We start from the raw sequence: 288,358 nt of genomic DNA on the forward strand, positions 1-288,358 counted from the left end.
TTGAGGGTGCTTAGATTGTTGTTTTTATAAAAATTGTCTTTAAGAAAAGGGTAGACGTTAACAATTTTAAAATACTTGATATCCTTTGAGAGCTTTGTGGTTTTTTGATTAACCGTATGTATTTTAAATTCGGCTATAACTTTTTCTACTGTTTCTAGGAGTTGCTTGGAGTCTCGAATAGTGGGTTCACTTGCTATTTCTTTTTCAAGTATTTGAATTTCTTTTAATTCAGCCTCACTGATGCGCAGGGCTGTTACTTACGAAAGTGCCAGCCAATCACGAGAGCACTTACTGTTTACCCCGTTAAATTGTAGTAGTTCGTTTTTTTCGAGAATAAAAATCACAGATATGTTCCTCACCTGTAAGCCAAAGGGTACTGTGCTGTTTTATAGGTGTTCTAACAACACTTGAGTGTGTAGTTGTGTTCTTATGTTTTTCTTTTTTTTTTTTTAAACAGATTTAATCTTTCAACTGGTCTAGATTGTTAATTGTAGGGGTTTGCTTGCTCACCACTCAGTACGAAGGGTGTTCTAACAGTCTATTGATTTGGGCATCTGTGTAGCTGACTGTGTGTGGCTGTGACATGTCTAGTGACGTTAAAGAACTGGCGAGATCTGATAGCTGATTTGTTTCTAAGCGTTTACTTTTATGCATATATTCTCAAGTAATAACTTCTTCATATATGAAACTCACACACCTGAATAGGCATTGAGCTAAATTGCCATTGGGACAAATTTCATGCAGACTCAAACAGCCCCAAAATTAGTGAAGGAAACTTTTACTGCTCCAATTATCTTTGCCTCTTTCCTTCCCTCTCTTGATGGATCTGCTCAAAACTGTACAAACCAACAAAATAATTAAACCTGATAAAGATCTAACAAATTATGTGCAGATCCATCAAGTTGTGCCAAAGTTATTAACAAACCTAAAATGTTTATCCACCACTTTCATCCCCACTGTCCTCACACTTCACTTATTGGACCTGGATGAAACCAGAAATAACTTTACTGGGTATAGTCTTCTAACTGAAACACACAAACGGAGATGGGAGGAATGCTTGAAGTTTCTCTAACCACTGGCAATCGCTCGAGTAGCTTCCCAACCAACTGTTCTTTTGGCCAACATGTCACCTCAGTTTGGCCCCAGCCATATGCAAATCAGTCTTTACCCTGCACAGTGGCAGCTCGCTGAGGGAGTGCTGTGGGGCGGTGAGGCGGGGAGGGGTAGGGTAGGGGGTAGTAAACTCAGGCATACGGCAGAACGGAGTTAAGTAAATAAATAAAACAATTTACATCGCGCGCACTGCAAAGCCAACTCGGCAATGCAGCGCGCGCAATGTAAATTGTTTTATTTATTTAACTCAGTTCAGCCGTATGCCGGAGTTTACTACCCCCCACCCAGCCCCTCAGCGCCCCGCAGCACTCCCTCAGCGAGCCACCACTGACCATGCTCCACATGGGAACACAGGTTCTCCCTGAACTGGAACACAAGCAACCTAGTCCTCAAGTCAACAGCTGGGTACAGCTTGTGTGTAAACTTATGCCTTTTCACTAATCTGAGAGGTTCTCAGTAGCGGCACAAGCCCATGTTTGAAAGTCATGAGTTTGAGGACTTAAGTCTAACTATTCAGTCCCTTAAATCACACAGCTGAGGGAAAACCTATTTCCCATTTCATGAAGCGTCTAAAAGGAATGAGTCTTTCCTGAGTGCAACAAAAGAACCTTCCACTGTCATCTCCAACTGAACTTACACATGTAGATTAAAGTAAATGTTTATTGGACACTTATTTTACACAGAACAGACAAAAGCACGAAAAAATCCATTTAGAAAAAGACCCAGCTAATGACAAGATAAATAAATAAGCATTATATTACATAATTTCCATCATACGCCGATGTCTGTATACATGTACATGTTAAGAGGAAATACTAGAAATACATCAAAATTATCATTTATTTCCGTAAAATTAAAATGATTCCTAAGCATACAACCCACATATATATCTTTAACTTCACATCTGTTTACAAAAACTGAACAGAAACGACACTAGTAAATAAATGGTAAATACACTTGATACATAACCACAAAATGCCGATCCACTATGTCCCTAGTTGTACTGTGAGAAACTTTAGATGTCTCGGGTGATGTAAACCTAAAATTAACAAGAAGGTTGGTTAAATGCCCATGGTCTCCGTTAAAATATTTTGCTTGGTCACACTATTGAGCGGTTGGTGGCTTTGACAATGTTTCTTCTGCATCATACTCGCCAGTCCATTGAAGCACGTACGATCCACCTTGGAGCAGGAAATGTCCTGCTATCTGCGCCAGGTAAGAGAGGACTCGAAGCAACTTCCTGAGAAAGAAAAGGGCAAGTGAACAATTATCAATGATGCTAAGTGAATCTTGCAAATTAATCCAAGGCGCTACAAGTTCTCAAATACGGATATTAGAGTAGCCCAGTGAACGGAGTGCCCAATTCATAGACCTTTGGCCATCATGGAGGTCACAGGTTTCACTTCAATCTTCTTTACTGCCCCAAAACAATAGGCATTGTCAAGGTTTTCTTTTCAACTACTGACATCAGCATAGTGCTGACACAGTTTCAGTGTTAACTATTGCTTCATTCTGCTCATGCTGCGCAGTAATCGTTTTAAAGAATTGTCCAGAAGTGGCATCAGGCCTCTTGTAGACCCTCCTCTACTACATATCCCGGGACACACCAATGAAATGACCTAATCGGCACAACAGGGTTTTTTAAACTCTAAATTCAATACTCCATCACAAATATACGGTTTTTACCTCCGAGCACCGCGGTCCATTGAAAAGTTTCCTCCACATATTTAAGCTAAAAACTAATTTTAATTGAATCAATCACCTGCCAGATTGTGCGATAGAGCAAAAAACATGTTATTTACCTTCACCAACCCCATATCTGCTAGAAACTCTAATCGCAGATTCCTTATTCCCCAGGTGTCAGACTGGATCCAGAAAATCTTGAGCAGTACACCTGCGCGCCCGTAGGTGGCATTAAAAGGATCCCCGTAGGCATTGTCCATGGCAGATGTGACATGTGTGGTGCCACCTAAGCAGCCTGAATTCAGTTCTTGTATGTTTCCACGCCAGAAGCACACAGCCACGGCAAAAGGTTGGTGACCAGGGTGCAGATTCTAAAGACCTACAAGGACCATTTTAGGTGGAAAAAGTCAGTTCGCAGAGTGGTGAGAAGAGGGAGGGTCAGTAAGGAATGTGGCTCGACAGAGTATCTATCAGATAAGGCATTATCAAAGGTATGTAACTTGTTCATCTGATAGAGACTTCTAGCCACAGATTTCTGACCTTGGAATAGATACTAAAGCAATACTTCTGGGTCTGTGCACGGGCTCAGACTACAATGTTCTGAAGGACCGAACGGATGAAATGCCAGTATTGACGGACCTGACTGTCGAAGCAATAGTGTTTTGTGAACATGTGCAAAGATTCCCACGTACCAGCCTGACAGATATCCAGGACAGGAACACCATGAGCTGGTGCAGCCTTGGCTAGGGTGGAATGAGCCCACAAGCCCTCTGGGTGGGTTGCTTCCTGGCCAATGCATAGTAGATCTTAATAAAGAGTACTATCCATCCGGAGATGGCCAGTTTGTGCACTACTTTCCCCTTCTTTGATCCAGTGAACCATACAAAGAGTTGATCATCCACCCTATGTTCCTTTGTACGGTCCATATAGAAGGGCCCTGCCCTCTTAGGGTTCAGGCGGTGGAGTTGCGATTCCTCCTTGGAGGGGGATGAGGTGGAGCAAATAAGTTAAGATGGCTTAGCCAACGTGAAAGCGTATGCCAACCTTCAGCAGAAGGAGACACAGGTTCCGATAACCAGTTTATCTGGGAAGAAGCTGGCATATGGAGGCTGGACAGAAAGAGCATGCACCTCAGTGACTCACCTGGCCAAAGTGGTGGCCACCAGTAAGAAAGATTTACTGTCAAAAGTCTGAGAGGACAGGTATGCATGGGTTCAAAGCGAAAACTCAACAAAAATGTCAGGGCCAAATTAAAACTCCATTGGGGCATAACAAAAGGTGTGGGAGGAAACATATGCTGAAGACCTTTCTGAAAACGTGTCCCAATGACCTATGCAGGGAGAGTTGATCCAGCAACAGCATTACAGCTGAGATGGCTGAAAGATACCCCTTAACAGTGCCCAGAGCATGGACTTGCCGGGCAAGGACAAAACAAACAACACCACTTTGGTGCAGAAAGTGGGTCAATTTGTTTCTCAGCACACCAAGCCACAAACTTGTCTCAACGGCAAGAGTCAACAGTTGTTGATGCACGCTGGGCTGCCAAGATGATATCACAGACCTTGGAATAAAGGTCAAAGACCCTCAACTGCTGCCGCTCAATCTCCATGCATGAAGGTGGAGTGTGCACAGGTTTGGGTGCAGGACCCTGCCCTGTTGCTGTGGCAGGGGATCCTCCTGAAAGTGCAGCCTGATTGGAGTATGGATGTACATGCTCAGGAGTTCTGGATACCATACTCTTCTCTCTCTCAACCCGCAGCCACAAGGATGACTTTGGCACGATCGTCTCTCATCTTCTTGAGAACTTGGGGAACGAGAGGTATTGGTGGAAAGGTGTATAGGAGTCCAGTATTTCAAGTCTAGCTGGAATGCATCTTCGAGCGAGGGCTGCTTTGGAAACTCCAGTGCACAGAAGGACTGACACTGCACGTTCCCTGCAATGGCAAAAAAACATACATCTAGCCAAGGTTCCCCCCAGTCCTGAAAGAAACCTTGAGCCACTTCTGGATTCAGACATTTGTGGTCTGCGAGGCATCGACGACTGAGGTGTCGGCCTTGATGATTAGAAATGCGGCCAGGTTCTGTACAGCCAGGAAAATGATCTTACATTCCAGCCATGTCCAGAGATGCAGAGCTTCCTGGCACAGGTTCCACGACCCCACTCCGCTGTGCTTGCTTTAGTACCACATGGCAGTAGTCTTATGCGTGAACACCTGGACTAGCTTCTTTATGATGGACGGCAGGAAAGCTTTCAATGCCAAGCAAGTCAACCTCAGCTCCAGAAGATTATTGTGGATCTGAGTCTTCATCGAAGACCAGAGGTCTCTGATAACCACCTCTCCCAGATGGCCATTCCAGCCTAGAAGCGATGCATCGGTCCAAACTGTCCGCTATGGATAGGGAAAGAAAAGGGGTCTGTGGTTTACCCAAACGCAGCCCTGGAGCCACCACTGCACATTTTTTACAGTCTCCTTGAAATATAGGACCAGGTCGGTGAGATTTACTGGACGCTGTGCCCACTGGGACTTCAGCTACCCACTGCCGAGCCTGCATATGCCATCAAGCGTACTTTACCATCAGGACGCAGGAGGCCATCAGACCCAGCAGTCTCGAAGTCAGTCTGACCGAAATCCAGGACTGAGGTTGAAACATCGGGTTCATAGCCTGAATATCCTGGACTCTACGTTCCAGAGGGTAGGTGCAGAATTACACCATGCCCCGAATGGCTCAAATGACAGGGAGCATCAGAGAAGGAGTCAGGTGTGACTTCGGCATTTTGACAGTGAACCCCAGCGAATGCAAAAGGTCTGCCTTAGTCTGGAGGAGGGTGATGACTGCTTGGGCGAACCTGCCCTCAGAAGCCAACCATCAAGGTAGAGAAAAAGTAGGGCCCCTGACCTCCCCAGGTGTGCTGCAACCATCAATATTTTCATGAACACCTGAGGGGCACTCCTGAGAACAAAAGGGAGTAGAGCAAAATAGAAATGCGCCTTGCCCTAGGTAACTTTGATAGGCCAGCAAAAAGGGCATGTGAAAATAGGCCTCTAGTAGGTCAAACATTACCATCCAGCCTGCAGATTCCAACACAGACATGACCTGAGCAAGTGTTACCATCTTGAATGTCTGCCTCCTCAGGAAGGCACTGAAATGGTGCAGATCTATGTTAGTGTGGAGGCCTTTTTATATCTTGGGCACTAGAAAGTAACGAGAACTGCAACCATAATCTACGTCTGATGCTAGCACCCTCTCCACAGCGGCCTTGGCCATTTCCTGGCACAACAAAGAGAGGTGGTCCTCAGTCAGCCAATCTGAGGATGGTAGCATGGGCAGTGGGGTCTCTAGGAGTGGAAGGTCGTAACCCTACCAGACAATTTGTAGCACCCACTTTCCCGAAGTAATGGCTTGCCATTGGGGCAGGTGATGCCTGATCCTGCTTCCAATAGGGTGGCCATGTTGTTGTGAGAGTATACTAAAGGATTTTTGAGGTTGCAGCTGCTGAGGGCAGCAGTGTGTGAAGATTTCTGGCCTTAGTTCCCATGGGAATTGTGGGAGCCACATCCGCGGCCACAAAAAGGCTGAGGTGACTCTGTTGGAAAGGCCGCGGCTGGAAGCCCCTAGCATAGCCACGTAAGGAGAGAAAGAAGAGTGAAGATGGTTTAGGGCCAAGGCAAGTCCCATCGACAGGGCAGTGACACTCCTCTCCTTGAAGCGCTCAAGCGCGGAGGTGGATTTGTCACCAAAAAGGCGAGTGCCATCAAAGGGAAAAACCATAAGTAATGCCTGGACATCCCCTGATGACCTCAGCCAGGTGTGGCGGCGGAGTGCTACTGAAGAAGCAATGGCCCTGCCCAGCAAGTCTTTTGTGTTCAGCCAGCATCGAAAGGGGAACTTTGCTTCATCCCTGCCATCAGCAATAACCTGGCTCACGATGGCTTGGGCCTCCTCTGAGACCCTAAACAGCACTTGCTTAACCAAGTCCTACACTGTGTGGCTATGTTGGCCAAAGAGGACTTAAAAGCCCTGGGTACTGGGTACCTAAGGAGTAAGCACCACGTCAATGGCCATCCAAAAAGAATAGGTAAACCATTGCACATTTTTTTCATGTACTACTGAAAAATAATCCAGGAAAAACGATACTTTCCCGAAGCTACCACCAGCAGATGAAGCAGGCTAAATGCATAAATATGAAAATAGTCTGGCCTTCTATTTGTATAATGGAAATCTGTTTTTTGTGTGTTTTTTGTTCATATTGCACAGCATCACTAGCTGTTCGCCAAAGGACTTAAAATAAGCCTGACAAGGCCTGCAAAGACCGCATCATAGCGCTTTTATTTTAAAGAAATGTTTACAGCAGCCTGCGCTGCTGTGCTGTACGTTAAATGAAAATAAGCAGAGGGGAGCAATAACAGAAGGGAGGCAAAATGAGGGTGGCACGGGGAAGAGGTAGGGGGCAGCAGACGAGGGCAGAAGTGGGAGGTGGCAAGAAGAAATAGTACCTTAATCACGTCGGGAGCAGCGGATGGGCATAGATTAAGTTGTATCAATCTATGCTAGGTCCCTGCTCCACAGAAAGAAACAAAGTGACGTTTAGCCTGTGCTGGCCAATTAAGGAAGCTGAAAAGAAGAGTGAAATAGAAGCTGAAAAATGATAAGGAATGGGCGGGCTCCAAGCCCTTTAGTGTAAACAATAGTGTCTCGCAAGCAAGAGAGCATATGACCTCGCTTGATAGACCTAAAGATGTGTATCCACAGAGTGAGAGGTGAAAATCGGCAAGTCTTTCGGCACTTTGGAGTCTGAAAGGGTGCTGGTGCCTTTGTCGGTGCACCTATGAAGACAACTTTTAGGCAACTAAGCCAAGTAAGTTAAGAGGACTCTCCCGGGTGATTGTGATTGGCCAAGATGGTGTCCTTCCTCACAACACGGAGCAATATGCCCACCCTAGTAGTCCATCGGGTGAAAACTGAGGTATGACGGAGCACAGCTCTACTAAAGGAGTGACTGTGAAACTGAAAGGCAAAGGGCATTTACTGGCTGCTGAGTGCTCCACGTGCCCCTCATAACAATAAGGTACATCCAAATCCAGAGGCGGTTGAGAAGGGGACCTTATTCGTAGCAGGAATAAGCTGCCCCCCATGGAATTAGAAACAAAGCAGGAGACATTTACGGTGTTTTGTGAATTGTAGATGAACAGACCTTATGAGGGAGTTGGAGTTTTGTTGTTCTCTGTGCCATCATGTGGTCAGAGCACATACTTCCAATTTCAGAGTATCCATCAGTAGTGGATATTATAAGGGTGGTGCAGTATTGGACGTTGAATGTGCCCAATTCTGGAGAAGCCCCCAGACTCTGCTACTAGGTTGTATCTACAACAAAGTGGCATTGCTATAAGCATGATAACCCAGTGTATACGAGTCACTTCTAGAATGAGACACGGGCTGCCTTGGGATCGTTTCAAATTTGCATGCGAGTGAGGATCCCCCAGTGAGTTTGTTGAGGCTCTTTAAGTAGTTGATTTATTATTTGAGATGGGTGACTACCCACCTCAAGGAATAATCACAACTCTGGTCAGGGTGTACCATCAAAGCCACAAAATCTCTCTGAGATCTACCCCCTGGTAGCTATGGCATAGAGCAGACAGACTTAACTTATGGCAGGGTGTACAATATTTATGTAGTGTCAAAACAGTAATACAAAACAATAAAAATCCCAAACCAAATTAGAAAAATAGAGTAAAATTTAATAAACAAATGACACCAAAATTACAAAAACCTAAAAAGGGGAGGCAGACCATAACGGAGCGCATTTTGGCAACACCAACCAGGTTCATCCTTGTCAAAGATTTTACCCCCTAGTATAGTTTTAAGTGTCAATCTACCACAGAAGTATACTTCTAAAGCACCCGGCACCTCAGGTAAGGCACTTGGAGACCGAAAGGGTGGCAGGCAGAGGCCAATAGCGGGGTCCAGTCCAGGTCTAGTTGCTACTGGTCAGCTGGGACTTCCAGGAAATGTCTTTTGTAGCTTGTTGTGTTCCTGTAGTTTCAACAGGAGGTTAGGCTTATGACGCTTGGAATCCACTTCTTTATCCTGGGTGCAAGAGGGAGTCCCCGTTCTTTAGGACTCTAAGGTCGCAGACGGCAGGTCGAGTCCTCCTCTGATCTTCTGCAACTCAAGGAAGAGTTCTGAATCGGGTGCCTGGAGAGGTCACATATATGCCTGGCACTAGCTATTGGGTGGATATGACTCCTGGACACGTCCTATCCAATGGGGTAACAGCTCCCAGGGCCAACCCTACCCACTTTGGGTATTTTGGCCACACTAAATGTGGGTGGGCTCCGAGGGCTGAAGGTGTGTGTCGGGAGTGTACTACGATAATCCTAGTGTCTTCCCACATCGAATACTAAAACTCTTATTCGAGGTAGCCATCACAATAAACCCAAAGATAGAAGTCTGAGAGAACAAAAGACAAAGTCCTTCAGCAATTTGATACTGGATCCACAAGAACTGTCATGGCATCCTGCACTCTCCCTTTGAATACTGCCCCAAATATTTTGTGAACCTAGCAGCCCTGTCAAGCAGGATTTAACACTAAAGCAGGATTTGACTGTATAGTCAAAACGGATACCCACTCTGCATATTCTGTAAAGTTAATAGGAGTCATCTCTGTTCATTCAGATCAGCCTACTGTTCGATCCTGGGAGGCATTTATTATCTATTCACACCTACTGAAGGTTAATTACTGGCTGGGAGCTGGCAGAGGCTTCAGTTAATTAGCCTTCTGACTGTTCAGACAGGTAAAGGGTAGCTTTTTGAAAGTTACTTTTTCTTAATATTTATTAAAAATGTATTCCAAATTTCACTTTACCTGTGAATTGTATTGTGTTGTATTGTGAATAACTATTATAAATAGCTGTTTATTTTTCCAGTTCCCGAGTTACAGTATTAGCATTTTAATCTCTACTCTGGTTTTCTAGAGAGGAAGGCTAACCCTGGCCACAAAAAAAAAATGCTTTTTGGTGCCAATCACTGTAAGGACATATCAACATTCAATGTCTACAAGATCTACTTTTAAATATAAAGCACCCCCCCCCCCCACCTTCTGGGCTACAAGACTTATATAGGGGTGGTTTATTAATAATTTAAAAGGAAGGTTTTTATGTGTCAAAAAGTGTTAACTTTCACAGGTCACAGTGCATGTTTTGCACTACTGCAACCATACTACAGTCTGAAGCCATTTTGCAGTGCCACCACATTGGATGGCACAATAGGTGCTGCAGTCCAAAAGTGGCATTTAACTTCCATGCCCTGGGTACACCTTGGACCATATATAAGGGACTTATAGGTAAGTTAAATATACTAATTAGGACTATGCCAATTTGTCCATATTTAAAGGAGGTACAGGCACTCTGCTCCTGGCTAGCACGGGTAAAGCACGCAGAGTTCCAAAGACAGCAAAAAATACAGGGTCCAGCAAAATGCAAAAAAATGACATGACCACGCAGAAAAAGCATGTTTACCAACAGGCTCCGTCTCTTCATTCATCATTCCTTTGAATCCGTACTGATGCCTGGCTAGTTCAAATTGCCAAAGGCCAAAAGGGCCCATGGTAGAAGAGTTTCCAGGTTGGACTTTAGAGAGCATTGTGCTGCAGAATTTAATTAGCCGCTTTACAACTAGATCAAAGAAGAGATTTTGAATGCACACATAAACAGAAGGGCGTGTTTACTTACATAATGCCTGGAGGCAAAACCCAGGTTTCATCAGATAGGAAGTATCCTGGAGAATGAAGTAGCCTCATCAACACAGTGACCACAAAAGCTCTTACCAAGGCAACTCTCAAGGACAAACACCCAAATCTTAAGAAGAATCTAAAGTGGGACTTTATGGGAGACTTGGTCAAATGCCCACAAGATTTGAAACTGGACCTATGCTCCAAACCAGAAGGACTAAGTTAAGATATCGCTGCAAATGGGGATAGACTCATGGACCTTGGAAATCAAATGGACCACTTCAGTGACTCTACTTCCACTGAGCTCGAGCAATACAAAGAAAGCTAGCGGTTCCTTTTTTAGTAGAATGGGAAAACTGTTTATAAAGGCAGAATATTGGACAACAGGAGGGGGGGGATGAAGGTACAGGCTTTAGAGCCTCAATGGTGGGACTGTTTTTCCCTGCTGGGTGATGCACACGGCAAGATTAGACTCAATAGAGTGGGTCTGAAATACAACATGATCAGAAACCCAAACACATTCTTGCAAATTTCCACTATTTTTCGAAACAAAGAAGAGACTCAAAGTAGTGCAGATAGTGAAGGCAATCTCTTTTCAGGCTCACATCTGAAAGCTGTTTCAATCTATTTTGGCAGCTACTCTTTTGTGGAGACTATTTCAAGCCAATAACAGAAATTCTGGAAAGATAGCATCTGGTACAGGCAGACTTTTCCGTTTGGGGAAATTTTTGAATTGAAGACTAAAGCCTGCCACATGTTGGAGTACATCTTGCTTTAAAGGCGATGGAGATCAACCACCCTTATCTGATGGCATTTCAAACCCAGTTCATGGGAGGGAGGGTGTGTGTGAATACAAGAGCACATGAGGTGGCGTGAAGAGAGAAGTAAAGCATAAAAACTTTCTTGGAAAAGAAAGGCCCAAACTCAATACACACACTATTCCTGTTGGATGATATAATTACTGATACCTCTGCGTGATAAAATCCATGTCTGGTATTAACATACCATTTGATGTTTCTTCTTTATTAATGTTTCAAAGATTTTTGATCTTTTATGGCACACTGTTTCCACAACCAGTTTCTGTAGTGCTCCGTGTTCTGGTGCGGAAGATTTTACAGAAGAAACTGACGTCCTCGCGCTGGAGGGAAATTACATGGCTCCACTGACGTCACATCCAGAGACTACGTCACCGCAGAGCCGTACGACACCTTGCCTGCATTTGAGAAAATATTCATGTTTACACTAGACACTGTTCCTTTACCCTAAAGAGAGACCATCAAGCAAATAGCAATCAATAGAAAAGAATGCAAAGTATATACTCTGAAGTAGAGTAACACTCCAACTTGCTCAATCTCTTCAAAGAATTGAAGTACTCATAATAAATACGTGGTCCACTCAAGAAGAGAAAACAAACTGCACTGAATTCACTGGTTAAGAAAAAAACCTTGATGCGTGTAAAGGTACGCGGACCCCCCGAGAAGGTAACACAAGAGGAAAAGAGCAGCTATTAGCTCACTTCCAAAGTCCTTAGGAGAACATAAAACAAAGTATAAGAAGGACTAAGCTATATATCAGAGAGAATTATAGTATAGAAATAGACTACAAAAGTAGTATTTCTGAATAGCTATACAATAGCAAACCAATACCCCAGGTAAAGTAAGCCACATACCAAATAAGCGGTATAACCTCTTGAGACTAAACTCCTCATCAGAGTACAACGAAAGAATAAACCAGCTACACAGCTGTAAATACCATTCGGAGATTAAAAAAGTCAAATCCGGAGACAAAACTTCTCATTATATGCAAAAAGTAGGGCTCAACATTTCAACACTACAAGACATAGCAGAGGGAGAGTATAATCAAACATAAGAACCACAGCCGTGGATACATAAGACATAAACAAAAGACCTGATAGGGCCAAATTACAAATAGCCAGTAATGAGGCGGTGTACCGCAGAATAAGCATGGCTGTCAAATAAACAGGCTCCATCAAAGGGCAAGTCTTTCAAGCTCCCCTAACATCATGAAATCGGGACTCAAGCAACCAAGTGTGTCTATGGAGAGCAAATGATCGAGCCATAGCTCTGCCAATAGAATATGTTGTGGCCATCGCCAATTAAATACTAAACTTTGCCATTTCACTGCCATCCTGCACAAGCTGAGATAGTCCAGTGGTAAACAGAGCCCCACAAAGCATAGGAAGCCCTTCCTAAGACACAAGATGGGTTCAACGACCTTAAAGCCTAACTAGTTGATTTAAAGATATTCCGGCCACACATCTCCAACCACTTAGACTCTATCTGGCGGAAGCAAAGGAGATTCTTCCAAACTTGGTGAAGCTGTAGCAGTTTGCACAACAAACCCTTTAGCAGTAGGGTGTCGAAAAAGACAAGCAGGGTCATCCGGAGAAGGACAAAGACGATGCAAAATGGCACGATCAACAGACATACCCGACATCGGCCTTGCTCAAGTACACAGGAGAATGTCATATGGAGACTCTCCATAAGGTAGTAAAGGTTCAACACCTGTGACACCCTGATAAAGCAGATCCAATAATGGGTCAGATGACAAAGTTACCGACTGAAACTGTAATTTTAGTATTCCAGCAACCCTCTTAATAGCCTCAGCGAAAGCTGCACAATCCTCCATCGCCATTCGTGGCAGAGAAAGCAGATCATAATTAGGAGATGGTTGCAGACCACTATCACCACGATATGTCGTCAAGAAACCTCCAGCCTGAGGCTGGCCAAAACCAACCAAGCTGTTGACATCACCAGTTTCTGCAGAGTCTTCTTGCAGTACTGGAGAAATAGCAGCATAACCAGCTTTATCATCAATTTGTAAAGGAGAAGGTGCAGGAACTGCAGTGGCTATAAGCGGCGTCTCCGGCGCCGATCGAAGTCGTATCAACGTGCACCATGAATGGTGTCTCCGGCGCCGTGGCGGTGTCGTGTCGGCCACATCATCAGACGCCACCGACGTCCCAACGGGAAGCTGCACCGGGCTGTGTCCTGACGTCGTATTGACTCCAGGTATGGAGTCGAGGTCCTCAATCGGTGCAGAGGGCGAACCCACCAGCGTGCTCCCGATCAGAGTCCCTTGAACATCCTTGGGGCCTGAAGGCGCACCAGGGGGAGGTGTAGACCCAAAGAAGGATTGCAGAGCCTAAAAATGTGCCTGCATCTGGGTCACAGTAGCCCTGGCTCCTCCTCAGAGTCGTGGTGCTCTCTTAAGCACAACATACAGATGCAATGAGGATCCATAGCAGACATCTGCTGAGTACAAGACTTGCAGGTCTTAAAACCCGAAGGCATAAGCATACTGTTACCAGACACAAAAAGGCGACAAAGTAGGCCAAAAACAGAAGGCCTGACGAAACGCAGAGGTACTGCTGAAAAAATTTCTGGATCCAGACTGGCGCCTGGGGAGAATTCAAAGTTAAGGAATCTGCTGCTAGATGTCTATCTGATATAAACTCTCAAACCTCCAAGAAGAAATGTATTGCTCACGCTTATTTACATACATTTTCCCGTGCCCAGGCAAATTCTGTAGAGGCCCTGACACTGAAGTGCAATGCCTTTGTTATTAATACTGACATGAAATTTTACACTAATATTTTGATCTTAGAATTTAGGTGTTATTGCTGGAATAGCAATCAATGAAGTTTTCATCCCTTCACACACCAACACATTTTAATCTTGGATTTGGTCCTGCTTTGTATTTCAAGCCTTTCGATGAGTGGCATCAAGGGGGGGAGGGAGGTGCAAAATTACCTATTTTATGTTCCAAGGCTGTGAAATGAATTTTCAACTACATAAGTCCAAAAGGTGGCATCATATTCATGAAACAAATTAGATGCTGTACCCTTCCTTAAGGGGAGCTGCTACAAAGGCGATGAGAGATTTTCACCTCAATTACTGATTCTTTAGGCACGAAAAAAGGTTTGTGTCAAGCTATATATTTATAGAGTTTTAATTCAAGTCAGAATCTTCCCGACCTCTCCCCTAAACTTTAAAATAGTTCACATGGGTCAGTCCTTGCCGCCCCATACTAGTCAGTACTTGCTTAACTTGCTTTTGTCTTAAATATAGGATCATAAAATGATGGTAAAGAGGTTAGTCTTCAGAATACCTTAAAAGAAGATTTTTTTTTCCTGTAAGCACTTGCTTACTCAGAAGTGGTAGGAAAACCTTTTTTTTTTTAATTGGGGCACGAAAATAATATTCAAGTGTACAACTTTATTTGGCTCTCCAAATAGCCCAAGTAGCCACATGAGAAATGATGTCACAATTTTCAATGAGGACTTGAGTTTCAAAACACCAACACTTTGAAGCACTTAGCAACAAATAACTTTAACATCCCAAGTTAGATTCTACATATTGCTCTTAGTTCACAGAGGAAAACAGTGCAATTATCTGAAATTAGTATTGCATTCTGTAAGTAGTAAGACATCAAGCTTTGCTAGAAACCAACTGTTTGGCTACAAATAAAAAGCATTGGCAAAGCTAAAAGATATGGCTTTTAAATAGGGGGAGCGTCTAAGAACAGCTGAGCAAGTTTGTGTGTTGCCCCAGCTGTTTAAGAAATAAAATCCTGTAATGAAGCAATGTCATGGCTACATCAATTTTAAACTGAGAGGAGGACCCTTTGCTCAACAGACTACATTAGCACAGTTAAATTGTACCTTCAAAAAGGATTATACCAAAAAGCAATCGGAAGATAAAGTTTACATGGTAAGTGGGGAAAATTACAAGGCAAATGCAGCAAAACATTACATAGGAGATACTTTTGACAAAGGGACAGTATTTTGTTGTGTCTTTAAAAGCCTATATGCTCAAGAGTTTTTGATTTGTAAGCAAAAAAAAGTCTTACCACCAACATGTTAGTAAATAACAAAGTGTAAATAATGAAAGAACAATGGTAATTAGTGTACAGCACTGTGCTTTAATGAGAGGCTAGGAAAGCTCTTTCTATTCCAAAAAGATATAAGCAACGTAAATACACCAGAGAAGACACATTGGGTCTCAAGTCCTAGCATCCGTGGTCGATAAATTGACTACTTGAGAGCCACAACACAAAAACACTAATGTCCACACAAGTGGCATAATGTAATTATCCTCAGACTGCCACTGCCACTGCCTTGATCTGCAGCCCAACCAGGCAATGGCAAACCATGAAATAGAGACATCAAATGGCTGATAGGGGAAGTCCAAAGCTTACTCTTTCGCTGTATTTCTTACAGTACTTTTTTTAAAGAATCAATACTAAGACACCTCTAAAGAGGAAAGGTTGTCTAAATCTAGATCTACACATGTACTGAGAGTGTCATTTGATTAAAAAAAACACACAAACAAAAACCAGACAAAAAAAAACGGTGGTTGCTAACTAAGCTTGGTATCAAGCTGTAGGCTTGTTGAATAAATGTATGTTTAGTAGTCCTTCCTACTTATTCAATGGTGCTTGGTTTCTCTACTCTCTTACCAGTCTGCTCCTAAAGCGCAACATTCCTCCAAAACGTGGTCATGGATTTTCTATATAGAATTTAGTGTTGGGGAATTTAGTGTTAGGAAACTGTCTGAACCCTCTCACTGCTAAACTCAAGATCTAAATATAGACCTCATTTCTTTGCAAGACTTCTCCGTTTAAATGTCTTTTTTGTGGGTCTCTTCCTCCCTAATATTGTATTTGGCAACCTACATAACATTTTAACATTTTGTATTAGTGGAGACAGACATCTTCAAATGTATAATTAACCTGTGTTTTGCATTTTTTTTAGTTATGTTGGGTAAACTAAGGTGCTTCGAGTCCAGAGGGTCTCAGACGACGTTTCTATAACAAGAACCAATTCAAATCTACACCTCTCTTCCAACATCTTCCATGTCTCAAAAACATATGGGAAAAGATTTCATTCTGTGTCCAATGGTCAAATGCCCCAAAAAACACTTTCATAATAACTGGACCAAACTGGCAACTGGAGGAAGTCTGAGTAGAGTAGGACTGAGACAGCAAAGAGTTGGAACCACCTGCTCTTTTGCCTCAGCAACTTTGCTGCATTCTGGCAGGCACTGTGAAGATCACTTGCATTGATGTTTTCAATTTTAGATTACCATCTGATATCTTTAAAGACTGCTCAATTTTCATCTTAAATTCACACAATACCTAAGCAGGGATTCAGTTTGCAGTGCAAACATCCACAGTGGAACACTAAAAAAATACTCTAGCTACAACAAATACGGGTGGATGGAGTTATATGATATATGTATATATATATATTCACCCAAAAAAACAGAGGTTGCAGGGACGTTATAGTTAGGCTATTTTACTTGTACAAAACCAGTGAAATTCAGCAGTTATCGTTGTCTAAGCTAACTACAGTTCAGAAATCAGTTCGGGGGATAAGGAGGCCACAATCGTATTTCCCAGTCTAGATTTGTTAGGAGAAATTAGGTTATACAATATGAGCACAAGGAGGGGCAGGAAGGGATCATCACGAAAAGAGAAAGCAAACCCCCCTGGACAAGATGATCCTAAGCAAAAATAATTCAGGGTGCAAGAGGAAAGAGAACCTAGAGAAAATGTTGCAAATCAACAATTTTTCTTCTAAGACGTTAAATGAAAAACACATCAAGCTCTTAAACAAAAGACTCACCTTTTGCCTCAAGCCAAAACTGAATCCAGTCAATGTTAGAATTGACCTCTATACATTTTCACGAAAAGTAAAACTCAAAAAGTATTTTGCACGGACAGAAGTGAGAAAATGGAAGGAAGTATACAAACCGGTCTTATATGCCATTAGGGCTAAGGATATAGGTCCATTAAGATCACTGGTCAGTCTTGAAATGGCGGCAGACGGTGGGAAAGGAAACAGTGAAACGGCTGGTCTACTAGACTTGGAGTAATGCAAACATCTGGAAATTCCAACAGATGAAGCAGTTGACAATAGTTGAAAACCAAACTCAACTTTTTGTCCCCCCGTCTCCCGACAGGAAACAAAGTAGATCTCTTCCAGGAGATTATGATTGAGGAACTAAATAAGATCAGTTTGAGAGATTGCTGGGAAGAAACTGAAAAGCAAGCGAGGCAAAATAATTCTATTGTTGCAGTTTTAAAAGAATCACTTGAGGACCTACACCTTGAAGATGCCTGGCTCACAACAACCTCTTATTCCATGTTCAAAAACATGGTGAACAGTGCAACTAATCGAATCTCGCTGTTAATGGACAAAAATGCCTTTTCTAAGAAAAACCATGCATGGGCAGTGATTTAATCCTACCAGTTTCTGAAACCCAACCGTGCCTGTCTGAACACTTCTCCCATCACAAAAAGTACTACTTGACGCTGTTGCGGCTGGGTCCATTCCCTACGAAGGATCTGACCCCGAAATGGAAGTTTACATGGCCCACAAAAGAATGACGCCTGTGCGAAAAAGGAGAAGAGTCGCTACTACACCTTCTATGCATTTTCCCCTCGTTATTAGAATTTCGAATGACAGTCCTCCGCGAGATCTTTAGGAAAAACCAATTGAGGACATGCAGAGCTGCAGTCATACAATGCCTGGGTGGCTTGTCAATTCAACTGTCCTGTCGGGCCATCACCTTTTGGAAAAGGGCAGCCAAAGAATTGGACAAAAAAAACTAAGCAAATTGTATTGCTATGTGATGACTGCCTAGTCATTTTTTATCTGCATTTACACTATATATGTAGTTTTTACAAATTGTACTGATTGCAATTTTAACATTCTTGTTTTAACCATTGCTCAAGATTGAAGCATAGGATTGTATAACGTTTTTATTCTTTTGTACCTCACAGACTTATTTTTTAACTATCATGTATTATGTGCTTTTTCCAATCTTTTATGATTTTTAATGAAATCAAATAAAAGTAATATTAACTGACAGTTTGAGAGATGCAAAAAGAAACAAGGATGAGCATAGCAACCTGACGAAGGACGATTCGGAAGCACTACTAGACCTGCAACAAGATAAAAACATCATTATAAAAGAAAGTGATAAAGGAGGAAACATTGTGATTCACAATTGTGACAAGTACCTGGCTCAGGCGAACAGTTAAGTAACAGGAGTCACTACAGTAAGCTTTGTAAGGATCCCACCAGTGAACATATACAAGCCTTCTATTTGAAACTGAAAGAATGGCATGACGGAAGCCTTCTTGATGATGAAGAACATATGTATCTAAAGATCACTCATCTCAATACCAACAATTTATTTCCTTCCGAAGGTTCATAAAGACTGTGCAAATCCTCCGGGGAGCACCATTGTGAGCTCAATTGGGTCATTACTTGAGAACACCTCGAGATTCATTGACATCTTCTTATTTCCTTAAGTAGCAACTCTTCCATCTCGTCAATGATGTGCCTTGCAAATCAAACTACCTCATGGCCACAGTTGATGCATTTTCCTTATATGCGTCCATTAAGCATGTAGATGGGATCAAAGCATGAAAATATTTTCTTAAGTCCTACTCAATATCTCTCCTGGAGGACTCAAATATGCTGTTAGAGATGATGGACATCTGTTTGCACCATAATGTATTTATTTTTAACAACAAGTACTTCCTTCAAGTCCAATGAGCGGCAATGGGGACATAATTCGCACCGACCTATGCAAACTTAATGATGGGTTGGTGGAAGCAGAAGTTGCGTGGAACGAACAGAAATCAATTAACATGGAACAAAAAATGTTATGGGTTTGTTTCATTCATTACTTATTTATTGTCTGGGAAAGAGATACATTTGAGAGCTTCCTGAAATCATTGAACAACAATGTGCATGAACTTTGATTCCCTTATGAGATCATTGATAAAGAAATAAACTATTTCGACAATGGAGTTTACATCAATGATAACAAAACATGCACTGGAATTCACAGAAAACCGACCAGTACAAACAACACACTACACACCAACAGTGGGCACCCACAGAGCTTAAAGTGGAGTTTCCCCTATGGGGAGTTTCTCTGAGTCAGGCGAAATTACTCAGAGGAGGAACAATTTGAATTACAGGCCAGAGAAATGTCCCAACACTTAAGGGTGAGGGAATAACCCACAAAGGAGTTAGAGGATGCCTTAAGGAGGGCAAAAGGAAAGAAAAGAGAGAGTCTTAACGGCAATAACCAAGATTGATAAAGAAGACTCTGGACTCTCCAGATACATTATGGACTTTGATACGTCTAACTTTGAGGTCAGAAAACTGTGAAAAGAAAACTGGAAAATCCTTAGGAGGATGATGACCTCAAGGGTCTGCTACAAGAAGCTCCAAACATCACATAAAGGAAAGACAGCATAGCTTGGGGACCTTTTAACTAAAGGTTTCCTTAAACCGTATAGGCTTATGAAATCTATAATTGGTTATCAAATGAAAAGCGAGGATTTTGGAGGTACCTGAGATGCATAGCATGGGCTCATGGACACAATCAAACAGAGGTTGGGACAATGCAATGGAAAATCATGAAAATAAATGAATGGATTACATTTGAAACCACATTCATGCACTATGTCCTTGATTTCACATGCAGTAAAAAGTATATTGGAAGCACTGCCAATAACTTAAGCTTCGCATTCTGCAGCATCTATGTGCAATAAAGGACAAGCACATCTCTTACAATATGGCCAAGCACATCTGGGAGGTTCACGATGGAAACATCAATAACATTAAATTCTACGGTATACACAATGGGGCAAGAAGACTCCGGGGTGGCAACAGACTACTGGAACTGCGGAGAGCAGAATCAAGATGGATAATATTAATGGGAACTGAGCACCCCTGGGGTCTAAATGTGGATGCCAAGATTCATGTTCACCTGTGATTTTCCCATGAAACTCTTTCTGTCGTTGAAACTACTGTGAACTCTGGTTGGGGAAGGGATATGGTTCTGCCATTGACCCAATCTTGAGCCGTGAGCCACCGCTGCAACTGACTTGCAGTGCCCTCCGAGATCTGAACGACATTTGAAAGATTCCCCTGGTGCTGCACCCACTGGAACTTCAGGTCCCACTGCAGAGCCTGCATATGCCATCTGGCATGATCCACCAGCAGGATGCAGGAGGCCATGAGGCTCAGCAGCCTCAGAGTCATCCTCACCGAAATCCGGGACAGAGGCTGAAACATCTGTATCATAGCCCGAATATCCCAGACTTGCTGCTCGGGAGGATAGACCCGAAACTGCGCTGTGTCCAGAACTGCTCCGATGAAAAGGAGCTTCTGGGAGGGAATCAGGTGCGACTTCGGCAAGTTGACTGTAAACTCCACCGAATGTAGGAGATCCGCCGTAGTCTGGAGGTGGGAAACAACAGCCTGGGGCGAGCCCGCCTTTAACAGCCAGTCGTCGAGATAGGGGAAGACCTGAACCCCTAATCTGCGCAGATGAGCTCCGACCACGGCCATCTGCGGGCACTGGTAAGGCCAAAGGGGAACACGGTAAACTGAAAATGCTCCTGGCCTACCGTGAACCGTAGGTAATGCCGGTGGGCAGACAAGACGGGGATGTGAAAGTAAGCGTCCTGCAAGTCCAACGCTACCATCCAGTCTCCAGGGTCGAGGGCAAACAAGACCGGAGCCAAAGTTAACATCTTGAACTTATCCTTCCGAAGTAAACGGTTGACGTCCCTGAGGTCTAAGATAGGACGCAGGCCTTTGTCCTTCTTGGGTACCAAGAAGTAGTGGGAGTAGCAACCACAACCTACTTCTGGCACAGGGATGCATTTGATAGCTCCCTTGGCCGAGAAAGCCGTAACTTCCTGGAGGAGAAGGGCCAAATGATCCTCAGCCAAGCGATGGAGTGTTGGTGGTATGGAGGGAGGGGTAGTCTCGAAGGGGAGGGAGTAGCCCCTTCGGACTATCTGCAAAACCCACTTGTCCGACGTGATGCTGTGCCAGTGGGGGAGGTGATGGTAGATCCTGCCTCCCACTGACAACTGCTGGCCCTGGAAGGTCGGACTAGGAAGGTTTGGAGGCTGCTGCAGGGGGGGGGGCTTTGGCAGACTGGCCCGCCCACTGGCCCCCAGACCCACGACGCTGGGTCCCACGTCCCCGACCACGCTGAAGCTAGGTAGCTTGCGCAGCCCCATGGCTCTGGGTGGAACATGGTGGGGCACCCCTTCCGTAGCCACAAGAGCGTTGTCCGCCATGTCACCAAACAGGCAACGGCCATCAAAGGGCATGTCCAAAAGGGTAGATTGGACATCCCCAGAGAAGCCAGATGTTCTCAGGCAGGTGTAACGCCTCAGGGCTACCGATGTGGAAACTGTTCTACCCAGCGAGTCGGCGGTTTCCAGCCCACATCGGATGGTGAACTTTACTGCGTCTTGACCCTCAGCAACAGCGCGGCTAAGCATGACCCGGGCCGCCTCCGTATCCATACCAAGTGTGTGTGACAGCCCAAGAGACATGCGGTGTTCACCGACCGCAGTCCTAAGTTGACGGAAGGAAACATCTTCTTCCCAAGATGGTCCAACTTCTTGGATTCCCTATCAGGGGAGAAGTAGGGAATGTGCCCTTTGAGGATAAGGCGTGGACCACCAAGCTCTCAGGGGTAGGGTGTTGGGAGAGGAAAAGTCTGTTCGTTCTGGGCTGGGCGGTGGCATCCGGCAATCATCCTGTCCACAGGAGACCCTGTGCTGGGTTTGGACCAAGAGCCCAGAAGGATGTCAGTGAGGGCCCCATTAAAAGGCAGCAGGGGCTCCGAAGAGGCTGCTGCTGGCTGAACCACCTCAGTAAGGAGGTTAGTCCTGAAAGCCAGCGTAGGAAGCTCGAGGCCCAAGGCCTCAGCCACCCTATGCAAGACCACAGGGTAGGAGGCTCCCTCCTCCGTAGCCACGGCAGGGGGAGAAAGCATGCCAAGGTCTGGGGAAGTATCCAGACCACTGGCATCACCCAACTCCTCTCGCCAGTCCAGCTGCACAAGTTGGTCTGCTAGGGGGTCAATAGACCCCTCCCAGTCCTCATCACCCTCCTCTGGCTGCCTCTCAGGGCGGTAGGGAACGCCAGGGATGAACATCAGTACAAAAGTACCCTCCAGCACCTGTACCAAGGTCAGTCGATGTCGGTCCGGCACCGTGTCAACGCCGGGAGTGAGGCTGGGGTAAACGCCGGTTGGAAACGCACCCGGCATTGGGGGCGTCGCCGCCGGTGAAGGTACCCTCAGGTCGACCAGTACCAATCCGGATCCAGGCTTGGATCCTTGGGGATCCTGCAGCACCGGGCCCGGAGCCGCCGGCATCAAAGACCTAGAGCCCCCAGCCGAGTCCGTAGGTCTTAAGGCGCGCCTGTGGAGTCGGCTGCCCAAAGATGCTGTGCAGCTCTTCGTAAAAATGACGAAGTGGGCAGGGGGCGCTGTAGCTCAAGGAAAAGGGAGGGGAAGCGAGGATCTGTCCCAGTGGGCTCCGACAGACGGGGAGAATGCAAAGAGCGACGATGCTTCTTCGTCTACTTTTTGTGCTTCGACTTACCGGAGGAGTGCAAAGACTTTGAAGAGGAATGGTGATGACTGCACGGCCGGTCCCGCGACCTTCCTCTCGACGGGGACCTCAAGAGGTGCGGAGTGGACTGCATGGCCTCCAAAAGCTTTCAGGATCGCTCCCGCAAAGACTTCGGGTTCATGGCTCGGCAGTCGGAGCACGACTTCGGATTGTGGTTGCGCTCCAGGCACCAAAGGCACACAAGGTGCAGATTGGTGGCCGACATCAGCTAGTGACAGGAGTCACAGGGCTTGAAGCCAGGCCTACAATGGGACATTCCTGGTGCTACCAGGAGTCGAACACTCCAAAAAGAGGTCGACAAAAGTCGAAAAAGGGTTTAGTCAAAAAGTGACTAAGAGGCACGCTATCTACGGATCTGCGCTGGGTGGCGCTGTAAAAGAAAGCACTGATGTCAGCACGCAGGGGCGGCATCAAAATAGACACCGCAACATCATCCCGGCGACCACGATGACGGACGCGGAGTCGACAGACGGCACCTACCAACACGCAGGGGTACTGCTAACAAAAAATTTCTCCGGATCCAGTCTGACGCCTGGGGGTAGTTCTAGGGTAAGAAATCTATAACTAATAGTCTCTTTCAGGTTATGCAGCTCCCTGTGTGCAGAAGCAATCTTTCATCTGTTTCAGGGAAAACTATGAAAACTCCACTGCCAGCAGGCTGGTGCAGTTTGACAGATCCCGCTTGATGGGAGTGGAGTTACTGTTTACTTTTGCTTGGCGGGAGCGATCATAGCCTCCACCAAGCAAAAGCAAACAGCTATCTCCCAAGGGTGAGCACCTAAGGAGATAGCAGGGGCAGGCCTGGGAAGTGGTGGTCCCCAGGGCCATTACTGGCTTCAGGCGGGGGCCGTTCAGCCCCCTCCTTTAATTGGCACAGACCGTCCCGTGGAGGTGGTGCTTCCTGGGGGGTTATATGGCCCGGGAGGGGGCCGCGTGGCTCCCTCCCACTTTTATATATTACATAGGTCCCAGGGAGATGGTCGAGCCCAGGGAGTCTGCGTAGCTCCCCTTTAAATTTTTCATTTTAGCCCCTGGGAGGTGGTGGTCCTAGGACACATTATAGCCCTAGGACGAGGGGTCCGCCCAGCCCCCCTCCAATATTATTATAACACCTCGGGAGGAGGTGGTCACCGGGGCGCAATGAGCCCAATGGCAGGAGGTCTGCACAGCCCACCTCCCATACTCAAATGAAGCCCAAGGGAGGTGGCGGTCCCTAGAGCTAATGAGAGCCCTAGGAGGGGGGGCCCGTGGCACCTCTTTTCTTTTTTCAAATACAGGCATGCCCCCGGGACCTGGTCTACCAAGGGGCTAAAGTGAAAACATGCGTGGGGGAGACCACGCTTTTTTTTCTCACAATTTTTTATGCAAATTTGCAACTCCGCCATAATTTCACAGCAAAATGTTATTTTTGTTAATGCTTTTTTGCCCTTGCAAGGTCACAGGGGGATCCCAGCACCAAGGTTAGGGAGTCAGGGCAGTGCTTCATTTCAGCCAGTTGTTTCTGGTGCTTGGCACTGGCACTTGATTGTCAATACTGGCATTTATGACAACTGCCACATGGTGGCGGTTTGTGTGATTTAAAGATAAACAGAACAGTTTTAATAATTCAATATATGTTGAAAACAACAAATTCCAGCTTCACAGGCCCTTCTTATAGCTTTGGAGGCCTTAAACAGTCTGTATTGTCACACTTGTGGCCGTTTAATGATTAGTAGTTGTGTAGGATTCTGTGATGGCAGCGTTGACTGGGCCAATAAGTGGTGCAAGCTGGGATGGCTTCCTGACGAGGGCCCTGGCACTTATGTTTTTACAAATTAATACCTGGGTCAAGGTATTTCTACTCTGCTCCTTTTTTTTTTTTTTTTAACCTTTTTTCTTGGGACTCGGCTGATTCTGAGTCTCAAGATGGCTGCCAACACTTCCTTGTTGAAGCGCTGGCAGTCAATCAGATCTCTGCACGAGATCAGGAAGATTCACAGAGGGGTCACGTCCCTATAAATACAAATTTGTTTTTCTTTTAATAACTCTAAAAGTACTGATCGAATTTACACGAAATAACAAAAAGGGAGCTCGCTTTCTGGACCAAGAGCTGCCTATCTGACAAATTTGATGTAATTCCGCCCAGGGGTTCGGGCTGTAATTATGTGGTAAAAAATATATATTATTTATGTACCTGTGTATGTATATATACACACATACATGCATAAAGTCACTGACTGATAGGAGAGGTCGCTGGTTTATAGGTGATTAATGCATTGTGATGTAGTGCTCTGTAAAAGAAAAGAGTCTTCAACTGTTTCCTAAACTGGAGCAGAATTGGGGAGATAAATGTAAATGTAAATCCAGTATTTGTAAAGTGCCAACAGCTACCCGAAGGCATCCCGGTGCTGGAGACTGTCGGGAAGCTTAAGCAAGCTATTGCTCAGAGTCACATGGTGCTGGGCTGACCTGCCGCTGTTGCCGGGGATCGAACCGTGAGCCCCAGATTCCAGCGACAGTCACCCTTGCTGCGGCGCCACACCACTTCCCTAGGATACTCTTTTGTGCATTAGATTTTGTATATAGGCCTTAGCAAATGTGGGATGAAAGCACATAAATAGAGAGGGTTTATTATTATTTGTAATTACTTATTACGGTTTTTAACGTGTTGTGCTATCATGTAGCGTCTCATTTCTACCCTTTTTATTATGGTACCGGATTTTCTTTGATCGCTTCATTTATTAGTTGGCGTTTATTATAATAATTTTGTGTTTGCTTCTTGGTGTTAAATAATAGGTTTCTTCTACCCATTTCCTTACTCTACTTTTCTTTTATCTTGATTTAGGTTACGTTGTACAATTGATTTGTTTCTGGTACTTGTGTGCCAAAGTTTCCTGATCCTTGACTTTCCGAGGAATAGGAATCTACCTGCATGTCAGGTTATTTTAGATTTGCTTGAGTTAACATTTTCCCCTCACTGCGGGGTCCGGTGTAGGTGATCGAAACTCTGGCATGCTGGGGAGTTTTGTTCAGTTCTGTGACATACTCTATATTGTCATTATACTGATTAATTAGCTGTGTGCCTATATGTGTATGAAATATAGACAATTGCATGTCAGTTTAAGGTGACCCACCCTGTATATTTGGTACACCACTACTGTCATTCCAGATATTCTGATCACTTGTTGTGTCCTCTCAACGGTCCTCTGCACTTTCCCTCTTTTCCATCGGACACCAATGGTGGGTGTAGACAATATTGCTTTGTATACTTACGATTGGTTATGTTATTGTGATATCTGGCTCAGCTTAATGCTGAGGTAATTTATTTCCATGGAATGTGGAACATGGAATGGGGGGGTTTGGTTGAAGGAAATCTGGACAGTTGCTGTGAAGGATTTGATGGATGAGGTGTTCCATTAAACTCAGCCTAAACATATGCTGGTGTGTGGAGTATTTACTTGTAAATGTTACACTGGTGGCTTGTGAGGGAGTGAATTCACACAGACACCTCAACAGCAGCAGCGAAGTTTAATTTAAAGGATCAGGAGTTGACACGGCGCTGGAAGTTTAGTGGAGTAACGGCGATGTTGAGACTGATGAAATACTGGTCCTCCTGGGGCTCCTGTGATCCAGATAAGCCGGTGGATCAGACCCGCGACGGTACTGTTTAAATCAATTTAATGCGGTGGTGAGGCAGCTTGTGGGGCGCGAGCAATGTTTCCCGCAATTAAGCTGGTGAGAGTTGTGTGACACGAGCACGTAGTACAGGGTGAGACTTTGTGACTGAAGAGCGCGTGCAGTGGAAGTTGCTGCGTCAGGTGAACAAGGCAACAGGATGATCTCTCACCTGTAAATAGAGCAGCGTGGACTTGAGATCACCATGGTGTGGCAGGTCTGCTCTTCAAACGCGGGCTACAGTGAAGCCTGCGTAGTATGAATATTCTGTGCAGGAGCATGCGCACTATCATCGGCATGCATCTGATCGAGGAGCCAATGAAACTGGCGTAAGGTTCGTGCTAAGGAACAGAACTGAAGAAATGGAAGACGGCGGCACGGTGATACGCACACCATTTCTTTGTCATCTGCGTATTTTCCTTTTTATTTTTGGTCTATCATGCAAAAACATGATATGAGTAACATCTTTGTTGGAGTTCTGCATCATGATACATACGTTTATTAGGTACAAATATCTGGGACCCAACTAAATCAAACAGTCATATTGGCAGCATTAAGAGAAACATTTTCTGCGGTGATGGGCAAACCTGTGTCTGCACCGGTGACAGACAAACCTGATAGGGTACATTTTTTCTCTTGTTTGGTAATATTTAATACGGAAATTTAAAATAGTGTTTGGTGCTTAAAAAAAATAAAAAAGAGAGGAAAATAATTTACAGTATTTACTTTCATCGTTTGCAATGTTGAGGTTATATAGCTTAAGGGTATTTGTGTAGGTAGTTATATTTACAATTGTGCACAATGAAAAATGTGCCAGCGCCTCCTTTCTTTTTGAGCAGTCCAGGGGAACCAAATATTAAATGGAGCAAGTGGAAAAAATGTTTGAGCACTATGCACGTGCATGTGGTACTAATCTGAGTGCTGAAAGGAAGTATTAGTTGCTAATGCACTGTCTAGGTGGTGAGAGATAATCGATATTAGAGAATCTTTCGGATTTAAGTACGGAAGAGCAAAGAGGACTAAATGAGTATGAATTATGCATAGCACAACTTGATCGACATTATTTGCCAAAGGTGAGTACCATCATGGAAAGATACCATTTCGGGTTAAGGGAACAAGGAAAAGAAGAAACAGTAGAAGATTATCTGACCAGTCTTAGGAAGCTTGCGTCAAAGTGTAAGTTTGGTGCAGCAAATGAACGTATACGAGATCAATTTGTTTGAAAGTGTAGGGAGGATAAAATAAGGGAAGAGTTTTGGCTAAAGGATGAACCACCTTTAGAAGAGGTGATATCAATAGCAAAAAGGGTAGAACATATGTTAAAATGTGTAACTGAGCTAAAAAGTGAAAAAAGCCAAAGGTAATCCTAGCATAGAAGTATTAGAGGAAAATATGTGTGCTATACAATGAAAAGTCAGCACATAAAGAACTAGTGAAAGATGATGGGTTTAAAAATTATTTTTTATGTTTTCATTGTGGGAGAAGTGGACACAAGGCAAATGCAAGGTTATGTCCAGCTCTGGGTGTCATCTGTCATGGGTGTGGTAAAAAGGGTCATTTTATAAAAGCTTGTAGAAATAGGCAAGTAAAAGAGATTACTCATGAAATTGTTTATCAGGTTGAAGAGACTTAGAAACGAATCCTTCCTGTTAGTACAGTGAAGATTGATGGGATTGATTTGGAAATAAAATTAGATTCATGTTCACATCTTACTATTATTTCGAAAGAAACGTTCAGTAAGTGGTTTCAAGGAAAAAACAAATTACAAAACATTGATGTGCGTCCTGGTGGATATGGGGGACAACCAATAAGCATGTTGGGTTACTTTAATGTATGTATAGAGATGGGCAAAAAATTAATGGTTGGAAAGGTTTAGGTTTCAAAAAAAGGAGATGGCTTGCTTGTGAGGCCACATCAACGATTATTGGAGATAATGTTGAATCTAAACGCAGAACCGCAAGTGCAAATACAAAAAAAGGTTGAAACAAAGTCTATTGATTTTGTTCTCGAATTTCCTTAATTATTCAAAGAGAGTTTAGGATGTTTGAAAGGATATAAGCATAGTATTAAACAAAAATAAGGGGCAGTTCCATCTGTAGCCAAAGTACGAAGAGTTCCGGTAGCATTGCAAGGTAGAGTGGAACGAGAATTAGAAAAGCTTGTAGATCAACAAATGATAACACCAGTGGAGGCTACAGAATGGTTGGCACCAATTGTTGTGGCCAACAAGGTCAATGGTGATATAAGGTTATATGTGGAGCTTAGGGCGTTGAATAAAGAAGTAGTTGTGGATAAATTTCCACTTCCAAATATTGATGAAATAGTATCATCTTTGGCTGGGGCAAAGGTTATCACAACACTTGATCTCACACAGGCATATCATCAGGTTGAAATTACAGAGTGTTCGCAGGAGTTAACTGCATTTATAACACCCATGGGTGCATTTAAGTTTCGAAGGATGCCGTTTGGCCTGGTGTCAGTGGCCTCTGTCTTTCAGAGGGTGATGGCTTCAATTCTTAAAGGTGTGAATGGAGTCAAATGTTACCAAGATGATTTGTTGATATTTGGTGGAACACAAGGAGAACATGACATCAGAGTAAGGATAGTTTTAGAAAGATTACTTAGGTCACATTATCACTGGTAGAGGTGTTGCGCCAAAGAAAGAACTAGTAGATACTATTGTAAAGATAGCATCACCGAGTTCTAAGGAGGAAGTTGTGTCATTTTTGGGTATGGTAGAGTATTATGAAAAATTCATAGAAAATTTAGCAAGTAAATCTACTAAGAAGAGGTTATTAATTGGGAAAACAAGGAGTTTAAGTGGACCCAAGAATGTCAACAAGAATTTGAGGGCTTAAAAAAGGATTTGAAAGATGCTCCCAATCTCCAAGCATTTGTTCCTGGAATTGAAACTACAGTTGTAACTAATGTGGGTGCTACGGGCTTGGGGGCAATTTTGAAACAAAGGAGGAATGGTGAAGAACAGCTTATAACTTGTGCATCAAGACGTTTTATGAGGAGCGGAGTTCAATTACTCAGTAGTGGAAAGGGAGGCTTTGGCTATTTACTGGGCGTTAAATAAATTTCAGAATTTCATTTGGGGAACTCATTTTAAGGTATGCTCGGATCAAAAGCCTCAAAGAAATTTTGCAAAAACAAAGCCTTGATTTGTTTTCCTCTAGGATAAGGCGTTGGTGGTTGGTTTACAGGATTTTCATGTTTCTGTAGAGCATTTACCAGGTATTGCCAATGTGACAGCAGATTGTCTATCTTGCTTGGTTTCTGGAGATCAAGAAGACAAGACAGTAGAAGATACACTGGAGGAGGAGTTTAAGGTATGTGAAGTTTCTTTAGGTGTCATAACGGAAGAAGAATAAAATGAGGAAATTTTAAAAGACCGTGAGTTGATGGAGGCTGTAAGTAGAATACATTCAGGGACAGCTAAAGTTAAAACTTTCCCAAGAATTGGCAGTTGTTATCTGATGAATTAGCAATTGATAGGGGGATCCTGCTGAGGGGTACAAAATTAATTCCACCCACCACGCTAAGGAAGAAATTGATTGAGGAGGCTCATCAGGATAATTTAGGTATTGCTAAGACCAAGGAAAGATTGAGAGCCAATTTTTGGTGGCCAGGGATGGATTTAGGAATTGAACGTGAAGTGAGAGAGTGTATACAATGTCAGATCAGTAACAAAATTCTAACGACAAGGACCATGCTCATGGTTTGCCATCGTTTACCTGATACCCCAAGGCAAGAGGTTGCCATTTATATTGTTGGCCCACTGTAAGGAGAGCATAGTACTCCCTATTTGATTGTTTTGATAGATCTATACTCTAGATGGGTGGAGGTTTCAAATGTACGTGATGTGACAACTGAAAGTGTAATAAAGTTCTTACAAGAAGTGTTTAAGAGAGAACATTTTCCCAAAACACTTATCTGACAATGGTCCTCAGTTTTGTTCTAAACTTATGGATGAGTTTATGTTAATGTGTGGGATAGAACACAAGAAAAGTTCATTTTATCATCCTGAAACAAATGGAGCTGTTGAGAGATTTAATAGGGTAATAAAGGAGAATATCCAACTGTCTAGGGTAAATGTGTTGAATTGGAAGGAGGAATTGCAGAAATGTATCGCAGTCCACCGAATGACACCGCACACCACGATTGGTAAGTTACCCTTCGAGTTATTCAAAGGTAGAGCACCTAAAACCAGGTTATGTCCAGGTTGGATAAATTAGAATAAAAGGTACAAAATATAATGTGGTAAGGGTTTGGAAAAAGCGAGAGGAGAGATTGCAGCTCAAGGATAAAAAACATTTTGATGAAAGAAAAAGGGCCAACCAAGTTGCAGTAGGTGTAGGAGACTGGGTACGAGTAAAAGCTCCTGTAGGTGCAATGTCTTGGTCGAAGTATTCAAAACCTACTTGTGTAATTAAATGCTTTAAAAATGCAGTCAAGGTAGAGGATGGTAGGATCTGGAATTTGAGTCGTGTAGTGGTTCTTAAATCAAATGTGATGATGGAAAACAATGACCAGGACAATTCAAGTTGCTCAGGAGAGGTCATCAAATCAAGATATTAGATGAAGCTTGCAAAAGGTTGTTGCTCCTTTCTATCTTAAGGGTTATTTTAAATAGCTATTATCCTTGTTGAGGAAATGTAATTCTGTCCTTATATTTCTTCTGTTCAAATCGGTTTATATAGATTTGCTTTGCCGTTAGAATACCAATCTTTTTAGGTCTCACCTGAGCCAGCGCATGCGCTGCACTGCGAGCCATTTAGTAGTAGGCTTTGAAAAATCCTACCACATGCGGTACTTCCACCAAGGAAAGTGGAAGTACCGCAAAGAGCCTGCACGCAAAATGTTCTTGGAGCTCAGCAAACTGTCCCTTCATTCATCGATAGTGTGAAAGCAGGAGTCGGCCCTGTTCGAGTCAGGCACATAAAAACATTGTAAGAATATTACATTGTAGGCTCAGAGCAGACCTTTCTGTTCAACGGACCAATGATGCTGAAAGGACGCGAAGTGCACCTAGGGCGAGTTTACAACTTTCCTGCGGTATATCAACAGCCCCGGATCTAGGATTCGTGTTCTAGGACAGGGACAGGGATGGGTGCCCCCACTCCTCGAAGATGCAGAGGGGTAGCTACCATTGGTACAGCAGGTGGAGCAGAACTGGGACTCAGAGCCCTGCGTGACCCATTGAAGCCTGGTGATAGCAATGCCAACATTTTAGAAAAGGAAAGTGAGAGATTCTATAAAAATAAAAGAGCAAATGTAATTCTCCTATTGACTTCTATTGATGCCTGTTTCGGTCTATTGGCATTTATGGGGCTTGCAAGCAGTGCTACTGAAGGATCGGATATCAGAAATGCAAATATTCTTTTTTGAGGTCAAAGCCTACCAGAGAGCTGCTTCTGTTTTTCTAAAGACATCTAGGGGGCATTCAGAAAGCTTCCTTGGGAATGCATTGTGCCCGTTGCCTACTATTGGCATTGTGGTTTGTAACTCACATTTTCTGGCTTTCTATTTGCTTTTGGCGCCAGAGTGAGTGTGTCCCTTCCAAGGAGCAAAGCCTTTTCACACTAGCTCTTCTTGTATTCTTCCACGACTGCTAGTTTCTGTAAAAAGGCGTGTAAATCTTGTTCTGGTCACATTTGCTATGCATTCAAAGAAAGATGTCAGATGTCAGGCTCTGTCTTCCATTTGAGCTTGCTGTTTACTTTTCTCCCTCGGACTTCAAAGTGTGAGAATTTATGTGACAATCTTGCTGGAAACTTTGGTTAGGAAACTGTGGGGTTTTTTTAGCACACAACAGCATTTAAGCGAACTGTGCAAGTATTTGCAAACTGTATAATTTTATTAGTTAAACTGCATTTCTGTGCAAATGTAATGGTATTTTCAATTATAAATGTGTTGTCTGTAATGGCAGTGTGCTACCACATCCCATTCCACTCTGCATCACTCTATTCCACTGTACTGTACTATGCTTGTCACAACTCCACTTTACTCCACACCACTACACTCTGCTCCAGTCTACATGACTCCATTCTGCACCACTGCACTCTATGCCAATACATTCTACGCCAATGCACTCTACTCTGTACCTCTCAACTCTATGCCCTGCACTGCACACCAACCCACTGTAGTCTACTCTAATCTACTCTGCACCACTGCACTCTATGCACTACACTGTACACCTCTTTACTCTATGCTCCTCTACTGTACGCCACTGCACTCTACCCTGTACCACTCCACTCTGCTCTGGAAGATTCCACTCTAGGCTACTGCATTCTAGGCCACTGTACTCTAAACCACTGCACACTATGCCACCTCTCTCTGTCATTGAACTCTACGCCCCTGCACTCTACTCTCAAACTCTTTACTGTATACCACTGCGCTCTATGCATCTCTACTCTACACCACTGTACTCTATGCCAATGCATTCTACACCACTGCACTCTACGAATTTCTACTCTGCAACACTGCACTCTACACCATTGAACTCTATGCCACTTTACTCTGCACAACTGCATTCTATGCCAATGCACTCTACACCACTGCACTCTAAGTCACTCTACTGTGCATCACTCAAATCTACACCACTGTATTCTGCAGTACTCCACTCTATGCCCCTACACTTTGAACCACTCTATGCCAGTGCACTCTCTACCACTCTAGTCTGTACCACACAATCTGCACCATTGAACTCTGCTATACACCACTCTAAACTATGCCACTGCATTCTCAATTGCTGCTTTGTAAGCTGCTGAAATGTATGTCGCTGCACTCAACGCCACGGCTCTCTATGCCGGGCTACTCTGCAACACTGTACGCCAACGTACTCTATACGAGTCCACTCTATTCTACGCCCCGCCACTGCAGGCCACTCTATGCTACTGCACTCTGCTCTGCGCCACTCCATGCTATTGTACTCTGTACCACTGCACTCTACCACACTGCACTCTATACTACTCCACTCAGCACCACTCTATGTTATGCCTCTGCACTTTACAGTAATGCACTCTACACCACTCTATGCCACTTCACTCTACTTCGCAACACTGCGCTCTATGCTACTCTACTCTGCACTTTCTGCATTCTATGCCAATGCACTCTATGCCACTTTACTTTGCATTAGTCCACTCCACCCCAATGCACTCTGCAGCACTCTGCTTTACGCCACTGCACTCTACGCCACTGCTTTCTACGGTGCTACACTCTACTGTGCACCACGACACTCAATGGCACGGTACTCTACACTACTGCACTGTACACCACTGCACTCTACGGTGCAACCATCTAATCAACGCCACTGCATTCTACAATGCTGCATTGTATGCCACTGAATTCTATGCCAGTCTACTCTCTGCCACTATACCCTGCAACACTACGGCAATGCACCATACACCAGTCCCAGGGCTCCGAAAAATCATTTAATTTTCACTAGACCTGCATGTCTAGTAACCAAAAAAATGTACTCGACCTAAATGAAATGCACTTGATCTCAGTTTCTGGAAGTGGAGCAAATGTGTCAAGTTAACAAGATTTAAAGGCATTTTTATTGCTCATTCACTTTGTGAGCAATAAAGATGCCTTTAAATCTTTGTCACATTTCCTCTGCTTTCAGAGACAGGGGTCAAGAGTCAGTTTGTCTTCCTACTCACCAGAAAGGGCTAGTAGGACCTATAAATAGCTTGCACTAATTGAATCTGGCTCGAAATTGCGAGCGGGCGAGTGGATTTTTCGAGCCCTGCAGTCTACTCTCCTGTATGCCACTGCGCTGTACGCTACTCTACGTGACTCTACTCTATGCCACTCCAATACATGACGTACGAGTTACTTACCTTCGGTAACGATGTATCTGGTAGAGACGATTCTAGCCACAGATTCCTACACGTAGAATTATCCCTAGGCGTGAGACTGGATCTGGAAACTTTTGCCACAGCATCCCTGCACGCCGGGGTGACACCACGCGACTCCGCCCAGGCGTCGTCCACGTACGTGACGTCAGCAAGGTCACATAAGACCCGGCGCGCCTACGTCAGTTTTCTTCGGAGAACCTTTCCGCAACACAACGGTGAATCATCAGATAAAAAACTGTGGAAGCATGGGAACAGTGTGCGAAGAGCAGAAAGATTGGAAAGAGGCGGTGACCAACAACACCACCAGAGTAGTGCCAACACCGCAAAAAACCCCAAGGGCAGGGAAAGAAGCAAGAAGAGAACAAGCAGAAACCTGCACAGTCACCCTGCCAGCACATAGACAACCTCCCATCCCTGTACCCCGGAGGGAGGAACATGCATAAAGTCATGGCACACGGAGGAAATCCACCTCCCCCATCCTGAGCAAGGAGTGGAACTCGTCCCAAGCCAGACAGGGACAACGAACTTCCAAGCCACCCCAACCTAGACAGCAACCACCCGCAACGACAAGGGAAAGACATGGCCAGAGGACCTTCAAACAGAGGATAGCAATGGAAGCCAGGGAGGGGAGGGAGGACAAGGATAGAAGCAATCCCCCCCAACCTGGAGTAGCCAGAGCAGCAGGGCACCGGCGCACCGGAACCCCATCCTCCAAGAACCAAAGGAGGAATGAACCGCCCCCAGACGGAGCCACCGCCAAGAACAAGGAAGGCACTCACAGGAGACACAGCCCCCCACCGGGAGGCAAGTACCGAAGACCAACCCAAGGGTTCTCACAAAATAGGGGAGGAAGGGCGGGCCGTGAAGGAATCTGCGGCTAGAATCGTCTCTACCAGATACATCGTTACCAAAGGTAAGTAACTTGTACATCTGATAGAGACTACTAGCCGCAGATTCCTTCACGTAGAATAGATACCCTAGCAATACCCCCTGGGAAGGAGGGTCTGTGAAAGGACCCCACCAGCCAATGCAGACAGAGAGTCCACAGGGGACCAGATCTGTGGACCAGGTAGAACCTCGCCCCTGCCCGGCCAAGGGAACTCCCGCAAGCAGAACCCCACCGACCCAAAGGGGACGTAGGTAGGAAAGAAGGCTGAAGAGGCTTGTACACTCACAGCAGAGGAACCAAGGGCAAGGACGGAGAGGCCGAAGCACCCCACTCCCCCACAAGGCAACACAGCTTCCGCCAAATGCCAAGACAGGAAGACGGAAGAAGAAGAAGAAGCCTAGAGGGCCCAAGGAAACTAGGGAGAAGAAGGCGAGCCCATTCCAGATGGAGAGCAGCCTACCAGCCAGAACAATGCTGGCAGTCAAGGCCAGAAGCAAGAAGAACAGCCCACGGCCCCAGGAAAGCCGAGTAGGCGACGCCTGGCAAGGGAGAACACATGGACATCCCAGACCGCAGAACGGGGGCAGGGAGTGGAGGAGAGGCCCGGCCACCACCACGAGTGGCTGCACACACGACCTCAAGAAGCAAAGCAACCTACGTAAACACCATGGAGAACAGGTACCCCAAGGCGACCAGAACCCTCCAGCAGAGCGCAAGCCATATGACAGCTACCATAACCTTACATAGGGCACGTGAAGTCCCAAGATACGTGAACCCTCTTTGGAAGAACTTCCGCAGCAGAGGAAGAAACAAAAGAACCACGGGGAAAAAAACACCCCCGCTACAGGCTTGACATCAGCCCAAGCAAAGCAGAAGGCCCAAACTCAGGGCCAAGTCTGCGCAACAACTCCTGCAGAACTCACTCATTACAACAAAAGGGGCCGTCCAGCAGCCAACAATGCCAAAGTCCCAAGGAAGGACTTAAACGGCCAGAATAAACACACTCCACAACCACAACAGCTGACCTAAGAAGGCCCAGAAGCAACCCTAACTCAGAAGTCACTGAGGAGGAGGAGGAGGAGGAGGAGGACGGAGCCCTGCCAAGAGCCTCTGGATAGCAGCATCGGCCGGGGCATGGAACAACAAACTGCCATCAAATGGGAGATCAATGAGCCTCTCCCGAATATTTTCGGGGAAGACGACGTCCCGAAGCCAAGCATGACGACAGAGAGCGACTGAGGAAGCCATGGCCCGGCCCAGCGCCTCAGAGACGTCCACAGCGAAGCGGAGAATAAACGCCGCTAGCTCCCAGCCATCCAATGCATGATCCCGTAAGTCCACCATGCCAGACTCCTGGGACGCACAGACCCCAGAGACTCAGCCGAGTCCCACAAGCAGGAGGAGGCCCTAGCCAGCACATACAAGGTGTTAGGGGCCCGCAGGGCCAAGCAGGTCGATGCGAAAATTGCGTCCTCAAGTATCCAGCGAGCGGGCCTCTCTGGACGGCGGAGCCAACAGGGGCGGCAGGGAAGGAAAAGCAGTCTGCAAAAGGGGGCTGGCTGCTGAGGGATGAATGGACAGGCACACCGAGTCATGCGGCGTCGGAAGGTGGCGATGCAGAAGATGGGGAGGCACCGGGTCCCCGGAGGCAGGACGCCTCCAAGCCCCCGTCAAGGCGGAAAGGAGCGAACCTTCGAAGGGAAGCAAGATTTCCCTTCCACCAGAGCCCTGGTGGAGGACCTCCAACGGATGGTCCGCCGGAAAGTGAGCCACCGGGTCACCCATGCGTAGGATGCCCACAGCCGCGGACACCGCGTGAGTGAAGGCCGCATCCATAGGGCCCCGCGGTGGAGAAAGCAGCTCCTCTGTGGGCGACGGCTGCAAACTAAGGTGGCCGTCCCCGAGGCTAAGCGGGGCGGGCAAGGCCCAGACCTGGAAGTCAGGAGGAGCCAGGAATGAGGGACCTGCTGCTCTTCCGACGAACACCTCTGCCCCAGGAAGGGCGGGGTACCGCCCTTTGACGCCGGTGAAAAGGACACCACACGGCGACCAGTCTCCGGGGAGGAAGACACCAAGATGCAGTCTGCCTCCGGAGAAGGAGCGTCCGAAGACGAATCCGCAGTACGGCTCCTGTGTGGAGCCGTAGAGTCCGCTGCCTGACCGGCGCCATCTGGCGTCACCGGGGAAGAAACCTCAAAGTCACCCCGCACCGGAGACCGGAGCGGGGACCGGAGCAGAGCTGGAGCCGCGCCGGCTCCAGAGCGGCGCCGGCTCGACCCCCGCTGAGGCAACCACCTGCGAGGGGGAACAGGACGGGCCCGGGGAAGGGCCCGAAGCCCTCTGCCAGGTGCGGCCCAGAAGGAGTTGATGGTCGCCCGGCAACCCCTGTGATGGCGCCAGGGACGATATAACCTCCAACGAGGCAGCCACCTCTGGGGAGGTACGAGAGGGGCCCAGAGAGGGACGAGGGGTCTGCCCTCGGCCTCGTCCCGCTCGAGGAGAGTCCACCGACCCCTGTGGCTCCACAGGGCCAGCTGCTGCCGGTGTCGTAGCGGCGTCACCTCGGCCTTAGTCAGGACCACCCTGCTAAGGGACAGAGAGGGGCTCGGGGATGCGACCCGAGCCCCAGCGACCTCACGCGACACCACAGGGACCCCCACAGGAGTGTGCAGAGAGGCAGAGTCGCAGTGGCCTGAAGGAGGTGCCCCAGAGGAGCCGCACCCCAACAGCACCACATCCTCCAAGCCTGGATCCGACTCAGTCGGGCCCTGAGCCACCGGCGGTGCCGCAGAGGGCCCTGCGCAAGGCGAGGGATCCGCAGAGGCCCCAGGAGGATAGGACAACGCCCCCGGTAGGCCGGAAACCAGCCCCCAGGGACGAACTGCGACACTTACCTATCGGAGAGCGACGCTCACGGGACATCGGGGAAAGGCGATGACGACGACCACGGCCGGACCTGAAGCCCTCCGCGGAAGTAGACTGAGGGGAGGACGTCAACCTGGAGACACGCGCCGAGAGAAGTTTCATGCGGCGCTCCCGCCGCGACTTTGGTTTCAACTACTGGCACGACACGCATTCAGTGGTGCCGTGATCCTCCCCCAAACACCACATACAAATGAGGTGAGGGTCCGTCGCCAACATAAGACACCCACAAAACGTGCAAGTTTTAAAGCCCTAAGGCATTCGCACACTGTTCCTACCAAAAAAGAATGGAAGAAAGGGGGCCCTAAACAGGCCCGTAGCAAGGAACGGATCTGCGTTGCACGCGGAAAAGGAAAAAACGGACGTAGGCGCGCCGGGGCAGGTCTTATGTGACCTCAATGACGTCACGTACGCGGACGACGCCTGGGCAGAGTCGCGTGGTGTCGCCCCGCCCCCCGGAGCGCAGGGATGCTGTGGCAAAAGTTTCCAGATCCAGTCTCACGCCTGGGGATAATTCTACGTGAAGGAATCTACGGCTAGTAGTCTCTATCAGATACTCTATGCAACTGCACTCTATGACACTCTACTCCAATCTTCGCCATTCCACTCTAAAACACTCCAAGAAACAAACTTTTAACTATGCTGAACAGCATCCACGTTGGTGTACAACATATCTAAAACACATTGACAAAGCCAATGGCTCTTGCATAGGTGCGATCTATTGTTTTTACCGATGCTTGTCCTTGCCTGTCAGGACCACAGAGAAAACTCTGTGGCAGGCAGAGAGAGCCTGACAAACATGTTGTGCATTGGCCTGCAGGAACAGGTTACTGGCAGTGCATACTCCAAGTCACACAAGACCAGTTCCTGTCAGCTGAAGCCTGCTGAAAAATTGGGTTTTTACATGCAGGAATCGGGAGACTAGCTATGAAATTGATAGTCTACCACCTGAGTCTGGAGAGTTGGCATCTATGAATGACTGATTTTAAATCTCCATGAGCGAGTTGATACTAGGGATTGCTTCAGTTCGATTTATAAGAACTGTAACTGAAACATGATATCATTTTACGTTCACTGTAATGCCTGCGTTCTAATACCTTTTAGTGAAGAAGAGAAACATAAATTTTTCACACTTTCCAATAAAATGTCTAGATGTAATGTAGTCTACACATTTTCTACACATTTTCTATTCTATTCTATTCTCCCCCATTGCCATCAGGGGTGGCATCGACAACCAGTTCCTGGCCTTAGCAGAGTAAAAGTAGGCCATCATAGTGCTGGTCAGTAGGGCCTGCTTGATGCTCTCAAATGTTTCCTCTTCCTTAGTACCATAACCCCACATGACAGCTCTGATAAAATTGCTAGGTTTGGAAAAAAACACCCACAGTAGGTGGCCATTCCCAGAAAACTACATTCCTCAGTTGCATTGCAGGGGGCTGGGGTTTGCTGGATGGTTTCTGAATTTCTTGTTTCGACTTTTAATCGATCCTCTGTGAAGACATAGCGAAAAAATTCGATCTGTGACTGAAAGAACGAACACTTGTCCAGATGCAAGGTAAGTCCATGATCACTGAGGCGCTGTAGGGTGGCGAGCAGGTGACCATGGTGGTCCTTGAGGATAGATGAATAAATCAGGATGTCGTCACTGATGTTCATTACCCCTTGCAAGCTGGAGAGGATCTCTCGAATGCTGTTTTGATACCCCTTGGCTACCGATCAGATCCCAAAGTTGAGATGCTTGTATCATCTCAGGCCCAAATGTGTTGAAAACGTCATGATAGAACAGCTCTCCAGGTTCAGTTGCTGCTGATGGTACCCTGCATTAAAGCCAAATTTTGAGAAACACAGAACCCCTTTGTGATCCGCTATTATAATACATGGTCTGGGTAGTATGCTTCTCTCTCCTAACGGCACTGTTAGGAATGTGGATGGCAATACACAATCTGATCGCCCCTGGCTGCTTGAGGTTCTTCCTGATTACCACTGGAAAAACCCACAGGATGGGCATGGATACATTTTCCATCATGTTGAGGAGTTTGAGTTATTTCAACTCTCATTCTAGCAGAGGTCAGAGGTGAAATGGTATTCTCCAGATCTGATTTGCCGTTGGTTTGACTGACTTGATACGTAGCTTCACAGGAGCTCCCTTAGGTATCCCAGCCCTTGGAATGGTTGAAGGAAGTATGTGAGGATGTGGTCTACCTGCCAGGCTTGGACAGTCTGCACGAAGAAGACTAGTTCTAGATCTTATGCCATGTGAAACCCCAGTAGCGTCTCCTTGCTTTCCTTTGTGACATGGATCTAGGCTGGTGCCTCTGTGTTGCCATGTTGTACTACTACATCCATCACTCCTATCAACAGGAGAGGCCTTTAACCTCTATAGGTGTATATTTTGGTCTTGTTTGAATAGGTCTTGCATTTACAAGTTTGAGCTATTGGCATTGTAAATGACAATGCCTTTTATTTATGTGTTAATTAGAAAAACAGATAAATAAAAGGCATTTTCATTACAATGCCAATAGCTTAAACCCTTCAGCGTGGCGCGGATTACCGAGCCGTGCTGAAGGTTCGTTGCGTGGGCGGGGCCGTGACGGAGCGGTTCCGTCATACGCACAGCGCGACCGATGCGCATGACGGAACTGCTCCGTCATGCGCATCGAAAGGGTTAAACTCTCGCAAATGCGAGACCTATTGCATTGCAAATGCTTGTTTACATATGTTCTCAATGTATATACAGAAATGTTCTAAAGTAAGAGGGGAGAAGTGTGATATCTGGCTCAGCTTAATGCTGAGGTAATTTAGTTCCATGGTATGTGGAACATGGAAGGTGGGGGTTTGGTTGAAGAAAAAATGGACAGCTGCTGTGAAAGATTTGATGGATGAGGTGTTCCATTAAACTCAGCCGAAACGTATCCTGGTGTGTGGAGTATTTACTTGTAAATATTACAGTTATGTATCCTAATATCCACAGCCCTGAAGAAGTCGAGGTGTTGCCTACCTAACGACAAAACAAGTGTTGGATGTAAAGTTCTATGTGGATGTACAGTTCTCTGTTCGCTGTACTACAGTTATTTGTTTGGAATGCATACTGGCTGTAACAATTTCTACTAGACCAAAATGAAGATTTTGTATGACACCTTTACTTATACCCCCCCCCCCGCTGCAGAGGATCAATGCACCTGATGCACCACCTGACAAAGAAATGACACTCACCTTAGTGCCAGTAAGAAAGAGCTGAGATGTCACGGCCAAGTAGGTGGCTTAGTGAAAGACATGAGGGCAGTGGAGGAGAGAGAGATTTGGGGCTGAACCAACTGGCACTGTCATTCTTCGATGATCCCTGATATTAGACACAGTGCTCCCATGAGACGAGATAATGCAAAGGGTGGTGACCTTTACAGAATCCTGTACCATTGCTGAGAGTGACAGCAATGGTCTAACGTCCCTTTTGCGTCGTACTTAAGATCCATTTGAAGAATAATGAAGGACCTTGAAAGTAATGACTGTGACGCAGGCACACCAAAAGCCTGCCAGCAATGGGCCTGGACCAAGAAAACTAAGGGCAGGGAGATCTACAAAAAAAAAATCACTGAAAACTAACGGAGCATCGATTACACCAGATACAGAGTCCACGGACTGAGACATCCCACCAGTGTATGAGGCTAAAGCCATCCAAATCAGGCCAAGGAACCCACTAACATGCTAGGAGGAAGGTCCGATTACTACTTTATTAGCAGATCCTTCTAGAGGGTATGCAAACAAATGCTCTCAACAAGAAAGCTGACTAGAGGCTAGTAATATTTTTTCAATTGACCAGCTTATTTTGATCCTCTTAGAAAAGGAGACCTAGTGTACGCCTGGGAAGTTCATTCATTGTTGGAGTTAAGACTTTTCCGAGAGCGATTAGACAAGGAAAATGGCCACTCCACCTGGACTCCCGAGGCCCTGTTGGAGCTTCTCTCAGGCTCTCTTGGACTTCATTAAGCCACATATTAATTACATTAGAGCATGTGAATTGGTATCTGATGTACATAGTTCCTCCAGTTCAGTTTTTATTTTACTTTGTATTCTGGTACAAGCAGCACAGCGCTTAAAGTGTGGCCGTGGAGATTCACATGTACCACTGTGCAAGAAAACAGGAACAGATAAATGACACTGGAACTGCTTCATTTGTAAAGCAAACTATACAAATGTGAACACTTGCACATCACTTCCTCTGATGACCTTCGGGTCACTGTAATGTGGTGTCGTTGAGCAGCTGTTGGTGATGGCAGTAAATGTAGTTTTAAAAATGCAGAACACTCTTGTTTTGTGTACCGTGTTGATTTTTACTTATCCTCGTGTTATTATTCCTTTTCAATTCTTATATTGTGAAGCAAACGCAGCATTCATTTTTTTGTGAAGATGCACAGCTAAATGCTAAATTCAGGTCTGCCGTGATCTACAAATGTCACATGTTTCCCTAACGGGCTTGATAGGAGAATGGGCTTTCTTAATGCCGAAGAACTGAATGCTAGCAAAAGTAGTACAAATATGCAGTTACGAAGCTTGCAAGTTTATCGTTTAGCTGCATAATAAAATTGTGAATTTGCAACATGCATAGTAGTAACCCTTGATCAAAAGCACCTGGGGAGGCTCCATGACAATCTAGTTGAAAGTACACGTTATTAAACACTCATACTCCAGCCGAGTGACTACAGCTCGTACCAGCTCCACTGGAAAACAGGCATGGAGTGGGTTCAAGGGAACTTGTGTGTAACCTGGAACCTAAGGAGCCTGAACATGATAGCCCTTTATTTCGCTTGTTGAGTTGGCCACTCCCATTTAGTCAAGTGATTCCAAGCCCACCATGACATGAATAGCCCACCATGACTATGCAATGTATAAAAGGTAAGAAGAAAGGCTGTAGCAAAGCGGTGATCTTCAGGCTTCTTCTCTCACTTCTTGGCTCTGTAAATAAAATGGCTGACCCTTGGGCAGAGCTGAGCTCTGTGGACTACCGTTTGAACTGCAGGCCCACTTGCTTGGCCCACTTTGGGTGCCTCCTCCCCTTGTTCACTGGCTGCAGGCCATGGGGGCAATCTGTGCCCGCACTCCCAATTTGACAAAACATACAACCATTATAACAAAGATCGCATTCACTTATAACATGCCAGGCCTATTGGCCATGCCAATGCGCGTTCACTTTACTTTCTACAATGTCTGGTTTCGTATCTTGCATCAAGGAAACCTGCAACAGATGTGCCAACAAAGAACATTATGTAGCGAAGGCAGCAACGCTAACTTCGTTGCCTTTCGTTTTCCAGCAGCAACAGAGAATCTTTGCCCTGCGCCTCGTGGCGTTTGTTGCCAGGAAGAATGCGGGGGTGACAGGTGCAGATTGACTTGTCTCAAGTGCAGAGCAGCTGCACATTACACGACAACTGCTCAGGGCGTGCGCAGCATTTTTAGCAGCGGTGGAGATGCCGGGCTGGTTGTTGTTGATAGTTTGAATGGTGATCTGATGCTTCACATATGGCCAGGAAGTGCACTGGGCCCGCTTGAAGCACTTCCTCGGTTTGCTGATCAAATAGGGGGGCCTCCTGCCACATACCGAGAAGAAAGGCTCTGGCAGTAAGAAAGTGATAAATCAATTGGTGAAGAAAATGTGCGCAGCTACAGAAGGCACCGCAGAGAAGGGGGTTGAATGACTGCCATACCTTCAAGAAACCAACAAAAAAAACTAAAGAAAGCAAGCATATCAAGGTAATCCGCGCGACCCTACATTGAGTCTAAAATCATTTCCGAACACAAACCTACAGGCAAATTAGCTCGAACACTTAAGTTTGATTATGTCAAGCAGCACCTCTCTGCTTTCAACACGAATAGTAACTCAACAAATACCACCGTGGTACTCTACCGAACTACAAACTAAAGTCAATGACAGCCAGTGCTTAGGAAAACACAGATACTAGGATACTAATCGTTTTGGGTGGTATTAGCCAGGCGCGCAACACCCATTGGACTCAAAGGGCTTCAGCCCCCCCCCCCCCCCCCCCCCCCCCCGTCGTGTGTGGCATCCCGGGATGAGACAGCTTCCCGGGCACCCACACAGTCGCACCCGAGCACTTCACGGGTCTTTAAAAGGCCATTTGCATGTTAATGAGGCCTTGCTGTTTCACCCCTTCTAAGAGCCCCTGCAGCTCCACTCTGCCTATTGGTTAAAGATTCAACCCCCCCCAAATCTACTCCACTATGCCTATTGCTTAAAGATTCAGCTCCCCCCGAAATTTGTTCTAGCCCCCCCCCCTGAAATTTGGCTCTAGTTGCGCCTCGGGTATTAGCATATGTGCTAAAGGCAACAAGCGGTGAGGCAAACAGCATATGGGCATCCTTGTTCGGTGTCGATTTCTTCATCCAAAGTAAGATTTGCATAACTGGGCCTGCCCCCTGGGAATGCAAGGCGAGTCCTTGGCAGTGCTTCAAATGGAAAAATAGAAGTGCAGGTACCTGCTTGTTTCTGAGAAGTGCCGGTACGCTCCAATTAAAATTATTGCCTTTCTCTTGAGAAGTGGCAGTACTCTCACTCTCAAACTAAAATAGTGCCGGTACTCCGTACTGGACAGTACCGGCCCATTTAAAGCACTGGTCCTTGGCAAATAGAGCGCGCAACGACTATAATGTCATACAAAACCGCACAAGGAGAGTGATGGTCCCTACCTAAGGGTAGGACCCCTTTGTGAATAAGTATCCAACAGAGAGAGTGGAAGAAAACAGAACCCACGTCCACCAGAGAGATTCAGGCTAATATTTTATAGTAAACTGTAGGCCAAAAGTGGAGTATCTAAATGAAAATTAAGTACACAAAGTTTCATCTACATCAACAAAATCTAGATGCCATTTGTAGAATCTTCAGATTTGCACAGGTGGCTCTTACTTTTACGGGTAATTACCATTACTCAAAATACACCACGTGGGTGGATTTTCCCATTTTATCTAGGCTGTGGGTGTACACCATGGGGGAAGACACTGCCAAGTGGTGAACACCCACAAACTTGAGACTATGGTGATATATGTGTATATACATACACACACATATACACACACAAACACACCCATATATATATATACAGACACACATTTTGCCTTAACGTTTGTAACACTCCTTGTTCATAAATCAACCCATGTTTTTTGGCATTAATATTGTTAAGGGCATGAAGATCCGGCCATTTTAAATGTCATACATCAGATAACTGTCAATTGTAAGCACATATCTGGTCTTTGCCCGTGACTCGGATATTTGTATCAACTTCACAAGGGAACAAGAACACTGGCATGCTTGTCTTTTTCATCCATTTCACGGGGGGCAAATGCTGCAGCTCCACTTCTAACGGAGCCAGCAACATGCTGCTAGGGCCTGGGGTGTCACAGTGGGGAAGGGTGGCGTGGAGACGGTTCTCAGAGCCAAATACATAATAGAAGATTAGCATTCTAACACCCTTAAAGAGGACAAGGCACCAAAACACATGCACGGTGCTTGCATCCACTCCTTCATATGATGAATGGGAAAGGGTGGGATATATGCCTGTGAATAGCAGACAGCTGCTCTCACGCACCAAGAGAGATTCCAACGCCCCAAATCATGACGCTGACCGAGTCACTGACCTATAGGGAATACTGCCATAGACTACAATGGCAATGATTCATTATGAAAGGCTTTAGAATAGTAAGCCCTGCATAGTACGTCATAGTTCAGAAAGTTGATTTACTGCCTGGCTTCCATTCCCTGATTCAGAGCAAGGCGGGTCAGGAAGCCTGGGACAGACAGCCCAGACTTAAATACATTGATCTGTTTAGAGATACCATCGTATCTCTTAATAAATCAATCTATTTAATATTTGTACAGGAATGTGAAGGAAATAATTTCAGGGGGGCTCAGCCCCAGAACCCTTATGGAGAATCTTCCCCTTGGTCCCAGGAGTGGGCACCCCGGGACATAGCTGGAGCCGGCTATAGTGTGGGGGGGGGGGCAGTCCCTAGGGCTATTATTGCCTCTAGGAGCAGCAGTGCAGTCCCCCTTCTTTCATGGGCCTGCCCCAGGGAGGTAGTGGTTGTCTGCTCTTCTAAATAAAAAGAAAGCTCTGGGGAGGCGGTGCTCCCCAGGGTGCGGGGGGGTCATGTGCCCCGCTCCATATTTAAGTGAGCCCCGCAAGGGTAGTGGTCCTCAGGGCTTGAGGGGTCTGTGCGGCCCCCAAAGTATTTTATTTTAAGCCCCGGGGAAGTGGTGGTGCCAAGGGGTCATCCGTGAGGACCCCCAGGAATTTAATATGTAGCCCGGATAGGTGCTGGTCTCCAGGGCTGGGGGGTCTGTACACCCTGCCTCTTAATAAAATAAGCCCCAGGGAGGTGGTGGTCCCCAGGCTTATTTGAGCCTATGGAGGGTGGTCAGCGCAGCCCCCTCTCCAATATGAAAATAAAAAGTCCCGGGGAGGTGGTGGTGCTCAAAGAGCCTCAGGATGGGTGGTCTGTGCGCCCCCTCCTCTTTTTTATGGAATGCCCCGGCCCCTTTCAAAACAAGCGTGGGAGCCCGCACTTGCTTTTTAATTTGCTCCTCTCTCATCAACCTCCCCCTATGCCCTCCCCACGTGAATTGCCTCTCTCAGGTCACTTGCAAACCTCCACTATTGTGAGGCCAGAGTGTATTATTGAGGGGCATGAGGAAGGTCTCCTGATCTCAACAGGGTATGGGACATGGGGTGCACTAGGTCCGCACCCTTTCTTATTCCACCTCTCTCAGAATAGCCTCCCAGGGGAAAGAACCGGGTCAATAAATTGAGGCAACCGTGTGTTGAACTGGCAGATGTGGCATTTCTGTTTCACCTTACATGGGTACCCGCTGTCTGTTCTCCACCGAGCATCCCAGATCAGAATGGTATATAGAAATAACTGTGGTGTAAATAAATATTAGAGAAATTGGAATACCTGCCGCTTAAGCTTACATTTTTCATTAATGGCTCTTAAATTTGGGGCCTCCTCATCTGATGGACAGTGGATATCAGATGTGCTTTTAGCACTGGGGTGATGGCCCTGCCCCCTTGGGCTACGCTTTGCAGTCGCACTTCCTGGCGCATATCCTGGTGGGAAATGGGGTCCGCAAGCACATGTGAGGTCCAAAGGGGCTAGTGACCCCAAGTCTAGGTAGCGTATTGTCCCGCACGGCGGAATCGCAGCAGCGCTTTCAACGTTGGGGTGATGGCCACGCCACCTTGTGCTCCGTTCTGCTGTTGCGCCTCCTGACACATATCCTGGTGGGAAATGGGGTCCCCAAGCACTGGTGAGATCCAAAGGGGATAGTGACCCCAAGTCCAGGTAGTGCATCGTCCAAAAGGCGGGATAGCAGGGGTGCTTTTAGTGCTGGGGTGATAGCCTCACCCCCTTGATCTCCGTAGTTGCATATCCTGGTGAGAAATGGGGTCCGCAGGTGAGATCCAAAGGGGCTAGTGATCCCCCTTTAATGTTAATTGTAGCCTCAATGAGGTTGTGATCTCAGGGGGATGGGGGAGGAGGTGGGAGCCCCCAGATCTTAAATAAACAATCCCCAGCGAGGTGGTGGTCCCCGAGCTCGTCTTTTTATTTTTAAGGTGGTGGTCTCTGGGGAGGGGGGGAAATGCTTTTTCTAACATGGGGAAAATTATTTTTCTCAAACCGCACTTCACAGATCACCCCGAAACATTACAGACAGCAGCTGAAGTGAGCGTCAAATTAGTTTTAAAAAAAATCGTGAAGATTCAACAAACGGGACCAAAGCAAAACAAAAAAGGTGCTGTGGTGTCGTTGAGTGATGCTGTGGTGGCCCTGAGTGATGCTGTGGTGGCCCTGAGTGATGCTGTGGTGGCCCTGAGTGATGCTGTGGTGGCCCTGAGTGATGCTGTGGTGGCCCTGAGTGATGCTGTGGTGGCGCGGAGTGATGATGTGGTGGTGCGGAGTGATGATGTGGTGGTGCGGAGTGATGATGTGGTGGTGCGGAGTGATGATGTGGTGGTGCGGAGTGATGATGTGGTGGTGCGGAGTGATGATGTGGTGGTGCGGAGTGATGATGTGGTGCTGCCTACTGATGCTGTGGTGATATTGACTGATGCTGTGGTGGCCCTGAGTGATGCTATGGTGGTGCTGAGTGATGCTGTGGTGGTGCTGAGTGATGTTGTGGTGGCCCCGAGTGGCGCTGTGGTGGTGCTGACTGATGCTGTGGTGGCGTTGAGTGATTTTGTGCTGGCCCTGAGTGATGCTGTGGTGGTGCTGACCATTGCTGTGGTGGTGCTGACCATTGCTGTGGCGCTGCAGAGTGATGCTGTGGTGGTCCAGAGTGATGCTGGTACTGGGGATTAAAACAGTTAAAGTTACAGACCCTATGTTACTGTAACGTCTGCCCGTCTAAATATCTCAATAATAACTTCAACACAGCTGAACAGCTCATCTTAAACACGGCCCTCAGGTGCTATACTTGACGTGATGTCTGCTACCGGAAGGCACAAGTGTTTTAGAAATTAAGCCCGCCGACCAATGTGGTCTTAAGTAAATAACATTACACTTTTGGAGACTGCCTATAAAAATACGGTCCTTTGGGTGTCCAAAACTCCCAATTGTGACCATCAGGAGGCTAATGAATAAGGTGCAAATAAAAGATAAGTATGGATGTGCTACTCTCTCATCACTGCATCAATGTATGAAAGTGAAGCTAAACTTCCCCTCTTTACCCCGCGGACCACACTCTACACCCACACTTGCAGCCACGCATGCTCCAGTCTACAACAGAGCGGAAAGAACGAAGCTCAACGCAGCCACAAACGGCACCATGGGCATATACAACTGTCGTTATTTGATGACAATAACCAATAATTCCCTTGTGAACTGATTCCCGAAACTACATCCACGATGTATTCACCACTGAACAACGAGTGCATAACACTCAAGAATGACCCAGCTGAGCAAGGCAGCAAACACAAAAGGTCAATGGACAGAAAGAAATACGATATGTATGAAACATGCACTGCAAAGAGTGCATGGAGCAACGCACCAAACCACGCCGATCATATGACTGCCAATGAGGACGTTATCGATAATAAAAAAAGGTGGACTGTGTCACATTAGGCGCGCTTTAGCAGGACCAATCTGAAGATTGAAAATGCGCAGCTACTTATCCGTAATTTGTACAAACTGCTACCACGATAAAACAAGAATTATGCTGTGAGGCATGAGAAACAGGAAGTAAGAAAGCTGGACGGCGGCAGACAGGCGCGCGAGAAGAACTAACAGGAAACATTGTGAGTGAAACACGGGGGCGCGAGGGCAAGGCCCAACGGCGCTGGAACTGAGAGCAAGGAGGGCATAGGAGGGAAAGACGGGAGAAGATGAAGGTGAGGCATAGAGGGGAGGAGCCAAGGTGCATGAGAAAGGAGAGCACGAGTGTCACAGAGGAACTGTGGGAGGGGAACGGGGAGACAGATGGAAGGACGTGAAGAAGAGAAAGGGGAGGGAACAGAGACAGGTGGGAGGAGTAAAGAAGGTAAAGGGCGGGTTGTGGGTGGAGAGAGGGAGGGGCGCAAAGAAGGAGAACAGGACAGAGAAGCACCTGGAGGGGTGAAGCGAGGCGCGCGCGCTTGTGCGCGTTATCGCAAGCTGGTGGCAGGGGAAAAGCCTTTGGTTTGGTAGCACTTCGAAATGCCACTGACTAAATGTCTCGGCCAGAGCAGCGCATGCGCTGCATCAGGCGAGACCTAAAAAGGATTTTCCTATGGAAACTAGGCCCTAACTATATTTACCTACTAACGACTGCCAGTTGGATAAATATATATTTTTTTGAAACTTCATACCACGCGCCTCCCATGATATTTTGATATTGGAGAAGAGTACTTTGATATTGACACCATTGAATTATGTGTACTTCATGAAAGAAGGAGAGAAGAAACAAAGAGAAGAAACTCTAAAATACAATTGTTGGTTTCTTGAGGCACTCCCTTTTGTGTGTTTTTCTGATTTAATGTAATTATGGTTTTGGAGTAGTGTGCCTATTAGAGGGTTGAGTGCAGACCACTATTACCGTGTGGAGGTAGCACCTGTGCAGCTGTCTTTAGCCAGAACTACTCTTGCTTTGGGATTATTTGTACTTTGATGTCGTAGGGGATATTGGTGGGAGTTCTAAATGGATTAATTAAGCCCTAAAGATGCAGAGAGTCTCAGTCTCAGTCTCTCTCTCACTCTCTCCTCCCACCCCCTCCTCCCTTTCCCCCCTACACCTCGCCACCCAAGAAGAATCACTTTTAGCTAGGGAGGTGCCCACCAGTCCCACATATGGGTGGTGTGTAAGGTACCTTCCTTCCTGCAAAGTCCCTGCCATGCCCAAGGGTCTAAAGGGGCCCAAGCACGGGTGTGATTCGCCATTACTAGTCCTGGCCACAGCTGAGTAGGTACTGCAATGCAATTTGAGCCCTGACCACCACCCTGGAACTCTGCAATTAAGGTTGGGTTCATGGGTGCTTTACCTCACTACTTTAGTATCTGGCTTAGAACATGGCCAGCTGAGTGACATAAAAATGATTATTCACCAAAGAGGAAAATGAGACTGAGCACAAGGACTTCAAGGGTTTTAGTGTCTGGGGATGCATCTAAATTAACGTTGATAAAGAAAAGGCCCGGTACTCCTGGAGCTAAGCAGACATCTGTTGTTACAAGTTTCCTAGTACTTCATAAATAGGCTGTGCAAGCGGACAGTCAATTTGAAGAGAGGAGGGGAATGTGTCAGCCATATGATGGGTTGAGCTAGTGAAGCGTCATTGTTTTCTGTAGAGGAACCAATATGAAAAGAGACCTATGGATGGGTTGATTTCCTGAGTCCTGGGATTTACCGCTGAATGTTACTATTTTGCATATTCTGTTTTTAAGTGTGTCTGACGATGGACACACCCTTCTCTGCATGCATTGGGACCTCTGACACTGTGCACCCAATTAATTTAGTGACTAGAAACAATTCTCATCTTTAGTTACTACTCATCAACTATCACTACACGGATGATACCCAGTCAAAAAATGTAAGTATTTATTCTGTTTTCCACCACAAATTAAGCAGACCTAATGGGAAAGAAGTGTTCCAAGGCTAGCCCATCTCCCCAGGAAACAGGGCTTCTCACTTAGTGTCACAAACATAATGACTGTTTTCTCGATTGGACTATTTTAGATGGGCTTTATCCTAGCCACAATAATGTCATTGAAACATCTACCTTATATAATACCACAAAAACTGAATCCTGCAGCAATCCTACTTCCTTGGTCGGCTTGTACTGTCTGCATCAGCATCTTAGTTGTAATCAATCAACCTCATTTCTTGCCCACCCATCCACCTGATGGAGACATCTTGCTCAGAAATGCTTTTTTTCCTGTGACTTCAGATAATTCTTCCAGACCGCGAGCCCTAATGACCTTTGACCATCATCTGCTAGCATTCTGCTTTGTGGCAAAGGCCTGTTTAATATAGCAATCTACCTTTATTGAAAATGATGTTGGTCCCAATGTTTCAGGAAATGTTAGTCAATCTTAACTCTTCATTTTATTGCTAAACTTTTTGAGAGAGGGGTAACAGTTGAATGTCAGTTTGTTGGCTGTGATAGTTAAAATAAAAAATGATATGGGGACCCTGGCAACAGTAATTTGGCCTTACATGAGCTGCCAATATGGATATTCTCCAGAGGATATGTGGCAGATGAATATCAATGGAGGGTTTGGTAGCTGAGTGTGTCACTGAAATATTGGTGTGGTGGACTGGATGCTAGAGGGACTCCCATGATTGCGATTTAAATTGAGTAAACAGTGGTTACACGGATGGAAGTGCTCAATGTTTGAGTTGATGTTGGTTTGTGGTTCTGAAAATACAAAAAAAAGGAAATAAAAGTAAAAAAAATAGGACTATGGATTGCATCTTCTGGGTCTGCAACTATTGAATGTCTTTGCCATTCTGTAGTACTGCAGAGATAGTTTGAAAATCATACAATAAGGGTTGAGCAGTTTACACTCCTTTTAATCAACCGCATCAGATGGAGATAAATAGTCCAAGACTGCCCTATTAAACTAGCGAATATGTGATCTACTTTGGGAAGGTGCAGAAATGACATATCATTCTTACGAAGGGGTACTAATGTGCCATGAGCAAAGCAATACTTTTTCCCCCGGATCATTCTGTTTCAGGTGAAAAATAGGGAGTTTGAGTAGTGGGCCTTGTGGGGGGGTGGGGACAGCTTCTTTTAAGACAAAAAGGAAGGGGCTTGAGGTAGAAGCTTTTCTTATTAAAAGCATTAGTCTTTAGAAACAGGGTGTGCTTCTCATCAAGTGAAGTCACCGCACAGCATGAGGAGGTAACGCTAACCAAGAGAAACAGAAATTATTAATAAACCTGATAAGCAAATTAACTGAGCCATAGCTAGAAATTTAGAGTTAACATGCCAGAAAATATTGACATTCAAACGGCTTAATATTTTGAACAAAAGGTAAGAGTGGATAGTCATCCAAAGAAGTCTTCCGCCTGTTCAATATCATCTAAGGTCAAGATTCAAGACCACCAGAGTTGTTGGAATGCTCAACATTCAATAACATATTTTCATCCCATTTGAACTATTCTATAATCCATCCACATTTTAAATTTCTTAGTATCAAGGCATGCACATATTATGTATTAAATATCATCAAAGTGAATACCGAAGAATCATTAAGCAGAAAAAGTAATGACAGACGTTTGCAGACATGCACCACACTACATTTGATCAAACTGCTATGCAGAAAAAAAAGTGCTGTGTCCAAATTCACACTAATATGACTGGCAACGGGAAAAACATTCATCTTTATGATAACAGTGCAATAGTGCAAAGCCTGCTGTTAAAACATTTCCAGTGGGTCAATTTTCTACATTTTGTTTGTGGGCAAACAGAATTTGTGGCAAGCTTAAGAGTTATCATGTAGGAGATCTGGGCCAGCTTACCAACTTCCTCTTAAAGTAGACATGGCTATACTACATAGTGGAGAGCACATGGCCATTTGATCACCCAGGCTTCACAAACAGGTCGAATTAATGACACCAGCTAAGAAATAAATGAGAACCAAGCCTCATCTCCACACCCAGCATTAAAATCAACATCACAAAAGAATTGTCAATATAGCTTAAAAAAAACAAAGGTAGCAAGTCTTGAAGGAAAGTAGTTATGTGCCCAATGAACGCTTATCGTGGCTGTGAAGCCATTTTCATCTCATTGTGGAACATCTCAATGGTATAAGACCAGGAGATAAATACTCACCGAAGTACTCTTCTTGCCCCCATGCATTGGATGTCATACGATACAGAATACATTTCATAAAAAGTTGCTCTGATGTTCAAACAGCCAATAAAATCTTTCGGATTTAGTTTATACAAATCGAGGGTAATTTTCGCAATGCCTCTTTTCTTTTGATTCGCTAAAGAAAACTTGCTGTTTCTTCCCTGAATTGAAAAAAAAAAAAAGAAAAAGATACATATCAAAGGGAATCCTAATAATCGCTAGGCTTGAGCATGTACTGAAAATACCTCTAAAGAGTAAAATGCAGAAGACATTGTAAATAAACTCAAGACTATCATATAAATATGTATAATCCGTGTACAATGTGCTGGCATGGAAAACAAAATATAAACATGAATTAATGAAAACGCTATTAAACGTCACAGAGTAAGTTATCACAAAATTGTCCATCATGAGATCAGAGGCCATGGTGGTTACCAATATCAGGCTAAATGGAGTTGTGGTCAATAGGACTGTGCATTGCATTAAATCTACATCTCCCACTTATTTGTCTTCCCCCTCCTGGATTGAAGTCTATTCCCCGTATCACAAGGCCGAGCCTTCTAATTTCAATTCTTTTCACATCATCTGCCACTATCCTACATTCAAAACTCCAATCCCTCCCTGTTCATTCTTTATCGTTCACCATATGCACAAAAGACCTAGGTTTATGAAGCGGTGTGACATTTCAGTGGGATAGGGCAGAGGCATTTTGAGAGCATGGGGCTTCCTTTCCTGTTCTTGTACAAAGGGAAATATGGGGAGTCATTATTAGGAACATATGTAGTGAATAGTGCACTTTAGAGCACATTGGATCATAAACACTCAGCGGAATTGTACCCAACAATTTCTAGCAACTTAAAGAGTGGGCTTAGGCTTCTTAGGGAATTGTAGCGTAATCAAAGGGGATTGTTACACTATAGTGATATATATATGTATATATCCACTGAAAATAAAACTAAAGATTAAAGTAACGCTATGGTAAAGTGAAATTGTCCGTTTAAACCTAACATTTTAGACTAACTCAACCACTGAAATTCAGCAGTTATAGTATTTTAAGTAACTATAACCATCACCCTCCACCATTCACAGATTTGCCATCAATGACAATTTCGGATGCTGTATTGATGTTATCAATAGAGCGACAGAATAGGTCATGCGTGATGCAATATGAGCGGTCATAAGTAATGCATGGTGAGGGTGCGAATTATAGTTACTTGAAATAACTATAACTATTGAATTTCCGTTATTTTCAGTTAAAAATGTTATGTTTAAACTGACATTTTCACCCAACTTGAACGTCACTAACCTATAGTTTTTTCAGTGAATTTCTGTTTTTTTAAATGCTAAATAAAATATGATTACCACTCCTTACTTTAAGGTCACTTTAACCTTTGTATTTCTGTCAATTCTGCTCTTGCAGCTAAGGTCCACTTCCAAGAGTCCAGGACTGAGGTGCCACCACTTGGCAGGTCAGATTCACAAGCAGTAGAGTCCAAGTGTTGAAGCCGGAGGGTTGTAAGTCTTTTGTGTCCCTGAGACTTAAAAACAGGAGGCAAGCCAGAAAGCCCTTGTAATCACTCTGAGTTCAAGTGATGCAGTCCAGTCCTTCTCATACAGGGAGAAAGAGCAACAGGGCACAACAGCAAAGCAGGAGTTCAGCAAACAACAGCACAGCAGAGTGGCAGTCCTTGAGAAGCACAGCAGTCCCACTTCTTCCTGGAAGAGTGGTCACAGGAAGTAAAGTGCACTGAAGATATGGTGTCAGAGGCTGAGTACTTATATCCAGTTCTGCCTTTGAAGTGGGGGAGACTTCAAAGAAATCTTTGAAGTGCACAGAGGTCCTCTCTACCTGCCCTGGCTCCAGACTCACTACAGGGGGATATGCAGCCCTTTGCCTGGGGACAGGACAAGCCTATGCAGGTGTAAGTGTGAGACTGTGCCCAGCTCCTCCCTCTCATCTCCCAGGAAGGCCAATCAAAACACACCGCAGCTCCCTTTGTGTGTGGCTGTCTAGGGGGAATTCACAAAGCCCAGCTGTCATCCAACCCAGAAAGAACAGAGACGGGTAGCAGGCACCAAATGGCTAAAGTAAGTAAATGCCAACTTTCATTTGCTAAACTGTCATTTAAAATCCAACATCACCATGAGTTGTGATTATAAATTGTGAGTCCAGTGACACTAAACTTGAAACGTCGATTGGGAATTACTCTTAAAATATGTTATAAAGTAATCTCAATGTTATCATATGGAAGAGACAGGTCTTGATGTAGTGATAAATGAAATTGGGAGACTTTCACTACCAAGACACATAAAATGTAAAAGGACATGTCCTGCCTTTTACCTACATTGCACCTTGATCTGTGGATCATACAGTGGTGACTTATATGTATCAAAAGGGAAGGTTTAGGCCTGTCAAGAGGTTTATTTTGCCAGGTCGAAGTGGCAGTGTATAACTGCACATACAGACCCTGCAATGTCAGGTCTGAGCCATGGTTTGAGGGCTACGGAAGTTGGTGACACAATGAGTGCTGCAGGCCACTAGTAGCAAGTAATTTACAGGCCCTGGACACATGTAGTGCACTTTACTAAGGAATTGCAAGTAAATTAAATATGCCCATTGTGGTTAAGCCAATGTTACCATGTTTAGGGTAGAGAGTGCAAGCACTTAAGCACTGATTAGCAGTGCTCCCCTCTGCACAGCACCAATCTGGGAGGGACCCCGTGTTGTTCAAACCCTTTCATCAGGGAACTTAAGGGCTCCCTTGTGGGTGGGTCCTTAGATTCATTGTGGGACAAAACAACTCTGAAACTACATCACTCTTCAATTGTCTGGACACTTGGTCTTCGACTGGAACCAAGAATGCATCAAGGAAGACTCCTGCTGCTCCTTGCCTCGCTGTTCTTCAAGTCTTCCTTGTCGTCTGTGTCTGTGCTTCATCCAGGTTCTTCCAAAAACCTGTGAGCATCAAGGACACCCGAAGAAATCTGCCTTAGAGTGAAGGAGTCACTCCCCTGGATCTGCAGGCACCACAACAAAGTTGACCGGTCTGCTGCTCCTGTAGTCCTATGAACTTCCTGAGGCTCAGCAACACAGGTGGTGGTTCTGCAACTCCCTCGAGGCCTGACCGGCCCTCTCTGCAATTTTGAGGCCAGTATCCCTCGTCGGAACCGCTGGAACTAAACCCCTGTGCACCGCGTTGACTTGCTGTTGCCAAGGCTGGTTGGCTCTGCACTCCAGAGATCTTCAGGCTGCTAGAAGCTCCAGCCTTCAACACCTCACTTTCTGAAGATCAACATCCTCCCTGCAGTCCTTGCATCGTGGGCCTTCATCTTTGGTGAGCTGCCTGAGGTCCTCTTGCGACTACTGTGCCTTCGGGATGTAGGTTCGCTCAACGGTCTTCCTTTTCTTCAGTGGGCTCCCCTGCTTGCTCAGGGCCTGCTCTGACTCTCCTGCTGTTGGTGAGTCCGTTGGACCTTGCTGGATCCAACGTTGCTCCTTTTTTGTCTTCCACACCAGTTGCAGCTACCAAGGCTTGTTAGTGCTCCCGCCGGAGACCGACCACATATACACTGACATCCAACGTGGGACAGTTCGTGAATGGCTCCTGTTCTTCCTCAGCGTCACCTGGTCCTCACAGCTGCAGCAACAAGGTCACTGTTGACTCTTCAGAACCTCCAGACATCGGTGGGCCTTGTGCTTCCGAGGCCTCCTGGTCACCTCCGACCATCTACTCTTGGATTCCACCGGACTCCTTCATTGTCTTCTCCAGAGGCATCTTCTTTGAAGTCTGCCATTGCTGTTTATGGCAGGTTCCGACGTGACTTCACTCCTATGCACCAGGCTTAGATGGCACTTCCGTGGTACGACAAATCTATTCAATACATTTGCCGTACCACTGGAGTGCCATGTTTGAAATATTCTTTTGAAGCAGTTGCTATACGTTGCACCCGGGCGGTGGTCTAGAAGCACACCGCATACACACACAGCACATGCATGTAGGTCTCTCTCGCTCATGTTTTAGATATTAGATATTGCACTCACAAAGCCTGTAAGACAACCAGCTTTTGCAGAGATGAAGGCTGTAGAAAAACAGTTGCATCAATGAAAATTGGTTAAATAACTTAAAAGGAGAGAACACAGGTGTTCAGATATTTGCCATGCTTATGCTAGCAGTCAATGCATTTTGCAGGGTACTTGTTTGGGGGCCCTTGAGACATCATGTATACCAATGGCCTGGTTATTTCAAAAAGCAATGTTACACAAAACGTGTGTGACGGACTGGGTTTGAAGTGGCAGATCACCCTGAAATTTTCCATGGGCAAGTAGCAATTTTTCGGAAAGTTTAATGGTGATGCGTCAAACAATGTCTAAGTAATCAGCAACACAATATTAGGTATTTTCAATGGAAACAAGATACTAACTATAAGTACACAGTGCAGACTCACGAGAGTCCCCTGAACCCAATTAAAAAAAATTAGAGCCTTTTGATTGTCCCAGGGAGCTTTTTTGTCTTGGGCCATTTCGAACCCCCCCCCCCTGGAGTCAGACTCCTGCGGGAGCGAGCGCTCCGATTGGCTGCTAGTAACATAAAAATGTGGCTGCCAGTCATTACAGGGCTTGGGGACTTAGTCTATGTCCTCAAGTAACAGGGGGTAGAGGGGATAGCAGCCGGTGGTCAACATCAGCTTCTGCCGCTATCCCAAGGGACTCTCACTGGATCGCAGCAAAAAAGCAAACAAGAAAACATGTCATGGTCATGCTCACCTCTTTGAGCCCATTTTGGGCCCTGGGACCCTACCCCCGGGGCCAGGTATTTTATTGAAGGGGAGGGGGTGTAGCCCCCTTCCTGGAGCCTAAGGAGACACTGGGGATCCCATCCCCTGTAGATGAAATCTAATGACCTCCCAGAGCCTTAAAAAAGGCTCTGGGATGCTCATCCCCCAAGGCTGTCACTTACTGTGTCTCAGGGAGCCCACTGCCGGGACACAGTAGTTTCCCTGCCCGCACTAGCGCGGGCAGGGAAACGAGATTGTTCCAGTCTGGAGGGAGCATTTTAATAGCCCGCTGCGGTATTAACGCATAGCTATATAGACTGCCAGGCATGAACATACACTAACTGTAACACAAAGAACAGTGTATAGAACATAGAACAAAGTACGTGCCCCTGCAACTTACATTATGTGGGGATGACAACTAGATCGGTCAAAATCAGGATCAGTGAACATAAAAAGCACAATACGCTGCGTTTGTAGCGCGCACAAGATGTGTAATCATTATATTAATTCCCAACACACAGCAGACAACATAACCTGGAGCATTCTGGAGGCAAACCCTACTTGGAATATATCCACTCTATTTAAGAAGGAACAGCAATGGGTGTTCCGCCTCCTCACACATGTACACTGTCTGAACAATGACATCCCATGGATTGAGCTACAATAAAATTCCATACTGCCTTCATCTATCTGATGCATCACAGACTGGACAGCAATTGTCAATTTTCTCATATAGTCCATTGCAACACTGACCACTAACTAGGACTTCTCTTGACCATGAGATGCCTTTATCTTGACTTTCCCATCACCAGACAGACTCACCAAGGCTTCCACTTTACATCCAAGGCTTCCGATTTACACCTTTCTATATACACAGCGGTTAAACTGCTCTTTTTTTCCACTGTTATTATATACATACAGTCAGGATAGATGTTGAGAATAATACTTAGATGACTAGTTTCCCCTTACATATATAGGCCCTTAGAGTACCATCATATTGATATCACATCATGCATAGGCCCTTTACCCACCTCTATAAGGAGTTCTTACAGAGAATTACCACTTATACACACTTCTTTCTCTGTAAGTGGGCATGCTCACCAGCCCTCAAAGGATAGATGCCCCTTTCACTGCATCTTCACCCTCCAAAGATGGCAGTCGTCGACACCCTAGTGACTCAACTCACGTACATGACGTCAACACACTTCCAGCTTTGACCCGGAAGAGATTCTATCAAGCTGCAACGGATTACATATCTTGAAACCATCCCGTCCCTGACCACTTACAGGCAGACGTGAGGATGGGTAGGTGCGGCTCTTTGTAGCTTTCACCAAAACCGGGAGTACTTTTCATTATGGAACACACTATACAACTATATGCCTAAACTCAAGTCATCAGCAATTTTTAACTCCGCTCCGTGTTCTCTGTCACAGTGGTTGATGATAGAGCACCCTCTCGTTTGATCCAGGGGGACTGCCTCCAAATCTATTGAGGTAAGAGTACTCCCCTACTTTAGGTTGTGTTAATCATTATCAGACAAAATGGTTTGCCATTTATGGGACTTGCAACAACAGTGAATTTCACTTGCTCTATTTCTCAATAGTTTATGTTCCCATTTTGTTACCCTTACAGTAATCAATGTTAACGGTTTGTACGCCAGATACATGAAAAATATTGTTTTATATGCTCTTTGTTTCCCTCTCTACCTTTTTTGTCGTTCTGGATTGGATCACTATAATAAGGATCTAGTAAGTGGCACTACTTTATTTTTGGGAGGCCACCCTAAACACACTCCTACTTCCTACTTTCTTCTCCTGGGCCTGAAGAAGCGTCAAGGATCTCCTGCTGAGACCACAAAGGACGTGAAACATGTCGAACCAATAAATCTAAAACTTTATTCACATATATTAAACCCAGCTCTTTAGGGCCATTACAGCCCTTTAGTAGCCTCAACCTTTTGGTTTTTACTCGACAGAGGAATCCATTTATTAAATTGACGTAGCACTGATATCCTCTAGTGATTTTTATACTCACTCATCGCTCTATGAGCACTACCTCACAAGAATCACAAGGTGAAAAGTCTAAAGATTTTTGAAAAAGCAACCCTTCGGGGGACCCGTAGGGCATTGCAGTGCCCAACCGACGAGGAGCAACCATCCTATGATGAAGCATGACATCCTTTGGGATGTGTGAGGGCAACAAGTGAGAGCCAAGCTGACTCTTCTACCCATTTACTAGACTGACACTCTTGTCCTCTCTTTTAGGAACAATGACCCCTTGTTTTGATTTATACATACACTTTTCTTACCTGGATGGACAGTACAACAACGGCTGAGCGGTGATGATCAGTGTAGACGAACATGTTTCCACACTGTGAATGCAGCGGCCATAATGTTATAAAGCAGATACCACTGCTGAAGCAGCCCGCAGCATGAACATGTCTGTGTATACAAAATATCTGTAAAGATGAGGTGTGCCTCAGATATACAGTTTTGCTCTCAGGTTTGACACCTGCATGTTCTCAGCGGTGCATATTGTCCTATGCCCGGAGTGACCGTTGCGCATGGTCTTGATTTTACATGCACCTGGTTCGCTGTCTTTGTAATTAGAACAGCCAACGACATATCCCAGCTGCACATATGTTACCGCACTGATAATTTCGGGAGATGTAATTACACATAACAATAGCAATTATAAAATGTTGTATGGACTTTATGCATGACAAACACTGCCTCCTATTGACTTGTGTATTATGCTGACAAAGACAACTAAGTTGCCAAAATGCGGCCGTCATTATTTTGTGCTGAAACCAAGCATTAAATTGGACCTATGCACACTTTGAATGCCGACCTTCCTTTGTGTATGGAAAAGGAGTTCTTTTGGATACTACGGGCGCCCAGCGTTGTGGTGCCCAATACGCCACTGCCCACGATTAGGCACCGATAGGCATACACACACAAGGAAGGAAATATATATATTTTTTTAAAACAAAGGTTACAAGAACGTTATAGTTAGGAAATAGAATTTAAAAAAACATTAGAAATTCACTGGAAAAAACAATGGTTACAGGGACGTTATAGTTAGGCTCGGATGTCATTCGTACAAAACCAATGAAATTCAGCAGCTATGGTTACCTGAGCTAACTATAACTTACATATCCACAACGCACCACTTATGGCCTCACATATTACACACTCATGACATGGTCAATGACATCACTGATGACCTGTAAATTACATGACTGATGACATCTAGTGACTGAAAGTATTTTCTAAACGTTTATGAGTGTTAAACACATATACTAAGGTACTACAAAAGTTAAATTAGTATACTTTGTGCACTACTAATGAGTAATATTATTTCGAACATATTATGGGAGTGGCTGTGTGACTGTGCATCTGTGTGTGAGAGGGTGTGCGAGTGGCTGTATGAGTGTGTGAGTGGCTGTATGGGTGTGTGAGTGGCTGTATGGGTGAGTGAGTGGCTCTATGGGTGAGTGAGTGGCTGTATGGGTGAGTGACTGGATGTGCATAAGGCTATATGGGTGAGTGAGTGGCTGTATGGGTTAGTGAGTGGATGTGTGAGTGCTTGTATGGATGTGTGAATAGGTATGTAAGTGGGTGTGTGAATGGGTGTGTGAGTGGCTGTATGGGTGTGTGAGTGGCTGTATGGGTGTGTGAGTGGCTGTATGGGTGTGTGACAGTCGCTGTATGGGTGAGTGAATGGCTCTGTTTAGAGACTGTATGGGTGAGTGAGGGCTGTGTGCGTAGGTGTATTGGTAAGAGTGGCTGTGTGAATGGCTTGATGGGTTATGAGTGGCTCTATGGAAGAGTACGTGGGTGTGTGAGTGATTGCATGGGTGTGCAAGTGGGTGTATGAGGGGTTGTATGGGTGGGTGAGTGGTTCAATGATGGCACTGATCATGTCATGGGTGATGTAATATGTGAGGTCATAATCAGTGCATTGCGGTGGAGTAAGTTATAGTTGGCCCGAGTAACGATAACTGCTGAATTTAAATGGTTTTGTACAAGTTAAATCTCAGCCTAACTATAACATCCCTGTAACCATATATTTCTTCAGTGAATTCTTAAGGTTTTATTTTCTAACTTTAATCTGTAACCTTTCAGAGTGGGTGTACGAGTGGCTGGGAGTGTCTAAGTGGGTGTGTGTGTGAGTTTCTGAGTGGTCCTGTGAGAGAGTGAAAGAGTGTCAGAGTGGGTCTCAGAGTGGACGCATTAGTGTCTGAGCTGGTCTGAGTGGGTGAGTCAGTGTCTGAGTGGGTGTGTCTGTCAGAGTGCATCTGTGAGTGGGTGCATGAGTGTCTGTGTGGGCCTGTGAGTGGATGGGTGAGTTTCTCAGTGGGTCTGTGAGTGAGTGCATTAGTGTCTGTGTGGGTCTGTGAGTCGGTCTGTCAGTGTCTTAGTGGGGTCTGTCAGTTGCTGGGAGGATGCCTGAGTGGGCCTGTGAGTGGGTGTGTGAGTCTATGAATGGGTTTGTAAGTGGCTTCATGAGTCTCTGAGTGGTTCTGTAATTGGGTGCGTAAATTTGTGAGTGGACCTGTGAGTAGATATGCAGGTCTACAAGTAGATCTGTGAGAGGGTGTGAGAGTGATTTGGTTTGCCAATGCGTGTGTGAGTGTCTGTGCGAGTCTGTGAATGGGCGGTTGAGCGTCTGAGTGGATCTTGGAGTGTCTGAGTGGGTCTGTGAGAGGATGTGCGTGAGTCTATAAGTGGATATCTCAGTGGATGGGTGGCTTTCAGTAGGTCTATGAATGGGTCCATGAGTGTCTGACTGGGTCTGTGAGTGGGTGCATCTGTGCATCTGTGTCTCAGTGGATCTTTTAGTGTGTATGAGAGTGTCTCAGTGAGTCTTTGAGTGGCTGTGTGAGTCTACGAGTGGATCTGTGAGTGGGTTTGCAAGAGGGTACATAAGTGTCTGTGTGGGTCTGTGAAAGGGTGAATGAGTGAGTGGGTCTGTAAGTAGGGGTGAGTGTCTGAATGGGTATGTGAGTGGGTGCATAAGTAGATCTGCTAGTAGGTTCATAAGTGTCAGAGTGAATCGGTCACTGGGTGTGTGAGTGGGCTTGTTTGTGGGTGTGTGCGAGTCTATGAGTACATGTGTGAGTGGTTGTGTGTCTGAGTGAGTGTGTGAATGGGTGCATGAGAGTGAGTGGATATGTGTGTAGGTGTGCGAGTCTCTGAGGAGGTCTGTAAGTGGGTGCGACAGTCAGTGGGGGCATGAGTCTTCAAGTGGGTCTGTGAGTGAGTCTCTGAATGACTGAGTGGGTGTGTCAGGTCTGAGTGGGTCTGTCTGTGGGTGCAAGTGTGTGTGAGTGGGTCTGTGAGTGAGTGCATTTGTGTCTGAGTGAGTGTATAAAATGATATATAAAAAAATGTATTCAACTAAATTTGTGAACATGCCGCAAAGTTAAATGGGGGGGCCGTGCTGAGGCTCACAACGGCTTCATGAATAACCAGACGTGGAAAAACAAAATTGTTTTGGGGCATTTTTTTCACATAAGGGGTCCCTCAGAGACCCCTATATTCCACCCATGGGGTAAGGGTACATCTACACTGACCTCTTCTATAGCTTTCCACATTTATTTTCAGCCTCCCGGGACTGTGCCCAGTTATATAAATTGGCGGGCACAACTTTCTACTCTGGTTGCTGCCAGCAAATCACTGCATTCTTGTTTGAGCCGTGGATTCGCGAAGCACCACGATGGATTCATGGAGGATTTGGGCCTCTAGCTATATGCATTTGTTTTTCCTTTAATATCTCAAAAACTACTGAACGTATTTACACCAAATAACAAAAAAGTCTCTCTCTGAACCAAGAGCTACCTTTCTACCAAATTTGGTCAAATTCCATCCAGCAGTTCGGGCTGTAGTCATGTTAAAAATCTCTATGGGAAGTTCACTTTTATGACCCCCTTTTCTCGGTCCCTGCTTAACAAATCACTCCAAACCTTTCCATGCACAAGAAGACACACAGCAACGACTTTTTGGGGAAAATGTTGTGTAGATTCGTCAAACTGCGTCAAAGTTATAGGCATGTCAAAACACTTTTTCTATGGAAACTATCTCCTAACTATAACTACCAACCGCCGGAAGGAAGGACGGACACGGGGAGAGACCGACACAGACACATACAGACAGACACAGAAAGAGACAGACAGACACACACACACACGCACACACAAACACACACACATTAATGCAAAGTAACCTCCAGAACAAACATAACAACAACAAAAAGAAAATCGTTGAATCTACCCCAAGGAGAATATAGAGTGTTGAATGAATTGAAAGAAGATCCCAATATTATCATCAAAACCTCAGACAAAGGCAGTAATATAGTGATTCAGGATCTTGATAATTGGATAAAGACAATTGAAAAATGGAGATCATTATGAAAGACTTAAGAATAACACCATGGAACCTATAACTCAAGAATATCATCATAAATTGCAGGAATGCAAAGATTGAGATTGGATTGACTTTGAAGAGTATATATACTTGAAAGTTGACCATCCTATCAACCCCGACAAAATACTTTCTACCAAAAGTACATAAATCATTAATAAGCCCACCGTGAAGACCAATAGTGAGCTCAAGAATAATCAGCTTCTTGGAACATTCAGAAATGTTAATCGAAATATTAACATATTGCCTAACCCACATTATATTTCTTTTTAAGGGAGACTTCTTTCGACAAAAACAGGGGACCGCAATGGGTAATTCTTTTGCTCCCACTTATCCTAATCTTCTATTGGGATTTTGGGAAACTGAAATCATAAAGAAAGATAATAACAGGAACATCAACTTCTGGACAAAATTTATTGATGATCTTTTCGTCATATGGGAAGGAGACCAAAGTGAATTTGAGAACTTTATACATTTATTGAACAACAATAAACATATCTTGTCCGTTACATCTTCCATCAGCAGAGAAAGTGTTATCTTTCTAGACGTACATGTCTTCATAAAGAATCAGAGTCTCAGCACAAAAATGCATCGAAAAACGACATCATGTAATAGCATTCTCCATGCGAATAGCTGACATCCAAAAGATTTTAAATAGAGCATACCGTATGGAGAAATGCTAAGAGCGAAACCAAAAAAAAAGAAATTGCTCAGATACATCAGACACTGAAAAACAACTGCAAGAAATGAGCAATTGATTCCTTGAAAGAGGCTACCCATAGGAAGTAATAGAAACTGCGAGAAACAAAGTTAGGCAAAGATCAAGAGATGAACTTATGACACTTCAAACAAGAAATTATGAAAAGGATAATGAAAATGAAAAAATATGTTTGATCATGGATTTTAACAAAGAAAACAAAGAACTGAAAGACATCTTACAGAGAGATTGGAAAATCCTTGTGTTAGATCAAACCTTAAAAAAGACACTATCTCCCTGGGGCTGTTACACCATTATATCTGGGGCACTGCATGGGGGAACACGTGACCATTGGCAGTATATATGCTCCGCCCCCTTGGGAAATACTTGTATAGACAGAATTACACGACTTAGGGGGGAACTCCCAGAGGGCCTGACACTATTAGGCGGAGATTGGAAGGATGTCATGTCACCACTGGACCGCCTGCGCGAGTTGAGACGCGGACCCCAGACGAGTGGCTCCAAATTACATGTCCTAGCCACTACATTAGGGTGGTCCGATGTTTGGCGGGCTATCACCCAGCTGACGCGAAGTTCACTTTTTTATCTGCGGTCCACGGCTCGCTAACACGCCTAGATTATGTGTTCATCCCACATAGCTACATACACACATCTCTATTCTGCCCAGGGGGCTGTCCCAATCACTCTCCCCTCCTCCTCAAACTCCGCGTGGGATCCCAAAAGCCCTCCTTCCGGTGGCGGATTTCACCCTGGTGCCTTCACGACCCTGCTTATCAAGAGATCATACAGCAGGGCATTTCTGACTATTTTACATCTAACACAGCCATGGCCTCGTCCAAAGTCATCCTATGGGAAGCCCTTAAGCCCACGATGCGCTGGGGAGAAATCAGTTTCAGGGCGGGCGAAAAGCACAAACGCATTGCAGAACTTGTTGAGTTAGAGAATCGTCAGAGAGCACTCGAGGCTCCAGCCCGACTGTACGCCACAACCTACTCCAAGTACAACTGGACATACACCAACACCTTGATAATGAAGCGCAGGAGATTTGGCTAGCATCACAACACAGAATTTATCAATGGCACGATAAGTACAGCAAAATGCTCCATCTGCTGTGCCAGGCTGTGAAGTCCCCCAGTGCAGTCCCAACACTTAGAGATCAGGATGGAGTTTTACGCTCCTCTCCAACGGCAGTGGCTCAAATGTTCGCAGCATACTATGCCACACTTGACATGCAGCGAGAGCACATATTGAGCGTCCTAATAGGTGAATTCCTTACAGATATACCCCCCAGAAACTATCAGACTACACACAAGATCAGTTAGACGCCCCCATAACAGTGGATGAACTGAGTACTGCACTTGTTAGCATGCGCCCGGGCCGAGCCCCAGGCCCCAATGGTTTCCTGAATTAATTTCTCAGTTCACATATGGCCACGTTGGGTCCTCACCTGTTGGAAGCACTCCATAGCGCTCTTGAGCAACGTATATTACCGCCCGATTGGAGTCATGCCGAAATTGTCCTATTTCTCAAACCCAGTCTCCCTCCGGAAGATCCCGCCTCATACCGACCTATTTCTCTTATAAATTTTAAGTCTAAACTCCTGGGTAAAGTGCTAGCCCCATCCCCGTACATGCATTCAGGAGTTAATCAACCCAGACAAAGCTGGCTTTATGCTGAATCAGTCCACCCAACATAACATCCAGCGGGTCCATAACACCTTGGCAAAGACCCCAGACTTAGGCCGCCCCACGGCCAATCTGTTGGCTGATATAGATAAGGCGTTTGACTCGCTAAGTTGGACATACTTATTTCAGCTTCTTTGATCCATTAATCTCGGTCCGTGATTTCTGGCTTATGTTCAACTACTGTACACAGACCTCTCTGCCTCAGTCCGCATTGCTAGTCATACGTCGGCCCCCTTTCCTAAAGGCCGTGGAACGCGGCACGGCTGTCCCTGCCAGTTATTGTTCGCCTTGCCGGTGGAACCTTTGGCGGCCTGGGTAAGCCGCGACCCTCTGATCCAATAGCTTGAATGGTCACAGTCACAATCTGATAGAATCTCATTGTATGCGGACACTGTGTTGTTTTTTATGACTGACCCATGGTTTTTGGGACCCCGGATCCTCCAGATTCTCCGGGTCTTCGGGGAAACGTCAGGATTATGTACAAATCCCTCCAAATCTGTATTTCTTCCAATATGTGGGGACCAGAAACGCAGAACATGGGCCGCGCAGTTGTCCCATGCAACGGAGGGGTTTAAATACCTCAGAGTTTTCATTTCACCCTGCCTGACAATTTCATGGACACACATTAACTCACTCCTTACTAATTTATGTGACAAGCCCGCAATCTGGCCACATCTACCGCTATCATTATACGGGAGATCGGCAATTTTCAAAATGGTCTCCTTACCCCGAATACTCTATCGGTTAAAAAACTTCCCTTACGGTATTCCCAGTACATGGTTCTTTAAAGTTTACGCTATCCTAAATAAGTTCTTGTGGAATGGTGGCGCCATTCGTGTGCACAATCAACTTATTGCGGGGGCATTGCAGCCGCGGATGTCTACGCTTACTACGCGGCATCACACCTTCTGACTATAAATGACTGGTGGGATAATTCACCCACGGACACTGCTTTTGCACTTAAACATGAAGCAATGGAGAGCGTCCCACTCTTGCGACTCATATATGGTCACACAAATCTAGACTTCTTACCCCCAGATAGTAAAACGGTGATCCAACTCTGGCGACACACAGTCAGGGATATGGGTTGGCAGGGCCGTTTGACGCAGACGACCCAGTTGTAGCATGGTACATATCTGTGCCCAGTAGCCGCACTGTCTAGATTCTATAAATGGGACCTGTTGGGGATTTCCACTTTAGGAGATGTCATGCAGGGCACTACTCTTAAATCATTACAGCAATTACAAACAGACTTCCAGTTACATCAGGCGCAGTTCTACCAATACCTTAAACTAAGGCACGCTTTGACGCCCGTGCTTCACTCGATCAACACCCTGCCAGAATTTCATCCCCTGGAGGGAAGACTACTGATGGGGGAATTAGGAGCACACAAGATTCGTCAAATCTATCAGAGATTAATCACCCATACTTGTACTACGATACATAAGACAAGGGTGGCTTGGGAGGAGGACTTACTTGATATAACAGATGATGACTGGGCAGAGGCCCTCGCCAACCCTTGTGGCGCTGCGGTCTCCACACGTTATCGCCTCATCCAGTTCAAGTATCTACACCGTATATATTTCATACGCTCCCATCTCTGAATGATGAGGATTATTCAGTCCCCCACATGCCTCAGATGCGGAGAAGCAGAAGGCACCTTATTACACAGTCTGGGAATGCACAGCACTGCAACCTTATTGTCGTAAAGTTGCGTCCTGCCTGGGACAGGTCCTGTCAATGGATCTCCCATTTAACCCTAGGTTGTTCCTGCTACATAGTACAGAAGGGATTTGCGGGAATCACTACAAACAATATTTGCTTTTCTTGGGCATCACACTTTCGAAACGGGACATCGCTCAGACTTGGAAGGGGACCTCCTCCCCAGTAATTGGTGGATGGAAAAAGGCAATAGATACATGCATGGGAGCAGAAGTTGCTGTCTTTCAGGCCCGCGGCTGTCCACTGAAACACAGAACAATATGGTCCAGTTGGGCTATTTACCATGGCATTGATTTACCCCCTTATCACAATTAGACCCTTTATAAGATTGCATTATACAACTATCTGATCATTACACTACTTAAGTCATTCCATATCACTGTCTATTTACATTCACATTTCAACATTCTGCGCGCAGTGGTGTCTGTGACAGCCCGTGTCATGTTTCAACTGTTCTGCCTGCAGTTTCCGCAGGTCGATTGGTTGTGCGAGCTCATTGGTACTGTTGATTTGAGGTGTCTTCATAATCTATGTAATAGGCCTCGGCCCTTATGTACCATGGAACATTCAATAAAAATTTGTTGTGAAAAAAACACAAAAAAGAAAACACACTATCTACGAATCCAAACATTACATACAGAAAACAGCTTCCTTTGGCGATATTCTAACACAAAGTCATCTTGTTATAAAACAACCTACAACATTATCTTGGCTAACCACACCAGGCTTCTGAAAATGTTCAAAGTGTCGAGCATGTGAACATGGCCAAAATACATCTTCATTTAAACTTCGAAATGAAAAAATTTAAAAAGAAAAAAAAAAATCAAAGGGTTGCTTGTAAAACAAAATTTGTAGTTTATATATTGGAATGTCCCTGTGGGAAACAATACGTAGGAAGTACCATCAATAAGATAAAATTGAGAATTCTCCAACACTTACGTGCTATAAAGAACCAGGACCTATCCTATTCAATTGCAAAACACTTTTTAGATTACTATACAAGCGATAACCAACAACTGAAATATTTTGGAATAAAACACATAGGAGTGAAGGAATGAGGAGGCGACAGAACCTTGAATCTAAGATGTACAGAATCTCGTCTTATTTTAGTCATTGGAACTTGGACTCCATATGGCCACAATCTTGCCACAGAACTACATATACATTTATAAAACTGATACTAACTTAGATAGTGAATTTACATCTTTCACTGTACTTCAATCTTAGATGCAATGGATAGGGAAAATACAAGATCGCAAGAAATATAGCAATGGGATGAACTATATTTTGGAACTCTTAATAGCATGATTAGTAAATGAAAGATCCTCAGACTAAGTAAAATACAGCAGAATAGATCAGTCTTAAAAAGCACTTGCCCTAGCACTTTTTGTATATATGTATAGGGGTTTTGAAAGTTACAATAAATAACACAAACTCTGGTGGGAATTGAACAAAACTCCAGATGAACTCCCTTAGGATCGAGGTCGTTTAATGGTGAATAAATCAAATATTGTACTTAACAAAAAATGTAAATTATAAAAGGGAGGTATACAGTTTTAATAAGAATTGCTTCAAAATATGAATAAACACTTTTTTTTTAATCATCTTTGGACTAATAGAGAATCATCATAAGATATAAAACGAATATCCCCCCTTTTATTTCACCACTCTTAATTTAACACTTCAATATACATTCGGATTACGAGTTTTACTTGCAAAAACATCTTTTATAAATGTAATACATTTGTATTCTGGGGATTTTATATTATATTTATAACAAATCTCATGGAGTTATCTGTTTGGATAATGTTTTAACAAACTCTTGCACATATTAGATACATATATAGGATATGCATCTGCACTTTATGCCATCTTTTTATTGTTCTAACTAGGAACTGATTAAATGAATTTTAATGTACTTTACACTTAAATACAACATGGCACTGAAATGTTACCAACAAATGAGAATGAAGACTAGCAGTCTAGCGATGCATTTCAATGGAAAGTAAGAGGGGATAGTGCACAAGAGCACTTTTAAAAGACATTCTAGGCGCAGGGACTCTATGGTCCAGTAGAAGGCTGGGAGCCGAAACACGTACTCCGTCCATCTGTGTGTCTTCACTATGATGTAACTAATAAAAAAGAAGAAACCTACTGTCTATGGTGCTGTGAGTTTTCATTGTGGAAGTAAAAATGAAGACAGTGAAGCACATATATATATATATATATATATATACATACACATACACACACATTTTCTCTTTTGTTGAAGAAACAGACGTTGAAGTAAGCATCAAGTTGTCGAACTCTGGTACTGGTGCAATACTAAGGCAAACGTGCACTATCTATTAGCATTTTTTCCTGTTGAGACAAATAACCTCATACGGCTGACCAGAAATACAATACTTGCTGATTTCCAGACCCCACCATTTGCTGTTGAGACAAATAACTTTATATGGCTGACCGGAAATACAATAGTTGCTGATTTCCAGACCCCTTTCTCTATATGAACTGTGGCACAGCACCTAACTTTAAATGTAAAAATAACATTAAAAAGATTTCCTTTCTGGACGTTTTTAAAAGGAAACACTGAAAAATACCGCCCAATTTACAAAAGGTTTCCTAAGAGCCTAACTGAGATGGACAAAGACTAGAAGAATGCGTGCAACACTCCCTGGTGATTTACAAAGCCAGTCCTACAGGTGCTGGTGGAGCTCAACGCGACTGGAGCACATTTGGTCTTCACATACGACCGGTGATGGTAGAAAATGCTTGGTGTGTGCGCCTCCACAAATGTCAAAGGATTTTTTTCTTTTTTAAAAGCCATGCTGCATAGCATTGGGGTTGCTATGCAGCACATCTAGAATCATTAGCAAAGCCAATAAATAGGTCCCAGGAAACCTATTGGTTTTGCTAATTTTTGTGTTACAATGCGGTGATAAAATAACAAACCCCTTCTCTAGTTTGTTTAAATACTACATTGAATCAAGGAATTCACAGAGAATGACAGTGTAAGCTACAATTGTTGTGATCTACATAGAAGAGAATGATCTGATAACTATCAAAAATATAGACCCATTCGGTTGTTAAATATCAATTGTTATATATTTGTCAAAATCCACATAAACAGAAAAAAGCTACTTCTCTAAAATCTCTTTCATCCGTCACAGACGGGCTTCATGATGGGCAGACTCTCCAGTAATGACCACCGCCTCTTTTGACTTGTAATTGAGAAAATGAAATGGATTTCCTTCTCAGTTTCGGTAATTGGTTTACACAAAGAAAAGGCTTGTGATACAGATTCCTGGTCGTTTCTACAATCTATTCTCTATAGTTTTTGCTTTGAAAAACAATTTATCTGGCAGATTATGGCCCTTTCTTCCGAGCCTCACTAACGTGAGTGAATGGAACACTATCCACCTCATATAACTTAGGCAAAGTCACTGGACAAGGATGCCCATTTTCATCCTGGTTTCTTTTGGTAAGCAAACCCTTACTGGAGAAATGTAGGAGTGACAACAGATTAGTAGAAATCAACATAGATAAAAATTACATATAAAACTGTGTGGCCTATGCAGATTATTCAGTTTTCACTGAACAGGCCGACAAAGCAATCCTGCCGGTATTGGACAACATCAATAAATAAGTTGTGATTTCAAGATACACCCTAAACAGAGTTAAGTTGGCCCTATCAAAGTTGCCTTGACCACTGAAGTGTTAGAAAACGTTGAAGTAGGCTGCCAATCCAAATTATGTATTGGGGATTTTGTCTAATAGTTGCATTCGAGAATCAATTCTCTACAACAAAAAAATGGTGACTGAGTAAAACCGCCAAATTGCCAAAATACATCTCTTGGTAGGGCAAAGTGGAGATCATTAGAATGAGGATTTCCCGGGTGAGGACCTATTTATTTTGTATGCTTCCTGTTACAGGTGATATCTTTAGAAACATGACCAACTGATCTTATCCTTCCTATGGAAATCTAAAATAAAGCTGCAATCCCTCTAAATAAATGACTTGACAAAAGTGATGGGGAGGAATTAACTTGGCTGATTTTCATAAATCTCACAACAGTACAAGGCAGCAATTAGATCCTTTCACAATCCTCCTTCAGTCCTATAGCTACAACTGAGAAAGACTTAGTAGCTACAGCCAATATCATGTCGATCATAACCTCCCTTAAAATAAAATTGCCTCAATCCCATTAACTCTTGGTCACTATAGTGTCAGCTCTGTTGCAATTAATAAGAAGCCACACTTGGGAGGAAAAAACGTAAAGTAACCTTAATGTCTCTATGGAATAGTAAATACTTTAAATCCAGGGTGCACCAATTCAATGTACTAATCGGGTGAATAAAATATATCTTGCTACAGGATGTGGGCCCTCCACAGATGACCTGGAAAATACAAAAATTCATTGCATGTATGGTTTGGATAGCTAAGTTTTATAACGTCATAAAGTTAAAAGGTAGTTCTATCACAACTGGGACACCAGGGTTATCCAGAACCTCCAGATGATTTAAGAATGGTCTTCAGAAAGGCCATATGGCCTCAAAGCTTTATTAACTCATCTCTCCTATTCAACTGAAATGGATCCTAAAAACTTGGAAAGACTGCAGAAATGATGCTAAAACGTTTGGGGTACAAATGGCAAAACAGAATAGAAGAATGAAGATTTGATCCTCATCAATCCCATGTAAAACACTCCAAACATGGTGCAGACACAATTTGTTATACGTTGATCATATTCGACCTAATCTAAACTTCATTAATTAGCATCCTCTCAACAGATACTTGCTGGAAATGTCAATCACAGAGGGAGATCGGATATATATATGCTCTTTCAAAGTTAATATCGTCAACAACTGTGGGTAGATAATTAATAAATATATCAACAAAATATCTGATGTTAACACTTAAGTCAACAACAATATAGGGGGATTCAGGCAAAATTAGACGTAGTCCCGATCAATAAAGTTGCTGAATCTGCTGTTGGCTCTGGTATTCAAAACCATCCTGCCTGACTTGAAAGTATAGTAAGTTACCTGTTCACGCTTGATTGGCATGGTTCGTTTTCTGAGAAGTGCAACTAACATGACACCTTATCAATTTAACCTCATCAAAAACAATAACTATCTGGAATAAGCTTGATATTTTCTTACAGAAAATAAGAACTTGTTGAACATTTGACTAATAAGAATGGATTAAACACACTTCACAAAATCAAGAAGCAAAAATCTAGAAGTTCTAGGGCCCTTGACCATTTTCTTTCAACCCCTCCCACACACCCTCGTTATACTGATGACCTGACACTGATCCTCCTCCTACTTTATGAAAACTCTTGGTATAAGGACTTATGTTATATCCCAAAGATACAAGACTATTTCCACAGTACAATTCATCACTAAAGATTATATTATGATTGCGGACTGGCAAGGAGGAGCAGAATTGTAGTGGGTTCAATGCAAGGCATACTATTTTATTTTTTTCTCTTATTTATATTACTTTCATTATTTTTAATATTTTTATGTAGTCAATACGGGGAAAAAGCAGTGAAAAAAGATATGAGTGGGAATTGGTAGTAGATGCGAAGTCAGGACAAAGGTGCACACTTTTCCTGGTTCACTGAGCCTGTTTTCTCAAGAAAGAATGGCATTTGAGGACAAACACTTAGGATGGGAGCATCTTTTTTGGAGGGGGGATCAAATCTGGTGGGATAGGCACTGAGAGCATCTTTGTCCCTCAGGCCTTGCCCTCACCTACACCCTTTGTGAAAGAGATGCTTCCTTCAGGGCTACAGGAAGACTGGTCTGAACCAATAGGGTCAGCACAAAGAATTCATCCCTACTCCAACGTTAGATTTGTGAATTAGAAACAAAAACAACACCTTAGCTACAGTGTTTAGGTAGTTGGCGGAGGACTGTGCCTTCTTAGTGATTGTCTCGTAGGTGGAATCATTTCCAAAATTCATTGGCTGGTTTTTTCACGCATAGAACAAAAGACAGCCGACACGTGTTTCGCATGTTTGGCCAAAAGGCCGGGGGCTTTTTCAAGGCAGATTGAGTACAGAGACGTCATAGAAACATAGGTTAAGACAAAGGTTAAAGTGAGGGGACAGTGGGAATATTTGGACGACAGTTAAAGTGTGAGGGGCAGTGGAAATAGGTTACAGCAAAGTAGTGGTAAGTGAAGGAAAAAAGGGGAGAAAAGGGGAAAAAAACAGGAAAAGGAGTCAAAGGAATAGTAGGAAAGGAAGCAAAAGACAAACATAAACATGAGAGATAAACCAGCGAATTATTACCTTAGCTACAGTGGTATGGTAATCGAGGGGGATATGGTTTTGTAGTGCAGGAATTTGAAGGAGGGAGAGCAATCTCTATAAGATGTCCTATCATGGGAACACCCATTTGGGGCTGCAGTTCTTAGTCTCAATGCATAAATCATATCTACACACAGCTAGAAAGAATAATTCCAGCTAGTGTGCAGATAAAAAGGCTTGTAAACTAATACTGTAAGGCCAGTTATATTTTTCTTTATAAAGTAGGAAAACACAATAGTGTTATTTTGGACAAGGAAAGTTGAGGGATTGGTTTGTTGCCCCTAACACAAATAAGGTTGAGAGGTATTTGGGCATTTGGTTTGGAGGAAGGTGGCGACCAGGCTCATCACTTAGCATCCCTAAAATCGAACTTAGATGGGGAGGGTAAAATGCAGAATCACATGCTTAACAAATACTAACCATGCAATACTGCTCTTGCAACCTTGTGATTGGTTATAATCACTTGTTTTTTATTTAAATGCAGCCCATTTTCCTTTTAAGCAATTGGTGGCGTTTAAAAAAAAAAAGATCCCTTTTGAGAAAACATCAGGGGGAGCAGACAGTGGTCCGCAGAATACCAGTGCCTACCACCCACCCAGCCTTGAGTTTGCCGATTAGACTCAGAAAGAGAAAGGTGTCTGTTTAAGAATCCGTTATCACCCCAACTCAGTGGTCAACAGCTCAAAGGTTTTCAACTGCAAGTGCTGTCCTCTCCAAATCAGAAGTATGAGGAGCGCCAGTTTCACAGTCCCTTCTATTTGTCATTCAGAAATTAATTTAAAAGCCCTTTTTTGCCAGTTAGAAAGAATTATCTGATGAGTACAAGGGCTTTGTATATTCTAAAAACCACTTTAAGTGTCACAAAGCATAAGGTTTTACAAATCGCAGAGTTTGTGACTGTAAAACGTGTTTCTACATCTGTCCCTGAGAGCCCCGTTTAGAACATCTGGATCCACCTTGCAAAATAAAGTAAGGCTGGAATTTGGTTTATTTAACAATAAATTCATCTGAAATTACTTTTAAAAATTGTACATCACATTCAAGTGGGTCAGGTCGGGACACCAAAATCATACCCATGGAAGGAACTAACCATAGTCGATTACCAGAAGAGGAGTCCTTTGAGAAAATAAGTAGTCGCAGCAATGCCAACCTGAAACATAATGAAGAGACATGGGGTCCACTTCCACTGAGTTTAAAAAGAAAGTGAATGGTAGCGTCAAACTATCTCCTTTAATGATGATATTTCAAAATTTAACAAAAGGAACCATGCCCGGCAGTATCATAAGCAGAAACTCATATTTATAGAAGTGTTTTCCTGTAAGACTGAAATATAAGCAAGTTTGCTTCCGCTCTGGCCTAGTTCCACTTTTGACTTTGCGCCACAATGGAAGGAACATCCCATTTCAAGTGTATGCAGACTTTGTAAAATAATAGACTGTCATCCATCACTAATATACTCTGTATGTGCTCAGATATTCTTGAAGAAATCAGGAATTGGCTTTGCATGACACATATTCAATTTAAAATCTGTACATGTGGTAGGGCTTTTATCATCAGACTTAAAGGGGAATAGTGTCAATCTGTCGCACAATTTACTACATCTATGTATAAAACCTTGTAAAAGGTTGAGTATTATGAGAAAACAGCTATTGGCATAAGTCATTATTTGTCTCCAAGGCTGCTGCAGTCAACAATATTTCATTCTCTCTTAATCTGGTCAGCGCACGTAGCCAGATAGACTATATATATTTTTTCCTATATTTTAACAGTTTTACATTTTGAGTGAATGATTGGTCTTGTTCCCGTGGCAGGTTTGTTAGTTACTTAGCTAATACTAATAGTGATAATATGCAAATTAGAGTTATATTATCAATAAATGCCTCCAGCCATTAGTCATGTCATGGCAGAGAGACAGTAGACGTCAAAGCTAAAAGGAGAAATACTTTTGATGGACAGCATCTCCAGCAGAGTAGAATATTCTGTTGGTGGTCAATTCACTCAGTCAAAAATCAGGCAGAGCAGAAAAGAGCACATGCTAGATCAATCAATATACACGATTCCTGGTCAGGATACATATTGCATAATGAGGAGCAGGGCAGCACAGTGTGATTGTATGAGGTGGTATTGACCTAACAGCAGAATAGTATCTCTGCAGCTCAAGGTCGGTGGTAGATTACTTTAGTTACTTTGGAGACTTTGGACATGTGGGCTGAAAGGATCTCTTTGCTCGTAAGCAACTCATTACCTCTAGACGACCTCCACAGCGGGTCCTGAAGATCTTCCTTCCAGTGAGGGGTGTGCTCACTGGGCAGTTTGACTTCCTTTTTTTCTGTTGGTCGTGACAATTAGGAATCGTGGACTTTATTATTTATGCTACTGCTGAGATATTTTTTAACCCAATTACAAAATAATAACCATTAGCATTTGCAACACCAATAGCTAAAAGTTTCACTAACACAAGACCTATTGAAATGCATATCATCATGCAATCGGTCCTGCCTCTGGGACCTTATAAGTATTTAGTAATGCAGCATATTGTGCTGCCCTGTAGCTTTCAGGGTGCTGAGTCAGTGATGAGCAAGATTCTCTCATGCTTATGTGCAACGCTGCTGTTGTACCATTTTTAAAGCACTTTTCCAAACCTCACACACCTCCTATACAAGTCTTACTACAAGCAACACCATTTCCAATCATGCACTCCAGAGGGTGTCTTCCAAACACTGAAAACGAGAGCAGCCGAGAAACTATCAAGGACATAAGTGTTATATCTAGGTTACAATACATTTAAAAAATTCACAAAAGAACAGGATTGCTATAGTAACAAGGCACATAGCTGTCTTTGTACCAGATACCTAGACATCATTCCTACGGTGAGAGGAGTGCAAATTTAGAGCTCTGGCTGCACAAAATGAGATACTATCTTATCTTGTCCAAATACTTTTCTCCCAAAGAGAGATGGCTGCGGAAGAAATATGCCCAGTTTCCTTTCTGGTGTGGAAACGAGAGGAGCTGTTGGCTGTACTCTGCGAGATCAGTGCTAATCAGGCAATGTTAGTATCCGAGCAGCCGCTACTAATTATGAACGTAACTTCATCACAAGTCCATACACACAGCAGTAACAGTGTCTGCCTTAACAGTGCACCGCTGGAGCAAGTCTATAGGCAGGGAAATAATGGGAACAGTTTTATAGGAGCGAGTGTTTAACGAAAAAAGGGTGCTCAGACTATAAGAAATAACATGATGAGTAACACCACATGTAAGAGAGGCAGTCCTCATGAGTGGTTACAAAAGTAAACAAGCATTGACATAGCCAATAGGTCTCGCCTTTGGGACCTTATAAGTGTTTAGCCATGCAACAGTTGATGTTGTTGCACCAAGGATATTGTGCTGGATAACTAAACACTTATAAGGTCCCATAGGCGAGACCTCTTGGCTATGCCAATGCTTGTTTAACTCGTCGGTGCTATGTAATCTTTCAGGGACAAAGTGAAACAGATATGTTAAGTCTGGGAGGAGCGTGGTATGATTACTCCATTTGAGAAACAACAATCTATCAAGAATAATTTCACTTATTAAACAATGGCTTATGCCAGGATGTTGGGCGCACATTCCCCATTATTTCCAGTGCTCTCTCTGCAGTATGTAATCCTGTCAGAAATGTGGATGCTGATTAACCACAATGCCTGGGGTAGCAGAGGTGATACAGCACACCCTTTGACATCCAATGAAATCGCCCCATCGCACCCATGTCCTATCTTAAGCCCCTCGCTCATCTTTTATCTGCTGCTAATGGATGAGGTTAAGACATAAGTGCAAGGAGTGGAATTATATTATGAGAACCTTTCATTCCTGCCACTGCTTTCACGGCCTAGGCCTAACAAGGGCCGTGCGAGGGGTAGCACCAGCTACCACTAGCTACCCTTAATTTCTGTCTGTAAGCAGCATTCAGCATGCCAAGAATGTCCCGTCTTCTAAGAGACATCGCAGCCCCGCCGGCAATGTTCAGAGATTCAGCCAGTACATTGCGATAGCAACAGATTGTATTCCTTCTGCGAATCGGTTTCTTCGGCAAGTGCGTGAACGAACACCCTCACAACAAGAGCGCAAGCTCGGGGCGAGCCACTCGCATCTGCAGTGTGACTTCAAAACCCCGGGGAATTTCAAATCTCACGCTCGTGCCAAACACTCTCCTGACGCTGGTTTACGAGCAGGAACACTCGGATTATTGTTAGCAACTCCAAAGAGGGAGCGTGCTATGGAAGGCGTGCACAAAGGGGCCGTGTTCAGCGTCCAGAGCGCCTTTGGGAACTCGGGCCGTCACCTCCGCATGGGACATTGCAACCACTGCAAGTGCAACCTCCAGTGCGGGGCTTTATTAGTAAGGCTTATCAGAGGGCCTGTTCGCACTACCCGGTGTGGGTGTGTGCGGAAACAGGTGCCACATAGCTGGCAAGTGACCCATGTAATGGGTGATGCCTTCTGCCAGCACTTGCTTTGTATCCAACACCCCCACTTAAGTTAAAACAAGCACAAGCGCGCAAGGCTCGCGCGGCAGCGGGGGGGGGGGCGGAGAGAGAGAGGAGGAGGGGGCTTGCGTGATTCACTTGCGGGAGCGAGCAGCTGGCACCATGATAATTGATAACATATGGTGGCAGCCGCTAGCTCCCGCAAGTGAATCTCCAGACGTGCACGCGTTGCCATTGAAGGCAATGGATCGCATGCACGTTTTTGGCTGAAAAGCTGAAGCGATCGCTAAAGGTCTTTTGCTTATGCAGAAAAAGTGACCAGTGACCAGATTAACCAATGAAAAACAGCCATTTACAAAGGACATTAAAAGGAGCCAATTAGAAAGATGGGTGTTGCTTAATGTCCATATCCTGAATACAACATGTCTCGAAGACAGCGCAAGCGCTGCCTAGGTAAGACCTAAAAAACGGGTCAAGGGTATGTTTCACTGTGCTCAGAGGAAACATGTCGGCATCAGAAGGGATAGATATTCTTCCACCTTGATCCAAAAAATAACCCCAGTATCAGAGAAAATCGAGCCCTAAACTAAGTGGAAGAAAGTTTGTCATGCTCAGGATGGAGAAGTACGCCTGCAAGGAAGCCACCATCTTGTGTAGCAAAATACAAGGTGTCCAGACAGAAACCAAAGAGAGGTGGGACAACAGAGTGTTGATCAGTGCTACAACAGGAAATGATGGCCAAGACAATATCGATACATTTACAAAGAAAATGATGTAGGGGAAAAAGCTCAGCCCTGTGACAGATGACCAACCAAACACATCACCTGTAACAGGACAGCACTGGTCAGGGAATCACCATGAAAAACCTCTAACTTTGAGCAGATAACTTATGATATCACTCAGACTAGCTTATTTGGGGGCAAAGCTGTGTGAGCTGAGGGGTGGTGATTTCACACTAAACTCACAATGCTGAAGCTTTGTTCGCCAGTTTTACAGGGTCTGGCGAGAGCCTGAGAGTGAAGGATATGAAGGGTGAGCAGAAACCTACAGTTGTCCAAACGCTTGCCTCAGAGAGCTGAAATCACTGCCTGCTGAGGCGCAATTCCCCATCACCTTGATAAGTTTCCACCCCATGCTGTGAAGCCTGTGGAGAGGTGTTTAAATGAGCATGAGATCCCATGGTGCAAATACCTGGACGGTGGTGATAGCCCTCTAAAGGAAAATGGTGCAACTGATCTGATGGCTGTGGTAAAACTGTTCAGAACTGGCATTGTGCTCAGAAGCTGAAGTGATGGGCATGGAACCTTGGTCACAAGTTCCCTCCCTCACTGTGGTGAGAGGGTGCAGGCCAAACACTCCTTATGATGTGGTCCAGACCAGTGGCATTGTTTGCTTCACAGCCATGAAACTTTAGTCCATTAATGGACATATGGTACAGGGAACCTGAAGGCATTCTCTTCAACCATATGACTGAAGAAGATTACAGCATGGAAGGATTTTGGTAAAGGAATGAAGTCACAGATCGCTCTGTTTCCAAGAAGGCTTCTGAGAGGAAGAGCAGGGCTTGTGGAGAGCTAATTTCTCAATCCCAGACTCAAGTGGTGGGGCAGGGATTAGTGATTCAGACAAGGATGAAGAGAATACTGCCTTGACAACGGGGGGGGGGGGCAGGAGGAGATTTCTGATGCTCTTAATGTAGAAGCAGTTCAAAATAAATGGGGTAGAATAAATAAGTTGTTGCAATAAATTGTTGCAATAATTTCATGACTGAAACATAATTACACATGGTGGAGACAAAATCTGAAGTATTGGCGCAATTCATGCAAAAAGTATAGGATACCTATGCCAAGGCCTCAAAATTTCAAACGTGCACTGTGACCTTGTGCTAAAAACATAAGATAGACTGGAGAAACTTGAACACAAAGCAAGCTGCCAACCTTAAACTGACTGGTGAGCCCGCTATTAAGAGGTGTGAAAGTCTCAAAGAACATCTGCAGGCTGAGTGCCCATCAAAAAGCATAAAGCATTTCAACTACTAATAAAAGGGCTAACAAGAACAGAGATGGGCCTGGGTACCGTTCATACCAATCTGCCAGATGAATCCTTGAGTGGGATGATGTGCAACAGTTTTCTAAAAAGGACGTTAAATGCCAGAGTATCTTGGATTTCCTCAACATGACCTTGTAGGATAGGGAAAAGGAAAACAAAGGTGCCGAAATTGTGAAAGTCGTTTAGTGAAATGGGAAGTCCACATCAGTATTTTATTTCCAGCAAAGTTGACAGAGGTGGTTTATAGGAGAGACTCTTTGTTTAAGCAATTGGATGCGGCGGAGCCTGAAGGGCATGTATGGCTTTTCATTATGAGACAGAGTCCCATGATATGAATTGGTTACACTTTTGATGTGACATTAAGGGGTAACTTTTCTGCCCCAGACTTTGCTCTTTCTGCACCGGGCTTTGTTCGATATTTCCACCTCTCACCTTCTAAGGGGTACCACCAGCTCTTCTAGACTGTTTCTTACTTTGCATTAGGAACAAAGAACGTGCACTCAGGTCCTCATGCAAATCTGGCTAATAAGTACTTGTTTTTTAATCCTGGGGGTCTGCTGACCTTGTTTTAGGAACTGCTTTCAAAATGCTGATAAAAAGATTCTGTAAAAACAAAGAAAAAAGATTTCTATAATCAACAGTAAGTAAAATAAGGTTTACTTGTGTCCACTTGTAGCCATCTTCTAAGATCAGGAAGTGTGTATTATCCTCTAGTGACTGGAAGAATTCCTCTGTATCCACCACAGTGCCATCCTCTTCCAGCACTATTGTAACTAGACTGGATGTAATCAGCAATGTTTCTATGGCCTGCAAGCAGAAGGAGGCACTTGTTAGTTTCCGTATCTAGAAAAAGGTTTTGTAGCAACTCTTATGAAGCAAAGGGAGAAAAGGAGCACACAATCCATGACATTATCATTCCAACTCATAAAATTCGGTTATAATGGATCACATCACCAGCCCAGGAGAAAATGTATCCAAACAGAAACAATTTAGCAACAGGCACAACAAACATTAAATCCTTATGGGTGGAGAAGGAGATAGCCTAGATAAAGTTGTAGTGGGTTAATTGCTGTAGACCTTTAGGAAAAGTATAGCTACAACGATGCACGTAAAAAAAGACTCCAAAGTAAACCGCGCTCCAAACATTTACAGATACAACAGTGGCTAACCCCAAACTCTTGGAGAGATTATTTCTCAGAAAATATTTGATACAATAACGTAGGAATGCGGTCTAGGGATTCTAGATGCACATTCAGGGATGAAAGATCATATATTTGGGCTTGCAAAGTAGGAATAGCCTATTCATGCATACCACTCAGCATAAGTAAAACCTGGACTTTAGCCAGCTCACGTCCCTGTAAGAAAATGATAACTAATGCGAGCCACATATATAATGAAACTTCTATAAGGCAAACTGTCCAAGCTTAAAAACAAAAAAGTTCTACTTGGAGATATTTTACACATGTGTCACTTTCCTCTTGAGAACAATACAACATGTAAAGAGGATAAACATAGCAGCACCAGCTTCTTACTTAGTATTGTCCACCATGAATAACAAAGCAAAACCAAAGGGGATGATGGACGGAGTGTTGAAACCCTGAAACCGGTCCTAGGATGCTTGTTTCCAGTCCAGGGAGGTCCTGGCTTGGTAGTTCGGACTGGACTGTTCCCATGAGGCACAGGGTCAAGACTGATTTGCATATGGCTGGTTTCAAACTGGAACGGCATGGTGAGCAAAAAAACGATGGATTTAGACCCAGATCTCTGTATTGGGGTGAATCTATGACATTGTTCTGCATTCTGTCCATCAACTGTTGTTTTTGCATTTGTCACCCCGAATGGGAAGGGTATGCCCAGACATGGGTCCCGTGCTCTCCATGCCACTGGAATCAAGCTATCCTGGCTGAAGAGGGGCGAAACCCCGAAACCGGTCCTAGGATGCTTGTTTCCAGTCCAGGGAGGTCCTGGCTTGACAGTTCGGACTGGACTGTTCCCATGAGGCACAGGGTCAAGACTGATTTGCATATGGCTGGTTATAAACTGGAACGGCATGGTGAGCAAAAAAACTATGGATTTAGGCCCAGATCTCTGTACTGGGGTGAATGTATGACATTGTTCTGCATTCTGTCCATCAACTGTTGTTTTTGCACCATGAATAACACTCACAAGGTTGACAAACCCAGACAGGTGTATACCCTTCTGAATAACAAATGTTTCAGGTCTGTTTCACCCAATTACACAACAACCATCTCCTTTCTTGGGACAACTTGGGTTAAAACGACACCCACGTTGTACTCGCAGCCTTTGGATTACCAGTATCCATCTGGCTTTCCATATTTTTGAACTGGGGTGGCGAAGTGAGCTAAAGAATGATGATGTACTCAACCCAGCTCTGTGACTGGAGGGGAATGTCTGAAAAGTTTCAGCACTCCTCCATTATCTCCTTGTGTTTGTCATGTTTGGGAGATGGACAGCTCTCTTCCAAACTCCCCTTGTTTTCTCTGCTTACGAACCTTTCTGACAAACTCCGTGACAGACCTCTCCATCCCCGTCCCTCCTGAAAGTTGTGTACTTCATGCAGCTTCACTCCTCTTTCCTCCTATAATACAACTCACTCTCTTATTATTCCAATCCCCACAAATAATTATTTTTGCTATAAAAGGTCTGTGACGAAGACACAGATTGCAGAAAAAGTTCACCGGGGAAACTATGTATTGATTAAAAAACATGTCTTGGAAGGACGGTATGCAGCTATCACTCATTGCATCTCCATCAGTCCAGTTACATCTTGAAAGCTCCATTCCAGAGGGAGGGCTTAAGTGCTCCACACTGTTCCAGGGACTCAGGCTTTCAGGTAAGCCTTCATGTTAAGCTCTCTAAAGGAGAGTTACTTCCTCTTCCCAGATAAAAAGATACTCAGGTCTTTTATTTTCCATGAAAGGTGCTCCAACTCAAGAAAATCCAAAAGGTTTGATTGCCTTGTGCATACTTTGAGAAAGCATGAGATTTAAATCCCACCTAGCCATCACCTTCCAGTCTGGTGGACTGTGCAAAAATCCTGTGAGAGGTTATATTGTTTCACGTTTCCATTAGAAGGGGAAATCGATTCTGCTGGATATATTTGAGAATGAGAGCACCTCGATCACCAGCTGATGGTGCTTAGTAATTAGTTGTGCTGTGGAGGCTACTGTTCCATCTCGCTCCACCCTACAATGAGACATGCCAAGCTTAAAATTAAAGCCATATTAAACCCAATGAAAACCACTCTACACTGTGATGGCTAAGATGCTATTTTGAACGAAAAGGTTTGAGTGCTTCTCTTCTGAACTCAAAGATCTTCGCTGGAAGAAACCAGAACAAAGTTAAAGCTAGCTTGACTCGCATACAAGGTCATTCACAATCAATCCCTTGACTACCTAAAAGCATCTCATAAAATCTCTGTTCGCATCATGAACTTGAGCAGAGTTGATACGCTCAAAAGGAAACAAAAGAGTGATGGTTGGAATGCATTAATTAATCTCAGCCACTGGTAATTATGATCATTTTTTTGCCTATGATACATCAGATTTGACCAAGCAATATGCAAATCAGTTTTGGTCCTCTCTGAATCAGAACACAAGCAAGCCAAGAACGGTTTTGCCCTAGTCACGACTCTGCAGTCGACTGCAGGTTGGCTTCAGCAGCACAGTGTGCACAGGATCCACGCCTGGGCATACTCGTCGCATTTAGGGTTTCACACTGAAGTTAACAAAAAAGTGGATTGCTTGAGTTAATCTATGCTGTTGGTGTGATGGATATCAATAAGCCTAGTCTAGAATCCAATAGATGCAGTTCCTGCACAGTTGTGACACAGTCCTTCTCCGGTACAGATCCAGCCATATGGAACTCAGTAACAGTTGATCAAAGATGCTCTAAAAATCTCCAACAATTTTACAAAGGACTAAAAATGAGTTTGCTTAAAATCTAAGTTAATCTCTTTTATTGATCTGAAACTTACTCTCTTACTATCCATAACTCCTTCAGCTCCCCTTAATATCAGCTGACTCCACAGAACTAGCCCCCTAATCTTCATCTTGGCCTGTCTTCACATTATACTTCACTTCTGCCATTTCTCTAAGCTTAAAACCTTAACCCCCATCTTACTCTCGATCGCTCACTTGAAGCTCTCCATTCATTATAATAAGCCTAATTGTTTGTTGTACTTCAGTCTTCTTTAACAACCCTCCATATCTTCCGCTTGAACTCCATGCTCCGCCCATCCCATTCCTTATTTTCTCCCTGCCTTGTATCCCACTTTACCTCCACCCAGGCTATTCATGTAACTCATGGCTCCTTCCTACATGAGGTAACTGCACCTTGAGTTTCTCCCCTTATTCACATTTACTAAAACCCACTCCCTTATGCTTTAACTCCTAAACTTTCTGCCTCACTCCTTTTGCTTCTCCGCAACATTAAGCCTGCTGTTCTTTATTCACTGTTCTTTCCCCCTATGAACTATATTGAGCATAGTTTGAACGACTGCCATTATCTTTAATTTTATGTCTAAATTGGTTACTTTTTTGGATATAGCTTTACTACGTTTTTTGTTCAAGAACGGCACAAAAGGGGGTGGTGATGGACGGAGCATCAGAACCAATCAAACACTCACACCAAGTCAACAGATCTGGGTTTGATCCATCACCGTTCTTTAGCCCACTTTGCCACCCCAGTTCAGACATGGCCATATGCAAATCAGTCTGACCCTGTGCCTCATGGGACCAGTCCAGCCCGAACTGCCAAGCCATGTCTTCCCTGGACCGGAAACAAGCTTCCTAGGACCGGTTTCTGGCATTTCAGCCGTCTTCAGCCAGGCTTGCTTGAATCCAGTGGCAAAGTGAGCAAGGGACTCAATGTCCGAGCATACCCTGCCAACTTGTGGCGAACAAAGCGGCACAAAAGGGGGTGGTGATGGACTGAGCATCAGAACCAATCAAACACTCACACCCAGTCAACAAATCTGGGTTTGATCCATCACCGTTCTTTAGCCCACTTTGCCACCCCAGTTCAGACATGGCCATATGCAAATCAGTCTGACCCTGTGCCTCATGGGAACAGTCCAGCCCAAACTGCCAAGCCATGCCTTCCCTGGACCGGAAACAAGTTTCCTAGGACTGGTTTCTGGCATTTCAGCCGTCTTCAGCCAGGCTTGCTTGAATCCAGTGGCAAAGTGAGCAAGGGACTCAATGTCCGAGCATACCCTGCCAACTTGTGGCAAACAAAGCGGCACAAAAGGGGGTGGTGATGGACGGAGCATCAGAACCAATCAAACACTCACACCCAGTCAACAGATCTGGGTTTGATCCATCACCGTTCTTAAGCCCACTTTGCCACCCCAGTTCAGACAAGGCCATATGCAAATCAGTCTGACCCTGTGCCTAATCGGAACAGTCCTTGAGGGGTGTTGACCTAGTTGCCATTTCTAGACACAGAAGGCAAGCAACCTCTTTCTTTCTTTTACAAAACGTCATCAAGGAATTGAAGCAAGGACTATCTTATTTATATTCATCAATAGCAAAACCACCACCTGTGTGGACATTGAGCAGCAATTTGTGGAAGCGCATGGCACAGCAATACATAAGGACATTACAGACATAACCTGGAAGACAGCGTTACTTCTGACAATCCAATATCGAAATATAGGTTTAACCTTTAAAAAGAAAAGCCTAGGATTCCCTCAAGAGTTATTCAGATGCCAAACACTGTTGTTATGACGGATTTTCATCTAATTCGTCAGTTGGTTGGAAACATTCTTGGCAGCAAATCCCATGCAGAAAAGGCATTTCATTCTTTGGATATTAAAAGACGTCTGAAATTTTACTTGGTGAAAATTAAAAGCTCCAGAATGACACATGAGTTCCTTGTCACACTCATACATTCTAACAAAAGACGTCCTATCTCCAAAAGGGGCACTGAAAGACTGTTCGCTATTTGCATTACTCTATGGCCATTCGACAGCAACCAGCCCATTTTGAAGAAGAACGATTGCTAACTCTACAGGGCGAGTGACTACTACAGTAGCAATGTTCTAAGGAGTACCCCTCCAAGACATCTGCGAGTTCCCCCCACATAATAAGCCAGCCACTTTTTTACTAGGCATTGGTGCTAGACCTGCACGCCAGAAACAAGCCAACTGTACGACATGCGGCACTGCAGCATTCGATCCATTACCATGAGTCCCCATCTGCAATCCTTACAATGTACTGCTCAATACATTTGATGAAAGTATGTGAATCAATGAATGATCTAACGATAAGAGAGTAAAACGTTATTTAGATTGAACTTCAGCTATGCAGCATTTGTATCTTCATAGATTCATGAGTAACCGTCTCATCTCCAGCTTTTTAAAAGAGGCTCAAATAAGTTGTATCTTACACACTTTCATGCTGCAGAACCAGTGCAAACACTTCAGTCAACTAAAAGAAAGTCTCATACAGCCCACACTCAAGAAATGTATCCCTAAAGAGAGGAAAGTGAAACACAAAAGAAGTATGCGTGAGACTACATACAGCAAAAATTTGAAAAATGAGGTGTAGCTAAATACATAAAAAAATCCACTTCCAAGTAAAAGTCATGGAGGACAGAGTGGGTAGGTGGCTGGTCAAATTGGGCGAAATTTTAGATAAATAACTGGCGTTCGTATTAGCCTAGGGCTTCGAAGAGAGATTCTTGAAATTTCTATGCATCGTCAATCATCTGAAATTGCCAGATTGCACGCTGATTATGTGTGCAGATTAGAATTGCCTGAACCCGCATGGATTAGCTCAGCTGGATGACGAAAGGCAATGTACTGGTAGACTATTAGCAGCTGATATATCCCAAAGTGCAGAACTAAACTTCCCAATTGCCTAAGCACTTTGTTTTCTCCCTCTCTGGTACCATTGTAATACCTACCAACATTATAATAAATCTATTAGACCCTGGGATCCTTGCTGCTGTGGTATCAGATTATATTTCAGTCACTATCCAACTAACTCTTATCATAAAAAAGCAATCCTAAATCATAACAACACTAGCCCTTACTGAGAAAAAGAGGACACATCCCTGTAAGAGCAGTATTGTGCTACACCAAAGTGGAGAAGGTGGGGACAACTACTTTTCATGCAAACTGTGCCGCAAAAAGAAATAATAACAGAGTGTATCAAACGTTGTTTCTTTTTCTCTTTCATCAATGGGCTAGAACCCACTGAGAACGGCTGCAGGTAGCTTAGGCAACTCATTGTGTTAACTGAGTAGTGGTCTCAAACCAAGAGTAATACAGCACCCACGCCAGAGCAAAATTTAAATAAACTTCAACAATTTATTTTACAAGACTAATGACATTTTAGATTAACACACTTGTGTGTAAAATGGAAAGTGCTATGCCTACCTTTTGCTCAAAACACATTTTCACGAGGAGTTTAGATGCACTCAATAATTCTGTGACACAAAGTCTCACACTGTTTATATATGCCTCCAGAGTTTCTAGGATTTGAAACCACTGTAACATATCAGCCTCTACCAACGGTCTCTTGGACACAGACACAAAGGGCACTTTAATACAATGAGACAGGCCCTCTAAAGAACAGGGATGGCCTATGTAAATCTGCATCAAATTGTTTTGACCACCACAAATGTTGTGCATTTGTTTATGCAGTACCTTGTTAATGAGTTCCTTTAGGCTACCTGCCACAATTCCCTTGCGATTGCTGCCATCACGGTTAGACACTCGATACGGTCGCTGTGGAGAAGGGAGCTCTGGAAACAAAACTCGTTTGGTCAGCAATGAGCCCACCGAGGCAACTGATCTACAAAAAGAAAGTAAACAATGCATCAATTCCTTTATGTTCTATAAGATAGGACTTGCAGTCACATGTTTCCGATGGACTCTTATGGCTGGTTTTGAACAGTGTGTGCATCTCACTCCCAACCTGGATAAGAATCTCAGGAGGTGTTTGGTGGGGTGGAATTCTCTACCTATTACTCATGCATGAACTAGTGATACCTATGGTGGAGTTTAAGAAGTTTAGCTTAGATACCACTGAACTGTTTCATAACCATGTATGGGATGAGGTCTAAGGAAAACACCAAATTCAGCAAGTTTGTCAGTACACTGTTATATCAGTCCTGTGACATCAGCAAAGCTAAAAGAGGAAATCGAGTTACTCACCAATGTAATTTAGTTCTTAATATCGAATGAATAGCGCAACCTCATGGCTGGTAGGCAAAAAAAGAACCAAAGCTACAATCCAGGGGCCTTTTAACCCCGAGGCCATCAATGATGTACCCACTGCTGATGCACCCTGTGTCCCTAACCACTGACCAGCAGTAGAATTGTCAAATCATAGTTTATTGGCTCGACAAACTGCCATATACTGGAAATATGAATTTGAAGAAAGCGTCACTCCAGGGGAAATGTCCCCCGATTGCACTGCCAAAATTCCCAAAGGGAAGTTAATCCAATGTTAATCAACAACGGGAGTGAGTTCTTTTTTTAAATCATCTGTAAAATGCCACAATATGTCCTAAATGAATTAAATCTAGCAAACTTCATGCATTTTATGCAATTTGATGGTGAGCCAAAAGTTGCAATTTTTTTTTTAAAGTTCATACAAATATTCTTAAAGGTTTCAAACGTGCAGGGTGCTGTAGTTTCACACTTTGGGGACTATATGCAGAGAGAGAAGTGTTACTCACAGAAGATATACCAATTATGAAATGAGTTGTTTTAATGAGACTGTCCAGTAAATTTACCAAGAGTAAAGCATGTATTTAAAAAGCTCCTCTTAGGGGGCGTGGCTTGGACGGCAGTAGAAATGGCCGCCTGATTTAGCCGCTCCGTCGGACCGGAGGAAAACGCTGTCCTTCCTGAGCCCTGTGACCGATTAGGCGTGCACCGGATGGCGCTGATATCGCTCTGTAAGGTGTCTGGAGTTCGGGGAGCCCCTTGCATTTGACGGCGGAGGCTGGAAAGTCGACTTTGGGGTGAGATCCGCTTCACGACGCGCTGCGAAGAGTACCAAAATGGCGCCTACCTGAATGTCTCGTTTGGACGGTCCCGTGCGGCTGACAAGACGTCTCCTGACAGGTACATGGATATCGGCGAAGCACGACTGCTCACTCGCGCTGATGTCGAGTTGAGGCCAGGGTGCTTTCAGAGTCTTGGATGACCTGGTGAGCCGTCTATTGGGGTACCGGCATGCCTGACTTCAAGATGGCGGCATGGCTGCACTAAACCTCGATCCAATCTCAGTCCTTCAACTATCGCTTGCTCTCGAGAAACCAGCCTGAGCCCAGCGCATGCCATGGGTCCGCTTGTGTCCCGGTTGGGGTCCTCTTACGCCGTTCCATCAGCCACTTGAACATGGCTCGTGCCCTAGTATCTGGTAGCAGCCTTGACTCTCCTGCTTTCCCTATCTTTGTGCTCTGTCACTCTAGTGTGTGCTCTTCTGCTGAGAATTGCGGAGGGTGGGAGTTGCACACCTAGCTCTGCCACACCAAGCACTGCGCTCTATTGGTGCGAATTATAGAGGGAAGGATCTATACACCAAACCGGAGACAGGATTGTTCCTTTTTCCAGATGCGTCGGTGCAGGCCGGCTTTTCCTACTATACCTGGGTAAATTAACACTGCAATCGGCATGTTCACGGCTACCTGGTCCAATAGCCCTTCATATGATCACACTTTATGACCACGCATTGTCACTCTGATCCGCTACCATCTCTATAAGGGTCCTTTTTGTGACTTTCTTTCTCCCAGCACGGCGCTCCCGAGAGTCCCTAGACGTTTTCATTACCCAGGCAGACGACCACCTAATTATCCATTTATATACCGCATCCCACTACCTCTAAAATGGCGGACCGCGACTCTAAGTTGATGCACAAAAGGAATAAAGGTGAACCCTCACAGTCAGATTCGCCCATCAAAATGAAACCAGATATCAATAGCACATTGGACTTAATTCTTAAAAAACTGGCCGATGTTCACGAGCTGGCCAAATCAACTAAACAAACTACAGATTCTATAAAGTTGGAAATAACGGCCATTAGAGCAGATATGAACACGGTGAATAATAGACTCTCTGTAGCTGAACAGAGGATCAGTGACGTTGAGGACATCGTTGCCAAGTCACGCTCTGAGGTAAAATCCTTGCAGAAGGTGTCGTCTATGCTCCTGAGACAGACAGCTGAGTTGGAAGACCGTAATCGGAGAGGTAACATTCGAATACTTGGTGTTCCGGAGGGGTCGGAGGAGGCTCTAGGATCTTGCTTGGCCTTTCTTGAGGACTGGATCCCGAAATTTACTGGCATATCGTTTGACCACCCCTTTGAATTGGACAGAGCACACAGAATCCCATCATTTAAATCCTCTTCACGGCAGGGGGTTCGTCCAATCATCTGTAAGCCTCTGCGATATCGACAGGTTGAAGCAATACTTACCTATGCCCGGAAAAACCATCAACTCATCTGGAAGGGTCACAAAATTATTTTCACCCAAGATTTCTCGAAACCTACTGTTGATATGCGTAAGGGTTTCCTTAATCTAAGGGACAAGCTGAAGAGCAAAGGTATTCTGTTCTCTTTTGTCGGCCCTACTAGATTTAAGATCACTGATGGGAGTAGACACCTCTTTTTCACCGACCCCAGAGATCTTGAGAATTATCTAGAGGGTCCTCCTGCTCAAGACATGGACTCGTCACAGATTTCTGCCAGTAAAAGAAAGTCCTCACCTGGTCCGACGTAATGAGGGCACTGTCTCCATCGTATCTCATAACATTGCTCCCTTCGAATGACCCGGGGTATTGCACCTATTCATACGTAATTTGAGTCTGTGTACACGCCCTTTATGGGTTGAGATGGTATTTTGGTGGTTGATATCTGTTCCTATTTAGGCTTGCATTTCAGCCGAAGGTTAACTGTTCGTTAGATATTGGGAAGATCTGTATATGTCCTGATTATGAGGTTTCCTCCGGGGTGCGGGCGGACACTTCTGTCGTCGCACCTCCCACATGCTAAGTATTCCGGTTGGGGTGGGGAGGGAGGGGAAGGGGGGTGACTGGGTTGAGAGCGCCCGTGATTTCAATAACGTTTTCACTGATTTTATTGTTGATTCCTCGGCTGCTCTCCATATACTTTTCTTTCTCTTCTTTTCTTTCTTCTTTTTCTCCTTTTCCTTCACTCTTCTCCTTTCCCGGCTTCTTCTGCTCGTTAGACATGTCTGGTGCCCTGTATCCCATATACAATGTTCAGGATTTGAATGTCTGGATTCTAAATTGATTATGCTGCTGCAGATATGTGTTATTGATGGCTGCCATATGAGTCCTGCTATATGGTTTTCTAACTATTCGCATTTGTTCCTGTGTCAAGTCCCATACTTAATGATTTCACCATTTGCAACCGACCCTGATGGCCACTAACAAACAATGTGCCCTATCGAGCGATCTGAAGATTGTGTCTCTAAATGTTAAGGGTCTTAATCACCCTGTGAAAAGGCGTAAAGTCTTAGAGTATTTGGCCAAGACAAAAAGTGACATTGTGTTGTTACAATAGACAAAGCTCTCTGAGGATGACATTACCCTCCTTAAAGGTAACTGGTTTTCACAAATGGCATGCTCTAAAGCTGATAAGAAGAAACGAGGTGTCATTACCTTGATTTCGAAATCTGCTAACATAACGCTAGAATCCTCTGCGCACGACAATGATGGTCGTTTTTTGATCACTCACTTGAGGAGAGGAGAGGATTTAATACATGTAGTCAAAATTTATGGGCCTAACGCGGACGACCCCTCCTTTTGGTCCAGCGTTTCAGACAGATTGGTCAGTATACCCCAGGATGATCTTATGGTAATGGCAGGAGATTTCAACCTGCCCCTGGACCCGATAATTGACAGGCAGTCTAACTGCCAGTATCATCCCACGAGCTCACATGCGATACTCACAACTATTTGCTCTAAACTTAATCTTAAAGATCCATGGAGACTCCAGCATCCAGACACAAGGGACTACACTTTCTACTCGGCCCCTCACAACTCGTACACTAGGATTGACTATATCCTTGTCTCTGGGGCATACACCTGCCTCATAGAGGATACTGATATAGCCCCACGGCTGATCTCTGATCATTCTTGCATTTCGCTTAAATTAACGGGAAGCCACAAGACACAAACTCCTAAAAGATGGAGATTTAATAATGATGTTTTGTCGGACCCCGCAGACAGAGAGAAGATTGCGGAGGCCATTACAGATTAACTTAGTCATAACAGGGTGAATGATACTAACATAAATATTCACTGTGTTGCACTGAAGGCCACTATACGGGGACTAGTCATTGCAATAAAAACGAAATTAAATAAAAGCCTGAACCAAAGACTACTCCTACTAGAACGAGAAATTAGAGATTTAGAAACTGCCCACATTGCGTCCTTTAACGATGCTACTCTATTGTTGACTTTGACACAGAAGAAATATGAGTACAATAAGATACTAAGTGAACGAGCGGGGGTGTGGATTAATAAATTTAAAGCTCTGAATCTATGTGAAGCCAATAAGGCTGGGAAACTCCTAGCTTCATATCTTAAACATAGACAAAACCAACATGTCATCTCTTCAATCAAAGACGCTAACAACCAAACTCACACAACACATAATGGCATTCTCAATACTTTTAAACAATTCTATCAAGACCTGTATTCTAATAATCAGACTTTTGACAGTGAGAGATGCTCTGCTTTCCTCCGCGATCTCAATCTACCACAACTCTCAGAAGCGGATTCGGCCATGTTAGGTATGGAAATCAATAGCTCGGAGATAGAAAAGACGGTCAGATCCTTGAAGGAGAATAAAGCGCCAGGACCAGATGGCTTCACGGCGTCCTTCTATAAATCCTTTTTAGCTCAATTAGGCCCTACTATGAAACAGGTTTTTAATCACAGTGCCACCACAGGACGCACGCCTGACTCTATGTCCGAAGCTAACATTGTCGTTATCCCCAAGGATGGGAAAGACCCCGTATATCCAAAAAATTATAGACCTATTTCGCTTATAAATGTCGATTGTAAAATATATGCCAAAATTCTTGCGGTTAGGCTAAATTCGGTCCTTCATAAATTGATAGGCAATTCCCAGGTGGGGTTTCTCCGGAATCGTTTATCCAATGATAACACACGTCTGCTATGCCATGTATTGGAAAATGCGGCAACTAAAAGTGAGCCCTCTGTTGCCATCACGTTAGACGCCGAGAAGGCCTTCGATAGAGTCTCTTGGGCGTTTTTGGAACGTTGCTTGCACTTCTCTAATTTAGGTGATGAGTTTATTAAAATGGTTATGTCACTATACCTAAAACCGACTGGCCGTATAGCTGTTAACGGGTCACTTTCGGAGGCCTTCCCCCTTTATCAGGGTACCAGACAGGGATGCCCCTTATCTCCATCACTTTTTCTCTTGGCATTGGAGCCTCTTCTTCAGGCCATTAAGTTCAATACAGATATTAAAGGAGTAGACATCAGTGGCGTACAAGTCAAATTGGCCGCCTACGCGGATGATATATTGATAGTCACTGAGTGCCCGGATTCCTCAATTACAGCCCTGATGGACACGATTGCATTATATTCTATACACTCCGGGTATAAACTCAATAGAGATAAATCGGAAGTTAAACCATTAAATGTGTTCTGCACTAGCGATATGCTGGGGGACTCTGGGTTAGCATGGCAAGCGGGCTACATTAAATATTTGGGGATTGAATTTGGGAACAATATCATGGACACCCTGTATCAAAATGAAAAGGTGCTTCTAGAGAAAATTAAGAAACTTTTGGATGCATGGTCCCCAAAATTTATCACGTGGTGGGGAAGAATTGAGACTGTCAAGATGATGGTTACCCCTTTAGTTAATTACCTCATATGCATGCTCCCACTTATGCTAACTGATTCCTTTCATCATAAATTAGACACCCTTTTAACGTCATTCCTTTGGCGCGAGAAAAAAGCCAGAATTAGCATCCGTAAATTGAGGCTTGATAAGAAGCTGGGAGGCGTTAACCTGGCGGATTTTCGCCTCTACCAATACGCCTTTTTGGCGAAACAAGGCCTACTTTGGGTTTCTCCTCCTGGTAATTATATACCAGTGTGGTTAGAAGTGGAAAAGGCCCTCCTCAATAACATACATCATCTGTCGACTCTCACTGCCAATCGTCTTGTCGCCTCCCACTCCAAGCCCATCTTTAAAAACACTAAATTAGCTCTCTTGAAAATAGATAGGACCCTGGAGGTCAGGATGAAGGGCTCCAACATGGAATCGCTTTGGCTAAACTCCAAGTTCCTCTACAATGGTAAACCACTATTCTTTGAATCCTGGTGCAAAAAAGGTATCTTTTTTCTCCATCAATTGGAAAACACTGCATTCCCATTGACATTCAGGGAAATTCAAACTAGATATCACTTAGCCGATATTGAATTTTATAATTTCCTGAAAGTGAGGGCTGCCATTGCGAAATCCAGACTGTCCTCTAGTTCCCCATCGTTGCCCGCATTTGTAACAAAACTCAATAGGCTTGGCCATCAGGTCTCCCAGATTTACAAACTGTTGCGCCCAAAATCCTCAAAGATTAATGCTAAGGTAGTCGATTATTGGAACTTGCTCTCGCCTACTCAGTTGACTGTAGAGATGTGGCCCTCCTTATGGGGTTCAGTTTCACGCAATAAGATTTCCCCAGTTCTTTCTCAAACTAAATTCTGGTTATTACACAAGGCTTTTTGGACACCAGCTAGGCTGTTTTCCGTGGGGATTCGGGAGGATGACATCTGCTGGAATTGTAACCAGGGCAGAGGAGATTTGGCTCACCTTATAATACACTGTACTGTAGTGAAGCCCTTCTGGGATAGGGTCCTTTCATTTTTGAATAAATTATTTAATTGTGTACTCCCCAGGAATTTGCCGACTGTGGTAACTGCTTTTTTACAGGAGGATTTGCAATCGGAAGATGACCGAGCTCTTCTTGACCTATTGTTGATTTCTGCAGTCAAAATGATACTCACCAATTGGAAAGACACTAGCAAGACCTCTTACAACGGCTGGATGAACTGGGTCATACACCTCAGGGGGGCAGACAACATCGTCTTGCAACACTCGCCTTGGAAATCCCCAACGAGGAGCATGTGGTCTACCCTGGACGACTACTTTGCTTCTCATAAACCGCCATGAACTCTTTATTTGGAACGATATTTCCTATGGGGGCTTTACATTTATGGAATTTGTGCTTGCTGGATGTTTACTGTATTATGCCATACTACGTAATGGGTTAGGGCACTGGACTGTCTCTTCTCTCCCCTTTCTGGTTCTCCTTTCCTCCTTCCTTTTCTTTTCACTCTATTTTTTCCTTTCTTGAGCTGTTGACTAAGAGGTCACTTCATTGTCAAGATGAACACCTATCGCTAGTAATACTTTATGCTCAGCTAAATACCTTGTCATGTATACTGTTGTACTCGACCTTGTTACCAGCTCTTGTTATGATTCTACAGGAAAATTAATAAAGATAATTTGAAATCAAAATAAAAAGCTCCTCTTTTTTTTTTTTATTAACAACCACTATTAAAAAGCTCCTCTTTTTTTATTAACAACCACTATTAAATACATACTTTACTCTGGCATATTTCAAATGAAATTAAAAAAAATATTCATGTGAAATATGCCCGCCCATGAAGCCAGGCCTTCTTGTACCTTAACGTCTATCACAAATTCTTGCATTCCAAGTTCCTCGGCCAGTGACCACTCCAATATGTCCCTCTACCAAAAGGCTATTGTAGGGCCCCCAGGACAGAGCTAGCAAACTGCTACCCGCCAGAACCATCCCCAGTAGTGCAAATGTATGAGGAATTCTCACATCCTAAGTCTAGACAGGATCCCCAAGGGAAACAGTCAGAACACCGTGACCTCAGCCACGCCTGTTCTAACTTCGCAAGCGCTACCACGCTTGCCTTAATCACGCTTATGCGTGGTTAAGGCAGTGCGCGGTCAAGTTGCTGGCTCACAGAATCAGGAAGGATCAGGAGAGGACGTGGCACAGGAAGGTAAGTGGGGCTGAGGCCGGGTTTTAGAGGGGGTCAGTTTGTATGGTTTTGGGGTTGGAAAGGGGGAGGGTCGGGGTAGTTTTCAGGGCTGGGGGAGTCTGGATACTTTTCAGGGCTAAGAAAGGGGGTTGCTTTTAGAAGGGAGAGGGTAGTTTTAGATGTCAGGTGCGAGGGTTTAAGGGGCCATTCTAGGGCTCAGGGAGGGGGCAGGGATCGTAATTCTTTTTAGGGCTTAGGGGGGCAGGGTAGAATTTAGGGTTTAGGGGGTCAAGGTAGTTTTTAGGGCTTAGAGGAGGGCGGGGTCATTGTAGCAGAACTCTGCTTCACAACCCCCCCACACGATTAAAACCAACAGGTTGTCTAACTCCTTAAAAATCAACCTTGGGATGCATAATGTATTTTGTTAATGGTACAAGCCATCTCAGCGACTGAAGGAAGGGTATTCCAAAACCGCACTGAAGAGCTATGACCTGGAGAACTCTTCCCATATTGTGAGCAAACTATCCTTCAGCCTTGTGTACCATCTGTATTCTCAAATATCTTGACCCATTTATTTCCCATTGTAACCCTGTGCCCTAGCAATTTCTCCAATGCAATTTTATGTCAAGACAGGGGGCTAGCATTATGTATCAACCTTTATATACACCACTTCTGAGCAGCAACCTTAAAAGATCTAAAGCAGAACACAACATGAACTCATAATCAAATAGAACCCCAAATAGTCCATATAAGTCTCTTGAACTCCATTCTCTTCCTCTTTTGTTTGCTGCTCATGAGCAGATAGTTATTGTAATTCTGTTTATATTTGGCTGTATGGGAAGGCATTTAGTCTGTCGGTGTGAGGAGATTGTGTTTGTGTGACATTTACCCCAATTTTCAGGTAGTTATGTGAGGGATCATGTATTAGATATAAAGGATGTATTAGAGGGTAACTTTTTGATTTAAGAATAATAGCGTTTAACAGGTAAAAAGTGAGATTATATGGAATTATATATTTAAAGGACAAACAGCAGAAAAGACTAAAAATCGTGATGTAACTGCCCAATGACTATCATTTGGCTTGCATCCTGTCCTGCACATGCTGTGGTGCACGTGCAGGCATACAGAGCGCAAGGGGAATAGTTTAGGGGCGGCCATCTCCTTTTTCTAAACATGATGATGCGCGTAGCAATACACTTATTTTCTGAAAGAAATCACTCATATTTTGCAAAAAGAGACATTTTCCATAGGAGACAGACTCTGTCCTACTATGATTAGTGTGATGGTGTTCTGAAGTGCATTGCTTAGCAGTGTGCAACTCTTAATGAGTGGTTGGAAAACAAGTAAAAACAATATTATACAAGGAGAATCTAGATATGAAATTTGATTGGATTTTGATTTTTAAAAAGTTGCAGTTGTCATGGTTAATGTTATAGTTTGGGAAATTAGAGGACTACATTAAAGATGATAATGTCTGAGGGAATTCATGCATTTACACAGAAGAGCAGGAGGAGTCAATAAAGAGTAAGGAGATTTGGGACACTGTTCCAGAAACATTAAAATCACTTTTAAAGAAGGGTAGGTAGAAAGGAAAATCTATAGAAGATTAGGAGTTTTGGTCCATATCGGATGATGAGGTAAGGTCTAATAGAGGGCCTGGAGGGAAGTGCTTGAGGAAAAGAAAGCTTAGCAAAGAAACTGAGGTTTCCAGTGATTCGGAAGAGAGAAGAGGAGTCTCAAGTAACTTGCACAGTAGTGATGTCCAACACAGCACACAAGTAAGGCAGGTGATCCTGCAAAGGAGAAGGGTTATCAACCTACTTGGAATCAGCGACATTTGGATGCAGATCTAGGGGAGTATATCCTGAATTTGGGATATGATGATGGTTACAAGTTTGCGAGTAAGGAGAGTACTAAGATTAATATTAAAAAGGAGATAAGGGATCCACTGGATCAAGCAGTGTTTAATCCCTTAGAAATTAAGACATCCAAGCACTTCTGAATGGTGGCCTATGGACCATGGTGCAGCGTATATTAAAAATTGGTTCAGAAGATCGTTGGGAAGGGGGATAAATATCATGAGAGAAGGATATTCTTGCCCAGTAATTGATGTCAAGGAGACTATGACTCCAAAATTGGGTCCAGATTTGATCTCTTTTTTATTCAAGTTGGGCAGAGATCCAAGAAAGGGCTTAAACAGGACCCTTGGATTGGATTGGATTGGATATGGTTTTTGTAGAGCGCGATAGCTACCCGCAGGCATCCTAGCGCTTAGCCAAGTACAGGTGTGTGGGCGGGTCAATTTTATCTGCTGAAGAGAAAGGTTTTTCGTTTTTTCCGGAAGTGCCGAAGGTTGGGTTCTGAACGAATAGAGATTGGGAGGGAGTTCCAGAGCCTTGCCGCGTTTGTTGAGAACATTCTTCCTCCACTCCTTTCTCTTTTGAACCTGGGTCTGATGACTTGAAAGGTATGAGTCGACCTAAGCTGTCTGGTGGGGTGGTAGGGGGTAATCAGGGTATGGTTCAGGATTGCTCCTTTCCTCCAGTAGGCACGGTGGGCAATGCACATGCTTTTAAAATTGATCCTGTCTTTTACTGGCAGCCAGTGGAGGGCTTTTAGTTCAGATTTCACTGATTGGCGGCGGGGAATGCGCAGAAGCGTGCGGGCAGCGCAGTTTTGAATCACCTGGAGTCTTTTCAAGGTTGATTCAGGGGCGCCTAGATAAAGGGCATTTCCGAAATCCAGCCGGGAGAGGATTAGGCCCGGGACCATGATCTGTCTGGCCTTGTAGGGGAGAAGCGGTAGGATTTTTCGGATGAGTCTTATAATGCCCATGCAGGTGGCAGATAATTTGGTTGCCTGGTGTCCGAAGGATAATGTGCTGTCAAGCCAAATTCCTAAGTTCTTGATGGTGTTCCTGGCTGGGGGTGCTGGGCCTAGATCTGGTGGCCACAGAGACTCAATGGATTTTTGAGGGGAGTTGCCCAGTACCATTAGCTCTGTTTTGTCGCCGTTTAGTTTCGGGTAAGACTGACTCATCTAGGTACTTACTGCTTCCATGCAGCCTCTGAGATCATTAGGACATGAAGAAGGATGATTTAGGGTAACCACCAGTTGCGTGTCATCCGCGTAGGACACGACTTGGACGCCGAAAGGGCAAATTATTTCTGCGAGGGGGTGCATGTATATGTTAAACAGTGTGGGGCTCAGGGACGAACCCTGGGGAACCCCACAACTGAGTGGTTTACTGGGCGAGGTGGTATCGCCTTCGCAGACTCGGAAGGAGCGTTCTGACAGAAATGATCGTAGCCAGGCCGCCGCTGTAGAGGTTATCCTTAGTTCTGAGATTCTGTGAAGCAGGATGTCGTGATTCACAGTGTCGAAGGCGGCACTGAGGTCCAATAAGATAATGGCCGCAGTGCCGCCCTGATCCACGATCATTCTTGCTCCTTCTGTTACAGCTAGTAAAGCGGTTTCTGTTCCGTGCATGGGGCGGAACCCAGTTTGAGATGAGTCCAGTAGTTTATTTGTTTCCAGGAATTCTGTGAGGGATTGGTTGACGTGCTTTTCCACGATTTTGGATATCCAAGGTAACAGGGAGATTGGGCGGTAATTTCCCAGGTTCATCTGATCTAGATTGGGTTTTTCAGGAGGGCTTTGACTGTTGCCTGCTTCCATTTTGGGGGAACGAGTCCTGAGGAAAGTGAATTGTTGATTAAGTTCAGAATGGTGGGCAGGATGATAGGGGTGATTGTTCTGAGAAACTGAGCTGGGGCTGGGTCGCTGGGAGGTCCGGACTTTACCTGGAGTAATATGGTTTCCAGGCTGGTGGACTCCAGTGGTGGAAAGTTTTCTAGGGTGGTAATTGGAGGTGGACTGATATCCTTCTGTTCTATTTTGGGATGAGGGGGTGGGGGGAAAGATGAGTAGATTGTGGCTATTTTATTGAAGAAGTAGTCTGCCTGTTCATTGCAGCGAGTTTGAGCAGTGAGTGGATCTGGTGGTTTATCGGGAAGTTTGAGCAGGCTCTTCGCGATTTGATATATTTCCTTGGGTTTGGATGCTGCTTCGTCAATTTTGTTTTCGTAGAAGGTAGCTTGAGCTTTTTTTATGTCATTTTTATACGTTTTTATGGCGGCCCGATATTCATTTTTGCTGATTTATGAGTAATCAATGCGCCATTTCCGTTCCAATCTTTTGCATTCTTTTTTAAGAGTGCGCAGGTCCTGTGAGTACCAAGGAGCGTTTTTTGGTCTCTGTTTGGGTTTGATATCCTTAAATGGGATAGTAAGATCTAAGGAGGTGGTGATCCAGTTGTTGAAGTTGTCATTATTAATAATCGGATCGGGGTTGTTTACTGGGACAGAGGCTTCCAGAGTGGTTGTCCACAGGTTGGTGTTAAGTTGGGACCATTTGCGGTCCCTGCAAGAGGCGGTGGAAGGTTTAGGACGTGGTCCGGACGGCGCCCAGATAAATGGGATCAGAAATGGTCCGTCCATGGGAGGGGAATGGATGGACTAACTGTGAGATGGGTACAGTTAGTAAAGATGGGGTCCAGGAGGTGACCTTTATCGTGGGTGGGTTGCAGCACTCGCTGGGAGAGTTCTAGTGCCTCCAGATTGTTGCGTAGTTCGGCGGCAGCTGAATCTAGGGGGTCATCTAGGTGCACATTCAGGTCGCCTAATAAGGTGTAGTTAGGCGAGGAGCAGACACAATTGGCTACCTCCGGTGCGAGTTGGTTTATAAAGTTAGTCGGAGTGCCCGGTGGCCGACAGATAAGAGTCCCTGAGAATGTGCATGTGGGGGAGAAGTCCAGCGAGAAAGTAAGATGTTCGCAGCTGGATAGGGTAGTTGGAGAGGCGCGGCAGGTATAGCAATTCTTGTAAATAATGGCTATGCCGCCGCCTTTCCCAGATGGACGGTCGACCCGGAGTATTTGGTATCCTGCGGGAAGAGCTTGAATGACATCGGGGTCAGATTCAGGTTGTAGCCAAGTTTCCGTGAGGAAAATGGCATCTGGTTCTTTGTCGGAGATTAACAGAGATATTTCTGCAGCATGTTTAGGGAGAGACCTGCAGTTCAGCAGGAACATAAGGTATGAGGGAGGGGGTGTTTTTGGGCCACTTTGATACGTGCACTGTGGGCAGCAGAAAAGTTTTGAGGTGGGATTCCAGGACGCAAGGCATTGGTCGTGGATGGGGCCTCGTAGTTGATGTAGAGTGCTGGACGAGTATTGGATGGATTTATTTTGGCCAGCGGTCGTGGCCCCTGGTCCCGGTCGGTCGCGGACGGGCGCAGACGGGCTTGCCTTTGTCGCGCCTTCGGCGCCCCGCCGGCGCCGCCGCTGCACCTCCTGGGTAGAGTGATCATTTTATAGTGGCGAGGGCGTGAGGGTGGGAGGGGCCTAGCCCTGGTCAATTATCTGGTATTCCTCACCCAAGAAGGCGGGCCCGGAAATACTAGTTCGGCAGGTGAGCCGAGACTCAATCAAGTTCTCGAGGGGGGCAGGATCCGCTCTCACTTCAGCAGTAACTGATAGTAAGTGGCGATTTGATTTTAGTATTTTTTAAAATGCAGTTTTCTCCAAATAAGCAATCTTTTGGAGCGAGTTTAAAAACGATAGTAGGCTTTTTGATTCAAGCAGCAAAGTTTAAAAACAATGTCCCGGCTTCCGCCTCAGGACCAAAACAACACACCACACTCACTCGTAGTCAGTGAAGATGTGGAGAATTCAGGTGTTTTTATAGTGGCGAGGGTGGGAGGGGCCTAGCCCTGGTCAATTATCTGGTATTCCTCACTCAAGATGGCGGGCCCGGAAATACTAGTTCGGCAGGTGAGCAGAGACTCAATCAAGTTCTCGAGGGGGGCAGGATCCCCTCTCACTTCAGCGGTAACTGATAGTAAGTGGCGATTTGATTTTAGTATTTTTTTAAAATGCAGTTTTCTCCAAATAAGCAATCTTTTGGAGCGAGTTTAAAAACGATAGTAGGCTTTTTGATTCAAGCAGCAAAGTTTAAAAACAATGTCCCGGCTTCTGCCTCAGGACCAAAACAACACACCACACTCACTCGTAGTCAGTGAAGATGTGGAGAATTCAGGTGTTTTTATAGTGGCGAGGGTGGGAGGGGCCTAGCCCTGGTCAATTATCTGGTATTCCTCACTCAAGATGGCGGGCCCGGAAATACTAGTTCGGCAGGTGAGCCGAGACTCAATCAAGTTCTCGAGGGGGGCAGGATCCCCTCTCACTTCAGCGGTAACTGATAGTAAGTGGCGATTTGATTTTAGTATTTTTTTAAAATGCAGTTTTCTCCAAATAAGCAATCTTTTGGAGCGAGTTTAAAAACGATAGTAGGCTTTTTGATTCAAGCAGCAAAGTTTAAAAACAATGTCCCGGCTTCCGCCTCAGGACCAAAACAACACACCACACTCACTCGTAGTCAGTGAAGATGTGGAGAATTCAGGTGTTTTTATAGTGGCGAGGGCGTGAGGGTGGGAGGGGCCTAGCCCTGGTCAATTATCTGGTATTCCTCACCCAAGATGGCGGGCCCGGAAATACTAGTTCGGCAGGTGAGCCGAGACTCAATCAAGTTCTCGAGGGGGGCATGATCCGCTCTCACTTCAGTGGTAACTGATAGTAAGTGGCGATTTGATTTTAGTATTTTTTAAAAATGCAGTTTTCTCCAAATAAGCAATCTTTTGGAGCGAGTTTAAAAACGATAGTAGGCTTTTTGATACAAGCAGCAAAGTTTAAAAACAATGTCCCAGCTTCCGCCTCAGGACCAAAACAACACACCCCACTCACTCGTAGTCAGTGAGTGTGGTGTGTTAAACAGTATGAAGATAAGTTGCTTGATGTGTTGGGGCCTCTAGCAAGAATTTGTGACATGGTGTAAGATGCTTATGTAAAAAAGAAATAACTGCGATATAAAACTTATTACGTGGATGGAGTAATATGTTTTTGGGGAAATGCGAATGCAGGTCTGTTCGCTGAAAGATGAAGGGGGTATTATTGCATACAAGTCTAAAGTTGGGAGACTTGGCAAGGAAAGGGCCTCCTGAGAAGGCTAAGCGACTTCCTTTTGGAAAGGGTTTAGTTAAAACCCTTGGAAAATGAGCAAATATTTACTGACTTGGGTAAGGTTCATTATTCCATGAGGAAGGTGTTTGGAGGTGGAGGTTTATATGGTAGGGCCTCAAGAAGAGAGCAACATTTGGGCCACCTCTACTATTAGAGCCATATGGACAGGCTAGAGCAGGGGTCTTCAAACTGTGGGGCACACCGCAAGGGGGACCGCCGATGGGTTCCCATGAGGGTGCAAATGCATCTGTAGGTACTTGCAAATTGCCTGGAAGCGCAGCCTTGTCCAGGCTATCTTCATTAACACGCAGCCCTTGAAGTGCATTTGGGGCTGGAAAAACAAAAGAACAAAAATAGTATTTTGTTTTTTTCGCCCTCAGGCAACTGCATATTAAATAATGTGAAAACAGCTTACTTTGAAAATAAATGTAAGATAAATTAACCATTGACAAATGTACTATTAATGTTATGAGACCTCAGTTGGCAAATACCTACACTGTGTTTGTGTGAAACCTGAGCGACACATAATTGGACCCTAGCTGGCATATTGGGGAATAGTCAGACTCTACCTAATGCAAACATTTTTATAAGTGTCTCACGCCATGGTCACCAGCAGATTCGACTATGGCAACGCACTCTACGCCGGAATAAACAAAAACCTCACACGCAAGCTACAGAACACCACTGCAAGACTGGTCCTCAACCTGCCTAGACACTGCCACATCTCCCAGCATCTGCGCACACTCCACTGGCTCCCCATCGAAGCTTAAGTCACCGTCAAGATTCTCACCCACGCTCACAAGGCCCTCCACAACACCGGACCAGCATACCTGAACAGCCGACATAAATTCCACGCACCCCGAAAGACCCTACGATCAGCCCAGCACTCCTACGCTGTGGTTCCCCGCACCAGAAAGACCAGATCAGGCTCCTTCTCCTTCCTCGCGGCCAGAGCCTGGAACGCCCTCCCTCTCCACCTCAGACAGACATCTCTCCCCATCTTCACAAGAATCCTCAAAACCTGGCTCTTCGACAGACCCCCTCCTTGATGGACTGGAACCTGCGAAACCACCCTCCCCCAGTGCCTTGAGACCCTCACGGGTGAATAGTAGTGCTTAACAAACGTGTGATTGATTGATTGAAGTGTCCCCATTATAGCAGAATTCAGCTGACCACACCCCTACATTACATCTCAAAAAGAATACATCTTTGTCACCATGAAGCTTTAAAACTAAGCCACTGGAATTATGCACCAGGAGAGGACTAAATTATGGGGCAGGGCTAACTAAATTGTGTAGCAAGAAAATTTTAATTATGCGGCGTAATACACCACATTTTGTGGTTAGTATTACCTCACTATTTTGTCATTTTTACTGTGCCTGGGAAAATATTTTACCTCATTAGTTCCATTTTAACACCCACATACAGCAATAAGCAGCTGAGAGATTACCATTCAACCTCTGCGAAGAGCCTTCCACTGCTCCGGAACATTTTGCCATGTTTTTATTAACTTTTCATTCATTTGAGTTAGAATCAAATGTTTTCTGTTAAAATCTGCAGATTATGAAGCAGATGGTGGATTATGTAGTAAATGTGAGAACCACATAAATATACGGAAAGTGCTGCCGCAGTAGACTCTCATAATTCCAGTGGCCCTGGCTTTAAGTGACTCGATCGATTAACCGTTGGTGCGAAGGCTTCTCTCCACACTACCATCCTACCCTATGCTTTCAGGCAGAGGCACATTAAAATCAGCATTAACTATTTAGGGGCAGTTGTTTTTGTAAAAAAAAAAAAGTGCCCAGGAGGTGGCAAGGAGGATACCAGCAGAGTTGCATTCAGATGCAATGCCCTGCCCCTCTGACTCATTAGGCCTCAGAGTAATGGGCCAGGAGAAAAAGGCAAGGAGCAGGATTCATTTATTTACTAATGCCTATAGACTGCTTTCTGAAAGATACCCCAAGGAAGGTAATGATAGAAGGGGTCTTTTTAATAATTTAAAAAAATAAAAATAGCTATCCATTAGTGCAGCCGGTACTGCTGTCAGGTGTGTAAGTGCCCAATGCTGCTCAACTTTGTCTGTCTTACAATTAAACAATGGAGTCGGGCCCATTTTCCTTGCTAGCATTCATGGCCAGGTATCCCTTGCTGCTTTTTAACAAAGGGGCAGAAAGTTTACTGGTACTGTAGATACAGTGGCACCAGGGCCCATCGGTATGAGAAGCCAACAAAATCCCCTTTATGGCTGTTTTCCTATTCTTTTTTGCTTTGTTTGGACCCACTTCACAATTGTTGTGCCAATGTTGATTTGGGCCTCAGGGCAATGGCCCACGGGAGGGTAAAATTAAAGCAAAGTAGACACCTTCATTTGGCCTCCAGAAGATTGCAGGGAGGGGAATGTGGAGATAGGAGTCCATGTTTTCAAACAAAAGGCAGAAGAGACTGCCCTCTATGCAAGGCTTTAGCTCATTAGTGAAGTAGAAGCACTGGGGCCTAGGGGTCTGAGGGGCCAATTGCATCACACTAATGACTATCTCACTTTAGAGAATGGGAGCTTATGTTGGGATGACAGAGGCAAAGCAGATAGCCTGCTACTCAGGACTACATTTATTATTGGTGCAGCAGGTGTAGTTGCATGAGGGTCCGGGAGTGCAAGGGGCTCACAACACCCCAATTATGGGGAGCAGCATTTTTAGATCAGTAACTGTTTTTGGTTTGATGCATTTACTGTTTTATAAGTCTCATATGTAATGTGGATTATGAGCTGTAGAAAAAAGCCCTGTCCCTCCTGCTTCCTTCCCATCTGTTGCCATAAAGTTTTGGAGAGGGGGCCCGACTTCAAAACATTTTGCTTAGAGGCGCTCAGAGCAAAAACGATGGAAGACCACTGGACTAGAGGAGCGTTCAGGGGAAACCAGAACTCTGGAGGGGTTTTTTCCCCCAAGGAGGAAGAGGAGGCAGACACAGATCGGCATGAGGAAGAGTACAGGGAAACTTTTCAGGACAAGGTGAGTACGAGGAATGGTATTGGTTCTATCAAGAGAAACATAGGAGGGAGATTCAGATTCTTTATTCAAGAACGTGGGAAGATAACGAGCGACCCACGGGCCATTGGAGAGAGCCAAGACAGTTATATTTCAAGGACAATCTAAAGGATAATGTAGCAGAGGAAATACAAGAGATACTATAGAAAGGAGTGATAAGGGAAGTTGGGGAAGAACTGGTTGGTCAATTCCCAATTTTTTAGTGGAGAAAAAGGACAGGGATTGGAGACCCATAATACATTTACGAGAACTAAAGTACTTTTCTAACATACAGGCATATCAAACTGGAAGGTAGATATCTGTTGAGGGACATTTTGTTAGATTGGGATTTGATGGTGAAGATGGATCTGAAGGATGCAAATTTTCAGATCCAATTGCTCAGGAGAGTCAAGTGTTATCTTCAATTCAGATAGAAAGGGCAGTTGTACGAATTCAGGTGTCTTCCCTTTGGTCCCTCATCTGCTTCTTGGTGTTTCTCAAAGGTCTTGAGGCTAGTAATTGGATTTCTGAGAGAACAAGGTGTGAGACTGATTATTTACTTGGATAACATATTGATAATGAACCAGGATGCAGAGGTACTAAAGTCTCAGGTTCGTATAATGAAAACTCTATTGGAATAGTTAGGTTTTGTAATAAATCTAGAGAAGTCGCATTTGATTCCATGTCAGAGGGTGAATTTTGGGGGCTTTTTAGAGGACACAGTAAAAGGTCATCTTCTTTTACCAGAGAGGTAAATATGTTTGATAGAAAGGGAGGTGAGAAGTTTATTAAAGAAGGAAGAAGGAGGACTGAGAAAATTGGCAGTATTAATTGGGCTTCTGTCCTCATCAATTCAGGTGATTTTTCCAGGACCTTTGAAGTACAGGGCATTGCACCATCTCAATAGGTCTGGATTGTCAAGCGGTCTGTGGTATGGAGACAAAGACATTGAAGCAGGGAGCGCAAAGAGTTCAAATGGTAGTTGGAGAATTTATAGGCATGGAACGGTTGAGCAATATCCTGATTTGCACCAGATTATGTATTTGAAACTTTAACAAAATACCGATTCTCTATTCACCAATCCTTCCCAACTCCTGAAACAATATAGGTGACGATCTATCAGGCCGATTTAGGTACACAATGGCATCCTTGGTGTACAGCAACAAAGAATGCACTACATTACCAGTTCTTATGAGCCAGCCCAGCAACAGCTCTCTTATCTTAACCATCTGGGTAAACAGTAAAAGTGAAAAGGGCACCCCGGACTGATGTTCCTCGCTATGACCCACTTATACAAAATAATACCACCAAACTTCATGCTGGCTATAAGGTCTGTACATAACAATTTTTTTTCAACTAGGTCTGTGTCTAGTAACACAGCAGAACATCAGAAAGTATTTAGGTGTGCATAGAATCTGAGGCAACACAGAACGTTGTTGCATATACAGAGGACATAATACCAGCAGATCACAAATAATAATCACATGGTAAAATCAGAACATCTCTAGGGCAGCTATACTGAATCTTTTTATCCTCACATCGAAGTAGATTTCAAGGAGGATTGTGACCAAGAAGTAGAATATAGATAGGCCATTACAGTTGCTAAGCCTGCATTTAATATATCTCAAATTGAAGGAGTCACTGATTCCAGCAGTTAATTTTAAGTTACCTGGAAAGTCAAGTACAGATCCATTCTAGTAGGAGACACAAAGCTTGTTAAATGGATTAGCTGCTTAACGAGGTAAGAAAATAATTGACATTGGATGCTTAGTAACATGTGATACTCTGTTCTCGTTTGCAGAAATGTCATTTGGCATTCTAGCAACTCCATTGCAAGAGGAGTTTATTTTTAAACATGTCTCCAAATGGGTCCTGATGGACGTGGTGACAGTTATGAAAAATAACTCAAGGGCATACAATGCTATCAAGAAAGGTATTCTGTGCCGATCAAATATGACTGAAATATATACCCAGGTGGACCTGTGTAAATGGGATAGAGAACACGATTGAAGACCGCATGACCATATTTTGATCCTATAGACTGCTATACAAGAAGGAAAATTATGCATAAGAGGTTTTGAGGATAGATGACCGGGTACTCTGTCTGGCACCCCTCAACATGCTGAAGGAAGCACCAAATATCAAAGGGAGGAAGAAAGAAGGGAAGGTCTAACATCTAGAAAGAATGTAGGAAGGTAGGATAGAGGTGGGTTTTGAGGTACTTCGAGTCCACCGGTGAGGGAGAAAAGCTGAGATGTAACGGCAAGTTGTTCTACAGTCCTGGACCACATGTCAAACAGGCTATATGAAGCGTGTGTTCTCTGCAGGTTTTTTGGATTTCTAATCTGACAATGAATTTGCTCCTTATTGTGTGAGTACCACCAGGTCATTCAGTTTAGAGCCTGGTAGTTTGCAATTTTTCAAGTGGGATAGGCTTGAACATTTTTTGGTTACTGAATAGTAGACCCATGTTGGGTTGTATTGTCTCTTTTCATGCCACACGTTGCATAGGTGGAATGTCACGGGGGATGGATTCTAGAATGGGGGGAGTTGAGGGAGACAGTTGTGGACCAGGTCGCTGGAGGGAAGGGGTTAAGTGGCCGCTTCTGTCTTGTTGGCAATAAAAATTATATTTGGAAACTTACGGGCTGGATCTTTTCACTAGCGACGAGTTGCCAGCCAACAGGACCCCCCACGTGTTGCCTGGCAGCATCGGAGTCGTCGATTTTTCCTTCGCAGAAGAAGATCAAACTTGAGCGCTAAGAGCGCATCCGATGAAGCGTTTTTCCCATCCTAAGGTACTGTCTATCGTGGTGGGCACTTTAGGGAGACACAACGTTTTGGCTCCCATTGCGAGCTCCGGCGCGAGCTGCACTGTGCCCGATTGCCTGACCTGTGTCGGATGTCCGTGAATCACGTAGCGGCCATTTTGCTTTGGGCTAACCTTGGCCCATTTTCCCCATTTCTTCCACTTTGTTTAGCATATACAGCAGACACACACACACCAGAATATACAGTGTGTCCTGTTACGTCAACTTCGGTGACACACACACCTTAATGATCACGCTTGTCCTGCATCAAAATAAACTAAATTCCAAGTACTGCCAATGGTGACACACACACACCTAAACTCTCTTCCAAGTGTATCCCTTACATTTAAGGAAACAAACATTGGTACATAGCAAATTGTTGTATAAGGTATACACTCACTCACTACATATTTAATTTTGAATCTTTATTGTAACTATTATTTCTTTATAAAATCCAGTATTCTGAATAAACTTGTGTAGAAATGACATATTCATGCAACAAGTGATAGAGCCACCGGCTGCGTTCACACCAAATCCTGCGTCCCCTGAATCTGATTAGGAAAAAGGGAAAGAAGGTTTTGAGGCATATGTAGATGCTCTTGAAGGGGATTCGTTCACACACAAAAATAAATTTGCTATTCTGAGACACTGTTTAGGTTCAGAAGGCGTTAGTATTTTGTAACATATTTCAAAGATTGTGGTCATGTAAATTGAAGGTGTTGGTGTTGAAGATGAATATGCCAAAGCCATCAAATCTTTAGATTAAAAGCCTGCAAAAATGTTACGTTAGAAAGGCACAAATTCTACAAAAGAGCGCAGTTACCCGGAGAAGCAGCATCTAGCTATGTTGGTGCTTCGCATATTTTGGCTGTTTCATAGTGTTTGAAGAAGAAATGATTAGAGACCAATTAGTAGAGAAAACAAGCAATAAAAAAAGTTCAAGGGGCTTTGCTGTCCAGACCTGATTTGACTTTACAAAAGGCGTTGGAAATAGCTACCAGGAACAGCACAACGTCTTATCTGGAACAAAGGGCAATTTTAAATCTAAAACTCCTACCCAAGAAGTATTAGCTGTCAATAGCAAATACAAAACATTGAATGACAAACCATGCCAAGAAAGACCAGCGGAAGTGTGAAATTGGGCTCTAAACACACTTACAAGTGTTGGGAGTGTTACTGGTGTGGCAACACATACCATCTTGGAAATGCCAGAGTGTGTCCAGCTATGGATAAAACCTGCGCTAAGTGTTTCAAAAAGAGGACATTTCCCTAAAGTCTGTAAGTATGCTGGCAAAATGTAATTCAACACAGATTCGTCAATGTAGAACAACCCACAAGGGAGAATCATCCTCAAGTGAAGAAGACCAAATCTACATCATAACAAGATCTCAAGGACATTTGCACACTTCAAACGCAGGCACTACTATCACACGAGGAGTAAGACGGACTTTATGCGTACTGAATGTCAATGAAGTGGACATCAAATTGATAGCCGAATCAGGGTCTCCTTTTACTCTCATAAGTGAGAAGATTACTCTCATAAATGAGAAGATATGGGAAAATTTGCTTCAAACATAAGGGATATCTCTAAGGCATTCGACAATACGAGCAGTTGGTTATGGTGGGCAAACTATTGATGTAGTGGGTGAATTCAATACTAATTTATGTTTCAAGAACAGTGAATCCCAAGGTGTGGTGTATGTGGCAAAAGATGATGCTTGTTTGTTGGGGTGGCAGGACCAAGGTAATTTGGGGATTGTACTGGATCCCAATGATCCTCACCAAGTAATACTGAAGAAAGATTTAATCAGTGTTCAAACTATCAAGGAAGAACGATGGGAGTCAATGTACCCTGAAATTTTTAAGAAAGAGCTAGGCCTATTTAAGGGTTTCAAACACAAAATAAGGTTGGTTGATGGAGTGGAAGCAGTTTTGCACAAGGTTCATAGAGTACCTTTAGCTTTGGGAGATGGATTAAAAAAAAAAAAAAAAGAAGAATTGTACAAGTTGTGTGCTAGCAACGTTATAGAACCAATCGAGTCTTTCGATTGTGTTTCCCCAATAGTTTTAGCCAAGGAGGCCAATGGGGCTCTACACCTGTGTTGACCTTCGCAATTTGAACCGCCACATATGGGTAGATCACCATCCATTACCCAACATCACAGAAATGACAACCACTCTAAAGGAAGGTAAGTGGTTCCGTTTGCTAGATATGACGTCAGCATATCATCAGATCGATTTGCATCCCGATTCCAGACACTACAGGGCATTCATCCCCCTGATGGAGCAAGGATTCGCGAAAGAAACTTGCTTGGATTCAATCCTCTCATATAACATGTAATAATGTAATCAATTTGTTTCATGAATACTAAAACCGCAATACACCACAAACACTTTTATCTAGGGGAAGCTTTTCTAGGTGCATTACTAACCCGTAACATGAATGTCCTAAAATGGCCGACAAAACGCGGGATTTCTATTGCGCATGCGCCTACTGCATCTACATAGTATGACTGTCGCTTTCGGTGGGAAACCTTTGCAGCTGCGCAATGGCACTAAAAATGGCTGCTTTGAACTCACATGCTAATGCACCTGCTACTGCTAAACGAAATCTTGTAAGTTCTATTAAACACTAATGCAAAAGATCTAAATGAGTAAATGGGGATAGAGTAGAAATAAGTGGTATACATTGAAATCGTTTGTTTACATGTTCTAACGTGTCTTTTTCTGACTTTATTATAAGTTCCTATTTGGGCCTCGGAGGGTGACTGGAATCCCTACCTCACTTGAACTGCGCGCGTGCGCATAGAGACTGGCCGGAAACAATGATGGCTCCCGTGTCACTCAGTCAAGGCCACCTTGAATGAAGAAGCCTGGGAAGCTCAACTGATGACCCCTGCGAGAGCAACAATATTGAATAAAATGTTTAACTTACTGAGTAATGTGAAATGCGTGTGGGAATAAAGCTATGGGAAAAGAAAATTAAGGGGCCGGCACATAAAACAATGGCTTATAGAGAAAACCTTATTTTTAGGTGGTGTGATGAACTCACCTCTTCAGCCTGACCAATCAGAATAAGGGAAAACATAGAATGATACATTGGGGGGTGGTACACAAATCAAGAAACAGTATAATTGAGGTAAGATAGCTAGAGACCTCGTCCGACTTGTCAGATCTGTCATTCCAACTCGTCACTGACCCAACGCGTATGCTGCTCCAGTTATTGTCCGAAACGCTGTATCAGACCCTGTTGCTGCCAGAAACTCTGTCCGAAAGTTCGAGATACTGATCGATAATCTAGTAATCTAGAGGGATTGCAGAAAAGGGATACCCGAGGAGAGTAGTGCCAGAGAGTGGTGCAACGCTGGCATAGTACATTAGACTAAGTTACCCTTCCAGATCCGAATCTGCTCGATCTTCTACCTGTAACCTGTCTTGGAGATTCTATCTGGCCCCCCATTAAGGAGCTGGGTTCATCTTAGACATAGGTAAATATAATCAGCAAAATTTGTCTTTTATGCCTACTTTCTCTTTTACCCTCCTCCCTTTTCCAGGTACCGTCATCATTGATCATTTTAGCTTTGCTATGAATTATTTGGTGTATTTTGCCTCTTGAAATTAAGGTGGTTACTGTAATTGAATTTTGTCTCACAAATTAATTTAGATAAAGGTTTTCAAAACTTCTTGAGTCTGTGGTTATTCAGAGTAAAGAGGTAAATGTAATTCTACCTTAAACTAACTCAGCAATCTGATTCATTGAGGAAAGGAAAAATATTTATCGAGTTGGTAAGACTTGGTAAAGGTAAAAAACAAAGTTACAGGTATTACACAAAATTGTTGCCAGCGGGGTTTTACTAGCTTATTGTATGAATGTGGTTTGGGCTCAGGTGAGTATTAGGTGTATGTGTAAGAAAGTGGGTTTCTGTTGCAGTAAATCCCCCCCCCCCTTTGTTTGCCTAATAGCTGATGCACTTTTCCTTGTTGTGCCCTGGGCTCCTGCCAATCAGGTGCCCAGGGCCTGTGTTCCTTCCCTAAAAACTGCCTAACAGCCAAAACCCAAATTGGCAAACCCTGGCCACATGTCAGCCCCTGGTAAATGGTATCCTAGGTACCCAGGGCCTTGTGACCAGGGAAGGCCTCTAAGGGCTGCAGCACTCATTGTGCCACCCTTAGAGGCCCTGTACCCTAACACACACACACACTGCTCTTGTAGGCTGAGTGTCTGGATACAAGACAAAACAGAGAGTCGACATGGCACACATCCCTGTGTGCCATGCCCACAACCTACACTGCCCTGGCATACATCAGCCACCCCTCTAGCTGGGTGCCCTATGCCAGTGGTGTGGGCACAGAGGCAGGAGCCCTGTGCCTCTACAGTACCCAGGTCCATTCCTGGGTCCTGTAAGTGCAGTGCTGCCAGCTAAGAGTATATGGTGCTGGGAGCTTGTCAAACACGAACTCCACAGCACCATAATGGCAGCACTGGACTGAGAAGTTTGGTATCAAACTGCTCAGCACATTAAATCCACACTGATGCCAGTGTGTGATTTAATGTACAAAGCACCACAGAGGGCATCTTAGAGAGGCCCCCTGAAACCTAAACCTACAATCCACGTCTGTTCTGAGGCTGCCTAGGCTGCCACACAGCAGACATGTTGCTGGACCCCTGGGTAGGAGAGCCCCTGCTCTCCTGAGTCTGCAACAATGCACATCCTGGGCGAGGTGCTAAATCTCCTCCCCCAGGATGGGCAGGGGGAAGCTTCAAAGGCATTCCGCCTCTGTGAGCTTCCCCAGGCCACTGCAACCCCCCACTGTGGCGGGAAGCTTGGCTGGAAACCCCAAATAAGGACAGGGGATGTGCCAGCCTGCCAACCCCACCCCTTAGGTGGGGGAGGCGAGGTGAAGCACATCTCCGGGCTCTCGCCATCTTGAAGATGGCAAGCCCTGCCCAATCAGGACTAGGCTCCTGCCCCCCTCCCACAGGAGAGAGGCAGGATAGGGGGTGTACTCACCCCAGGACAGGGACCCATTGGCCCCTGCCCTTCACCTACCTGTGACGCCCCTAAATCTAGTATTTAGGGGCACCCTGAACCTTCCTTCCCCAGATTCCAGATTCCAAACTACAAAGAAGAGCAAGAAGAAAGAAGACCTGCCCTGCAGCTGCTAAAAAGAGGAAGACACCAACTGCTTTGGCCCCAGCCCTACCGGCCTGTCGACCCTTGAACCTGCTCCTGCTCCAACCCAGCATCTCTTGTGGCCAGCAACCTCACAAACCCCGGAGGACCTGGCTACCTCTTGGCTCTAAGCCCCTGGGACTCCCATGAGTAGAGGCTCTACTCAAAACCTATCTCTAATCCCTGGCAGCAGCCCGGAACCGCGAACCCAGCACACTCTGCACCAGCCAAGCCTGGCCAGTGCTGGAGTGAACAAAGACCCTGAGGACGACCCCACGGCGACTGTGACCCCGAGTCCGGCACCCAAGGACCTCCCCCGACACTCCTGAAGAAGCCTACAGCCTCAGAACAAGGTGCCCCCCCAACCGCGATCAACAGAGGGTAAGATTTCCCGACACCAAAAGGCACCCCTGCACGCGGCGCCCCACGGCCCCCTGTGCCCAATCCCGGGGTACCTACCTATCCTCCAACTACCCAACTTACCTCTCGAAGTGGTGGTGGCACCTGAAGAGTCCTCGTCCCCGAGCTTGCAGTCTTTTTCTAAACCAGAGATTTCCCATTGAAATCAATTGAGCGCCCGAAGGCTCAAAAGCACTCTGCACCCAGCCGCCCGAGTGGCCCTGGCAGTGAAAACTCTACACCTACCTACTTCCCCACTTGCCCTGACTAAGTGACCAGGAGCCCAGCTCCCACAGCCGCGTGGCTTGCCAGTCAGCAGCCACTAACCAAGGCCCCCCTATCCCTCATAGGATAACACTGGGCCTAACTCTCTCTGCACCCGGCCGCTCTAGAGCCGCTGAGGGTGAACCAACTGTACCTACCTGACCCTGGGGGACCCCTGAGTCTATGCCCAGAACCTCAACTCTGCCAGTCGAGTACTTACCCTTAAACCGCAAACTCTATTTTCCTCATAGGGTAACATTGACTGGCTTTTTCCTGAAATTTCTTATAAGTGTGGAGTTTTCAAATCTTAAAAAATTCACCAAAAATCAGCCGAGTAACGAAAACGAAATGACTCACCTGCTCTTAGGTGAGCTCCCAGTGCTGGATCTTGGTGCCCAGCACTGACTCTGAAAAATACTTACAACTGTACTTACCCTTAACTCAATTTTCTTCCCTAGGAAACCATTGACTGTTTTCTTTGAAATTTCTTCTAAGTGTCGATTTCTGCAATCTTTAAATATTCTTCAAAAATCGTATAATATCTGAAAACGTAATTACCTGTTTTGGATAAAGGTCCCGGTACTGAGTCTAGGCACCCAGTACTGGATTACAAAAGTAACAAGAACATACTGTACCTGTAACCTGAATTTTCTTCCATAGGGAATCATTGACTGTTTTCTTTGAAATATTTTCTAAGTGTCAATTTTTAAAATAGCTAAATATTGTTTACAAATAATTACAGTAATTAAGTCGACTTTCATCACTTGATTCTGAGTACTGACCCAGGACTGAATCTAGGATCCAGTCCTGGAATTCCAAAAGTAATCCTAAAAGTAATCTGTGGCAAATAACATGAAACTTCCATTGAACTCAATGCATTATTGTGTTTAAAATAGTGTTGCCTATTGCAACCACTTGTAACTGTTTACAAAAGTCAATTACATCTTGTAAAAGTATTTATATAAAGCATCTCATTCTGAGAAAGTATATTTTAATTCAAATTGTTGGTTCTAAAATAAAACAAGCATATATTTTTTTTATATATAAACCATTGGCCTAGAGTTCAGTTATTGAGTGTGTGAGACCATTTGCTGACAGAGTGTGTACAACAAATGCTTTACACTGTCCTCTGATACTGCCTTACTGCTCGACCAAGCTACCACTTTAGAGAGTAAGGCTATATCTAACTTTAGCCTCTGTCAAACTCTTGGGGACTGTGGACTCTGTACACCCTGTACCTATTTGGGAACAGTATATACAGAGCCACTTTCTCACAGTATGTGTGACCAGAGCTGGTAACCCGCGCTCCATCAGTTTTGCTTGGTAGCAGAGGCATGGTTAGATCCTAGTTAGTTAGGTAGGGAATATTGTAATTGGATTTATTGATACATACATTAACGCTTGTTGTTGTTGTCATCATTATTCATGTTGTCTGAAGTTCCCGGGAATATTGAATAGCGGATGGTGAATGGAAGCCATACTGCAGTGAGGTTACTTGTCAGGATTCAAGAAAAGTGCGGAAAGTTAGGTAAAACTAGAAGCACTGTTTTAGGGATTATTTTCTGTATGTAAGTGAGAGTAATTGGTAGCTAAAGGGTTCATTGGTGAAACTTTGGTCTTATATCACCTAGAAAATGGTAATACTAAAGAAGTAGTAGGTTCTCTGATGCTTGAGTGAAGAGTAAGCAGAAAGGTTTTACTCGTAGTGTGTGAAGGGTAAACGGAAAGGTTTTATTCGCAGTAAAAGTAACGGAATTTTCTTTGGAAATTAGAGAATCTGACACAGTAGCGAATGTTTTATGTTGTTGATTTATGCAAAATACGTACAAATACTGAGAAATTTAAGTTACGCATTACCTTGTATAGGAGGGGTCAGTTGGGGTGCTGCACTGACGTCACAAAGAGCCGCGCTGGGATTGGTAGGACAGCGGTTGTGTGACTTTTGCAAGTTTTTGTAATGGAGGGGTCAGTAGAAAGGAGTGATACGGACGTCACTTAAAGCTGCGCAAGCATTGGCTAAACGCACAGAGTAAATTGAATTCTGATTGGATACGAAAATAAGAAACGTACTCGTATTGGAGAAACGGATTGGAGTAATTATAAACATAGAAGTCCCAAGAATAATAATAGACAACGGATTGTGTATGTATGATCCCACATTAACTGGGAGTCGCCCAGATAGAAATTATTTAGCGTTTGCTTACCAGCAATACGAGAGGAAGATCACGAAAAATGTACGGTGAGAAAAGAAAAATGTTGTTTATGCAGAAAATAAAGAATTATTTCAAAAAAGAAAAGCCCATTAAAACTAGAGAAGGAATTCTCATTCCTCCTCCAAAAACTCCAGCATCCTACATGATGGTAGAGAGAGGTTATCATACCTGTGTATGGTTAGAGAACTGGATCGAATACACGAAAGATGATGGAATTTTGGCTTTCCCAGAATACGGAACATTTAATGGGAGAATTTTACATAATTTACGCACAAGAATGAATGAGTTAGAACCCAGACCTAGACTAACTCAGTATGAGGCACTAGAAGAGTGAGAGACAGAGGCATTTGAATGAGATAGACCAAGGTGTAACTGGAATTTGAGCAGTTTTTACCCAAAATGTCCCTGTGAAACCTGAGACAGGCAGATGAAACAATGGAGGCAAGCCATGTTAACTGAGGGGTTATATCCTGTATTGATGACTGATGAACAGACAGGAAGCAAATCCACAGAAAAGAAAAAAAACCTGATGACGACAGGTGGTGGAGACTCCGATGAAGATTTAGACGAGATATTAATGAAAAGTCCTCCGCCATATCAGGAAGGGCCAAGTAGAATTACCCCGAGCGCTCCATTCTTAGAGACACCTTTGGTGCCACAAATAGTACATGAGAAAATAATGGAAAGGGTACTCCAAGAAAAGGAAAGAGAGGCAATAAATAAAAATAGAGAAGAAATAAAGATAACACAGTTAAACACACATCCTGAAGCTCTAACTATACCTGCGACTATAGGTCCTGTTGATCCGTTGTACGGGGATAAATCAAACTGTCCTAAAACTCCTGTCATGACCACACCGATCATTGAACCTAGAAAAGGAAAATTAATAGTCGACGACCAAGCAATTGATTGCAAGTCTGTAATTTCATTAATTGACTTGCCGATAAGAGGGCAAATAAATGACACACCCAGACGAGTCACACCAGGTTGTTCAAAAGAAGTGAAACTTGAGATATCCACCGGAACAAAGAGTGCCGCACTAACAACACCAGAAGAGTTAGACAGATGGACACGAGACATAGAAAAACCCGATCCACCACCAAAAATACTAGAGGTTTTTAAACTAAGAGTAGAATTGGAAGAGATGATAGCAGGAAATGTAGGGTTGGAAAGGTTGAATACCCATAATGAGGAAGAATTGCTGTTCATCTGCAGATGTATAACTCGAAATACAAAAATAGCTCATGAAAAGTTAATGAATCTGGCCTCTGAAATGGGAATTGAAGTGGGACGATCTAAGGTTCTGCAAAAACCTTATAGAGCAGAATTTTCTGACAAAGATTTGGAAAATATGAACGTGTCTGGGAGAAAGTTGCAAGTTAAGGAATTAATTACGATATTGCCAAAATGGGGAGACTTAGACAGGTGGAAAGCAAGGCGGACAAAGAAAAAAGAAGAAGCACAGACCAGTCGAGTAACATCAGAGTATTTAATGAAAGAAACAGAAAAAGCAGAAGGATTGTACCGAATGAGAGAAGTTCCAGGGGGAGGTTATGCACATGTCCCATGGACTAGACAGGATATTTTGTCATTTACAAATGATTTTCCAAAGCGGAGGGAAAAGCCTGTGGAGTGGTATAGACAAGTCGAAAGGTTTGTGAAAGTTTCTAAAGTTCTGCTGAAAGATCTGGATGGTCTTTTTGACATAGTGGTACCGGCTGATTTATGGGCGGAGTGTAAAATTACGGTTGATTGGCCAAATGAGGAGTACCCGAGAGACAAGAAAACTGGAGCCCCGTCTGAAGACGTTATGAGAAAATATAATCAGGTCATAACTTTCTTGAAAGGGAAAATTCCCCCAAAAGAGACCGATTGGGTAAAGATAGATAGAACAACTCAGGAAAAAGATGAATCAGTCCATGCGTACTATGAGCGCCTCCTACAGGTGTTCAAACTGTATAGTGGGGTGGAAAGTATTGGGAATAAAGATATGACTTATTTTGTGTATCGATTTGTCAATGGATTAAAGATGGAAATTTCTGAAATGATTAAGCAGCATAATTTGTGTTGGCAAGCAAAGCCCATAGATTAGATTTTAAAATATGCAAAGTACTATGGAGATGAAATTGACAATGGACAAAAAATGTTAGAGTAGAAAGTGCTGTGGGCTCAAGTTAAATTGGCAGAACTACAAAAACTCCAGTTAACTAACATGGCAGGGAAACCAGGAAAAGGGCAAGGAAATGGCGAATATAATGGGGGAAAACCAAAAGGGTGATTAAGCAGAGAAGAGGCAAAGAAAAAATTCCCTTGTCACGGGTGCGGAAAATTGGGGCACTGGAAAAACGAGTGTAAGAATATACAAAATAAAAAATCAAAATTAAAATCCACAGATGCAGAGTGAGGTGATAATGAGTCAACCACAACAGGTGGTAAACCTGCAGAATCAATTGCCACCTGCCCCTATGCCAAAATTTGAGACTAGCCAAGTATAGTACAGACACCGGATTTCAAGAAGGAAGTGGTAAGAAAAATTACCTAATATCACTGTTTCTTTTGCAGGATCCATATTTCGAGGACCAAGATCAATGACGATGCCTGAGGCAGGGGGGGGGGGGGGGAGGGAAATGAGGATTGCATACTTGGCGCATCCTTGCCGATAGATCAGTCAGGTCCCTATATCAATGGAAAGGTAGAGGGAAATGACATTACCTTGTTGTGGGACACTGTCGCTACCAGTTATACTTTGAGAACAGCAGACATTCCAAACCTACCCCTCTCGTGAGAAGCAATCCAAGTAGTGGACAAACAAATTAGGACCCCTATTACGAAGCCAATGGAAGTATGCATTGGAAACTTCAAAGAAATGTACAAGTTTGTCGTGTGCGACTCCAGTCCCGTGAATTTATTAGGAAGGGATTTGTTGTGCAAAATAAATTGCACCATATTCTGCACACCGGATGGTGTTCTATTCAAACCACAGATGAAGACGGAATATACAAAATCATTCTAGCTAAGCAAGGAGCAGAAGTAAATGAATTACATTCAATAATAACCCAAGATGACTTACCAGAAGAGGTAAAACTGACAGTAAATCCAGATATGTGGGATTTTACTGGAAAAGAAGTAGGATTAATGACAGATGTAGACCCTGTAAAAGTGACAGTAAAGGAAGGTGCTGTTTTTCCAAACACCTGGCAATACAAAAGGAGTCCTGAAGTTAAAGCCGGTATTGCAGCAGAAATTAACAGAATGGTCGAACAAGGTATATTAAAAGAGATTTTGAGTAGTCCCAGTAACTCACCTATAATTGGCATTAAGAAACCAAACGGCAAATATAGGGTAGTTCAAGATTTACGAAAAATGCATAAAATTATTGTGCCCTGTTGTCCAGAGGTGCCCAACCCTGCAGTGATCCTGTACCTAATACCATGGAATGCGAGGTGGTTCACCGTGATTGATTTATGCAATGCTTTTTTCTCCATCCCACTACATCCAGATAGCCAGTTTTTCTTTTCTTTCAAATTTGAGGACCGTGTTTACGTTTGAAATCGTGTCCATCAAGGGTACACAGAGAGTCCTTCAATTTTTAATCAGATTTTGAAAAAATGTCTTGAGACTTTAGTAATGCCTAAAGAGTCTGCCCTCGTACAATACATTGATGATCTTTTGGTCGCTTCAAAAACAACAAGCATTGGCATAGCCAATAGGTCTCGCCTTTGGGACCTTATAAGTGTTTAGCCATGCAACAGTTAATGTTGTTGCACCAAGGATATTGTGCTGGATAACTAAACACTTATAAGGTCCCAAAGGCGATGTCATGAGTGACACTGAGCAAGTCCTTGTATACCAAAACCAAACAACAAAACTAAGCATGCCGGGACTAGCAGGCTCATACTTACAAAGGTAAGATTTAAAGTACCAGCATGCTCAGTGGTGTGAGTAAAAAGTCTGGACTGTCTGAAAATCACCCTCATGACAGGGGACGTGAGAGCTATGCATTCAGTGCCCAGACCTCCTATGATAAAGAAACTGGTTTCTCTATATTACATGGCCTGGTCTCCTTATGAGAAGGGCCTGGTCGCCATATCATATATGCTGGCCTGGTAGCTCTATGCACCGGGTCACTGGGTCTAGTCCACTTATAGTCATGGTCTGGTAACCCCAAACGCAAGGTCAGAAAAACTGCCTTAGACAAAAACTCATGCACCACACACAAGCCTGGTTCCTGTTACCCTTCACTCGGCTCTCTCACTTCTAAAGTTAACAACAACTTATAACAATGTACTGGATGGGGAGGAGCAGAAAGACGAGGCTGGCAAGAGATGGACCGGCTGAGCCAGCGGGTAGAAGGTGGCAAATGGGAAGAGGCACTCTTCCCTCCATCCTAGCTGAAGAGGAAGACACGGAAACGTGTTTCTTACACAGCCTGCGGCTATCTATATACTGCTCTGTGATTGCCCCTTTTCCAGGGCAGCCCTTGAAAACAACGAGCTGGGGACCAGGCAGGGTCTCAAGAGTTACCGCAGCCAGGAGGGGCAGACCAGGCGTGACTGGGGCCTTTATGCCACTCTCCACGCCTGTGCCGCACGCTTGCTTTCTTTCTCTCGCCTCCCTCCTCTCATGGACTCTCTCTCGCGCTCTCTCTCCTGCCAGGCTCACTCCCTGCCCGCTTCAGTCAGGGCGTCCGCCCTCGCGGCCAGCACTTTAACAGCGGCACAGGAGAGGCGACCCTGCGCTTACACGGGTGAGACAACGCACGACACCCCATCTTCTCCTGTCTCGTGCTTCTCCCACCCCTTCTCTTTCATGTTCTCCCCAATGCCTTCCTTGCCTTCTCCCTCACGCGAAGCTCTCACATTATCCTTGGCATCTCTTTACCGTTCCCTCATCACATTTACCCTGTTCTCTGCCATTTTATTTCCAATGTTCTCTCCCGAATGCACTGCCCCCCATCTCTCTGACCCATACCACGTCCCCTGTCCACACGTTCCCTCTTTCAGGTGCCCATCTCCCCAGTAAGCGCTCCTGGTGTGCCCCTTTAACCCCCTGCCCTGTCTCCTGGATAAAGCACATGGCAGCGCCAGATGTTGAACTCTCCTCCACAGGGCTGTAGCGATGAGAGCCGCCCCAAGTCTCTCCCACACCCACTCGCCACTTTCCCCCCACTTCCTCAACGGTAGGCCGCGGATCGATAAAGGAAATGTTCACAAACCTTCAAAGTCGGAGATGATGCCCTCCAGGTGCGCATTGACGGCCGGATCGGACATCTTTCTCACCCTCTCTCGGTCCCAAGACAGAAAAAAAAGTTTTAAAAACAGTCTCAGAGAAGCAAGAACGCCCACACTTTGATTACGTCTGTGAACGTATTCTCCTTTTTTCTCCTTCTTTTTCTCGTTGACGCTTCGCAAAAAGTAATATAATAACTCAAAAGAAAAAAAGAAAGCAAAACATCGGGGTAAAAAAACAGGAAAATCACAGATCAGGAAGTGACACGGGAGGCGCGCCCGATGACTTTTGGGCGCACGGGCTGCGATTGTTTTCTAATTTCTATTTTGGGTCCCCCCGCGCACCCCCCCCCCCCCCGTCACAGGCGCGAGCCGAGGCGGAAGCCCCCTGGAGGCAGGGGTGGGCTGAATGAATGGAAGAGAGAGAGGAGAGGGGCTCTCCTCTCATTACGCATGGACAAACGCAGTCACACACAGACAGATCGCATTCGGCGAGGGGGTTGCCCACCCTGGGCCTCCCTCCCGCCCTCAGGCGCTCCCACCGCTGTCTGCACATTGGCTGACACACACGCCCGTCACGCCAAACTCACTCCTGGATATAGCCGGGAGCCACACAGAGGAGGCAGCCCGGGCTGACTTCAGCATTTTTGGGGAGAGGCGAAAGAAGCTCAACCAAGCGCTCGCCATGACGTTTTCGTTTTGCTTTTTCTGCCATCCCACTTGGACGGCCTCGTCTGCCAAAAAGTTTCTTATCTTTATGGGGCCATGTGTTTGACCCCATAAAGATAAGAAACCTTTTGCGACGCAAGGAAGGCAGACAAGCCCGTCCAAATGGGACAGCTCAGAAAGCCGAGCAAAAACGTCACCATCACCTCTTTTCCAATGGCTGGTCACCGTTTAGCATAAACGATGACGCCGGCCAATGGAAAAGAGGGGCGGGGCTTAATGCCCCTTACATAAAATAACCAAAGTCATTAAATCTCGCCAGGCGAGACCTAAAAAGTGACTGTTTGACAGATTCCATAGCCTTGCTAAACCATTTAGCCAAAGGTGGACATAAAGTGTCCCCTGCGAAGCTACCGTTTTGCAGAAAAGAAGTTAAATATCTGGGACACCAGATAGAACGAGGAGAAAGGAGAGTGACCTCAGAAAGAATAAAAATAATAAAACAAATGAAGTTGCCGCAAACCCAGAAGGAAATAAGAATGTTCCTGGGGTAGTTGGGTATTGCAGGCAGTGAATTATGGTATTCTCCTTGCTGGCGAAACCCTTGATACAGATGACAAAGAAACGAGCAAAAGAACAGATAGAATGGGATGATGAGAGCATGAAATCCTTTCTGAAATTACGAAATTGTTTATGTGAAGCCCCTGCTTTAGGTATGCCCGACTACTCAAAAGATTTCGCTTTATTTTGTTGTGAGAGAGATAATTGTGCCCTCTCAGTTCTAACTCAGATTCATGGCCTGATGCGATGCCCAGTGGCATACTTTTCTGCTACCTTAGATCCTGTAGCATCCGCTTTGCCAGGATGCCTAAAAGCTGTGGCAGCAACATGTGTAAGTCTGGAGCAAAGTGAGACAATTGTGATGGGACACCCTGTAAATGTATATGTCCCCCATGCAGTTGTTATTATTTTGACACAAACTCAAACACAGTACCTTACCCCAAGCAGATTAACAAAATATGAAAGGATCATTTTAGGAGCAGAAAATGTGACCATTGTTCGATGTATTGTACTTAACCCAGCTACTCTCTTACCAGATCCATACAATGAAGAAGTAAAAGATGACCCCGAACCTGACTGTCTTGATGTAACAGAACTTAGTACAAAACCACGTCCAGACATACAAGATGAGCCGTAAAAAGATGCTGAGCATGAATTCTTTGTAGATGGTTCATGCATGCGCCATGAAGAGGGAGGATTACGTGCTGCTTATGCTGTGTGTACAATCGCCGAAATAGTCGAAGCATCCTATTTACCAGGAGTCAGGTCTGCACAAACAGCTGAATTGACTGCTTTAATTAAAGCCTGCAAAAAGGGAAGAAATTGGAGAGTAACCATTTACACTGACAGCCAGTATGGTTATAGAGTTGTGCATGACTTTGGCCAGCTCTGGATGCAGCGAGACTTTCTGACTTCTTCAGGGTCTCCCATTAAAAATGGACAATTTGTCAAAGAATTGCTTGAGGCAATACAGTTACCAAAAGAAGTGGCAGTGGTTAAGTGTGCCGCACACCAGTCAGGAAATGACCGTGTGACTGCAGGCAATTGGTACGTTGACTAAGTCGCCCAACATTGTGCAAGACACCGAATGGCACTAAACAGAAAAATTGAAAATTGTGGAAACAGCTGCCAACTTATGCTATTGTCAGGGTTAGAAACATGGAGAGAAGTGAAATGACTACAAGATGAGGTAGAAACAAAGAAGAAACAGGAGTGGGTGAAAATTGGTTGCACACAAAGGACCGAAGATGGTGTGTGGGTCTACTTAGATGACAGACCTGTGTTGTCAGACAGCATGCTTGCACCTATGGCTAGAATGTATCATGGAGACACTCACATAGGCAGAGATGCAATGGTCAGACTTTTCAGGCAGGATTGGTTTAACCCAAGGTTTAGAAATGTTGCCGAAAGGCTTTGCCAAAGGTGTTTGACACGTCAGCAAATGAATCCAGGCAAGAGAACTGTAGTCTATATGTGAAAAATTAGAAAGGCTGAAGGACCTTTCATAAGACTTCAAATCGATTTCATTCAGTTACCTGCCTGTCGAGGCTTAAAATATGTACTTGTCATTGTTTGTTAATTTTCAAAATGGGTGGAGGCATATCCCACCAAAAGAAATGACAGTTTGACAGTAGCCAGACTCCTCCTAAGAGAACTCATTCCTCGTTTCGGTTTTCCAGTAACTGTTGAATCAGACAGAGAGTCTCATTCTAATAATGAAATAATTCGATTAATTTGTGAAGTATTTAAAATTGAACAGAAGCTGCACTGCGCATACCGCCCAGAGGCATCTGGAATGATAGAACAATTGAATGGCACAATTAAGTCGAGGTTGGGGAAAGTGTGTACATGGACTCCACTGGACTGGCCTGATGCCTTACCTCTTGTTCTGATGGGACTCAGAAGTATTCCAGATGAAAATACTGGGTTGAGTCCCCATGAAATCATCATGGGAAGAGCAATGAGGCAGGCATGTATACCAGGGCACAAGATGTTGAATATAACTGCTGATTTGGTACTGGAGTATTGCAAAGAATTGGCTGACCAAGTGCGCTCTATCTCTCACCAGGTTGGAGAAGACGCAGTCGCCAGGCAGCCGATTCAAGCGCATGATCTTAATCCCGGTGACTGGGTTGTAGTGAAGAATCCCACACGAGTGACTTGCCTAGCACCAAGGTGGGAGAGACCACATCAGGTTATATTAGTCATAACAACAGCCGTAAAATGTGCAGGCTTGCCAAATTTGATTCATGCAAGCCACACTAAAAGAGTACCAGCACCTGACGAGGAGGAACCTCAACTGACTCAGGCGGTTGAGGGGGCTGAAGGAACTCAAGTAATAGGTCCTTAAGTAGCTGACGAAGAACAACTGAGCACCAGTCAGGATGATTGGATACCTGTAGTAGATATACCAGAGATAATTGTAAGAACCAGAAGCCAAACTAGACAAAAAATTCAGGAAAAGAGTGAGGACCAGATAGGCAGAGCAGAAAGTGCTAAAGAAACAGAAAATAAGTTAGATTGTAAACCTGAGCAGGACCAGGTAGGGAAGGTACCAATTACTCAAACAAAAGAAATCAAATTTATAGAACCAGAGACTGGGGAAGAACAGGAAGGAACTAAAGAGAGTGAACAGGTAAAATACAACAAAGATTCAAAGGAAATTGAGCAAGAGACAATAAGGGAAGTTACAGAAATTCAGGCAGATACAGAGAAAGCGACATTAAAAATTGAACCTGAACTAGGTCAGACTAGTGAAAGAGAAAACATTCAGGAAGGAAGTAGTGAATTAGTAAGCGCTGCACAAGATCAGACAGAGAAAGAATCTGAAGACAGAAATAATCAAGTTGTGCCACAAATCAACGAAAACAAAAGAACATATGAAGAAGGTGCAAGTGCAGTGCAAGCTAAACGAATCAGAAAATGTGATAATAGGCCAGGTGTTATCAAAAGATTGAAATATCACCTCAAAACAATACCCGAAGAACCAGAGCAGGTATACCAAGTATCCAGTTGATCTGGGCAAGCAGCAGTAGGCTCAAAACGAAGAAGCCCCAGAGCAAAGTTTATAAATAACAAATTCAAAGGTCCTGAATGGACATATGTAATTCTCGAAGATTTTGAGAATTTAGAGATAATTGAGGAGGAAATTGAAAATTTTAATGCAGAGCAAATTGACGAAGAAGTGAGACCACCTTGAAATGAATTCCCCTTTTTTTTCTCTGTTCCGACACTGATTCACTCAAATAGAGAAGAGAAATCTTTTTTCCCCTGAGAGAATGGCTGACAATAGAGTTGCTGGAAAACCGAATTGTTTAAAGAAATGTTGCAGAATGTGTATATGTAGCATATTTCTAAAACTCATAATATGGTTAGTATTAACAGTGGCCATACCTTATTTAATGTTCAAAAGTGTACAGAATAACACTAACACACACGAAAAGGTAGCTACTATCAAAGGAGATAGAGTAAAATTAGAAGCACCAGATGAGTCAGATTTACATCACACTGTGAATAAAAATGGCACTGATTTAAATGCTTTCACAAACCTATTAGTACAATATGTAGAAACTATGGAAGTTAGTGATTGTTATGTCTGCATGAAATTACCTGCATCTGTAGCAGAGGGAGTGACCTATCATCATTTACCCTTAACCTATGGTATATCCTGTAGTGTTTTAGCAAGTTTTTTTTTTAAAACTGGAAAGCTGCAATATTATTATTCTAACATAGATGTGATTTTCTCTGAGGTTCCTCTGCGAAAAAGCATGAACCCTGTCATTAGTATGAAAGATTCTGAATTTATGGGTGAATATTTCTTAACCATGAAAACAATAGATATAGCTGAAGCACATAATAACAATTTAACCTGTAAATTACATGAAGAAGAGAAAATATTTTTGAATTTAGTGGAACAAAGGAGACAGGATTTCCAACGAAGAGCTTCTGAACCTAAACCTCAGATACCTAAATGGGCTGAGGAAGAAGAGCATTTTGCAAATGGTAAAACTCATGCTGCCATGTAGTTAGATTTTGAAAAGAAAGGGAAAATCTGTCTCCATGGGTTAAAAACAGACTATAACAATGAGTTTATTGGTTCCAGTGAATGTGAGCATTCGGGGGACGGGGATTAAAAGGAGGAACTGATCCAGTATTTCCTGGAGTTTATTATGTGTGAGGCAATAAAGCCTACTTTAGGCTGCCAGACCATTGGTATGGGAGTTGCTATTTTGGAATAGTATTCCCTAAGGTTTATCATGTAAAAAGACTCACTGGAAACAATGAAGACGCAAATGGACTAACGCGTGTAACATGAGCTGGTTTTTCAGAGATCGTAGGTAACATTTTTGGTGCATTGATACCTTCAGTGGGAGTTCTTCTGAATTCACGAAAAATTTGCCAGTTGTCTACAGTAGTCTATCGGTTATCTACTGACACTGCTTGAGGATTTCTGCTCATCAACCCTGAATTAGTTGAGGTCAGATCTATGGTCATGCAAAATCGGCTTGCCCTTGACATATTATTAGCAAAAGAGGGTGGCGTCTGTAAATTATTGAAAACGCAACATTGTTGCACTTATATTCCAGATAACAGTGTTGAAATTGGAAAATATATTCAAAATATTACGAAATTGGAGGAAGAGTTGTAACCACTGGAAGTTGAAAGTGTATGGAATAAATTTTCAAATAGCTTTTCCAACATAGGTAGTTGGTTTTCTAATTTAGGAATAGGTATTCTAGGTCATATAATACTACCCATAATGGGAATAACCCTATTAGTCTTAGCAATGAATTGTTGGCACAAGTGTTGTAAAAGAAGAAATAAATATGAAGTGAATGAAAGGTGCAAGAAGAGAAAACTTGAAGAAATACAGCTAGAAGAGTTAAAAGGAGACTTTTATAAAAGAATGAGAGGATTGCAATGCAAAAAGGAAAAGAAGAGAAATGAAAGGGTTGAAGAAGAAATTGAGATGTGCTAAAGTTGGCATCTGTTTCAGTAAAAAAATTTAGTGATGGCAATAAATGCCATCAGAGAGGGGATTGATGTAGCAAGGATTCGTGAAAGAAACTTGCTTGGATCCAATCCTTTCAAATAACATGTAATACTGTAATCAATTTGTTTTGTGAATACTAAAACCGCAATACACCACAAACACTTATCTAGGGGAATCTTTTCTATGTGCATTACTAACCCGTAACATGAATGTCCTAAAATGGCCAACAAAACGCGTGATTTCTATTGTACATGTGTCTACTGCATGGCCGTAGTATGACTCTGTCGCTTTTCGTGGGAAACCTTTGCAGCTGCGCAATGGCACTAAAAATGGCCGCTTTGACTCACATGCTAATGCACCTGCTACTGCTAAACTAAATCTCGTAAGTTCCATTAAACACTAATGCAAAAGATCTAAATGAGTAAATGGGGATAGAGTAGAAATAAGTGGTATACAGTGAAATCATTTGTTTCCATGTTCTAACGTGTCTTTTTCTGACTTTTTTATTAGTTCTTATTTGGGCCTCGGAGGGTGACTGAAATACCTACCTCACTTGAACTGCGCGTGTGCGCATAGAGACTGACCGGAAACAATGATGGCTCCCGTGTCACTCAGTCAAGGCCACCTTGAATGAAGAAGTCTGGGAAGCTCAACTGATGACTCCTGCGAGAGCAACAATACTGAATAAAATGTTTAACTTACTGAGTATTGTGAAATGCGTGTGGGAATAAAGCTATGGGAAAAGAAAATTAAGGGGCGGGCACATAAAACAATGGCTTATAGAGAAAACCTTATTTTTAGGTGGTGTGATGAACTCACCTCCTCATAATGACCAATCAGAATAAGGGAAAACATAAAATGATACATTGGGGGGTGGTACACGAATCAAGAAACCGTATAATTGAGGTAAGATAGCTAGAGACCTCGTCCGATTTGCCAGATCTGTCTTTCCGACTCGTCACTGACCCAACGCGTATGCTGCCCCAGTTATTGTCCGAGACGCTGTCTCAGACCCTGCTGCTGCCAGAAACTCTTTCCGAAAGTTCGAGATACTGATCGATAATCTATTCATCTAGAGGGATTGCGGAAAAGGGACACCTGAGGAGAGTAGTGCCAGAGAGGGGTGCAACGCTGGCATTGTACATTAGAAGAAGTTACCCTTCCAGATCTGAAACTGCCTGGTCTTCTACCTGTAACCTGTCTTGGAGAGTCTATCTGGCCCCCCATTACGGAGTTGGGTTCATCTTAGACCATAGGTAAATATAATCAGCAAAATGTATCTTTATGCCTACTTTCTCTTTTTCCCTCCTCCCTTTTCCAGGTACCGCCATCATTGATCATTTTAGCTTTGCTATGAATTATTTGGTATATTTTGCCTCTTGAAATGAAGGTGGTTACTGTAATTGAATTTTGACTCACAAATTAATTTAGATCAAGGTTTTCAAAACTTCTTGAGTCTGTGGTTATTCGGAGTAAAGAGGTAAATGTAATTCTACCTTAAACTAACTCAGCAATATGATTCATTGAGGAAAGGAAAAATATTTATCGAGTTGGTAAGACTTTGTAAAGGTGAATAACAAAGTTACAGTTATTACACAAAATTGTTGCCAATGGGGTTTTACTAGCTTATTGTATGAATGTGGTTTGGGCTCAGGTGAGTATTAGGTGTATGTGTGACCAGAGCTGGTAACCCACGCTCCATCAACCCCGGAAGGATTATTTAAATTCAAACGTATGCCCTTTGGACTTGCATCTGCTTCTGCAGTTTTTCAGAGGATTGTGGAGCGCATGTTCAAGTGCATGTCCGGGGTGAAGTCATTTCAAGATGATGTCTTGGTGTATGGTGCCGATCAGAAACAACACGAGAGATTACACTCTGTGTTAGCTACCTTAAAGAGTAAAGGAGTTATTTTGAGTTTTGAAGAATGCAAATTGAATGTGAGGACAGTGGAGTATTTAGGGTACAAACTGTCAGCAGAGGGGGTTGAGCCTAAAGTCAGTCAAGTTAAAGCAATAGAAGAGTTTAGCCCACCTGAACATAAAGACCATTTGAGATCCTTCATGGGACTCATTGAGCTTTATGCTAGATTTGTACCAAATTGTGCTGCAAAGACGTATCATATGAGAAACCTTCTCAAAAATAATTCTATGTTTAAGTGGAGTGACAAATGTGCAGAGGAATTCATGTCAATCAAAAAAGAAATTGCACATGCTATTCCTCTAAAACCCTTTGATAACAATGATCATCATGAGTTACGCAAGTCAGAAGGGGCTGGGTGCCATTGTCATGCAACAAAGAGACGGCATGGATGAGGTGTTAGCGTTTGCATCCAGAGGTTTGAGAGGAGCTGAAGCAACATACTCTGTTGTGGAGCGAGCTTCTTTTGCTTGGCGGTGTGGCGTAGTTTATTTCAAACATTATTTATGGGGTTCTAAATTCACAGTGAGGGTGGACCACAAACCTTTAGTTCAGCTTTTCACTACTAAGGGTGGTGACAGAGTGACCCCTCAGATTGTCAAGTGGCAATAGAGACTTTTAGAGCACAATTTTATTGTTGACTATGTTCCAGGAAAGAAGAATTTGTTGGCAGATTGTTTGTCCAGGCTGCCTAGTAGTGAAGACAATTGTGATGATGACGAAGATAAGGATTTCGATTCCGAGATCATTTGCCATACCCAGAGTCATCCAGGGTGTGCCATTTTGGAACAAGAGTAGAGAGATTCTTATGAAGCAGACGAAGATATTAAGGTCATGAGCTTGGTATGTAAAGGCTGGACAAGAGGGTGTTCAGGGGATTGTGGTGTTAGTAAATATAAACATGTTTTTGAAGAACTATCAGTAGTTAATGGATTTCTATATCAGGCCACTTTACTTTTGGTTCCTGATGACATGCGGAACAACGTTCTCACATTAGCCCACAAAGGTCACATTGGCATGCGTGCCATGAAGAGAAGAATCAGGGAAAATTTGGGTGGCCTGGTCTAGATAAGCAGGTTGAATTTAGTGAGGGATTGCATGTGCTGCACCGTTAGTGACAAATCACAAGTAAAGGTGGCTTGTCCTATAGAAGCAGTGAAGGTGCCCACTAAAGCTTAGTCCAAACTTGCAATTGATATCATTGGTCCCATGTTGTCCGTTGGTGGTGTTCCTGAGTATGGAAAAGTTCTGGTGGACTACTATAGTCGTTGGCCAGAGGTTAAATTTGTGAAAATGCCCACCACAGTTGGTGCAATTGAATTTCTGGAGTTGTTGTTTGCAAGGGAAGGGGTTCCAGATGAGATGATTTCAGACAATGAGTGTCAGTTCACTTCATTGCAATTTGAGGAGCTTATGAAACTCATGGGTATAAAACACACTAAAACCGGTCTTTACCACCCTAGGAGTAATGGTCTAGTTGAGAGATTTAACAGAGTGATCAAAGAAAATATACAATTGTCAAATGCCAGTGGTTTGAATTGTAAAAATAAATTGAAAAGTTTGTTGTGGGCGGTGCGCACCACGGCCAACACTGATACAGAGTACAGAGGTTTCTCCGTTCATTTTGTTGAGAGAGCGTATTCCTTCTTCAAAATTGTTGAAGAGGTGGATGGGTGAGTTTGAGTTACCTGAAGCAAAAATGAGGGAAGTAAGCAGGAAGAGAGTGGAGGCTCAAAACAAATATGTTCAGCCAAAAACTAGAGAGATGAGAGTGGGAGTTCGGGATCTGGTCAGGGTAAAATGTTCTAGGATTCTACCCAAGGGAGAATCCAAGTTTTCAGATCTTAAGACTGTTGTGAGAGTCAACAAGAGTGCAGTGAAACTGACGAATGACAAATGGTGGAACAAAAGCAAAATTTCTGTTCCCAAATTACATCATGACATGATGTCTGAGCATGTTGGGTCTCGAGCTAATCATGGAGTAGTGTGCCATGAGGCCAGGGACTGTGCTCCTTCTTCCAGGATAACTAAGATGCCAAAACAAATTCAAAACTATGTTATGCATTAACCCTTTTCCTTTTGTCATGGCTTGGAGTAAAACTTTTTAAAATTTAGTTTAATGTTATTTTTCTAAACATTTATTGTCATTGTAAAGGGGGAAGATGTGTTGGGTTGTATTGTCTCTTTACATGCCGCACGTTGCGTAGGTGGAATGTCACGGATGATGGATTCTGGAATGGGGGGTTGAGGGAGATGGTGGAGGTGGCTGGACGGAAGGGGAAAAGTGGCCGCTCCTGTCTTGTTAGCAATAAAAGTTATATTTGGAAATTTACCGGCGGGATCTTTTCAAGCCACTGCGTGAAAAAGTGGTGATCAGTGAGGCCAGAAAGCAGAGTGCTACCTCTCTCAATTTGAGATAGAATAAGAACATAGGCTGTGTCTCCGAGTCCAAATAAGGGAGAAATGATTTGTTTTTGTTCAGTAATGAAAGTTACAACAAAGCTTAAGTTGCCTTTTTCATGATGTGGACTTTGAAATATAGAGGGGAGTTAATGAAGAAACCAGGGATTTGGTGAAGGATAAAAGAAAGGGAAGAAGCCATCTAAATATTAATATTATAAAGGCACTCTTGGATAATAGGATTGGTGGTTCCTTAACTTGAGGTTCAGATAAACTATAAACATCGAGGTTTGAATAAGAACCACGCTAAAGGCCAATGGTAGTGCGCTGATGGATTTATGGGTACGAGACAGGGCACATGGCATAAGTCACGACCTGGTCCCATAATATTCTACACACAGCTGAAGGGCGTGTGGGGTGGGTTTTAGCGTCACTGCAATTGGAGAAAGGCAGGATCGAAAAACAAATTACTATGACCAGAACGAGCTGAGCTACCCAACGCATCGGTTTCAGGAGGCAGGGGAAACTGGGTGCATGGCACAAACTAATAAGATCTGAATTTTTTACTTATGATTATCCATTGATTAAGTAGACAACTGTTGCATATATCATTACTTCTTTTTATTTCTTATTTTTTCAGTTCTGTTTATATATATATATACACATGTACAAAAACCTTATTTTTTGTATGCTTTATAACAGAAATATCATGTCATACTTCAATATAAACATTTGCATTCGTATTGTACATTAGATAATCAATAGGACACTAAAGTTGATAAGTAAACCAAACGGAAGAAATAACAAAAACAAACAATAATAATGTGTTATGGCTAATTTTTTGTGTTTCTACGCGCGTTTCGGCGATCAGCCTTCTTCAGGTAGCCATAATCCTGATACCTCCTTACAGCGTCTGATCACTCGTATCTATTCTGTTGGATACAGGTCCATAGATACTAACTTATTTTTTCATTTTTTTCCTCTCACCGGTAAAAGGTTGTGATCAGAGTTTTTGTGAGATATTTTCTGACACTGAGCAGGGCAGGATGATAATAACGTGCATCTGATACGTCTTAAGAACGGCTTGGTGTGGTTTTCGAGCACAGTATCAATGTATAGTCACCAGATTGTTCCGTCCTTAATCTGGCGTGTCTATCAGCTAGTTAATATGTTAACGATTAGGCGAGGAGTAGTGACGTGATCGGGGCAGAAACGTTATTTGCTTTAGTGAGTCACCGCATACACAATGGTTGCTTGTTATTCGTGTATTTTCTCAAAACGGCTCGCAATGATGTCGTCAGAGATTCGTCCTAATCTTATTTAGAGTTTTTCCGTTCCCCGCTTTATCGCTCTCCTGTGGTCGTGTCAGCCTGATACGTCAGATGCACGTTATTATCATCCTGCCCTGCTCAGTGTCAGAAAATATCTCACAAAAACTCTGATCACAACCTTTTACCGGTGAGAGGAAAAAAATGAAAAAATAAGTTAGTATCTATGGACCTGTATCCAACAGAATAGATACGAGTGATCAGACGCTGTAAGGAGGTATCAGGATTATGGCTACCTGAAGAAGGCTGATCGCCGAAACGCGCGTAGAAACACAAAAAATTAGCCATAACACATTATTATTGTTTGTTTTTGTTATTTCTTCCGTTTGGTTTACTTATCAACTTTAGTGTCCTATTGATTATCTAATGTACAATACGAATGCAAATGTTTATATTGAAGTATGACATGATATTTCTGTTATAAAGCATACAAAAAATAAGGTTTTTGTACATGTGTATATATATATATAAACAGAACTGAAAAAATAAGAAATAAAAAGAAGTAATGATATATGCAACAGTTGTCTACTTAATCAATGGATAATCATAAGTAAAAAATTCAGAATGTCTGTGCAATATAAATGATGAATTGTTTCCTATTATGTTTTTCTCAAAAAATTTTTGCTTTAAAACCCTAGAATAGGAAATGTTTTTTAGGGGTACCCTTGTTAAGTCACAACAAACTAATAAGATGGCATAGCCAAAAGGGCACACCACTTAACCAGCACCCTCCAGGCAAAGACCGTGCACAGCCTGTCACACCTGCCCACGATGTCAGACATTCGTGGAGTTGACGCATTTGCCCACTAAAACATCATTAGACCAGGATATTGTCACACATACAATAATCCTACAAAATTATACACAGCAAACGCTTCAATATTAAAGCATCTAGTAGACGAAATGTTTCTAAAACTGCCTTAATTGCACCAGGATTCCCTAGAAAGACTAGTACCCCAGACCTCCCTGGAATATTATAAATTAGCCCAAAAAATAGAGGAGTTAGTAATGTGCTCCGAGATGAATTCAGCAGATTACATTAAAAAAAAAACTCTTTGTAATATTCTCCTTTCCACGAAGATCAATTTTCTGGTTGTTGACACTCTGAGGAATACATAAACAAATGGTGTCAGAGAGTAAACAGTGACACACCCACAATGTTACGGTCAACCCTTTTTCCTCCAATATTGCACAAACCCGTCGCTCCGCCGCTATCTCAATATGCGGCTCACCTGAGCAAGGTTCGGGGGGATAGGGCACTCGCACACTCCCGGGCATACTCCATGCTCTCGTACAGTAAGCACTGACTAATTCCGGGGCGTCAAGGCACAGCCAGGACCTCTTCTATGTCTACAGCTGCGGCCATGACATCACCGCCTCCTGGAAACGCCCCTCCAAAACTTCACATTGGATGCCTTTCACCTACTTACGCTGGAAGATAGGCCACGCCTCCTTGAGCACGGACTAGTTCCTGAAGGGGCGCAAGTTACTAGTCCCGAACAAGACTCCCGGTAAGGGCCAGGCGAGAGCTGGTGCCGGCGCTCTCTCCTCCCCATAACCGCATTCTCCCTGAATTTCCTCACTACCATTCTCCAACAGTGCACCTAATCTCTCAATAACCTCTCTCTGACGTACATTTTTTCATTTTTTTGTGCTACTCGTAGTTCACTCACATTCAGTTGTGATATGATGGTACATCTTCTTTTCTGCAGGCACATTAACCCTCCGCACTATTTCATGATGATCACTACACACATTTCCTAACTCTCGCCTGTAGGAACATTATTCACCAGGATTATCTTGACATTTTAATTGCTGTCTGAAAACTGCCAGATGCACAAGGAAGTGTATGTGCTTTTAAACCAAAAACAGTGCCCCCCCCCCCATCAAAGTCAATGCCAGGAGCGACTGCACCAGTGGGTCGCACTGCCCTAAAGCCAGTTCTTCTCCCAGCAATGGGGCAGGACAAGCATTTCCAGAAATGGGGTCAGAGCTAATCTCGTACCCATTATATGAGGAAAAAGATCTATGTAAGTGGTAGGGTGGGATACTTCCCCCAAATTGCAGCAAGCAAAACAAGTCACAACCCCTATTAAATGAGTACAGGAAATCTTATGACAAGAGTTACCTCAAATATCAGTTCCAACATTTTGACGTCCCCACCCATATGCTAAGAAGATCATGTCAGGACAGATGTGGTGGTGAGTGTTCTAGGTCCTTGCCGCTGAGTATGACTGGGCAGAAAGCTGTCTCAGAAAGTTTGAGTCCCCACAGCCAATGACAGTGCCTAAATAGAAGCATGTCAGGACCTGCAGTTTGCCATAGGTAACACCTCTCATCATTATGCTATTAGTGCCCTTGTGAAGAAATCTGGCTCTCTATATAGTGTACTAAAACGAAGTACCCTGTTCAGAGAGTCCAGGGAGATCCAGATTGGTATACAGAGGCAAAAGTAGATATTTCTAAGGCTCTATTTGTTGTAGTGTGGGGGAGCAGTTAGGCTTATCAGAGGGTAGTGCTAAGAATTTTTTGTACTCACCGAGGCAATAAATGAGACACACACTCGAGAATAAATCCGAGACCTATTTGCAAAAATAATACTGATTTTTATATAATTTTTAAGACCAAGAACTTCGTTCACAAGTAAGTACTTTTTAAGTTATGAATTTTCAAAGTTCGGAAAATAATTCACAGTTGTGCGCAGTTACGCACAATGAAAGTCTATAGAGAAAAATACAAAAATGCATATAAAATCATACAGCGGATTCCAGGGTTTCACCTTAGAGGTTTAGCGTAGCAGCAGGCCAAGGTCCAATATTGCACCAGCGGATCGTCTGGAGCATCCCGGATTCGGCTGGGAGCAAGGTGCTGAGGTCATTGGTAGCTGGTGTGATATGAAGAAGGTGGCCACCTCAAAACAGGCTGCACAAGGGGACTTACAGGTAAGTCAGTGGTACCCCAAATGAGGAATTGGGTCGAAAGGGCCTCAGACCCAGGGGAGTACAGCTAGTTTGTCGGTACCTCAGCGGGTTGAGTGCAGAGCAGATAGGTCAGCTGGACTCTGTACGTCAGGAATGTCTTCGTGGTCAGGGACAAGAAGCTTGCAGGGACAACTTCCGGACAGCTGGGCCACTCACAAAGCGGGTCTCAGAGGTCTCAACCTCCCTCAATGGTTGCTTGCTTCCTGGGCAGTTGGAGTCCGGATTGGACTTTTCGTCTCGGTGTCGGTTGTAGGTGGTCTGGTACCTCTGGTATTGCTACAGCACAGCTCCGGTAGGTCCTGGTGTCCTCTCACTTGGTGGGGCGGTCAGATCTGACCCTCCAGAGCAGGCGTACCACTTCTTGCTGGGTGCTGCATTGGAGGCGCCAAGGAGCAGCAAGTCGGTAAACTGTACTCTGCTGGATTGGTGCCTGTGGGCTGATGGTCGAGTCCTTAGAGACAGCAGGTAGGGTTTCACGCCAAAATTCTGCAGCAGGTATTCTGTTCTCATGTCAGCAGCTCTTCTTTGTCTGTTTTATTCTTAGGTCTGTCAAAAAGTTAACGTTCAGGGTCTAGGGTGCCACCTAAACACTAAATTTAGGGGTATTACCAGGGAGACAGGTAGTAGCCAATGGGCTACCTACTTTTAGGGTATTTACACCCTCTATGCAACCACTTCCTTTGGGGAGTGGGCACAACCCTGACCCTAATTGGCTAATACCCTCTAAAACAAGATGCAGGAAACTGAAAAGTGGGGTCCAGATCACCTGCCACACCTTAGGGGTGGTGCTAGCTGAAGGTGGACCCACCTCTTAATCTAACTAATTTTGCGGCCGGTCCTTCCGCCAAATGTGTAGCAGGACAGGAGGTTGGCATCCTCCACTATCTAGAGATGCCTGGGTTCCATTTCAAAGGCGCATAACCTTTGAAGCTTTCCACCTTGGAATGACATTCTGGTCTGGAGGGGGTGTGAAGCTTTGTTCCTTGCCTCTGAGACGGCAGGCTTTCACCCCATGAGGTCAGAAACATGTCTGGTGGTGCATGGCAGGTCAGCTATGACTAGTGAGAGACCACACCAGCATTTGGTAGGTTTTCAGAGGACCCTCTAAGGTGCCCTCTGTGTGCATTTATTAATAAATCCACTGCTGGCATCAGTGTGGGTTAATTAAGAGGAGATGTTTGGTACCAAACATCCCTGGGTACAGTGAATCCATCATGGTGCTAGGGAAGTCGTATTGATGGGTGTCCAGCCCATGTACTCTCTATGGCTTCCCTATGCACTTATATTATCCAAGAATGGACTTAGATATTGAAGGGTCAAGGGGATAGGAGGTCGGGCCTCGGGAGGAAAGGAAGATGGCGGTGTGATGCCGCGAATGCGCTGACGCTCTCCCTGCTCTCTCCACCCCTTCGTTAGCACCTCAGTGTTTCCATATCTGTGCCCCCCTGCAGACAATATGTGATACTTTATCAATGGCTAAAAGCGGAGAAAACAGAGAAAACCGATTACACGCCGGCTGCGATTTAACTACCCGGCGCGTCACCTAATGATTCGGGGCAGGACGCCTTCATCGAGGACCGTTCCGACATTGCTTCATTTTTGTTTGTCGATCCATTGACTTTATCTCATGCTTGCCTGCCTGCCTGTTTGTCTCTCACGGTGAAGCCGCGGGTGCCGTTCGAACTACGGGAACTACGGGACACAAGCTGCAGGACGCCACCCGCTTTCAGCCCCGCTGGGGTGCAGGGCTACCCTGCTGGTGTTGGTCTGTCTTGCGGATACTTTGCAACTGATTTCTCAGCTCCTCTCATCATTTTCCCCTGGCTGTGGATTATTGGAGTATTGAAAGTCGCGGGATCCTCTCTCCGTGGTTTCCTCCTTCCCTACTGCTGGCTGCCTATTCTCTGCCTCTCCACCTAATTCTCCGATTTTCGAGGCAGCTTTGTGGACCTTCTGTTTGTTGGAGCGACCTGACCTCGGTGGAAGTAGTAAGTGTGAGGCACTGTACACTTAAGGACTGCTTTGTTTTTGAATAAACTTTATTTTTTTTTTATATCTGCCCACTGTTGAGACCTTGGGGGTACACTCAAGCACATTTAAGCAATAGGAATTGCTTTTTTGATACCTTATTTTTTGTTCTCTCTGCACGGCTGGGATTTAGTCCAGTCTCTCCCGCAATCTTCTAGTATTTGACATTTTGTTTTTTTCTCTACCACAAGATCAGCCTATGTGTCGCATTTCAACTCTTAACCGAAGGGTCTTCCAAAGCCGCCGTGCTCGGTGGCTCTCTTCATCAGGTCCGCTCCAGTTCTCTCATATCTCTCAAACCCCCTTAATTGCTTCTACAGTTCATCCTGCTTCCGATTTCTTCTCAGGGAAAGCATCTGTGTAAGAAATGGGCCCACCATGTAACTAGGCGCAACGAAATTCCCGCACAGGCTGAAACAAATGAAGCACTTTGTGCGGGGGGGAGAGACAAGGAGAAGGCTACTGGGACAAGCGTGCATACCGGGGCAAGTAATATCGTTCCCTCTGCAATTGGAGAGCCACAATCCACTGTAAACATTCTGCAAATAGCTACTGGAAGCAATGGTAGGCCTAAAGCAGAGGCTCAGTCCGGGCCTGGGCCACAAATAGGGAAGTCTATTTTGAATTTATTGCAATCGGCCAAGCCAATGAAATCCTTTGTTCATGTGGCTCTGAAAATTCCATACCAGGTCTTGTAATGGCCGAGGTGCTAAACACCGCAGTGCAGGGAAGTAGGAGGCACGTCAGCCTCGTCTTTGACAGCAATAACAGCAATAACACCTTAATCAGCAGTGTCTACCCTGCAAATATCCTACTCTCTGATGCTACGCCCACCACAAGATCTCTTCCAACTGATCAGACTGACGGAACAAACGGCGTAAATATAGGGAGAGTGGACGGGTTAGAGAAAGATAAACGTACTAATCAGGTTGATATGGCTGGGTGCGATATTGTTATAGAAACTGCTACAACTGCTACAGCTGCTGGTCATGGGGTTCATGGGGGCCTCATCAGTCTGGAGTCAGAGGTTCTTACTCTACACACAGAGACTCATAGAGAATCTAACAGCAATATCTCGGACCAAAATTTAAATGCTCAGACATTGATAGAGTCGGCGCCAGATCTAGAACAAAGTGACTTGGTCCGGGATTCGGGATCCATTACAAAGAACGGTGGTAATACCCCTAATGGGGCGAAGGCCCAGAAAAAAATTAATTCCAATACGCCCAAAAAACTTAAAGGAGCAAAGGTCGCGGACAAGGGGTGAAACAGCAAGTAGCCGAGACAATGGGGCGATTAAAGGATGTAACTATCCACGCTTCTAAGGCTGGGACTAGGATCAGCTCTCTTCGTAAGTGGGTGTCGTCTAAGGGCGAGGTCAAAACTATCATCTCCAGGCTTTCAAACGTCAACCAATCTGTGGCCTCCCTGACTGAAGCATCTGATAGAGATCGGGCAGACTTCTGGGGCAATGGAAAAAGCCAGAGCCAACTTTCATCGGCCCCTTTGGAGACGCCAGACCCTTTATGCAGTAACACCTCACTGACCTCTTCAACTTCTTCAGTCTTTTCTCCTGTCCTCCATCCTCCGGTGTCACCTCCAAATCTGTCAGAATCAGGTGTTAAGAGCTTCAACGGTACGGGAGAAGATGCTCCTCTCTCCAGCATTCTGTCAGCATTGAATATTCAGAGCAGAAGCCCAGGAATATTATCAGCAGGCCAAAATCAATAGCTCTGAAATAAAGCAAGCATTGGCGGAGGTCACATCCAAGGTCGCCCAACTCTCTTCTGAAGTCACTGATCTACAACAACGCGTGGTGGAGGTGGAAGAAGCCAATACATCTACAGTTAATCTCGTTAAAACGCAGAGCGTTCAATTGTCAGGAATACAGTCCAGGATTGAAGATCTGGAAAATCGTCATAGGCGGCAGAACCTGCGAATTTTTGTAATTCCAGAGGGTAGTGAAGGTAGCGATCCATGCGCTTTCATCGTCAATCTCTTTCAAAAGGCCTTCCCCGATCTCGCAGACTGGGATATGGACACCCAAGTCCAAAGAGCACATCGATTACCACTGTCAATCTCAGCTTCCCAGGGCAATCAATCTAAAGCCAATTTCGCTTGACCAATTTTGGTGTTCCTGGGTAATTTCCTCTTGCGCCAAGCAATATATTTCAAGGCCTGCCCTGCAGCCCCAGTCAAGGTAGATACAATGACTATTTTTGTGCGATCTGACCTATGCAAGACGACTATGGACAAATGATGGAGGCTTCGTCAACTTATTGATCCTTTTAAGTCTGTCTCAACGCAGGTATTTTTGCAAGAGCCTGCACGCTTAAAAGTGGTTAAGGATGGCAGACAACATTTTTTTTCAACGAGCAAGAAGCCAAGCAAGCTCTGAGCAATTGGCAATCGGCTAGCACGTAGTATCTAAAGTCTTAAGCTCGTTGCAGTAACTTTAAGAGAGGATGTCCTTGTGAAAAGAGGATTTTTCATTATAACGGACACTATAATAGCTTCTCCTAAGAGACTTCCTCTCTCCCTCATTTTACCTTTTTTTCTCTGTTTTCCCTCTTTCTTATTGGCAAGCACATATTGTGTTTTTTCTTCTTAATGGTACGGTTCACTTACAGGTTGGGGCAGGGGGGATCACTGGGGTTGGGGGGGACCGGGGGCGTCACCGCAATGCTGTCACCACATGACAGCAGGGAAAGGGGTGATTCCTTTCTCTAGTAACTGGGAGGGGGCGGGAGGAAGGTCAGGCAGGGTTGGGTGCCTGGGGGAGGGGAGGGGGTAAAAGCCACAGCTTTAAAAAGCCAAACACTGTTATTAATGCAGAGCAACAGATTTAGGAGCTTGTTATATTGAGCACTTATATTATGATTCGGATCTCGATAGTTTACAATGCCTGAACTTAAGTGTATGTGTTGGAATGTAGCAGGATTGAATTTACCAGGGAAACGGCGTTTAGTAACAGAAGAGTTACATACTTTTAAACCTCATATTATAGGATTGGTAGAGACGCATATTGCCTATAAAGACAAAGCACTTTTCAAACATTTGGGATACGATCTTATGGTGTGTACATCACAGTCAGTAACTATACGAGGGGTGGCTTTGTTAAAATCTAGATTCTGTCAGGCTACTGTCATTCGCTCACTCGCAGATAATAGGGGGAGGTGGGCAATCTCATAAATCTTGATCCATGGGCATACGCTAACAATATGTATGGTTTATGGTCCTAATACAGACTGCCCAGACGTTATATACCAAGTGAGCTCTGAGCTGCTGGAATGGCCTGGTGATAAGATAGTGATGGGCGATTTTAATTGCATAATGGATAGGAAGATTGATACCACTAATGCTTCTGCTCGCGCTAGAATGTGTAAGACTAGAAATGCTATACATCAGCTCATACATCTGCATCAGCTAGAAGATTCGTGGAGGAGGCTATTCCCTAATATCCCAGGCTATACTTTTTTTTCATCTCCCCATAAGCACTACTCTAGAATCGATATGATTTTTGCCAAATATTCTATTCTGGAAAACGCATTGGTGGTAGTTTGTCCTAAAATTACTTCCGACCACAACCCTGTTATGCTAACAGCACAGTTACAGTCGAATACGCAAACACCAATCCAGGATTTTACTTTCCCTAGACACCTTTTTAGTAACCAGGAATACATTGAAGCGATGCGTAAAGCACTCGGCGAGTATATCGACTCTAACATAGGTTCGGCATCAATTGCAATTGTATGGGACTGTTTAAAGGCTTATGCTAGAGGAGTTACACTCCAATTCATTATAAGGCAACATAGGTTGGGCTATCGACAGTGGGACCAGGAGCAAAAACGGTGCTTAGATTTGGAGCACAAAGAGTGAGACTGAGCATTCATTGTATCAAATGATCGTAGAATCACGGGCCAAGCTCAAAAGAAGGTTAAAAGATAAAGTCGCTAATAACTACCATAAGCTCTGGATTAAACAATATGAGTATGGTGAAAGAGTCAGTCAGCTACTAGCTAATCAAATTGCAGACCGAAATGCTAAAACTCGCGTAAAAATGATAAAATGGGTGGATGGCCTAATATACACTAGGTCGGCACACATTGTCGAACAATTCGGATTATTTTATGCTAACCTATACAGTGGCTCAGGAAGTTCGGGAGAACAGATCATCTCGGAATACGCACAGGAAAGTCAGTTGTTAACTCTGTGTCCGATGGCTTCTGAGCCATTGGATGCAGACATTGATACAGTTGAAATCGAGGAAGCTATTAAGGCCTTACCGGCGGGCAAGGCCGTCGGCGAAGATAAGATTCCATTGGAGTTTTTTAAAACCTTTAAAGATATATTTGTCCCTGTCTTTCTTAAGGTATGTAACTCTATTCTTCAAGGAGGAGAGGTTCCTCTCTCGTGGAACACATCTAACATCGTCATTTTCTTAAAAAAGGGGAAGCCTATCGACGATATGAGTTCATATCGACCAATAGCGCTGATCAATGCCGACGCTAAGCTCTTTTCTAAAATTCTTGCTGCTCGCCTAGCCCCAGTAATCCACTTAATAGTCTCAGAGCAGCAGCACGGCTTTGTCCCCGGAAGAGACACTTCTGCCCATATTAACACTGCAATAGCCACCTTCGATGTCTCGGGTCAGCTAGGTCAGCAGATGGGCATGCTGATGTAAGACGCCGAGAAGGCCTTCGACCGGGTGACATGGGAAACACTATGGGTATTTATGTCTTGTATGGGCTTTGGTCAAAGGTACATCTCGGAGATACAGAAAATATATAACCACCCAACAGCTACAATTAAACTTAACGGGCTTTCTTCTTTATCTTTTCCGGTTCAGAGGGGGACCCGGCAGGGTTGCCCTCTATCCCCCTTATTATTTGCTATCTACATTGAGCCTTTTATTCAACACTTACTGATTAATGGCAATATTGATCCAGTTGTCTTGAACGGGACAAGTCTAAAATTAACTGCTTACGCGGACGATATTGCGATTTTCTCAGCCGACCCTGTTAAAGCTATGGCCGCAATCATGTATGAAGCACAATGGTTCGGCTTCTTCCCCGGCTACAGGTTAAATCTGCACAAAACACAGACGATCCTAAATGTTCAATTAGTCCCCCCGCCAATAAACCTTGGAGTTACAAAGACAGCTATCTATTTGGGGGTATGTCTTAGCAGTCAAGTGAATGAAATTATCCCACTAAACTACGATACATTATTAAAGAAAATAGCTGAGAAGTTACAATGCTGGCACCATCTCCCTCTTAGTATTTATGGACGGTGCAATGTGGTCAAAATGAATATTTTGCCAAAATTTCTATATCTTTTTCGTACCATCCCACTAATTATTCCATCTTCTTTTTTTAAACGCCTAGATAATATCTTAGGTAGTTTTATTTGGAGATACCGACGGGCTAGAAGAGCTATCCAATTTCTAAAACTTTCATACATACAAGGTGGTTTTAAACTCCCTGATTTCAAGTTATACTTTTGGGCTGCGTTTATGGGACGGATACAGAGTTTACTCAGAGGAATTGATACAAATCCCAATTGGTTTTTATATCAGCTGGCGTGTGGGCCTAATACTGGGTTTTTACTGTATCAAACATCCGATCATAACTATTTTAAACGTGTCCGCTTTAAAATTGTCAGAGACATTACCTAAATATGGCGTGAAATCTGCGAAATCTACGCAATATCCGACTTGCATCAATATACGTTGCTATGGGGGAACCCTCTGTTTCCTAATATATTCCACGATCATATCGGGAAAGGATGGAAAATTAAGGGTATAACGCGGTTGGGCCAGCTGTATGATGATCAGAGTTTTCGAACTTTCTCATCACTAAAAGAAGAATTTGATCTTTCATATACCCACTTTTTCAAATATTTGCAAGTTAGGGACTATTTTACTCGAGGTCGGGGGCTATCAGAGTTGTCCAGCTCGTGTGAGATCTTGTCTATACTTGTCAGTACTAAGAGACGAGGATCTATCGGTAAAATTTATCAAAAACTCATTGGGGCAGTCGGTGATGATGGCTTACAGATTGCTGCTAAACTTAGCCAGGTTTTCGGCTCTGATATCTCTAGGGAGGAAATACAAGAGTCTCTTCAAACCATTGATTCGGCTATAACATCTGTCAATCTAAAACTTCAATGGCATAGAATTATTTTTATGCTATATTACACTCCAAAGCGAATTTCCAAATGGGCTAATAACTCAATTGCTGCTAAGACCAACTGCCCCAAATGTCAGGAATATGCTGCCGATTTAAACCATATGTTCTTTACCTGCCCTCGGTTGAAGGATTTCTGGTCTAATATCACTTTGGTTCTGTCAACTTGGGTCGGCTATGATAGCCCACTCTCGGGGAAAGAGCTACTGCTGGGATTATTTATGGAATCTGGGTCTCTTACGAAACCCTTAGCTTCCATTATCGCCTCTTGTGCCCGTCTTTGTATAGCCCGTCTCTGGATACATGCCACACCTCCCAGCATTAACGAATTTTGGGCCATGATGAGGGAGGTCTTCGAAATGGAAACTGCATTGGCAAAAGCTAGAGGCCCCCGATCCTTGCTAAAATTGCGTAGGGTTTGGTCTTGTCTTTATTGGGACTAACGATCATATGTATTTCTTTTTTTTCTCTTTTTTTCCTCTTCTTTTCGTACTTTGATCTTCTCTCTTCCCTGTGTTTTTTTTGTTCTTCCCCTCTTCCTTCTTCCTTTCAACCTGCTTTTTATTCTTCTTCGTTTTTTCTCTTCTTCCTCTCTATAAATGCACTTTATGCCCTGCATATGCATACTGATGCATATGTATTTGAAGATGTTGTTTTCATGCTAATTTTTCTTTTTGTCTCTGTGGCAATAAAAAAAAAAAAGATATTGTAGGGTCATATTTGCTCATGCAGATATGTCCACACATAGAATATAGTGCATCCTGCCTTAGGGCTATTAATGCCTGTAGTAGGGGTGACTTACCTATACCTCATGTAGTGGCTGTAGGCATGGCATACATGGATGTGTGCCATGTCGACTCTTCAGTTTTCTCTGCACCAGCCTGATATGGCAGTTTGCATGGTTTTGGTGAGGTGTCACTAGGGTGGCACAATTGGTGCTGCAGCCCTAGTGGACCCTATTCAGTCCCTATGCCCTAGGTACCAGAGGTACCATTTACTAGGGACTTGCAGGGGTTGCTGAAGTTGTGCCAATTGTGGTACAGTTTTAGGAAAGAAATCTGGTACTGGGAGCCTGGTTAGCAGAGACCCACTGTACTTTCGTTCGCTATCACATCATGTTTCAGGCAAAAAGTATGGTCTAACCATTTCAAAAGAGGCACTTTCCCACACCTTGTCCTTAAGGCAAGAATAACATCCAGTATGTCAGACCAGCAGCACACTTGCACGCATAACACACATACAGTCACACACATTCTCTCACACACACACATTCTCACTATATCTCTTGCACTCTTTCATACATTTGTACTTTCTCACACAGACACAATGTCACTCAGACTTCCATTAGTCAGTCTGCTGTCATTGTGTTAGAACAGTGTGCCCTGCTGCTTCTGCTATAACTGCATTGCCTTTTAGTGAAATTTAATAAAAACATATTCAATGTACGCTATTAAAAAATAATAATATAGTGCCTTGTCAATGATTATTACACGTATGATGTGAATGAAAAGTGCGCTTCCTTAAAATAGCTGTGCAGGGCTAATATTTGGTTTCACATGTAGATCAAGCAGTTACAGTAGTGAAAATGAAAAGTCAGGAATGGCTGGAGGTGTCACACGATCCTCAATCCAGCACCATACCCCAAAGCCTCTGCCCTAGTCTCCCTCCTTGTGTCATCCCCATTCTCAGTGCACTCTCTCCTCTTGCAACAGCACTGTTGTTACAGATAGAATTAAATAGGCATCTAGAACTACAGAAATGTATTCTGTGGGTGACTTTGTAGAAATATGTGTATCTTCATGAGAGTTGTGTAATTTTTATATGGCAGAGTAAGAGGTGTGCTCATGTAAGTGCTGGGTGATGGTGAATAGTGTGAGAGAGTGCAGCATGAGTGGTGCAAGTGTAAGGTGAAAAATGTGCTGATGTGAGTGTCATGAATGCAATGTGAGAGGAGGGCCCATGTGAGTGTTTGGTGAGAAGAGTGTGTGCAGAGTGAGTGCAGGGTGGTGTGAGCAGTGTAAATGCAGGGAGAGTGCTGTGCCTGTGTGTGGTGCAGGGTGAGCGGCGAGAGTGATCTGTGAGAGCGACTGGTGAGTGCATGGTGAGAGGAGGTAGTGCAGAGTGAGTGGTGTGTCCTTATGAGTTCCGGCAGACTGTTGTCCCTGTGTGCAGGCAGGATGAACAGAATGTTGGCTGAGAAGTTTGCCCATGTGAGTGCAGGGTGGGAGGAGGAAGTGCAGGGTGATGGCATGACTCCGGAGGGAGTGCTGTGCTTGTTTGATTGGTGTGAGTGCAGGGTGAGTGCTGACTGAAGGGTGAGCTGTGTGGGTGACAGGAGTGTGTATGTGAGTGCACAGTGAGTGTAGTGACACTGTGAGAGTAGGGTGAGAGCAGTGACTGTAGGGTGACTGTTTGGGTGAGGGTGAAAGTGCAGAGTGGGAAGAATGAATTCTTGGTAAATGATGTGCTTGTTTGAGTAAGATTGAAGAGTGAGCAAGTTAGAGTGACAGGTGAGTGAAGTGTCACATGAGTGCAAGACGAGTAGTGTGCTCATGGAAAGGCAGGGTGAAAAGCGTGAGTGCATGGTGAGTGGTGTGAGTGCAATGTTATCACTGTGAGTGCAGGGTGAGGAGTGGGCTCATGTGAGCGCAGGGTAAGTGGAGAGAGAGTGGCGTGAGTTCATGGTGAGGGGCATGAGTGCAGTGTGGTCACTGTGAGTGTAGGGTGAGTAATGTGCTTGTGTGGGCGCAGGGCAAGAGGAGGATGAACTGTGTGAGTGCAAGGTAATAGCATGAATGCAGTGTGATTGCTGTGGGTGTAGGCTGAGTGGTGAAAGTGAGAAGTGAGTGGAGTGTCATGTGTGCAGGGTGAACAGTGGCTCGTGTGGGTGTAGGGTAGGAAAAGGGTGAATGAAGTGAGTGTATGGTGAGCAGTGTGAGTGCAGTGTGATCACCGTGAGTGCAGGATGTGCATAAAAGTGAAGGGTGAGAATGAGAAGTGAGTTGTCTGAATGCAGGATGTATTCCCAGACACCTGAAGTAACTCAGCAGAATATTGACAGCTGGAGTAGGGTTTCAGATAAAATGGATGGAGGGTGGAGGAAATCAATAATGTGCTGATCCTGCAACAAACTTTCAGTCTCCTAATTAGGGTTCAATAGTGGCTGGTGTCAGGGAAAAGTGATGGGGCAGCGTGGGGGAGGAGGGAACGGATGACGACAAAAACAACATAAACTAAAACAAAAAAGAACTTACCTGCTGCATCGCCGCTCTTCTGCTCCTCTGGCTCCACTGCAGCACAGGCTAAGGCTCCCAGACTCTCCTACGGCCAATCCAGGCACTGCTCTTATGCTGCTGGCTGCATGAGAGAAGCACCAGGAGTGGACTGAGCGGCCTAGATTTGCTCTCCCAGATAGAATGAGAGCCTGTGCTTGCTGTCCGCAGCCTGGCAACGCAGCTCGGGTGTCACGGTGCTCAAGTTTCCGCAGGAATGTCAGGCAGGGATGATTGGTCCAAACCTCCCGAGACCACTGGATTGCCCAGCAAAGCCAAAGCAAAGCAGTGAAATCTGGGGAAGAAGGGAAATAGGGAAAGAAACAGATAAACGTCCCTCGTCATAACTTCTTCAAGGACAGGACCACACAATCAGGAAAGCCCTAAATAAAATAAGACAAATCAGTGGAAATCCTATAAATACACAGAAGCCATATGTTATTACTGTTTCATGTTATAAATGAATTGTAAGTACCTGTGTATTCCCTTCTTCCGCTAAATGATAATGGCTTGTGTAAATGAAGCACCAACATAAATCTGTAACAGCAATAGGAAACTAGGTAAGTGCGTGACCCTCCCTGTATAACCTAGCATTAAATCTAGATAGGTCTTCTATACCCACCTAAGACTAATAGTCTGTGGTGTAATACACAACAAATGAAGATAATGCCCCCATAACCTAAGTAACTATCAGAACAGAATCTTCAATGCAAGGTGGTGTCCCTTAACATCATCAGGAGCAAAATGGGGCAATCATGTGACGCAAAAAAAAAAGGAAGTACGACTCTCCAAGGATGTAGCGTCACACCAAATGGCTAACTAAAAAATGGAGGGGTAATGGCACTGAGGGAATATGCCCAAAAGAACAGTCTCCCTGTATATAAAAGGAGCGGAGACGAAATAAAAAGAGAATGCACCTACCGCGATTCACTTAACCCCAGGACTGCAGGGAGCCGACGCAATACCCATCTTAGTATTGGTGAGTGTGGTAGGAAATGAAGACGCCAAATCAGCGCGGCCTCGAACAGGAACGAGTTCAGGGGGAGGAAGAGGGGGCGAAGCGAGGACGTCTTGAGCAATAACCTTGAATCGGTCCGGAGTAGGGAGACAAGGACGCCGGTCAGGAGCAGGGAGACAAGGACGCCGGTCCGGAGCAGGAAGACAAGGACGCCGGTCCGGAGCAGGGAGACAAGGACATCGGTCTGGAGCAAGGAGACAAGGACGCCGGTCCGGAGCAGGGAGACAAGGACGCCGGGATCAATACGGGCCGAAGCGATGCAGGAACAGGAAGCCCGACGGTGAACCGGACGTTCTACGAGGGACCCGGAAGTGAGGTAAGACCTACAAGCTAGAACGCGAAGAGGTCTAGTGCATGGTTCGGAGGATTTTATAGTCTACCGTGTCAGTATGCGCCCGCGAACTTCGACAGACCTGACATCGGGTTGGAGACATCTCAGTGCACATGTCGGTTTGGCCATCCTAAGATGGCCGACCAAACCCACATTTGCATGTGTAGTAGTGCCCACCACTCTTCCTCCATGCCTGTCATCGTGATGGCCCTGCCCCCAAAACTCGGCCCTGTGAAGAAAAATAAAATGATTAATAAACCTGTTTTATTATCATTTTTTGCCTAAGTTTTGCATCTGTTGGCGGCGGAGTGCGACACTCCTCCATCATAATGGGGGAGCCACAGCTGTTAGGTTGCCAGCTGATCGGATTTCTACCAGCACCACTGGTATTTCGATGTCCCAGCCAGTACAAAAATAAGCAAAATCGGGGAGGAGCCTAGCGCGCAACCAAGATGGCCGCGTAGGTGCGAGGCTCCCGAGGACCTCCGCGACCTCCTATCACTATCCTGAACATATCCTGTCCCAGATGAGGGGACTGTGTTGGTGAGCCCGAGCTGAGGTGGCGCCCGTTTTCCGCTTCCAAATCGGACCTCGGACACCGACTTTACCACCGATCGAGGTTTGTGGCCTTCACCTAGCCGAACCCCGGATTTGCGTTGTGGGGCGATCCAGTGACGAAGTGAATAACAGCGGCGGGCAGGGTTTGGTGGCTCGCGGAACCCGCACTTTCACTTTCGCTTTCGTACCCTCCTGGCTGTCTATGCGAGGTTGGGTCACGGGGCTTTGTGTGTTGGTGTGGCCTCTCTGGGGGACCCCGCCTGCCCGCCAGCTGTGATCCGCCCTGCAGATCTGGGGTGGCACCCCCCCGGAGCCCGTGGACCGGCTTGCCTGCCCTTCACGACGTGGCTGGTGCGATCGGGAGACTGGGACCATGGCCACGAAACAAGATGGCGATCGGGCAAAGGTAAAATCGACCCGGCGTGGCGCAGCCCAACAGTCCAACAACATGGATCGCTATACCCTCCAGAAGGGATCACCTGAGGTGCCCCGCAAGTCCCCTGAGGGCCCTACTGATGCCCCCGATCTGCCCACGGATCTGACTCTGCGGGATGTCATGGGCGCCATCGCCGAGATGAAGGCCTCTGTGGGCCAGCGTTTTGACACACTGGCGCAGAAGATCGACTCGGTCCTCGTAGATGTTGGCCTGATAAGGGCCGATCTCTCCAAGACCAACGACCGAGTTGATTCTTTGGCCCACACCGCATCGGGCCTTACGACAGATGTGGCGGCCCTGCAAACGGAGGTGCGCCGACTTGCTCGGGCGAGTGCGCTAATGGATCGTCGCCTGGAGGACTCCGAGAGTCGGGCCCGGCGTAACAATATCCGTATCATCGGGGTGCCTGAGGGACGTGAGGAAGCGGCGGCGGACCTTTTCGTGGAAGACCTGATCGTCAACCATCTCCAGCCACGGGGGCTGAGTAAATTCTTTGCTGTGGAGAGAGCCCACAGGGTTCCCGGGGGAAGGCCTAAGGTCGGAGCCGCTCCGAGACCTCTCATCGCCCGGATTTTTAATTTTCGGGACAGAGACGCTATCCTGCAATCCTCCAGACTACAGGGACCGATTAGACTTGATAATATGGATATTAATTTTTATCCTGATTTCACCCCTGCGGTCCAGAAGCAGAGACTGAGCTTCCTTGGTGTCAAGCGCCGTCTTCGGGACCTAAACATCAAGTACGCCATGCTCTTCCCAGCTAAGCTGCGAGTGGAGGTGGAAGGTCGCACACACTTTTTTGATCGCCCCGAAGCGGCCGGGGACTGGCTGGATACTCTGTCTGGAGATCGGGATCGGGGTGGCGGGGGGGGAGCGGCCGGGGGAGAGGGCTCGCCGGATCAAGACTGAGGGACTAATATTAGGCCTCGCTCGGGACAAAAATGATGCCACTTTTTGACTATACGTCGGATTGCTTAATTTCCCCTCCTATGGAGGTTGTGTGGGGTCTCTTGGGGGTTCTCCCTCCTCCTCTGGGGGTCTAGTTGGTTTAACTATCTATGGGGCGACAGGCACACTGCACATTGGGGGGGCTGTCTGGGCTCATGCAGGGGTGCAGGGAGGGGGGAGTTTTGTTGGGGTGGGTGGGTAGGGATGGGGCGTTGTTTGTTATTTTCACAAGGCAACCCTTTTTTTGTGTAGGCTCTACTGTGCTCTTGGGGGGACGAATGATGGTCTTTGTGTATGATGGGGGGTAGGGAATTGACTTTGTTGTCTTGGAACGTTAATGGACTGGGGGACAGGATCAAACGAGGTGTGGTCCTACAGTATCTGAAGCGACTCTCGCCTGATGTGGTCTTCCTGCAGGAGACACACCTTATTGGCAATTCCTTCTGCGCCATGAATCGGCGTGGCTACCGCCTTGTGGCCCACTCGGGCTTCACGTCAGGCTCGAGGGGTGTGGGTATCATGGTAAAGAACTCGCTCCCGTTAGAAATTGATGAGGTGCTCCATGATGACAGGGGACGTTACACTGTCTTGGCGGGGAGAATGGAGGGCAAAGTGGTTGTCTTTGTGTCAGTGTACGTCCCACCGGGGTTGCAGTCGACCACCTTTGCAGATCTGGGGCGCCTCCTCCTTGGCCTTCCGGGGGGGCTTCTGGTGGTGGGGGGGGATTTCAACGCGGTGGTTTCTGGAACTGTGGATCGTCACCCCCCTAGGGACCTCCCCCGGGCACAGGCGTGGCTATCCGGCCTCTTGGATACACTGGGATTGGTGGACTGCTGGCGCTTAAAACATCCCACACAGTTGCAATACACTTTCCACTCGGGGGCCCATGGTAGTCTCTCACGGCTTGATTATGTCCTTGTCCCGGCGGCCCATGTCGGGAGGGTGGGGGAGGTGCGCCATTTGGCACGGGGTATCTCGGACCACTCCCCGCTATTGTTGCATGTTGATGTCTTTCCGAGGGCTGAGAGCAGGGTGGTCCCAATCAACTCCTGGTACCTGCGCGACCCCACCATTCGCGCTGACTTGATTAAATCCCTCCAGCGCTATTTTGAGGAGAACGTGGGGTCAGTGCCTTCAGCTATCTCCCTGTGGGAGGCCTTCAAAACAGTACTTAGAGGGGAGGCCCTATCCCTTATTTCCCACGCCCGGAGGCGTGAGCGGGAAGAGGTGACCCGGGTGGAGGCTGAAATAGCGGAGCTGGAGGGTAATCTAGAAGATGGGGTGACGGATCGCTGCACTACATGTCCTCCAGCTCAAACAGGCGGCGTATAGGGCCCTCGTTACGGAGGCGGCCAGGGGCCTTAGTAGAGAGCAACAGGGGCGGCTGTATGATGTGGGTGATAAGGCTGGTAAACTGATAGCGTGGTTGGATAAAAAGGAAAGAGCGAGTCGTGTGGTCCCGCTGATTGAGAAAACGAATGGTGTGTGTGTAACTGAACCAGAAGACATTGTCTCGTGCTTCGCGGAGTATTTCCGCGAGGTGTATTCCCCGGTCTCTTCTTGCTCGGAAGAGGATTCCCGTGCCCTGCTCAGAGATATCGCACTGCCTTCCCTGTCCGGGGAGGACAGGGTGTTGCTGGACGCCGCTCCCACCTCCGACGAAATTGCCCTCGCCATACGCTCGGTCGCTTCTGGCAAGGCCATGGGCCCGAATGGTATCCCTATCGAGCTGTACAAGCTGCGACCGGATACATTGGCGCCTCACCTCCGCGCAATGTTCCTTGCGGCCCACTCAGTGGGCTCACTCCCGCTTGACCAGCGTCTGGCTACAATCGTGGTGATCCACAAGGAAGGGAGACCTCGAGATCGGGTTACTTCTTATCGGCCTATCTCACTACTGAATGCGGAGCCTAAAATTCTCGCTAAGGTACTCGCCAATCGGCTGGTCAGTGTGGTGGGAGATCTGGTTCATCAGGACCAGTCTGGCTTCATTCCCCATCGCAATACAGCCCTTAATCTGCGGCGTTTGCATGGGGTGCTTGCGCGCGTCCCATTCATACGGGAACCGGCCATTCTGGCGTCCTTAGACGCCACCATGGCGTTTGATACGCTTGAGTGGCCATACATCTGGGCGATGCTTGCTAAGTTCGGGTTTGGCCCAGGATTCATCAGTTGGGTCAAATTGCTGTATGCGGGCCCATTGGCACAGGTGGTCGTGAACGGAAGAGTATCGGCCCCGTTCGAGCTGGGCCGGGGCACGCGGCAGGGCTGTCCCCTGTCGCCGCTTCTTTTTGCGCTTGCCTTGGAGCCCCTGGCGGAGTGGCTGCGGTGGGAGCCTTCTATCCGAGGTCTCCGTTGGACCCCCAAGTATGAGGATCGTGTATCCCTATACGCTGATGACATCCTTCTGTACCTAGCCTCCCCACGCAAATCACTTATAGTCCTAGTTGATGTTTTACACTCGTTTGGTCGTAACTCCGGTCTCGTCATCAATTGGGCTAAATCGTGTGTGTATGTTCTCTCTGGGGAGGCTCCTATTCTCCCGCGGGGCTGTCCGATCCAGATCGCCCCGCAGGGATTTCGGTACCTGGGTGTCTTCATTACTCTGGACCCGGAGGCCCGGTATGAACGGAATCTGCTTCCCCCCCTCCAGCGTCTGCGGGTCGATGTCGCACGCTGGCGACGCCTGCCGCTTTCGCCGCTCGGCCGGGCAGCATTGTTCAAGATGATGTCTCTGCCGCGTTTTCTGTACGCTTTGCAGAACACTATGGACTTGGTCCCGGCGCGCTACTTCCGTGAGGTGGAGAGTCTGCAACGCCGCCTGTTCTGGGACGGGAGGCCGCGCATTGCTCTGGCTAAGCTGACGCTCCCATGGTTTGACGGGGGGATTGCCCTCCCGGATATTAAACGGTACTATTGGGCCTCCCAGCTCGCTGCCATTAACCATGGCCTCTACGGGCCCGCCTTAAACCCGGCTTTTGAAATGGACAAGATGCTCCTGCCAGGTGGCGACTACAATCGAGCGCTCTACTCTGGCGTGCCCGACGCTCGTCTGACGGGCCCCACGCGTGTCATGGTGCAAGTCTGGCAAGCGGCCAATGCAGCAATGGGGTGGAAGGACCGTTTGACCCGGGCATCACCACTATACGCGTCTGAGCGGTTAGGTTCCCTGTGGACCTCTAAGGGCTTTGAGAAGTGGGACATGATAGGTATCAGTAAAGTGGGGGATCTTTGGACGAGGGGAGGATTTAAAACGTTCGATATGCTGCAGACGGAATTTCAGTTGCAGGGCAGTGAATACTTCCGGTATTTGCAGGTCCGTCATGCGCTGGGTTCCGTCTTCACGGATGTTGCCTCCATCCCGGAATATTCCCCCCTGGAAGATAGAGTGCTGGATGGGCATGTCCCGGACAGCACGATCTCACTTATATATAAAAAGCTGATAAACGACCGCTCGGGCCTGTTGACTGCCCTTCGTGCGGCTTGGGTTGCCGACGGGCTGGAGCTGGACGACGAGGACTGGACCTCCGCGGTGGCCTCCCCGAAGGAGGTGGCCATACCGGCTCGCCTTCGCTTCGTCCAGCTCAAGATACTACACCGGGTCTACATGACGGGGCCAAAGCTTCTGCGTATGGGCTATGCCGGGGATGGGTTATGTAAGCGTGGGTGTGGTGCTTTGGGGACCTTTATGCATATTTTGTGGGAGTGCCCGGAGGTAGAGGGGTTCTGGCGTGGTGTACATGAGGTGCTGCGTCTGGTTACGCATGTGGCGCTGTCGCCTGAAGCGAGAAGATGCCTGTTGAATGTGTGGGAACCGACTGATTACTCAGCGCCGCAGACGTGGTGGGTGACTCTGGGATATATTGTAGCCAAGCGTGATATTGCTCAACTGTGGGGATCCCAGAGGCCCCCGACGGTCTCGGCCTGGAAAGAACACATGGACTGGTGCATGTTTCGCGAAAAAGTGGTGTATGTGGCGAGGGGTAAGCCTGGGACATGGGTGAAAGTATGGGGCCCCTGGAACGCCTACCGCGGGGGTATCTGTGCGCCGCCGCCGCTGCTGCCTGATCCCTCGCCAGCCCCATCCCCTTAGCCGACTCATTCCCCCGCTGCCGGGCATTGGGTTCCCCCAGTCCTCGCTTTGCTCTCTTCCCCCTCTTCACACTTCTGTGTATAGTTCGGGATCCCCCCTCTTGGGGAGCACGTGCTGCTATTTTTGATTGTGGGTTGCCTTGTGGGTGTGGTTTTAATTTTTGTTGTTTTAATTTAAAATGAAACCGCATAATGGGGCCTGGATGATGTGGTTTTTCGACATTGTTATCTATTGAGAAACGCTCCTCCTGTAATACCACGTGTTCCATGTATATATGTCGTGTGTTCCTACTATTGCTAGCGGCCGGCCGGAAGGTTGTGGGCCCATACTTGTATACTTTTAAGACCTGTAATAAACGGTTTAAAAAAAAAAATAAATAAAAAAAAAAAAAATAAGCAAAATCACCTAAATCCAGTATTTTTAGCACTTATCTGAGCATACTTCAAACAGAAGATATAAATACAACGCACTTTTAAATATGTTCTAGGGCTGTATTAATGATCCATGACTAATAATTAAAGGAAACAAAGACAGAAAAGTCATGTTACAAATTAACACATACCATTTTATTTACAAACTATTTGGTTTGAAGGCGAGGCCTTTGCAGACTCTTTTGTTTTTTGTAATTCTTTTTATTGATTTTCAAAAAACACAGAAATATAGGGGGCACATAGAAAAGCAATCTCTCAGCAGGTTCATGATGAAGCATAGTGCAAATAAAGACGGATACGAGATAGAATCATATCAAGGAAGGATATATAAGGTTCGCCAATCTTTTAAAAGTACGGAACAAAGTAAGGATTGAGCAGTATCATATGGGGAAGAGGTAGTGTCATCTGCAGTGTCCTGTCCATGGCCCTCTGCATCCCTCCAAGCATAGAAGTACCTTTCAAGTGGAGTCCAAATATCCTTAGGCCGGGAGTTCAACGGCATTGGTTACCATAAAGCAACAAGTTGTTGCTGGCACTACGCTGCATCTTTGAGCCAGTTAGTCGTAAGTGTTACCTGCTCAGCCTCTGCTTGTAACTGGGGGGCATGTAGCGCACACAGATACCTGGCGGGGGCCTAGCACGGGCAGCGCGCAATAAACACACACAGGCTGGTGTTGTAGTTGGGCGCGAACTGCCGCTCCGTTCGCCCGCCCCTTTATTATATATCAACACGCGCTCACGTCCGCCGACGTGAGCGCAACCTATGCATTGCCTCTCGCGCTCTAGCCGAAGGCTAGAGCGCTAACTGTAACATCCCTCTCCAACTTAGTCCTTGACGGTAGTTCAACTTTTAATTTGCAGCATCACTTACTTGGCACGCAAAGTCTCTCAACCGGCTGCTGGTTCTGGGGTTCTCTCTCAGCTCATACCTCGAGGCCCCCCGAGGGGCCGGGGCATGAGTTGCTGGTGCAGATTCTTGTCCTGGCTCGCTGCCTGGGCGTACGGTGTTGTCCGGATCAGTCCTTGGGCTGCCCTGTGGGACGGAGCTGGGTACACTCGCTGGGAGGGCCCCGGAGTCATGTTCTTCGTCGACTCCCGCAGCCTCCCAGTCGTCAGCTGGCCTCCTCACCACCTTGAACCATGATATGTTCCGGGTGACCAGGTCTCTTCCTCGGTGCGCCGTCACCATGGTCCCCTGCCGGTCGACTACTCTCCAGTAGCCCCTCTCATACCGTGTCTTGAACTTTCCTCCGGACTGGCGCTCTTTTAGGACCACCGTATCTCCTGCGTGGATCTCTCTAGGCACGGCACTTCGCGCTTTGCTGACTCTGTCATTGCGTTCTTGGCGCCTCCGGAACGCACTCTCCTCGCTGAACGGCGGTGCTGTCCAGCCTGGGGCGACTGGTAGTCCGTCCCTGCGAGTTCCATTGAGCATTAGGGCCCAGAGCGCCTGACGGGTGGAACAATGGGGAGTGCTGCGATACTCCCCCAAGAATCGCTGCAGTTCTTGTTCCGGGTCTAGTTGTTCGGACACAGCGATGCGCAGTATTTTGTTGATGGTGCGCATAAACCGCTCTACCTCCCCATTGGCCTGGGGCCACTGCGGGGTGATACGCCGATGGCGGATGCCATGTGATTTTAGGAGCTCTTCGAACCCATGTCCTTGAAATGGGGGCCCATTGTCACTCCGCAGCTCCTCGGGGCATCCGAACATCCCAAACACCTTTTCCAGGGCTGGACCTACGTGCACGAAGGCGGTGGACGGCAACGCCTCCGCTATCGGGTACTTCGAGTAACTGTCGATGATTACTAGCGTGACTCGCCCGTCGGGCAGGCTCCCGAAGTCCACACTGATTTTTTCCCACGGGCTTTGCCCATGCTCTTCAGTTATGATGGGAGCCGGTGGTTGGGCTCCGCTGGTTAACTGGCATGATTGGCAGCTGCGAACGGTGTCGTCTACATATTCGTCCATGCTCGGGAACCAGACCTTCTCTCTCATCCGAGCCTTCATTCTCTCCGTCCCCTGGTGTCCTTTGTGTGCTATCTGCATAGCTCTTGTCCTGAGGGCAGCTGGGACGACAATTCGGGAGCCTCGTAGGATGAGTCCCCCTCTGGTCACGCTCAGCTCGTGGCGTACCCTCCACATATGTTGAAGGTCATCTCTGTCCTCGTTGGTCCATGAATTTGCTGTTTGGAGAAACTGCTGCCAGGTTCCTTCGAGGATGGTGCTCTTGACTTTGACCATTACTGGGTCTTGGTCGGCTGTCTCTAGGATCTCCTCTAGAGTTAAGGCACGGGGACATGTTAGCGCAGCCACCATGTCAAGGTGACTTTCAGCCTCCTCCTCACTGTCCATTGGCGTTGGCTTGCTACAGTCTTCTGGGTGTCGGGACAGGAAGTCCGCTGGGTTCCTAGCTCCTGGCCTATACACTACGCTAAGGTGATACTGATGAAGGCTGATAGCCCACCGCTCTATCCGTGGGGGCGGGTGTGACGCTGTCCCTCGGAATAGTGGCACCAGCGGCTGATGGTCTGTCACCACTGTGAACGGGTGTCCGCATACGTACAAATGGAAATGACGGCAGCTCCATCGGATCGCCAGGGCTTCACGCTCGATTTGGGAATAGCGTTTTTCTGTGTCAGTGAGGGCCTTGCTAGCATATGCTAGAGCTGCCCACTGTCCCGGTTCTTGCTCCTGCGTCAGGACTGCCCCTAGCCCTACAGGACTCGCATCAACTAGGATTTCGGTCTTCTTACTCGGGTCAAAGTAGACCAATGTGGTCTGGTCCAGTAGTGCCTCCTTGATCGCCTCAAACGCTGTCTCTTCGGTGGCTGTCCACTGCCACATCACGTCCGTCTTGGTGAGGTGCCTGAGGGGTTCGGCCAGGATGGCCAGATTCAGGATGAACCTCCCACAATAAGTGGCCATCCCCAGGAAGCTTCGTACTTCTGCCACTGATGCAGGGGCTGGAGCTATTTTGATGGCGTGTGACTTCCGGGGGTCTACTTGGTTGCCTTCTTTGGTAAAAACGTAGCCGAAGAATTCGATCGTTTGTTGAAACAGTTGGCACTTTTCCCGGTGTAGAGTGACACCGTGCTCCTGTAGACGTGCTAGTGTGGCTCGGACATGTCTGTAGTGCTCTTCCACTGTTTTGGAGTAGATGAGGATATCATCACTCACGTTTAGGACGCCAGGGAGGCCGATCAAAATGTCTTTAATGGTATTTTGAAAGATTTCGGCAGCCGATGAGATCCCAAAATGTAGACGTTTATATCGTCTCAGTCCTAAGTGCGTGCTGAATGTAGTAATATACCGGCTCTCCTTCGTTAAGGTGAGCTGGTGGTAACCCGTGTTTAGATCTAGTTTCGAGAACCATCGGGCACCGTTTAGATCAGACACGATGTCATCCATGGTCGGTGTGATGTGCCTCTCCCGTTTGATGGCTTTGTTTGGGAGGCGCATGTCGATGCACAGCCGGATCTTCCCAGGTTGTCGTGGCTTCTCAGCTATCACCATTGGTGATACCCACGGTGTGGGTCCGGTGACCTTCTCAATTACCCCTTGTTCTTCCAACCTTCGGAGCTCCTCCTCTACCAGCGGACATAGGTGGAATGGAATTCGCCTGTGCCTGAGGGCTGTCGGTTGTACTGCGGGGTCGATGTGGAGCCGCACCGGTGGCCTTTTGATCTTCCCTAGTCCTGAGAATAGGCCTTGGAAGGTTTCCAACAGGTCTTCGACCTGCCTGTCCTGGACCATCCGGAGGAACGTGATCAGCCCTAAATCCTCTGCGGCGTGTCCGCTGAACAATGTGTCCACTTCTTGGTCGATTACGTGGATGTCAATGACAATTTCCGATTTTTCCGACTGTACCGCTACAGTCATCTTGCCTTTTAGCGGAAGCGGCGTATCACTTCCGTAAGCATATATCTTGGCCTTGGATTGTCGGAGCTCAGGCCTTGGTCTGAGGGGGTGGTACTGCTGTACGCCCATCACTGTCACGGACGCGCCTGTGTCGATCACAGCATTCACTTTCGATCCGGCTACGAGTATGTCGCACCGTGGCTGCGGTCGTCTGGTACTCTTTAGGGCCTTGGTGAACGACACGAGGTACGTTTCCTCTTCGTCTTCGGACTCTTTGCTCGAGTCTGGATAGCCCCTGGTCTGCTCCCTTCTGGGCTTCGGCTGCGACGACAGCGACGTGTGCGATAGCTGTCTCACCAGCTTCCTCAGCGGCCTGTCCCGCTTGTTTCCGCTTTTCTGCGTCTTCCTCCGGGAGACCGACGCAAAATGGTTGTCGATGCCGCAGTTAGTGCATGTTTTCCCTCTGGCTGGGCATGCCTTGAGTGGGTGGTCATCATACCCGCAGTATCCGCACTGCCGGGCTTGAGCTGGGGGCCGCCGGTCACGGGGCCTCTATAGCCTTTCTTTCGCCCGCACCGCGTCCGTCTTTTCTATCTTCACTTCTACGCCTTTGTCTGTTCCTTTCACTAAGGCCTGGTTCATCTCTTCCGCTCGCGCCGCTGACAAATCATGTGTTCTGGCCAGGACGAGGATCTCGTTCATCGTGATGTTGGGTTGGCGAAGTATCAGCCCTCAAAGCGTCTTACTCCTGATTCCCAGTATCAGTTGCGCTCTGATTTCTTCTTTGGCCCTGTCACCTACGAGGTGCGTGTCTGTGAGGGCTCTCAGCCTCGTGTGGAAAGCATCCACAGATTCCCCTTCGCGCTGCTTCGCTTGGCGTAGTTTGAAGTGTTCATAGTCTGGGTTGACTTGGGGGTCGAAGTGTGCATTCAGAGCCGCCACTGCTGCCGTGTAGTCATCAGGGGTCCCCGTGTTAGGCAGGTGTTTAAACAGGAGGTACACCTCTTCCCCGCGTAATGTAGGAGGAGGGATCGTTTTACCGCTCCATCTGTCTCCCTTGACCCAATGAAATAGTTCTCCAGCCTGCCCAGCCAGGTCTGCCAGCGCGGGGCAGCTGTCGTGGGGTCAGCGGCTTCGCTGAATGGAGGCAACACCCCTGACGCGGGATAATGGGGCAGCGCCCTTGCTGGGCCGGGCTGTTCAGTGTCGCTCATTATGATGCAGAAACCACCCACGTGCTTGCTGTGACTGCAACAGTCTGCCACTCACTTGAGTTGTTGGTGGCCCCTCACGGGCAGGTTCGTCGTGCTGCACTGCTAGGCGATGCTCTACCAAGCTTGTTGGGTGTGTCTGCTGCTCTGAGGCTGGTGGCATGGGCATGTGGTGCTTCGGAGGGTCGCGTTCTCCTCCTGTACTTCCAACCGGTGGTTGTGCCAACAGGTCCCTGAAATTGATGCAGGATCCCACCCTCGTCGCCAGTGTTACCTGCTCAGCCTCTGTTTGTGACTGGGGGGGCATGTAGCGCACACAGACACCTGGCGGGGGCCTAGCGCGGGCAGCGCGCAATAAACATACACAGGCCGGTGTTGTAGTTGGGCGCGAACTGCCGCTCCGTTCGCCCGCCCCTTTATTATATATCAACACGCGCTCACGTCCGCTGACGTGAGCGCAACCTATGCATTGCCTCTCGCTTTCAGCTAGAGCGCTAACTGTAACATCAAGCAGTAGTGTGCGTCGTCCCCATCTCATCGCAACCCTGCGCTTGGAGAGCAGGAAAAGGTGCGCCATCAGTCTGCGCCCCTTAAAAGGCAGTTCCATGACATAACCCAACAGAGCAGCTAGAGGAGTGCACACGGGGGCATGCCCCATGATCTCATAACTCATCGCCATTACCTCGGCCGAGTGAGCCGAGACGTCTGGGCAATCCCCGCGAGATGCAGAAAGCCACCGCTGGGTGCAGAGCAGCGCATCCGCAATCAGGTCCATTCTGATTAGCTTCTCAGGGGTGCGGTAGAGAAGGTGAATATATTTAAAATGGATGAGGTGAAGAAGTCTTTAGTTCGGAGAAAGCGCACGGGATTGGGCGCAGCAGTAAGGCCACTGTTCATCTGTGAGAGGGGTCAACCTGTCTGTGTTCTATGTATCCCTGCTCATCGGGCTTCTTCTTGGCATTACTGCATAAAGTTGTGTTATTAACCTGCAGGAAGATGGAGTGGTGAGGGTTGCTTCAAGCACTTGAAAAATGGGTGGGCGTCTGGGAATGTGTTGTTTATCGCGTGGGTTTCAGCACGTAATTGGTAATACGCAAAAGTGTCTAATAGGTCAACGGCGTCACCTTCCAGTGCTTGTTGTAGTGGGATAAAAGTACCATCAGGGTAGATGGAAGTCATGGTTGTGAGGTGTAATGTACGCAGCCTGGAGTCGGTTCCGGGGTCCTGAGTGACGGGAAAAGAGGGGTGGCGATAACCAGCACAGAGTTGGTGAAGAGATGCTCAGCAAGGGCCCTGCGTAAGAGTTCGTTCCAAGCCCATACCGTGCACGCCACAGTATTGATCTGTGCCTGCGGATGTTTGTGGGGTAAAAATATCGCCATCAGGAGAGGCCAAAGCACTGTGTGATCGGATTCAGGGGCCGTGTGAACATGGAACGGCATAAGAAAAAGCCAGGGATGGGCAAACTATGCCTGGGCACTGAAATAATATTTGTCCATGTCGAAGCGTCCAAGCCGTCCGGAACTATCTGAGCTGACGGTGAAAATTAATTGGCATGGGGATTGGCAGATTAATTAAAAGATAAAGAAATTTAGGAAGTATAATCATTTTTGCAAAGGCCAGTTGTCCAGTCAGCAATAGGGGAAGCCACTGCCAGGATTCGATTCTTTCATCTAGCAAAGTTTATACTGAGCCATACTCTGAGATATTTAACAGGGCTGTCAGCCCGGGCCAGGGGGAATTCTCAGGGTAAGAGTGACGTCATGCCAGTCAGTGGAAAAATAATTGACTTTGCCCGTTGATCTCAATACCTGACAGTCCGGTGACTGTAGTAAACTCCCTGAAGAGGGAGTTTAGATGTAAATGCAGATCTGTGAGATACAAAGTGATGTTATCCATCCACACTAAAATTCTGAGGGAAGTGAATCCAAGTTCGCCATGAGCGTTGTGTTGGCGTAACCAGGGCTGCAAGCAGTTCCATTGCAATTGTGAATAGGATTGGAGACAAGGGGTACCCCTGATGTGTGCTCCTAGTCACAGGGAAGGGGGCCATGACTCTGCAATTTACATGCAGTCGGGCCACAGGAGAGGAATACAACAGGTCGTTTAGTTTCATAAAGGTAGTGCTAGATCCTAGGTGCTTCAGCAAGGTAAATATATATGGCCATTTAGGAGAATCAAACGCTTTTGTGGCATCTAAGAATACAGCCGCCGATCGCAAGGTCTGGTCAGTGGTGTGAAGTAGAGCAAAGAACATGCGCACGTTATAAGATGTCGATCTATACAGGATAAAACCGGCTTAGTCTGGCCGCACAATGGCTGGTAGAAGCGGGAGGAGATGTGAAGTGATTAGTGTAGCAAGGATTTTGTTGTCAATGTTCATCATAGACAGGGGGCGTTACGAGTCGCAGCGGTGGGGATTCTTGCCTGGTTTAAGAATTTTTACTATGATGGCTTCCCACAGTGACGGTGGCAGAACCTCATGAGAGAGTTATTCAGTATACATAGCTTACAGATGTGGGGCCAATAAGGGGATGTATTCCTAAAACAAATGCGGCAGTAAGGCTACCAAGGTCAGGCGCCTTCTTTGCAGGCATAGAACAGATGACTGTAACGACCTCCTCTTCGGTGAATGGTTCATCAAGGTGTCGTCCAGGGCAATCTTCTAGCCACCAAAGCTGAATTGGGTCAAAATAGGCATTGCGGTCTTGGGGGGTCGGAGCCAATGAGTCTGATATAAGGAAGAGAAGATTGTAATCATTGCCTCCTGTACAGCCTCTGTGCCCTTATGGACTGTAAATTGGTCATCATGAATTTCAGTAATATAGTCGCTAGCCCAGGGTTTATAAAGCAATTGGGCGAGAGACTTGCCTGGTGTATCACCTTCCCTGCTGCGTTGAGCATGAGCCTCTTTTCTGAGGTAGTGTGTTTCCTGCTGCGCTGCCTCATTGTACTCCGTCAACATTCTACGAATGGCCACGAACCTGGAGTTGTCACGATCTGCAAAAAACAATAGTTCAAGGTCCCTAATTTCCCTCTCCAGGTAAGCAAGATCGCAGATCATGTCCACCTGCTTGGCAGTGCATTCCCCTCTTATACCGCCCTTAAAGGCCTCCCAAAGAGAAGAACGCGACATCTCAGAATTGTCATTCTTCTCAAAATATTCCACCACTGCTACTCTAATATCTTCCTGGAATACCTGATCATGCAGGGCTCCAGCAGGGAGCCTCCAAGTAAATGCTCGTGGGGGGCAGTCTGGGAACAGAATTTCCAGTAGGACTGGAGCATGGTCCGACAGTGTTCTCTGTAAATGAGAAGCATGACCTGCCCAAGTAAGGACATCACAGGATACCAGCCAATAGGCAATACGTGACTACAAGGCATGAACCTTCGTTATACACATGCCCTCTTTGATGCCAGCAAGACTGGTGCACTAGAGATCAGTCAGGTAAAAATCTTCCATGATCAGTCGTAACTGGGCAGCTGCGCTGGGTGGGGGCGTCTGGAATTACCAGATCTGTCCATTTCAGAGTTCAGTACCACATTAAATTCCCTTCCCCAATAAAGTCTCAACGGGCCCCAGCCTCTTGGCTAATCACCATACATCAGCAAAGAACTGGAGGTCATTAATATTAGGACCATATACATAGAGTAGTCTGAAGGGGTGATTATGTAAGACACTGGAAAGAAGAACAAATCAACCTTGTGCATCACATATAACCTGACGAACGTGCCATGGCAATCCCTTTCTGATAAAGATCGCTACTCTGTGAGCATAGCAAGAGTAGTAAGCTGAATGGCGTTCCTAAACCCATCCAGCCCGCAGCAGTGCTTGTGTTCCCTCTGTAAGATGCAGTTTCTGTATAAAGCAGATGTAGTTGGAGATATGCAAGACTTGGCACGCCTTACGCTGGTCATTGAGTGTGCGAATATTCCAGGTAATAATTTTAACTGTCTGCATAAATGGCCATGATTAAGGCATAAGGGCGGCTATTGCCTCCTTAATGTCAAGTGCGTTGTCAGTGAAAAGTGCTGGCTGAGTGATGCTAGGGAGAAGGGATGAAAAAACATTTAGCAGCCAAATGGTTGCAATCAACAGCATGAACAAACAAAACCTCCTACCGCCCAAAATGAATCAAATACCCTAATCCCTCCCTATCCCAAAACCCCAACAACTTTGAAGAGACATTATTGGGACTCATCCTGTGGGGGGCGAAAAAAGGATCCAGCTCACTACTCAACTAAGAACTAGCTGGGTGGCCGGAGGTACAGTGTGGGGTGAAACGCGGGCCCACTCAGGCATTGTTAACCAAACTAAATTGCCATCCGAGTCATCAGCAATCCACAGGCAACATCTACCACAAGGTAAGGAGAAGAATCCATATCACGGCTGAAGTCCTCCAAAGTGTTAATTTAGCCCCATAAGGTAACACCCTTGGGCGACATCAGCCCCAATGTTCCGTCCTGTGAGCTATGCACAAGCAGATGGATATTCAGCAGCCAATGTTCCCAGACACTGTATCATGCAGCGGCTTCCAATCACATAGATTAAAGTCAGATGGGCAGCTTTCTGTTCTCAAGGCCACACAGGTGTTTCTGAGGTTCACAGTGGGATAGTTTTTACAAACTTAGCAGCCTTTTTAGGATCAGTGAAAAGAAGAGTTCTGCCCTGGTGTGTGATTCGCAACTTGGCAGGTACTTGGCATACGTACGCTGTAGGGCACATTTGATCGGTAGAAAGTCTCTACGTGCAGTCTGCACCGTCACCGTAAAATCCAGGAACATGAAGACCGCGATCTCTTATATTGTAGTTGTCTTTGCTCTCTCACCAGTCATAATACTGTGTCTCAATCACGGTAGTTCAATAATCGGGCAATGATGGGGCTGGGAGATGTTCCAAGTGGTGGCCTGGGACCGAGTGATCTATAAACTCTCTCGACTTTAAACATGGCAGAGAGGGCATCTCCCAAGAGCATGCGTAGCATGTCTTCCACGTAATCCTCCATTTTGCCCTTTGCAGTTGACTCCGGCACTCCGATAACAACCAAATTAATCCGCCTGGATCGAGTTTCCAAATCTTCATTTTTATTTCTAATAACTTCCAGTACCTTCCGCAAGCTTACGAGCTTCTCCCTAGCCGCAGAATGCTCATCTTCAACATCAGATGTACGCTGTTCCAGTTGATCAATGTGGTCCTCATGCTTGTCCACCTTTTCTTGGAGCTGGTCAAACCTGTCTGCAAGGAGATCTTTTTTGGTATCTATAGTGGTCAGGCTCTGCTTCAGATCTAAATACATGGTGCGGATATCAAGGTCGGGGTGGGCCTCTAGCGTAGCTCCCTGCATGTCCTCAGGGGGAGCTCCACTGCTTGTGTTTGTCTACGGGTGCCAAATGAGAGTTTAGGCTGCCTGATATCACTCTTCCCCCTTTTCTAATATATGGCACAGTGTACACAGAGGTGCTTACCCAGTTGTTCCAGTGGCAAGCAGACAAGCAAAGTGTTAACGTCAGCAAGGGTTTATGTCCTGGGACAAATTGCAGCCTGTATCTTGAGACAGTTCTTTACGCGCACCGCAGCATACAGTGTTATCAATACAGCTCACCTGGGGCACAAGCAGGCCCACCTGTGCAGCACAATTACACGAGCACCAGGCTTGTGCTCAGCATTTGATTCTGCCCTGCACTGACGTCCATTCATAAAGGGAGGCCCGCCTTGTCCACCCCATATCATGCGTCCTGTGCACTTATCTTTGAAGAGGGGCCCAGCCATCTCAGACATTCAGTTATATGGTGCTTTACAGCCTGCAAAAGTCATTCCTCCATTCACTATGCCTCCGATCCCAGGTCTCAAATTTCCCTGCGCAGGTCAGAAAGCCTATTTGGGAAAAAGGCTGTGATGCCAGAAACCGGTCCCCGGAAGCTTGTTTCCTTCCCAGTATAAGAATTGGCTTGGTAGTTTGGTTTGCCCTGTTCCCATCATGCACTGGGACAGGTACAGACTAATTTGCATGTAGCCAGGTTCTGAGCTGGGATGGTGCAGTGAGCTAAAAAACGGTGATGGATTAAAACCATGATCTCTTGACTTGGTAAGAGTATTCTGCATCATTCAGAAACTCTGTCCATCACCACCCCCTTTTCCCAAATCGATTTTATCCACACTCAGTGTGGGAGGGTTTGCTCAGACGTGAGTCCCTTGCTCATTGCACCATCAGGATTCAGGCAAGCCGGGCCGACGAAGGCTGTGATGCCAGAAATCGGTCCCCGGAAGCTTGTTTCCTTCCCAGTATAAGAATTGGCTTGGTAGTTTGGTTTGCCCTGTTCCCATCATGCACTGGGACAGGTACAGACTAATTTGCCTGTAGCCAGGTTCTGAGCTGGGATGGTGCAGTGAGCTAAAAAACGGTGATGGATTAAAACCATGATCTCTTGACTTGGTAAGAGTATTCTGCATCATTCAGAAACTCTGTCCATCACCACCCCCTTTTCCCAAATCGATTTTATCCACACTCAGTGTGGGAGGGTATGCTCAGACGTGAGTCCCTTGCTCATTGCACCATCAGGATTCAGGCAAGCCGGGCCGACGAAGGCTGTGATGCCAGAAACCGGTCCCCGGAAGCTTGTTTCCTTCCCAGTATAAGAATTGGCTTGGTAGTTTGGTTTGCCCTGTTCCCATCATGCACTGGGACAGGTACAGACTAATTTGCATGTAGCCAGGTTCTGAGCTGGGATGGTGCAGTGAGCTAAAAAACGGTGATGGATTAAAACCATGATCTCTTGACTTGGTAAGAGTATTCTGCATCATTCAGAAACTCTGTCCATCACCACCCCCTTTTCCCAAATCGATTTTATCCACACTCAGTGTGGGAGGGTATGCTCAGACGTGAGTCCCTTGCTCATTGCACCATCAGGATTCAGGCAAGCCGGGCCTACGAAGGCTGTGATGCCAGAAACCGGTCCCCGGAAGCTTGTTTCCTTCCCAGTATAAGAATTGGCTTGGTAGTTTGGTTTGCCCTGTTCCCATCATGCACTGGGACAGGTACAGACTAATTTGCATGTAGCCAGGTTCTGAGCTGGGATGGTGCAGTGAGCTAAAAAACGGTGATGGATTAAAACCATGATCTCTTGACTTGGTAAGAGTATTCTGCATCATTCAGAAACTCTGTCCATCACCACCCCCTTTTCCCAAATCGATTTTATCCACACTCAGTGTGGGAGGGTATGCTCAGACGTGAGTCCCTTGCTCATTGCACCATCAGGATTCAGGCAAGCCGGGCCGAAGAAGGCTGTGATGCCAGAAACCGGTCCCCGGAAGCTTGTTTCCTTCCCAGTATAAGAATTGGCTTGGTAGTTTGGTTTGCCCTGTTCCCATCATGCACTGGCACAGGTACAGACTAATTTGCATGTAGCCAGGTTCTGAGCTGGGATGGTGCAGTGAGCTAAAAAACGGTGATGGATTAAAACCATGATCTCTTGACTTGGTAAGAGTATTCTGCATCATTCAGAAACTCTGTCCATCACCACCCCCTTTTCCCAAATCGATTTTATCCACACTCAGTGTGGGAGGGTATGCTCAGACGTGAGTCCCTTGCTCATTGCACCATCAGGATTCAGGCAAGCCGGGCCGACGAAGGCTGTGATGCCAGAAACCGGTCCCCGGAAGCTTGTTTCCTTCCCAGTATAAGAATTGGCTTGGTAGTTTGGTTTGCCCTGTTCCCATCATGCACTGGGACAGGTAAAGACTAATTTGCATGTAGCCAGGTTCTGAGCTGGGATGGTGCAGTGAGCTAAAAAACGGTGATGGATTAAAACCATGATCTCTTGACTTGGTAAGAGTATTCTGCATCATTCAGAAACTCTGTCCATCACCACCCCCTTTTCCCAAATCGATTTTATCCACACTCAGTGTGGGGGGGTATGCTCAGACGTGAGTCCCTTGCTCATTGCACCATCAGGATTCAGGCAAGCCGGGCCGACGAAGGCTGTGATGCCAGAAACCGGTCCCCGGAAGCTTGTTTCCTTCCCAGTATAAGAATTGGCTTGGTAGTTTGGTTTGCCCTGTTCCCATCATGCACTGGGACAGGTACAGACTAATTTGCATGTAGCCAGGTTCTGAGCTGGGATGGTGCAGTGAGCTAAAAAACGGTGATGGATTAAAACCATGATCTCTTGCCTTGGTAAGAGTATTCTGCATCATTCAGAAACTCTGTCCATCACCACCCCCTTTTCCCAAATCGATTTTATCCACACTCAGTGTGGGAGGGTATGCTCAGACGTGAGTCCCTTGCTCATTGCACCATCAGGATTCAGGCAAGCCGGGCCGACGAAGGCTGTGATGCCAGAAACCGGTCCCCGGAAGCTTGTTTCCTTCCCAGTATAAGAATTGGCTTGGTAGTTTGGTTTGCCCTGTTCCCATCATGCACTGGGACAGGTACAGACTAATTTGCATGTAGCCAGGTTCTGAGCTGGGATGGTGCAGTGAGCTAAAAAACGGTGATGGATTAAAACCATGATCTCTTGACTTGGTAAGAGTATTCTGCATCATTCAGAAACTCTGTCCATCACCACCCCCTTTTCCCAAATCGATTTTATCCACACTCAGTGTGGGAGGGTATGCTCAGACGTGAGTCCCTTGCTCATTGCACCATCAGGATTCAGGCAAGCCGGGCCGATGAAGGCTGTGATGCCAGAAACCGGTCCCCGGAAGCTTGTTTCCTTCCCAGTATAAGAATTGGCTTGGTAGTTTGGTTTGCCCTGTTCCCATCATGCACTGGGACAGGTACAGACTAATTTGCATGTAGCCAGGTTCTGAGCTGGGATGGTGCAGTGAGCTAAAAAACGGTGATGGATTAAATCCATGATCTCTTGACTTGGTAAGAGTATTCTGCATCATTCAGAAACTCTGTCCATCACCACCCCCTTTTCCCAAATCAGGTCAGAAAGCCTACCAGCCACAGCACTCTCCCCTGGTCACTCTTAAGTTTCACTGTTGTTTTCAGACAGTCAGCCGGGGAAGTGCTCTCAGGCCACAACAGCTGCCGTCTCACCGTGGATATCACAAACCGCAGCACGGCTCCTATATGCTCACCGGCAGCTCCAGTTGGCCGTTCACTATGTGAACCCCAGCAGGGGGTGATCTCGTTGCCGCAGGGTCTCAGTCAGAGGTGTTGCTGGGGCCAATGCAGGCCGTGGTGCCCCAGCGTCCACAGCACCAGGAACAACGATCACCGCACCCGCACGGGCCTCTCAGCATAATGGCGGCTCTAGCCCTCGCCTCCCTCAGTGCGCTGACAATCCAGTCCTCCACCACATCAAGCTGCAGAGTCAAGTAAGACGCTCCTCAGGTAAGCCGTGGGGGAGGAGACAGCTGATCCCACCGCAACCAGCAGTCGCAACGCCCCCACTCCAAGCTGCCGGAAACCCAGAGTTAGGCCTCAACTCGGGCCACAACACTCAGTGGAGCCAACGCCGCCCGCATATTTCGTCTAAGCGGAGAGAGGGATGAAAAAATAGAGCCCGGTACTCAGACTGCAGGATGAGCCCCGAGAAGTGCCTTGATGTCCCCAGGAAGCAAGGATAAATTGCTGATTATTTCCTCTAGCTGGCAGAGCCTCAGATGTGAGTGGCCATCTTGCGGCTGGGCTGTCTAGCGCCCCCTCCCTTTGCAGACTGTTTAAAAACAAATAGCCGGCATTTTTTCGATTGGAAAGGGGGCATTCCTACCTGAGATGCCTTTTCACTAAATACATTCTCCCACTGTGGCAGTAAAAAAAATATACAAATGTAAGGAATAGTCAGAGTGGGGACCCAGGGGGTACTGGAACCAGTGAAAAAACAAACAAAGATTAATTAACCAGTTCACAAAAGGCATGTAAAGGGCCTTTTAAAGACCTGTGAAAAACTCTGGTGTAGCTCAGATCAAGGCAACTTTGGCACTGGAGGCGCCCAGTGCGACAATGTTTTTTGGCACCCCCATCAATAGTGGAGGTGGTGACCACCTCCCCCACGGGTTCCCGCAACACCACCTTTTAACAGTGCCCCTCAAGTTTCCATAACTACTCTCTTTCAGATGCATTTAATTTGTTATATAGCGCTAATTCTACCAGTGTAGGGTGTCAGAGCCCTTTGCATCTCACACACACATTACACAGAGACAATCAATCATAAGTGTGTAAATCAGCATATAGGAAATGTTACATAAGCCAGAGGACTACAAGGTGTAGGAGTCCCATGTCAAACTGGTAAACAGTATAGTTTATGAGTGTGTGGTCTGGAGAAGCACAAACTCAGAATTGAAAAAGGCTGTGGGGGTTTGCTTTAATAATAAGAATCGATTTCTACCCAAATGAACCCTTTTTGCAACATTAATCTGTGCTCTAATCTATACTTTGCAGTGTGCATGCAGTTCTTTGATGACAGTTAATAATTCACTGTTCCATATGAGGATTTTAAGTTGTAAACTGCAAGTAATAGAAGGGTGTCTCTCAAAAAAGTAGTATCCCACTGACCTATTTACATCATATGCACTTTGCGATCTGCGTGGTTCAAGTTCTTTGCAGCAGGCATAATAATCCTCTGTGCTATTTTATCAGTCAAAACCTCAACTAGAAAAATACACCAATCTATCCCCAGGAAGAACATTAATCCCTAAGTGTTATCTTGACCTTTTTATGATTGCCTGGAAATTGCTGAAGGCAAGGAATACGGCAGCAGGTGCTTTTAAAACCAATATAAACTTGCAAACAAGGCGCTCCCTGAAGTCAGCCCTAGAGCCGGCCCTGGCTGAGATAAGACTCTAGACTGCCAGGCCGATGTCACAGCAGCTCAAGCTGCAGGAGCCCAGGCCCAGGCCCAGACACAGACGGGGAAGGGAAGGAAGGGGAGGGGAGGGCTAATGCGTGCCTGCCTGAAATGATCTACTGCTTTTCTTACACCCTGGCGCAGTAGTGTGCAGTCCATGTCAGGTAAAAAGGTAGGTTATTATTGTAAATTTAAATTATCATGCAAGAATAGTGCCGCAATGGTCTTCTACGACACGAACTTTAGCATCATTTTATTTCTGATCCTTGCGTACGAGCGATACATATTCCAGCAGCATCTGCCGCCTCTGGTGCAGGAAACCAGGTTTCGAGCCTCGAGGTCGCGTTCACATCCTGTGATTCTGGGCAAATCACTTAAACTCCCCGTGCCTGAATGTGTAATGTAAATACGGTGCTATGTAAAGCGCTCCAATACCTTCGGGTCGAGTTCGCGCTATATAAATATGCAAAAAAAAAAAAGTATGATCATTTTCTGTAAACGAATGTGCCTTCCGGTGATGACACCACAGCTGTCATGCATTGCTTGACAACTTGCTTAGATTCCGTTGGTCCCCACAATGTACACGGACCAATCTCCGTGGTCCCTTCGCCTTTTCTTTTTCAGGTCTACTCCAATCAAACGCGCCTTTCTGGAGACTGGCTAATGCCTTTGAGGAGCTGGCCAATTGCCATCCCAGAGCTAGATTAGACGTAGCGTTCGTCAACAGCATGTGTCCAATAACCAGTCCCTGTTTGTATAAGGGCGGGGTTTCCAATGGCAGTGGCTCTATTGATTGCCTTCAGATAAAACTATCTGGACCCTTGTATCCATACCTTCTTTGATTTCCGCCCTGTGAGGTATTCCCAATACTCCCTTTATTGGGTTATTTTTTTCTTTTATATTTAATGGTGATTTGCTTGCGCGTGCATTGCGTGTCTGCTGGTGCCCGTTTATTATAGTACCCGTCTTCCTTGTGCTTTGCTGTTGCGCGGCGTGAGTTCTATTGCAGTGCTTCTACGCGTAAAAAGTTGGTTGCCACGTTTCTCTCAAAAACTTGCCCATTTATTTTTAGCTGTTATCGTAGGGGCAATAGCTTTCAGGTGAATATTGAGTATGATGGAAGTATAAAATCTGACCACCCCCCTTATACGACATATCTAATGTAGCCAATTCTAAAAACTGGAGAACAATTGAAGTGCCAGCACCGTAAAAGAGTGCCTGGATGGGTTACAATAACAAGGTTAATGCTATAACGAATTTAACATGTTTATTAACAAAATCGTTAAGAAAACAAATGACGAAATGTAACATTTCTATTAAAATTATTGTAGTGCACCATACCAAAGCTAGAAAATGGTGCAAAGGGTTCATGAAATGTGCTATATGACTGAAAATTTCAGTATAAGTGTTCCCCATCATTAGGATTTTATAATTAGGTCTCCCGGTTTTATGGTATTTATTTTTTCAACATTTCCGTCTGTATTTATCCATATTTATTGTTTGGCCTTGTTGGTATTTATCCGTATTTATTTTGTGTTTTGAGAATAAATGTAGTTGTAAAATGATACATTTAGTTAACTGATGAACATTCCCTCAGACTACGAGTTTTGGCAAATTAAGCAACCAAATATAACAAAACATTACACCCACAGGTAATTGTGCATTAACATATGCTTATATTTAAGCAAATCTCATCCTGTTTTTAGGTCTCGCTGAGCCCAGCGCATGCGCTGGCTCGGAGAGACATTTTGTATGTGTGTTTTTTAAGTGCTGCTGGCTGGCCTAGTGCTTGCGTGCACGTGAGCGTGCACGCGCGCAGCCGCCATGCGCTAGGCCAGCCAGCAGCACTCAGGAACGCCTTTAGCGCGTCATCGCGATCACTTTCGCTTTCACAGCGATCGTGATCGCGATGACTTTCGTGTGGCCGCGCGCGCACACAACTCCCGCTTCTCCCCTTCTCCCATCACATATCGCGTCTCGCGGTCGCTTGTTTAAAGTGTTTTCAGTATTGCATACAAGCCATAGTTGCTGCTTATTTATCTTACGCAACTACCAAACATTGACAAAGTCAATAGTTGTAAGAAGTTGGCCTGGTATAGGATGTTCACTAGTTAAAGTGACCACCTTGTACCATGCCAAGCAACCCTTATGCAGACCCCCCAGGATATAGCGGCATGGATTAGCAAATTTAGCGGCACAAATATGGAAATTTAGCGGCACAAATATGGAAATTTAGCGGCAATTTTGCGGCAATTCAGTTTGCAGTTTTTCCTACAACAAACACAGATATCTTAGTTTTTTGAAGTATTTAACAACATGAAGCTATGTATATTTGGTTTATTTACAATGTAGATACTGTGTTTGGCTTCAAGGCTACATATATGTGATTAAAAAAAAAATTATACCCCTCAGGGCCCGCCGCATGCCTCGTGTGCCCAAAAAGAAAGCAACCTACACACTTACAGGTGACACGATCCTGCGATCGGATTAAGTTAAAATGGTGTCTTTGTCCAAATTCCATGTCAATGTCTCTATGCGAATAACGAAATGATGATAGCTTATCAGAAATGTTCAGAAGCTTAGAAACTCAAATTATCAATTCTACATTGTCGTCCGAATCACCTCGGGTATCAGAGCACTTTACATTGCACCAGTTACGTTACATGAGGACACATTCATTTTTTGTTCTTAGTTGTTACCTGATTTGTACTCTAGTCATTAAATATTGATGTCTGTAGAGGATGGTGTCTCTTACTGCTAGATCAAGGAAGGAATCATGGAATCTGACCACCTGAGTAAAATTGGGGGTATCATGATAATTGGGGTTTCAGTAAATTATTGGGGCTCAGCACCCTCTTCCTGGGATGCCACTGCATGTGATGTGACATTGCATGTGTTCATGAGCCACCCAGGGCCAGACTGCAGAACCAAAAGCAGCCTTGGCAAAATTGCCCTAAAACTAATGGTCTCCCTTCATGTCCTTGAATAATGTCTCACATTTCATCCATCCACACTCTTTCTCTCTCTCTTCTGTGTTCTCTCTTATCTCCCTCTCAGATCCTTTCTTTTCTACCTTCCTCCCTCCCTCTCTCACTCTCTGTCTTGAAGCGCAGGCCTGCTGCAGTTAACCTCAGGGAGCTGGGGAAAGTGTCAGGCGCACCAGCAGTGGCAATGGGTTGGGCTTGGTGGGGCAGTCGTGGAAAGTAAATTGGTCTACCAAGCATGTTTAAAGCAAAATTGCACACACTCAGTATGTATACAATTAGTATCATGAAAAACGGAAGAGTGTGCAACTTCATTAGATTCAATATTAGGACTTCAGAAATATGTGAATGTTACTTAAGTAGGGGCAGTCAAAGTAGGTGACTGAACTACTCTGCAGAACTGTGAAGTTTGAGGATGGCAAAATGTATATGAGTAGAATGTCTCCGTGCACCGGTAGTCCTGGATATTCGAGTAGAGAAGCTGACACGGGTGTGTATCAGAGGAATGCGTTACAAGTGCATATATTATTTGGGTAAAGAGGGCTCCAAGTTAGGTGCTGTAATAGAGAAGTCGGTGGTAAAAGATGAAAATCAGATTTTAGGTGGCATAGCTCATTAGGTGAGAGGATAATGGAGACGTGGTTTCCTATTGGTGAAACAAATAATTTAGATGTGGTTGAAAGACTGGAGGAGGAATTTATGCCCAGAGGGCTGGATTAGGAGTTAACCCGGGACGGCTCTTTACCATTTCTGGAACACACCAATCAGAGGCGCAACTAGAGCCAAATTTCGGGGTGGGCTGAGCAAAAATTTCGGGGGGGGGGGGGCTGAACTTTAAGCAATAGGCAGAGTGGAGCTGCAGGGGCTCTTAGAAGGGGTGAGCAATAGGCAGAGTGGAGCTGCAGGGGCTCGTAGAAGGGGTGAAACAACAGCAAGGCCCCATTAACATGCTAATGGTCTTTTAAAGACCTGTGAAGTGCTCGGGTGCGGCTGCTTTTTTGCCTGGGAAGGTGTCTCATCCCGGGCTGCCACACACGACGGGGGGGGGGGGGCTGAAGCCCTGTGAGTCCAATGGGTGTTGCGCGCCTGACACCAATAACTCATAGTCTGAATGCAGTGCAGAACCTCTTTGTCCAAAGTGTGCCGATTTCGCGGGCACTTTAGGATAAATCGCGGCATTTTTGCAAAAGTGCCGATTTCGCGGCAAACCGCGAAATCGCGATATCCTGGAGGGTCTGCTTATGGTGTGGTTGTAAGTCAACCTTTTCGGACTAGCTGCCCTAGTGGTAGCGTAGGCTAAGCAGTCTTTGAGGCTAAACTCGTTAGAGCGTGTTAAGCAGGCTGTTTTACCATATGTAACCCCCCTTTATACCAATGAAAGGACACCACACAGATATATATTCAAAATATATATGTATTTATTACTCAAAGTATCCCCTAGACTCTTTATGAGCACAGGAGCACAAATCGTTAAACAAGAAAGCATTACAATATACAGAAGTTGCACTTTATATGGATGGGCCCTGGTGGCCACTCAAACCATATACTAAAATAGTGGTATAAGTACCACGAACAGGAAAGGGAAAAGGCCTAGGGCCTCTAGAATCGCTGGGCCTACAAGGAGCTAACTTCAGTTAGTGACCAGGAGGTCCACGGGTCGCGTGTGCAGTGAGGAAAGTTACACGCGGGCTCCCATAGGTTTTCAATGGGTGCGTAAAAGTTCAAAAGTTACTGCTAGAAGGGTCTTCTGGATGGACTACGAACTTAAGACTTAAAACACAGACACTAGAGATGTTTCTCTACACTTGGGCACCGGAGTGCCAGCTTTACCTCACCCACAGGAAGCGGGTGCATAGGTCTCGAAGTGCGTCGGGTTTCATCTATGGATTCAATGGAGCCTGATGACAAAGATGCTGCAGGCGGTCGGTCCAGAAGAGATGCGTTGGATCCAAGGGTGGATCGGAGTTGTAGAAGACCTGAAAGCAGAGGGGACAGTGTGCACAGTCACTAGCCAGTGACCGGCGTGGCACCAGGTAGGTACCAGGCGATGTCGGGTGTAAACAGGTGATGAGGTGTAGCTTGTCTCCGCAGCCACGTGGTCCCTGAAGGTCGACGACGTCCAGGAGTCGAATCACGAGCTGTCCCACGCAGGCTCTCGCTGTCGGTGGTGTCGGCGACTCGAAAGAGGCAAACAAGCCTTGGCAAAGGCAGGAGTCGTGGAAAGTAAAGAAAGCTGATTGTTCTGACCAGCAAGGTCAGAGGGGCTGCTCTTTTGGAGAGCAGCTGGGGCCAGTCTGGAGCAACCAGACCAGCGTCGTTGATTTCAAGTTAGGTCGCCAAAATGGCCACTAGCCAACGGGCCAGGGACCTGGCAGGCGCGTCGAGATGCAAAGTGTAGCGGGGCCCCACGCAGATCGTGGAGATGCTGGAGGGCTCACCTTTGGTGCAGATGCTGCTCGGGTGTTGGGCTTCTCAGGCCCCAAAGCACAACTTGGAGGGAGCCTCTGTTGTCGCGCTTGCAGCTTGTTGTCGGTCTTTCAAGATGGCTGGCTCCACGTGTCTCGGTGTCTCCACGGGTTCCTTCTTTGCAGGGACTGTGTATCGGGCTGTGAGAGGTCTGGAGGTCCAGGTCTTGTCAGGCTCTGGGCTCGGGCTCCGGCGGGAGGCGGCGGCAAAGCAGACGTCGAATAGCTGGTTGGTGCTTGCGTTAGCAAGATGGTCACTCCCTGACCATAGGGGAGATTTCCTTCTGTCCTCTGTGCAGCAGAGCGTCGAAGTTCCCGTCTTCTTCTTGTGGTTAAGTTGATTCCAGGATGTCTGAAGTCTTAGGACACAGCTCCTACCTTTAAGCGGATTCTAGGGGCCGGACTACCTGCTAGGTCCCTCCCTAAGGGTGGGACCAGGAAGGGGGGTGGTTACACCCCCAATCCTTTGTCCAGCTCGCCCCAGGTCCAGGGCTGGTGTGCCCCAGGACCGGTTGTTTTTTTTTATAACTCTTTTTTATTAAAGAAACATCGACTACAAGGCATAGTTTCGTAGGAACACCGCATAGGTAGTTGCAAGCACAAGGATTCAGCAATGCAAAACATATTTGTACAGTTGGAGTTACGGGGACGGGGAGACATCTGCGTCGTAAAGTCTGGGGGGGGTACATATTTTGCCTCAGTATAAGTTCCAGGGAGTCCAAATTTTGGGCCATTTGCGGGGGCAGCCCCTTGCAATGTAGACAGATTTTTCTCGTTGCATGCACCAATCAAGGTCCTTTTTCCAGTCTTTCACTGCAGGTGCCTGTGATGCCCCCCAGTGCTGGGCAATATTCCTCTTAGCAAGCATGCAGGCAAGTGTCACCCAGTGTATGGCATAGGCATTGAGGTCCGTGGGCTCCCAGATATTTAGGAGGCATCTAGGGGCTTCCGGACGGATGTCAAGTTCAAGGGTTTCACTCATGATGGCATGGATCTTGCGCCAGTACTCCTGAATGAACCTGCAGTGCCAGAGGATGTGTATGAAAATGCCTGGTTGGGAGCACCCACGTCTACAAGACCCATCCGTGTGCCTCCCCATGTGTACCAATTGGGGCCCCGTTAAATATGTTCTGTGTAGGATTTTTAGTTGCACCAGGCGGAGCCGGGCCGAGATTGCTACTGTTTTGGGGGAGGAAACCGCCGTCTGCCACCCTTCGTCATCTAGTTCAATTCCGTCCTCTGTCCATTTTTCCCGCAGCAGGGTCAGGGGGTCATGCATGTTATTTATTATCTTCCTATACGTCAGGGATATGGCACGCTCCGGGAGGTAGCCATCAAGGAGTCTGTCCTCCAGCGGGGAGTTGGCTGGTAGGGAGGCGCCCCTTGGCAAGGCAGCCTGAAGAGCGTGGCGGACCTGAAGATATCTGAACAACTCTGAGTCAGCCATTGAGTGTTGCGTCTGGAGCGTGCTAAACAACTTCACTCCCTCCGCCGTCCAAAGATCTCCGATAGTGGAAATACCGATGAGGTCCCACTTATCAAAACCCTTTGAGGCTCCCAGGTATCCTAACTTTTGTCAGTCCCAGAGCGGGGTAGCCAGTGTTAGTTTGTTTGCCCAGCCCAGTGATTTTGTCGCAGCGTGCCATATCTTAACCGTGTGGTTGGTGGGCCCCGTCAGCGGGATCTTACCAGGTATGGAGTATAGTGCTCGGTTGTATGTCCCGCCGGGGAGTAGCCAGCGGTCCATACGGAAGCCAGGGGCATCAGGGGGGCCATAAGTGCCATGGTTAATGGCAGCGAGATGAGCCGCCCAATAGTATTTTTTAATGTCAGGCAGCCCAATTCCACCGTCGTACCACCCAAGCGTGAGCTTTGTTAAGGCTATACGAGGCCGTCCACCCCAGAGTAGGTCCCTCTGTAGGCCCTCTATCTCCCCAAAGTATGAATTGGGCACAGGATCCGCGGCATTCTGAAGTGCATATAGAAAGCGTGGTAGGGACATCATTTTGAATAATGCTGCCTTGCCCAATAAGGAGATAGGGAGTGTTTTCCAGTGTATAATGTCGTTTTTAAGACGTTGCAAGGGTGGGCCCAAATTGCGGGAATATCGGAGTGTCGGATCCAGGGAGATAAATATGCCCAGGTAGGTGAAACCGTCTGTGGCCACTGGTATCGGGCAGTTTTGAGGCAACTGAGGGGAGTCCCCACTTAGAACGTATATGAGAGACTTCTGCCAATTGATCCGGAACCCAGAATATCGCCCGAAGATGTTTAGAATGTCAAGCAGTACAATAAGGGACCTATTAGGGGAGGCGAGATACAGGAGGAGATCGTCTGCATAGAGAGAAATACGGTCCTCCCATCCCGGCGCCCATTGCAGTCCGCGAATGACCACATCGTTGCGTATCCACGCTGCTAGGGGTTCGAGGGCCAGAGCGAATAGGAGAGGGGAGAGGGGGCAGCCCTGTCTGGTGCCACGACCCAGCACAAAGGGGGCGGATTTTCTGTTATTGACGACCACCTGTGCCATGGGGTGGGCGTAGAGGAGTTTCACCCAGCTGATAAAGACCGGGCCAAATCCAAGTTTTGCTAGCACAGCAAACAGGTAGTTCCACTCGATGGTGTCAAAAGCCATAGTAGCGTCTAAGGACGCGATAATGTCGTCCTCACGTATGGTTGGGGCCCTGCCCAGTACCCCGTGCACCCTGCGGAGGTTAAGTGCAGTATTGCGCCGAGGCATGAATCCGGATTGATCTGGATGGACCAGGTCCCCTATGACCTTGATCAGTCTATTAGAGAGTACTTTAGCAAGGATTTTAGGCTCGGCGTTCAGTAGGGAGATGGGCCTATAGGAGGAGCAATCAGTTTTGGGTTTCCCTTCTTTGTGTATGGTGACTATGGTGGCCAGGCGTTGGTCTAACGGCAGTATGCCCGTCTCAAGGCTGGAGTTATACATGGATTGGAGATAATGTCCCAGTTTGTCAGGGCGGAGCTTGTAAAGCTCAATAGGGATACCATTGGGGCCCCAGGACCGGTTTGAACTGGCATATGCACCGAGGCTCCTTGTGAGCCTCAGGCATGTCTGATTCCATTCAAGCCCTACCTGACCAATACACAAAATCCTGTCTGGGGTGGTGCTCGCACCTCCCCTGGCAGGAAACCCTTTGTCCACGTCTCCCAAGCTGGAAGGACTCCCAGCAGCAGGAGGGCAGACTTGTGTCTGTGGTGGCAGCATCCATTTTGTGGAGCTGAGGCTATGTCTGATTTTACCCGGGTTTCAGGTACTGTACATGTCGTGTCCCTCTAGAAGGGTGGAATGCTAACCCCGTCGCCAGAATTGGCGAGGGGTTAGTATTCCAATTCGTATGACACCTTACTCAACATGTTTTGATAAAGCCAAACCAAAGATAGCATTTAACCGCGAGGTTCATAATGCACTCAAGAGTATATGGTATGACGATATCTGGAAACGGTAGAAGGAAGTTGTTCCGACCACTGCAGACAGGCTCAGCTCATGCCAGAGCACCATCTCACATGGAACCAAGCACTCTGCCTTCAGGATTGTTAAGGCCTGCCATAGGAGTGACTTATAGGTTAACATGTGTCCCATTTAAGGTTAGGTATGGGTATACTACACCTAAGTAAGAGGTGGTTACACCAACTTACCCCAGCTGAGTGATCAGCCAGTTGTGTCAAATTGCTAGGCCAGGCCAGGGGTGGCACAATACATGCTTCAGCCCCTGGTAGGCCTTAGATACACCAATGCCCTGGGTACCTAGTGTACACTGGTACAGGGGCTCACAGGGTGATCCAATTCCAATTGGTTATGCACCTAGGGTGCATAGTGTCAATTTAGTTAGAGAACAGCAGGCTGGGGGTCTGATTAGCAGGCCCACAGCCTCAATATGTCAAAAACCAGTGAAGCAAAAAGCAAAAATTTGGGGTGACCATAGGATAGCAGACCCTACTCTCCTACAATAGTCTTGACTTGTTCGAGGTATGATGTTACTTGTTTTTTTTTTTTTACCAAGAAGCCATAATTAATGCATGTTAGTTTCAGTCACAAATTGTAGATACTGCTGCACTCGGGTTTTGCTCTGCGTGTGACTTACATCCTGAAAGCCACAATTTATGTAATCACTTACATTAATGAAATCTGACAAGTTACCAAAAATACATATCCCTCTCAAATATCGAACAAGTGAACATGCGCCTGAGATCTAGGCAGGCGTCCCCATAGAAGCCTTATGCATAGTCTTTCCATGCTTGTGACGCACAGTTACAATTCTGAAGATTTATTGGAAGGCCAGAACAGCTGGTAAGAAGAGTAGAGGTCTGCTGAGATTTGTGGGATACACCCCCACAGTATACTTCAAAAGCATGCTGTTTTCAGGCAGTGAGTGTTTCTTTCTTTGACAATCTACCGTTTTTGCTTGTTATTGGGCCTAAGTTTTAAAACTCGAAAAGACTTCTTTACCCAAAGTGATTTGATACTTGTTTTAACATTTTTATTAAGCATGGCCCCATGCTGCTGCGGCAAAGGTTTACATGGGAGCGGTAACACGTAGCCGGAGGCCGCTTCAGTGGTTCTTCAGTGTAGCTTTGGTTACCCACAAGCCTCAGTGTTTACCTGCAGAAGAACTGGAACTTTACAGCACCTCCGGGTCGGCTCCTGCTTTAATCCCGCTCAAGAATGTGCGCACATTGTCATCACACACTCTTCAAACTCACAAGGCACTCCCAGCTCTCTCTAGCATCACCAGGACCTCCGGCTTTCTCCAACAACAGGACACTCTTCAAACTCACAAGGCACTCCCAGCTCTCTTTAGGTTGCCAGAACCTTTGGCCGTCTCTCACAACAGGACACTTTGCGACTTCATAAGGTACTCCAAGCTCTCTTCAGGTCACCAGAACCCCTTTGAAATATGCTGAATTGTCCCCGGTGTAGTTTGCCTACACCAGGATGTAACTCAGCAGCGCCCGTACTGCACATTCTCTTCTCGGAGCAGCAACGGGCTGGGGTGTGCAAGCTTTTTAGGTCTCGGCTAGCGATGGCTGCGCTTGCGCAGTCTCGCTCGCGAGATTTAATGACTTTAAGAAGAGGGGCTTGCACCCGCCCCTCTTCTCTCCTGTTCTCCATTGGCTGGCCTCTTAAATGCTGGCCAGCCACTGGAGAAGAGGTCCAGTCACTCCGATTATGCCCCGTCCCTTTCGGATCGGGGGGCGTGTTTTTTGCGAGAAGTCTCAGGGAGGAGACAACAGCAAAACACGCCCCCGAATCCGAAAAGGACGCTCCCTTTCTCCGAGGCATTTTCTGCTGTGCCTCGGAGAAAGGCGGTGGTGTTCAGGGCGATTCCCGGCAGCATGTACACACAGGGCCAGCCGACTAACTCCGCAGCTGCACCATATGACGTTGTTTACTTTTTGTAGTAAATGCTCTCCCTTTAGCGTACTGAGAGCCACGCACAAACTACGCTTCGAGTATGGCATTGATACGTAAATATTTGACCCGGCCCGCGCGAGTGTTCCATCTGACCAGTTATAAATGCTTTCTGTTGTATCTCGTTGTGCTATAAGGGTTTCTGGTTATTGGGCTAAACATAAACTCAGAAGAATAAATCCGGCGAAAACCGGCGTTATGCTAATCCGAGCTAAACCCGCCCAGCGATATTTATCAGTATTCTTTGTTGATATGCCCCATAGTCCGTCTTCCCTGTCATGGAGTGCGGTCAATGTAGTTACTAGCGCCAGTGAAATCCCGATAAACGTTGGAGAGCGGAAAGAGCTATCCTTGCACGTGCGTGTTCGGAGATTTTACCAGCAATAAATAAGCATGCCCTGCTGTAAAAATACCACGAGAAAATAACCACATACTAAAAGGACGGCTACTGGTTAGATATCCTAATTAGCCAATTCCGAACTGGACACCGAGAAAATTGTAGTCCTTTCTTTATGTCTACCTCGCAGATACCTCCTTTGTTTCGTTTCGGGCGGAAGTTTTCGGACGACTACCGGAAGTAATCTGATGTTTCGTGACCCCCCCGCCCATACACCGCAGCAGGTAGGAGGAGCATTTTTTGTAGGGACATGTTAAGAAATGAATACCTGAGAGGTGACGGGTGTTAAAGTATGTTCAGAGTGCTTGACACGGTGATGATCCTTCCAAAATATGCGAGATCATACCAGCCCTCCTCCACGAGTTTGACCCAAGAATTGGACTCATTGAAAGAATTTCGATGCTCCTTTAAAGCCAATTCAGTGTTCCAGAATTCCAGCTTCAGTTATCTTGGAAGGTAACTATACCTAGGCCAATATAAAAGCTGATCTCAATAGATGTCCCCCCAGAAATATCCTCGTTCAAGCTCAGTGACACGACTCGCAACGCTTTATCGCAGAGTAGCTCCTTTGTGACTCATTGTCACCCGGACACTTTTCCCACACCTGGGATTTGATACTAGTAAGCCGGTTGCACTAATACACATGAACGTGATTACTGGTAAAAGAAAAGCCCATAACTAGGAAAACAGAGTCTTGTTGACATGGAATCATCTGTTCAACCTAAGCATGAGATTTAAGTATGTGATCTAAGTCCTGCCAACACTGAATTTTGGCTGCACACAGCCGATGTTTTTTTCTTAATTGCAACGTGACTTTATTTTACCTTTCTGTCACATTTGTGTACAGGTAAAGGTGTATAATGTACAATATCCTACCTATTGAGAAGGAAAGTTTTAATTAGATTAAGGACACAGACGAGGGTTATGCCTGTCTTTCCTTAGTTTCATTTAACAGCAGTTGTTACCAAGTACATATTCCAAAGAACACGGAAATAATCATGCAGCACAGTAACCACGCATTCCACCAAACACAGTAGTCCTTGCATCATAATTCCCCTGTCCAAATCATAATGTCTTATTTTTTCTTGCGAGGAATTCTTAACCTCCCTTCGACTCCGTGTTCATTCCTCTGATCCAATCCTAGAAAAAAGATACAAATCCATAACCCAGTTCTTTCAGCACACATATATCAATTCAGTTCTCATCTTTAATAAACACATTATAAAAAAACAATTTTTTTACTCTATATAACATTTTACATAATAAAACATGATATTTTCATGGACTTATATTGCAAAAATGCTATCACAGAATTTTCATAAACGTATTCTTAATGAAGTAACTCGTGGTGGGAAAAATCTTTCACCTAAGTTTCCTGGGAGAAATAATCCTCGCCTCAGTGTCCTTTGAAACATTCCTTTTGATGGCTTGAAAATTTTACATTCTGTGTCAGGGTTGGAGGAGAAGAATATGCATGTTCAACGCCAACTTATCACTAAGGACAGCGCATTGAAAATGAGCTTGAAGTAAACATTTCTCCAAGGTTGTTTCTAACGACCAGTCTTTTGCATTCATAATAGTCTCCATTTTCCGTCCCACTGTGACAGCTTTGGAGGCCATAGCGCCTCTTAAATGTACTCAGAAGCAGACCACATCCATGCCTGCATCTGGCATAATCCACTTTACCCTCCTAGGGATGGAAGGAGATTGAAACCTTTTTGTAATTTCAATAAATAATTCATTTGTGGATTTATATAGTGCGGCTTGTCACCCGTGAGGGTATCCATGCACCGTCAATGGGCTTGGGGAGATTAAATGATTTACCCAGATTGACATAACATTGACGACAGCACAGCCACTCTGAAGATTATTCCAGCACCACTGTCCCCACCCCAACCCCGCCACCCCCTTCACATGGTGTCCATCAGCCACTTCCGTTCTGGTACACAACTGCACCAACGCATGCTTCTTTGTAATGCTTGAAGTGAAAAGCGCGGGATGGCTGAAAGTCACACACCGGACATGGGGCCAGCGGGAAAGATGTGGAAATTAAGGATACCGAGCGACTGGGTATATTCAAGGGCGTGCTGCTGCAGTCCAGGGCTTTTCTTTTACAAATCACCGTTTCCAAGTTTGTACAGTCACTTGTATCCAGTGAACTGATCTAGGACTACAACTCCCAGAATGCAATTCAAAAGTTTTTAAATGCAAACCCAGGACAACAGCCTTGCACCCTTAATGACAGTTCATAGCAGAGGACATGACACGCATAAAAACCATGTTACAGTTTGGTAAATACAGGGATTATATGTACACAGAAACTGCCCAAATCACTGGTACAGAACAGGGTCAATTCCCTCTGCCCTGCCAAGCTTCCCATGCATGCATGATGAACTGCTCCAATCCAAGTTTTTTTCTCTGCATTGTGGGGATCATTATAACAAGCATTTACAATGCAACGGTCTTGGCATTGTTAAAGTTAGAGCTATTGGAATTGCTCATGACATTATTTTTGTTTATGTTTTTAAAACATGTAAAGAAACGGCATTGTTATTTACAATGTCAATAGCTTAATCTGTGTGTGGGTGCAAATGCAATAGGTCTCGCATTGGAGAGTGATTAAGCTATTGACATTGTAAATAACAATGACGTTTCTTTAAATGTTTTAAAAACAAAAACATAAACAAAAATAATGTCATGAGCAATGCCAATACCTCTAACTTTACCAATGCCGAGACCATTGCATTGTAAATGCTTGTTACTTTCTCTTCCAGCTTGGTCCCAAAACAAAGGACAATTTAAAGGGCCAGCAGCCCTCCTTTGGTTGGAGTAGAATCCTGGCTGGGAGCTGTCTGCAGCCTAACACCTCAATGCCATTGCAGTGGGGAAAGAAAGGCACACAGCTTGGTATCACTTCACAAGTGCTTAAGAGAAACGTAAGCGATATGGAGTCAGGTTTTTGACTATGTGCAACCCCTATATATAGGAGCTATGTATGCACTGTAAACATGTCACATGGAGTATATGTGCAGGAGAAACACAAAGTCAGGATTTAAAATGTAATGACGTGCTTGGTGTGGTAGTTTATTACTACCCAAAGAAACCCTTTTTAGCATCCTTAAAATAACAGATTGAGAGAAATCGATAGGGGTTTTAAGCCATATCTTGCAGTTTGCATGCAGTCTTTGAGGCCGGGTCATAGCTCACTGTGCTATATTAGAAGTACTGCAGTTTATGAACTGCAAGTAATACAAGGACCTCTGTATCAAAGGTGGTGACGCACATACCTATCTACATAGCATCACAGTCTGTCATCTGTCCTTTGGAGGAGACACATTAATTCTCTAAGCTACTTTATGAGTGAAAACTAACTAAACAAAACACAGATTTTGCTAGCAAGTGCTTTACCCACCAGAGTTATAGTAGCATTATTAGTTTTCCCTAAGATTTACACAGGTACCTTAACTTGTTAAAACACAGCCTTTGTAACCAGTTAAGCCAGAACACATTTATTGTCATGTTTCTCCTTAGAGCCTATTTCTTTGTGGCAGTTTTATTTTTTCAAAATACATGTCTTTTTATGACTCCCTTCCTAGTGACTCCACCCACTTTTTGTTGCCCATCTTGACCACCAATTTATGGGTTCCCAGATTAAAGTGCTTCTAATTCGAGCACTGGGTCTGAGCCCTGGTGGCAGTGGCATAGGAAGGATGCCAAAGGCCCCAGTGGAAAACAAGCATTGGAATAGCCAATAGGTCTCGCCTTTGGGACCTTATAAATGTTTAGCCATGCAACAGTTAATGTTGTTGCACCAAGGATATTGTGCTGCATAACTAAACACTTACAAGGTCCCAAAGGTGAGACCTATTGGCTATGCCAATGCTTGTTTTAACTGGCCAGGCTGTCTGCCTGCTCAGCTGTTGGCCAGGAATTCAGGAAAGACAGCATGGCGAGTCAATCACAAGAAGCACAATTTTCAGTATTTTTCCGCTTTTAAAAATAAATACAGACCGGAAACATATTATTTTCTGTCTGTATTTATCTGTAATCATCAGTAAAAACAGAAAACTGGGATCCTTACTTATAATTAGTGAAACTATTTTATTTCAATGATTTTTAGAAGTAGTTTACTTGTTTGTACTTTTAAAATTATGATTGTAGACCAAAATTGAAGTTGAACATTTTTGTGTAGTAATCATCGCGCAATAAGAACAACCACACCATTATTTGCACTTAGCAGAAAAGGTCACTTTATTAGGCCAGGCAACAGAAATTAGCATCTTGTTACAATAACAATTATTGGTACAAAAAATACCCCATTGTCATTACTCTTTGCAACTTTTTTGATATACAACCAAATATTCCCCACACAACTTCTCATCAAAATACCCCATGAAATGCACAATCCCGGCAAGATGGTGGTCGTCTGAGACTGCAGTGCGTACAGAATGACCAGAGCTCCTTAGAAAAGAAGATATGTTAATTATGCTGAGCTAAAGCTACCTAATCCTTAAAGAAATGCTCCCGGAGTCTTGTGGCGAGGAGAAAAACCCTATCAAGAAACAATTATATACCTTAGGGACTGTAATTGGGCTTACCATTTTAAGGTATCTGGGGAGTGCTTACCTTGCGGTGGAAGCGAAGCGGAATCAACCGTGTTTGCCGTCGGAGGCTGACGCTGGCTACGGCGGACCTGGTGTACTCCCTGGAATGGCTCAGAAGGTGACCGCTGCTGCAAAGGCAAGAGCAGCGAGATTGGCGCTGCGCGGGGGCCCGAATCGGCTGGTTCTGGGCCCGGAGACGCTGCAGTGGAGGCGCCCGGCTCTTCTGCGCAACCGTTTTCCCAGTCTAGACGCGGAACTGCTCAGGGAAAACATCCGTCCGGTCCCACAGTTGCTGATCTGCTTCTGCGGGGGGCGGCGGCCGCGAGAGCGGTTCCGGGTTATCGGGGGAAGAGTGGGATCGGACCCGCGGAGACTGAGATGGCTGCCAAAACTACGACGACTGGTATCGACTCCAACAAGGAGACCGAGCATGCTGATCTCGGCTCAGCGGGAATTATTCTAGAAACATTGGACGCCCCAGAGGTGTGGAATATGGAGGGGGTTGATGAAGGAATCGAAGATGCCCATAACTTGCTACCAGTGCCGCCAACGCTAGAGCAGGGTGTAACAATCGGATCAATGGTGACGGCGACTGAAGGTATGAATAGTTTATTCTCCCCTTTGGTTGGAGCTGTTACAGGGACTGATGCTGAGGCTGATGTTAATGAGACCTTGCTTAACTCGATGGGCCCTTTACAAATGGAGATTGCCCCTCTGGATGATGATTATAACTCAGGGGGGTCCCCGGGCTTGACTGGCAAAGCAACAAGGGCTAATATTACATCCATTTCGCCGCCACCGCAGCTCTCCCAAATACAACAGGCCTCACAAGCTAGAGCAAATGAGATTTATGAACAAGAGAAAGATACCAGTGACTTCTTTTATTTCTCAGATAGGGGTGAATGGTCTGAAGATATTTTATCTACTGCAGATGACAGCTATAGTGATCAGGAAGATGACCCTAGCTCCAAAACAAAAACCACTCCTAGAAAAAAACGAGACATGGAGAAAAAGACTTGGCCTGGGATTATACCCCTACAACCCAACTTACCGATCATCGGAAAACACTAAACTCTATACAAACAGAACACCCAGAACAGCTAACCTCAACTCCCCCAACCTTAGATACCATACTTCAAGCAATTTCAGTGTACCGCGAAGAGACACGTCAAGATGGACGCAAGGCCCAAGCTGCCATGCGTAAGGTGCAAGGTGTGGTTCGTAAACTAACTAAAACATGCAGTGCATTAGGGGATCGGCTCACTGATATAGAATCTAGAATTGTTTCTTCTGAATCAGAATTGGCATCAAATCAAATACGAGTAGACTCTCATGAGGCACAGCTGGCGGATGTCAAATGGAAGCTAGAGGAATTTGAGAACCGCCAGCGAAGGAACAATCTACGCGTACTTGGGATTCCCGAAGGGGCGGAGGGAGAAGATATACGCTGCTATGTGGTGGAACTTTTCCGAGACTCTATGCCAGAATTAACTGGGTGGAACTGGGCCTTAGAAATCCAACGCGCTCACCATGTTCCCTTTAATATAAAACATCCGGTAAAAGTAGGGGGTTTCCCTCACGCCATCCTGGTGTATTTTGGTAATTTTCTACTCCGCCAGGCGGTCTCTGAAAAGGCTAGACCGGAATCGAAGAGAACTAGGAATGAGATTTCTTATTTTGTACAACCAGATTTTTGCCACTCCACCGCTGAGAGACGGTGGAGATTACGCCAATTAATTAAGCCATTCCTGGATAAGAAAGCCCAGGCTTTTCTCAATAACCCTGCTCGGCTTAAAGTGATTTGGGGGGGACAAACCAAATGTTTTCTCTCAGAGATAAAAGCTAAAGAGTATCTAGATGGGTTATCTGGCTAGATTGGAATCACCCCCTCTTAAGCTTTGCTATTACGGTATCTAATGTGTCCTCTTTTTAATGGCTTAAAGGGAATTATATGTCCTGACTCTAGCCTTTTTTTTGGGGGGGGGGGAGAGGAGAAGAGGAGAGGAAGGACAGAAGGAGAGGGAGAGGAGGAGAAACCGAGAGAGGGGAAGGAAAAGGAGGAGGGGAAGAAAAATAATAAAATAAAATAAAAAACAAAAAACAAACATATATATGTTGAAGAAGGGAACAAAAGGAAGGAAAGAGGGGAAACAGGGGGGGGGAAACAAGAAGAGCATTTTTGTCGAAATTTAAGAGCTCAGCACTCGAATAGCAAACGGTAATTCGTAGCACGTTCATCATCTACAGACTCTAGCTGCAGTCTGTACGCCTCAGAAAGGGTGAAAGGTGGGTTTTTGGGATGGGAGGGAAGGGGAAGGGGGGAGATGGTGGGAAGAGGGGAGGGGTGGAACTTAAAAAAAAAAAGTAAAAAGAGCATTGCCGGAAATATTATTGATACAGTGCAACAGTTAATAATGATAATTAAAACACAAGCAATAAAAGAATTAAGATACATGTGGAAGATTGACAAGGGTTTCTGGTTACTGATAAAGAGTTGTCTAGAGCTATCTAGGAGACTTTAATGGGGAAGATAACAATTTGTTCCTGGAATGTAGCGGGCCTGAATGATAGGACTAAAAGGGTCCGCTTTGCTGAGATCATTAAGTTAAATTCCATGGATATAGTCTGCATACAGGAGACACATATACCCTGGGGAAAAAAGAGAACTACTGAAGGTTTGGGGCTATAATATTCTAGCTTGTACAAGTAAAATCTCTAATACTCGGGGGGGGGGGGTAGCTTTCCTAGCTAAAACATCGTTGGGACTTGCAAAACTTAAGGTAGCGGATACATTGGGAAGGTGGGCTATTATAGAACTTATATCAGGTATTACTATTTGCTCGGTTTATGGATCAAATCAAGATGACCCACATATATTTGAGACTCTCGAAATCGAGCTCGCCTCCTGGCCAAAATCCATAATTTTTTGTGGAGACCTAAATATCTCTCTAGATCCCGAACCTGGGAGACAAAACCAAGCCAGATATGTAGGTCGAAAACTTAGTCTACCGCGCCTTAACCCAACTTAAGAATAGTCATGGCTTGTCGGATCTTTGGGATCTAATGAATCAGTCTGACCCTGGATATACTTATTTTTCGTATCCACATAAAAAATATGTTAGGATTGACTATTTCTTTACAACAAGAGACCTGGTACCCCAAGCGAAAATTATGAAATTGCCCAAAATAATTTCGGACCATAACCCCTTAATTTTAGTTATAGATTTAACTAGCTTTGTCAGACACCTCACTAAGTGGACGTTTGACAGAAAGCTCCTTGTTAACGAAGATTATATAACATTTATTAGGGAATGGGCACAGAGATATTTTGATATGAATCGATACAGTGCGGCTAGAGTGGTTGTTTGGGACTGTTTTAAGGCCACTCTTAGACGAGAAACTATTAGTTACACAGCTAGAGCAAAAAAACAACAGGAATGTAAAAATCAACAACTGTTACGTGATTTGGCTAGAGCTGAGGAAGAGCATGTTTCAACAATAATGCAGGGTGATGACGGGGTCCATATTCTTCATCATATATTGGTTTTAAAAACAGAATTGAATAGCTGGTTAACTCAAAGATCCGCTGAAATTTTTCAGTCGCATCTGAATAGCTCTTATGAAAATGGAGAAAGGATAGGTAAGCTATTGGCCCTACGCACCCGTCAAAAGATTTCCTATAATGTAATATCCTCTATCAAAATGGAGGGGCATGAATATACCACTTTGGGCGATATTGAGGGATTCCAACGATCCTATCAAGAGCTATATCAAGAAGATACCCCGAAAAACATTGCGGAAGTCCGGGATGCAATCAAAAAATTAGCTATAAATCTTAAACTCGAAAACGGATTAGAGGACCCAACTAGAGATGAACTAGAAAAGGAATTTAACATTACAGAAGTCCGATTAGCTCTTTTTGACTTGGCCTCAGTTAAAGCTGCAGGTCCTGATAAACTGCCCATAGAGATTTATAAAATTGTAGGAAATGTTCTAGTACCTTTTATATTGGATTTGTTCAACGGAGTACAATCAAGCGGAATTCCCCCTGAATCATGGAGGGAGGCTGATATTATTATATTTCCTAAAAAAGGCAAACCTATCGAGAATCCATCCTCATACCGACTAATCTCCCTGATCAATTCAGATTCGAAATTATATGCGAAGATCTTGGCAAATCAGCTCGGGAGGGTCATCAAGCATCTGGTCTCCCCTTGGCAACATGGTTTTATCCCTGGCAAGGGCACTACAGACCATACTCGCAGAGTTATCTCGCTTTTTGACATCATGTCCGAGACGGGTGACCAGATGTCTATGATTCTCCTTGACGCCTAGAAAGCTTTTGATCGGGTATCCTGGTAGTTTTTATGGGGGATACTTGAGATAATGTAATTAATGGGTAGAGAATCGCATATTATTAATATATCCAGGGGCACAAGACAGGGATGTCCCTGCTCTCCGACTTTATTTGCCCTTTACATTAACTCCTTGATTATTCAATTGCTACAGAGCCCGAAAATTAAGCCAATTGTTACTGGGCCTTATGAGACAACAGTTCTCGCTTATGCCGATGATGTGGCAATAGTTACACCAAATCCAGCAGAGGCAATTTTAGAAATAGATATAATCACCGAACAGTTTGGCCGGTATTCAGGCTACTCACTTAATAAAGCAAAAACTGTTATCTTATGTACTAATAGCATTGAATATATTGATCCCAGAAAAACAGACAAAGCTACTTATTTGGGGGTTCACTTGTCTCCCAAAACAGAGGATATCATTAAATATAACTATGAACCCCTGATTAAAAACATTGGGAAAGACCTAAGGAGGGTTAATAGCTTACATCTATCTATCATCGGTAGGGGCAATTTTTTTTAAATGAATGTGCTTCCGAAAGTACTGTACTTATTTCGGGCTATACCACTGGCGGTAGAGGATAATATTTTGAAAACAATAGAATCCCTCTTTTCAAACTTTATTTGGCATTTTGGGAAAATTAGGAGATCTTTGAAGTATCTAGCTCTACCACATAATAGGGGTGGCCTCACAATTCCTAAAATCACATTGTACTACTGGGCGGCCCTTCTTCATCAAATTGCCCCATTGCTTAATTTGGAGACTGTAAACCGAACTAGTTCAGAAATAAAAATACCCACCATTTTTTAACTTTCTATTGGAAAAAAAGCTCAAGGACTTCTGCTGAAACAAATAGAACCAAGCTATTATAAAAAGGTTAAATTTAAGGTGATTATCACTGCATGGAGAATATGGAAAAAGGTTTCGAGGCTTATGAAAATTCCGAAGTTTAACAAATACACCCCCTTGTGGTACTCGTCACTGTTCTCGATGCAGGTTAACGATGATATGGCCAAAAAATGGGAAAGCTTAGGGATAAGAACAGTTGGTGATTTTTCTGGGGGAACATTAGATTTCCAGTTTCCGATGCTACAGGATGCTTTTGGAATTCCCAATAGCCATTACTTTAAATTTATTCAGATCCAAAACATTCTTAGATTAAAGACCCCTAAGATTACATTGGAAAGGATTTCACTCCTAGATGTTATAGCGAAAAAATCGATAAAAATTGGTATGTTATATAACATGCTTCTTGATAGAATTCCTGATGATCTGGAACAAATTGAATCATCATGGGCGCTGAAGCTCATTAACCCCAATGTCGACATTGTCATGAGTCTTTCTTTAACATCGAAGGTACTTCTATCCTCAAATTTGAAAGCCCAAGTATATAAAACCATTTTTAACTTATACTTTACCCCTGCTAAGCTGTTTTCATGGGGGAAAAGGATAGATGACTCTTGTCCCAGATGTGGACTAGGACCGGCTACCTTGACTCATATGTACTATGACTGTAATAAGTTAACTCCACTTAAAAATGAGCTTTCAAGGTTTTGGGAAGAAGTATTTGGGCATAGGATAGCTGAATCACCTACATTGCAGATTCTTGGCCACGACGGGATGCTGGGGCTAAAATTGGAGGAGGAATCATGTCTTTTTATAGAGACTGCGGTTTATAGAATTTTGCTAGCAGCCAGATGGAAGGACATGGTTCCCCCGACCTTCCAGATGTGGCTCTCCAGGTTTTTGGGAATTTATAATCAGGAAAAAGCTATATACTCCACAAGGGGCAGACAGTCAATAATCCGTGGTCATAAGATCTGGTCACCTATCGCCGCCTGGACTAATAGTGTAAATCGATTATAATCAGATAATAATAATAATAAGTTATCTTATGGCTCAATGCTAACTGGGATAATCTTTAGATGATTTGAATTGTCTGTAAAATTTTCTAAGATTATCGCTCAACTTGGATTTTGATTTTTAGTTTTTTCGTAAACTTTATATTTGTTATTAAACTTTATTGTACTAATGTATTTTCGAACTTACTCTCTTGTATTATTTTATGTTTTATTATCTCTATAATCCGGCAATGCCTAAATAAAAATATTCATAAAAAAAAGAAATGCACAATCCCAATCAACCTTTCCAAACCCCCCTCCCCCACCCCAGAGGGAAGGATAAACGCGCTCCAGACTATCCAACCCCCCAAGAAAAAACGCCTCCAAGGAAAATCAACAACCAAATGAAAAAATTGTCACCCGGCCTAACGTGACTTCTTATTTTTTTAATTAATTTATATATATATATATATATATATATATATATATATATATATTCACTGAAAAAACCATAGGTTTCACACACGTTATAGTTAGGAATTAGCATTTAAAAAACCTTGCAAATTCACTTAAAAAACCATAGGTTTCACACATGTTATAGTTAGCTGGGCATTTCCCTTGTAAAAAACCAATGAAATTCCCCCGTTATAGTTAGTGCAGGCAACTATAACACACGCGACCGCAATCCGCTGCTGATGACGTCAGATATTACATCACTGTATTTAGACACTTATTTACCCATGTCTTCTTCCATTCATCTTTAGCTATACATATATTACATTTTTTTTTTTCAGAAAGACACATATGTAGGCTTTCCTGTTTTCAGTTTCTATTTTTGGTAAATTCTGGTGGGGTTTTTTCAGTGTTTTCAAGTGAGTTCAATACCTCAAAAAAACAGTGGTTATCAGTGGTTTCACATTGTCGCGCCATTAAAAACTACAGAAACAGTGTTTTTCCGGTGTTTATAGAATGTTTTGCTTTTATTATTGCTTGCTTTCTGCACTGATAGAGCATGGTATATAGACAGTGTAAGTATAGTGTATATGAGGTCCAAATAGATTTTTGAAAATTAAACTTATTGTAGTACACCATACAATACTTCTTCAGTGAGTCTTTGGTCATGTATGCTCGATCTTTACTTCCCATGTAAACTTCTGTGAAAAGGCCCTCTCAACATTGGCACTTGAAATGGGCAACACCAAAACAGCCAGTACACAATTTGTTAACTCTGGCTTTCCATGCCAATACTGGTTCACATGAAGATTGCGATTCTCAGGGCTGGTTCTGCAACATTTGCGCTGATCTGGGCGCTTATGCCATCAGAGTTATCAAAGTGGTACCACAGTAAGGTTTCATTGACTTCAAATGCCATTGGTGGTGAAGGGACATTTCTATGCATCATTGCAAGTAATTTCTCATACATTGTAAAATAAAAGTTCCTGAATTGCTCTTCACTATCGCTTTGCCTACCAAGCGACCAGCACTGTTACATGTTGCAGTGCAAAGTCACTAAAGGTGTCACCCAGCCTACTCTCAAGGAGATGTTTCACATCTACACCAATTATGCTGAACACTTGGCAGACAAGGGTGTTTTCCGACTTTAGTTTTTTTTATTATGTTCACTACAGCAGTTATGTTTTCCTGTAAAAATCTAAGAATGCAGTATAGTATACTTTTTCACATCACTATCAATATGTGACCAAAGATCCTCACATTTCTTGCCTTTAGCATCCTCACTCAGCAAACATTCTGTAAACAGTTTCAACATGGATAATATAGCATTCATAGCCTCTTGGACTGAGAACCATCAGCTAAGGGACACAGTTGGGATGACTCTTTCTTTGATGCCACACAAAGCACAAAATGATAAATATTTACGTTTTAGTTCTTGTGCATAAGAAAACAGTGCACTAGAATGGACTAAAACGTCAATAGCATTACTCATTAACTCTGAAGATTGTAAGGATGCTTTCAGCATACCATCTAACAAGTGGCAAGGATCTCTTAAAGGGAAGCACTTCAGCTCAGGTATCAATTTTGACAGGTCATCACAAAACTTTTTCATATACGTAGCTGAATCACTGCAAATACAAACAATATCACTCCAATCTTTGTTGAACTTGGAAAGAACCTTTTATGCAGAGCATTCCAAGTGACACAGTGGCCATGTTTTCTAAAAGTCTTGTGTCATGTTTTAACCACTTTCCCAGATGCTTGGTGATAGCAATCTTTTAACATATACTTGTAACTATACCTTGCATTGAATGTTTAAAGACTGAGGTGTTGACAATTTGCCTATTATCAATGCTGACTCACGATTGAGATGCAGACCCGTAATGTATGTACAGTGATGATCCTGTGATTCTGCAATAAAAACGGTTTTATAAAAAAAAAAAAATTAATGCTGACTCACTAGAAAGTGGGAGCTGTTGTATTAAGGGTTTTTACCCCTTCTCTTTGGGTAAATGTGATGACACATATTAGGAGACATTCTTGTGAAACTAGCTATTTTACCTATCAGTGAAAGAGCCAAACGCAGCCAAAATATCAAATATGATTTAGCTATTTCCTGATTCTCTACCGTTTATACAATAATTAAACAAGCCCTAAAACATGCTTCTAAAACCTGCATCTTTAGACCAAAGACCACAAAACAATATTTTAGTGGCATCCCTAAACAATAAAACTCAAGCAGAATAATGCTAGCCCAGACTTTCTTACTGCTAGCTTGTATAACAAAGTTACATTGTGTTGGCCCCTTCAGGAAAAAAGAAAATGACTCTTTCACTCTCTTTTTCCTTTCTTTGAATTGCATATAGTTTGTGTTTGTGCAGGTGTTTTTTCAGTGTTTATATGTTTTCACTGGTGAGGGCTATTTCTCTTTCAGTGGGGTTTTATCAGTTATTATAGGTTTAAACCTAAAACCGGACAGCCTACACATATGTCATCAGTGATGTAATATCTGACGTCATCAGCAGCGGATTGCGGTCGCGTGAGTTATAGTTGCCTGCCCTAACTATAACGGGGGAATTTCATTGGTTTTTTACGAGGGAAATGCCTAGCTAACTATAACATGTGTGAAACCTATGGTTTTTTAAGTGAATTTGCAAGGTTTTTTAAATGCTAATTCCTAACTATAACGTGTGTGAAACCTATGGTTTTTTCAGTGAATTTGTACGTTTTTTTAAATGCTAAGTTATGTATTTATTAATATATATTTTTTTTTAAACTTTTTCACCGTGCGCGCATGGCGCGCGCACGGTGCGCTTCACGCACCGCGCGCCCACTTTACGTAGTTCGTGCCGTGCGTGCACGGTGCGCGCACAGTGGGCACGCGGTGCGCTTCGCGCACCGCGCGCCCACTTCACGCAGTTCGTGCCGTGCGCAGTTCGTGCCGTGCGCGCTCGGTGCGATCTTTACGCAGTTTGTGCCGTGCGCGCACGGTGCGATTACGCAGTTCGTGTCATGCGCGCACGCTGCGCGAACTTCGCAGAATTTTTCCGTTTGGGTGGTGCGCGCACTCCGCGATTTTTCCCCCAAAAAATAATTTTTTTTGGGCTCTTGGGGGTCCCTCTGGGACCCCCTGACCACGGCTAGGGGGTCAGGAACTGTCCACCCTGCCCCCTTTTCACGTTCTCTACCTTTGTTTTTCACCCCCTCAGAGTGCGAGAGACAAAATGGCGGCCAACACTTCCTGGTTTCGACCGATTCGAATGTTTACTAAGATCTAAGTAAGACCTATGGTTTTTTAAGTGAATTTGCAAGGTTTTTTAAATGCTAATTCCTAACTATAACGTGTGTGAAACCTATGGTTTTTTCAGTGAATTTGTACGCTTTTTTAAATGCTAAGTTATGTATTTATTAATATATTTTTTTTAAAAAACTTTTTCACCGTGCGCGCGCGGTGGGCACGCGGTGCGCTTGACGCACCGCGCGCCCACCTTACGTAGTTCGTGCCGTGCGCGCACGGTGCGCGCACGGTGCGCGCACAGTGGTCACGCGGTGCGCTTCGCGTACCGTGCGCCCACTTTACGCAGTTCGTGCAGTGCGCGCACGGGGCGCTTCGTGCACCGTGCGCGCGCGGTGGGCACGCGGTGCGCTACGCGCACCGCGTGCGTACTTAACGCAGTTTGTGCCGTGCGCGCACGGTGCGATTACGCAGTTCGTGCCGTGCGCGCACGCTGCGCGAACTTCGCAGAATTTTTCCGTTTGGGTGGTGCGCGCAGGGTGCGCGCACTCCGCGATTTTTAAAAAAAAAATTATTTTTTTTGGGCCCTTGGGGGTCCCTCTGGGACCCCCTGACCATGGCTAGAGGGTCAGGAACTGTCCACCCTGCCCCCTTTTCACGTTCTCCACCTTTGTTTTTCACCCCCTCAGAGTGCGAGAGACAAAATGGCGGCCGACACTTCCTGGTTTCGACCGATTCGAATGTTTACTAAGATCTAACAACCAATCAGAATTGCGCTCGCGCGCGGCAGGGTACGCGCACCCAGCGCGCACGCTGCGCGCGTACAGATATATATATGCTTTTAAATGCTATTTTCGCAGAATTTTTCCGTTTGGGTGGTGCGCGCACTCCGCGATTTTTCCCCCAAAAAATAATTTTTTTTGGGCTCTTGGGGGTCCCTCTGGGACCCCCTGACCACGGCTAGGGGGTCAGGAACTGTCCACCCTGCCCCCTTTTCACGTTCTCTACCTTTGTTTTTCACCCCCTCAGAGTGCGAGAGACAAAATGGCGGCCGACACTTCCTGGTTTCGACCGATTCGAATGTTTACTAAGATCTAACAACCAATCAGAATTGCGCTCGCGCGCGGCAGGGTGCGCGCACCCAGCGCGCACGCTGCGCGCGTACAGATATATATATGCTTTTAAATGCTATTTTCTCTGAAAATACTGAACAGATTTACACCAAACCTGCAAAAGGCACTTCATGGACCTTATGGCTACCTCTCTGCCAAATTTCACGTAATTCTGTTCAGCCGTTCGGGCTGTAGCTGCGACTAAAGTCCCTATGGAAAAATCCATGGGGAAAACGTGTTTTGGGACCCCCCCTTTTTCTCGGCCCCCGCTTGACGAATCACCCCGAGACTTTCAGGGTAGGCCAGTAGATAATATATATATTTTTTTTTTAAAACAGAAAACAGCAAATAACAGAAATTTTTTTACGGGAGGGTGGGTGGGTCACAAAAACGACCACCTTCCAATCTCCTCAAGAAATCCCCGTTTCCCTCAAACCGCCGCCAGCTAACCTCGCACTACTAAGCCCCGCCCACAACCTGCCTAGAGCCCTCACGCGCTGTGTGGACTGTTCCACCGCGCGAAACTCCCCAGGGGGACAACGGCTCATGCCGCGATCTCCCTGGGACCCCACTGGCAACTGTTCAAATATTCTCATATATGATATGTTTGACTTATTTCATTACACTTGAACTTAACAATGAGTTTATTTTACTAAATAAGAAATGTTAACTTTAAAATGCATTGAATGCCTTTTTTCCTCTTTAGGCTGCATTATTTTATACCCTGTTATAATGGACTTCTTTCTTTTTTTCTCAAATGTTGTTTTATCAGTTCCGTCATGCAACATTTTTTATTCAATCAGAGTCTTTCTTAGTACTTCTTTGTATGAATTGGTGGGAACCCAACTTTTGGATTAAACCCATAAAAGAGCAACAAAGTAAATACGCTCTTTGTCAACTAACCAATGAGGATGGAATGGGCAGTCGTTAATCATGAGCCGCATGGGAAAGTATGTTGGTGTAACAATTTGTACCTAGAGAATGGAAGAACGATCACATGATGATCAGACCATCGTATGGTGACAACTGATGCCACAAAGAACAATTTTGAAATATAAAAAGTGACTTTCCTAGGAGGAGGTAGTCTGTTCAGGAGTTGGGTCAGTTCGGTCATCCCCACTTCACTTCCTTGCCTTCAGCCTGCCTGCCGTACTATCTTTACTTGCGCCCCTTTCCTTTTTCCCCTCTCTGATGATCTTACCTGCTAGACAATTTAAAGCTGTCTGGTGAGAGACCCGACTTGAACTTTCCTGTTTATTGCTCCATTCCCGTTGTTCTTGCACATGGACTTATCTTTAGTGGACTTTAACTTGATCCCTTTACCCATTCTAGGAGAGCTTTTGTGAACCAACCTCTTGCCTTTCGTAGGTGTTAGGAATCTTGAATTTTGAACCATCTGCTTCTGAATTATTTTATTTGGCGTTAGATTTACTTTGAATAAAAATGTGTTTTTATCACATGAGCTGTAAGACTCATGAATGAGCTTCTTAAAATGTTATTTATATGCATTGAATTTGGATCTTTAATAAAATAACCAAGTTTTCTAAATGTGTTATTCTCTTATTATGTTTTAATGTTCTTTCTACAGAAACCGTGCTTTAATAATATGATTCTAAATTACTTATAGAAAGAGTCATTTATTATTTTCAGAACATCAGGTTTTCAGATTGTTTTGCTCTAGTTCTGTGTAGCTACGGCAGAGCTCTTAGTGTGCATAGTTCCTGTTAGACAGAACTTCTTTAGAAGGTTGGGTCTTCCAATTGCAATACTCTATTTCTATAGTATGGTTCCGAGAGTAGTGTATTTGAATTTGATTTGCAATTCGTGGGTCGGCTACCAATTATTTGTTCTCATTGGGTGGCTGACAGTGGAACGTCCTGATTTCTCACCCCTCACTACGACGAAGAAAGGTCTATCGGAACACCAATGCCTCTAAGGGTTATTTATAGACTCTGAGTGTAGTGATCAGTCTAAGAGTAGAAACAACACATTTATATGGGTTCAGTGTGAGCAAAGCCCAGAAGTGTCTTCTGCTGCAACAAGTATTAATCATTTTTGTAAGATACTATACTATACAATACTATACAAATCATTATTTTGTATGAATGCACTTGAAACAAGTTTAATATAGGGGTTAGGTGTATGTTTATTAACATGATTTAGTTATGCTACATTTTGGTGAAACCTCCATACTAGTAATAATGGATGGCGTTTCTGTCTCAGTTTCTACTCCTGCATTCACCCCTTCCCATTGCGTTCCCCTGCACATCTTCACTCACCACAGACTGCAGAAAGTAAAGAGAACTGATGTAATGTTTTTCATCGATGTAAATACAATGGACTTATTGAAATTAAAACTTTTGCGTATTGGGTAGTTTGTAACTTTCAAGGTTTTTTTTTTACTGTGTTTCTGTGGTCCAGTTTGGTTTCACACGTTCATGAAAAGCTTTTGTTAAATGTTGCAAGTTAAGTTCAAATCATTAGAAAGTAGGATGCTTACTTAAACAAGCATTTTCAATGCAATAGGTCTTGCATTATTAAAGTTTGAGCTGTTGGCATTGCTAATAATAATGCAACACCAATAGCAGCTCATAGATTCAGTAATGTGAGACCTATTGCATTGCAATTGTTTTTTTTTTTATTATATAGCACGAACTTGAGTGAAAGGTGTGTATTTATTTTGCATTGATCACAGTGTAATTATGTGTTGTGTTATTATGTGGCACAGAGTGGTATTGTGTGGAGTGTATTTATCTTGCATTAAGTAGAGAGTAATTATGTGATGTGCAATTATGTAGTACTGAGTGGTATGTGGAGTGTATTTATGTTGTATTGAATACAGTGTAATTATGTGATGTGTAATCACAGAACCACAACCACACCCACAACCACACACACAACTACAACAACACCCACACACACACACACAACCACACACACACACAACCACACACACACAACCACAAACACAACACACACACACCCACACACACAACCCCACACACAACCACACACACAACCACACACACACAACCACACACACACAACCACACTCACAACCACACACACACACACACAACCACGCACACACAACCACACACACAACCACACACACACACCACACACAGACAACCACAACCACACACACAACCACACACAACCACACAACCACACACACAACCACACAAACACACACAACCACAAAAACACACACAACCACACACACACACAACCACACACACACACACAACCAAACACACACACACAACCACAACCACAACACACACACAACCACACACACAACCACACACAACCACACTCACACACAGCCACAAGCACACACACACAACCACACACACAACCACACCCACAACCACACACACACAGCCACCCACACAACCACACACAGCTTAAGGGAATCGGGTAATGGAAAAAGAAAGAACTCTATCCAAAATCACACGTTTTCAGTCCAGTCAGAAAGTATGACTTAGCCCCAACGAGTCCTTGTTTTGTAGCTAAGCAGACACAGTCAATTATTTCAGTAAGCCTGACACAACATTAGAAAAAGAGAAGTATAGTGCAATGATTTAGCACGCATTGTTTATCTTGTAACCGCGTAAATATTTGCGGCACATTTTTCATTTCTTTTTACCTTGTAACCGCTTTCATTTATTTTACCTTGTAACGAAGTAAATATTTGCCGTGCATTTTCATTTACTTTGCCTTGTATCCGCCTTCATTTATTTTACCTTGTAACCACGTAAAGATTAGCCACGCATTCCTCCCAATTAAGCAACAAACTGTATTGCAGCCGCAAAGCCACAAGTAAAGTGATCACAAAACTGAAAGCAAAGCCACAAGTAAAGCAAGCGCGAAACCGAAAGCAATCGCTTTTGGAAGCAGAGACAGCCTCCAATGGTGCGCGCGCGTGCCACAGACAGCCATATGCTTTCAATTATCGCGGCCGTGTCTGGGCACGATAATTGAAACCAGACAGGCTTTAGTGCGCGTACCAGACACCAATAGGCCGTGGGCGGAGCGATGCACCCGCCTTTGGCCTATTGCGTGCTCTGTCTAAAAAATATAGCCACTAAAAGCCCAAGAATAGAAGACAAAACAAAAAACACACGCACGAGCGTGTACGATTCCAGGGTCCATTTCTGAACCTCGGACAAAAGGACTCTCGCTGCGCGAGCACTGCTGAGCAGTGCAACGCTAGGCGCGAGACCTAAAAAGCATTGGCCGCGCAGCAGTAAAAGTAACGCCGCACGGCCGTGAAAGCGAAGGTGATCGCGATCACTATGAAAGCGAAAGTGATCGCGATGACACGCTAATGCACGCTAGGGATGCGCACGCAGCAGCGCGCGTGCTTGTGCTGGTGACAGTAAGCTGGTGGCCGCTTTGGTAGCACTTTCAAAAGCAGCTACTAAATGTCTCGGCCAGACCAGCGCATGCGCTGGATCAGGCGAGACCTAAAAATAGGAGCAATGGCAATAGCCCAGGCAGATACTGTGAGGTCTCGGTACAGGGCACTGATCATCCTCGCTTGCTGTAGCATCCTCATTTGAAAATGGCACCTGTGGCATAGGAGGGACAGACGTTGAGATGGATGTTGATGTCCCGTACATCCTGAGGTGGTTACGCTGCACTGGCCATCCAGTTCCATTTATCTCTGCCGGCGTGGATGTACCAGAGGCTTTATGATCAGGGGCACATGGCAAACCCCACCCTCTGTCCTGAAGAGTGCATGAGGCTGAGGCTTGGTGGTAGTGTCTTGCATTGCAATATGGAGTGTAGGCAATCTCAGCTTGCCACCTGGTGGCACCATGCAATATTTGGAGCATGGCATCTTTGAGTGACACATCAAGAACAGTTGAGTTCAGTAACTTTACTGTATGCATTATAAAATCATTACAATAAATCCATTCCATCACAGGAAAGAAAACATACAATCAGGAATAACCAGACAGACAATCTCCTTTGACAGGCTTTTTAAAACTAAAACGAATAGGTTGGAACTCCCCTAATTAGCACATGGGATGAATTGAACCTCACTTAATATCCTAAAAATAATAATTAATAATGATCTATTGCTGTTACAGAATTCCCTCCCCCACATTATCAAGTAAATCCTTGTGTCATTGGTGTCGTAATTACAAGCCTACGGGCCAGATGTAGGTGGCTAAATACCGGTCGGTAACGTCGAAATTCGGTGGATTTCAGTGCTACCGACCGGTATTTAGCCATGTGCGGTGTAGGTAAGGAATCGGTAAATAAGGAATCGGTAAATACCGATTCCTTATTGCTCTTGCAATTAAGGAATCGGTAATACCGATCCCTTAAATGCAATGTAGGAAGCACTGAAAACAGTGCACCTCAGCCTTAAGGAATCGCTATTTACCACCAACTTCAAGTTGGTGGTAAGTAGCGATTTCCTTACAAAAAGCACTTTTTTGCTTTTTTTAATGTGCCCTGTGGCACACATCCATGCCCTTAGGGCATATATGTGCGCCAAATGTGCACACATGCACATTTCAGGGGTGCAACAGGGTGCACCCTTGAAATACCTCCCGCTATTAACGATGCGGTAATACCGAATCGCTAATAGTGAATGTCTTCACATTCATTCCTATGGGCCTCCAAGCCCATAGAAATGAATGGGTAGGTATTCCTTATTACCGGATCTCAATTACCGATTCGGTAATAAGGAATATTAAGGATTCGGTATTTTTTGCCGAATCTTTACCTTCATAGGGAATACCGATTTCTTAATACCGAATCAGTAAAATTCTGTATTAAGAAATCGGTATTTCACATTTACCTACATCTGGCCCTAAATTATGTATGAGAAAAGTTTTAAAATGTGGCCTTTTAACCCATGTGATATGTTGTTTCTGATTCTTCAGAATATGTATTGATTGGTTGTGGAGAAAAAATAGGTGTCTGGCCCTAAGGAAGATCAGCCAGGAACAGGCTCTTGTAACGCCATTTTGTCAGTTTCATCACATTATCTCCCATTAATAGTACATGGATTCCCAGTATGGGCTGGTCACTTCCTGGTTGAAATGTAGCCGCCATCTTGAAGATAAATGGTGCTGTACTAAATTGCCAAGCTGGCAATTAATTCAAATGTTGTTGCAGCAAGAAGCTCAATACAGATAGATACACGGAAGCCAGCATGCCATGTTCATGCAATATGTGCCGAAGTAACAGCCTTTCATGTATCTAGAGGAGGGGTACAGCACTGTAAAACTTGGGGAACAGTTTGTCTGTGCCTGCTTGAGCTTTGTCTAGCAGGTATTTGGAAGGTTGCCCACAGAAAACGGTTTGTGGGTAGTACTGCTGTACAAGCACCACAGACATCAGGGTTGTCTGTAAGCATTGTTCTACAAATTCATGTCCCAGGAAAGGATGTTTTATATAAATAGCACTTCTCAGTTTTTACACCAACAAATAAAATCCCTTAGTTGGTCTGAGTGGGTTGTGCGGTATTCCTCAAGCCAGTAATTTCCTGCTCTCAAAGGGTTTACAAAGCTATATGTAAAACCACAGACAGACACTAAACGTTTAGATCTACTGATCTGCATGTGGGGAACTCTGTTTGCAACCAGATGGTCTTTGGTTATGAGGCTGCTAGGAACCGCGAGACTTTAAAGCTGATCTTATGCTCTGTAGATGAATTGCTTAATTTCTATATTAACGATCTGGAGGTTTCCGGTTATTGCTTACTTCAAAAACTAAGTTTTGGAATTTGGGGTTTTGGGTAGAGAAAGCAATGAGTCAAAAAGTAAAAATGTTTCTTAGGTCAAGTTGCATGACATTTCTCGAGCCTCAATCTGAAACCTGTTTAGTGATGGTCATAGTTTTCACTAATACTCTGCTCATTAACTAGCTTAACAATCATTGTCAGCGTCTGTATCACTTTCAATCAATCCTGTTACAAGCCCCAGATCTGGGAAGTTACACAAAATCGTACAAAAATTATATAATCCACATTATCGAACCCTCTGTGTATAGTCCGCTAGTATCCAAAAATTAATGATTACTGTGCAATAAACATGAATTTACCTCCCCGTACGAAAGGTAGTCCAAAGTGAGTATTTGAAACCCCTCCCGACGAACGCCAGATTCTTTTATGAAAATACGATCTCTGAAAAGAAAACAAGTAGTTACCAGAAATGTCTGATAATGCTAACCCATGCCCGTTACATCGAGAAGGCAAAGGCTCTTCCCTTACTGTTAGTGCAAGCTCAAAACATGCCGCCCGGATCAAAACACCACCTCCAATCAGAAAACTCCATACATTAAATCTTCGTCTGCCATAGACCGTAAATAAGGACTGGTCACAACAAAGCCAATGAAGCTTCTGCAAAAGTATGAAAAACACACTTACTCTATTTCAAATAAAGACCTCCCCTGTTTCAATTTCAGCTTGAAAACCTAAAATTCCTCTTATCAATTAAAACTCCGATGTGGACACTGCGTTCTCCGATGCGAACCCGATGAATAGCGTTAACACACAAACGCGTGCGCGACGTTTTGAAACTGACAAACCACCACTGAAATAGACGACGGACTCAAACAAACCGTAAGCACGTCTAGTTAACCAATTCAGCTATCATCTTAACCTAGTCTATAACGAACTAGAATCTGACAAATATAAAAAAGGCTTCTATTAAAAAAACACTGAATCAACACTGAAAAAAAGCACGGCCCTGTGCAAGTAAACCCCTAACGAATTAAAGAAGTTCTTGACGCCATGACCGACAAATGAAATAAACAATCGATGAAATCCTGATGATAACACATCCCTCAAAACAAGACAAGCCCGGCGGAGCGTGGCGCGCGCGCTTGGGGGCGGGGGAGCGCATTCCAGGCGGGGGAGCGGACCCTTTGAAGTGCGATGCCAAACGCATTGCATGGCGGCAGGATGCGCGTGATTGTGCATGTGCTAGCCATGCAATCCGCTTTTTGGGAGCACTTTTAAAACCCCCTTACAATAGTCTCGCTTTGCAATCGCTTACGCGATAGCAAGGCGAGACCTAAAAATGGGATAGTGCTAGCATATAATGCCACGGACATGAAAGCCTTTGATTCACCAAAGAATTAATGCATGGGATCATGCCATGCTGTATCTGTGCTTTAGCTAATTTTGTATGCAAGACTTGTGTATAAGGACCCCTTGATTTTGGGGGGTGAAACAAGTTGTTTGAACTTTCCTAAATGTATATGAGAATGCTGTCCGACCTTTCCTTGATATAGCTGCTCCATTGGGACTTAGAATGAGATCTGACTTTTGACTGCTCTTTATAACTTTGCCTTTCGAGCCTTCATGGCATTTATTCTATACCACTTGATTTATTTTTTATAGATCCTTTTATTAAACAGGCTCATGAAGTGATACATAGCGAAAGACGAGCACATGCATTCAGATGATCAAATATATGATGACAAATTACGTTGCAACCAGGTCAACACACAACAATCATTATAGTCTAGGTAAGGTAGGTTACATCAGAGTTAGACGATATTTAAATCAGGCGATCCACCTGGTTCAGATTTTCCTAAGTCACTAGCAGCCAGTGGAACCACCGACTTGCAGGCTGTTGATTCCTCACCTATATTTCTGTATTTCTCCCAGGGGGACTATATTTTTTTCACATTTTTTCTTGCACCCCCTACTGTTATATATAACCTTCTCCGCTTGCCGGCACCAATAGAGGTCGGTCTCCCACTCCGCCACCGATGGAGGTATGTGTGACCCCCATCTGCGCGCAGTGGTTCCTTTTGCTACTCCGGCTAGGCTAGCCAGATTTTCATGTGTCTGGGCCAATCCTCATCTTCCCTGATCATCAGTAAGAGCCACTTGGCATCCACGGCCACCTCTCCTCCCGTAACCCTTGACATTATTGTTGTCACTCCCTGCCAGAATAGGTTGATGTCTGGGCATTCCCATAAAAGATGGAAGAAGGATCCCTCTGTCTGGCGGCCTCTTATGCAATGCGACAACTGTACCTCTCCCTATTTATGTAGCAGTGTGCGGGGCTAATATGAACAGTGTAGGACCCAGAGCTGTATCAGTCTGAATCTTGATCTAATCGCTATCTCCCTCAGGCTCTGCGTCGCCTCGATCTACTCCTCGTCCTCTATATTGCCCAAATCGGCAGCCCAGGCGGACCTGAGAGAGGTCAGGTGGTCTGGTGCGTTATTTATTAGTTTTTGGTATATTGTGGATGTCCCTTTGTCAGGTATCGGGTCTGACAATAGTCTGTCTTCTAGGGGGGAATAGTCAGGGATGGTCCCCCCGATGTATGTGTCTATTTAGTGCATGCAGGAGTTGCGTGTAGGGGAAGATCTGGGTAGGCGATAATTCAAATTCACTCTTCAACTCCTCAAAGGACATAGGCACTGCTCCCCTCCACACATCCCCCAGGTGCTTGATACCTATGGTCCGCCACCCCGAGACACCTGCCAAAGTGGTCACTTCCTTCAGCTGGTCTCCCACCCATAGTGGTGTCATTGCTGTCAAGTGGTCATGCCATCCCAAACATTTATTTGCTGCGATCCAGCATTCAATCACTGTTGCCTTATGAGCTGGCAACCTCTGATGGGACTTATGGGCATATATAAGAGATTCATGATTACCGTTAGGCATTGCTTCTCTATCAATTTTATAAGCCGGCTCTTCTCTCCCCGTTTAAATCCAATCATTTATTATTACCAACTGGGAGGCCCAGTAGTACAGTCTAGCGTCCCGGACCACCAGTCCACCGACGTAGACCCCCTTCTGCAGCTTGTTTAGCGCTATTCTGGGCGCCCCTCCGTGCCATATTAGAATACGGAATTCCTGAGCTATATGTCTGAATAAGGAGGTCGGGACTGGGTAGGGTATGTTTTGTAACACGTAGAGGAGGTGCGGCAGAGTCTTCATTTTATATAGTGCTGCTCTTCCCATCAAGGACAATGGGAGCATACGCCAATGCCCTGCATCTGCGCAAAATCTTTGTAACAGGGGGAAGAGGTTTTTCTGTAGGAATGACTGATTGCTTTGAGTTACGTATATGGCTAAATACTTAAAGCCTCCCTCCACCAAAAGGCCCGCGCAGTTTGCCGGCAGTCTCGTGGCAGGTTTCGATAGGGGCAACACAATCGATTTAGTCAAATTTATAGTGTAGCCTGAGTAGCTACCAAACAGCTCAAAAATGTGAAGCACTCTAGCTATGGAGAAGTAGGGTCTCGACAAATACAGGAGTATATCGTTGGCGTAGAGGGAGATGCGTTCCTCCCAGCCCCCTGGTGCCCGAATACCCTAAATCATCTGGTCTCCTCTGCGAGGGGCTTTAGCGCAAAAGCAAACAATAGCGGTGACTGGCGACAACCCTGCCTGGTTCCCATACCCAGCAAGAAGTGGTGCAACAGCGCCCCATTATCTCTCACCCTTTCGGGTGGGCCATAATATAACATTTTCACCAAACTACAACATTTTGGGACAAAGATCAGCTTAGCCAGCACTGCGAATAAATAGGACCACTCTATGCTGTCAAAGGCCATTGAGGCATCTAACACCATCAGTGCGGACTGAGTAAACGATGGGGCTGCCATCATGTGTAAGACTCCATACAGTCTCCATAGGTTGTAGCGGGTGCTTCTACGCGGCATAAAGCCCGACTGATCTATATGAGTAATAGTTGTGAGGGCGGAAGTTAGTCTGTTTGCTAGGGGTCTTGGCCTGTGCCTTCGCCTCGATATTTAATAAGGAGATTGGCCTATACGAGCTGCATCTCTCTGGGGGTTTACCTGCCTTATGTATCACCACTACCATGGTTGTGCGTTGGTCCACAGGCAGTGAGCCCAATTCCCTGGCTTCCTCAAACATTTCAAGCATTGGTCGTGTAATTTTTGAAGCTAGGCTTTTAAATAGCTCAACTGGGAGACCATTTGGGCCCACGGCCTTCCCAGATCTTAGGAATCCCAGAGCCGTAGACAGCTCTTCCTTAGTGAGGTCATCCTCCAGGGTGTCATGTTAGCGTCTGGAACTAAAAATCAGCTAAAAGTTCTATGCAGTCTTGGTCTGACCTCGAGCTTGCGGGGGCATACAAGGTTTCATAATAGGACGCAAAGGCTTCTGCGATTTGGGCACTAGAGGTGTGAAAGGCGCCCCCTCCATCTCTAATTCCAGTGACCCATGATCTGTCTTTATCTCATTTGTCTAGCCCTGCCAGTAGATTGGAAACTTTGTCTCCGATGTCATACAGCTGGCAGTGTGTGGCCAATGCATGCACCCGCGCTGCATTGTCGGTCAGTATGCGCAGATCCTGTTGTCGCAGAGTTGGTCTGTGTCTTAAGTCTGCACTTCCGCCCTCGAAGACCTCCCGTTCCAGTGTTATTATTTCGTGCTCCAAAGTTTGGATTTTAGATGCCTCTTCTTTCCTCCCCCACCGATGAGCGCCTGTGCCTGTCCACGCAATACAGTCTTGAACGCTTCCCATAAGGTCAGGTGTCAGCCACAGTCCCCTCATTTTCTTTAAAATACATTTCCACTCCATCCTCTTGTTGTGTGTAGATTTAGATTCCGTATATGGGTTTCCTGATTTATGCCCTTATATAGCTACAATTCATATTGCCCTTATTTAGGCATAGAAAATCCAGCCCTTATTTAGGCATTGTCCATGCTAACCAAATACAGGCATGGTCTCCTACATCCGTCCATCCACGTCACAACAAGTTCTTGGAAAACCAGACTCTTAAGCCTTTAGGAATTTCCCTTGCTTGGATATTGATTTCTCCAAGAACTCATTTAGTATGCATTAACATCTATTCCTTAGGGGTTCATTCATGATGTTCCGATGCCTGACTTTTACGTCAACACAGGCATTCCTAAACACCTTCAAGGTATAAATATACCTGCACTTGCCCTGGCAAACCACGGTTCTGGTACGGTCCAGCTTGACTGCCTACTTGCGGTTCGCCGCAGCAAGTTCGGAAGGAGATCGAGTTCCAGCCTGATGCACTGACCAGACGCTGTCATCCTCCTCGCAGAGAATCCAGCTCCAGTGTTTTCTGACTCCCCTTGCGGGGTGTTAGATATCGAGTCCCGGAAAGAGATTCCACCCTTGCACATTCTAAGGTATGGAGCAGACTAGAACTTCGAGAAACTTTTTGCAATTCTTGGCAAAACTAAAACTATAGATAGCTATACTTTAGAAAACAGTAGCTACTTCTTACCTCGTACTACACTTAGGTTAGGTACACTGGGGTAGAACAATTTAGAAGCATCAGATGAGTATTCACATTTTAGCCTGTGTTATTTATGTATGTATTTTAATTAATATATGTAATAGCTACAAACCATGCTATTGCAGTATTATTTTATCTTACTGCTAACTCTGTACATATTGTACTTCGCAGCCTGTCTTACGATTGTAGCAGTTCATATCTCTTGCACGAGAAATAAGACTGTTCAATAAACCCTTTTTTATTGAAACGCCCGTCTCTCTATTTCTATGCAACTCTGTAGAAACGAAGCATGCACGATTGACTGAGTGAAACTGTTATCTATTGTTTCCACGGTTCTGAGATTGTTCCGACTCTAAGGGAAACAAAGTTGTCATGTTTATGCGGTTGTCAGAAACTAATCCCTTCTTGTTTATTCGAGAAATTTCTAGTGACCTCTGAGTTAGCTGGCACACACAAGTAATTACGTTTAATGTACTCGATAGAGACATACTGACCTCAGTCCTATGTCAAATCTATAGTGTATATTATTCCAATGCTCAGAGCCTATCAGGGATATAGGAACTACACTACATGGCGCCCAACGGTTTGGTAAGGCACTAATTTAACGCTAGATACTGAAGTAACTCAGTCGTGCTTTTCTCAGAGACCCCTACTCCTTATACTCCATAAGACGTCTGGAGTGGGTAGGGATAATATCTGCCATAGCTGAATAGGACAAAAATCCTATGTATTAGCTGTTTGGTCTGTTCAACGTTGAAGGATACAGTGTTCCAAAAATATTGTGCACCTTATCTTTGTTCCCTTGAAACTTGTTCTGAAACTTTCATTAAACAATGACCGAAAACGGCACAAACACCCATACTGGTGGAGCCATACCCGACGATGTCGCGGTACTTTTTAATCGTACAGGTTTTGAAGAAACCGACGAGGATGCTATAATCATCCCTCCAAATTTAAGGAGAGCCATCACTCTAAAACTTATAAAACATGGCCTAACACCAAGAGGCGGTAGAGCAGTTTTTGTGATAGAGGCACATGAATCTCACCAGACAGAGTTATTCTATTCATGGATAGTATTCCCAGAATCAAATCCAGTAACTAAAACGTTTCACTTCTACAAAGAAGATGAACCACCTGAGGAATATATTCCTTTCGAGGATATTGAAATTCCACTCACATACCAGGAGCATGATCTCTGGTTTAAAGGCGCCCTAAAACAGTACAATCACATTACTAGGCTCGGTCCACTAGGTAGACCAGGAGTAACATGGCCGATTTTAGCCGGCTACACACCTCATCCTGACATTGAAGAAATGTCAGACGTAGATTTACCTGCTCAACTCAAGGAGTTGATCAAAATCCACAGACAATTAGTTCAATATGTCATGCGGACTTTCACAGTCCAACCACCGTTAACCATTGAAAATCCAGCCCCTCATCAGGGGTATACACTAAAAATTGCTCCACACGCAGTCATGGGTAAAATGCCCACAAAACGTGAACAAATTCCGTTCTGGATAGCTCCGAAAATTACTCAAATCGAAGCAGTATTTCCCAATACCAGCCATTATGAGAAACATAGAATTCTAACTATCTGTTTACCAAGGGGGATCACGCCACATCTGGAAGACTGCACCACTTGGGACACAGTCTTTGCTGCAATCTACACAAAAACACATGGTGTTCCGTCTATGACGGTAAAACCTGATTTCCTGAAACAGATTTAAAACGAATACTCGGCAGAGCCTGCTCTGAATTTAGGTATGAAGTTACTGAAAAATTTTGACCAGGTCTCAACAATAATATTATCTAATATTAAAGGAGAAGCAGCATCAGTGGCAATCCACCAGAAATTAAGGGAATTTGATCCAACAGAACAACCACAATAACTAGCCAGAATAATTGAAAAACCCTATGAAGAATTAGGCAGAGACAGTTTGGGAGGGAAACATGTTAAACCACAACTGTGTGAAAGTCCTGATAAGATCTTTCCTAAAAACACTCCTACCTCTTCTAAAAAGAAGTGGGAAAATAACAAACAACATTCAAAAGAGAAAGATTCTCAATCCCGAGGTAGGTCTCCTCAAAAGGAGCCCTCTGAAAGGGATAGGGATAATTTAAGAAAACCTGACAGGTATCAAGATACTGATACACGTTCCTCCCGTACCTTTCAGATATCATCACAGTCATCCGAAAGAAGAGGACGATCAGAGAACAAAGAAGAACGAGTGAAGTCCAAAGACGATCAACATGTTCAGAAAAACAAACAAAAACCTCAATTCTCCAAAAAGAAAGTAGCAGGTCTGAAGATCAGACATGCTGAGGATACTAAGAACACAACTCAAGAACGGAGAATGGGCTCAGACAATGTTGGACAGCGCAGCAGAAGTTACAGTAGCTCACCAGAACCTGAAGGGGCTTCTGGAGACAGTGGACTTGAATGAGGACATTCAAGTTGAAACTGCAGATACCAGGGTTAGTTCTCTGCATAGATTATATGAAATAACACTCCGGATGGAGGGAGACATACCAAGAAAAGTGAAAGCACTCTTTTGGGAGCGACTTTCAAAGGGTTATGATATACTTCTAGCAGAACAAGACTGGCCACCGGAATTTGTCAGGGAGTGCCCACATGGCGAAGACATCATTATGCCAGCCTTCTCCAACGATGTTCCAGTACACTTAAAATATACTTATGCCAGGAAATGGGCAGTGGCCCAGGCCCCAACATTGTATAAGTATCATGTAGGATGGGATGAGGACTCACCTCACCACAAAATCCAGTTAAAAAATCAACCAACTGCACAAAGGCAGTATCCAATTAAGCAAGAAGCTAAAAAACAAGTCAGGGAAATCTTAGATTAACTTGAATACCAGGGGGTGATTGAAACATGCACCTCATCAATGAACAATCCTTTGTTTCCTGTCTCCAAACCAGACAATACATATCGTCTCGTTTTGGATTACAGACACCTAAACTCTTGTTGTAAAACATTTGCAGTGCAAAATGCACACAGTACAGCATTAATAAATAACATTGTGCGTAAAAAGTACAAAACCACATTAGACATTTCAAATGGTTTCTTTTGTCAAAATATTGCACCTGAAAGTAGATATTTGACCGCTTTCTCAATAATGGGGACTCGGCGTCAATTTTGTCGACTCCCACAGGGGTTCAAAAACAGCCCGGGGTTATTCTCAGCAAGAGTAACAGAGTTACTACAAATTTATGATGACGAGGCATTGTCATATGTCGATGATATATATCTGACAGACGATGACCTGGACAGACACTTGAACAGGGTGAACACCATTATATTGGGCTTCGTCTCTGAGGGTTACAAATTCAACTTTAAAAAGTCCAAAATTGCCCATCTCAACTTCCTTTTCCTAGGATATGAACTATCAAGTGAAGGCAAAAGCCTGGCAGCCAACTTTTTAGAAAAGCGTGCGCTGCTCCAACCTCCAAAAACGCTGAAAAACTTAGTCGATTCTAGGTTTCCTGAATTTTGGAAGAACTTACATTCTAAACTACGCAGAGAGAGTTAAACCTCTCTACGAATTAATCAAACCTGATTTCAAAGCCACAACTTGGACACAAGAATACACAGAAATTCTGCGTTCACTTCAAACAGACATGTTAGCAACAAAACATTTACAAGCACGCGTAAACGTACGCATCTTAGTGATCTGAATAATTCCGAGTCAATGTGGATTCACCTATTTAACATTTAAAGAAGGTGAAAAAGTACCAATTGCATACAAATCACACTTGTATAAACAAGCAGAAATGAAATTCACTTCTACAGAAAAGATTCTGACAGCAGTTCAAACCGCTGTAGCAGAAGAAAGAGCCCTAGCACAGGGGAAACGCATTATGGTCGTGACTCCTGTACCAGCCTTAGAGGCAGTTACTAAAGCTAGCATTCCGAATGCAAAAGTTTTACATCCAAGATGGATACAATGGGTTAATTCTCTTGCTGCAACTGATGTTGAATATGTTTTTGATCCTTACTTGAAAACACAAGCATTCCTGCAATACGAACACAAATGTCCTCTGCCTACTGAAATTCTCCCTCTTGATCGGTACGAATTTATAATTTATACTGACGGATCTGCACAACCCGCTACGGGGAGTAAACAAGCTTACAGTGCAGCATGCACGATCGTTAAAGGTCGTATGCGCGATGGCAAATTCAGACCAATGGTCACGAAAACGCAATCTCTAGGCGATTGTACAGCTCAGCGAGCTGAACTACAAGCATTCAAGATGGCACTTGAAAATACGGATCTCGAATTCCCCACACTAATAGTGTGCGATTCGTTTTATTGTGTTCAATCATACAATGAATATTTACAGAATTATCTTCAAAATGGTTTCAAAGATGCAAAAAGTGGCACAATCAAGCATAAAATATTTTTGGAACAAGTAGTTCAGTTGGGAAATGGACAAAACACTCACGTGATAAACACGCTGAGTCATCAACGTGATGGCGTTCACGTTGAAGGGACTTCATTGGCTGATGAAGCCGCGAAAGGCGCTGTGCAAACGGCTTCGGTAGCTGCAATCACTCGTTCAAAAATGAAAATAGACAGTGAAATAATGCTGGTTGTCAATGCTTCAAGCAAAGGCAGCGGTGCAGCGTTACCTAAAAAGTTTCCACTAAAATGCTCATATATAATTGATGCGAACAGCGTTCCGTTTGCTCGAATCCCTGGAGTGGGGGATAGGGTAATACCAAACATGGAACAAAGAGCAGCTTTGATTTATGAAGCACATCTGGGAGAGGGTCTGACACATCAGGGGATCTCTAAAACCATTTTAGAACTAAAAGAGATGTACTGGTGGCCAGGAATAAATATACTGATTCACACTTTTATCAATGAATGCATAGACTGCAATAGAGATCGCAGTATATAACGCTACCGGATACCTGACTACAACATAGCCAGCCCAGTTCAGACACCATTAGTAGACAGCATTAGACTATCTACGTGCAGGCGTCCTGTTGGACAAATGCAGTCCCACAAACACTAAGTCAAGGTTCCTATGGATGTGGCCTCAGCGCTTGACTGACGCTCGAACTGTTATAAAAGATTTGCTAGTCTTTATCGGCACATACGCAATTGGCACACTACATTCTGACCAGGGTCCTGCGTTTAGCTCTCGAGCTTATAAAGAAGCCATGGCCAGTTTGGGCGTAGCATTGCGGTATTCTTCTCCATTTCATTCTGAGGGAAATTCTGTTGTGGATAGAAAAAAACGGGAGCTAAAGCAGTCCATAACAGCTAGGGTATTAGGTTCGGGTGATGGGTGGGTCAAACACCTTTATGGGGTCCAGCGCGCACTTAATAACTTGCCAAGAAGTTCTCTAGGGGGTGTCACTCCATATGAAGTTCTATTTGGAACTAGAATGTTGGTACCGGACCTTGATATGCAAGGCACAGTGATGGAAAATAAGAAATTTGATATCAAAGATCGTTTGGCTATTTTATAGGACTTAAATGAACTGAGAACAAAACAAAGCAACATGCTCCTGAAGCCAACCCTCACTGGGGAAAAACCGGCCATCCCAGCAAGGCCTGTTTGGATCCCAAAGCTTGGTGATCTAGTCAGAGGAAAGATTGCGGACAAGAAGGAATTTGGGCCTTCTTACAGACAACCAGTGCCTGTCCTAGCAATGCACGGATCAAGAACAGTACTTTTGCCGCCCCTTGCTGGTAAAAAGGAGAAAAAATTTGTATCCATCGACCTGATCAAACCACACTATGTGGCCGATACTAAGCAGTAGGCCAAGTGGACTCCGCCAATGTAGCAGACACACTCCTCTAGCCACAATCCAAGAGGTTCAAACTGAAACACTCATTAACTTTGAAGATTCTGCTGTGAGAAATGAAGAACTAAGCAACAATGCCATGGAACTTATACCTCTAGAGACCCAAATAACAGTTCGTCCTGATACACATGTCTACAACGAAGTAACAAGTGATCAACTGGTTCCAGCAAATTCGACAACTCCTGATGCAATTCCAACCATTGACAGAACTGCCTCTGTTTATTTCATGAACTTTGATACGTTTTCTGAGGATCCCAGCAAACCGGAAACGACGCCAGCACAAAGAACTTTCAAAGAACAAGCAACAGACTTTTTTCATCTCCTGAAAAAAACTTATCTGGTTTCAGCATGGATTGAACTATGGATTGTTTTGGGAATATTTTTCTTTCTACTTTGGTTAGCTCTGGTATTAACTCTGGGTATGCTGATAAATGGAAGATATATTCAAATGTACACAGCAAGTAAAAGAGTGAACTTACTTCTCCAGCCACACAAATCATCCCATCGTGAAACAAGAGACTTGTCAGCAGTGAACATCACAGCCGTTCCTATACATGATGGTATAGTTTGGGACCAAACTGAATATGAAATTTTTAGCCCGTCGGAGCTTTTGAAGATTCCACATTTATTTAAAATTTCATTAAGTTACTTTATTACCTCTAGTACCTTTTCTGATGATTGGGACTTCAAGACTGTTAATAACATGATGTCTGATCTAGAGATGTTTATGGTATTCACAAATCATGAATATTTAGAAGGTTCATCAGACTATGAACAAATGTATTGTTATAACCACTATGGTCATAATTTCTTGCATAAATCTGCAACACCTAGAAATGTATTGAAGTATAACCAATGGGAACATTGTCCTATACCTCCAAAGAGTAGTTCAAAAACTTTTGCAAGGAAATTTCCATATTTTTCAGGCTACAATTTGTCTAATCCAGAAACGTTTGACTTTAAAAATGTGAACAAGACAGGTACGAAACAGATTTATTCTGCAACCTTTATTGCCCAACTGTCTAAACAGGGTTTCGACTTTTAGAAAGACAACATTGAGACAAAATCAGTCTGGGGTACAAAAGATTGGCAAGTACAGAGGGCAGAAGCTTTGTTTAGAGCCTGTATCATCCCTGAGCAAATTATGTTTTTGAATGACATTGTCCAACAAACGTCTTGCCTTGGATTAGCCAAGATCAAAGACATGAACACACCGACCATGCCTATACCTGCAAGTAATAGCACTACACGGGGGTGGTTGACGTACACAATATTTTGCATCACAACAGATCAGCTTCAGAATGGAAAAAATGGTTGCTCTGGCCCACAGACACAAACAACTGTCAAGATCGACTCCTGAACGAAACACAGGGTTTCACTATCAATAGGCCACACCCACGCTATGTTCAAAGACAGCACCCAGGGGTAGTAACAACATACAGTGTAGGGAAACTTTGCCTTGATTGGCTACAGAGAGCTACACAAGAGGATGTAAAACAACACTTAACTTTACTTCAAGAAGGCGCAGACCTTAGGGAGTTCTTGCTAGGACCAAGAAAACCGCGTCAAAAACGTTTCATATGTGCTGGTATCTACGCTGCTTATAATGAAGCATGGAAGGTTACCCAAGCAGAGACTGCAGAACGAATACGAGAATTGTATTAATTTAGAGAAAACTCTCTCTGTAGTAGACAATGGGTTAACGACTCTGTGATCCAGGATATAATCATTGGACAGAATTGTGTCTTCTGTCATAGACATCATGGAACAAGACTTGGTCATGTTGCAACATGGTCAGTCTCAACTACGTTCTATCATGCTATTGGGCTGGATGCTACAAAACTTGCGTGCAGGCTATGTGCCTTGGCGTTTAATCAACACTACGTCACTGTTTTCAGAATTCAATCTCACTGATAAACAGATCAGACTGGCACAAAGTGGAGCAGACTACACTGTGCTGAGCATTGAAAAACTGGAGAAATTTTCATTCACAGTGGCAGAAAAAACAGCTACTGAGTGGATCATACATGGTAAAATTACTCTGCCTGTTACAACTTTCCATTTTCAGTATTGCCTAAAACATATACCAGTAGGCAAATATGAAAGGTTGGGCAAAGGATACATCAAGACATCCTGGGATTTACCTTACACACACAGATGTTGGAGTGGGGAACGTGAAGTGTTTCTTAGGGGTGAAAACTGTGAACACGCACTAAGCGGTTCTCTCCTTTGTCAGGGTATTAACTTACCCTGTGATGGTTCCACTACAAACTTATCCTGTCACCTGCAAGGATCCCCGGCTGCAGTGATTAATCCAATTTTTGGCCAACTTTTTAACAGGATTTACATTATGTTGAATGATCACAGCTGCTGTGGCATGTTGCCAGGTATTCCATATCTAGTTACGGTTACATCCAGAGTCACTTGCTATATGCAAGTCTTGTTTCCACAAATACACAGTCAGGGAGTCGCCTTTATGGCCTTCACTGAACATCTCTTTTATACGAATTCATACTCTAAGCAGAATGTAAGCCATTCTTTTACAAAAAACAGTACCACTGACCTCGGCCAGAGAAACCTATGATCTCCAAGTCACGGAGATACATACCCTTTTGTATACAAACTGCCCTTTACATTTCTCAGAAATGTTAGGTCGTATCTTAAACATGTCTGATACGAGTGGTATTATACATGTATTTAAGAACGTGTGTGCAGGACTGTTAGCACCTTTTACAAGCAGTCCTTGGAATTTTTCCAAACTTCGTGCACTCTGAGTTTGGCGGACGGCCGCTCCTTTTAGCACTCGTTGCAGGGATCCTATTTTTGCTCCTACTGCTACGATATGGCAAGCCAACTCACCATTGACACCCAATTCACCATGGAGAGAGCTCTATTGGAGATGAAGTGTCGTGAGCGCATCGTCCAAATTTTGGGTTTACCTCGTCTACGAGAATTAAATACCCTATGGTTTCTGTCATTCAGACCAATCTGGCAAGATTGCATCTTACCTGTTCTACGCTGCCTGCTCTACGGTGAAGAATGCGTGCTGGACATCTGTCTAACACTCCCATCAGTCATGCCTACGGATATCGATACTCTGCTGGACCCGGTTAGGGCCCATGCTCTGTGTTGTCCCAGCGGCTACCAATCCTGATGACGGCATTCACTGAGATCTCACAGACGCAAATTGCTACTGCTGAGGTACGAGATGAAACATCAGGCACGCAGGTAACATCCGATTCGAACATTTTAGGACATGTTTTTAGATATGTTTTAGCATGTTTTAGATAATCATGCGATACTCTCTTTTAGACATGTTTAGTATGTTTAGGATTTAGTAATGTCGTTCATACTAAACTGGAGTGGGTGTTGTGTGTAGATTTAGATTCCGTATATAGCTTTCCTGATTTATGCCCTTATATAGGTACAATTCATATTGCCCTTATTTAGGCATGGAAAATCCAGCCCTTATTTAGGCATTGTCCATGCTTACCAAATACAGGCATGGTCTCCTACATCCGTCTATCCATGTCACAACAAGTTCTTGGAAAACCTTAAGCCTTTAGGAATTTCCCTTGCTTGGATATTGATTTCTCCAAGAACTCATTTATTATGCATGAACATCTATTCCTTAGGGGTTCATTCATGACGTTCCGATGCCCGAATTTTACGTCCATACAGGCATTCCTAAACACCTTCAAGGTATAAATATACCTGCACTTGCCCTGGCAAACCACGGTTCCTGTACGGTCCAGCTCGACTGCCTACTTGCGGTTCGCCGCGGCAAGTTCGGAAGGAGATCGAGTTCCAGCCTGATGCACTGACCAGACGCTGTCATCCTCCTCGCAGAGAATCCAGCTCCAGTGTTTTCTGACTCCCCTTGCGGGTTGTTAGATATCGTGTCCCGGAAAGAGATTCCAACCTCGCACATTCTAAGGTATGGAGCAGACTAGAACTTAGAGAAACATTTGGCAACTCTTGGCAAAACTATAACTATAGCTAGCTATACTTTAGAAAACAGCACCTACTTCTTACCTCGTACTACACTTAGGTTAGGTACACTGGGGTAGAACAATTTAGAAGCATCAGATGAGTATTCACATTTTAGCCTGTGTTATTTATGTATGTATTTTAATTAATATATGTCATAGCTACAAACCATGCTATTGCAGTATTATTTTATCTTACTGCTAACTCTGTACATATTGTACTTCGCAGTTTGTCTTACGATTGTAGCAGTTCATATCTCTTGCACGAGAAATAAGACTGTTCAATAAACCCTTTTTTATTGAAACGCCCGTCTCTCTATTTCTATGCAACTCTGTAGAAACGAAGCATGCACGATTGACTGAGTGAAACTGTTATCTATTGTTTCCACGGTTCTGAGATTGTTCCGACTCTAAGGGAAACAAAGTTGTCATGTTTATGCGGTTGTCAGAAACTAATCCTTTCTTGTTAATTCGAGAAGTTTCTAGTGACCTCCTATGAGGAGAATACCTGGGGGAAGCTCCAGCAGCAGTGCACCAATCTTTGGAAGTATGGCTGAGTGCAGCCTAGGCGGTACATACATAGAACATAAAATAAGTGGACGACCCTCCCAACCACCCGCCAGGGCCACTCCGCATCCTGCGTCGCCGCGCCAGATCTTGTGGATTGTAAGGGGCAGAGCGTTACGCACCAGAATGCCCATCCCTGAGAGCCTCCCGAATATCCCTAGTGGGCCGTCAGTCTGTAGCCAAAGCGATCCAAAGCTTTATAATGGCTACCTTTCAGGTGTGTCTCCTGGAGTAACACCACGTCAGGAGCAGGAGGTTTAATATGCTGGAGGACTTGTGTGCACTTGATCTTGTTCCTAAGGCCATTTACATTCCAGGACCATACGCAGACACTGGCTACTCCTCCCTTTGTGTCAGGCATACCTGGTTATGTTTTGCGACTCCATTCCTTCGTGCGTTGACCCTGATACGTGCATGCACCCTGTGTCGGTTATCATGTTCATGAGTAACAAAAGACATTAAAACATTACAATAACACAATACCCTTAACCCCCCCTCCCTGCATCCCTGCTAGGTGAGTTACAAACCCCCCCTATACCCCCAACGTGCAGAGTGCCTGTCTCTCACTTAAGACCTTCATAACAATGGAACACTGGGGGGGAGCAGCGAGTGCCAACCACCTTATAAGTTTCAGAACTTAAGATGGGTATGTCATTATCCCCAATTCTATGTGTGGGAATGTCTGATATGGGCCACCCTTTAACAAGGAGCCTGTTGCAAATGTTCCGACCCCTCGCAAAAACTCTTATGACTAGGTATCCAGTGGCCTTTATCCCACCCATGGCCTCAACATGTCCCATGTCCTGGAAGCCTAGAATTCATAACAGACTTAAAATGTCATGTGAACCCCCAGTGTCACTTATATGTATCACGTTGACTGGATTTGCCTAGTTGGGAGGCCAGGCTCTGGTTTGTCTATAGCTGGTCCGTATTGGATGGGCGATTTTTGATTTTTCTCGGTCTCTGCCCCGTCCGACAGCCCTCCAGCCAGTCCCATGCCGTTTCAGTAGTTGTGAAAAGGTGCGACTTTCCGTCGGCCAATACCTTGAGTTTAGTGGGGAATAGTTTCTGCCTCAGCTCATCGCAACTGTAAATTTGTCTATCTGATTCGCCTGGCCTGGGCCTTTATTGTGTACCATCGTGGTGCCGACCACACAATCAATTGGGGCTTGTGTTTTCTCAGTGAGCCCGGGGTGGGTCCTGTAGTGGCATGTGATCTGCAGCTGGTTCTCTTTTCCCCTTATGTTCTGGTCATCCCTCTCGAGGGGAAGCGCCTCTCGGCTGAGGAATTCCTCCTTTCTGAATGAGGGGGGAAACTCAGTCCCACCCACTATATCTGGCGCACCTTATCCAGGTGTCTCGTGCCTGCTTTTGGCCTCGGAGGGACCCGCCCAGTCTGCAATGAACAGCATTACTTCCAGAGCCTTCGGGTATCTCCACTAAGGGGGAGCTCGATATTCGCCATTGTCAGTTGGCTTCGGGTCGGTCTCTCCGACTCCTATCTGCTCTCCCTGGTTCTTTCTCCCCCTTATTGCTGCTTAGCTGCCACCACAGCGCACTGCATTACTGAAAATATATTCTTTGGATGCCTTTCCAGTCCAGGAGCTATGGGCAGGGACCAGAAGGCATCCGCGTGTAATTGAGCCCCATGTTCGCTGCCGTGACTCCGTTGTAGGCCGATGCGCCTACAGTTGATCTCGCAAGCCGCACTTCTCTCTCACCCGAGGTACGACGTTGTTACGGTTGCTGTTTCTTCTCTGAACTCAGGATCGCGGGCGTCTCACCCTGGAGGCCTCCTGCGAGCACATCCGGGTGGGGAGTTTCCCCTGCTTCAATCCATCTCAGGGTGCAGCAGGCGCCATGTTTCCACACAATCTCGGCCTTTCACTTTCTAGCCGGACGCACTCTGTTACGTTCCCTGCCAGTCTTCTTCTTGAGTCATGCCACTGTTAATGCGGTCTCAGCACCTCAGCGTCCCACGGTTGAGCGGATGATGTTGGATTTTAGTGGGAGTATCTGTAGATGGCTAGCGGAGCGCACTCGGTGTGCGGCCATCTTCGTTGTGCTCAAGCCACCCCTACCACTTGATTTTTGAGAATTCTATAATAAAACTATTTAACTTTTCCGTGATCTGGAACTCAGTTATTGAGTTGTCCCAATTACTAATTTTTGTTATTCTGCTAAACTGATGTTGGGTGGGGTGTTCTTTTAAGCAAGATCAACCCGGAAAAGAACCTCCTGAGGTAAATGGTGGTGTTCTGAAAACATTTGGGCTGTCATGATTATTGGCGTACAGTCCTAATAATTGTAGTTCGGGGTTACACTTTGATAATATCATACCAGTCAGATAGTAATAAGAGAAAGAAAGAACGTCAACACCCACCACACCCTGCTGCTGGACTTCTTATGTTGATAACACAGATGTTTCGTTGGTGGGTTTTATTTATAGACTCCCTCCAAGTCTGCCATTTCCTTTTTCTTGCTGCTGTAAAAGTCAGTTGACTCTATTCAAGAACTGGAACAAAACGATGAACATGCAGATGGTTATTCACAGGAAAATTACGACTTTCCATCAATACTCCTTGGAAAATCCATGTTTTACCTGAAGGCAAGTGAAGACCTCGAAAAACGAATCACCCACTCGCTATGGTAAGTTAGATTTGATCAGGTCTAACTATATTTAGGACCTACTCGCTCTTTCTGGGGAGTTGACAAAGAACAGGTGTTCTGTTAAGTCAAAAATTAAAGGCGAAAAAAAATGCCTATAAATCTTGATTTCATCTTGTAACATTTGTTCTGTGCTCAAAGACGGAAGTCAGAAGTCTGTCCATAATTACTTTTCCTTCTCTGACAGAAGAGTTCCAGGATTTGGTAAAGTGAACTGTCTGACCTGGGTTATGAAGTGTGAAATGAAAGGCTGTAGGGTATCAGGTTTTTCCTAAAACACATTTAAATAGCTAATAAGTCAACAATGCAAACATTTCAGTAGTTGTGAAAGCCTATTCTTTCTTCTTCTGTGTGATGACATTTTTTTTTTAATAGGATGAAAAACAATTCAGAACACTTTACTTGGTGATGTGCAAATGATACACATGTTTTCTGAAGCTCAATTTTCACACTATTGTTTTATCAGTAAAGGTGCAAGATAGTGGGAAGGTTTTTGGCCATTTCTTACACCAGTAAGGCTACTGGGCCTATGCTGATTTATAAATGCTTAACGTTCCTGGAGCCTGGGCTTTGCCAATGAAATTAAACATTACAACGAAAGTCTGAATTAGACCAGAGAATTCTGAAATCTTCCAAACCATCAGTTGGAAGTTGCCTGTGACAATTTATTATTATTTAGGACTTGTAGAGCACGCAGCTACTCAAAGAGTGTCCCAGCGCTAAGCAGACTGAAATTCGACACAGGCAACAGCTAACCTACTGATAGGCAGATTGAAACAGCCACGTTTTAAGACTACTCTGGAGGAAACTTCGTCCTTCATGGCGCTGAGGACCAAAAGAAGAGAATTACAAGCTCTTATCGCAAATAGTGCAAAGGAGAAACCATCCCATTTATTAAATTGTGGCACCACTGCCAGCACGGCACCCGAAGAGTGAAGGGATCTGGCCGGGTGATAAGGAATAAGCCTCCTGGACAAATATACTGATCATAAATGGCCTTATGTGCCAGAGTGAGGCATTTGAACTTGATGCTCTTTAAGGTGATGACAGATATGGGCCCCTCTAGGAACACTTAGGAACCGGGTGGTTGCATTTTGTACCAGCTGAAGCTTCCTTAGCTGGTAGGCCGGAAGACCCACATAAAAAGAATTTGTATAATCAAGGCGTGACTGATGAGAGAATGACTGACTGTTTTCTGGGTCAGAACAGGAAGTGGGTATAGAAATTTCTTCAAGGACTAAAGAAGTCCAAAGCATGCACCAACCACCGCTGACACCTGAGGCCCAAAGGAGTTAAGATTGTCAAATTGTATCCCTAGATTTACACAGATGTAGTTGGAGATGGAAGGGGAGGAATACGAGAGGGCCCACCAGTTTCCATCCCAAACTGGTGGCTGGGAGTCAAATAGGATTTCGGTTTTGCTGGAGTTACACTGTAAATTGCTGTGTCATAGCCAACGAAAAACTGCAGTGAGGAGGGACTTAAACTTACTGTAGGTATTGAAAATGTTCTTATCCAATGATAGCAATAGCTGCATATCATAAGCATAAGACATGATCAGAACATCGAAAGATTCTACCAGTGATGCCAAGGGGGGGGTATAGACATTAAGAATAGCCAGAGTCCGAGCAGAGCCCTGGGGTACCTCAAATTTCAGGGCCTTCGAGTTCTAAGCAAATAGTGTCTTCCAGCTAGATCGATTTCTGTTTGTTTGCAATAAACTGAACCAGGCTAGAGCCAAACCTCCAAAGCCTATATTTTCCAGATACTGGAGGAGGATCAGGATGGCATGAGAGATAGTGTCAGAGGCCGCGTTTGAGGCTAACGATATCAGTGCGACCTGTTTCTCTTGATCCACCGTCCTCTTGATGTAATCAGTAACCTCGACCCAAAGTATTTCCTGTACTAAAGTGCGATTAGGATGGGTGCAAAAGCTGGCCCTTTTCAAGGACATTTCACTCCCAGCCAGTTCAATGTTTATTTTACAGTTAATTAAAACCTTAACAAAAAGTGTATCTCATCTTTACGAGCTCAAACAAACAATTTAAAACAAGCCCTGGGTATCCATTGTAAAGGTATTAAAATGAACCCACGGCCCCAGAAGGAATTAATTAAAACCTTAAATGCGGCAAAAGGTGCAAGGCAAAACAAACGTTATTTGTTCGAATACTTAATAGTAGCAGAGCAGGAGAAAGTGCAACAGTATGGTGAGACTATGCAGTGCTTGCTATCAATGACACAATCCTTTTTACAGCAAGTCATTCTTAGATCGAGTATCTAACGGCAGTAGAATAGAAGGAGAGTGCAGAAACAGCAAGAAAGAAAGCCAACTGTATATTAATACTCTTATCCAGTATTTTAGTAAACGCTGGGGCTATGAGCTTGTGACTCTTACCTCTTCAGTTCTGTAGAAGATGAGTGAGATTGAGAGGGAGAATTGAAATGTCTAATGACATTTGTGACCTATTGGTAAACCAAACTCGAGACAACCAGAATGGTGTAATTATGATCACTGTGAATATCACTTGTCTGATTTTGGCAAAATTACTCAATCGTGAGAAAGGGAGATAACGTATATAGGTGATCCTGGTTCTATAGTTGGAGAAATCTGTTGCAGATGATGGTGCATCCGGTCCCCAACTTTAATATTGGGATATCTGATTGTTGAGCATGGAGGTAATGGAATCCAAATTGTCAAATGCCATGAAAAACTGGAATGTGTAGTTTCCTGTTGCTGTATTTCCTTCGATGTTAGGCACACCAGTCTGCCAGTGAATTCAGTTGGCCTGGTAAAATTCTGCCATCAGAGATCTGGTGTTTGAGATAATCCTTCCAAAACTGCTTTATAGGTTTGCTACTATTTTGGATTGGGTACTACCAAGATGATTGACGTATCTCTCTGCTGTAGCACATTCTGTGGAAGATTGAGCACTAGTCACATTTTTTGCGAAGATCTGAATTGAAAAAGAGTGTCCCAAGAGGATGTAAATATTTATATGCTTAGAATAGGATTCCAGTCCGGGTTTTTCGAGTTCGGCCGCCGCCATTCGAGTCATTCGAGCGAGGAGAGGCACGTCGCTCACATAGCGCTCCGCGAGGCCGCCATCAGTCAGGGGGGCCGCTGAGCATTTGGCGCTGCCTGGAATTGCCCAGAGTATCCCGCAGCAGCTGCAACTTGCAACCGCGGCTCACAGCCCCACTCACAGCCACGCGGTCTGCACCCGCAGCAATTTCTGCAGCAGCTGGGGTGGGGTGGACGAGGAGCTCTACCCCTGGATGTGTTTCGGCGGTGAGCAGCGGATGGAGCAGCGGATGGAGCGGGAACAGGAGTGACTACTGTGACTGTTGGTGAGCTGGAGTCAGCATGGTTCCACTTCTCCATTTAGCTGACAAAGATTGTAATACAAAAGCATGTAAAGCATGTAAAACAAACATATTTGCCTTTTAATCAGAGGATTGACGCCATAGATTGGGTTTAAACACCTGCCTGGTCTTGTGTGTCGCTAGCGAGAGTGGGAAGTGGGAAGCAGTGAGAGCGGCAGCGGCAGCGGCAGCGGTAGCAGAGGCAGCGGTAGCAGGGCGTTTGAGAAGCCGCTACGCTGCAATACCGCAACCACAACCACAACCGTAATACCGTGGCCGTGAAGCCGCCATGGTGTCGATGTCGGTGTCGAGGTGAACCCCCGGAGACAGCGGGAGTGTTCTGGTGTCCTTTGAGGGGCAGAGGTGTGGGAGAGCAGCGCAGAGCACATCAAGGAGGGAAATAAGCCCTGCACTCCTGGAACAGATCAGACAGCAAGTGAGGTGCCTAGCCTGGCCTGGCCTCCCTTCACCAGAAGCGACCGGATTTCACTTGCTGTTGTTGGACTGAGCCCTGTATGCCCTGCATGCCCTGCGGTTAATGAGTAGGCAGGGAATCCTCACTGAGCTCACCTGCAGGGAGTGCCGCTTTGTTCTCCCTCTTACCTTCCTGCTTGTTGAGCCTACGCCTCGCGGCCCCCGCTTCGCGGGTGCCGCTCGCAGGCTAAGGGTTTTGCCAAAACTTCTGTTTCTGGACCCCTCTGAGTGCATTGGAGCACCAACGCGACCTCGTGGAGCAAGCGACTGCATCACAAGGCTGAGGCGGGACTGCGAGGACCAGCGTGCAGCGCGGCGCTGATCGGCCGCAGCTGGTCCTCTTCCCGCCCCTCCACCTGACCTTCTTATTTAATTTGTGGTAGCAACGCGCACGCGGGACGCGCACGGGGCAAAGAGCGGGCCGTTTAAGGCCGTTCAAGGACGGCTGAGGACGGCCCTGGCCTTGAACCCCTGCCTTTTCGCCCTTAATCATCATTAAACGTCCAAGGTAGGCGGAATTGTGTCCTGTACTTTCGTATAACAACATCAGCGGCCGCCCTCCAGCTATTACACCATTCTCTATTGACCCTGCGTTACAGATGTCGGCCATGCGCAATAGAACCAGAAGTTGTGCGAAAAAAGCTACGGTGGTTGCACAGGTGACAGGACCTATAGATCTTTTTATTTCCCGTGTACATGAGACTATTGATCAAAGCATTGTTTTACTGGAAAAAAGAGTCTCCATGGATCTTGCAAATGCTAAGCGCTCATCCTTGGGTTCTCTTGCTAATGCTAAATCACCCGCTTTGCAGTCTTCGAATATTTGTTCCCTACCCCTAACCATGCCCACTAATAATGCTCCGATTGTACCAAATACTGTTGATTTATCGGTTGCCCCATCAGACTCGGACCCGTCTTTTGTTGATCTGGAGGTTACACCAGATCTAGAGGCCTGTCAGTCACCTGGCAAAGCGGTTCCGAGTCTGAGCGGGTTTAATGATGTGGTAACAGCTCCTGTACCTATAGTTTCTCGGGGAAGGGTTACCAATCTCCCAAAGGCTACATCTAAGAGTAAAAACAAAGTAAAACTAACAGTTAGGAATCATAATCTGATTTCCCCCACTCCACAAACGACATCAGGCATTCCTTGCTGGGTGCAAAACATGGTAACAGATTTAAAACTGGACCTTGAAGCCACAATAGCAGCACAAATCAAGCCTTTAATCTCCAAACTGGACAGGCTTACGTCTTTAATACATTCGAAATGGCCACACAAAACGAATGGGCAAGGGCCTGATCAGCCACAAGGGATTACAGAAGCAGCCCCTAAATGTTCATCATGTATCCAGCCCCCTAAAGATGTATTAAACAACGTTCAAGTAACCGTAGCCCCCGGGAACCCAGTTATACCTCATTTGTTGCAAACAGGGAATAATTTTGTTCAATCCACAACTATACCCACTCCGAAGGTGGTGGGTTCTATTTTGACTCACCAACACTCTGTTGTTGGTAATAATACCACCACTATTCAAGTAAAAGATGTTGTAGGGAAATCTAATACCCCTTTAGTACCTCTTCCTACGAACAAACCTGAAGGTCCTAAGCCAAAGCAGGCACGTTTTAGGTCAATTAATCTACCACCAGAGGTTTCCCCTTTTGTGGTTGTGTTGACAGCAGTCCCCCCGTTGAAGGAGGGAGTAAAAGAAACTCACGTTGAGCTAAGAAATAAATGTGCTCAATGGTTCCACTTACATAAACCTCTACCTAACAATATGAACGGTGAAATTCTTACTGTACGTAGAGGGGACTGGGTGGGCAGAAGCAAGAAAACAATAGTAGGGGATGTAATTACAGTTAATTTTAGAGATATAGGGGCAGCTAGTTATATATGTAATGCACCCAACAGTGGTCCTGCGACTCAAATTAACCCACTCCCTTTGTCTTATTTTTTACCGATGCCTTCAAGACCAAACCCTCCTTGTTCCACTTTCCAAAGTAATAGAGGATCTGTGTATCCCCTGCAACATGTTACTAAACCCTGGCAGCAACCACTACACCCTTCTTCTTTTTTTCCACATTATGTTAATTTTCACCAGCAGCCATTACATGCTCCATCTTTTCCCCTGCACCATGTTAATCCCCAATGGCAACATCCTCCCCATTTTCCACCACCCCTATTTCAGCCTGCCCATCAGTGGCAGCAACCCTTTCAGCCACTACAACCAGTTAAACCCCAGTGGCAACAAACATGGCAGGACTTGCCCCCTTCCCAAGATCCCTTGTACTCACAACTTGCCCATCCTAACAGATATGCTGTGTTGGACGAGGTAGATTGACTCAGCTCTACTGAAGCTTTGGATTTAAACATCTCTACGTCCTATTTAGATATGGTGAGTGCTTCTCCAGTTACACCTTTAGCCGCACTTCCCGAACCCCCAATGGTGTCATCGCTAATACCCCTCTCGCGTTTAGAAAATAGGGATAGCCTTGATGCATGTACAGTTACTGTTACCCCCAGATTAAGCCCAGATATCATCTCTCGGGAAGATGGTCCTACTCTATTACGAACAACTCAGCCAGAGTCGTCTGTTGTTGGCGATTCTGGTAAACCAGCAGGACTCTCTCTTGTTTCCTGGAACATCGCTGGCCTTGCCAGCAAACTGGGTACACCCTTCTGGACCAGTTTTTTGGGGGAGGGATTGGACCTAATTTTGTTGCAGGAAACTTGGTGTCTGGACCCCATTAACATCGAAGGGTACGCATCCCACTGTCTTAGAGCCACCAAATCTAGCTCGGGTAGGGCTAAGGGTGGCCTTTTGGTGCTTTTATCTACCAAGCTGTGTGATTGTACGGTTAAATACAGCACGACAGTTGGGACCCATAGCCAAGTTATAAGGGTGGAGTGCAGGAAGAATATTGATTTAGTTGTAATAAATTTCTACAACAATATCTTTGATGCTACCAGAGGGGATATTCTACCGCCTCTAGAAAGGGAAATTACCAAAGCCCTTGGTATTTCGAAAAGAAAGGCCGAGGTTGTCTGGGCAGGGGATTTTAACCTGCAGCCCTGCCATTTGTCTAACGGGAACATCTGCGGCTTTGGTGCAGCAATGAGTAGTCATTGGGGGGGTTTGGGTGTGAGGGAGGATTCTCCTCACTTCCAACATTGCAGTTATGGTTCCACATTAAACAATATGCTAGTCACACTAGACATGACCCTGTTAAACTGTAACATAAACAACCAGGCAATAATATGCCCTACATTTACAGGCAGAGATGCAGGATCATTTATAGATCATATTCTGTTGTCTAGCAGTGGAGACTTTACCGATCTGTATGTAAATGAAGAAAGTCTCAGTGACCATAACAGCCTTCGTGTTACCCTTCTGGGGCATGGTACCTCGACAGATTCAGGTGGAAAATGTTCAACTGACTTAGTACCTATCAGACCGAAGGGTCTAAGGATTAAATGGACTGGATTAAATTCTAAGGTTAAGCAGAAGGAGGTTCTTACTAGTTGTAAGAACCAAATTAGTTTCTGTTTGGATGATGACTGTGACTCAGGCTGCCTATTAGCTCACTTTGTCTCCATGAATAGTATTATTGATGGTATTTTTACTAAGGCCCCGTTATCCAATAGTGGTCCGAAGCAGGGGTGGTTCGATAAGACCTGTATAGTCGCCCTCCGTGATTTAAAGAATGCTTTAGGCACCAAACCACGCGATAAGACGGATATACAATTTTTTAGGGCTAGATATAAAATAGCAATCAATACTAGGAAAAGGGTATTACAGATTGAGGCGTGGGATAAGTTGAAGGAAGCAGCCGAGACCAAAAACTGCAAACTGTATTGGGAAACAATTAACAGCCCGTTTCTCAATAAAGAAGATGTTCCAGAATTAACATCTTATGTGGCATGTAGCGATTGGGTCAGTCATTTTTCCAAAATTTTCAATCCAGAAGGGTTATCTCTTGAGTCACTGTCACCTGAGTCTACCCCATGGCTACCCCTCCCGTTGGGAATAACATTAGAAGAAAGCCATGAAGCAATTTCTTTAAGTAAAGGAGGTAAGGCCCCTGGCCCCGATGGGGTCCCGCTGGATTTATACAAAGATGAACCAGCTTTATGGGCTCCCATCCTGGCGAGGATATTTAATTGCGCGGCAGAAACTAATTTCCCGTCTACTTGGGGTCAATCGGTCATTATTCCTCTACATAAGAAAGGTGATAAATCAGAGGCCTCTAACTACCGTCCAATTTCATTATTGGACGCCTCTGTAAAGGTGATGAGTAGGATTTTGCTCAGGAGGCTGGAAGATTGGGCAGCTGATTTTAACATCTTAACTAGAGTCCAATATGGCTTTCGGAAAGGCCTGGGCACATTGGATCAATGTGTAAATTTGGACCTTTTAATTAACAAATATACTGTGGCTAAAAATGGCAACCTCTTTTTATGTTTTGCTGATTTGAGCAGCGCTTTTGATTTGGTTAACCACACCATTCTTTGGGAGGTTTTGCTAGAAAAACTCTCCTGTAAGGTCCGCTATGGCACCCTTGGCGAATGTACCCCGTTTTTCAAAGTGTCTCGGGGCATACGCCAGGGATGCGTTTTGGCCCCGTTGTTATTTTCCCTCTTTATTAATGACGTCGACCGTTCCTTGGTTGACATCCCAGCAGATGCCCCCCTGATTGGTGGTAAACCTGTTCCGCTGTTACTTTACGCGGACGACGCTGTTCTTTTATCCCGAACACAGATGGGCCTTCAGCGCCTAATCGATAATTTTATGCAGTTTATTCAAGCTAGGCGGCTCCGCGTGAACAAAACTAAGACGTATGTTATGTCATGCGGTCGGGCAGCTAAGCAGGCAAAGCATACCTTTTTCCTGGATAAGGAAAAGTTGACTCCTGTTAAGTCCTTTTGTTATCTAGGAATTACATTTAACAATAGCGGGTCTTGGACCTCGGAATTTGATTCTATCAGACTAAAAATGCTGCGGTCTACTTGCAGAATTTTTCGTTTTGCCTCTAAACTTGGCTCACGAAGCATTTTAGATATGATGAACATATACAATGTTTGTTGCGTCTCCTCTGCACTGTATGGGGCAGGTGTATGGGGCCATAGTGTGGGTATTTCCCTGCAGAAGGAGGAAAATAAGTTTTTAAGGAGGTTGTTATGTGTTCCCCCTTCTGCCTCCATTCTGCTGATCCATGAAGAAGTCGGGATCGAGTTTATTTCTGACTTAGCAGCAGTCCGGCCACTTTTATTGTGGCGTTCTATTTGGGCTAAACCAGAGACTCGATTTACTCAGGATATTATTCGTGATTGTATAGGCTTGGACCACTCTTCACGCATACAGTGGTTGAGATACATCCACCGTTGGTATCTCCTTCTTTTTAATATTGATGTGTTCCGTGAGCCTGAAGAGGTTGTTTCTATCTCAAAAAAAGAAATTAAGACAACGTTTCTAAACTTCCGAAAGGCAGAGCGAGATAAAATTTCTGGCAATCTTATTACCGTGAAATTTTATAAAGATTTAAATCTAACTTCGGGGTTCCAATCCTATCTTGTGTATGTGACCCGTCCCTCTCATCAGTATGTTTTAACACGTGTCAGATTGGGTATTGTTCACCATTTAGTTGCATTTCCAAACACAAGAACCAGTTCAGATATAACCTGTCCGTGTGACAGTATTTCTCGGCAGAATAGTTGCCACTTTTTACTTTTCTGTAAATTTTTTCATTTTTTCAGGTTAAAATACCTTAAGCCAATTTTTATTAAATATAATATCCGTACTACAGAAACAGCACTGATACTTTTATCCTCATTAGAGAACGAGGAGATCTGTTTTTTTCTGGCTACCTTTATTCTGAAGTGTACAGCTGTCAGGAAAAGTATTGTACTATAATATTTTTATACTTACCTGTCTGTACCTATGTTATACAGCTGCCAGGTATTGTATTATGCTGCTATTACTGTTTACATTCCTGTCTGTATATATACGTCTTCAAGTTTTATACCAATTTTTGTAATTAAGGTATTATTCTTATTTGTTGATGGCCACAGTATATTATGATTATTTATAAATTTTGATGTACAGCTGCCAGGAAAGGCCCATTGAGTAATCCCTACTGCTCTCCTGTCTGTTCATTTATGAATGTCTTGCATTTTATAATAGTACGTTGACTCTAAATGGCAAGATTACTTATTAATTGTTGCACTTTAGTTTTTTGCACAACGTCTTACCATCTTTTCTTATAAGTGTTCATATGGTGATTTTAAACATTTTAACTATGTATCTTCTGCTTGTATGATTTGTATGTACAAATCGAATAAAAGCTTTTAAATTGAATTGATATGCTTAGAAGACTCTTTCTATTACTATGGCCCACCAGTTGACAGCTGGCTGCAGCAAGCCCCCCATCTTTATGACCTTATGCCAGAATCTATTATAAAATCCAGGGTAAATTGCATATTGACTTTCTGTTCCATTCTGCAGCAGTCCAATGAGCAATTGGCTTTTCTGGATTCTTGATGTAAAAGAGTGAGATTTGAATCACTTAAACCTTTTCTCAGGTGACACATTTTGAGTCTATGATGTGCATGATATTGAAGTGTGGCCAGGAATAAAGCTTGGATTGAGGAAGCTTGCAGACCCGAAATATATGTGGCAGATAGCGCAGAGAGATATGAGAAATTAAAATTAAACGTGAAAGTTCCTTTCTGATAATGACAAGTTTTGAAATTGGGAGTTGAAGTGTGCATGTGTTTGAGTTCACTAAGAAACCCAGAAATGCCATGGATTGAACCAGTGTAAGCAACAATTATGGTTGTTTTTTGGACAAAACCCAAACTTTATAGGAACAAAATCCTGACAAGTTGTAAATTGTTCTTTGACACTCTTTCAATAACAACTCCCGTATTTTTTGTGAAATGAACTTGGTGTCTGTGTGAGAAACATCTATAGAGTGTGAAAAGAAAGTCAGAACCCGGTGGTCATAAAACTGTGATATCCCCTAACTGTTTATAGAATCTGTGATCTGTGAATGATTGAAGCGCTGTATGATGAATCTTTGCAATTCGATTGCACTCCTGCACCATTGGTACTTACTTTACACTTCCCATTGGCTGGTGAGGGCTATAAAGAAGGCTTACAGTGTTACTACCAGGCCTGGCTCCTATTGCTGTAGAGCCTGGACCATGTGTTGAATTGCTCATGATCTGCAGGGTGTCTCCCTTGTCCCATGGTCTATGAAAAAATGCGTTGTCCAAATACCTTCTTGAGGGATATGTGTGACTTCTCTATGGAGCTCATTGTGTTAAAATACTTGGAGATTTTCTTTACAAAGTTATCTAAAGTAGTGGTAGCAGAGACAAGTGGATTAGGGGGCATCTCTCCTTATTTACAGTTGTTTATAGCTCTTATGTTTTGGTTGACATAGTTGATCTAATTAATGCTGGAAGCAGACAATGTAATGTTACTCTTATGTAAACTGATCCCCAAATATGGATATTTTTACGGTGTTGACATGTATACGATGTTCAGGATGTATTATTTCTAGGGTGACTACTGGATAGAATTACTTTGAAAACGAATAAAGATCTTTAAAAAAAAAAAATATTTAAACGCAGTAAAGCAAGCCTGTAGGACAAGTTACAACAAAATAATATACATTTCAAATGTCCATACCAAACCTAATGATATAATGAATTTATATGACTGATAACAGCAGGAAAGAGGAAATGGTGGACTTTACGGAACCTGTTAGTGATATGCCTGCTTTATGTTCTAGTTCAGCACCAAGGTTTCTGGATATTATAGTTCTATTTTTCAGTCAAGTTATTTCTATCTGGCTGTTATATAATTAAATAGCAAGGAATGCAGCATCACACGAGCCGCCAGTCTTGACAAAATACGGTATGTCACAGATTTTTTCCCTCACTATTTTTTGTAACTGGCCTGGCAGATCCAGTACCACCCAGCAGGCAACCCAACACATTTCATTATGTAATTGTAAATGTGGTAATATTTTTTTTTTTATAGTCACATTTTATTCGTTATAAGATGGAAACCTAAACATCGCCAAACCCACTAAGCTCGTCCGCCCCTCCCACACACGGCCTGCGAAACCGGGAAGTAGGTAAATCAAATGTCCCATCATCAATCCCTGTATACTAAGTCCAGATTAAGTCCACCATCGACCCCATATTTTTGTATACTTGCATGGGTAGAATGCACCTGGCTAGAAAGATGGGCTCTTCCAGCTTGGTGTACTAATCCATAGTCCTCCGCCAATACGCGACTGTAGGTGGTTGTTTAGCGTTTCCGTGCCGAGCAATGTCCCCCTTGGCAAGCAGTGTGCCCATACTCACCAATGCACATTCTCCCCTGGCTCCTGGCAAATTGTTTATTCCATGTACATTCCAGGAGAGTAATGTAATTCTGTGCGCAGACTGTCTTCCGTAGTCCATATCACTTTATAAATCCAGGCCCTCTGCCTCTGCTTGTCCCAAGCTCAGTTGGGTATAGCTATTTGGGCCAAAAAACTCCTTTTCCTCAGAGCAACGACCTACATTGGGTAAAGTGATCCTCAATGCACCTTCCCTACCATTTCTTATTTGCCTTGTACCCTGATAGTCATCTTGAAAGTGCCATTTTACTTGCTTCGAGCCCAGCATGATTTGTAAATAACACTTTCCAGGGGCTTCTTACTTGAGAATTTTTCTTCTTGAATATGCCTTATTCCTTTGCAAAGCAATTCACTTTCTGCTTTTAAGAGGGCATGTATTACTAGTCTAGAGAACAATAGGATCTTTGTCACCTCACTCCCTGAATCAGTTGAAACAAAGCCACTCGCTTTATATCATTTGATGTAATTAGACAATGACTTGGGCAATTTAAAAGTACCTGGAGAAGGGTAGACCTTTTTGAAGAATTGAATTGCCTCTTCTGCTTTCCTTTTGGACTGGCACCATAAATATACACAGGTCATTTACCCCCTTATTGTAGGAGGCTGGCTCTCTAAATAGTGCACTACAGCAAAGTACACCGTGCAGAGAGTCCAGTGAGTCCCCAATTGGTATAAAAAAGACAAAAGTAACTAACGCTGTATTCGTGGTAGTGTGGGCGAGCAGTTAGTCTTATCAGAGGGTAGTACTAAGCATTTGTTCCACACAGAGGCAATAAATAAAACACAAGCTCCAGAATATTTCCGAGACCAATTTGCAAAAATAACTCTGTTTTTTATATAATTTTTAATACCTAGAACTTCGTTCACAGGTAAGTATTTTTTAAGTTAGGGATTTTCAAAGTTTGGAAAATAACTCACTATTATGCGCAACTATGCACAATGAAAGTCTATGGAGAAAAATACAAAAATGGATATAAAATGATACAGTCGATTCTATGGCTTCACCTTTTGGGTTTAGAGAAGCAGCAGGCGAAGGTCCAATTTCCACCAGCGGATTGTTGGGAGCATCCCAGATTTGGCTGGGTGCAGGGTGCTGCGGTCGTTGGAAGCTTGTGCGATATAAAGAAGGGGGCCGCCTGAAAACAGGCTGCACAAGGGGACTTACAGGTAAGTCTAGGGGATGCCAAATGAGGGATCGGATCTCGCAAGGGCCTCAGGACCGCGTGAGCACAGCTGGTTCGTCGGTGTCCTGGCAGTGCGGCTGGGTGCAGAGCAGATAGGTCGGCTGGGCTCTGTGCGTCAAGATGGTCTTCATGGTCAGGGGCAGGCAGGTTACAGGGACATTTTCTGGACAGCTGGGCCACTCACAAAGTGGGTCTCAGGGGTCTCGAGGTACCTTGAGAGGCACTTGCTTCCTTGGCAGTTGGAGTTCAGATTGGACTCTTCTTCTTGGTTGCAGGTGGTCGGGTACCTTGGTTTTGCTATGGCACGGCTCTGGTAGGTCTTGGTATCCTCTCACTTGGTGGGGGGACAGATGTGACCCTCAGTAGCTGGTGTACCTCTTCTTGCTTGGGTGCTGCAAGTCGGTAAACTGGACTCTACGGGTTCGGTGCCTGTGGTCTGCAGGGGAGTAGTTCTTTTTCTCCAAGAAAGTTCTCTGGTGATTGGTGAAGTGCTGGGGGTTCTCCGGGGTTCTTGTATGCCTCACAGCGGTAGGACCAGACAGCACACCATGATGGTCGAGTCCTTGGAGACAGTAGGCAGGGTTTTGTGCCTAAATTCTGTAGCAGGTTCCCTGTTCTCGGGTTAGCAGCTCGTTATCCGTTATCTTCTTTTGCCCAATGAATCTGAAGTTCAGGGTCTAGGGGAGCCACCTAAATACTACATTTAGGGATATTACAGGGGAGACAGGTAGCCAATGTGCAACCTACCTTTAGGGTGTCTACACCCTCTATGTGACGACTTCCTTTGGGGAGTGGGCACAGCCCTGACCCTAATTGGCTGATTCCCTCTCAAAACAAGATGGAGAAAACTGGAAAGTGTGGTCCATATCACCTGCTCCACCTTGGGGGGTGGGTGCTGGCTGAATGTCGACCTACCTCCTAATTTAACTAATTTTCTCACCAGTCCTCCCACTAAATGTGGAGCAAGACTGGGAGGTTGGCATCCTCCACCATCTGGAGATGCCTGGGTTGCATTTCAAAGGCGGCATTGCATTTGAAGCTTCCCGCCTTGGAATGCCATTCTGGTTTGTAGGAGTTGTGAAGCACCTCTACCCAAAGCAGGCTCTGTTCCTGGCCTCTGAGAGCGCCGGCTCCCACCACATGATGTCAGAAACATGTCTGGTTAAGGCAGGCTGGCTAAGACTAGTACGAGACCAAACCAGTGTTTGGTAGGGTTTTCAGAGGACCCTCTAAGGTGTCCCCTGTGTGCATTTATTAATAATTCCAACACTGGCGAAAGGGAGGATTTATTAAGACAAGATGTTTGGTACAAAGCATCTTATTGTACAGGTAAGCCATCATGAAGCTGGGGAACTCGTACTGAGAAGTGTCCAGCCCATGTCCACTCTAGGACTTCCCTGTGCACTGACAATATGCAAAAATAGACCTGGATATTGCAGGGTCACATCTGCCCATGCAGATACGTTGACACACAAGATATAGTGCACCCTGCCTTAGGGCTGTTAAGGCCTGCAGTATGGGTGACTTACCTATACCTCATGCCGTGGCTCTGGGCATGGCACACAGGAATGTGTGCCATTTCAACTCTTCAGTTTTCTCTAACCAAGACACGCAGCCTGTATAGGTAGTTTGTATGGTCTTGGTGAGGGGTCCCTAGGATGGCGCAATTGGTGCTCAGCCTAATGGACCCTCTTCAGCCCAAATGCCGTTGGTACCAGAGATTCCATTTACTAGGGACTTATAGGGGTTGCTGAAGTTGTGCCAATTGTGGTATAGTTTTAGGAAAAGAACATTTGCACTGGGAACCTGGTTAGCAGGGGCTCAGTACACTTCAGTCAAAGTTGCATGAAAACCAGGCAAAAAGTGTGTGTGGGGGGTACAGCAACAAAAACCCAGCTTCCCACTATCTCCTATTAGGCCTGCTGGGGGTTCCGCCCTTGCTGGATTAAACTTTGTCCTCGTGACCAGCTGTGCTTCCCCTTGAGTGTTTTTAAGGCTCTCCCTTTGTTCAAATTCTATATTCCTAACCCCTACTCTTAGAGAGTCCCAATTATTTTTACTACAGTTGGGCCCACTCCAAAATTGCACGATTTCTGTTTTTCTTGTCCTTTTTCTTCAAGGGCTACACTGTAATTTATTACTCTAGTATTTGTTTGTGCACAGCTCTCTACACCTATATTTTCCGCAACTGGCTTCTTGCAATGTCATCTTTAATCCTTCTTTTACCTAGAGGTTTATTATTTTTTCGCTGGGTTTTTAGGGGTGTATACCTTTCTTTACTTTACCTAACTAGGCCTATCCTTTTCACCCGTTCCCTTTCCGCTACTTTAATTCTCCTTCTCTGCCTCAGTCTTGCTAAGATGGTCTTTTGGAAAGCTGAGAAGCATCTATGTCTATTTATTGGCATCAGATGTTTTAAAATATATATACACTGAGAGGGGTGCTTCTTTCGGCGATAGTACCACCTCCACGATCCCCTCTCTTCTTACCCTACTGCACATTCCACTCTCTCCACTGGCCGTACAAGACAGGGAATACAGGCATTGATTTGTCGCAATTCAATCGATATTTTCTGGAGGTACACTTTATGTGATTTCAAAGTATCCATATTTAAGACTGTTGCCACAAAGATGCCTTGTAAAGTGTTTTGCATCAACACCATTACTTCCAGCATGGAGGAAGATGAAGTGGGGGACACATCCATATCACAGGATAAGGGAACGTCTTAGGAGTTGGACTCTATTTATTCCCATTGGTCATATTCGCTGGGCCTCCTAGGTTACAATCTTGGCAGCATTAAAAGTTCTTATAAGACCACTGTCTAAAAGATTATCCTCTTGACCAAGGTCAAGCCTGAAATTCTCCTTAAGGGTATCGATTTCTTTCCTGTTAGCATTATGCCTGAAACTGTTATCTAACAAACTTTCCCTAAATATACTGGGGGAACATGACAATCTAAGATCCAATTTTTGTACAACTGAGCAGCCCATTGCATCTTATCTTCTGAGTTATTGTGACCGGCTGAACCGTTTTCAGTGTCAAGGCCTCACTCACCAGAAGACCAGGTACCGCAGGAACGGAGATAGTCTGTCCTCTCACCATGTAGTTAACCCTCCATGTTGACTGGAGAAAAGGCGTGGGTGGTAAGCCACCGGACGAAAGAGGGAAAATAGGGAAACAAGGGAAGGATTCTTTATGATGTACAGTGGTTCATTTAAGGTAGGTGTTTTCCCTAGGACGTATCACTTGCCTCAGGGAAGGTGCTCCAGCAATGTGTCCTTAAAAATAAAAAATAGGAGGAGGAGCTTAGCGCGCATCCAAGATGGTCGCGTGAGCACAGGGCTCCCCGGACCCTCGCCACTCCTCGCAATTCATCCTGATGATATCCTGATTTCTTGGACGGACTCTCGAAGGTGAACCTCGACTGAGTCCATAACTCTTTCCAGAATTTAAATCGGACTTGGGCGACCAGAATTACAGCACTTTGAACTTTTGAGGCCCACCTGGAGGCCGTGCCGGGGACTTGGTGATCTGTGGAGCCGGGACGTAGTTGAACAACAACGGCATTGGGACCTCATCGGTGGCCATACCCCCACTTTCGGTTTCGCTTTCGGATCCTGGCGTGGTCAGATTGAGGGACCGTTTTGCTCGGCCGGGGATCAATCCAGCCTCCATTTAGTGTCATCGCTGCCTCCTCAGTACAGCCTACTGGGTCAAGTCGTGACTCTCTCCGGACCCTACGGGCCAGCTTCTTGGCCTGTCGGTGCCCGACCTGCCGGCGGCCATTTTCACCAGGTCTTACGGGCCCCTCCGGGGTGCATCTTCCAACATGACGGGCAGGGGTGAACCCGAGAAGCATAAGACCAAGACGTCTCTTCGTGGGGGACCGTTCCAGACAAATGTTATGGACCGTTACACTCAAGCCAAAGGATCCCCCGGGCTCTCCAGCAGTACCCCGGAGGACGCCAGAGAAGACCCTGCTGCCCCTGTTGACTTGTCCCTGCAGGACATTATGGGCGCCATCACCGGCATTAAGGAGACCATCGGCCAGCAGTATGAGGCTCTGGCTCGTAAAATTGACACGGTCGCCATTGATGTCACTCTAATCAGGGCCGACCTGTCTAAGACTAACGAGAAGGTGAAGTCATTGGATTTGAAGACTTCCAGCCTCACGGCCGATGTGTCGGAACTTCGGGCAGACCTTGGCGCTCTGAAATCGGCCAACCACCTGATGTCCCATCGGCTGGAGGATTTTGAGAACAGGGCAAGACGCAACAACATTCGCGTCATAGGTGTTCCAGAGAATCCCGAGACTCGTTCGGTTGACCTCCTGGTCGAAGATCTAATCCTCACCCATCTTGCCCCTTCTGGACTGAGCAAGTTTTTCGCTGTGGAGCGTGCACATCGTGTCCCGGGCGGTAAGCCCAAGCCTGGCACTCCTCCGAGGCCTATCATCGCAAAACTTTTTCATTTCAGGGACCGTGATGCGATTTTGCAGGCTTCGAGAGTGCACGGCCCGGTGAAATTTGAAAACTCCTCTGTCAATTTTTTCCCGGACTTCACTCAACTTGTCCAGAGACAGAGGATGGGCTTTCAGGGGGTTAAGCGACGTCTCCGGAACCTGGGATTGAAGTATGCTATGCTTTTCCCTACCAGGCTTCGAGTGGAATACGAGGAACGGACCTTCTTTTTCGAGCGACCGGACAATGTGAGTGACTGGTTGGATTCCCTGCCTGGTCGGGGCGATCGAACGGGGCTCCCTGGCGGTGCCGAGGGTGGTGAGCCTCGACAGAAGTGACCTTTCAGTCCCTAACCCTTGACAATCTGACATTGCTCAGTTGGGTTCTACTTCTTTTGTATATTTTGCCTTATAGTAGTTCGCGTCCGGGTGGCGGGTGGAGACGGGCCTCTCTCCTCCTCCGGGGTCTTTTTGTAGAATGGGATTGTTAGGGCGACAGGCACACTGCATTTTGGGGTGGCTTTATAGTCTGCAGGGGTGCAGGGAGGGGGGAGTTGTAACGGGTTTCGGTTGGGGGGTGGGAGGGGGTGTTTGTGTTTGTGTTTTCTTTTCTCAAGGCGGCATATTGGTTCTTTCTCTGCTTCAGGTGTCCTGCTCTCTGTGGGGAGACTCATGCTACATTTGTGGGGATGGGGGGTAGTGGGTTGAGGTTGATATCTTGGAACGTCAATGGATTGGGGGATCGTATCAAACGGGGTGTTGTACTGCAATATTTGCGTCGTTTGACTCCTGATGTGGTACTCCTGCAGGAGACTCATTTGGTCGGCAATGTGTGTCATGCTGTGAATAGGTGGGGATACCGATTGGTTGCACACTCCGGGTTGACCACTGGTTCCAGAGGGGTTGGTATTCTGCGCCGGTCTTCCCTCCCACTAGAGATTGATAATGTCATCCTTGACGACAGAGGGCGTTATGCCGCCCTAACCGGTAGGTGGGAGGGTAAGACTCTTTCTTTAGTCACGATATATGTTCCCCCCGGCCTCCAGACCTCCACTTTCTCTGATGTTGGTCGGCTGTTGCTGGAACTCCCCGATAGTCTTCTCCTCATGGGTGGGGACTTCAACTCCGTGCTATCCTGCGATCTGGATCGCCACCCCCCCAGGGCCCTTCCCGTTTCCCAATCATGGCTTGGTGGGTTTTTGGACACCTTTGGTCTGGTGGATTGCTGGAGGTTAATGCAGCCGACGCAATGTCAATACACCTTCCACTCCGGGGCTCATGGGAGTCTCTCCAGGCTTGATTACTTCCTCATGCCCGCGGCCCAGTCCTCCCACGTTGGGGAGGTTACGACACCTGGCCCGGGGCATTTCAGATCACTCCCCTGTGTGGCTTCTTTTCAACACGGGGACGCAAGCCACGGGGCGGATCGCCCCGATTAACCCTTGGCATCTGCGCAACCCCAAGACTCGCAACAGCCTCATTAAGTCGCTCGACCACTACTTCCTGGAGAACGAGGGGTCTGTTTTGTCCTCCGTGTCCCTGTGGGAAGCCTTCAAAACTGTTATTCGTGGACAGGCCCTATCTTTAATAGTTGAGACCAAGAAAGCTAGGAATGGGGAGGTCGTGAGGCTGGAGGCCGAAATACTGGAGTTGGAGGCGGATCTAGACTTAGGTGTCACCCAGGATAGGCTCCACGCCCTTAGCTTGAAACAGTTTGAACATAAATCCCTTGTTACGGATGCCGCCAAGACAATGTACAGGGAACAGCAAGGTAGACTGTATGATGTGGGGGATAAGGCGGGTAAATTGATTGCATGGCTTGATAAGAAGGAGAGAGCGAACCGTGTGGTCCCTGTGCTTCAGAATTCCGACGGTGCGCATGTGACTGACCCTGGCGAGATTGTGGAGTGTTTTGCTGAGTATTTTCGTGTGGTCTACTCCCCGGTGTCCGATAGAGATGAGGATGACTCTTGTTTCTTGTTGAGGGACATTGCGCTGCCCTGCCTGTCTGAAGAGGATCGAGAGTGCATGGAGGCACCGTTGTCGGCCGACGAGATTGCTACCGCGATTCGTTCCCTTTGTTCTGGCAAGGCTATGGGCCCCAATGGATTGCCTATTGAATTGTACAAATTGCGCCCGGATAAAGTCGCACCGTTTCTCCGTGATATGTTTCTGGAGTCGCGTGAGCTTGGTTCCCTCCCTTGTGACCAGCGTCTGGCCACCATAGTTGTGATTCCTAAGGAGGGCAAGCCTCGTGATCGTTGTGCCTCATACAGGCCTATTTCCCTATTGAATGCTGAACTGAAGATTCTCGCCAAGGTCCTTGTTAATCGCTTACTCGCTGTTATCTGTGACCTGATTCATCCAGATCAATCTGGTTTCATTCCGCACCGGAACACTGCTCTCAACTTGCGGCGTTTACATGGCGTTCTCACCAGGGCGGAGTTTCTTTCCGAGCCGGCCATCTTGGCTTCCTTGGACGCCACGATGGCCTTTGATACGATAGAATGGCCATATCTTTGGGCCACTCTGGCGAAGTTCGGTTTCGGTGCGGGATTCATTAGTTGGGTGAGAATTTTATATACGGATCCGCTAGCTCAGGTTGTTGTCAATGGGAGGGTGTCCCAGCCCTTCGCTCTCGGGAGGGGTACTAGGCAGGGGTGTCCGTTGTCCCCCCTGCTCTTTGCTCTTGCTCTAGAACCGCTCGCAGCCTGGCTCCGATGGGAACCGTCGATAAAGGGCATTCAGTGGGGCCCTGGCTTTGAGGACCGGGTTTCGTTGTACGCCGACGATATTCTTTTATACCTCACCTCCCCGCGTGAATCCCTTAATGTCCTCTTTGACGTCCTCACTTCTTTCGGTAAAAACTCCGGTTTGATCATTAATTGGTCTAAATCTTGTGTGTTTGTTATTTCTGGTGCTCTTCCCCCCTTACCGGATAGGTTTCCCATTCAAATTTCGCAATCCGGTTTCAAATACTTGGGGGTCTACGTATTGTTGGACCCGGCGGTCCGCCACGAGCGTAATCCCCTTCCTCCTCTCCGGCGATTGAAGTTGGACGTGGCTTGGTGGCGTAGGTTGCCGTTGTCGCCACTCGGTCGAGCGGCACTTTTCAAAATGATGTCCCTGCCCTGATTTCTCTACGCACTCCAGAACTCCTTTGATATTATTCCGGCGGCCTACTTCCGGGAGGTGGAGGGTTTACAGAGGAGACCTGTTTGGGACGGTCGCGCACGCATCGCTCTTGCAAAACTGACTCTCCCCTGGTATGACGGGCGCACTGTCCTCTCCGAAAGAGGTCGCCATTCCTGCCCGTCTCCGTCTCGTCCAGCTTAAAATTCTTCACCGTGTTTATGTGACGGGTCCTCGTTTGGTTGTGATGGGTTTTTCTTCGGATGGGCTGTGTAAGCGCGGCTGTGGAATGAGCGCCATCTTCCTTCATATCCTTTGGGAGTGCCGCGAGGTTGCGGCATATTGGCACCGTGTGCATGCGGTAATGGAGTGTGTCACTGGGGTCGCTCTGTTGCCTGAGGCTCGTCGATGTTTGTTGAATGTATGGGAGCCGAATGATTACAACGTTGCCCAGGCCCGGTGGGCGGCACTTGGGAACATGATTGCAAAGAGGGATATCGCGCAGCTTTGGGGTTCCCGACGGCCTCCCACCGTGTCAGTGTGGAAGGAGAACATGGACTGGTGCATGTTCAGAGAGAAGACGGTATATCTGGTTCGGGGCAAGCCCGGGGCGTGGGGTAGAATTTGGGGTCAGTGGAACACCTACCGAGGTAACATTTGTACGCCCCCTTTTGAAGATACTCCGGACATTTCTCTGTCCCCCTGATCCTGAGGTTCCTGGAATACTGTACCCTTTTTGCTGCTTGTTCTGACTTTCCCGCTGCCTCCCCCCCCCCCCATGTCATCTCTATTGACCTCCTGATTCTATACCTGGTATGGTGGGGTCCCCCCATCGGCGCTCAACACCGTCTAGACTGTTTATCGCCTTGAGTTTTGTTTTATTGTTTCTTTGTTTGTTCTTTTCTTTCAAAATATAAAATATTTTGTATCCTGCCTAACTTCTGAGTTGCCGAGATTATCTCCTGTAATCCTGCGGAGCCTCTGGGGATCAGGCGCTGCTTCGTGACGTCAAGCAATTGACATGCATATACTAGCGGCCGGCCCTTATGGTTGTAGGCCCATGTTTGTAATGATGCTTTCTTGCACAATAAAGTTTTAAAAAAAAAAATACAAAAAAAAAATCAAAAGAACAGAAAATATGAAAAGGGGCTAGGAACGTTCATACAAGGTAGGTTCAGTCTCTCAGTATATATCCATATGCGTGGACAATGCTCACCCATCTGTGTTAACGATTAACCTCTCAAAAAACACCCCAAATCCTTGGGAAGCAAAGCACCAAAGGCTTCCATTAATCCATAGGAGCGGGTCCAAATAGGGTTTCTATTAATAGCATAGGAAGCATTGATAAGCAGGAATTGCAACAAGGCAGTCAAGGGGGAAATAGGTAAACCCAGTCTCATATCAAAAAGAAAACAGACTAAGAAAAAATAAGGGTGCAGCTAAATATTAGGGTGGAAACAAAAACAAGACTCCTCATTGAATACGTCCAGAGAAGCTAGCCCCCAGAAATAAATTGTGATACTTAAGGTTCAGTGCACTGACCATGGGGAGGAAACAGACAGGCAAAAAATGAGCGCAATGCAAAGAAGAACAGTCTTGCGCTTCCTGGCTTATAGAGGAGGAGGAGAAATAGTGCAGCAAAACGGCTGAGAACAGCACCACATCCGCTGTTCACGAAGAACGGGTTCCAGGGGTGAAAGCTGTCTAAGAAGAAAGGGGAGGAGCACTCCGTCAAACTGCTCTAAAAGAACAGTGACCAGCGGCAAGTCAGGTAAGAGATGAAAGGTAGATGGCGTCTAAATCCTTCCAAAGCGGGAAAAGAAAGCAAGCGTCTTGGCAACAGAGCATGCATCATAAATAGTCCATGCCTCTGTAACCAGATGACGCGTCTCCAATAACGTGGTGGCTACACAGCAACTCCAGTGCGACTGCGGCGCTCAATCCACAATGGGACCAGCGAGTCGGATTCACAAAAAATGGCTGTTCAGTAGAAAAAACTAAAATGTCAGGAGATGAAGAATGTAGACTATAAAAAATCATTAGGTGACTCTCCTCTGTCAATATTAACCACACAGGAGACCAGGCCAGTATCAGCGTTTAGCCCCTTTTTGTTCCGATTCCGTCAGGCTGGTGGCCTTTCTGCCCTTCTTGGATTACTCGAAGGTATTTTGCCGATTATAGCTATTTACACTATGGGTTTTATGTGGGCATTTATCCCCTTACTATCCGCACTCCCTTGCCTCACCGAACCACTGCTTTCACCTGTTCCCCAGATGTGTCCTTTTATCATATGGTATAACCTTAATTAGGAAGTTCCTATTACAGATTATTTTGCAGGGTGATGGGACAGTCCCAAAGAGAGTATGGTGAGGTATGTTATCTCCTTGGTCTTTGTGGTTCTCAAAATGCGCTGGAAGACCTTAGATTAATAGCAAACTCTCTTCTAAGGCTGCTGCCTCCACCAAAGGAACTCAATGAATTCTCATTATATCAGTCCATACGTGTCTCAAGCATTATAACATTCTGTAGTCCGGGGGTTTCTTGACAATCCTTAGCTGTTCTTGCCAAGCAGGAAACGCTGGTCTCATAAATTATACTTGATTTACTTGTAAGTCCCTTGTATATGGCACTACGGGTACCCAAGGCCTGTATATTAAATGCTACTAATGAGCAGCAGCACTCATTGTGCCATCCACTAAAAGTAGCCTTTTAAAACATGTCTCAGACCTGACAATGCTTCCTGTGTGCAAATTTAAGCTCCCAATTTGACCTGGCAAAATAAACCTTTTGCCTGGCCTAAACCTCCCTTTTTAATACATATAGTGTCACCCTTAGGGTAGGCCCTAAACAGCCTATTAGGCAAGTTGCAATGCATTTAAATATATTCACTCCTACATTTGTTTTTCACTACAGTGAGGCCTACTATTCCCATAAGGGATGTAATAAATGTACCTTGTAACATTTAATAAGAGCTAATGTCTAATTGGTAACAGGTAGATATATCATGTTTGGACTCAAATGAATTGTAGTTTAAAATTCTCTTTAATGGTAAAGTCGGATTTTAGATTACAAATTTGAAAATAGCACTTTTAGAAAGTTGGCATTTTTCTGCCCTAAATGTTCTGAGGCCTTCTCGGAGTTTCTAGCTGCCTGGGCCTGTTAATTAAGTACTGAGTCAGAAAATGAACAATGGGACATGGGTGTAGTTGGGAGAGAGCCATCCAGTTAGGATGGGGGGGTTGGAGCTGTTCCTTGCCCCATTTTCATTTCAAAGGCTGTCTCCAGCACACTCGCAACAAACTTGAACCAGTCTATTGTCACCCCAGACCCCTCGACGCCTGGGCAGGGAGCAAGGAAATTCCAGGACCAGGTGTGGGGGGAATTAGAAGTTTCCTTCTCTTAAAAGCTGGCACCTGGTAACAAAATAGGAACTTCAAACCCACTCTTCAGTACACTCCTGGTCCTGTGGAAGACTGCAGAAGGACTGCCTTGTTCTACAGAGGACTGTCCTGCTGCTTGAGGCCCGTCCGGTTTCTCAGAGGACTGTTGTTGCTTGAAGGCTGCTTTATTTCTCAGAGGACTTGACTGCTGATAACAAAGGAATGCTCTGCTGCTTGAAGCCTGTCTTGTTATTTGGAGATGCCCTGTTGCTTGAAAGAGAGAGGATCATTTTCTTGAATCCAGAACTACCAGAGTGGATCCAAGGGTCAGTTGGCTGACATCCTCTTCTGAGTTACAGGGACACAACACACTCCAGAGGACACCCTGTAACTGCCAGCTGACCGCTGCAGCTGGATCTACCTGGACCTCTAACTAGACCAGCAGCAGCCGCTCCATTAGGACGAGGAGCCCCGTCCCCGCCACCACCAGTACTTAAAACGATAATGAAACTGGTTTAAAGTCCATTTTATTTTAATCCCCAGGACTCTGATGAGTCTTGGGGCCGGGTCCAGGGGATGACACTGCTGGTGGGGGAGTGGTGGACACTCCCTTCACTGTGCATGAGGTGTTTGGCCGGCCGTCTCATGCTGGCCAAACCCCTCATGCACAGTGAAGCTCTCTCCAGCCTCAGCTGCGTTGCTGGGGCTGGAGAGAACATGCACATGCTCCCAGTCTGCATGGGAGCGCAAGTTGCCGATGCTTAGGCCAATCCTGAAGCTGCTCTCATGCGAGAGCAGCTTTCAGATTGGCCGCAGGGCAGGCTGGGAGCCTGTGCTCAGTCCCAGAGCCAGAAGCAGGAAGAGACGATGTGCAGGAGACAGTGGCGGCAGTGGCAGAGTTAAGGTAAGTTAATTTTCATCATTTTTTTTATATCCAAACGCTCCCCACCTTCCTTCTCCCCACCTCCCTCCTCCGGCCCGTCTCGCCTCCCCACTTTGGCAGGGGACGGGTCGCTACTGAACTAGACCTGCCTTGACCTGTAACTGGAGCTGCCTTGACCTGCAACTGGCCCTGCTGGCCTCTGCTTGAGTGAGTGTCTGATCCCAAAAAGGTGCCTCACAAGGTTTTCTGGCATCGGTTGAGTTCCACCTGTGAAATCCTGAAGTTTTGAACTCTGGACACTGGACTTTGAGAAGGTGACTTTTTCAGCAGGACTAACTTAGTGCCTGTGTCCGGCCCACATTCCATTGTGGTTGGCCTGCTTTCTTCTTCTTCCCACTATTTGTACTTACACCTTTAAAATTGCATATCTCCTGTTCTACTGATTGGAGTTTCTTTGTTTTGGACTCATTCTGTTTATTAAGTTCTACTCTATCGTTACAAATTGGTATGGGATTTTCCTTTGGTGGTGTTTTCACTGTATTATTGTTTGTGTGCTACATAAATACTTTACACAGTGCCTCTATGTTAAGCCTGACTACTTTTGTGCCAGAGGGTTAAGCATAGGTTATGTTAGTTACTTGTATAGTTCACCCTGACAAGGATTGTGGTTTTTGCTTGAGAAAGGTTAACACCCCCGCCCCCAACCAAAAACCCAATTTTTCACAGTTCTGCACTAAATTGTAACAGTGAATGGGTATACCTTGTATAACTTGTCAGGCCTTGAAAAATCTGAAACGTTGCCAGATTTGCAAGTCTAGTGACTTGAATAATCTACGCGTCCTAATCTGTAATGTGGTTGACCCACAAATATATCTCAAATTGTGTAATGCTAGGCAAATATTTTATTTCACTGAGTCGTCTTTTTCTTCATTATCACATACAAGAGCACCTTCAAATTGTAAGTTCAGCACGTCTGTTACACAGAAACTCTTTTGTTCAATTTAGTAGACTAAACATTTGACCATGTATAATAAAAATCTAGACCACCTAGGGTACACATGACCTCTGACTTTCCTCTTAGTTCAATAACAGTATTGCAATCAGGTTGGGGCCGAAAGATTTCTCAGTTCATATTTAAAAACTCTTACTTTAATAAAGTATGATGTGGAAGTGCACTGAAATGATCACAAACGTTACTACTGACATGCACTTTTACTGTTAAAAATATATTGCATACAAACAACAGTTTGTGGAAATTGGGTTTTAACAAATAGTTATCATGTGCACATCATTAGGCAAAGTATTCTGATTTGCTGTGATCCTGTTAGAATGTTTATTTCCGTCTCACTTCAGAATAACAATAAAGTGCTTACCTAACTGCTGAAATATATATATTTTTTTGTAAACAAATTGTATTCGTCTAATACACATTTAGCGGAGCTCTGTAACCCAGAGACTTCCGTAGCATCGATGAACAAAATCCTGGCTTTGACATTTTTCTCATGAAATACCAAAAGAAAATTACATAAGGGACGTGCATAAAAAATGCAACCCCACTAAACAAACGAACATAGAACACCCCCCCACCCCATCGCACCGCCAATCCAGCCAAAGCAGCAAGTCTGTTCGGAGCTACAATTCTACCCTCGCTATGGACCATGTCCGTAAGACACAACTTCGCCCAACACAAAAATGTTACGTGCCCCCCCAAAACAAAGGAGAGAAAGACTGCCACCCACACAGTTATTCCGCTGGAGTGGGTTCCAATTCCAGTCCCCTGTAATCTGCCCATCGTTTCCAAATTTTATAATGTTTACGTGGGCTGCCCCATGCCACAAAAATGGGGGCCTCTAGGCCCATGCAGAAATCTAGCCCTGCCTTCCATACTGATACGGAGGGTGCGGCCGTCGCCTTCCAAACCCTCGCTATGTCTCGCTTAAAAAGAGTGAAGCCCAGGAGCATCAGGTGGCGCTTGTAGACATTGCCCCCTATATCGTCCATAACATGCAGGAGCACTAGTTTAGGAGAATGAGGGAGATCCCAACCCAGAACCTCTGAGAGGCATGTCAGTACACCCTGCCAGAACCTAGTTAGCGCAGAACAATCCCATATAGTATGCAGCAGGGTCCCTTCTTCATGCAAGCAGCGAAGGCAATTTGGGGATGCCACCAGACCCGCCCTATACAGTCTAACTCTGGTAAAATACACTCTATGGAGGTATTTAAACTGGATGAGTCGAAGGCTCATGGCGATGGCCGCCCCACGTGGGGAGGCCAGGGCCTCCGTCCAGTCCTCCTCCTCAAGCGGGCCCACATCCTCCTCCCATACCCCACGGAGACGCTGCAGAGATGTGGAGCAGTGTGTCACAAGGGACTGGTATATTTTCGATATCTTATGGTCCCGCAAGTCCCCCATGAAAACTTTCGCCTCTATTGGACTGAAATCGTCCAACTCCTCCAGACCTGCCAAGATGGGAGAAAGAGCATGCCGGAACTGCAAATATTTAAAAAATTGAGTGCGCGGCATTTGAAAGTCGTTCTGCAGATCTTGGAAGGATTTCAGGATAGGACCCCTCATGACATCTCCCAACTTGGAGAACCCAATCGCATCCCAGTCCTGGAAGCCGGGCAAGGTCGCCAACTGTGGCAGGCCTCCACTTCGCCATAGCGGCGTCTCTCTAGTTAGGCGATTCCACCAGCCCATCCTCCGCGACGCCTGTCTCCAAACCTGAAATACCAATTGTGTCACACTCGGCAAAGAGCGCCGCAAGGGCACAGAATAAAGGTGTGTATGCAGTGAATGATCTCCCATTAAGCGGCGCTCAAGGCTATACGCCGGATCCGACCTGTCGCCATACCACCATTCATTAAGGACCAGCAAGTGGGAGGCCATATAGTATGAGAGAATGTCGGAAGTAGCGAGTCCCCCGCAATAGGTGGATTTAAAGCAGGTACGGAGAGCCACCCTCACAACCCCCCCGCCCCAGAGAAACTGACCCAGCGTCGCATTCACCTGGCGGAACCAACCCGAGGATATAGGATATGGATGGTTTTGCAGCTGATACAGCAATCGAGGAAGGGCAACCATCTTGAAAATGGCCGAGCGGCCATATATAGATAGGGGCATGTGGGACCAGATTGTGAGATCTTCACGCACCGTGTTCCATACCGGCACCAAGTTATTTTCCCAAGAGGTCGACCGAGCGTCCGAGAGAAACACGCCCAAATATTTCAGCCCCCCACGCGCCACCTGCACCGCGGAGGCCCAGGCACCAGGGTCGGCCCCTCCCCCCAGGACCTAAAGGGTAGACTTACGCTCGTTCATATACAAGCCGGTAGTCTCCCCAAACACCTGCATGATATGCAACAGCCGCGGGCCAGTCCTATCCAGCTGCGTAAGAAAGAATAGCGCGTCGTCCGCATATAAAGCGATACGATCCGACAATCCATTGGCCCATTTGAGCCCTGATACCTGCGCATCGACACACACCCAAGCTGCTAGGGGCTCCATTGCCAGGGCGAACAGATAGGGTGACAGAGGGCACCCCTGCCTGGTGCCTCGACCAATGGAAAAGACCGACGAGACAGAGCCAGCCACACGCACAGACGCTGTTATGTCTGTATAAAGTAAAGTCAGATAGGAGAGAAAGCGAGGTCCTAAATTCAATCGGCGTAGGAGGGTGAATAGATATTCCCAGCTCAATGAATCAAAAGCTCGATCCATATCTGCAAGCAACAAGGCCGCGTGCGCGTGTACCCCCAAGCTCCCCACTGCCGCAATTGCTGTATGCGCTCTGCGTATATTATGACGGGTCGCCCGCTGGGGCATAAACCCGGCCTGGTTAGGATGCACAATAGACGAGACGTGAGGACGGAGACGATTAGCAAGCGCCTTGGTCAAAACCTTAGCCTCTACGTTAAGAAGGGAGATAGGACGATAGGATGCATGTTGTTCAGAAGGCCGGCCGGGTTTGTGAAATACCACCACCTCAGCATGCCGCCAGTCTCTGGGCAAACGACCAACCTCCCTAGCCTCCTCCACCACCCTAATATAATGAGGGCCGAGCTGCTGGGAGTATCGTTTAAAGAATTCGTTCAGGAATCCATTGGGACCCGGCTCCTTACCAGGCTGCAGCTCCTGAAGAGCAGAGTTCAGTTCATCTACCGAGAATGGGCGATCAAGATCCGCGCCTACTTCGTCGGTCAGAGTCCTGGGCGGAAGGTCATCTAAAAACCTCTGCCGGCTAACATTCTCGGGGAGCATAGAGGTCCGCGTAATAAGCCGCAAAGCTTTCTACGATGGCCGACGGATCCGAAATCGGTACTCCATCGGGTCCAACTACACCCGGGAGAACAAAGGAGCCTGTCGCCCCTTGGCACAATCTATGTAGGAGTTTGCTCGATTTGTCCACCCACTGATATATCCTGCTGCGGGTTGCCAACCACGCCTGGCGGGCTTCGTCCAGCAAAAGGGAAGAGAGATCCTGCTGCGCTAGCAACAGGTTGCGGCGGACCCGCCGCCCCCCCCCCCCGCCTCCACTGCGCGTTTCTAGATCTAAGATCTTCGCCTCCGCCCGCACAAGAGAGTCCCTGTGGGCCTTGCAGGCCGCCACACAGAAGGAGATATCAACCCCACGGAGCGTGGGCTTCATCGCCTCCCACAGAGACGCCGCTGCCGACACCGTTCCCACATTTTGCTGCAAATAATGATCTATGGCGTCTCCCATGTGTTCCCTATATTCCGCCTGTTGGAGGTTCCACACGGAAAGACGCCACCGGAATGGTCCTCGCACAGAGCCAGCACGCAGCGTAATGGCCACCGGCGAGTGATCAGACAGCCCCGAGGGAGAATATCGGCCTCCACTTCTTTTTTTTGTAAAACCGTTTTTATTGCAGAACAATATAATAAGCAGCGTACATTCATAATATTCCTGCACCGCTATTGCCAGTGCCATATCTTACGTGGCCATTTAGGCAGTCGTACACAGCTTGTGAGCCCACATCCCAATCGGCCTCCACCACCCTGCCAGCATCACCCCGAGACACAAAGATATAATAGATACGAGAGAAGGAGTCGTGGACCGCCGAGAGATAGGTGAACCCCGGAGCCCCGCCATGCAACCGACGCCATGGGTCATCCCACTCCTGGCCCATCACGAGGGAATGAAGCTTGGTGGGATTACCACCCATCGGGGCCCCGTCGGACCTCCGCCTGTCAAGAGCCAGATTCAGCACATCGTTCCAGTCCCCACCAACCACCGCCAGACCCCTTGGGATGTCTGCCCACACGGTCACAAGCTTCTCAACAAAACCCCAGGACAGCGGCGGTGGGGCGTACACGCTCCAGAAAATCACAGACTCACCCCACAACGTACCCTGTAGGAAAAGATATCTGCCCTGCATATCACCCCACGCTCTAACATGGATGTAAGGAACTCGTCTATGGTTAATGACTGCCACTCCCCGTGAACCTCGCACAAAGCCCGCATGGAACACCTGGATATATCCAAAACGCTGAAAGCACAGTGCTTTCGTCCCTATAAGGTGATCTTATCTAGCGCCCCTCTGATATTCCAGCTCAAAATGCGCAGGGACCCCAAAGAATCCAGCAATCTACCCGTAGTGGCGGCAATGCCAAAGCATCAGAAACCGGAAGAGCCCCGGTAGCCCAGGACATGTCACACAGCGCAACCCCGACCCGCAATTGGACAGTGCGATAAGAAAACAACAACAGCTCCCAAAACAACCCCCACCAACCCCCTACCCCCACCCCGTACCTCAAACAGTGAAGTACCTGTTGCGGCAGGCAGTGCCGGCAGACCCCAACAGGGGGTACCACCCCACACCCACTAATGGATCCCCAAACTACAGCCCATCATCCCCTAGTCCCCATCCCCTCCTGGTATAACCAACAGGGATGGTAGCCCTCATAGAGCTCCCCTGACCGCCATAAACATATCCAAGAGTCATGGATGCGCATATACAAGGATAAATCAGTCTGCTGGTGCTGTTTGATCCAACGCTGACCCCCCGCTCGACAGTGCACCACCGGACCTGGATCGCCTCCTGGACCTGGAGCGGCGAGACCTCTTCACCCGGCCACCAGGCACGCCCTGGGTCACCCCGCTCGAGGATGAGTCAGATTCCTTCCCTGGCGGGGAATGAGGGCGTAGCCGCACCGTCTCATCCGTCCAACGGAAAACCTCCTCCGGAGAGTCAAAGAAGTACGTGCGGGAGCGGTAGACGACCCGCAGCCGGCCTGGCTAGAGCAGCGCATATGGAAGCTTGAGCTCCTGCAGGCGGGCTTTAGCCGCAAGAAACGATTGCCGCAGTTGCTGAGTCTGTTTAGTATAGTCTGGGAATATAAGGATATGGGCATTGTTAAACTGCAAAGGTTTGTGGGCCCTGGCTTGCTTAAGGATCACATCCCGATCATGATAATTAAGTAGTTTTGCAATCACTGGCCTCGGCCGGGCCCCGGGGGGAGGCTTCTGCATCAGGGCTCTATGTGCCCGTTCCACCACAAAGCATTTTGAAAGGGAGTCGATTGGTAGCCAACTCTCCAGCCACTGGGTGAGAAACCTCTCCATATTTCCAGACTCGCATCCTTCCGGAAAACCAACAAAGCAGAGGTTGTTACGCCGGGCCCTACCCTCCGCGTCCTCGACCCTAGATGCCAAACCCTGCTGGGTAGTCTCCAGAGATGCCACTCGTTGCTGCAGGGTAGTCACCACATCCTCTAACCCCGAGATCCGAGTTTCAGTCTCAGTGATGCGTGCCACAGCATTACGCAGGTCCTGGCGCAGCAACATTACATCGGAGCCCACTATCCCCTATTTTGGCATCCAGGGCGTCTCTGGACTGGGTAATAGCTGCCAGGAGGGCAGCATTGTCCGGTAAAGCACCCTGGGCCCCACCCACCGCCCCGGCGGAGCCCCCCGGGCCCGCAAACTTGTCCAGCGTGCTCTGCTTGGAGGGTCCTCCACTGGTTTTATCCCTCGTCATGATGAGTCGGGCAAACCCTCGCGATCCCCCTTCCCTCGGGAAGGCGCTGTCACCATGTACCCCGATAGGGTTTTTTAAGTAGCTCAGGACGACACTATTGTCCGGCAACGGTCCGCGCAGCTCGATCCAACTGCCGATGCGGCCGTCCGGGAGCGTTGGCCGATTGTCCCTAGCCCTCGTGTGTCAGGTGGCACCACTCCACACCACCCAACGGACGGATGTCAGTGCCCCTCAACGACCCACGGGCGATGAGGGCTCCGCCAGGTCGTCCCAGAATCGCTGCACCAGCCCCCAATGTTGCTGTGTGCCCCAGAGCCCGAGTCCTCAATGGTACCTTCACAGGGCCACAGGCATGCCCCGGGGAACGGAGAGGATGCGCCTCCGGGCCATCCACGGAACGCTGTAGGCTCCACAGGCCGCAGCCACCCCCTGGCACCCCCACGCGGTCCGACAGCACCGCCGAACCCCCAGGCGGACCTGGATCGGCGGGGGGGGCAGGGACCAAGGCCCCAACCGCAGAGAGCAGGTTCACTCACCCCGCGACACTCGTATCCTCGCCACAGCCCGATTCGACTGCCGACAGCCAGGTGCAATCCTCCGCAGTAGCCGGGGCGGCCCGGTGGCCCAGAGCGAAGGGGCGAAGGCCCACCCACGAGCCACAACAGCCGGACCCGCCTCCGCAGCTCGGGCCCCGCAATGGCCAGACTAGCGATACGCCAGGATGGGCGATCCTCCGCCGATCGACGACACTATCGGACCATGCACGGGCCCCGGGAGCTTCCCGGCCGGGGGCCCAAAATGGCGTCCTCCACAGCAAGCGCTGCCCCGTTCACCAACTCTCTCCCCCTCTCGGTCCGACCGACCGTCGATCACTGGGGGGGCCGCCACACATGAAGAACCCCCCGCTAACAGGAGAACTCACTCTGAGCCTCCGGTGGGGGGGCGACCCCTCCGCAGCCGCTCCGCCGCCGCAGGATCTGCCAGCCGGGCCGCACCTGAGGCCGCGGCTTCAACGCCGCACCCAGGCCTCAGCGCCGACCCGATCCCGTTTCCGCCACAGGATGCCGCTCCGGACCCCAAACCACACCAAACAGCGATGCCGCGGCGCCCAACCTTCAGGCACGGCAGGCGGGGGGTATCATGGCCAGGGGAGCAGGATAACGTAAGGATGAATGGTGGGCTGGACGGAGCCTACTTAGAAGCCGTCCTCCATGCTGGCTTGCTAAGCGACCCCCCCCCCCCCCCTGAAATATATTTTTAAATATTTGTACTGTTCATTTACAAGCTATTCAAATTTTGTGTGCCCAGCACCATTATCAGACAGTTCCCTTTACAAAATCCTCTAACTTTGCATTCAGGAAAAGAAAAGTAAGCACTAATATCCAGGATAAAATAAGCAGCAATTTATAAGAAGACATAAACTATAATTTCACCTCTGGCTTTGAACGCACAGCAAATGTGACAAGTTAAAAACAAGAGTTAAAGACATCTTTATAGCTCATTCACTTTCGTAATGAACAGAGCACTCGAGCTCTCTGGCCAGACCGTGGCAGTAGACCCTAAAAATAGATCGCTCTGATAAAACCTGACTCGCCATAACTAGCAGGCGTGTAGATGTCTAGAGCCTTGCTTCTTATTCCTGAAACTAAACATACATCAGGTGAGTATCGCTAAGATATGTTTATCAACTTTTATCCTGAGGAATAGGATAACTACCTGAAACTTCGTCACTGTGCTCTTTCTTGTGGAAGATGGATTAAAGTTTTACGGACCTAGGGTGTCCCTTTAAGTAGTTAGCAAACATTAATATCCTATGATTCCTACCTCATATAAACGATATTGGAACTTTACATAGGTGTTTGGACAAAATATTGTTTTAAAAATATTGGAAGACAGAAATAACAAAATAAATATTGTGACACATAAACATCGTGATGCAAAAATATAATTGACAAGAATATTGTTTTTTTTAGGTAAGTAATGTTGTAAATATCGTTTTTTAGATATCTTTTTCGTTGATATAGTGGTTGAAAATATCATTTTATAATTATATTGTGTTTTTGTTGATCTATGTTATGTGTTACTATTGTTTATAGAAATGGTATTAATTTTAAAATATTGCTTGTAAATATGAGTTATTTAGATTTGTTTTAATTAATTTTTAATGTAATTTATATTGTTGTAGCTGGTTGTTGGGTTTGTGGGGGATAGGGTGGGAAGTTAATTAGGTACAAAATAATTAAGAAATATTTCATACATATTATTTAAATATGTTTTTGATATTTATTATTTACTTTATGTAAAATTGATTAATTTTTGTTCTATGTTATGTTATTTGCGGGCAGTTATAGGGTGGGAAGTTAAGTAAGAATTAACAAGTATTGTCAATTCTTCAATTGATTGTTTTTTAATTATGTAATTTTTGGAATACGTATCTATTTCATTTATAATTCAGCAGTGGCCTGCTAAGTCTGTAAAAGTGTAGGGTGGGAAGTTAAGTAATAACCAGTTAACAGTTTTATTAATTATTGAATAGATTTTTCATCATGTAAAATGCTGATTTATTTTACTTATTTTAGTTGCGTGATTCTAGGTTTGTAGGGGTATAGGGAAAGAAGTTAAGTAATAATTCCCTCTTAATTATTATTTGTAAATTAATTATTTAATGGAATTTTAAATATGTAAATTGTAGAGTACTTATTTGATTTGATTTTAGTTTTGGGATCATTTTATTCTTTTAAATGTGTTACTGCAAATATATTTATACATCTATAATTGTATATGAATACATTTGAAATATTAAGAAATATAATATTACATATTTCTAATAATTTTATATATATTTTATAGTATTACATTTAAAATATAAAAACATAATGTAAAATATTGTTTTATTCATTATGTTGCATTTTATAAATACAAACTCATATATGTTTGTGTGTTTAAATAAGTATATATGTATAAATATAGTATTACATATTCTTGGAATATATAAAATTAGCATTTTATTTAATGTATATATTGAAATGGTGGGAAAGTGAATTTGTCCTTTAAAAGGAATACTCCACCTTCTCTAGGCACGTTGACCAACTCCTTTCTTTTTTTTTCTCTGTCTAAACACAGGTGTGTGTTTGCATTTTGTTTGATTAAAACAATTAACATTTACTACTTTAAACTCTATTCATATTTAAAAAAAAAATAATATTGTTGTCTATGTTTGGACAATATTAGTATTAACTATATTTTTTTTCAAATATTTTGGTACTTACCGTTAAAAGTATAGGAGCACGATATTGGGGTAAACAATATTTTTGTCAACAAAATTGTTTGCCCCAATATTGTGTCAGTGTTCCCTTTACATACTTTAATAATAGTTTTAAATACATAGCATGTGCTTCATAGTTCTGACTTCATAATCCTATCTCTTCCATCACAATTTGACCTTAAGTGTAAACAACAACCCCACAAAGTTAAATGTACAAATATAGTTAAAGTGTTCCCAACACAACTGGCATGAAAATACTTTCCTGTATTTCAAATGTGCCCTTAAATAACTGAAGGAAATTACCAATTGCATGTCGATCGGTCATTTAATCATATTTACAGAGAAAAACTCAACAGTTTTCAGGGAGTGGTAAGGATAAGAAGCCCCCAGTTGTATAAGAGTGAATATCTACGTTGAAGACTGGAGTTCCGAATTGATGGAGGTCAATCAGATAGTTACAAAGTTCAGCCTCAGTGCAATTCTGCAAATACCTTCTCAGCATTGGAAGTGCTGGAGTCTCAGTGACTGATTCACCTTGATGAATGTGTGACTGCAGTGAGTTGTCCTCACTCCCCCGCCTATTTGAGCATGAACTACTGAACTACAGTGAAACTTGATTTTAATCTAAGTGTGATTACATGACCTGCGTATATACACAGGCCCAAACTTTGATCTACTGACCAAGGTAGGAGAGAAGGGTATTAATACAGTGATCTAGTAGTCCTGATGAAAGCCGGGGAAGACACTAAGTCCGGCTGAAACATGATAATATTTGCAGAGTGGAGGGGTTAATGGTCCATAATTTACCAGTTCATGACCAACCACTGGTTTAGCGAAACCTTTTTTACTCTAACCTGGGAATCCACAAATAAAATGGGTATTTGGAGAACCCCGAGTTAGTTTTAACTTCATTTGTCTGCTCTTTAACTTTTGCTTTGATCGCTACTCTTCTGTGTGTTTGTATTGTTTCCCCCTTCCTGTTGCTCCACATCATGCGTTGGATTGTGCAGAGGTGTGTTTAGCAGCCCTATGATGAAGCATGCCACAAACCTTTGTGGGTGAAGGCAGTTTTTCTAACATAGTATTTTTGCCTGTATACCACTAGAAAATAGCCATCTGTTATGCTCCTACTTCTCTTTGTGTGGGATTAGTATATTTAGAGGAGGTCGCAGTAGGAGTTCCCCTCCTTCCCCTTAATTGTGTGTGTGGTAATGATTCTGCAAATATGACTTCAAATAATACATAGTCCTATCAGGTCAAACCAAAGAACTATCCAGTTAAACCTGTAATCAAAATACATAAAAAACATGCCACCTTATGAAAATGACCAAACGGAGTATGACATACAATGCACCATAAAAGTTCTAAGCCAATATCTATGGGAGAGTGCTGTACATTTGGGGCCGATTACGATCTCGTCTAGAAAGCATTCCTACCGAATCGATCCCAGAATGCTTTCCGGACGACTCTGATCGGGTGAGTCCGACCGAGCAATTTTGATGTATCCTGATGCTTCCGGATACGATTTGGTCAGACTCCCATTGACTTCAATGGGAGCCTGTGTCCGATACGAGAACACAGGCTCCCAATGAACACAGGCTCCCATTGACAAAAGGGGTGGCTGGGGAAAATCGTGCACCCTGTGGCGGGCACCCATTGGTGCCTGCCACACTGCGCATGGATGGAAAGGGGGGGTCCCTTAGGAAACCCCATGAGCCCGATTCGGAGTGCCCTGCTAAGGGCCACCAAAGACAGGTTTCGTCAACCGATTAGTTCTGGAGAAACCGATTCAGAACTGCTGTCCAAATTGGTCATCGTAATCGCTCGCTCGGAAACTGAGTCCATAGAGCTGTATGATTCGGCTCCGAAAGATGCGACCTTTCAGAATGCCCTTCTTAACCGATTCGGACAGCCATAACCGTTTACCGGCATTGTAATCGGTTGTTGGGAAGTGTGTACGATTCGCTCAGAAACAAGGGTCCCGAATGGGATTCGGCAAACCCAAATCCGATTTGGAGTCTTTCCTTAAGACATCGTAATCTGCCCCTAAGTTGTAACTGTTATGCTCCTCCAGGCGAAAGCTCTCACGGTCCCACAGCGACTGACCCCTTATTTACAAATATGTGTTATGAGTTAAATAATTGTGTCTTGCCTGATTGTCTGTCCTTTGTACCATGGTGTTACCACCTCCCCCTTTGTAAGATTCCTCATTTTAGTTTTTTTGCAAAATCTTTTTTTATTAAAGATATACATTAAAAACCAAAACCAACAAAAACAAATAATCAGTACAGTACAATAATCAAGCATTCCAAAAAGCTCAATGCATAGTACAAATATATAATAAGGCATTGGGCAATATTGCAAAGAAAAACACGTCAGTATTCCATATGTAGAGCTTTTAAAGATCTTCCTCGCCCACCACTAGGGAGGGAGGAACGACCACTGGAGCACACAACAAACCTCTTGCTTCATTCCATGGGCCCCATATTTTGGTCCATTTTTGTGGGCAACCTCTACTTTCATAAACCACCCTCTCAGCCAGCATGCACCAGTCCATATCGGACTCCCAATCCTTATAACGCAACAGTACCCCACCCCTCCATGTTCTTGCTATGTTACACTTTGCCACCATGCTGCCCAATGTAAACCACATCTTCTCGGCACGTGAAAGATCTGTGGCGTCCTAGATAATAAGGAGACACTGCCGGGAAGATTCCTTATTTTTGGACATTTTCTTCTGGAGGATGCTCCTTCTCCATCCTTGCTCTCAAACTATGGAATGATCTTCCATTGAATCTTATAGCTACCACCTCTCAAACACTTTTTAGGGAAAACCTCACAACACTTTTATTTTCCCACTAAATTTGTTTTGCCTCTGCCTCAACGCTATGAGACCTTCGGGAGAAAGGTTCTTTATAAAACAGAATATAATAACAAGTCTATGTACGCGATTTTTGTTGCTTATATTGCGTGTGCCTTTGAAATGGTGGCTAATTAACCTGGATAAGCTTGAATTGTGTGGGCTTGTTCACCCCCATTTATGTAATAGCTTCCAAAGTAAAGGACAACAGGACGTCTCTACACAGACCCATTACCACCTCCCTCACCATAGACAAATTCAGGTTCTCCAATTTATCTAAAAAAATTTAAATGTAGGAAACGGCCCTATATTTGTCTAATGCGGTCTCTAGTGGTAAGAATGCTTTCTGCAATCTGATAAGATCAGCAACACATTCTCTGCATATGATTTTAATTAAAATGAATTTGTCCCTTATGAACTACTTATGAGCTATGAGGTGCCAAGGGCTCCATTTAAATTGCACATAGAAGACAGAATAACGGGCAATCATGTTTTTTACCCCAATGATAGAGCTGCACCACAACTAAATCCCAATTGCTCTTCTCCAGCCCTGTTAGGCCCATTGCCTGAGAGAATCCTTGTCAAGGAGTTGTTGCCCAGGACTATCATGCCATTGTATTATCCACTCCAATAAATACCGTTTCACTTAACCAAATGTCTTGTCAGAGTGATAAGCACATCCTTAATAAATCCTGATGGATCCGGGTGGATGATCTGGGGAAGAGGTCTTTCAGTCTAGAGGCCAAAAGATTCTGTAAAAGTTAACATGCACGTTGAGAAGGAAACTCTAAGTGAAAGAGGCTATGGTTTTCGATGTCCTTTCCTCTCTTCAGGATAATTTCAATTGCAGCTTTACACTAAGACTGGAAGACAAAATGGCTCTTCGAGAAGCGAAGGAAGTAAATATTACAGTCTTCTCTGGGGCAAGGATCTGCCCAAAAGATCTTCCAGAGGGTGGCTAAATAACATTTTGAAAGTAGTGCTTTGGGGATTTTCATCTTGCCTACTGCTTTCAAAATTTGAACTTGCATGGGGGCCTAAAAAGCCTCCCTCTGATTTGGGGAAACACTGGGCATGCAAGCTTCTACTATATATGGGTGGCCATTCCATTCAGCTGTTAGTTCCCTAGTGTATAATTATTTATAGTATTTCCTAAATGGATGGGCTTCCAAACTTTAAGTGCCAGGTCCACACACCACACCCCTAATTCACCAGGTCCCTCAAAACAACATATTTATTGCACATTTGCTCCTTAAACTGGAAAATACTGCATGTGGGGGTTGCGAGCAAACCAGCTAACAAATGTAGGCAACACTGATTTGTAGTAGTGTTTTTAAATTCGTCACGCTAAATATTTTCGGGCTAAAACGTAGCAAGTCAGCCAGATCGTGGGGTAGAGGGATTATTAAAAGAATTGCCTTGCAGTAATGTTTCATCTTACTTTTTTCTTGTAATAAATTTGAATTTGTGAAATTGAAAAAGATGATATAAGCAAAGATGCTGAAACGTATATAAAGAACTTTGGAGGGCACCAAATACATTTTGACAAAATGACATTATCATCGGTGCTTAATTTGAGCCGGTGGGGGCCACCAAAACTTACTTTTGGAAACAGGACTTATTTTTCCACGTAAGACGTTTCCCAAGAGAAAAAGAAAAAGACCCAAATCGGAAGGATGGCGAAAGAGAAAGCTGGAAAAAACGTCACTAGGGGAGAAAGGAGGAGTGAGAAAGGAGGAACCTGCAGGAGTGAGATAAAGGTGCAGGGAGTGTCCAGTAGTCGATTAAAGAGGCCTGAGGCGGATTAAAGACTACCAGCCATGTTACCCAGCACCCCGATGATTAATTACACCTGCCACCAGCTTCTGAGAAGAGCTTTGGGCACCAGCACTCATTCTTGAACAAATTAAGCACTGTTCTTATACTCAGCTGACAACTAGCCCTGTGACACACTTGAGACTTGAATGGGCAAGCCAACAAAGAGATAAGGTGAGTCGAGGCAAGCGTCTAGTTTGGCTTTAATAGCTTGTTTACGAGCCAAGCCTTGGAAATATTTGGCGTGTAAATAAAGCTACATATATCTTGTAAAAATACTAAAGTATCTTCAAAATTCAAACAAGTGTTTTTTTTAATGTGATTATTTATTTTCAATTAAAAGTGTATCTTTTAAATTAAACTTTTCACCTCACTGCGTTGAGAGTCATATATTAAAAGTGATAGATTTTAAATGTGAACTTAGAAACATTCGTGGCCCCCTTACTTCATGACAACAATGACATTAGTGAACTAAGAGGCACGTCAGTTGCCATGTGCACCCCGTTTGTAACCTAGATTCTTATGATGCATGGGACAACATTACATTCTATTATACCAAACATGATAAGTTTTTGTACAGCACACATCCCGATTGCGAGTATTTGAAGGTGCTCTCATTTGTGGTAAAGAAGAAACTGGAGGCTTGGTGAAGTAAAATATTTGTTTAGGATCACACAGTTTGGTCAAGTGGGGAAGCCAGGATTGATCAAGGCTTTTAGTTTCACATTGTGCAAATCAGCCACTAGATAAGTGTTTATTTACCATTTTTTGTGGATGAGATTAGAATATGGTTGGCAGAAAGGAGCCACGTGAAAGTTTGGCTTGTGTTGAGTTTGAGAGTTCAAGAGTTCCTGGCAATGCAAACATTGCTGTTGTGCTCAGTTATCTCTTTAAATATTGGCAGACCTGTCGCCCTAAAAGTGTACACAGTGGGATCCTTGATCAGAGATGAGGCATTGGAGTTTATTTGGAGCATCCTTTGACACCAGCTCCTAATGAAGCATTACTGACGAGAGTTAATGCTGCTCTTTACAGGGTGGTGCACCTCCTCTCTAGAGTTTCTCTAAAATCGCAGCAGAGTTTCTCAATATCATCTTTTTCTGTGATCCCCAGGGGCAATCTTAGTGCTCCTTTTGACCAAGATTTGCCACACCCATGCCACCTCCAATTCAAGCCCTAAACCCTTCCTAGGATTTCCACACTCAGTTTTTAGACCTTTGACCTAGACTTTTATCTTAGACTTTTTTTCAGGCTGTGATATGCCATCACAGATTACAACCAGACACCAAGTGGTTTGGGTTAAGGTTGCTGTAAAGGATAAGCATATAGGTATAAAAACCAAAAGGGTCAGTTACGTGGGATTACAGTACATCCTGAGAGCCGCTTCCTCCCATTATCAACAGTCTCTATATGATCTGTCAGTCTTCTTCTTTCTTTTCACATTTCTCCTGTGAAACCTCCATAATTTTCACCGGTTCCATCTAAGTGAAGGATATAGTTTCCCAACTCAAGCTTTTTTCCTTTCATAGCTCATCAGATTCAGCTGTTAAGAATTACTGAAAAGAAAGGGGAATTCAGTGTTATTCTCCTCTCCCTATTTCAATTGTGTGCATATGTTCCCCTCCTGAGCGCCGCCCGTCTGAAAGGGGATTCTTCCTCCTTCCTGTCTGTCCAGTGCCTTCTTGTGGACTGATCAAGTGTTTATACAGGGAAGCGCCCAAGTAATTAGTCACCTCTGACCATTATTGGATCTACAGGGTAATTGGCCCTCCCTTTCCACCCCCTTACGTCTCCAATGGAGCCTGCATTTTGTTTCTTGTTTAGTGGCCCAACTCTTTTATCAGAATCCTTTCCCACATTCTCCCTATGGATGGGTGTTCAGGAAAATATGGCAATCCGTGTTTTTGACATCTGAAGACTGGGCTATGGCGTGGTAAATGTTCTAAATAGCATTATTTTTCTATAATGTAGTGAGACCTACTTCCTGCTCTGCCTTCACCACTACTGCCCTACTTCGTCAGCTGGCACTCCAGGGACACTTCTGCACAATGTGCAATGATGCCTGTCGTCCTAGTCTCTGATGGTGGCAGTCTCTGGTGTAGGGGGCAAGTGTCCATTGATTTGGACTGATTTGCCAGTAACAATTGTCGAGTCGACCATAAGTAGGCCAAATGACATTCGACCTGCGACTGGGCAAACATCACTTGGAGCTTGCATGCTAAAATCTGTCAGTCCTGCCTCCACCCACCTAGTCTTTAGGTCAGAACGTCAATAGTGCACATTCTCCCCTGTCCACATCCAAGGTGTGGATTTGGGCCTGAACTGTCAATATCTTTCTTAGCTGCCATCTGTTTATGATGCTCTGCAATGCATCCGGATCTGTTTCTAGCTTCTGGCATATTATTGCCTTCATTTTGTTTAGCTGGACATCCTCCTCTATGAACTGCCCTCATACTACAGCGGTCGTAATATCATAAGAGTGCTTGGGCTCACCTGCTGCGTCTTGTTCTGTACACTGAATTTCTTTATTTGTGTAATAAAATGGGGGAATTAGTTGATTGGGGAGGTACCCACGTCAGGTAATAACCGCAATCCTTGTCAGGGTGAACCTTCAAAGTCACTAAATTAGCCTGAGCTCAACCCCCTGATAGCTATGTCACAGAGCAGACAGGCTTACCTTAGAATATTTATGTTGTACCTTAAAAGTAATAAAGGAGGGGTGTGGCCAGGGTGGCCAAGATGGGGGTTCAGCTTTCGTGCCGCTCCTGTCGCCTGAGCCCAATCCTTTTTCATCCGTCCTGACAGCTACTTTAAACTGCCTATGGGGACCCCTGATTGTTGGCCTGATTTTCCTGCTGGCCATCCGACCCGTTTGGAGCCGCTGGGGACTCTTGGTTCCCGGGTTGACCACCCTGACTGGGGCCTGCCCGCTGGAGGGATGGCGGCTGCACGGATATAGGCCTGCCGCCCCCCTTTTTTTGTGGAGCCTCGCTGGCCGTGCGACGGCCTGGAATTGTCCGAGGGCTAGGCCATGGTGATTACGGTGACCGCACCCCTGCGCTCTGGGTGAGGCCTTTTGGCCACTGGGGGTTCTGCGGCTTCCGTCTGGGGCATGGTACGCAGGTGGGTGCGCCGCCTGCTGCAGAGGTACTGTTCCTTACCTGCTGGCCGGCCTGGAGTGACTGACTAGGCCTGGTGCGGACTATGGCGGATGGGCATGCCCTGCCCCTCCTTTACTGCTGGTGAGTGCTGTGGGATCTTGGCTGGAGACTTCGCTGGGACCTCCCTCGTTGGTGTCACTGCTCCGAGTGGCGTTTGGGCCTCTGTGTTGTTCGGCCTGGGGGAGCCATGGACTCGTGGAATTAAGACCCTCAGTGGATGCCAAGGGGCGCGCTGGTGGCGGCGGTGTGACTGAACTGTGAGGTAATGGATTTGCTCCTTGGTTCTGGGGGCTGGACCTGCTGTTGCCACCCTGTGTTTGCATGGTTGGGCGGACCTGCTTGTTGACCACCTTTCCTGTCACTCTCATCCCCCCTCCTACCTGCTCCTGTAAACTTTATAACTGGGGGCCAGATGCCCATGTTGTGTGGACTGAGGCCTTCCCTCTGAGTGGTGATTGCCGTTGTTCCGGGGCATCAACATCTACTGGGACAGCTCTGCTGTTGGGGGCCTGGTTGTCCATGAACTACACTAATGTGATGTGACATCCAGGTTCACTGGGTCTCATTGGCTGTTGCCCTCGATCCTGCCCCGGTCCGACTTGTCTCCTGCCTCACATGTTGCTATCGGTGTCCAGTCCTGTGGCGCCTACCGATTGGTGAGTGTGTATTGAGCCCCGTTGCCATCGGTGTCCAGTCCTGTGGTGCCTCCGGATTGGTGACTGTGTATTGGGCCCTGCGGTGAGTCCTGCGGCTGCTGTATCCGAGGTGGGGCCATACTTTGAGGCGTTTGGCACCTACTGTGGGGTGGCTGCTCGTGCTGCCTGTGAGGTAAGCGCGCCTGCTCCACCTAGTTCACTGTTTTGTGTGAAATGGGCCACTGCACTCTGATGGGTCGCGGGAAGCCTCCTCCTCCTCCGCCGATACCTTCCCAGACCAAAATGGACGAGTATATGGTCCCCCACCCGACGCTAAGGAGAATGTGGAGGTCCCTGCGGCCGCTTCTGGGCAGCCTGCTGTAGCAGACTTAGGAATGATCCTTAAGGCCATCAGGACTCGAGACAGGCTGTGAAATCCAAAGCTGTTGGCCTCGAGTGGACCTCTCCCTGCTGCGCCAAGATTAACGCAAAGTGGCAGATAGAGTGACCGAAGCTGAGACGCGGATCTTCACGCCGAAGACGAGGTTGCTACTCTCAAACATCAAGTATCAAAATTATCCACCTCAGTGGCGGCCCTCACCGAAAGTACGGAAGACACTAAAAAATGCTCGAGGTGTAAAAACCTCCGACTCGAGGGTCTTCCTGAATCCTTGGTGCCCTCTGGCCTGGCAGAGATGCTAGAAGAGTGGTTCCATTCTTGGGTCCCAAAAGGCAAGCTTTCAGATCTGTTAGTCAACGAGAGGGCACTGCTTTCGCTGGCTCCCAGGCCTCTGACTAGGGCCCCACCTCAGCCTGTGGTACTGTGAATGCTTAACTTTAGAGACCAGGATACTATTCTGCGTGAGGCACGCTCCCAACCAGAGCTCCGGTATTCCAACTCTAGAATCCTAATTTTCCCTGATTATACCAGAGCGATACAGCAGCGTCTCTCAATCTTCACTATATGCTTCTCTCCCCGGCCCACATTAAGGTCATTTTTCAAACTAATACTCTCTTATGATACTCAGGAGCAAGCTTGGGAGTGGGCCATGGAGCAGCATCCTCTGCGATGATCTTAACCTCTTGAACATCAAATCAGTGACCTCAGGGAATGCACTCAGACCATTCTACGTTGACGGAATAGGGGAAGTCGCTCTCACTCCAGAAAGTCACAGGCTGAACAGCGAGAGGTGGGAAGGGTATGGCCAGACATGGGTCCTGTGCTCGATATGCCACCGGATTCAGGTTAGCCTGGCTGGTGACTGTTGATACCCCGAAACCGGTCCCACAATGCTAGTTTTTGGACTAGGGAGAACCTGACCTGGCAGTTCGTGCTGGACTGTTCCCATAGGGAGCAAGGTCAAGATTGTTTTGCATATAGCTGGTTCCAAACTCTGAGTAAAGCTTTACGGACAGAAAACAAACTACGCTTAGCTGGGCCAAGAGGTGGCCTGTCACTCCTTCATATTTCTGAACTCAAACATATGGAACTCATTACCAAATTCCACCAAGGAATTTAAGGCCTGATTGCGACTTTGGTGGTGTTACACCGGCTCTGCGCCAGCACAGCACTACCAAAGCCATGCATGCATGGCCCACCTGCCAGATTACGAGTACAACTCGTGTTTGGCAGGCTTTTCTTTTGCCGTTTCCACAGCAGTCCCCTGAAAAGGGGCACCGCAAGGGGAATGCAAAAGAAGTTCCGGCACAGCATGGACTGTGAAGTCCATGCCGTTCTGGAACTTAGGGTCCATGCAAACGGGGGGGCACATGTTGTGCCCCCCTGAATGCATCCCCATGGCGGCGGGTGTATACGGGCCCTGTAGGGCTCCCCTTGTTTCTCCACTGGCAGCCTTTTTCATGACGGGCTCACCACTATGAAAAGGCTGGCGGGGGGGAAAACTCCTAATATGCTCGCGGACTGCAGCAGTCCCACCTTGCATATTGAATACCCGTGTCCGCTGCGCCACCGCCAGGGAACAGTGGTTCCCTGGCGCAGCGCTCTAAAAGGCCACCTTGTAATACGACAGCCGCAGGACCGCCACCGCAAGTCTGGCAGTTAAAGGCCGCCAGACTCGTAATCAAGCCCTTAGTTACTTCCTACCATTTAATAAAGAGAGTAAAACCCTTCTCTTTTAATTAGCCATGGTTGTTTCCTAAATGCATACAGATGTGCTTTTTGACCGTGTATTATGATTAAGGTACCCTGTTATCCGTTTTTACTGATTTTTACAGATAAATACAGACAGAAAACATTCATTTTCTTGTCTGTATTTATTTTTAAGTGTGGATAAAAATGGAAATTGGGTTGCTTTTTGAGTAATTCTAAATACTGTCTGCCATGACTACCAGGCCAATAGATATGTGGATTGAGAGAAAGGGGGTTTAAAAATGAAAGGAACTTTAGTAAAGAGGCTTTAACAGCAGTAGATATGCATAAGGTTGATACTGAAATTTGCAAGTTTTTATATAAGTTCACTGATTTATCTTCTATGGGTGTTCACGGCACTAAAACCTGGCAGACATTCAAGCATGAGTTCCTACTTATCAGTTAAATAAATGTGGAAATATACTAATTCCAGCCTACTTTTTCCACAAAACCCCAAATAAATATGTATAAATACAGATAAAATGAGCAAAAAATAAATATGGATAAATACAGATGGAAATGTCAATCTTTTTTTTAACCATAAATCCAAATAAAAATTATTATGATGGGATGTATATTTTTCGAGTTTGCACCTATTTCTTACAGTGTTGATAGGTTGTTATGCTTTTTTTGTACACCCCTTTGCTTCTTTTTAGAATATTGTGCTTTGAATGTATGTTAATCAAGACTAAAATATGGGAGGCGTTTCTTATCATTGTTGGGTGTATGGAAAGCAATAATCCACTGATCTACAAAACTCCATAAATAAATACAGATTTTGAAGCTGAGATTTTAAGTGGTGATTACATATAAGCATGTGCATAAACTATGTTTCTAGCTTCTTGAACTTTGGGCATTTATGATTTTTTTTTTTTTTAGCTATTTTTAATTTGGAAATAAAAGTGGTGTTCTCTTGTATAAAATGCAATTGGTTATCGAAGAGCATCATACAGTGCTTTGAGGTATTCACTTACTTTTACAGTGCTTTCAGAAGTAAGGACGGGAAATAGTATGATGGTGATAGCCTTCTCTGTAAAATCTTTTGTCAAAATGTTGGTCAGTTAATTTTCCCAGGGGGCTGGAGTCTCTAATTAGCACTCTTCATAAAGAAGAGATCGGTTCCCATTGTTGTGAAATGGCAGGCCAGTCTCCCTGATTAATGTGCTTTTTAAATTTTGCAAATATAGAAGACTGGATTAACGAGACTTTTAGATGGGAGTTGGAAATAAAGATGGTATTAATTTGATATAAGATATGTGTATAGCTAGAGTGTAGTCGTGTTAGTATGATATGTGTACATATGTTGTACCTAGGCCCACTGGAATTGTGCAGCAGTGGAGGACTAAATTATGTGGCAGGTTGATAAATGCATGCATCTCGAAAAGGGAAATTATGTGGTGTAACCAGCGCAGTGTTCTTAATTTACACCTCATTGGCACCTGTTTAACACCTGAATACAAAAACACAACTGTAAGGTGATCTGTTGGTCTTTACAAAGAATCTGCCACTATGAATCTGCCACTATGGCAAATTATGCATTAGATGCTGAATTAGGTGGCAAGCCCTTGATTAAGACGAAAAGGCCGCAGAATTACATAAATCCTGGAGCCCTGGTTATGCATCTAAAATGTATAGTTGATGTTAAATAATGTGTGTTTTTGCAGTTATGCCGAAACATGAATACAGCATAAAAAACATTATTTTTCCATTATTAAAACACCAATTTTTCATGCAGAAATTCTTCAATGAAGTGTGGCGGAGACCCTATCGTGGTGTGGAGTACATCGTGCATTCTACTCCTGAGGTGACCTTGAGAACCATTACGACTTGACCCATGGCTTCCCCTAGGTCGGGCCTTGCAGAGAATAAGGCTGTCCTTCTGAAGAAATGCGGGCTCTTTTTTCTTCCACTTTTGTTGTACATGCTCTTGTTGTTGGTCTTCTGTGAATTTTTTATTTACTACCTCGTAATGCACCGCTGTACCTGGCCGGAAGTGACGACTGCAGCCAAGAGAGACCACGAGGTAGCACCCGAGCCGGTTTTGAAAGCCATGTTTTTAGCGGACACTCACTTGCTTGGGGAAATCACCGGGCACTGGTGGGATAAACTGAGAAGGTAAACTTATATTTTCAACATCCTCTGATCAGCGCACAGTTTGGTTATTTGACTTACCTGTTGCCGATAGGATTATCAAATGTTTTCTGGTAAAACTTTTCTCTTTTAATTGTCCTGATGTACAGTCACGGTGGAAAGAAAGTGCGTCACAAGTCGTGCGTGAGTTTGTCTGGATCTTGGGCCGCTTGTCTAACCAGTATGGCTGGCTCTGAAGCATTCCTTGAGGTCTGCACTGGTGCTGATCCTGCCATACCCTGAAAGTTGGGTGCGGTTTTATTGCTTGTACAAACTACATGTTATCTTAGCCTTCCTTTATGTTTTTAAATAACCGTCCCAGGTTTATCCTGGCCAAATCTAGCCAGGTGTGTGTTTTGTGAGATTAAGTGACCTGATAATTTTTGATAGTGTTACTGCACACATCGTAAAATGAGTTTTGCAGTTATTATTGCTCCCATTATGTATTGTGCACGATTAAAAATTGTATCCCTGATAAATTTCGGTATGTCAGACCTGCTGGATTATAGAGAAAAAGGCCCAGATAGTATCAGGCCTTGCATTTTATGTGTTAAACACCATCTGTCTAAACAGCAGTTGCCACCTGAGGAGGGAGGAGGAGGGATAGGCGCTCGCACTTCAAAGCTTACTTTTTTGCAGGACAACTACTATGGTTGTCCTATTGGTTGGCTATACACAACGGATGTTGCGGCTTGGCACACTACGTACATTATTGTAGCCGGGTGTGGCGTGACCTCCTTGCCTGCTGGTATTGCTCAGTAATGGGCTCGCATACTGTGAATACTGTACATGGCCTTTAGCCTTAGACTGTGTGCAGTGCGGGTAGCTGCAGGTTCTGTGGCCAACCCATTCTTCCAAACATCACTGCTCATGACCTTTGGTTGTGCTCAATAGGAGTAGGGTGCCAATCTGCTCCCAGCTCACCAGATGGCCCACCCTGCTGCACACATCGTTTGTCCAGGCCCTGCTTTCAGTTTCCTATGTGGCTGCAGGCCCTTTCCTGTGCAGTTGTGTTGTGCTTATTATATATTTTTTCAAGTTCTTTAACTATCTACGGGTTGCTTGGACCTCAGGATCCACCAGAGGTTCTGTTGACCTCCAATGGGGGTTGGGATGTGCAAACCTGGTCTGAGACCACCTTCTCTTTAAAGAAACATCACCTTTTATTTGTTTTTGAGGGACTTGAGGATACATTTGCTCTCCACACTGAAACACTGTCCTGGTGGGTCAGACAACTGTCATGAGCGCGTTCAGCTATTTTCACTTAATTTCCTGACATGGGATCGAACCCTACATTGCATAGTGGCAACCAAACTCCAATTTTTCTGTTGCCTATTAGAGTGTACAGGTCCGTAGATTCTGGTTGAGGTTAGCAGACCTTTACTGAACAATAGGTAAAAATGCTTCCTTGACCAATCAAATTGCTTTAAATATATATATATATTTGTACCTATGGACCCTTTATCCTGAATTGTCTGAGAATTAATGGACGAGATAAACAGCACTTCATCTGTGATCAGTCCGTCAAAGCCCTCGCAACACCTTATACCCAGGGTATACCCAGATGTGGGTTCCATGCTCGCTATACTACCAGATTCAAGCTAGCCTAGCTGATGAGGGGTGATACCCCGACACCGGTCCCAGGATGCCTGTTTCTGGTCAAGGGAGGATCTGGCCTGGCAGGTTGGACTGTTCCCATGGGGAGCAGCGTGAAGGATGATTTGCACATGGGCGGGTCTAAACTGAAATGGCGTGGCGTACAAAAAAACCTTGGATTTAACCCAGATCTGTGACTGGGAGTGCATGTTTGATTTGTTCAGCATTCCGTCCATCATCTGTTCTTTCTGCAAGGATTCCTAAATAATCATACTTTTCAAAGAAGCTTCTGGCTTACTCCATACTGCTCACCACAAAAGTAACGGTGCTAGATAAATCCTGTCCAGAACATACGGAATGTCTAGTTCCTAGTGGCAAATGAAGTGAGCGCAGCTTGAGTGAACTGCCAGCATCTGTTTCAAACATTTGTTCTCTATGTGCTGGAGAATTTCTACATCCTCCAACTGCTATAAACCCACCCCATAGGATGCATCCGTAACACATTTGGAGTTGTATATGGAGGTTATCACATTCAGTGGTTATGAGCCTAGCTTTGTGGCAAATCTAAAAACAGCTTTATTATTTCTTTCAAAGGCTATACTCCTTACCAGCAGCAATGATTTCCAATTATTATGTGAGTTAAATAGTAGGCCTAATAGGAGAAGGCAACAGTAGATACCATCTTCTTAGGTCTCGTGCCTAGCATTGCAGTGCGCAGCACGAGACCTTTTGTAGGGGGGTTTGAAAACGGGTCTAGGAATCGCACATGCATGAGCGTGTGCTTTTCCTTTTGGGGCACGCTATTGGGCTTTGCGTGTGTGTTTTTTTTACAAAGAGAGCACGCAATAGGCCAAAGGCGGGCGCATTGCTCCCCCCATGGCCTATTGGTGTCTATTGCGCACACCGGCTGTCATGTGGTTTCAATTATCGTGCCCAGACACGGGCACGATAATTGAAACCACATGTCTCGCTGTGGCGCGCGGGCACCACTCGCGGTCTTCTTATTTTTTTGGATCCATTGCACAGGGAAGGAAGTAAATGAAAGAAACCGTGTTTTGTTCGGCGCCACTTTCATACCTCCCAGGATAGCGTGTGGGGCCTGCCTCGTGGAGCTGACCGCCTCAGGGCATAGCGAGCTGGAGCTTGCTTGCGCCTGGCTTGTTTCCGACTGCCTTTACACATGCATTAAGTGGCTATGAAGTGCATAAATATGATATCATATTAAATGCAAGAAATGATGACTCAGAAAGTTCTATTGGAGTGAGCTGCCAATCAAATTGATGTTGTAGTTACAATAAATAGTAATTGAGAATTAAAAATGTAAATCCAAATGTCCTTAAACCTTCAGGTTTACATCGCTGTCAGCACCGTCTGTCGCCGCACCCCCATCTCATACAAGGCTAAGCTCCAATGGGAATCAGGGATTTTTCATTACTTGTGTGCGGCAGTAACTCTCTGGGTACAAGTTCAAGATTAATACAACAAACCTAGTGTCAGCCCTACTTTTGAAAATTAAGAGGCTCTATCATTTGACTTTGCATGTTTTGCTGCTGTAATGGCTTTGTAGCATAGACTTCCTGTGTTCTTCTGATGTCACTTCCTCTTTCAGGGCTTGAATGTAGTTCACTAACGGGAAGGTAGTTTTTGGTTGGGGATCTAGCAGTTGCACAAATATTAATAGTAAGGAAGGAAATGTATTTCGGGCAAAAAGCTTATGTCCTTTTGCAAAGGCCTCATACCTCAAAAGTGTTACTTTCACTGTTGAAAGATGAACTTTGAGTTTTTTCTGCTCAAATATTCCCCTTGTGCACTCTGGGACATTGCAATCTCTGTGATAAGGGGACGAGTTGTATTAGCTGTTGCGGTTTCCTGAAGGTAATCTGGTAATACAGAGTATTTATTCTAAGGCGCTTGACAAACAAATACAAAAATGCGGGAGAGAAATGGAAAACATCTGTCAGTTGCGCGCGGAGAGTGGAAGGATTTACTCCAACCCACTGTGTGAACCTGCGCCGACCCCGCGCCGGCTCCAGCTTCTGGGATCTTAATCCTTCCCGCTTTAAAAGATTTGTTCACGGAGCATTCGGCCTCCATTATTCATGATACAGCGGCTTGCGTGTGCGCACAGCCGTGCAAGCGCACGTGCACAAAGATACCCTTGTGCCCATGTATGCACGCACCGCTGGGACAAAGGAATACAGAGGCATGGGCAGTGCGCCCACACTGCAATATCCCCAGTGCCTTACATAGGCAGGTACTGCCCATTACTGAGTACCTGTACTTTTTAATTTGAAAGGGAAATTACCTTTACTTCTCAGCACTGCTGCTATATATTTAATGGGAGAATACCTACACTTCTCAGCACTACTGCCATACATTTAATGGGAGAGTACCTGCACTTCTGAGCACTGCTGCTATACATTTAATGGGAGAGTAACTGCACTTCTCAGCACTGCTGCTATACAATTAATGGGACAGTACACCAGCACTTCTCAGGAGCAAACAGGTACCCTTAATAGTGAGTAACGGCATTTCTGTATTGTCATTTAAACACTGAATATCCCAGATACTTGGAGGCATGTGAACCACAAATACACATAGCCATGCAGTATTCCCCTCAGCATCAGGCGAAGCCCTACACTGCAAATATTCAACAAGCATTTGCAATGCAATAGGTCTCGCATTTACGCAAGTTTGAGCTATTGACATTGCAAATAATAATTCCTTTTATTTTTGTTTTTGTTTTAAAAAGATAAATAAAAGGCATTGTTATTTACAATGCCAGTAGCTGAAACTCTCGTAACTGAGAGACCTATTGCATTGCAAATGCTTGTTTCTTTTTTATAACCAACCTTTTATTGATTTTAAAGGACAAACCAATGGCACTACACAGCTGTTTGCCTACAACCATAGAGGCCGGCAGCGAAAATCTCAGACTTCCAAAGGCAAATACTGTAAAACAATGAAGACCTTCCATAACCCAAATAACAGGCCCAAATATAATTGCCGATTGACAGATTTTCCCGCCCTATAGACAATATGCCCTGTATAATCCATATGCCTTGCAGACAATTTTAAAACCAGTTGTAACATTGCCAAGTTAACTATAGCATATTTAAAATCACCAGTCGTACCCTCAGGGAACAAAAGTCTGTTTATCTTTAGATGACTCCAGAACGATCTCCTTATTTCTATGCATTTCTCACTGTGGCTTAGCTGTACCTGAGTTCATACAGACCTAAGTAAAATATAGTAAAGTCATATCAGGCCTTGCATCCCAGCTATCGGCGCCTGCCCAAGCAGACGGTGTTTAAATGACCCACCTACTGTTTCTCTGTCATGCTCTTCAGAGAGTACGTCTTTTAAGGCTTTATATTACTGAGGGTTTTGCTCCATGTAGGCACATTAGCATTTATAAGTGACGCACAGTGCGTTGTATGGCACAACAACCAGTAGGCAATTCATATTAATATTGAGGCGGGCAGATGGGCACTTCCGCTCTGCGTCGCTGCAACGTTGTTGTATCCATCCACTTCATATCCTGAGTCGAGGGTTGACAACAAGGAAACCAACCAATAAGGAGGGGGTCAGGGCTAGAGAAGAGGGGGGGTACCGGGATAAGGTAAACAGACCTGGCGGGGGGAAAGGATTGCGGATCCCACTACCGCTATCTAGCTCCCCTTTGTTACCAAAAAAAATGCCTCTCTAAGGAAATCCGTATCTTCTCGTGGCAGCCTGCACGGTGCAGCAAGGGGTAATGGCTATGATTCAATCTTCCGGGGTCAGAGTTCCCACGTCAGGGAGGGTGGCTGCGAGTGACGTGCGCTGCAAACAGTCTGTAGGCCTCCAAAAGCCCCCTGGATCAGTAGGGTATACTACATCGTCGAACAACTTCAAGGCCCGGAGTCGTGGTGGTTGTAATCTAACATGTTCCAGTCGCCCCAGATGGTCCACCAAAGGCTTCCAGAGCTTCCGGAACTTAGTATCTCGGAAGTGAAGACGTGTCGTGAGTAACTCCATCGCCACAACATGCCACAAGCGGGTGAACCACACATTTATGGAAGGTGTCTCTGCTTTCATACAATAAAGGGCAACAGTTTGTTTGGCAGCACCCAGCATGTGGAGGCTAAGGTGTCGATCGCGGCCCGTCATGGCTCTCATAGTCGCTGGTCTAAGGCCCAAAATAACTATGAGTGGGTCCTCTGGCAGTGGATATTCTAGCACCCTCTTAAAATGACTGAGCACCTCTTTCCAATAGGTAGTCAGGAGAGGGCACGTCCACCAAATGTGTATGAAATCTCCCAGCGCTTGAGCACAGCACCAACATAGGGGGGACACCTTAGGAAACATTTTTTGAAGTCGGCCAGGAGTATAGTACCATTGGGTCATTACTTTGTAGGCAGACTCCTGTTGGGGGACGCTACGAAAGGTTTTGGGGATGTCTCCCCAGAGTCGCGCCCACTGAGAAGGGGTAACACCTGAGCCGGAGAGGGTTTGCCACCGCAGTTGGTATGGGTGAGGATCTAGACGCTGTGCGTGCTGGAGCACTTTATGTATGCGAGAGATCAGCCCCCTATAAGTGCCGAAAGTACGTGCCAACCGCTCGAACGGAGTGAAGGGCCGCGTGGCTGCCTGTGTCAGGGAGAAGCCCTGTATCCAGTGTCGAAGCTGTATATACTGGAATTTGTCCTTCTCTGTTAAACCAAATTCTTGTGTGCATTGAGCAAAGGTTTTAAGATCCCCTCCTAGAAATAGGTCCTGTATCGTCCTACAACCGGTTTCCGTCCAGTTCGCAAAGTAAGGTGGGCGACACGCCGGGGGGAACTGTGGGTTGCGAGCAATTGGAGTGTGAGGGGATGAGAAGGTGGTAAGGCCCTTGCGGACTGCCACCTTGTCCCAAATCTCGAGGACCGTTTTAGTAGGGACAGCCATGTAGGCGCTACGATGGCGTACCTCCCGAGGCAACCAGGCATGGTCGCAAAGCGGGCAACAAGTGACTGCCCTATCCATACACCTTTTCACTCTCCCATGCTCCCCATTCCAGAATAAAGCGGAGATGTGACGCCCAATAGTAGTCAAGTAGGTTGGGGCAGGCGAGTCCGCCCCTATCCCGGGGGAGCTTCAAGATTTTACTAGAGAAGCGTGGTTTCTTTCCACCCCATATGAATGCGACCAGTTCGCGTTGCAGCCCCTGGATTTGGTGCTCCGGAATAGGCGTCGGCAGGGTTTGAAAGAGGTAGAGGATCTTCGGTAATATAGACATTTAAACCGTGTTGAGACGGCCGAGCCAAGAAAGTAGCAGGGCTTTCTACGCCCGTAGATCGGCAAGGACTGAAAGTTTATATTCCTGCCAATTGGCCTGCGCCCAGGTAGCTAGGTCCGGGGTCAAGTTGAGGCCAAGATATCTCACCGACCTGCTCGCCCACTGATAAGGAACGCAGGCTTGCAGTGCCGTAATTTCCTCATCTGGGATCGTAATATTAAGAGCCCAGGACTTTGTGTGGTTAATTTTAAGCCCTGAGGTGCATTCATATGTCTGGAGCAACGAGTGCACCGCAGGCAGCGAGTGCAAGGGGTCGGATAGAGTGAGAAGGAGGTCGTCCGCGAAGAGGGCAATCTTATGTTCCACCCTCCCTAAGAGAGATACCACAAATATCGGGGGACCGACGTATCATAATGGCAAGAGGTTCCACCACAAGGGCGAACAGCAGGGACGACAGGGGGCAACGCTGCCGAGTGCCCCTGCAGATGGAGAAAGGCGGCGTGAGCTGGCCATTTACTCGCACCCTGGCCACCGGAGAGATATAGGGAGCCATAATACGCGCCAACATCTTAGGGCCCAGGCCCACTTTCTGTAAAACTGCACGGAGGAATGCCCAGTCCACCCGATCGAACGCTTTTTCGGCATCGAGCGATAGCAGGCAGACTGGTATTCCCCAATGCTTAGCCTTCCCCACGATATGGGCTATTCGGCGCACATTATCCGCGCCCTGGCGTTGATGGATAAACCCCACCTGGTCCGGATCGATGAGGTTAGGCAAGTGAACGCTAAGCCGTTTAGCAAGAATTTTGGTGTACAGCTTAAGATCTGTATTTAACAAGGCAATGGGCCGATAAGAGGAGCAGAGGGCGAGATCCTTCCCAGGCTTCGGGATGAGGGCTATTTCAGCCATGTCCGAGGAAGGCCCAACTGACTCCGCGAACGAATTGAAGAGACGCAGGAGATATGGCTGCAATTGCGGCAGAAAGGCGCGATAAAACGATACCGGGAGCCCGTCAGGGCCAGGCGTTTTACCCAGTGGGAGGTCTTTCAGAGCGCCAGCTATTTCTTCCTGAGTAATAGACTCTTCCAGGAGCCCAGAGTGATGCTCGCTCAGTGGCTCCCAGTCGCATGCGTCCATGGCAGCTGAGATCAGATCCGGTGCGGGCGGATCCCCAGCGTAAAGAGACGCGTAATAGTCACGAAATGTTTGAAGCTTCGCCGATTCCGCGATAGCCCATGACCCATCTGCAGCTTTGCAATGTGAGCCTTGGCCGCCCGCGTTCGCAAGCGCCGCGCTAGGACAGTGCCTACCCTGTCTCCACCTTCGTAAAAACGCTGCCGGAGCGCAAGCAGAGCATGTTCGGCCTTGTTTGTTCTGTGCACACGGAGCTGGCCTCTAAGGACGGCTATGCGTCGTTTGTGTGCCGCCAAAGGGCGTTCCTGATCCATCTTCTCGAGCGTCTTGATTTCGCGCGTAAGCTTGTTTTCATATAGCTGGGCCTCCCGCGCCCTGGCGACAGCTAAAGCTGTGAGGGTACCTCGTATCGTCGCTTTGAAGGAGTCCCACAGGAGAGGGAGGGGAGTCCCTGGTAAATCACTAGTTTCGAAATACGCCAATATAGCCGCTTGAAGTTCCACCCTATCTACCGGATCGCGGAGAACGTGGTCCGGAAATCGCCATCCGCACGGCCATGTCGAGCGGGTGAGACGCTCGTGTAGAAGCAACTCCACATGGTCGGAGATTGAAATGCTAGAGTGGGACGCCGATAGGGTATCCTTAAGCAAAGAGTGGGACACAAACAGTAGGTCGATGCGAGAGTAGGAGCGGTGTGCATGGGAGTAGTAGGTGTAATCTCGCTGCTCAGGAGAGTGGTAGCGCCAAACATCTACCAGGCTTAGAGCAGCCAGGGATTTCTTCACTGCTGCGGACATGGAATGAAAGGCGCCCCCACAGCGATCCTGCTCTGCATCCCACACCAAGTTGAAGTCTCCTCCGACTATGAGGTCTGAGTTCACCGGCTCAAGGTGTTCCCTAATTATCCTGCGCAGGAAGGCATCCTGACCCTGATTGGGGGCGTATATATTACAGAGAGTGAGTGTGCGGTACCCCCTCCTGACCTCCACCCTCAAAAGCCGACCCTCAGTGTCCCTAAGTACTTTAGTATCACCCTGGGGGAAACCCGCCCTGCAAAAAATAGCTACCCCCGCTGCCTTAGTGGCTGCCGAGGACCAGAACTGATGGGGGAAACGTGGGTGAGCCATTTGAGCCACATCAAACTTAAGGAGGTGGGTCTCCTGTAGGAAGATTATATCGGGGCTTTGTAGCAGCAAATGCCGCCATATTTGGCGTCGTTTGTTAGGCGAGTTGAGCCCTTTCACATTAAGGGAAACAATCTTCCAATAAGGTGCAGTAGTCATTGTCACAGATCATCTAGTGGAGCTGCCACCTTGCGGCTCCGCCACGCGCCAGCATGTCCCCCCCGCCAAGAGGGTATAGAGGAAGGGGGAAGAGGAGGGAGAGGGTAGGAACAAGGAAAACAGCTGGAACGCTGGAACAGCCAACATGGCCAACAGAGCCTATTCCAGTCTAGGGAGTAGCCAGGCACAACGGCACAAGCTGTCCCGGAGATGTCACTCTCCCAGAAATAGGATTGGGGGACGGTCATCGCGCCATCCATGAAACCAGTTCACCGAAAGTCAGCTCCGGGCCGCCGCCCCAGAAGTGCAGGTGTTGCGTCTGAGGATGGATAGAAAGTACGCCCCCGAATGAGGCGTCCAGGGCGTTGGAGAGGGGGCCAAGACAACTGCAGGCTAACCAGGCTGGCAGTCACCTTATCCATGAGGCCAACGACAGGCAAGTCATTCCGCGACAGAAGGATTCATTTGGGAGCAGACGCCTGTGATCCAGACGCGACGGACCACCCTCCAGGGATTTTATATGCTGTATTATGTCTTGCTTGTCCCGCGATGATCTGCTTCCGTCGGGGGAGGAGGGGTGTCTAGAGCGGCGCACCGTGGACCACTGAGGTTTCAGCGGGACTCGGAGGGTGGCGGGACGGCGCGAGGGGCTGGCCAGCGGGGTGTCTGGGATTTGAAGCAACTGAGCCGCCTCTCTGTAGGATCTCAGCACGCGGCGCTTGGATTCCCATTGGAACATGAGAGCAAACGGATGGCCCCATTGGTAACGGATGTTGAGTTCCCGCAGTTTATCAGTGATGGGTCGGAAATCCCTCCGGCGCCGGAGAGTCGTGGGAGCTAGATCCTGAAACAGCTGGACGGGCTTGCCTCTGCACAGTATTTCGGGTTTATCTCTAGCCGCTTTGAGGATGGCTTCCTTTTCAACAAAAAAATGAACCTGTGTCAGAATATCAATCAGGGATGAGCCCAGGTCTTCCAGTCGGTCCCGAGACCCTATGCGCACGGTCCAGGGTTGGCGGTGAAGCGTCGTCATCCCCTCAGATGTCCTGGAGCAGGTCTGCCACAAACGTCATTATATCCGCACCTTCCGCTCCAATTGGAACACCCCTTATGGGTATGTTGTTCCGGCGCCCCCTATATTCTAAATCTTCCTGTTTTAATCTGAAATTCAACATGCTGTTCTTCCAAAGTTGCAAGCCGCTGCCATAAGTGTTCCTGGTCCTCCGTGGGAGCATCCAGGGTCTTCTCCATGTCATCCACTCGGCTCCCCAGTTCCCCCACATCTCCCCGGAGCTCTTTAACACATGCTTGGACTTCCGTGCGAAGTGATCCGATTTCTGTTTTGAGCTCTTGCATGAACAGCGCCATGAAGGATTGCGTGACCGGCTCGGCAGAATTTCCAGCTCCCGACGATGTAGCGCCCGTCGCTGCTGCGCCCGGTTTGCTCCATAGATCTATAACTGTGGCGTCTTTGGGGGTCGCCGGAGGCTCCTTCCCTGACTTCGTGCGAGTCATATTTCAAAAGGGCCGTCAGTTAGTCCCGCAATGTGTTGAAGAGATGGCCAGTCCCCCTCCTATCACTCGCCTAGAGCAGCGCCCGGACTCCCCGGCCACAGGCCCCAAAAACGTCAGTAAAGCCACCGCAGACCAACCAGTAGACCAGGGCGCCGTGCTCCAGGGGGTCCGCGGAGGGCAGCCCCACAGAGACAAAGCCAAGATATTCAGGCTCCCCACAGCCAGAGAAAGTGTGGCAAGCCTCCAGCCCACTGCGCCGCTCAGAGCCTCCAGGCACTCAACATGTCCACCAGGAGTGCCTCCAACGCAGTTAGACCCACACCTCTGATATTCCCAGCTTTGTCTTTCGGGGAGGGTGCAGAGAAGGCGCAGCAGCGCATATTGGGTCGCCGCTTCGTTCACAGTCTACCAGGAGAGCAGCGCCGGGGTGCCCAGCAGCACAAGAATCCGGGTCGCGCCGCCTCCCCAGCAGGACAGGATAGTAGGGCAGAAGGACGTCACCACCAGGGGGAGCCCCACGCCCTGGGGGGGCCGGAGGCAGCTGACATCTCAGGCGGCATAAGATAGTGTTCTCAATGCCTCTCCCCACCCGCCAGCCTGTCTATTTTCCGGGGCAACCCCGCCACCTCGTGACCAGCATAAATCGCGCAAGACCCAAGAGATGGTCGACAGGCACAGTCCCTCCAAGTCCACTCCCCCGGGGGGGGCACACTGCCAGCAGCTGATGGACGCTATCCACCTGGCTGGACCCTCACGCGGCGTAGTGCCGGCCACCGTCCATTTCCCCAATGCCAGCGCTGTCCCCTCTTACCACCAACAGAATGTGCCAGCAGCTCCGCAGGTCCAGGCTCCCTCCTGCTTACTCCCACTCAGCCGCAAAGCAGGCAACGAACCAGGCCTCACAGCAGCTGACCAAGGGGCCCCCGATGCAAACCCCCGGGGTGCTCCACTGTACTTAGATGGCGGCCGCCTCTTGCGAGATGGGCCTCCACCTGTCAGCAGCAGCGTAGGCTCCCAGGGCCCGCTCCACCTCACGCCGGCAGCTCGCTCCCCAGCCTCGGTTCCTGGTCGTCCACGGGCGAGTGTAGGGCCCCGGTAGCTTCTCAGGTAAGCCACTGTGTCAGCATACAGTGGGGGTTCTTCACTAATAATGCCGGTGTCGAGGATAGCAAGGAGCAATAGCGGCCGGCCGTGGCCCAGGCCTCCAGGACCCCCTTAACTCTCCAACGCCTGCTCTCCCCAGTCGCCGCCCCTGGATATATTCAGGCGCGCAGGGGCCCCCAGCCAGTCCAGAGCAGCGGTGCCAGGCCCAGAGTCTGTGCGTCTCCCCGTGACAGGAGGGCACAGGCCAGTCCTCTCAGCCTTCCAGGGCGGCGAGCAGGTGACAGTTCACTGGGGCCCGGGCAAGCAGGAAGCCACTCTTTGAATTACGCTCTCTGCCGGTCGCTTCACCCACAAAGCCGCCACAGGGTCGGTCCCCTCCGCAGGGCCCCACTCGCCCAGGCCAAGACAAGTGCACCAAGTTCACAAGATGGCGGCGGGCGCCCTTCCTTCCGCACTCGTTCACACCAGCCAGGCGGCGTTGCTGGAGGGCCACGGCCCAGGTCCCTCTCCGCTTCACAGTCTCCACCCAGCGCCGTCCCTCCGGCCCGCGATGACGTCCCAGCGCCCCCAGGGGCTCCGGCTTACCCAGCCTGGACGAAGGAAATGGCGGCTGTCTCTTCTCCGCTGGTGCTCTGGGGTCCCTCCGCTCGGGCAGCACACAGTCAGCGACGGCAGGGGCCCTCCAAAGCGAAGTCCCACCTTCGGCAGGCAGCGCGGGCTCTCCCCCGTCCCGGAAGCCTCCAGTCACCGGGAGTGCGGGAAAGGAGCAATCAAACTGGCGGGCAACGCAGCGGACTCCAGGCCCTCCGAGCCCCGCGGTGCAGGGTTCCGCCTCTGGCCACTCCGGGCGATCACCGAGCCCTCATTCAACGGCTCCGGGCAGCCCGCCCTCCATACGCGTCCAGCCCAGTCTCTTCTGGAGCCGCTACACCGCTTTTGAGGCTAAGGATTGCAGCGGCGGCCAGGAGAACAAACGGCGCACGTCTCACTCCATCAGCAGCGAGACCACGCCCCCCCCCCCGCTTGTTTCTTTTAAGAAAGTGCAAAGCGGTCTTCTTGTTGGCAGTCCGGTGATCATTCTGAGCACTTTGCTTGATTCACACTCAACCCAAAGTCCTCCATAAGCAATACAAAATAATCAAGCTGTGATTGAAGTTTGCTGTCCTTGCGGGTTATCAAGACTGCGTCATCCGTATATAACAGAATTGACAAAGGTTGAGGCCTAACTTCAAGCAAATCACATGCTGTCTTCAACAAAAAATCCTTGATGTTATTATTATATAAAGAAAATAAGAATGGAGCTAAAATGCAGCAATGCCTCTCTCCTTTCTCCACATTAAATAACTCGGTACACTCCCCCATGCTTCCATACCATAGGCATTCTGTAGTTCCCATATACAGTTGTCTAAGAAACTGTATGTCATCTGCACACCCATTTTCATCAAAAGGTCCCACAATTTACTGCGATTTATACGATAAAAGTGCATGACAAGTCCATAAATGCCATGTATAGGTGTTTCTTTTTTACCAAAGTACAATTACTAATAAGAAGGTGCAAATTCAACCATTGCTCAATGGTACTTAATTCCTTACAGAAACCATTTAATATTTTTCCCTTTTGCCCAAGCCTTTAACCTTGTCATTAAAATCCTATCCACCATCTTCAAAGTGGAATCTAACAGAGAGATTGGCCTAACAGAGACTGACATCATGTGAGAGGCGGGCCATGATTTGCCACAGCTTTTAGAATATTTGTGACCAGTGATTCCAGAACTTAGTGTTTTCAGCAAACATCCAGGGTTAGACCATCTGGCCCTGAAACTTTCCCTTTCCTTCCTCCTTTGATGGCTCTTT

The 288,358-nt window shown here is 45.5% G+C and overlaps 2 protein-coding genes across 2 annotated transcripts in view; one reads left to right on the forward strand and one right to left on the reverse strand.

Moving 5' to 3' along the window:
* Positions 1-1,755: 1,755 nt before the first annotated feature.
* On the reverse strand, positions 1,756-137,330 carry CIDEA (cell death inducing DFFA like effector a). Its single transcript, XM_085606066.1, has 5 exons — positions 137,197-137,330; positions 89,525-89,672; positions 82,510-82,656; positions 53,668-53,849; positions 1,756-2,353 (listed from the first exon to the last, which is right to left on the reverse strand). Exons 1-5 carry the CDS (start codon positions 137,247-137,249, stop codon positions 2,218-2,220), a joined length of 666 nt encoding a protein of 221 aa, XP_085462192.1. The 5' UTR covers positions 137,250-137,330; the 3' UTR covers positions 1,756-2,217.
* A 37,538-nt stretch (positions 137,331-174,868) lies between these two features.
* Positions 174,869-288,358, forward strand: part of MPPE1 (metallophosphoesterase 1) — a 570,187-nt gene continuing 456,697 nt past the window's right edge. Inside the window, exons 1-2 of the mRNA XM_085606071.1 lie at positions 174,869-174,975; positions 274,214-274,593. Of these exons, the coding sequence (XP_085462197.1) occupies positions 274,313-274,593 (281 nt within the window). The 5' untranslated portion in view covers positions 174,869-174,975; positions 274,214-274,312. The remainder of the gene's footprint in view (positions 174,976-274,213; positions 274,594-288,358) is intronic.

Source organism: Triturus cristatus, chromosome 5_1 (assembly GCF_964204655.1).
Source record: "Triturus cristatus chromosome 5_1, aTriCri1.1, whole genome shotgun sequence".
Taxonomy (NCBI): Eukaryota; Metazoa; Chordata; class Amphibia; order Caudata; family Salamandridae; genus Triturus; species Triturus cristatus.

What these genes read in the sequence shown, in the direction of transcription:
- CIDEA (XM_085606066.1), bottom strand. Translation starts at nt 137,249, where the DNA reads ATGGAGTATGCCCGGGAGTGTGCGAGTGCCCTATCCCCCCGAACCTTG. An exon ending in TCCCCCCGAACCTTGCTCAG is followed by an intron (nt 89,673 to 137,196) that starts GTGAGCCGCATA and finishes TTCTTTTTGTAG; the next exon opens with ATCAGTTGCCTCGGTGGGCT. An exon ending in GGGGCAAGAAGAGTACTTCG is followed by an intron (nt 2,354 to 53,667) that starts GTGAGTATTTAT and finishes TTTCTTTCTCAG; the next exon opens with GAAGTTGCTTCGAGTCCTCT.